Source organism: Bicyclus anynana, chromosome 16, assembly GCF_947172395.1.
Source record: "Bicyclus anynana chromosome 16, ilBicAnyn1.1, whole genome shotgun sequence".
Classification (NCBI taxonomy): Eukaryota; Metazoa; Arthropoda; class Insecta; order Lepidoptera; family Nymphalidae; genus Bicyclus; species Bicyclus anynana.
The window spans coordinates 1,326,039-1,614,396 of record NC_069098.1 but is presented as its reverse complement, the minus strand read 5'-3'; the positions used below and the strand labels follow the sequence as shown (position 1 = coordinate 1,614,396).

General features: G+C 37.5%; 5 protein-coding genes across 5 annotated transcripts; 1 reads left to right on the top strand and 4 right to left on the bottom strand.

Moving 5' to 3' along the window:
- Positions 1-59,203: 59,203 nt before the first annotated feature.
- On the bottom strand, positions 59,204-247,391 carry LOC128198867 (acyl-CoA:lysophosphatidylglycerol acyltransferase 1-like). Its single transcript, XM_052886305.1, has 4 exons — positions 247,327-247,391; positions 246,932-247,227; positions 76,941-77,155; positions 59,204-59,215 (listed from the first exon to the last, which is right to left on the bottom strand). Exons 1-4 carry the CDS (start codon positions 247,389-247,391, stop codon positions 59,204-59,206), a joined length of 588 nt encoding a protein of 195 aa, XP_052742265.1.
- On the bottom strand, positions 247,251-255,083 carry LOC112047539 (plexin A3). The gene is made up of 3 exons (XM_024084676.2): positions 254,762-255,083; positions 253,931-254,033; positions 247,251-253,417 (listed from the first exon to the last, which is right to left on the bottom strand). Exon 3 carries the CDS (start codon positions 253,360-253,362, stop codon positions 247,669-247,671), a length of 5,694 nt encoding a protein of 1,897 aa, XP_023940444.2. The 5' UTR covers positions 253,363-253,417; positions 253,931-254,033; positions 254,762-255,083; the 3' UTR covers positions 247,251-247,668.
- A 2,402-nt stretch (positions 255,084-257,485) lies between these two features.
- Positions 257,486-275,796, top strand: LOC112047557 (fumarate hydratase, mitochondrial). The gene is made up of 10 exons (XM_052886152.1): positions 257,486-257,692; positions 264,063-264,179; positions 266,438-266,519; positions 267,134-267,255; positions 267,703-267,935; positions 269,377-269,582; positions 269,982-270,185; positions 271,292-271,453; positions 271,566-271,696; positions 274,469-275,796. The coding sequence occupies exons 1-10, from the start codon at positions 257,579-257,581 to the stop codon at positions 274,598-274,600; spliced, it is 1,503 nt and encodes a 500-aa protein (XP_052742112.1). The 5' UTR covers positions 257,486-257,578; the 3' UTR covers positions 274,601-275,796.
- LOC112047556 (RUN domain-containing protein 1) lies at positions 275,429-279,390 on the bottom strand. Its single transcript, XM_024084695.2, has one exon. It carries the CDS (start codon positions 279,212-279,214, stop codon positions 277,577-277,579), a length of 1,638 nt encoding a protein of 545 aa, XP_023940463.2. The 5' UTR covers positions 279,215-279,390; the 3' UTR covers positions 275,429-277,576.
- Positions 279,391-280,507: 1,117 nt separating this feature from the next.
- LOC112047537 (aquaporin AQPAe.a-like) lies at positions 280,508-283,396 on the bottom strand. The gene is made up of 2 exons (XM_052886304.1): positions 282,715-283,396; positions 280,508-280,554 (listed from the first exon to the last, which is right to left on the bottom strand). The coding sequence occupies exons 1-2, from the start codon at positions 283,394-283,396 to the stop codon at positions 280,508-280,510; spliced, it is 729 nt and encodes a 242-aa protein (XP_052742264.1).
- Between the last annotated feature and the right edge of the window lie 4,962 nt (positions 283,397-288,358).

Below are 288,358 nucleotides of genomic sequence, written 5' to 3'. Positions count from 1 at the left end.
GCCAATGCTTTTTACTTGTTGTTTTTGATATTTTTGTACTACTAGCATATTTTTGGTAAAAATATTTGTAGTATGAACACATAAATATAAAAGTATTACTTTTTATTTTCGGATTGGATTCTTTCCAGAATAAAATACTATATAGTAAGTAATAGTAAGTATAGTAAGTACTGATCGTTATCAATCGAACTGAACTTATTAACAATCGAGCTAACCTTATTTTAGACACAGCGAAAGTATGCATTAGGTTTGTCAGGACTTATAACTAATTTCTAACTCAAACAAACTTGAAATTAAAACTATCAATCGTTTAATCTAAGAGTAGAATAAGGAATTAAATAATAGAAGCTAAAATATTTTTTACCTGAACAATATTAAAATAATGATAGTAATCACACTACCATTATAAGGGCAAAAGTTTGTCCTGTGTTTGTTGTGTATAAATGTGTATTTTTATTAGTCATTTACGCCACAACTTATGAACCTATAGTTGAAACGCAGAAAAAAACAGCCTGCGTGTAAATCCTGAATGTAATCTATAACCTGGATTAACACGCATGCTATTTTTTATCTCGAAAACTTCCATAATTCCCGTGGGATTTATGAAAAATAGAATTTCACGCGAACGAAGTTGAGGGCGTTAATTACAAATTACAAATATAAATTACCTCACCTAATTAACCAGTTGGGCTCTCAGACTACAGAGTATATGTAAGATAAGTGCTGTTAGTGGCATGTTATTAGTTTCTACCCGCAGACGCGTAACTTTGCAGACGCTAATATTTAATTAGTCTTCTACATACGAGTACACACCGCGTGCCTTCCTTTATTGAAATATGTATAAAATGTTTCGTTTCGTGTGAACAAGATATGGTGCTGCCACACTTGATAAAAGCTTTCACGGGTTGGTCTAGGCTCACACGATTATTGTCCCGACTGGTTTCAATCACACACGGGATATCGAGTCATGATTTTGTTCGTTGTTGGCATAAGCCAAACTATTTTAGAATTTAAACTATGTTATTCATATTAATTGATTATGAAACATTTGTTTGGATCGTGCCGCGTTGCAAACCAGCTGATGATTAAGGGCCCCGTATGGGTGAAACTAGTCGGGCATACTTCGACCTAATATCACGTGAATTTTAGCCGTGTTTCATAATCAATTAATATAAGCCAAACTGATATAATTCGACACGTTTTTTTTCTTTATACGAGTAGATTGAAGTTATAACTAAGTTAATCCATAATAACAATCCCATTTGATATTTGGGATACTTTTACCTCCGTAGCGGTCAGTGACATGCGCGGTAGATTTATAATACGGAAGTCCTGGATTCGAGCCGCGTATGGGCCGATTAAGGGTTTCTTAATTGGTCTATGTCTGGCTGCCGTGGCTAATTACCACCCTACCGGCAAAGACGTAACGCCAAGCGATTTTGGATAAGCAAGGCTTGTAGAAATTAATATTGAATTTTTTATATAAGTAACGTATATACTTTCACATGCATTTTGCTGCTGTTAATTTAAAATTACAAACAGACATTTCTACTTTAAATATTTTTGTAATTAAAATCCTGCAGTGATCCCAATATAGAAATCATCAGGTCAAATTACGTTACGAAGCAAACCACTGAAGTAGATTGAATGACCAAAAATAAAAATTAAAATACGAGTAGGTGTGTTATTTACGACTTTATTACGGTAGACATTTATAATTTTACATAATCCAACAAACTTTACAGCACAATAAAAGGGTGAGAGAGGGCATTATGCGAACAAAACCGCAAAACAATTTAAATTTTATTCGTACAACATTAAAAATCAAAATGGTTTGCAATATATTTTTTAAAAGGCGAGAAACTCATTAGAAAGTCTTGCGAACGGAATCATTCATACCTCCCCAGTCACTTTATGCGACGTCTCTATGAAAGCCTTTGACGTTATTTTTGTATTTTTATTTATAAAAACAACCCCCTAATTAGCCAATGCCTTTTATGAAGATGCGCTGGCTGTCGTTAGTACATAAAGCGGCGGTGCCTCGGGTCTGGCGGTCGCATTTCATATCAAATTGAAAATGGGTTTCCACTGTATTCTATGTTCTTTATTTGAGTCTGTTTATTGTGTATGTGACCACAGCCTTGTTAAAGTTTTAAAAAAAATATGAAATGCTTTCTTCAAACTATAGTCAGTCTATCCCAGGAAGTCCGTTTTGAATGTTATGACAAGTTGACAGATCTAACGCATTCGGATGTATTTAAACTGTATTTGGGACCTTTGTAACTTTAATTTTCAGTTTAGTTTTTTTTTTTATTCTGTACAAGTTATCGTACCAGAATGCTAAATCGCTTAGCGGTACGTCTTTGTCGATACGGTGGTAACTAGCCACGGCCGAAGCCTCCCCCCAACCAGACCTGAACCAATTAAGAAAACCTCAATCTGTCCAGTCGGGGATCGAACCCAGGACCTCCGTTTTTGTAAATCCACTGCGCATACCGGAGGCCGTCAAATGGCCGATTAGTGACAATGTAGGGTAGCTGACACTACGTACTTAGAGATGAAAACAGTTCTCGGTTTTTATTCTACTTTCATGAAAAAAAGGTATCATAGATATTTATGTTCCTAAGTAATGAAGGTTCGTGGTCATTAAGCTAGGTCACCGATGACGTCAGTCCACTTAGCAGATGTTTTCGCCTCGCTCTGCAAGAAATGTGTTACGTCAGACCTTTTAGTTTAAGTAGAAATGAGATTACCGTGTTTAACGTTTTAGCTTTAGATTAGGTTGTTTAAACTCTTTGTTTTAAAATGTTACTAAATTGGCGGATTATTTTCATGTACTTCTCAAATTGATTTTACTGCATGTTTTATTTGAATTAAATCTCGTAAAACAATTGATTTTTAATTCAATTACAAGTATCTAATGTTAAATAACTAAGACTTAGATAGAAGCGGACTAACTAAGAAGAGGTTCTACACGACATCATACCGGAACACTATATTGCTTGGCGTCTTTGTTGGCTAGTAACTAGCCACGACCGATACCTACTACCGGACCAGACTTACACCAATAGTTGACACTTTTTTTCAAATGGTCTTAAATAGTTCATTATCGTTTTACTAGACTGAAAAAAAATCATATTTTTTTGAGACGTGATTACATGAAAATTTTAGTTTTCAAATATGTTTTTGACAATTCGAGCCAAAATGCCTGTCGGCCATGGCAGTCTATATTTTAACTGTTTCATGACGTCACTATAACAAATCCCATACAAATGGAGCGTTTGACAAAAATATTTATAGTTATATTTTTAGTTTATAGTTTGAAGTTTAATACATCAAGTGTGTTAGTGACGTCTCAAAATGGACGACAGCGTTTTTGACATTCGGAAAATTTGAAAAAAATTCGTGATTTATAAGAAATCCCTAACTTTTATTAATTGCTATCGATATATTTCAGACCCTTACTACTACACGACATGAATATTGTTTATATTAAATTTGATATGAGTAAACTAACCTTTTTTTTAAGAATTTTAGTTTTTTTGCATATTGAGTAAGTCTGAGTATCAGCCAAAATCTATTTTTCAAACTTAAAGATAAGAATAATAACACACCCCTAAATAGATTTGTTTTTGTATTTTTTTTTGATGTGGCATTGTAATACACAATATACCCTAAATTTTGGCCCGTCTACCATCAACCTCTATTTTTTAATAAGTTTAAGGCAAAACAGAACACGGTGCTGGAATGGCGACCCCGCACCGGAAAGCGCAGTGTTGGTCGACCCCCCAGTAGGTGGTCAGCAATACCCATAATATAATATAGATTGTATCGATATACGATTGCCTCCAGTCGCCAAACCCTACTTTCGAGGCAACTCTTCGTAGAAATCCTTATAGTTTGCTCTTTAACGATATTTTCCGAAAGTTTTTATCAAGTAGGAGACGGTATTTATCAAGTAGGAGGACTTCCGCTTCTACCTGGCCCTTCACCAAAATTCGCTAAATGCAACATTCATTTTTAGACATGTGACCAAACAAAAGACTTCACTTTCTTGCTTTTAATAGTTAAAAGTATTTCACATACAAACAATTAGTCAAAGCGCTTTGACTGAAGTACTTCGCACATAAACTGTTTCCTATTTAATTTAAAACAACAATAGACAATCACAGTGTTACCATTATCAAGTAAATCGCTTCTCTCTCTCTGCTCGGCTGGTATGAAAGAACCTTCAATCAAAGGACCCTCATCCCTAAGTAAACTAAGGGTTACTACACAAGTGTGGGCTTAGTTTGTTTTTGGTATCGTCGGCGGATTTAAATAGATTATTTTGACCGTTTTCAAAAAGTAGTATAGTGTAACTGGATACGTAGATTTATTTTAATAATCCATACCACGTAAATCTTATTAAAAACATATTTTTTTATAATACATTACAATTAAATAAAATTATTTTAATATTTGCAATGCGCATTATCTAATACCTATATTATTTTTGTTTTCATAATCTATACAAATATTATAAAGAGATAAATTTTGTGAGGGTAATCTCTGGATCTACCGAACCGAAATTTCCTTTATCAATATAAAGTCAAGTTATTTGTATGCGTCATGCTATATTTTATCCCCGAATTCTCAAATGAACGAGAACTACATAGGTGCAACCACGGAGCATTGGCTAGTGTTTAAATAAAATAGATATTCTCAAACTCTAAAAACATTGAGGCTATTTAATAACAATTACTCTTAGTGTTCCTATTTGAATCGTATAGCTAATAAGCACCTCGAAGTTAATGCATAGACGACTCAAGGCAAACCAAGTCGCCTGTATAGAGACAGCCTACGCAAACATTTGTCTAGCGAGCAGCGCCGCAAGGTTGTCACAGCGCTAAATTACACCCATTTGTATGCAGATGTCAGCGTTAACTCGCGCCTTTGACTCGATGCAAATAACGCGTGAAAATTAACTCACATTATTAGACGCATTTGTTAAACTAGTTACTTAATTTCCTACGTATTATTTTTGAGGGCTCTTGAAAGTTATATTTTTTGGTGTTAGTTAAAAATTAGATATTAAAATTCTGCAGCAGTTTGATACTTAGCGTTTAATGTTGATAAACATGTCGGTTTTTTAAAGTGGCGTATTCTATTATGTATAATGTTTAATATGTGTATTGTTGACGTATTATAAATAGATAAATAATAGTTTATAACATTATTTTCATTTACAATTACTATAAATTTTAGTCAATTCAATTAAAGACAAGTTGCATGTAGAGGCAGCAATGCAAACATTTGTCTAGCTAGCAGCGCCGCAAGGTTGTCACAGCGCTAAATTACACCCAATTGTATGAAGATGTCAGCGTTAACTCGCGCCTTTGACTTGAAAAAAAATAACGCGTGAAAATTAACGAACATTATTAGAAGCGTTTGCTTAACTGATTACTTAATTTCCTCCATATTCTTTTTGATGGCCCTCAAAAGTTATAATTTTTGGTGTTGTAAAATAATTAAATTATGATGCAATTTTTTAATTTTCACTTGCTATAAATATAAGCATATTAATAATAATAATAATAATAATAATAAAGCTTTATTGAATTCCATATAAATCTTAAAAACTAACACACAATCTTAAATAACATATCTTATTTTAGATATGTTATTTAAGATTAAGTTGATTTTTTTTTTTTTTTTTGTTTATATTTACACGTTTTTTATTTATTTATTTTTATATGGACCCCCTAAGGGTAAAAGCCTCCTCCAATGTTTTCCACCTTTCCCTATCTTTAGCTGCCTCTTGCCATTTCACTCCCGCTGTCGCTTCTATTTCATCTACCCATCTAGCAGCTGGGCGGCCTCTCGATCTTGTGCCTATTGGACCTGCCCATTTCATCACTCTTTCGGTCCATCTTCTGTCGGTACATCTGGGCAAGTGACCAGCCCATTGCCATTTCCTTTTTAGGCAGTAAGTTAAGGCGTCGGTTACTTTTGTTTTATTACGGACGTATTCGTTTCTCACCCGGTCTCTCAACTTTATGCCTAAACAACTTCTTTCCATTTTTCTCTGCGTAGTCTGGATTTTTCTTTTTGTTTTAGCATCAAACGTCCAGGTTTGGCATCCGTAAGTGAGACAAGGTAGTATTTCCGAATCCATAACTATCTTTTTAGATGTGAGCGGGAGCTGCGATTTAAAGATCTCTTTACGAGCCCAGTACTTATTCCAACTCATCGCCACCCTTCGATCTACTTCTGCCATATTTCTCTCTTTGTTAAAAGAAATCTGTTTGCCTAGGTAGGTACTTCTCTACATATTCGAGGGGGATGTTATTTACCATGATAGGTGCCGTGTTGTGATTAGTCATTACTTTCGTCTTGTCCAGGTTCATCTCCAGTCCAACTTTTATGCTAGCCTGATTTAGGTCCTTTATCATTTTATTTAATTGATTTGGAGTTTCTGAAAATAAAATGATGTCATCGGCAAACCTGAGATGACTCAGAAAGTTATTGTTAATTCGAATACCTTGCTTAGACCATGGCAAATTGTTCATTATGTGTTGCAAAACAGCAATGAACAGCTTTGGAGAGATTGGATCGCCTTGTCTCACACCTCTATTTATATTAATTTTTGGACCTATTCTATCTAATTTGACTCTACTTGTCATGTTTGCGTATATGTTTTTCAAAATATTTATGTATTTTTCGTGTATATTTTGTGTTTTTAGTGCTTCCCATATGCTGCAGTGAGATATAGAGTCGAAAGCTTTTTTAAAATCAATGAAGGCTAGGTATATGGGTTTGCGGTATTCTAAATATTTCTCTATCACCTGGTCGACTACTTGGATGTGATCTATTGTGCAGAAACCACTTCTAAACCCTGCTTGCTCTACAGGTTGGTGAGCGTCAATATCTGGTGATATTCTTTCAAGTATACAGGATGCAAACAGTTTGTAGAGACATGACATAAGGCTTATCGGTCGGTAGTTCCCGATGTCCGCTGGGTCACCTTTTTTAAAAAGCAAAATTATTTCGGATTCCGTCCATGTATGCGGAACAGTTTCTTCATTTAAAATTTTGTTCCATAGGAGTGTGATAGGGGCCAGAAGTAAACCTCTGCCTAGTTTTATAAATTCATTCGTAATACCATCTGGCCCTGCGGTTTTTTCTGGCTTCAATCTCATTATTTGTTTCAAAATTTCAGGCCTCGTGAACTCATCAACTGTAGAGGTATCAATGTTTTGGATTATGTTCTTTGTTTCATTGAATAATTCTGGTTGACTATAAAGTTTTGCATAAAAATCTGTAGCTATATCTATGATTTCTAACCGTGATTTGCATTTGGTAGAGCCAGGTTGGAGTGATGTAATCCAGTCCTTTGTTCTGTTCAATTCTTTATAAGCTTTTTTTGCAGATCGAGATTTTGCGCGAGAAGCATATTAGTAAATTCAATTAAAGACAAGTTAGCTTTAGAGGCAGCAATGCAAACATTTGTCTAGCAAGCAGCACTGCAAGGTTGTCACAGCGCTAGATTACACCCATATATATTTATACTTAATAATTTCTATGCAGATGTCAGCGTTATCTTGCGTCTTTGACTCAATCTTTTACATCTATGACAAACTTGAATTAAAAAAACAAAGTAAGCATAGTGTTGTTAACATACTTAATTCTCTAAATTTTAAAATTACATCACAATATTCAAAACATTTATGTTTTTGCACCAAAATGAACACCGATCAAAACCCAAGTTTTAGTTTAAACCATAGTTTGCGGTTGAGCAGAATAATCTTTCTGGGCATACAAAACACGTCAGCTTCCCCAATATATAGCATTCTTTACTGTAACGTCGTCACAGCGGTAAATTACACCCATCTGTATGCAGATGTCAGCGCTAACCCGCGCCTTTGACTGGATGCAAATAACGCGTGCAAATTAACCCATCGCGGTGAGACAGCCCTTGATTACGTCACGCGTGACGTTCGGAGACGGAAGGCCTATATTAATACGGCACCCCACTTGTGTGACAACGGGGCTGTTATGATTGCTAATTTGTGACTTTGATTTTTGCATAATGCTTCTTTGATTATGGCTTTGAATTTCTTATTTACACATATTACTAGCCGATGACGTTTAAACCGCGTAGTTTTCGCTTCCGTAAGAATCCGGAGATAACATACAGCCTATGTTACTCATAAATAACGTGGGTTTCTAGTGGTAAGAGATTTTTATCTAAATCGAGAGATATCCCAAAAACTTTACAAATTTTTCCTCTTTAGTATAGATGACTAGGTATTATTATATTATCTGAGTAAAACTAATAAATACGTACAGCAGTCTGAATTGAATCTTATACTTAGCAACTAATGTTGCAGACATCTGTTTTTTATTTACCTATTTAGTTGAATGTATTTTAATCGCTTAAATGGTACGAGCAAGTATGCAGGTCACATAATGGTACATTATCAACAACCCAAATTCCGTTCAGTGTTGAACACGAGTCTCCTCTCAGAATGAGAGTGATCAGGCTAATAGTCCACCACGCTGGCCCAATGCAGATTTCACATACGTAGAGAATTAAGAAAAATCTCAGGTATGTAGGTTTAGTCACAACGTTTTTCCTTCACCGTTTTAGACACGTAACAAAAAAGTTGGAAGTGCATGCCCCGGAACGGATTCGAACCTACGTTTTACACTAATCTGAATCGAAGGCAGAGGTCATATCCTCTGGGCTATTACGTAGCTATTACTTAATAGTTACTGCCACGTATTTGCAGCACCAAAGGCGCTATCCCAGAACCCACATTATAACTGGACGAAAACACCGCCACAAGTAAATGGATGTATGTGTTACCTACTAAAAATTAATATTAAATCCGCTAAGAGAATACAAGTCACCCTTTTTCTATATCATAGATACTTTCATCCTCAATATAGTATTAAATGGAAGCCCAGCTTAAAGAACGAGGGTCTGTGATAGTCAGATATACCTGATTTTATAAGCTGAGAGTTTGCCATGCTCTTACCATAGATAAGTACGGTAGCCAATTATGGAGTTTTGGTCATTGTGTCATCAGTCATCGTTAGAACGCAAGAGGTAATGTAATTTTTTTTAACATTTACACAGCATTTCATGAAGAACCATGTGTCCAGTCGCCAGGCCCTTAGTTATTACAGCGTACCCTTACATTTAAATATTTAATGGTGTTCTTTGAAAGGTTGCAGCAAAATTATGATAGCAACTGTCATGACTTAATATATTATGCAAGCGAAAACGTAATATACTTTAACGATTGAAAATCTGGTCACTTGAAACGGCTAGCTTCCAAAGCCAACCCAAACTTCATACCGTACTTACTTATTTATTAACACAGAATAAAGATGATCCATGAGTCTTTACAAGCAGCGTGATAAAGCCGCTAAAACCCATAAAGAAACAAACGTCTTGCTTCAATCATCATTGCAACAATCTTGATAAAATGAAGTATATCTGGCTATTGCAGACCCTTTGTCCATTACCTTGGATAGAAACAAAAACGCGACGAGCCCGTTTGGGTTCGTTCACGTAAATTAAATGAAAAAGAAACATCTGAACACTATAAAGGGACCATTATCACGCTTGATTAGCCTTCGCTCTCCTTTGTCTATTGCCCTGAAATGTGATCAAAACGATTTCGTACACGGAAAAATACTTGTAGATGTGTTTCTATGTTGAAATATGTATTTTTTTACCACTTTCATATTATATACCGAACCCAAACCCGACTGACATTGTTCAGCTCGGAACGTTGATTTTATAAGGAAAGTTCAATTCTGCTTCGTTGGTCTAATAATAGGGTAGTTGACTCGTATTAAATTTGATATACACAATACTAATTTCGCATATTACGCGGAATAAGGGTCCGAAATATATCAATTAATAAAAGTTAAGGATTTCTTATAAAACTTAATTTAAAAAACATGTATTTTTCAAAATTTCCAAACGTCAAAAAAGCTGTCGTTCATTTTGTGACGTCACACGTACAATTGATGTACTAAACGTCAAACTTATTGCTAACTAACTAATGTTTTTGTTAAACGCTTCGTTAGTAAGGGATTTGTTCGTTTGTAAAAAAAATGAAAAAATATATTTTCTTTGTAAGGGATTTGTTCGTTTGTAAATAATATTTAAAAAAAAATGATTTTAGTAGAATGATACTGAACTAATTAAGGCCATTTAAAAATAGTGTCAACTAGCCTATCGTTCGGATCAATGTCTTGGTTTCGACGTTCTACAACCTTCAGTTTCAGAGTTAAATGTACTCCCACGTAGAGGATTTTCTGTCAGATATTATGCTGTTATCTACAGCATTCGTTAGTTTAGTTTAGCGTTAGTTTTCATCGTTATGAATTATTTTCATTTTTATTCCTCAAACAGCAAATGCTAAACTAATATTTACAGGTAATTAAAAACATTGCATTAAAAAAAAAAACATAAAACTTAAAATCGTAACACGTTACTACATTTTCTTTTGCTTTATAAGAAATATTTGCGGCAAGCTTTTAACATTTAAGGGTAAGGACAATTACGCGCGGCGCATCGCCCGCGGCGTTTAAAAATAGTATAACTGTGCGTGTGTTTCCGCCTGCTGTAATGTCTACTCGTTAAATCAAGTAATATATTTTTTTTAATTAGCAAAAAAAACACATTTTTTTAAATCTGCACTACTAACTACCATGTCTGAACATCCTCTTAAAAGCGTACGTGGAACCTTGAACCATGTTTTGTTGAAAATTATTGGAGTACCTACTTATATTTATTTTGCTTTACTTATAGACCCGCTACGGCAGTTGGTAACGCTGTGGTTTTCTATATAAAGGTCTGGGTTCAATCCGCTGCTCCGTATTATTTAAGACAGTCCAATATTTTCTACATTGGTTTAAGTATGGTGATAGGTATCGAGCATGGCTAATTTACCTTACCGGCAAAGACGTATTGCAAACAATTTGGCGTTTTTTTATTATTTACAAGTTACCCCTTGACTGCAATATCACCTGATGGTAAGTGATGATGCTATCTAAGATGGAAGCGGGCTAACTTGTTTGGTGTAGGTTGAAAATCCATACGCATTTCGGTTTCTACACGACGTCGTACCGGAACGCTAAATTGCTTGGCGGTACGTCTTTGCTGGAAGGTTGGTATGTGGTAGGCCTAAATAGAAGCCTGCCACCAGCCAGACCTGGTAAATTAAAAAAACCTCAATCGGCTCACCCGGGGATCGAATCTAGAACATTCGTCTTGTACATCTACCGTGCATACCACTGCGCCGAGTCCAAGTCCGCTTCCATCTTAAACTACATCTTCAAAATATCAGGTAAGATCGCACACTTATCATTATATAAATCATTGTAATAAAATTGGACCAAAATTTAAACTGCAACTGGCACAAAGTACATCCGTAAGCAACACAACAGACAGAACATTTAAACATTACCGAGGGTGAAAATACTTCCATTAAACCCACAGATATCAAAATAAAATAAAATACTCAGCGGTTGCCACAGGATTAGCCCCAAAATATGTAAAGCGCATTCGTATAAAATGTACGAGTGTACGAGAGAGCACCGTGTTCGAAATTCAAATAATTCCCGCTCTGGCGGCCATGTTTCCCGTTGTAGTGACGATATTTCGCAGTCCGCTAAACAATGCAGCTTAACGAACGTCCCACGGGGGGAAATCCCCGCGGACGTGGGGATACTTTCTATTCTACCCACATTTTTTTTTTTAAATTTAAGTACGTATGTTGTAAACGTCTTATAAAACGTTATCGTCTTCTAAGCTTAGTTTATTTAAGGTGTAGCATCTTTCCCGTTGTAGTGACAATATTTCGCAGTCCGCTAAACAATACAGCTTAAAGAACGTCCCACGAAGTGAACTTATTTTTTAAATCGGCCCAGTAGTTTCAGAACCTATTCAATGCAAACAAATAAACACTTAAATCACTCCTCTTCATAATACTAAAGTATAGAAACGTCGATTAAAAATGCAATAGGTAATCTGAGTCGAAATTAGAGACCGAAAGTCTTCCTCTTATCTCTGAACTGAAACTCCAGATGTTCCTATGGTTATACCTACCAGTACGTGTAGCGTTGTCTTACAACTTAATTAAGACTGCGCAAGTTGAACACACGATCACCGTCTGCACGCCTCGGGCGGTCGCTGCAACTTGCAATGACAACTAATTTGCCGAGCAAGGGGTTTGACATCATCTGTACTAACCCTTGATATACATAGGTATACAGGGTGTCCCGTAATTAATGGATAGAACGCAAATGATAGAACGCAAATGATAGAGCCACCAGAGATAGAGAAACACCTTATTATATAAAACTAATTTGAATAGTTTTTCAGAAATCCTTATGGTGAACAAGTTGTATTTTTTTTTCGGATTTTTCAATATTTTCTATCTTGAATTATTTTTTTCAGTGCTGTAGCTGCTGTAACTAAGATGTAAATGGATTTGATGGATTTTTAGAAAACTATTCAAATTAGTTTCAGATAATTAGGTGGTGTCTCTATCATTTGCGTTTTATCCATTATTTGCGGGACATTTTGTATGTACATAATGTATATCCTGCCAAAAACTGTAAAAAGTTTAGGTAAAAGGACACCCATTGCTATAATAAAAAAAAATCTGTATTGGAAAATGGAAAAATATCGATTTATACCAGGGTTTAGAAGGTAAAATAAAAGAGACGTGATAGCCCAGTGGATATGACCTCTGCCTTCGATTCCGGAGAATGTAGGTTCGAATCCGGCACGGGGCATGTACTTCCAACTTTTCAGTTACATAAATTTTAGGAAATTAAATATCACGTGTCTTAAACGGCGAAGGAAACATCGTGAGGAAACCTGCATACCTGAGAATTTTCTTTCTTTACTTGTGCGAAATCTGCCAATCCGCATTGGGTCAGCGTGGTGGACTATTGGCCTAACCCCTCCTATTCTGAGAGGCGATTTGTGCTCAGCAATGAGCCGAATATGGGTTGATAATGATGACAAGGTGCCTATACTACCCGGGTCATAAAAACAAATCAATTGAAACCTCATTCGTCAAATAAGGATCAATAGTTAAGCACTACCATAGAAAACGTAACTATAAATATACATACCTACCTACTTGTGCATAGTATATCTCAATATCAAATAAGGGTTCCGTTTATGTACCTACATACGTTTGGGACCCGAAAAAGCCGTCTTTTAATTTGTACGCGAGTAATTGAGACCGGAGCTGCTTTTGTTTGCCGTCTGCTTTAGCGTGTGTTGTTAGCTTTATGTTAACTCCCAAATCCGCGTTTTCAATGTTTGCCTGGATTTTGGTGTTAAACACTCAGTTGGTACTCTCTCTGAATTACTGCGTTAATAAAGCTCATTATTTGTATTTTAGAACTTACAAACTGGCTATCTTTAGGATAGGACTATATTAAAGGTAGGTATATAAAAGTGTCTTAAGATAACTTTTTCATACCTACCAGTAAAATATTAGTGAAATGAGAAATGGAAACAATGAAATGAAACTTCAACGCAAAAGTTAAATTTTAATTTCATAATTTTCTTTATATATTTCTATAAATATTTTTATTTAATTAATTCATCCTTTAATCAGTCTTTTTCCTAACTTAACTAGATAGTGACTGCGGTATGCATAGCCATAGACTGCTTTAGATTGGCAATAATATAAAGGATGTTCTTGTACCAATAACATTACCATTTAGGTAAACCTTCTTACACCATTAGCTAACATTTTATAAAAAAAAACTATATTATTTTTATTTATATAAAAACAATAGCTGGAACAAAAATAAAAATATATTATTTCAAAAATCCCACATTATACTAATAATAATTATTTAGAACTTTTGATCGATCATCGGACTGGCCTCGCGGGCTTTTTAGCTTAATACATCACCGGAAGTGATAAATGATGGGTGTTTATTATGTTCCGGTGAAAAATATCCAACGGCCTGCCATGAAAAATGTTCCTAAATTTACCTATTATGGACAGGACAGGCCAAAGCCGGCTTCAATCTCATAGTAAATTACAAACTAAACTCTGAAATATAACTACTCGGTTTAATATTGGATAGAAGCAGGCGTTACTTTGCGGAAGTTCATCATGATTATATAATGACTAGCTGACGCCGCGCGGTTTCACCCGCGTGATTCCCGTTCCCGTAAGAATACGGGAATAATATACAGCCTATAGCCTTCCTCGATAAATGGGCAATCTAACAGTGAAAGAATTTTTCAAATCGGACCAATAGTTCCTGAGATTAGCGCGTTCAATCAAACAAACAAACACTCAAACTCTTCAATTAAAATAATATTAGTATAGATTTATTTATTTTGCTATCATCCGCGAAAAGTCGACGAACCCATGCGACAACGTCACCCAGGTCCGACAAAATACTCTCTACGTACGTTTCACCCCGAAACCGGTGCATCCTCTGGAGATGTTGACTCTACATTGTTATTGTTATTGACTCTACAACGCGCAATTGCAAAGTCTTTGACATCTCCTCCTAACACACGTTAATGGCAGGCGTCCACTGATCCGCATCACACGTATCGGACGCATCACATCAAACGGATTCTTAATTTTACGGTAGATAAAATTCGTTGGATGCGTACCGTACGATGTGGATCAGTGGACGCTCTTGATTTTCTATACCAAGAATACTAAAATTCGTTTGTAGTGAAAAATCCGATACGTACGATGCGTATCTGTGGACATCAGCGACAAGCCGTCGGACCCGATCGTTATCATTATCATTCGACAGAGGTCATTTAACGCTAAGCCTACAACTACAACCCCGCATTGAAGCAGCGGCGTGGTGGGTCTAAACTGCATATCGCCTTTCTAATAAGTACGGAGGCTATAAAATAGGCTGATAATGATACCTATCACACCGAAACCCCTTCATGATTTTAAGCATCAGTGGTAGGACTTCAGATAAACTATATCACAAATAATGCAACTTTTAATAAATAAACACTATCATTTGGAGAACGAATGAGTGACACGTGAACTGTAACGAGGGGGATGTCGACACGGGAACATTTGCGCTTAAAACTAAATGGTGGAGCGCGAAAAGGCTGACAAGGGGGTACTTTGAGCGCGCTTTATTTTTAGAACTCACGTAAGCGCTCGCTTGCTGCGAGACGGGTGGAGGTTAAACTGGATAAGAAGACGCGGGAATCGCTTAAGGCGGCGCTGTTTAAAAATCGCTTAAGCGGTGCTGTAATAAAATTGCTTAAAGCAGTGATAAATGCTTCGTTGGTCAAGTGGTTAACCTTCTCTGTTATGAAAATGAGGTTCGAAGTTTAAAAATAATTCAGTGACGTCCTGATTTGATTGAAAATTGGTTGTGTATACATCCTATTTCTTTACTATACATCCTATTTCTCGAACGTTTAGGTGTCGTATAAAGTGATCGTAAAAGAATCGAACATTTTGCCGTGGCGTGGCGTAGTAGCATGGAATGGGTATTGAGTAAGCTCTAAATCCCAGTTCACACGAGGATAATGTCATAAAGCGTGCTATTAATTGTTATATACAAGTAATTGATAGATGTCCGCTCTAATCGATTGTCAACATACGACTGAACGGCCACTTAGTTAAATGACATATAAAGACTAACGTGCAGGTAGTTCTACATTCATTCTCTCTCTCCTCTTGTCACTCTTCGTTCCTTCATTTATGACAATTATTAAACCCATTGTGTTGGTGAACGGTCAATCTTGTCCGTGCGACTAACACTACACCAGCGGCGCAAACATGCGACCAAAGAGATAATCTCGACAAAAGAAATAGACAAATACCAACCATTAGGACCGGAAATACCTCTAATCTCTTTCACTGCGTTGAAACGAAAGAGATGGGACTGGACTACTCCGCCATCATTAATCGATATTTTGTCTATTTAACTTAGTGAGATATAGGCTACTCGCCTGCTGTATAAAACTAAGAAGATTTATGCATATAGGCAGTTTAGGAGAGCACGTGATATAGGCAGTTTAGATGCCTAGAAACTCTAATTACATTTTTATTTGTGATAATAATCTCGTAATTGTAATATTTTTATAAAACAAAATTGTATTTTTATCTCGTCATAAAGTGTGACGTCATTCGCTACAAGGTATCGGTTTGTGATTGGCGTTTGCGGTGACGTGATATTATATCACATCACTACAAACGCCAATCACGCTGTTATCTCTATGAATGACGTCACTTGCTAATGAGTTGTGTTTCGGCGGCAAAACTTTTACGTAGATATTTTTTCATTTATATTAAATTTTTTACTGGTTATTTATTGACGGGACAAAATAAAATAAAGCTTATAATACTTCCATAATTCAGTTCAAACACTGTTTACAAAAGAGGCAAGTAGCCTATTATATCTTTGGACATACGCTAAAAATAATTTCGAAATACCCGCTTCCGCCTGCAAAATGACACGAGTGCAAGCGTGGAAACTCTCGACTGCTGCACGATAGAGGATTTTGTGTAAATTTGATTTTCATTACTCGAAGCATGCGGGATATTTATTTTTAATATCCTGCAGCGAAGTGTTTGTGCTCGACTCCGGAGATTATGATGTTGTGATGAAAAAGAGTAGTTATTAAAGTATAAAATGAATTTAAACTTCCAGTGCATATTTTAAGCTCGACTCTTCTACGAAATTAAGGTTAGGTTGGCGGAGATATTAAATTAAAATCTATATGTACGCAAAATATACTGGCTTGTGGATATTTTTAATATTGAAACTTCGTTAGTGGTTACCATGTCTCTCCTCTCTTCTTTAGGATTTTGCAGCATAAACCAAACCCACCATGCTGTTTCCTTTCTCTACTAATTTACTAAAGAGGTAAAATTTGTGGTATTGTAGGGGGTAATTTTTGGATCTACTGCACCGATTTTGAAAATTCTTTCACCATTAGAAAGCCACATTATTTGTGAGTGTCTCGGGCTACTCTTTATCACTGTAATCTCATTGTCACGCGAACTACGTGGGATAAAACGCGGGGAGTCGGCTATTTTAATAAAAATTCGTAGAAGAACACCTACAACTAAAATCTAGGACGTAGTTAATCGTATAACAGGGTATTGAACTCCACACGGACGAAGTCGCGGGCGTCCGCGAGTGTTACATACATGCGAATTCTGAAAACATATGCCGCTTTGTTGTTTCTAAGCAGTTCTAATATGGGATTACTTATTTAAAGGGTGAATAAACAAAACTCTTAAGGACCGGCGGCAGTATTGTATCTGGTAGGTACAGTAACTATATATTGTAAGAGGAAAGAAAAGAAAATACACTTTATTGTACACCACAAAGAAAATACAATACAATAGATACAAAAATATTACAAAATGCACAATAGGGGAGGTTATCGCTAACAAGCGATCTCTTCCAGGCAAGCTATTTGGCTGGTGCTAACTATTTATCATTAGATAATCCAAAGGCTCGTTTGTTTGTTTTTTATATTCTTTTGGATGAACAAACAATACATTTTCAACGTATTTAGTCAATTAAAAATTCAAGTTCCGTGCCTAGAGATAAAAATATATTGCTTGTAAAAAAATATTTTACACTCTAACTTATCTCTTAACTCTTCCTACTAATTGGACTCACGGGAATCGATCCTGTTATCCCCAAGCGATCTAAACTTCATAGCTACGACCAAGAGCTCACAACTGTAATCAAAAGTTGTAAATTTTCAATTCACAATTGTAATATTCTCGTAATGTAATTGGACGCCTCCCTATCGCAGCCCTTCCTTACCCTACAGTAGTACGTACAGACAGATGCACAAACTAGCGATGAGTATTCAACGCAAGATTGCACTGTGGCCCTTTGGGAGATGGAATTGATGCTTTATGCATGTCCAAAGCCCTTTGCTATGCAGTTATACCGACTTCAGAAATTGATGTTCAAGGATTGCATTTTTGATACGTTTACTGATTCTCCTGACAATTTTTATTAGTTTTAAAACTGGGATTGAACGGAATTTTGAAAGTCCACTACACATCTTACATGTAGAATGAACTTTCCGTTTTCAGGCAAGAAAGAGAAGGGAATATATTGTATTACAAAAAAAAAAAATCCGTTCTGTAAAACCACTACAAAGTATCAGAGGGCATGTATTAATGATACGAGTATATTTTGCATGCACGTTTTTTTAGCGATATACTCAAATCGACTAACTTAAAAGACATAGACAAAACTAAGCCTTGTATTTTTTTTCAGACTTTCATCTTCCCTTTTCCTTTGATTGAGAGATCAATTAAATTGAGAAAGAATAGAATGGTAACGCCAACTAATCCTAATAACTATACCAACCATGCCATGGAATGGTGGCAAGGATGCTGACTGTATCTCTGCGTTGACCAACTATACTAATCTTTTGCACAAAAATAAGCCAGCCCTTCTGTCCCCAGTTGAGGCAACTAATTAAATTTCATACAATTTTAATTTTATCCAACACCCATACAAAACGAAGCGAACGTTAAAGGTTTTACGAAATCGTGCCACAAAAAGGCGTTGAAACTTTCATACCTCTAAATGAAATGTCATACCAATCAAAACCCAATCCACCTTTTCGCGAACAAAAACAAACAAAAGCGTAACCGGTTGAAAATACATTTCTTTAAATCATATCCGCGTATAGAAACTAACCTCTATGTACATAAGCATAGAGGTTACAATGTCCCATTATTGAGTTGTAAAACATTTGTGCAACTGCAACCCTGGGAAAGGGGGGAAGGAGGGGACTGTCGGTCGCCCAGGATACGAGCTCGGCCCGGGCAAGAGCCTGTCGCGTCAGGGTGTAAACACACCATGATTCTATCCATAGAAATTTCAACTCTATGCCTTCAAAATTTAAGTATAATTTGCATTGTACGCTCAATACGATTTGAACACTTGCAATCAATAATTAATGAAATTTGCACTCTTTGTGTTTTGTAATAGGATTGATATTCAAATGGTAGAGACAAGCAATATGAATTAGCGATCGGTGCGCTGCGCTATATAGAAAACAGTCTGCTTTCAAGCTTCTAATTCGGTTATGCTTAAGGCGAATCTTCACGAAACTTGTGGTGGCAACGTGCCCGACTTCACACAGGTGTTCTTAGTTGGGAGTTAGATGGAAAGTTTGTGATACTAATACCACGATAATGGCATATGAAATTAAAATCGTTCTTACAAAGGAAAATGATATTTTTCTTTGGAATTTAACTTTTCCTACTTACTTTTCATTTGTTGAATGAGTAAACGTGTCTACCATTTATCTGATCCAATTGTTAACAATTATTTTTGTATGGTTATTTATAGTACATATCACAAAAGCCTCAATTTTAAACATCAATAGCTCAGGGGTAAAAGGGCCGGAATCATCACCGAAGGTTCGTGGTTCGATATCCGGTCTATGGATTATTGACGTACCAACTCCTAACACAGTATTTTTCATCTAGTTGGAGGAAAATGGGAATACAGGTCTTATTTAAAAGATATAGCAAATATTCTTTATAAAAACGAGCTTATAAAGGATCGACATTTAAACAAAGATATACAATTTTTTTATACATCATTGCCAACCTCATTTAAATCAAACAGAACACTAGATAAAAATATTTATAAACTTAAAATCAAAACTGTGAAGTAAATTAGTAGAATAAAAGTCACAACATAACAGAATACACGATATAGGGTACCTAGGGTAAAAACTAATTTCGTTAATAAGTCTTCGCCTTAACTACATTCGAGTACGAACATTGTAAAATGAATCTTTTTATTTAGATAACAAGGTCGTTATCTGCTTGTACCATAAAGGGTAGACCGGGGTGCGACTACACTCATTCATAACCGCGAGGCCGTCGAACGCTCAGGTGGTTTAGACTTTAGATTTATTGTAAGGTGATGTCCCTCTTCATAATCTGTATTGTTTTATGGACGCTGTTTTAATGAGAGTATCAATTTTTGGGGAGGCTTGGGGCGGATGCGGCTGTGATATTAAATTGAATATATTCATCAACGTAGCTTTATGATCTTATTTATTAGTCTAGCGGATCTTATACAAGTTTGTAAAGCTACAGTAGGTAAGTGAAAGTGAGACCTAACGCATTTTTAAAATTCTTTTTGATGTACCGACGTATTATTTTTAATTAGGTACCCCATTTTGTTTCTTCATCTTTCATTTATTTCAGCTTTTTTGTAACCATTTTTTTTTTTTTACTTTTCATTTAATTAATTATTATTAATGAGGTAAACAATTCAAATATTAATGTTGCATAATCTACTCAATTTCTTTGTATTCAAAACTAAATAAACTTTGTAGTGTAGTCAAACAAATCAGTGATATTTTTTTTTCAAACTATAAAGAGTCATATTGTTTCAAACTTACTAGGTTACAATGAAGTTTTTCCGGAAGGAAACTCTTCACTTTTACAAGGATTACCATTATAACCACTCTGCCAAAACAATGGTATAAATTATTAGGTCCCATAAAATTACAAAAATAGACCAACCTCGGACTTTTACTCGCAACCTTTTAGGTCAACAATGTTTTCAAAACCACCCACCACCTTGAACATGCAATATGAACTTTACGGCTATTGTGATAAAAGACAAATTCGTTCGCACTCCAACAGCCTAGTGTAAGGTCTCGTTAGTACTAAAAACCCACTAAGGACCGAGAACACTTCACAACTGGCCGTATTTTCGCACTTTGAACTCCCCCAAAAAATGTTTATATTTTTCATTTAGTACGAGTTAATCCTGTAAAGCCGTTTCAGCCGGGAAATATTTGCGTAAATGCTAATCCCTTCTTGACAACACTTTTTGTTTTTCTTTTTGTTATATAATCACAATATTATGATGTTCTACGAGTACATGTGAAACTCGATAAGAGGACTGTTTTGAAGTTTGTCTGTAACAATAATTTAGAAAAACAATTATTTTTAATTGAAAATAGCAACGTTAGTATTGAATATTTCATTGTTAACTCCCGACGAAACAAAAAGAGGGGTTTTATAAATTTTACACAGATGTCTGTCTGATCATAGTGGATGGAACGATTTCGATGCGGATTTCTTTTATAGTAACTAAATAATTTTCTTTGGTCCCGCTCACATTGCAATACTACTTTCTTCGGGAGTTTTTCAAAACATTTAATTTTAACTTGTAGACAATGTGATTGATTGAAAGAATCAAAATTTTAACATTCGTATGTGCGCCTAAATTAAGTACCATTATAAGCAATGTAATTCTATCTGTTGACTAATAATATCATATTATTGACCCACCCACTCCCACTACCACATGGACTTATGGTAGTGGGATTTTACTCAAAAATAGTGCTCTATTTTATTGAGCAACATATGTATATATATATATCAATCAATTTAAATGCCCTAGTTGAATCAACTGTTTATTTAGGGTTTTGTAAGGTTAAAATAAAATCCTTTTGTTATGCCAAGAAAATGCTAATGCTACAGTTTTTATTCATTTCCCACGTCCCATAAACTTCTAGTTTATGCTGCCTGTAAGCCGACTAAAACTACTTTTTATGCTCGTGTTTATAGCTTAAGCAGGATCTGATAGTAAAAGAAAAATAACAATTGCACAGAATTTTTAGTGCCAGTAATTCAATGTCATCAACCTTATTCATGTTGGCAAGCAAGGCCTTTGTTTCTCATTGCAGAGAGAGAATTGGAACTCAGAAATGTTCCCAACCGATAGGTGTCACTATATTTTAGTTAGGCTAGGCACTATACGTCCAAATTATACAAAATATGAAAATTCCTCCATGGGAGGCAGTGCAACTTTGTGTCTATGGCGTGAAGGTCACCGTATTACCTACGCTAGATCTGATAATCAAACGACAGAATAAAATATTATAAGCCAGGGGTTACCAAATGGCGGACCGCGGTCCTCATCTGAACCGCCGACACATTGTGTGCGGACCGAAAAAATATATCCCCCGCAGTATACATTTCGATAACGACTTACTGATATAAATCTCCAGGATTTAATGTCAATAGCTTGCCTTAAAATTGACCCCGAGCGAAACTAATTGGTGACCCCTGTTATAAGCTAGTAACCTTTTTGTGAAAGACTACTCTGGGGTAGTACGAACACTATGTTATTTCTGCGACCAACCAAGTAAGCAAGCTGCTATAGGCTTATGAGGGTAACACCTATCTATTTATTGCACAGGTTGACCATAAATGACCACAAGTCATAGCTCTATTACACATACAATAAAGTGTTTAAGGATGTGTTCCTTGTATGCCATTGCAATGGCTTTCATATTAGTCAAAGATCCGTATTAGAAACGACCTTCACCCATCTGTTTAATGAGTGAAAAGTGTTTTACATCAAATTTAATATGTTAAGAAAATATTGCGAGTCTCAAAAGCTCCTAGGCAAACTAACTTTAATGATAGTTATTTTTTTTTATGCGCTCGCGTTTGACCATGATCTAACCTATTGGTAAGTGTAGATACAGTCTATGATGCGACACGCTTGCTTAGAAAGTGCCTATTCACTCTTTTATAATGGTTTATAATATTTTGACCAGGAAATTTTTATGCAACCCACTAACTAGCAACATATTTTTTAAAGGTACTTAATTTGATATAAACCACTTTTCATCTATTAGACAGATGGGTAAAGGTCGTTTCTAATCGGATCTCCTGCTATATTTCTAACACCGGATGGGTCAATTGCTTGTTCTGTCAACTAATACTTCGGGACCTATTAGTAAAAAAAACCTTAGCCTAAAATATTGTTTGTAAACAAAACAATTAACAATTACCCGTTTCCCGTAGGCGGTTGAAAACGCGCAATTATTTCGAGCGGGCGCTTTGATGCTCGATGAGCCAATCAATTTATTGAAAGAGGCTTGATTGACTTCAAAATGGGAGGAGAGATCAAACAAATATTGAAATTAATAAATTCATAAAGTTTAAATGGCTTTTACATACATACTCGTGCTACCACATTGTTCCGTAATGTGTACAATAAAAAGAACTTACAACGAAGCCCCGGGAGGGATTGGAAGAAAACACCGGGGGAGCAAGGTCCCCCGCGACACACCCGGACAAGGAGGCACTGCTTCGAGGCAGAGAAGACCCACACGTCGTCGCGTTTGCCACCGCGTTCCAATAAAAAACTGTTTTGATAATAATCATAATCATTAACTGTCTGTTAATAATTATGATTATTATCAAAAATCTAGGCTAATGATTACCGTCATGAAAATGACGGCTGCTATGACGAGCGCCTTTCGCATTAGCTCTGTAACCGGTTGTATGTGACATGCATTTATTGATGAAAACGTTTCACCTTTCTGGTGCTTTCGATGCTGAAAAGCAAGACACCTGGAAAATGTACACCAAAAGCCCTGCGACGGAAATAGTGGACGATATTAAAAAAAATAGATTGAAAGTATAAATTATTTTATTTGGAAAGACCGTCTACATAAAAAGCCGGTTAGCGATCTTTCCGGACAAAACAACCTGACTGAAGTAATTTAGACAAAACCAAGAAATATAAGTACTTCTTTATGTACCTGACCAACAAACTTAACCCGCATGATGTACAGGTGATCAAATTGGATCAACTATTAGCTATTGGATCAACGAGACAATGAAATAGGTATTCAAGTTTCCAGTCTAATCTTACTCAAAGGACAAACGTTCAATCAATGACCGCTCAAATTCAGACTCAATTAAACTAAGTCTTACGATCATGTTATGTCTACAAGACCGACCTAGCCCTCAATTAAAGGGCATGTTTAGACGTTCAGAGATAGGCCGTAATTACAGGCTCGCCTTTACACTCGTGTCTTGTCCTTACGGTGAAGGTAAACACTTTGAGGCAACTTTAATGACGTCTCAGACAACTTTCAGATAGCTATAGAGCAACATGTTGGAACAAGACCACAGATAAGACAGAAAATAACTCTATTTATAACAGAACGAAAGCCTGCAATAGCCAGAAATACTTCATGTTAAGAAGGTTAGAACTTTGTCAGCCCATGCTTCTACCACAGGTAAGTAAGTACTGCAGCCAATTATCTAATATATAAAATTCTCGTGTCGCGGTGTTCGAACTTGAACTCCTCCGAAACGGCTCGACCGATTTTTGTGATCCTTAGCGTGATTGTCGGCCAGGGTGGAGAATCGGCCAACATCTATTTTTCATCCCCCTAAATGTTAAGGATAGTCAACCCCTAAATTTTTTTTTTTATTTTTTAGGCAAAATTTTTTGTTTTTATTTTTTTATGACACAGCATACAAAAATACATACAACCCTAAATTTTCACCCCTCTACGATCAACCCTTATATTTTATTTGTTAATTAAAAACTATAATTTTTTTTGGTAAATTTTTTTTTTATTTTTTGATGACTTACAATAAAAAATCTCATAATACTTTCAATTTTTCACCCCTCTACGATCAACCCCTATTTTTTATTTGTTAATTATAAACTTTAATTTTTTGGCAAAAACCCTAAAATAGCCCTTTTCTTTTTCCCATACAAATGATTTGTAACTAAAACGTAGTCAATTTGAGCATTATTGTTATTGTATAAAGTTCATATTAATAATAATTAGAAAACGGGGTAGGGGTAGGGTAGTGGTAGGGTAGGGTAGGGGTAGGGTAGGGTAGGGTAGGGGTAGGGTTGGGGTAGGGTAGGGTAGGAGTAGGGTAGAGGTAGGGTAGAGGTAGGGTAGGGGTAGGGTAGGGGTAGGGTAGGGGTAGGGTAGGGGTAGGGTAGGGGTAGGGTAGGGGTAGGGTAGGGGTAGGGTAGGGGTAGGGTAGGGGTAGGGTAGGGGTAGGGTAGGGGTAGGGTAGGGGTAGGGTAGGGGTAGGGTAGGGGTAGGGTAGGGGTAGGGTAGGGGTAGGGTAGGGGTAGGGTAGGGGTAGGGTAGGGGTAGGGTAGGGGTAGGGTAGGGGTAGGGTAGGGGTAGGGTAGGGGTAGGGTAGGGGTAGGGTAGGGGTAGGGTAGGGGTAGGGTAGGGGTAGGGTAGGGGTAGGGTAGGGGTAGGGTAGGGGTAGGGTAGGGGTAGGGTAGGGGTAGGGTAGGGGTAGGGTAGGGGTAGGGTAGGGGTAGGGTAGGGGTAGGGTAGGGGTAGGGTAGGGGTAGGGTAGGGGTAGGGTAGGGGTAGGGTAGGGGTAGGGTAGGGGTAGGGTAGGGGTAGGGTAGGGGTAGGGTAGGGGTAGGGTAGGGGTAGGGTAGGGGTAGGGTAGGGGTAGGGTAGGGGTAGGGTAGGGGTAGGGTAGCGGTAGGGTAGCGGTAGTTGAAAGTTTATATCGAGTTTCACGCGGACGAAGTCGCGGGCATCCGCTAGTCTTAATATATAAATGCGAAAGGTCATTCATCACGAAATGCGCTTGACGTACAAAGATGAAATTTGGCAGGGAGGTAGTTCACAGATAGAAGAACGCATTTTGCGATAGGGCCGGATTAACGAGGTCTAAGGGCGAACCAATATTTCATATGATTATGTGGATATTGTGGTTTCACCCGCGTGGTTCCCGTTTTCTTTAGAAATACGGGGATAGTATATAGCCTATAGCTTTCCTCTATAAATGAACTATCCAACACTGATATAATTTTTCACATCGGCTCAAGTAGTTCCTGAGATTAGCGCATTCAGTCAATCAAACAAACAAACAAACTCTTCAGTTTTATAATATAAGCATAGATTTTGTCTTTCATTTTATTTTTATACGCATTAAAATGAGTTCCATCTCTTGATAGATAGAATAACCGCTTATTTTAGAGTTTATCAAAATTTCTTATGGTTGGATGTATTCTTAAATTCATTATTCACTCCTTATTCTTCGGCAGACGTTAAATTAGCGAACAATTTTCTATAACAGAGACGTACGCGGCAGCAGAGCAAAACGACAGCCTGACCAATTACCGTCATTTATCACAATGTCCGGACTCCCTGTATCGCTGCTACACCGGGGCTCTTGTCGGGGAGCGGATTTATTATCGTTATATAAAATATTGGGAGTTGGTTTGTCAAGTTACTGCTAATCTACCCACCTATCTATACTACTAGTCTACTACGCGCAGTACCCGTTCCTGTTTGATAATGGGGATAAAATATAGCCTACGACACTCACAAATAACCTGGCTTTCTAGTGGTAAAAGAATTTTAAAAATTTGTTTCATTTACCACAAAGTTTACCTCTTTAAGTTATTAGTTTTATTAGTTTTTATAACAGATTGGGACGACTCTTTCCTCGTCAATCCGATTAGTTATTATTATCATAGAATAGTGATAATTACGGTATGTCATTGCCGTGGTCCGCCAATCCGCGTTAAAGCATCGTGGTGGAGCAGAAATCTTAATTCACAAATATAAGAGGCTCGGCCCGGCTCTATGTGTCCTTGAAAATAGACTTATGATGAACCTTCGATAGAAGAATAGGCGTAGGTATATGGGGGGGGGTCTATTAATAATAGACCTGTTGCCGCTCCCCCCCCCCCCCCAGGAAATAATCCTAGTAGCGCCAATGGATAAAAGTCTCTATACCTTGTACGGATTCCAAGACCTTGAAACTTACATTTATCAGTTCTATAAACTACGTAGCCCGCCCTTTCCTATTTTGCTTAAAAGCAATAATCAAGAGAGGTAGGTGTAGCTATGCCTAGTATTATCTGTACGGTAATCTATGGCAGACTTAATTTCTAACATACACGGGTTTCTTTACAAAAAAAAAGGTTTACACAGAAAAGTCCTGCCCTTTTCCTCAAGGCAGAGAAAAAAAATAAAACATCCCGTCATAAATCAGCGGTTTAATTAAAAACCCCAAAAGAGGAAATTAAGGAAATGTAACGGAATCGAGACATTACACCCTCAGTAATTACAATTTTAATATGACTTGTTGCTTACCACAAAAATACAGAGATGCTGTTAATGTTTTACGATGAACAAAATGGCCGCGTACGTAGAAAACTCCGCAAAGTTTGTTCTGTTTGTCTACCACTCGAAATTGAACCTTGCGGCACTCGAATTAGAGTGTATTTACGGTATGAGTATACATTATTCGCTGTAGTTTATGAGATTCGTGGAATATAGCCTTTAATAGTCCGTCTGGGGCTTTTCTCGTAACTTCCACTCATAAAATGAAGCCCGTAGGTTTCTAATTCTTGGGGTCTGTCAAATGTGAGTCGGCAATTTCGTGGATCTTTTCGCACCTACCCGCAATTTGCGGCTGTACGCAGAGCGTCGCCGTTAAAAAATATACTTACAATAAACATTATGGAAATGTGTTTTGTGTTTTGGGAAAAAATTTACTAATTTTTTATGTTTTTAAAAGTGGTGTACTTGTTTCATTATGACGATTATACAAATTAATTAGATAAACAGTTTATAAAAGAAAATCGTGGCCTGACTTTCATCATTAATAATACATATTCACGACTCCTCTCAGAATGATAGGGGTTAGAGTAATAGTTCACCACGCTGGCCCAATGCGGATTAGCAGACTTCACACACGAAGAGAATTAATAAAATTATCAAGTATGGCAGGTTTTTCTTCATAGTTTGATACATATTTTTAATTTCTCAAAATACACTTATGTGAAACGTTGGAAATGCATGTCCCGGATCGGACTTGAACCCTTGGTCATGAGCTGGTTGTAGCAACGCGGTACGATCCAAACTGATTATATACTACTAGCGAACGTCTGCGACTTCGTTCGCGTGGAATTCAGTTTTTCACAAAACCTGCAGGAACCATGGATTTTTCCGGGATGTAAACTGAGTGCGAAAAAGCCTATGTGTTAATTTAGAGTAAAATCTATTTAAATTCCAAATTTCAGCCAAATTGCTCTAGTAGCCACAGCGTAAAGGAACAAACATATTTACACACATAACACATAAACTTTCAGCTTTATAATATTAGTGTGATTTGTAATGACTCTGAACAGAAATTTCAATAGTAGGTAATATCCAAATTTTAATAATATGAGTTTCTGAGTGGCACTCTACATTTCCATTTGAAGGTTCTCATTTAAAATGTAATAAATATTATAAGCACTCTTAACCTAAACTTGTTTCATTACCAGGCCCAAACATATTCAAAATTATAAAAGTTTTAAGTCTCAAGATATTATAACATCGCTTATATTATAATCGTAAGAGAGACAGTTTCAATGTAGAATTTTTTTTTCTTTACAAGTTAGCCCTTGACTACAATATCCCAGATGGTAAGTGATGATGCAATCTAAGATGGAAGCGGGCTAACTTGTTAGGAGGAGGATGAAAATCCACATCCCATTCGGTTTCTACACGACATCGTACCGGAACGCTAAACCGCTTGGAGGTACGTCTTTGCCGGTAGGGTGGTAACTAGCCACGTCCAAAGCATTCCACCAGCCAAATTTTAATAGATCCATGGTTAAGATACCCAACTCATGTTTGATATAAATCCTAGGTCCCAGCTATTTAAGAGCGTTTAATTGAAGGAGAAAGGAAAATGTTTAAATGACAAGGCTATTAAAAAAAAGATTGATACATATTAAAGTAACTTCAAAGAACTGACGGACAACGTATATCTACACCACCTACTTTATATATGTTGTAACATTAAGGTCAGTTTTCAGAACTAAAATATCCTCAAAAATACCCAAGCGTGGTATACCTACAAGTGTAACGAGTGTGACGCATATCCCCCTCTCTCTCCCCCATCTAGTCAACGTTTCAGGCTAATTTTTCAGATCACGAAACCTATCCCTACCCAAGGGGGGAGGACTTTACAACGAGTATTTTTCTTTGAACCGTTCGAAAAGTTTCTGTTTGTTTAGACCACTTCAAATTGCCGGCTTGATTTTTAGATACGCGACAGGAATATATTTCATGAGAAATATATTTTACAAGCATTACATCGCTCTCTTTCAACAATGAGAAATAAGTAAAAAAGAAAAACATTATTGTTTTTTTTTTATAATTTACATGTTAGTTCTTGACTACAATCTCACCTGATGGTAAGTGTTGATGCAATCTAAGATGAAAGCGGGCTAACTTTTTAGGGGGAGGATTAAAATCCCCAACCTTTTCGGCCACATATCACATTGTCTTATTCTATTGTAGTGCCCGATGCCTCAACCAATAGGGTACGTCTAGGCAAAATTCAAAGTAGTAAAAGCACACTGGCATGTCTAGACAAAATGGGGATGATGACTAGGTTTGAATATATTGATTTTTATGATACATTCGGGTAAATAGGATCAATGTTAACTAATTTATACATAAAAAGCAAAGATTGTCTGGATATTTGCAAAATAAATCAAATTATAAAATTTCAAAAACTATTAAAATTTTTTTATCGTAATTAGATGAAAATTCATACAGTTTTAGCTTCCTTACATTAAACGTGACATTTTTTAATATATGAACTATAAAGATAAACGCACAAATAACAAAGATATTAGTAATTTTGTTTGAACGCGCATACAAATCTAACGATCATTACATTGCCTATGACGTCATTTTTTCGAGCCATTTTGTATGGGGCGTTTTTCAGGGACCCGCGGCAGCGCCGCAAATCTGACTCTTTAAATCCCTGTAGCTCCGAAAGTAATGATCGCAGATACCCCGTTCCTTTTACAAAATTGCTTTACTATTAGTATACTCTTAATTTATATACAATTTAAAAAACTGTCATCATCCCTATTCCAAGTAGTAAAAGCATCGGACCACTAGGTACCAGCTCAGCATTTTCGTGCATGAACCAAGCAAATGTTGGAGTCATCTTGAGCTTGTAGCTAACAAGAAGAGGGTAAGTGTTTTAACTACTAACTACATTAACTACTAAGCCTTGTCAATCTCCAGAATAATTTTGAATACTCCGTTTCTGAACAGTGTCAATTTTGATAAATATGTGCAGAAATTATTAAAATTTCATACATCGTCTACATTTTACCATTACACTGCAAGACACCCGGTGGATTTCATCCTTATTTAATTGATATCCTATTATAGATATATAACAATAAAGATTCTAAATATAACAATTTATATTTAGAATCTTTAAAGGTCACTCATCACGATATCTCGCAAGCCGCTTGACGTACAACGTCGAAATTTAGCAGGAAGATATTTTTATAGAGTAGGCGTCCGATTAGAACGGATTTTGTGAAAGAGCAAGATTAAGGAGGTCTAAGGGCGGACGAAGTTGCGGGTTTCGGCTAGTATCCCCTAAATGATAGATCCGCGTGTCATGCAAACAGTAAAGGCGGAATTATATCTGTCTGACGTGTCGTGTCGGGACGCATCAGAACAGAATCAGTATCATATCAGTTTTCTACAAGATATATTTCGGGGAGTGCGCTCAGGAACTGTTTGATCTTGTGCCACCTTCGCCGTTTTACCAAAGAACTGCTAGGCATCGCAGAGATCTGCACCACTACGTTGTCGAAATTCCTCGGAAGCGTACTAAGCGGTTTAGTTCCTCTTTCCATAAACGCACTGCAAAGATGTGGAATGCTCTCCCAGCTTCAGTTTTCCCCATCACCTACAATATGGGTATTTTCAAGTCAAGAGTGAATAGGCATCTTCTAGGCAAGCGCGTTCCACCATAGGCTGCATCATCGCTTTACCATCAGACATGATTGCAGCTAAGCGCTTGCTTATTAAAAAAAAAACATTTTGTATGGCAACTTTTACACTTCATGACAAGTCGTGATGTCTTCTGATGTGTCGCATACAAAATGATACCGATTCTGTTTTGTTGCGTCACGACACGACATGTGAGACAAATATAATTCCACCTTAAGTTTATGATAAGTTTGGAGCCATATTAAGTGTTATATCATAGTTGTACGAAGGGAATAAACCCCCGACACCTGGGCGCACTGCAAGTTGATCCGGGACATCGGCGCGGCGGGTAAGCCTCGCTACGTGTCTTGAATGCCCGCAGAGATATTACGCGCGTATACACAGACAAACATCTAATGTTGCAGCCTACACTGCGGTGAAACATTTTGTGTAGCTGTTTCAGTTAATAATACATTTTACATTTAATGCTAGAAAGCCTCAGACCAATTATAGAAGGACCAGTATTGCACCCATATTCACGAACAAAATTGTCTGTCATTTTCCGAACAAAACGAGCTCGGATTTGGTGTATATCTTATACTGAACTAGAAATTCTTGCCCGATTTTTATACACTTCAACTACACAGAAATGTATTTTAAGCAGCTCTTTAACCGACGAATTCACAACTATGAAACATCGATTCTTTGTAGACAGTTTTTATAATAGCGTTAGATCGTTGATCATATGCTTTGGCAGAAAAGTAACGTGTAGCGAGGCAGGTTCTATACAATAATTGGTCTGAGTTGAAAGCATTGATCGAGAGCCATGTGTTAGCAATTTTATATATTACACTACGTCATGATAAGTCAATGTACAGATGTATCATGACGTAGTATTACGACACTTAGTAAGACCAATATTTAAAATTGCTAACACATGATACCCCAGTGGATATGACCTCTGTCTTCTATTCGGAAGGCGTAGGTTTGAATCCGGTCCAAGGTAACTTTTCAGTTATATGCATTTTGAGAAATTAAATATCACGTGCCTCAAATGCTGAAGGAAAAACGTCGTGAGAAAACCTGCATACCACAAAATTTTCTTATTTATATGTGTATGAAGTCTACCAATCGGCATCGGGCTAGCGTGGTGGATTATTAGCCTAACCCCTCTCAGAGGAGACTAGTGTTCAGCCAAAAATGAGTGATTAAAGATAAGGCACGAGTTATATGTTACCTGATGGTTTGTAGATTTATTAATTTATTAAAGTTAGACATGCTAGAAAATGATGTTTTGTATGTATTTGTATACATGATTTCGTATGTATATGGACTGATAAGTATTTTGTTTGATGACCGGCGGAGATAAGCATGGTGGCAATAAACTGACCCAAGCAGACCATCAAACCCAGAACCTCTTCATTACAAAGCAAGACAGTTCCAATTGCGCCCGAGCGGTCGTCAAAACCCAATGAACCGGCTGACGCTAACCCGTGAGATTACATTATTTGTGTACGGAATTACTGATGTACAGAGCATCTGTTTGGGCGCCGATATCCGTTGTTTGTGCCCCCATTGTAACGGATCGGGATCACGAGATTAGCCGCGGTTTTATTACCGTGTCGGCGCCATTATTGAGGACAAAGGGCTCGCGTACGGCGCCGATATTAAGGTTTTTGTGACGTTTCATGTCTAATTTTGATGTAGAAGGGATTGAATTATTGCCATTGATATAATTTACAGTAATACTAACTGTGATTATTAAATGAATACAACAAAAAACAACTTGATAAGGCACTAATAGAAATACATATAGTTAGGTTACCGAATTTAATTCGAGATTTATTTGATTACTAGCTGACGCCGCGCGGTATCACCCGCGTGGTTTCCGTTCCCGTAGCCTTTCTCGATAAATGGCCTAACACTGAAAGAATTTTCCAAATCGGTAGGTAGTACTGAGATTAGCGCGTTCAAACAAACAAACAATCACGCAAAACGCATAGTATGCAACATACATTCGCGGTTAATGAGACGTTAAAATATACCTATACAGGGTGCTCGGGAGTATTTCCCACAACTTCAAGGTGTTAACGAGTCCACATAAAGGAGCCAAACTGCATAACTAATATTTTTTAACTTAAAAAATAAAAACTTTTTATGTTTTCATACAAAGTAATTAAAATAATTCCGACTATCCATGTATTACACGCCTTTATCTATCCTTGCATTTTAAAATACGTACTTGGCTACGTCATATATATAAGGATGCGTGTAAGGGATACATTTAAAGATCTATTTACAAAAGAAACATATGAATATTTCTAATTAATTTTCTGTAAAGAATATAACCACAGAGTTATGAGCAATACTCCCCAGCACCCTGTATAAATGAATAGATTTCATTATATCTACGTTATACACTTTCGTGCAGGGCCGTTTGTTTGTATCCATTGTCACCGGGAGCACGTAATTAGAGCACGCGGATTTCATTATCGTGTCGACGTGATTATGGACAAAGGACAAAGGGCGAACATTATGCTGATGACATAAAGGCCTTTGTGACATTAGCCTCCATTCACTACTCTTGATGTCAGACCAATTAAATTATTGCTTCTGTGTAAGGCATTGTGTATGCCAGTAGTAAGGGAGCGTGCTCAATAATATTGCCAATATTATTGACAATAAGAAGGTTAAGGTTGCCCTTAAAGAATTATACTGTAATATTGCCGGGGTACGACTTATGTCGTAGGAAACGTTACCCTAATTAAATACATTTATTGTGCAAAACTAAAAATATATATTATAAAGATTGCCGCAAACCTAAAAACTAACCTGAAAGTAAGCAGAATGATATTTTTTAAGGATCAGTACCAAAAGGATAAAACGATTGCTATACTAAGACACCGATGTCCGTCCGTCTGTCACCAGGCTGTAAATAGTTAAAATTTTCACGGATTAGGGAGATTTCGAGGGGTTCCCGTACAATAATTTTCACAGGTTAGGGAAATTTCGAGAGGTTCCCATACAATAATATAACACTTAATTAAGCCTTCTAAAGATCCTTCAAGGTAGGTAGGTAGTATTATTAAATTAATAAAATTTTCTTTAAACGTCTGCCTTACAGAATATTTTCCGCTTTTCTTTCAAAGTTGATTTACGAAAATAACAAATTTGTATACCGTACAATTTTATGATCCAAAAATAAATTGCGAAATAATTGAGCGGGGGTGGGTTTTATACAAACAACGCGGCAATCAGCCTTCGGATTAGAGAGAGCTGATCCCGGAATCTTGTTTCATCACAATTTATTTTGAAAGGATTGTAAATTAAAAAAAAATATTTACACTCACAAAAAGCTCGGAACGACTTTATTTCTTAAGGTTCTTGCGGTGACGGGAAAAAAGTTTCAAAGGCGTATTTTTTTTTAATCTGAATGAATGAATGAACTAAAAATATAATTTAGATATTTAAAAATTATATTAAGTAGTTAATGAGATTTACTTCGTAATAAAATTTTAAATACAACCATGTTTCACTTTGCTGAAGTTCGTAAATGTTTGTGAACTAATTTGTTTTTCTCGTCATCATCTTTCAATGAAAATATTAAACCACCCTATATAAATATACCAAATCAAAAACCAAGCCTCATTTTGTCCTATTTCATTCATTCGTGTCTCTTTTGGGTCATTCACTCCATTGAATTACGAGATAATGATTTTCTTCCGAGGAAAAATTAAATTTCCACCCTTATGGATTATTCGCTTCTATTTATATACTTTGCGTACTTTTGCGACGAATTTAGAGCTCCAATTGTTATGTTTGATGTCACGCCATTCTTTATTTCTTTCTAGGAAAAAAATAAATTATTATAGATTTATTAACAATGAATATTAGTTTATTTAATTATGTTGAAAAGTAATTCTTGCTACTGATCAGAGATTTACTAACTTATGGCCGTGTCTTTCTACACGTAAAGTAAACAACATTAACAAAGTAACACTATATACATTAACAAAACTACAAAATAAATCCAATTATAAAAATCCCCATGATATTAGCAAGTTTTTAAGTGAGTCATTAACCATCAGGTGAGTTACTCGTAGCTATCAAAAACTAACTCCTCATAATATAAAAAATCCAATTTACTTTAAAACTCTTGGGATTACACCCATTGGAAAAGCAATAACCCGTTTTGCCCACAAAACCTCCCGAATTTGTCACCCTACCTTCCTACCGTCACCTCCCTTGAAGGCACGTCCTTTACGTATTTTTCTTTCATTCCCACTTTATTGCCTACCTGTACCCACTTACCTACGCAACGCGTGGGAAGGTAACGCATTCATCTTTGGGGAAAAAGACCCCTTCAAATAGAAACTCGATTGACAGTTCCGTATAAAGACTTAGCACTCAGGGGACCTAGAGTCTATAAGTATATAAAATACTATGGTTACAATAACTTATTATCTATAAATACATAGGTAATATAAAACTTTAATTTGTCCCCGATGGTTATGTAATTAACTAGAATTACGACTTTATATGCCAGAAATAATTTCCATCATAACAGAAAAGTACGTATAAATGGTGTTGCAATATGTGCGAGAGATCCAAACAAAAATATTTATTTGTTTCTTTTCAATGACACGCTTACACTAGCTTATTTATGTAAATATGTATTTAAGAAAATCTTGGAATCTTAAATTGACCCACTTCCCAATTAGGATGAACATTTGCATACGCTCTGAGTTCTGATGACAATCCATGACTAGCTAAGAAACATCATTACAAATACAATATGACGGCCTCCCCAAGATGGCAGACTGGCTGTTTGAAATCCACCCCCATGATATGAATATCAAATGAAAGGGTTTGCTGTCAGGAATACGAAAAAAAAATAGTCACGTGACTTAAATCCAATATGGCGGACGTCCAAGATGGCGGACAGGCTATTGCAAAATGCACCGCCATGATATGGGTATCAAGCGTGATTTTTAAACTATTTTACTATTTATTATTTAACTTGTAGGAAGTGTTCCTCGCATGGCCTGCAAAGTGTTATTATGCCTACAGTCAATGGTTTCCATTTACCATCGGGTGGGCCTAAGCAGTTGGCCCACTCGTTGACTAATCCGTCAATTTATTACTATAAAAAAATAAAAAATTGCTCATTGGTCCCGTTATTGGGATTTTTCTACAAGAATAATCTTAATAGCAACCTGGAGTTCAGAAGTTGGCGGTGTTGGTACAAACCCGTGCTCGGAAAGCAAGTAAAGTCGGTCCTGCGTCTGATCTCTCACCGGTCGTGTCGCTCTGTCGTCTTGACTTTGAGAGGGAGGGAATAAAGAGTGCACCTGCGCTTGCCAACACACTTGTGCACTATACGATCTCCTGCGTATATGGTCTTCATTCTTATTTATGTCAACATGATATTAACCATATACGCAGGAGTATATGGTTAATCTCAGGTAGTATTCAAGAACAAAATTCGTTCGGAAGCATTATATACAAATAAAAAAAATACTGTATACTATACTGTATACTAATACTTAATATATTGTAATAATATACTGTATACTAATAAAAAAAATACTATAATAAATAGTTACTGCGATTTGGGTTCATAAATCTCCATGTTTGATGACTTGGTTTTATATAAATTACTAGCGGACGCCCGCGACTTCGTCCGCGTGAAACTCGATGTAAACTTTTAACTACCTCTGCCCTACCCCTACCCTACGTTGAAATTTTTCCTGAATTTTCTTTGCTATAAACCTCACGGAGCCCGAGACCTTTTCAACGAATGCAAAACCGTGGAAATCGGTTCGTGCGTTCATGAGTGATAGCGTCAGGAAGGAAAATCCGACTTTTATTTTTTTTTTTTATTTATTTTTTTTTTTTTTTTATAAAAAGTATCCTATGTCCTTCTCCTGGCTCTAAACTACCTCCCTGCCAATTTTCAGCTAAATCGGCCGAAAATTCAGCCGTTCTTGAGTTATAAGTGGAGTAACTAACACGACTTTCTTTTATATATATGGATGTGCTAAATATCGAATCAATGGACTTACAGAAGCGATCAGCGTTCTTCACCTCCCGGTATTGAATGGGTCTGCAATTAACTCATAATGCTGCACCCTTGTAGTGCGCTTTTATACGAATATGCATTGAAAGAATTTTAATTGGATTTCCTCTACTTTATGCTCATATTATGTTTTCCTTTTATTTAAAAACAACGCCGAGGGTGAGTTATGGTTTAGAAAATGTTCCAATTAAGGATTATGTAGGAAGCTTGCACATGTATCTTACTTTAAACTTTATCGTACTATTTTCAAAATCAAAAAGATTATAAGCATTATATATCTGACTAAACAAACCGCCTTACACCTGATACCAAGTAGCTAATAACAGACAATGCACGTTACACGTTTTTATACCTATTATTCGCAAGCCAACTGCATTGTTTGTGTCTTAAGACCTCGAGGTCTGAATCCTGGGTTGTAAAGTTGTCCTTTTCTTCCTGTAAGAAACCTACCAATGAAAATTTTAGTAAAAATTTTCAATTACAGCCCTACGCCTAAGAGATCTATCCTGGTCATTATCATTTACTAGCGATCGCCCGCGACAGGTCCGCGTGGATTTCAGTTTTAGCATGAAAAATAGCCTACGTATTAATGCAGAGTAAAATCTATTTCCATTCCAAATTTCAACCAAATCGCTTGAGTAGCAGCAGCGCAAAGGACGAACAAATATACACACACACAAACTTTCGCCTTTATAATATTAGTGTGATATCTGATAGATAGATAGATAGATAGATAGAAAACTAAGCACTCCATTGCGCAGCGTGGTGGGTTTTAACCCCTCTTCTATAAAAAGCAATTATTAAAAAAAAGCTGCTAATGATCATACATTGGGGCACACATTAAGTAAAATAATTGATCATCCAATAAAAATGAATAAATGAAACCGGAAACAAGTATTGGTAAGGGAAATTTGCCCAATTAAAGAAACAAAAGAAAAGTAATAGGAGCACAAATCTGCAAGACGTAATCCTATTATGTTATGAAATCGATACGTTTCATCTCCCATCGGGATTCCACACCCATACATGCAATGACAGTATTAAGCTAAGTTAAGTTGATCATCTACAGTCCATGCAATCACGTAGCATATCTTATATCTAATGTCATATAAAACTTTAGACCATCATTTTTGAATCATTTGAATACATATGCAGGTGCATCTAAATGGTGTATCCAAATGATCCAAATGATCCTTGATAAGAGAGTGCTCGTGAAAATTTAAAAAAAAAATGTTTTCGACGCAATAACCAGCTTATGGAAAGATTTAAACACCTTTTTAGCTCTAGCTATTTACGATCTATCAATCAAAGATAGAGACATTTTTTTAAATTTAAATTTTATTTTTATTTTACACGGCATTGTACGAATAAAATCATGCGAATTTGTTGGATATTCACATTATTTTCAGTCTATTTTTAGAGCACTTTGTACTAATAGAGAAGAGCTAAATGGACTCACTAAAACAGCGTGCGTAGGTCGAACGCTACACCTCACAGATTTTCAGCCTCTTGATCGTGTTCCTACATTAAAAGCGACGAATGGCGGTATATAACCGACGAATGGCGGTATATCCATTCCCAAAGGCTAGATTATGAAATGCCTCAGGCCGGTATCGGGCAGCAGCGACATGGGCGCGAATAATCTAGCACTGCGCTGACCAACCCGCATGCCCAGCGTGGTCAGTATCGGGCAAAACTTTGTATGGACCGAACAAATATCGTGATGTTTGGAAGTCCCTAAAAAATGCCTATGTCCTGCAGTGGACGTCCATCGGGTGATATGATGATGATGATGATGAAAGCTTTTACGAACTTAGGTTTACATTTAAACCCCTTTTAAATCTATACTTAAAGTTGCTCGCAGATATGAAGCCGATGGACGCCCCACTTAGCAAGTACCAAAGCCGATGCATCCCGTCTCCTGCCCGATGGGAAAACACCGTCAAATTAATCCCCCGGCCCTGGGAGCATTAAGCATTCATGGTTTCGCAATTTCGTTATACCTCACAAACGGTCGCGTTTTTGTTACTCTATGCCCGCCTTTGAATACTGGCGGCCATTTTTTCGCCAATTTTCCCTTTGTAAGCAACGGGGTTCACAGATGCGTTCCATTTTTGAACGTCTACGGCATTGTCATGTGTTGGTTTTGCATACGTTTATGGTGGAAATCCGCCGCCACCATATATCACCATCATATGTCACGCTAGGAAGATAAATAAATACCCGCTATTTGAATTAACAAAATTTTACATTATAATTTAAAAACTCAGTTTATTAAGTTATGTAACGCTAATTCTCTACCGATGTTCTTATAATTTGATCTCGGACCAAGGCGCGTTAGGAACCACCCTAACTTTAATTTTAATTTTTAACTAGTTATTGTTATTATTGTTATTATCACCATTAAGTATGTTGTAAAGAAAAAAAAATATATATTATACGATCATTTATATTTTATTTTTATCTTATAATATCATAACTTGTCGTTGCGAAAGTACTTGTACATTTAGCCTAATTAAAATAAATTAAATGACTTTGACTTTGATGAAATAGAAAGTTTTGAATTCGTCTCTATCTCTCTATTTATCTATAGTAAGATAAGTCTAGTTACACTGTCAAGTTTTATAGACAATGAAGAATTACATCAATGAGTAAAGTATACTATGGATCTATTAAACTTAAGATGTTTAAAATAATATGACAACTTGAGAAAAGTTTTATGTAAATTCATTATTCTACATAGACATGTAGTGTCATAACACTTGTCAAAACAAACAAACCCGTGTTTAAGTTGTTTTAAGTTTAAGATTTCCTATAAAAAACTTTCGATGCTATCATTATATCAGCTCTATAGTCTACCATGTTGTTGCACTGTCAAAAAAACAAACACTGCTTTGTGCTAAATCTGAATCCTATCGAAATATTTCTAAATTATAAAGACTTTGCAAGAGGAGGCTCTGACACCCACAAAGTGCCCTTTTTTTGCCCATGTTAAGTTAACAACTCGCATTGGGCTAGCGTGGTGGACTATTGGCCTAACCCCTCTCGTTCTGAGAGGAGACTCGAGATCAGCAGTGAGCCGAATATGGGTTGATAACGTACGTAGGTTAACATGGGCAAAAAAAGATTAAAATAAAAAAGCAAGTTATTGTTCCAAATAATCCACCCATAACTCAATCAAACGCCCGTCGTGTAAAAAAAGGCTGGAATGCAACAAAATATTATTCTAGATTATTTTTGAAAACAACCGGAAAGCCTCCGTAAATACATTTGGGGTCCGTCCGTCAGGCGCCTGTCAGCGTTTGGTATTATTTATCCGCTTACGAAATTGGGGCAAAGTGAAAACGAACAACAAAAATAATACAAGGGAACAAAATAATATTTTACTCTGCGATAATGTTTACAACAATGAATAAGTGCGTATTTGATTTCTACAAATAAACTAAGACAGCCAATAAATGGTCATATCAATTATCGGGTGTAAGACAATATGATAGGACGTTGTGTGAAATGACGGAAAAATAAACAAAACATATTTATTGTTCACTTCCGAACCACTTGTACTTGGCACTATTAACAGAGAATTTATGCCTACATTTTTTTGCCCAAAACGATGGTCTAATTAAATTAATAATAATTATAACTAATTGCTTTAAGCGGCGCAAGAAAGTTGGCATCATGTCAATATATCCGACAAAAACAACCGACTAATATTATAAACGCGAAAGTTTGTATGGATGTTTGTTACTCTTTAACGCCGCAACTACTAAACCGATTTGGCTGAAAATTAAAGTGAAGATAAATAATACTCGTACCCTGGATTAACAAATAAGATACTTTTGATCCCGCTAAAATCCATGGTTCCCGCAGGATTTGTGAAAAACAAAATTCCACGCGGACGAAGTCGCGGGCATCTGCAAGTAATTTATATTACAACTCCACATCTGTACATCTTCATTGGTGAAAATCATGTCAAAATTCTAACATAATGGAATCACAATTATGTCTGACAGCGAAATTACAGGCTTATCTCAGTTCACAAAGCATAGAAGTTTTAATTTAGTCTACGAATATGCCTTTCTGATGGGTTCGGTCACTTTCAAAAAGCCACCAAAGGCATAGTTTTTCATATAAAATATGCTAAGAGTTATTACTTGTTCACTTTTTGTGAAGGTGAAGAATGACAAACCAGCTCGGTTGAACTTAATATCTGAAAGACACCACGTTATCGACTAACCCAACAGTTATGCCAACTGTATGTTAGCGAATAGTACAAATAGAACATAATAATATTTCGTAGTATAACCTATTTTTTAATCCCCGCCTAACTTCAATACACTTGTAAATATACTATTAAAATTAGTTTCACTTCGTAAAAGTTAATTTATATTATTCATTATTTTCTGAGTAAAGTGCTCATATATTTTGAGGCCTGTCATATAAAACGATTGTAAAATTAAAATGTTGATGTTTCCACCTGAATGCGTGACACATAAAATTTAAATGAAATATATTTTTTCGAACACGTTTCATTAAAGTTACCACGAAATTCGGCATTTTTTACACCTGCCTACAAAAGACCGGTTTTAGAATTTCCCACAAAACCAAAATAATGTCTAGTCAACTTTTACTTTTCCTTAATACCACTGCAGCAAAGTTCACACTTCAATAAAATCGTGTTACGTAGTTACAAAATTAAATTTGCCTGTCGTGATGTATTAAAAGAGGGGGAGGCATCAAGATTTAGGATCACAGTTTAATAATTATACAGAAAGGAATGAATGTGTATAGAAAAGCACGTGGACCTTTTGTGCTTGATTTAATAATAATAAATAATTAAATGATTAATTCAGCTGAGTACGAGTATAAATTCAGTTGCAGTTGCGTATAAAATATTTTGATTTTGCTTATTTATTTACTGTATATTTAAATCTACATAAACATAATATGTAAAAAAAAATGAAATAAGCCTGCTAATAAACATTATTTTACCTTCAAACGAAGCGTTTCCCAACGGTATGATTGCTTCATCGCGGTCAAGGTCGATGAATAGGGTCCCTTTTCACGCCCTCTACGAATTTAATTTAATTTCAATCTCTTAAGGTTATCTAGTGTTTTTAATAAATGTGAAATTTGTATGTCAGAAGGCAATAATTTATATAAATGTGTGCTTAGTAATCATTGAAATGAAATATTACAAAAATCTGCTTGATTCTATTAGCAATTGAAAAAAAACTCTTTTTAACCCTCCACGTAAATAAGAAGGGTTCCAGTATTTATTTGTGGTATTGTAGTTTATAAATGAATGTAGCAATAATGATGCAATTCTATAGGTTAAAAGCTGACGTGATGATATTTTGAAAATCCGAAAATATCGTCATTATTTTTTATTATGATACCTAGTATTTCTGATAGGTTTCTGTTTATCATACGTAAGCTCAGGACTATCGGAAGATTTCAAAAATTTTCAATTTTAACTTATTTTACAGTAATACTTGATTGAAACATCAGATTGTACATCTAATTTTAACTAAACCACTTTGGTGACATGATAGCAACATACAATCCTACTAATATTATAAAAGCGAAAGTTTGTGTGTGAAAGTGTGAAAGTGTGTAAGTATATCTGTATTCAAACCGAATTTTCAACTTGAATTTAGTACAGATAATAAAAGTTAAAACTAATTAATTAAACAAAAATAAAAATAAATAACTGGAAAATATTACAAAAATCATCTCATTTTCAGTTAAACTCAAAATAATATACAGCTGTTTGAATTAGGTCAAGTTATTTATTACAATTTTAAAGGCCGTATACAATGCTAAAAGTTACAAAGGCAAAATTAAACGCTACGTTACCTCTACGCCGTAGACTTCTACGCCGTAGCCAGCTACGCACAAAAGGAAACCGTTGGGCGACGGCGATCCAGACCTTTTTAAATCACCGATGAGAGTAATGAGCTCGAAAATCTTAAATTTATATTCATAAAATGAAATCTCAACTGGAGCCTGATATTCCTTGAGAATTTTCGCCTGAGGGCTTGTCCGAAACTGTAAAGGTGGCTTCACACGGAGCGTTATATAATACGCTTACATGCTGAATATTGTAACCATTTTATAAAATATTTTAATTTTAAAAAAGTATTACCCACGTCTTAAAATATGATAAACAGTCCACTTTCTCACCCTTATTTACTTAATTTAATTAATTTTCGTTTAAATGTATATATCATTCATAGTTATTTTTTCGTCTTATACAAGGACCTGACCTTGTTGATAACCATACAAATATGCTAATGAAATTAATGTCATATTCAAACAATTCACTGGTTCAGTAGTTCTAGTCTGGAACATATTTATAAATCGATATTCATTATTCGTCATTATTTTTTTTTTCTTTTACAAAGACAGTGACCTGACCTTATTGATAGCCATTAAAATATGCTAATAAATGATGTCTTAATCAAACACTGGTTCAATAGTTCTATTTTGGAACGATGTATTTATAAATCTCAATTTCGTATCTATCTCTCTGTCTAACACAATACTATAGAAAGAGAGGGATAGATTTCAATTATTCTAAACTAAAAATGTATTCAAATTATCTCGCACCGTGTGAAGGCACCATAACATTTGTGGAATTGCTGTTAACGTTAAATTAAATCGCCTAGTTGTTTTGTTTACAATTTTCCGAGTGCTGGGATAATTTGTTTCTTTGTAAATATAAAAGTTAGTATAGACTTTTTAATTAACTCCTAAAGGACAAAGGCCGCGTTGTAATATTCGTATTTAAGATGTCAGGGTGAATTAATTGGTGATCACATTTTATCAACTAAAATTATATTTTTATTTAACAATCTAACTTTTTGGAATCATTTGTATAATTCTACTCACAGTAAAAATTTATTCTTAATAACTTAATATACACTGTTGCGACTCATGGGTATGGCAGGGTGTTGATAGTTGTTTATTTTAACAGTAATTTTATTAGTTAAAGGAACAAGCCGGCTGATGTCAAGTATAGCGGATGCAATTTATGATGTTACGAATATATTTTTGGTACTTATCACTTGGTCAGGGCACAATCCCGAACGCGCAACTTCTTTTATTGCGTCTCCTTGATTGCGCTCGTGATTCTGAGGTTTTTAGCCTTATAATGTGTGCCTGTTACTTCACCGTCACATGTACCTTAAAGGTACACACACACACACTGGGATTCTACATGGCGGTAGGCAAGTAGGTACTGCAGCAGTACTTTCTTGAATTACGCTAGCCATAACAAACCCAACTACTATAATGATATAAAGTTAATCTGTTATCACAGGCACATATTGCTTAAAAACTAGGTTTCAAGTTTCTGGAGTGTGATTCCGTTACCTAATACTCGTCGTCATCAACCCATATTCGAGTCTCCTCTCAGAATGAAAGGGGTTAGGCCAATAGTCCACCACGCTGGCCCAATGCGGATTGGCAGACTTCACACACGTAGAGAATTAGGATAATTCTCTGGTATGCAGGTTTCCTCACGATGTTTTCCTTCACCGATTGAGACACGTGATATTTAATTTCTTAAAATACACACAACTGAAAAGTTGGAGGCCCCGGACCGGATTCGAACCCACACCCTCCGGAATCGGAGGCAGAGGTCTAATACTCGTCAGATCTAATACTCGTATATGTAATTCGACGAGTATTAGATATAAATATTCACCTATAACAATTTTTTTCAATTTAAATTTTATTTCTTTGGGATGTCAAAAATAAAATATCACTAACAACGACGATGCCGTGGAAATAAGCGATGCAATTGTTATTTGTGAGTGTGTGAATAGGCTATATTTTTATTCCCGTATTCTCACGGATGAAAAGACATAAAATACTTCAAAGTTTTAGTTACTCAACAAGTTAATGTTAAACTTAAATTAGTTGCTAGCTTTCGGCGAAGATCGTTGTACTTTGAAGTTAATATTTCAGTAGATAATAAAAAAGCAGTACCTAACTAAAAGCTCTCAAAATTATAACGAAATTAAAAAAGATAATTTAGTTTCTAAACTGACCAAAGTCTTAGAATTTACATTCAAAATTAAAATACTGTTTCGCAAAGTTCCAAACTGTAATAAATATGAAAATTGAAGCAGACTTAAGATGGATGGTTTAATACTATCTTATAGCTTGGCAAATTAATTCGTAAGACTCCCGATGGTCCGCGCGGGCCGGGAGGGGGGTAGTATGCCCTGCACGCACGACTTCACACCCGCGTAGTTGTCCCCCCCCCTCAAAGTGATCAGAAGGTAGCACAAACGATGTTATTTTTCGCTTTTTAGTTTAGTAGAAACATTTTTGTGATTTTGAAGTCGGTTGTATTTTTTTATTCTTTACAAATAAGCCCTTGACTACAATCTCATCTGATGGTAAGTGATGATACAAATTAAGATAGAAGCGAGCTAACTTATTAGGAGGAGGATGAAAATTCGGTACCAAGTTAGTGTTGTTTTAATTAAATAAAGCCGTATCTGAGAGAAATGTCTGAAAATCTTTATGATTTAAACGGCTTGAATTAATACATCACTAACTTGGTACCGCCTTCAAGCTGATCAAGAAGTTAGCACATAGTACGATGTAATTTTTTGCTTTTTAGTTTAGTAGAGACATTTTTGTCCGCGAAAGACCACGAAATTTTCTAAAAATATTATCACGAGTGTATAAATCGAATTTAAACCCCGGATAAACAGGCAGGTAGCGCGAAGGCATTCTCGTAAATCAACACGGGGACGGCGCAGAGGTGGAATTGTAAACGCGGCCTTTTTCCAATAATACGCCCCTCGCATCAATCAATTAAAGGGGGTTGTTCTGGGCTTTGACGTTGATAAGTGTTGGTGATGCTTGATTAGGAATAACTTATGGTATATGAAATTTGTCCGGTACTGGGGGACCGTCGCGAATTTGTCAGAGCTAAGCTTAATCTTCTTATGAAAATCGAATGAAAATTGTTTAGTTAAATAATTATAATAGTTTAGTTGAGTTTATTAGTTTTTATATATTTTAAAAAAAGTGTGTGTTAGTCAAAAAAAAAATTAAAATCAAAAGATTTTACATTTTATATTTATATATATTTATACTTTTGTTTTGAAAAGTGATGAATTTTTCGGTTTATATCGTTTGTAAACATTGGTATTGGTTCTAGTTCTAAAGAAAATTAAAGCAAATCTGTAATAATAAACAGAAATCAAGGAAACGAAGTATTTTCTTTACTTTACAACCTTTGCTTAATACCTATGGATTAAAATACAAAAACCTGGCCCGAATCAAAAATTGATCATGGAAATCTACATCGAATAGAAGCAGCTCTTCTTTTGCGAAAATTCATTATGAGCAAGACGTTCTGTTGTGTCTGTTCTATGAACAATACGGTGCATCAAATTTCGATTCTTTTATTTTTATTAAATCTATATCTATACTTCTATACTAATATATAAAGCTGAAGAGTTTGTTTGATTGAACGCGCTAATCCCAGGAACTACTAGTCCGTTTTGAAAAATTATTTCAGTTTCAGTTTGAAAAATTATTTCATTTTACGAGGAAGGCTATATATTATCCCCGTACTCCTAGGGGAACGAGAACCACGCAGATGAAACCGCGCGGCGTCAGCTAGTCCGTTATATAGAGCGAAGCCACGAGCGAACGCTAGTCTTCTCATAAATCACCATAAGGACCGAAACAAAAGTAGAATTGTAAACGCCGTCTCTACCAATAATACGCCCCTCGCATCAATCAATTAAATACTCTGTTTCTTTGATTTAAAAGTTCCACGTGTAAGCTCTCTGCCTACAGACGGATTCATTCAACTTTGTAATCGGATGAAAATGAAATGAAAAGAAATCTTGAACTTAAACGAGTTTTGAGGAGACACTTTATTACTAATAATGATTGATTGGTTTCTTATTACTTAAAGCGGCAATATGGAGGATAGGGCTCATATTAAGTTATTTATTTACTTTTGTATTTTAGATATTAATTAGTAGCAATTATATATTTTACTAGGCACAATTTACAGGGCGAGAGGCCGCTCAGCTGCTAGATAGGCAGATGAAATAGAGACGCAAGCAGGAGTCAAATGGTAAGATGTAGTTAAAGATAGGAAAAGGTGGAAAACATTGGAGGAGGCTTTTACCCTCAGGGTGTTCATATAAAACTTTAATTAAAAAGAAACGAAAAATCTTGTAAATATTAAATTTAGACGAACAACTTTACTTTTATAACCTGTACATGTATATGTAATTTAAGATGATGTATTTTTTAGTTTTTAGGTTTATATGAAATTAAATAAAGCTTTATTATTATTATATACTTTATTAATTAGTAGGAAGGACCATATTGTAATGATGATATGTATTCTTAGGCTGATAACATTTTACAGTAACAATCACTATCAGAATAAATTTAACCTATTATTCTTAACATTACATATCTAGTAGTATGGCGATGCCGCACCACCACAAATTGTCATTAGGCTTTCTATTCCCAACTACATTATCAATTCCAATTAAGGCAGTTTCAGACTGTCCGAACTTCTATATAAATGGCTGACCGCTACGCATTATGACACTTAAGTGAGTTAAGTGTGAGGTGTCCGCCCAACCAGAGTATACCACAGTATCTGAGGCTCAAATAATGTACTTACACTTAAAATAAAGAATATTACTCTAACTATCTAAAACTAAAAGAATATTAGACATGAATTTGACATGCCAAAAATTGTTTTAGACAACAAAATAGGAACTGGTACATATTAATAAGTTATTTCGTTAATATAGCAACATAGAACACGAAATAAGATTTTACACTATATGTAGTTACGTGCCTACAAAATCACCCCAAAAATTATCCGAATTTACCTACGCCACTGAGCGCACACAAGCACATTTTTTTGTTTAGTTACATTATATATTTCTGTTTTTGAACTTGAATACTCGATATTGTAGACAATATTTAGGTATTACTTGTTTAAATAACATTAGTTTTTTACTATGCGACTAAATAAAATAAGACCACTAGTCAATTTTGTTCGCCTCAGTTTCGACTCGCTAGTAACATATAATCTTTAAATATGAAGGTATGATACAACTGATATTTTACAGTCATTTCTAACGCGTTTTATTTTACCATTTTTTTCTGTTTCATATTTAGAATTTGTTCTTGAAAAGCTTGGAAATTCACCAGACCATTTGTTTAATTTCTACTTCTTATTTGAAAAAAATTAAATATACATACCCCATAAACCACCCTAAAACCTAACTTAAAAAGCCCCTTTAGTATAACTTTACACTCAACAGATAAATAACATCTTATACAAACACACAAACACACCGCCCGCCACGTAGCGCGTACTCGGTGTAAAATATAAATGAGCCGCTCAGAAATTGGCAAACACTCTCAAAGGCGAGTTTCTAAGCCGAATCCGCAGCGGAGCCGCAATTCTTATGCCCTTCATAAAAGGTGTCGGTAAATCCGCGCGATACAAAGCCCGAAAGCCGAACTTAGCGGAGAGGAAAAAGCTCTCAGGAGGGTCGGTTCACATCACAGGTATTACGTAGGTTACGAGTCACAAAAAGTTAAGGATTATGTCAAAAAACAACTTTATGCACACAAACACAAATACCGTTTAAAAAAAAATTAATAGGTGTATATTACCCGAGCTACAGACATTCAATTTGAACTGTGCGGTTTTAACTGATCGAAATCATTATATAAAACTGTACAGTTATAACTGACGGACTGAACACTTCGATTGTAGAGTTAAAACTGCAGGTCTGTAGGTCGGATTATCCTCCTCTACAAAATATGGGATATATTCAGAAAATAATTTATTTTGATTAAATGACTTTAAATAAGAAAGCACAATAATATAGACATGTGAAAAATCAATATTGTGAAGAATTTGGTATGATAGTACAACTACAAACAGACAGAATTGATATTTCAACAAATCTTATAAACTAAACCTACTTCAAATTAAACTCATTTAAATTTGGTGTCGAATTTTTATTACAAGTAACACGCCACGGACCCCAGTTTATATGAAACCTCCTCCAAAAGATTGTACTGTAGCCAGAGGGGCCCTGATAATGGAATTTCAATCAGGGCACCGGTATTGACAGTGTGAGACGTTTTGTGAGCGCCGACCACCCGTGGGACGATTGAGAGCCCTTTGAGAGGACACTAGTACATGGGACGGTAGGTATAGACGGGGTGTAAATAGGTCGAGTGAGTAAAGACGTTTTCCTTAAGGTAAGAATAGGTTTCATACCTAAGTGTTACGGGAGACTACTGAGTATGAGACTACCTACTAAGTACGGGAAATGATGATTATGTTGTGATTAAATTATTTGTTACTTACTATTTCTTCGATCAGTGCGTGTTGCCAGTGGATCCTATGGATCCGAGACTTGATCTATGGGCCTCATAAGAAGGCTCAGAGTCACACAGCGGGCGATGGAACGAGCTATGTTAGGAGTATCTCTGCGTGATCGAATCAGAAATGAGGAGATCCGCAGAAGAACCAAAGTCACCGACATAGCTCAATGAGTTGCGAAGCTGAAGTGGCAATGCGCGGGTCACATAGTTCGAAGAGCCGATGGACGTTGGGGTCCCAAGGTGCTGGAATGGCGACCCCGCTCTAGTAAGCGCAGTGTTGGTCGACCGCCCACCAGGTGAACTGACGACATCAAGTGAGTCGCAGGGATTCGCTGGATGCAGGTGCCTCGGTATCGTGATGTTACAAGATACAAAAGGCCTATGTCCTGCAGTGGACGTCCATCGGCTGATATGATGATGATACTATTTCTTTAAGCCTTCCAACCCACACTGGAGCAGTGTGGTGGATCTAAGCTCCATGCAATCTCTCATATACCGAAGGAAGCCTGTAGCGCTGTTCTGGAACGATAATTTTTTAACTCCCTAGAGCTAGTTTCACATTAGGTACTATAGAATAAGAAAGATACAGGTGAATTTGAAACTCGCACTTGCGAGTTATACCTACAAATCATCGTTACAGAATAGTACTACTGGTCCTGTTAGGGTAATAATGAAGAATGTTTTTACTAGTTTGCTGGTGCAATGGTACGACTATATGTGGCTTTAATTAAAGAGGTTATTTACGAATTATAGAACTTATCTTTCTTCCGAGCAGTTCTCAGTAGCTGTCCGAGGTGACTGAAGTTGGTATGTTGGTTCTGCTGATGTTGCAACTTACTTCGGAGAGCACGTTAAACCTGTTATTATACGCTAACTAGATGATGATGAGTTATGAATTATGATGTATAAATTAAGTATACTAAAACTGACAAAGGAAAAAAATGTTTTTTTTTATTTGAGCAGATGCGTAAGTTCGTTGAGAATTGTCTTAAAATCTAAATGAGTATAAAATCGAAAGGTCGCTTCGTCGTCGCGAAGTCTCAAAAGCCGTTTGTCGTAGAAAACGAAATTTGGTAAGGATATAGTTAATAGTTAGTAGACGTCCGCATAAAACGAATTTAGCGACAGGGATTACAGGTCTAAGGGCGGACGAAGTCGTGGGCGACCGCTAGTGTCAACATGAATGAGATATTGTTTCGAAGCAAAAGTTCGTAAAGGATCTTCTCAAGTTGACGGCCTCCATGGTGCAGTGGTATTCGCGGTGGATTTACAAGACGGAGGTCCTGGGTTAGATCCCCGGGTGGGCCGATTGAGGTTTTTTTAATTGGTCCAGGTCTGGCTGGTGGGAGGCTTCGGTCGTGGCTAGTTACCACTCTACCGACAAAGACGTACCGCCAAGCGATTTGGCATTTCGGTACTACGTCGTGTAGAAACCGAAAGGAGTGTGGATTTCATCCTACTCTAAACAAGTTAGCCTGCTTCTATCTTAGATTGCAACATCACTTACCATCAGGTGGGATTGTAGTCAAGGGCTAACTTGTAAAGATTTAAAAAAAAAGTCATGTTGACGCTCTTCCTTGGATTTATCGGTTTTTCAAAAGTATCAAGTAAAGTTCATCATCATCATCAACAGCCAATGGACCCCTACAGCTGGACATAGGCATGGACTTCCAAACGCCACGGTATCGAGCCGACAACATCCATCGGCTCCCTGCAACCGACCAACACTACACTTTCCGGTGCGAGGGTTAAGTAAAATTACGATCCAAAAGTCTTCGTATATTCTGAAATCGTATATTATTAAAATCGGCGAGCGAATAACTCTACACGCCAGCACATCGGTGAGGTTAATCCAATAAGGAGCAGACATTGAAAGGCAAACTTCGCTATTACAACATTATGAATACCGGATTCGGTATCAGCAGATATAACGGTGCCTTCACACGTTACACGCCTTTTAAGAGTTTTTCTGAATCCGATTTTTTTGAATTAAAATAGTTTAAAAACGGTAATAATTCTTTGTTATTATATTAGATATTTGATCAAACACCTAGTTTGATCAAATATCACTCGATTAGTATGGAATTCATATATTAGTCAAACCAGTAAAAAGTTTAAAAAAAATGCTAATTAATTATATCCGAACTGAAGTGATGTAGACAACCCATTGGTAATATGTTTAATTTGATTTAAAAATCTTTTTATCCAGTAACCAGGTTGGTAAAGGTCGTCTTATATTCGGATCAACTACAAATTTTAATAACCATTACAAAAGTAACTGTAACTTACTTTGTTTGTGATACTTTTTTATTCTTTAAAACTACTAAACCAGAACCCAATTCTCGTGTTTTATTTAAAGGTTTAGGCATTACTTAGATTTCCCTTTAACTTTATTTTTTGAGGAATAAAATTAAGGTTTTTGGTAATCAATATTAAATTCAATATTTTTTACTTTTATTTTAATTGTGAACCTTTGATTTTGCAGAGCTCATCTAAAAAACTGCCAACCTCATTAGCCTATTTAACAGCCTTCCTCCAAGGAAGTTAAGAAGGAAGTAAGTATGAAGTATTAAAAAGGAGTATATTGAGTTTAGACCCACCACGCTGCTCCAGTGCGGTTTGGTGGGCCACTATTTCCGTTAAATGGGACAAAATAACCATGCGAGCAAATCTGCGTGCGGAAACTAGTAAACATTTAAATATATTTGTGTTACTACCGAACATTATGCAGATTGGCTCACCATTATCACTTATCTCGTTCGTTAGGTACATGTGGAGCACCATTCGTGTACCATTAGTTTATCTCGGGCTACGGACCCATAAGCGCCGTCTGCACTTCCCCTAACACTGCTAATGTCAGTCTGAATATTCCATTAGAGACGCGACAAAGAGGATCAACACGGATAAGTAGACTTTATGTAGAGCGGCTGTTACAAACATTCAAAAAATACTTACCTCAAGTAATAGTAGCCTTTCTGTCCTACACAAATAACGAACACAATCAGATGATATTTTTGAAGTTTACTTCTTAAGAATCAGAAATGAGGAGATCCGCAGAAGAACCAAAGTCACCGACATAGCTCAACGAGTTGCGAAGCTGAAGTGGCAATGGGCGGGGCACATAGTTCGAAGAGCCGATGGACTTTGGGGTCCTAAAGTGCTGGAATGGCGACCCCGCACTAGTAAGCGCAGTGTCGGCCGACCCCCCACCAGGTGGACTGACGACATCAAGCGAGTCGCAGGGATTCGCTGGATGCAGGTGGCTCAGTATCGTGATGTTTGGAAATCCTTACAAAAGGCCTATGTCCTGCAGTGGACGTCCATCGGCTGATATGATGATGATGATGATGATGATGACTCCTTAAGAATCGATTTTTAATATATAGCCCCCGGTATGAAAAAGATATGGGCATTAAAATTCGATGAACGAATGACAGAGTTACGTTTTTAGTGCGCAACCTATTCTGCGCACCTTTGACTTTTCAGGCGTAGGTATTGAGACATACATAGTGTATACTGCGGGACAACGTACACCTATTTAGACAGTCAATCTGAAAGAGTAAACTCCATTCGTGCGTCGGAGCTGACAGACACTTATTTTTAATTCATTACAAGTTAGCCCTTGACTACAATCTCATCTGATGGTATTAGAATTAATAATAAACGAAATCAACGGCTTAATATGCTTTCCGAGGTAACTACTCTGTTATTACTAAGAAACAAAATCATTAGAAAAAAGGAAAGGTCATTTGATAGCCGAAGCCTTTTACGTTAACGCGATAGTAACAGTATGAAAACATTGAAAACTCCCACTAGGATCACAGATGTCTACTTTGTCCCGTCTATCACTAATAAAATGTGCAAAGGTCTTCGTGGATAAATTATTCCACCGAGTGGAAATTAGGTGAACGCCACTCCGAGGTGATTAAATGCGGCGTGGAAAATTGTAACTCTTAAGCCGGATTTGGTTTTTGCGCTTTGAAACGCTACATGCGTTCACATCTGTGACGGGACGACGTCGCGCGAACCGTGGCGACAATGTGATAATAGACGCGTAGTTACGAGTGAGTGTAAAGAGCACTTTAGTTCTTCACAGAAATAATTAATTCTCTCGGCAACTTGCTGATGTAACTTTCGTTTCTATCTGGGTAAGTGTAGTCTGGTTGATATTGTACTATCCTTAGATTCAATCTACTTTTTAGTGTTATAAGCTGCAATCAAGCCTAAGATGATATATGATGATGCAGATAGTGGAACACGTTTGCTTAGAAGACGCCCATATTAAAGGTGGCGGGGAAAACTGAACCTGAAGAATGAAGCTCAATTCACATCTTTTCAGTGCAGATATCGACGAAGTAGCGGTGCAGAGCTCTAAAGATCGAATCGTATTAACGTAATATTTAATTATAAAATTTCAGTTGAATTATTAACTTGCGAATTTCTCACTTTATGTGAAGTAATAATGCAGTTTAATGTCCACTTATATATCCATCCTATAAGCTCACATGCCTGCAGCGCTAATGGCTTGACATCCGATAAAACTGACCATGTTGGTCACAAACTGTATGATGTCATGCACATAGTATTGGATGTAGCTAGCATAAGGTGATATTGCGCATATAAACGAGTAGAAGAAATATGACTTATGACCATTTAACAGCACAAAATGCAATTAGTTGCAAGCTATTTAAAACTCTAGGGGTTTGGAATTCCTTACAGGGTGCCTAGTGGCAGTTTTCAATGTTTTCATAAGTTGACGATCACGTAACCGTAAACAAATCTAGCGCCATCTAGTGGCACTAGTGCACCACTGTTTAAATTCCTTAGAAATTTGCGTTTACGGTTACGCGATAGTCACAGTATGAAACCATTGAAAACTGCCACTAGACACACTAATGGCTTACGTCCAGCAGTGGACTCCATCGGCAAATGACGAAGATAATGATAGCACAAAGATATTTCGACGACTTAGTGTAAACCGTCGCCAGCGTCGTTACAATTTTGTTTATAGAAGTTTTTGGAAGGTCTGATTAGTGGCTTTTGCGGGTCTGTTGATTTTCACGAATGAAAAACGGATATCCGAGTTAGAGCCTCATCTGTACACGTATGTAAATGCGGTGATGTTATTTAAAAGGGTATTTCGGCTCGCGGCGGACGCGCCAATTTGAACGGATCAAAATAATTCCTTTGAACAATTTCCAGTGGAGCTCATGTAGAAATGGATAATAAATGTGTTTCGTTTTAGATAGACGACCACGCCTCGTCGGTCCAGACGGTTGGGCGAATAGCTCCATGATTAAAGGGACGGACTCGACACCAAGATGTTTATGGGTTTGTCTCTGCCCGGTAAAGTTTTATCGTACCCACTCTTTATTATATGTATGTAGAAATTATCGATAACTCGTAGCTAGAAAGAATGCGATGACTACAATGTAGCTATCCTATTAACAAACCAGTTGGTTTGCGCCAGTCTTTACAGGTAATTTAGGAGGTGAAAGGGAATATTGGTCATATGGACATACATTATTTTTTAAAAAACAAAATCTACAAAGATCGCTGTCAAGTGTAAAGCCCTGACATGTACACAAACATAATATAATGACGTATGTTAGTTGACATAATGATATCCTAAATTGAGTATATTATCAAATGTCATTCGATTCCGGTTCCTACTGACATCCCTTCGTAAGTAGATATCATACAGAAGGTAGATGACAGTTCTCGGTGTTTATTTACAACCCATTAAGGATTATAAATAAAGTCCAAATTAGTAAAAAGGCCAGCTGGCCCGGTGTGTGTGTCGCTGTTATCGCGCAGTATAATGTTTTGCAAAATGGCCATCTCAGAAGTTCATTCCAGTTTTGGCCACAGGGTGAGAAAACACTGCAATATTGCCACATAATCCACTATAATAGTTAGCTTTTTTTATTTTTATTCTTTACAAGTTAGTCCTTGACTGACCTGATGGTAAGTGATGATGCAATCTAAGATGGAAGCGGGCTAATTTGTTAAGAATAGGATGAAAATGCACACTCCCTTCGGTTTCTACATGTCATACCGGCAAAGACGTACCGCTTGGCGGTACGTCTTTGCCGGTAGGGTGCAACTAGCCACGGCCGAAGCCTCCCACCTGCCAGACCTGGACCAATTAAGTAAACCTCAATCGGCCCAGCCTGGGATCGAACCCAGGACCTCCATCTTGTAAATTCACAGCGCATTCCACTGCACCACGGAGGCCGTAGAAAACTTTAAACGTGTTAAAAAACAATTAAAAAGTTACTTCAACTTAAAATCTCTCAATAAAACATTCCTTAAATCACTATCACAGATAAACGAATCCGTTATCTAGATCCCACTACATCCGTCTAACAGCGCCCACCATTCTGGCACCATTAAATGAACCAACTACACTGACCCCGGCCGACCCGCTCTGAACTGTGTGCCACGAACTGTGATGACCCTGAGATTGAAACTCCATGGGACAGATACGTACTAGACTATTCCTCGAGCGTCAGTAATGATAGGAATAAATTGACTTCTTGCTCCGTACAAAACTCGATAACTCTCCGCCTTCATTCGCACTAGAGTTTTTTTTAACGGACGTTAAAAAGAGTTCAAATATAGTACGAAGGTCTTTCCAACGCCCAAAATTGAAAATGAAACACTGCTCGAAAAAGCGTTGTGTTTTAAAAACGCTGGCGTGCGAACATATACCTACTGGGAATGCATTTGTTGTATTTGGACGCTTTAAACGTCCGTTAAAAAGCATTCGTGCGAAAGGGGGTTTAAAGTAAGTAAATCATATGATAAACCATTAAATATTGATATATTGCGTTAACCATTAAAAATTGATATATTGCGTTATTTTATTAAAAGTCTTGTTTCAACTATCAACCTGTAGATATGTCGTAATATTTACGGGACATTCTGTATAATGCCTAACGGCAGGCTATTAGACTATGGATCGCGCCGTCTGTCTTTCTGCTTTAGGAAACTTACTTTCTTTCAAAGACATTCAAAACAGCTTTAGAGAATATTATAGGCGGGGTTAACTGGGAGGGCAACAAGCAGTCTTTCCAGTGTAATATGCAACCGCATGTGATTGTACGCACTTAACGTAGACGTCCACTTATCCGAATCGTATTGTACGAATCGGACGCATCGCATCAAACGGATTTTTATTGTTTAATAATAATTTAATGTTACGGAAGAAGAATTCCGTTTGATGTGATCAGTGGACACACTTGTATGACTTTCTATACAATGAACACTAAAATCCGTTCGATACGATGCATCTCAGTGCAGTGCAGATCTGTGGACTCCTACCATTAACCGCCACAAAATTTCAAGTAATAGCACTAAGGATGCATACAAAGTCAAAATATGATAGTATTTGTGTGCAGACTCTTTCAGAAATCCGTCAAACTATTTAAGCTAAGGAATTAGACAAAAATCACACAAACATACACTTAAATCCAGATCGTTAGCATTCTATAAAGGCTTGTTTAATAACTCGACAGTGTAATCCTCTAATTCATAGCTATACCGTTCTATGTTCTATGCTTGAAGTGTTGTATCACGCATACATTCCGGCACTAGGGTAAAAAGGCCGCATTTTGTCCCTTGTCCTGGTAACGCGTGTCAACCCTAACAGAGCAACACGTGGGTACATTCCGTCCTCGCCAAACGACTCTGTAGCGGTCGAACATTAGCTCCAACTAATGAATTGTGAAAATTGATTGGATTTTTACGTTAGCTCTCAATTGAAAGGTGTCTTGACGATTTCGTTGGATTACATTCCTCTTTACCGATTAATTAACATCACAAAATTAACTTTATGAAATATTTAGTAATAAAAATCAGAATCAATATAATTACACATATTTGCAAACATTTCTATTAGGTAGATCTTATTTAATTATGTCTAGTAATTAGGTACAATTAGGTTATCACCTTTATAAGGCACGCAAAATCATTTCGAATATAAAACATTGATCAAATAAAGATTTAGTATTTTATAAAATTTACCTGTGGGGTGGTAAAATTTACCATCGTGTAACCTTAAAAGGTAGTGACTTACCTGAAAAAAAAACAAAATTTACATTAACTTTTAACTTCAAATGTACGAATTATACTATTGAGGGACTAGACGATTAAAATCTGCTACCTCTTAAAGCAACCATAATCTAAATTCCATGGTTTCTTAATTATTTATGCTCAGAAATTTTCTTAAAATTTCTTAAAATGCACATATCTGAAAAGTTGGAGGTGCATCCCCGGACCGAATTCGAACCTACGCCTTCCGAATCGAATGCAGAGGTCATATCCACTGGGCTATAACGTCTCTGGCCATTAGGTCTCTTTAATCCGGTTAAATTAAACGTCTACTAACTATTAACTATATCGCAGCAAAATTTAATTATATGGAAAGTAGTTTTCGATAATTAGTGATGAGATACACTTCGCTTTTATATTTAAAGACTAGCTGACGCCGCGTTGTTTCACCCTGGTAAATGGGCTATTTACCACTGAAAGAATTTTTCAAATCGGACTAGTAGTTCCTGAGATTAGCGCGTTCAATCAAACAAACAAATAAACAAACTCTTCAACTTTATAATATTAGTATAGATTAAAGATAAGTATTACATACATTAGCTATCTTAGTACCTATAAATCAACCTACGCTTACTTAAGGGGCTAGATAGCGATGTGTGTATTGTGTAAATATATTTATTTTCTCAGGATTTTATACGAGCATCGAAATAAACGCATTAATTTTTCACTGCATCCGTAAATCGTAAGCTACTTACCCCAGTTTCTATAAAACTTGTGTCTTACTTTGCAACTAGTTCGAAACTTGCACAAAAGGAAACTTCGTAATAATCTACAAAAATGGCGACCCATTTCCCGTTTTCGTGCAATGCGAAAATTAATTCGTGCCAGTGGGTTCTGATGTAACCTTGCAAGTTTTCTTACCGAATATTATGTAAGACCTTCAACTGCATACTAATTATTACGAGTATTTTAAGTTTTCGTACCAGGTCAGGTTCGAAAGCCTCCGCGACGCAGTGGTATGCGCTGTGGATTTACAAAGTGGAGGTCCTGGGTTCGATCCCCGGTTGGGCCCTTTGAGAGTTTTTTAAATGGTCCAGGTCTGGCTGGTGGGAGACTTCACCTGTGACTAGTTACCACCCTACCGGCAAATACGTATCACCAAGCGATTTAGCGATCCCGTACGGCCGAGCCGGGGATCGAACCCAGGACCTCCATTTTGTAAATTTTAAACAATTTTAAACAGAGTAGAATTTGTTAACTACCTACGAGTAAACTTATAAGTATGGATAAATGGATGGAAGAATGTTTGTTACTTAGTATCGAACAGCTGAACACATTTGGAAGAGATATTGCACTGATATAAATGATGGCCTGGAATAACATAAAATAATCTTTCTATACTTTATTTTTTTTTATTCTTTACAAGTTAGCCCTTGACGACAAACTCATCTGATGGTAAGTGATGATGCAGTCTAAGATGGAAGCGGGCTAATTTGTTAGGAGGAGGAAATCCACACCCCTTTCAGTTTCACATCGCTTCGTACCGGAACGCTAAAACGCTTGGCGGTACGTCTTTGCCGGTAGGGTGGTAACTAGCCACGGCCGAAGCCTCCCACCAGCCAGACCTGGACCAATTAAGAAAATTTCAATCTGCCCAGCCGGGGATCGAACCCACGACCTCCGTCTTGTAAATCCACCGCGCATACCACTGCGTCACGGAGGCCGTCAATACTACATTTCCACAGGCATATATGGAAGTAAAACCGCGGGCCAAAGCTAAATGCACACGATCGAAAGCACAAGTAAGAGCATTATTACAATACAAAGAGCGGGTATTATAATACAAAGGGTTATAGATGCGAAATGCTTTCATTTCCATGCCATCTGGTAACCCCTAGACCCAACCTACCCCAACTCACTCCTTGTACTAAAGTGCTTTCAGAATCGTTCAAGCTCTATACCTTAAACGAATAAGTTTCGAGAGCGATTAAAAATTCACAATGGGGTCAGATTTGAAGTCCCCCATTCCTATTCGAACCCACAAGGGTTTACAGAACCATCTGCGAACACATTTGAAGGGTTTAAATTTCAAATGACACTTAAAGGATCAATTTAGAGACAGATAGAGAGACAACCAATTTATCGGGTACAAGTTAATAAAGTTCAAATTCAAAATTCAGATTCAAAATTTCATTCATTTCAATTAAGCTTAGTTTACAAGCACTTTTCAAAAGTCAAGTTATGTCATGATTTAATGGTGGTAACTGAAGTTTTATTTTTAACTAGCGGACCCGGTCAAGCTTCGTTTTGACATAAGTGCACTTATTCTCTATCCCTACTCTAACCCTACCCTACCCCTACCCTACCCCTACCCTACCCCTACCCTACCCCTACCGCTTGACTCTTAAACGTTTGTATGGGCTTGAAAAGGGCAGTTTTTAGGGTTTTCCCGGAAATTATTTGATTTTTTCTCACCTTTTAAACCTTCCCTATACCTCCACGAACATTTCAAGACCAAGATAAGATAAATCCGTTAAGCCGTTCTTGAGTTTTAGCGAGACTAACGAACAGCAATTCATTTTTATATGTATAGATTATTGTTATGTATTTGTTAGCAACTGTATATATTTCGGAAAAAAAAAGGCTTTATTATTATTTATTATTATTATTATTATAGAGCCCGTGTAAAAGGAGTTTGCGAGTACAAAGAAGAAGTTGTAAGAATAATTGTCATCTAAAAAAAAGTACCGGTCTTCCCTTATAATAAAAAGAAATACACGCGTATAAAATCCTATACATACAACACATACTCGTACATAATAATTTTCACACCCCACAATTTTCTGAACCACACTTTTTATCACTGGAATATTTAAGTCGACAAGAACAAGCAGTACAAAACGTATGATCGTACGTACGACTTATCATTTTCTGAACCAATATTTTAATCACTTTGACATTTTTATGTTTTTAAGTTCACAGGATTAAGCTGTACTATGGTATAAAAAGAATATATAAATACATCACGTTTAGTTTCTTTACATTACAGTACAGTTTCTAAGAAACAAGCCGAGCGTTAACCCTCACTAAATACCTATAAATGTGGGGAGGTAACTGAGCTCCCACTGCACGGAATTCAAGAGCTCGTTTCTAGTTTTTTTTTAAGTTCAAATAGCTTTTAACAGCATGCGACATAAGCGCTACGTACAGTCATACAGTCTTTACTTAGTACTTCAGCACTCCCGTCGATGTGAAAGGGACTAACTAATAGGGTCCTATTGCTATTTACTTACGTTTATAGAAAAACCATTTGTAGGTATCCTTACTTGAACCTAATTATAAATGAGCTTTAAGTTTTTATTTCTTTGTGTGGGTCATAGTTTACGTAACAAGCAGATAGCCCGCCTGCAGGGTAATTTTGTATCTCGGTGTAGGTTTAATAAGATGAACCACATTCAGTGGTCATTATATTAAATGGTCTTTATAGTGGATCATAGTTAACGAAAAAGTAAAATTACTTTAGTCCTTAACGATAAGTTTGTCTTGGTGTACGATTAAAATATGAACCACATTCAGTGGTCATTTTATTTAGTGGTCTTTATAGTGGATCACAGTTTACGTAACAATCAGATAGCCCGCCTGCAGGGTAATTTTGTCTTAGTGTACGATTATAAACATGAACCACATTCAGTGGTCATTTTATTTAGTGGTCTTTATAGTTTACGTAAAGTATAATTAACTTAGCCCTAAACGATAATTTTGTATCTCAATGTAAAAAACAATATTAAAAACATGAGCTACACTACATTCATCGTTATTTTTCGTGTTTGAGATCATCTTATGCTGAACCTACACGGCCCATCGCCATAGCCCACTGTGATGTGGCCTCGTTTGGGCGTAGTGGCATCCAATAATGACGTGTGCAATGATTTTGGTCTAGCGTCGTTTCCGGTTCATCAGCCGCACATCAAATGATAGGAGTAAACTGCTCAGTGTTTGAAGAGAAAAATAACGTAACCTGGATGGATAGATCACATACATTTTTTTCTCGATTTATGATGTCTCAAAATAATATATATTATTTTAAGACAGCGTTCAACGCTTTGTTACAACTACAAATGAATATTGAACGTCACCATCCCATAGATGATAATCATCTAGAAGAACCAGTGATGACCCATCGTGTAGTAGCATTACATACTTCAACGAAATGATAAAACAAAATCTACTGAGAAGAGACGACAAAAACTCAGCAGGTGTTCTTTTAAAAAAAAAAGTTGAAAGCAAAACCTAGTTTACACTAAAAATAAAGTATGTAAGTAAATAGTGCACAAGAAAACCGAGTCCGGTCCGCCTGTTGTATGGAGGAAGGCTTATTTGGCGGCGCGCCAGCCCCGACTGTGGCAACTTGTGAAAATTTCAGCGCCCGGCCTAGCCTTGAGCTCTGCATACACTCGTAAAGACTTCCTAATGAAACTGTGAACAGGTTCCCAAATTACTGCTGCGACTATATATTATGCATCTCTATTTTTTTATATATGTAATTTATTTACAAGAGCAACATTAGCTAATATCAAAATAAGTCAAATAGTAGATTGTTATACAAGGGGCTAAAAGACCCATTATAGACGAGGTATTTTTAGTGCACGAGCCGTAAAGCGAGGGCCGCTAAATAGAAACCGGTAATATGACAGCGTTCTTGAGCAAGAGTAGTGTGTTATTACATACACAGCCAGGGTGTTATTTACATTTGGCAGATTAGATGGTAAAGAAGAATAAATGGTTCTATACAATTTCGGCTTTCTGCAGTGACGAAAAAACTAAAGACATAAAAGATAATTTTTATTACGAAATTCGGGCTTACCGAAATCGTATTACTGAAGCTATTTTTTTTCGGTTGCACTGCGTACCATCTAATGTTAGGGGTTAAACTTGGTGGAGGTACTTACTCAACAGCATGAAACAAGTAAACCCCAAAAATACCCTCTTCGACTCCTCATCTATACTCGTATATTTATTGCAGTAAATATAAAATGGCGATAACAGTAAACTATAACAAAGAGTGTCTTTTGTCAACCATCAAGTTCTAAAATTGGAGATTTTTATAAGGTTTTTATTTTTGTCGAATTGACAAAGTATAATGTATTCGTATGTTACAACTCAAATTAATTAATTGTTTTTTTTTTTATTAAAGTTTCTCGCGCTTAGTTACAATTATGCCTGTTGGAAAGCAATAACGCGATCTAAGGTGGTTAAAGGTTGTTTTGAAGGTGCTTAAATTGTAAGTACAAGGAAACACGAACGCTGAATTACAAATGTGGATGCAATTCGTTTAATACAAGTTGCCTGGATATCCACAACGTAAGATGCCACTGTTGCCACATTGGCGGCCACGTGGCGCAGTGGGTAGTGACCCTGCTTTCTGCATCCACGGCCGTGGGTTCGATTCCCACAACTGGAAAATATTCATGTGATGAACATGGGTTTTTTCCAGTGTCTGTGTGTATTTATACATTATATAAGTATTTATATGTAGTATATAAATGTATATGAATATTATAATATCAACTATCTTAGTACCCATAACACAAGCTACTTTGTATGCTTACTTTGGGGCTAGATAGTGATGTGTATTGTTTAAGTATATTTATTTTCAAAAAAAAAAAATGAAAAAAAAAACTGTTCGCGGAGTTTTGCTGTTATGTGATAGAAGTAATAATAATTTAATATAAGTAGGTACTACTCAGTGTTTTAATATTGATCTTTCTTTTTTTCTTCTTCTACAAAATATTTCTACATAGTGAAATAGCAACCTAACGCCAACTTCCATTCAAAATGTATGTTGAAAAACAACGTGTACACAAAAACGAAGCACCCTGTGTATACCGACGAGTTTACGTCTTTCTCAAGCATTACTGGCTCGCATCCAAGATTACAGCTTCTGTACAAATGTTCTAGTACTTTGCAATGAAAAATATTCGCACCGTACTTTCGACCTCTTTCCCTCCTCGCTGTGCGAAGGTTACTCGTTCTTGTGGGGAGACTTGAACTTGAAACTGTGATGGGTTTTAACCGACTTCAAACAAGGAAGTTAGGACGACCCGAGTCATCATCATCATCATCATCATATCAGCCGATGGACGTCCACTGCAGGACATAGGCCTTTTGTAGGGACTTCCAAACATCACGATACTGAGCCGCCTGCATCCAGCGAATCCCTGCGACTCGCTTGATGTCGTCAGTCCACCTGGTGGGGGGTCGGCCAACACTGCGCTTACTAGTGCGGGGTCGCCATTCCAGCACTTTGGGACCCCAACGTCCATCGGCTCTTCGAACTATGTGCCCCGCCCATTGCCACTTCAGCTTCGCAACTCGTTGAGCTATGTCGGTGACTTTGGTTCTTCTGCGGATCTCCTCATTTCTGATTCGATCACGCAGAGATACTCCTAACATAGCTCGTTCCATCGCCCTCTGTGTGACTCTAAGCCTTCTTACGACCCGAGTACTATGTAATAATATCAGAATTGCAGTTTTTGTTTTGGTATGATACATAATCTATACCATCTTGAGGTCTGTGGGTCCTGACTGAAAATCAGTGCTGCATACTATTTTATAGGAAGTATATAGCAAAATGACGAGCCTTTTTCTAGGATAGCATTCAATTTTCTGCTTCCACTGTTTGAGTGGACAGTTGCGCCACCTGTCTCTTATATTTTTATAATTTAATATTGTGATAAGTGGTACCTATTACTTATTTAAATTTTTTTTTTTTAATTTTTCTTGCTCCGCGCATATATCAAAGACTATTTTTTAGCGAGTTACTCCAACGTAGGAAACAATTTAAAATCTGAACTGAATCTGAAAAGGCTATATTTTGTCCCCGTATTCCCGCTAAAACAAAAACTACGCGAATAAAGCCGCGAAGCGTCAGCTTGTTCAAAATAAATATCATTGATTTTGTATTCTATGTTAAAAGTATTACCAAGTCGCCCCGAGGCAGGTGGAGGGGGGTGACTAATTTGACTGGTACCTGATTTTCGCGTAATTAAAGACGGGGGTTTCGGTAAGGAAGGGCGATACGGACAATTTATTGGATAGGGGTGGCTGTTCACTGACAACGAGACGTAAGGCGAGACGAAAGATTGGTGTATCTTTTAGGGGGTTTTACAGCTAAATGTATACAGACTTACCTGCTTGTTTTGTAAATAGCAGTAGAGTTATTGTGATGGAAGCAATGCCAGCATTATTATTTACGCCGTCTAGCTGTGTTACTGTTTCGTCTGTGAGATTAATATTGTAATTATAGATATTAACACTAAAGAAATTATTTATTATCAGGCATAGAAGTGGCATTATTAAGTAATTACGGTAGACAACTGTCCTCAATCGTCTTCAATCCTTAAAGTATAAAACATATTTTTAAGCTATTGCATAGCTTTTATCGCGAGCTTTGAACGCGGCGACCGAATCAAAAAATTCCGTAACGAATGAATGAATGAATGAATGATATTTTATTCATGAAAATGTAGGTTTGACATGATGGTACAATTTTAGAATTGAGCCTTTATACATTTTACCATAACTGGTGTATGAATTATCTTAAATAATTAAATACATTTGAACGAAGAAAAAAAAATAAAACTAAATTAATACAATGTCACAATTGCAAAATAATGAGTTAGAAAATGTCCATGTCCATAAAATAATCTTGAATGTCATACTAACTTTTTTTTAATAATAAATTATAAATTTTACATTTAAATATTGACCAGGGCTTCTCTTTTAGACTAGAGGAAGTTTATTATATATTTTTATTGCCATACAAAAAGAACTCTTGGCATATAGTGACAATACTATTGCTTTTCAAATCCTGATTTAGGCCTTGCATCTTCTTTACCTAGAGTTAGATAGTGTTTTGTTTTTGTTTTTGTTCTATACACATTACACACATATTTCGTTTTACATGTAGTTTAACTTTAATCTAAATTTAATATTGTTCTTTGTACATTAGAATTCTGTATTAATTATAAATTATTTTATATTATTATACCTAGTTCGAACTACTTTATTGTATTAGTCGGGTGCCAACGATTTTTGGTTTTACCGCCCAAAAATCGTTTGTACTCGGCTGGATTACTGGAGTAGTGCAAACTAGGCCTTATCCTTATCCTTAGTGCATGCTGTGACAACCAATAAGTGGGCTTGCAATAATTGCCGTAACTTATATATTTATTTATATTTTACATGTCATGTCATGAAACAATCGGGCAAACTTATCAAACCAGAGTCCGATTGCAGCTTAACGTAAAGACATTTTTTATTATTTTTCATTTTTTGTTCTTTCTAAATAAAAAAAATACTGCATAAATAAAATAAATAAATAATTACAATTGTTTAAGTTTATAAAAAATGCTAGGCAACAGCTTTACCACGGCAGTCCCCGAGTGCCACACGTATTATATTTTTTAAATATTTTTCATGTAACTACTTTCTTGTTGCATGTAATTTTTTTTTTTTTAATATAAAGGTAACATTCATAATATGAATGTTAGCTTTATATTAAAAAAAATTTAAAGAAATCACGGCAAAAGTATGATTGACTTCACCCATTGTAACTTCTAATGCGCTTCTAAACTCAATGTATTTTTTTATCGTTAGCCATGATTGGTATTCCAATTGGCGAAAATTGTTAATTTTAATTCGGCAGCCGCGGACGCTATCTTCAGAAACTCAATTACCGTGACGTCCCCAAAAAAGCGAAATTCGTCTACGGACGGAATGGAATTTACTAAAAATTATTTTCCCTCCAAAAAAAAACTCGGTCGGCTTATTTTGGACTTTTCCTTAATTTGATTCTGTGTAAACATACCTCCGCCAAGATAATCAACGTTTACGATTTAACATTTTAATTTTTTTGCTCCCTCAAGTTATTTTACGGACGTAAAAGGTTTCTAGGCTAAATTATAATTATTTAAGACCTAATGACTATATCATTAAAGCTATATAGGTGTACTATCGAAGCTCAACAAGATAAAGTTTAATTTAAAAAAAATCCATCCGATTTCAAATGCATATAATTTACTTGTATCGACTCATTTTAAAACCAAACTAATGACCCGATAAATAATAAACCAAAAATAAGTTGCATATTCAATACACGAGACAGAGGTATACCTATTTAACAACCTGTTTCCTTTATGCTCGTAAGTGATACGAACCAAATTATAGCTATTATTCTCTGATACGTTCACAAAATAGGATCAGATTTTATTTCCAGCAATAAGGAGCCTTGTCCTCTATTGCCAACAAAAAGAAATGCGACCCGCTATAGGGGAGAAGCTTAAAGAAACTTTTAAGTGTACTGGACCACTAGGTCCACAAAAATATAATTAATAAATGAAATAAATTAATAACTATAAAAATAAAAATCATTTGCTAAGATAATTATATTATATATCAATGCATTATATTACAAGTAAACGATAATCACCTTACTTTAACCGATTTAAACAAAACCTTAAGCTTCCTCATTGATTACTGTCTGTTGTTAAAACTGCATGTAAATCCATTATGTAATTTTTGTTCTTCTCATTTAGTCAGACAACGGCCGAGAGTTTTATTTTATAATAATATGTATAGGTTAGATAGATCATCATCATTAACAACCCAAATTCAGCTCACTGTTAAGCACGAGTCCTCCTTTTCTCCTAAGTCCATTCAGAATTAAAATTGGTTAGGCCTTAGTCCACCACGTTGGCCCAATGCGAGAATAAAGAAAATTCTAAGATATTCAGGTTTCCTCACGATGTTTTTTCTTCACATGACACTCGTGATGTTTAATTTCTTAGATTAAGATGACAGCTAAATTTAATTTTGTTACATATTTATATTTTGCATAACGTTAACAATGATAAAAGGTATTTTATGGAATGTGAGCGTAAAATCGACTCGCCACCGCGTTGCTCGCCGGTCACCTATAACGGCTGGCTGGACAAAGGCTAATCCAATATTGAAGCTGTAATTGGGCTGAGGTATCGAGCTCTGATAGAGTTTGTTCTCCGAATCCTTATAATGTCGTGTTATTTCTCTATATTGGATATATTCTCCTTCGCAATACGTAAGTATATTAGCTGTGCTTTGTCGAACAGAAAATATATACGACTGATATATACGATTTTTATCAGTTCTTTTAATCAGGCCTTCCTCTTTATATGGAGCTAAGACTTTAGTTAACAATTTGGTAGCGTTAAGCATATCTCCTTACCTTGGATAACACGTTAAACTGTCAAAACTCAAATCAAATCATAAAGGTAGCCTTCCATTGTTGGCGACCGTGACGCGACCTGCGATCGCGCGACCCAGTGCTTAGTATGAATTTATATGGAGCACTAAACAAAGTCCGAGACCGCATCGCGCGACCACTTTTGTTTAGTACTCCATATAAACTCATACTAAGCAGTGGGTCTTGCGACCTTGTCGCGATCGCAGGTCGCGGTCGCCAGATCGGAATGCTACCTTTTATCATTTATTTCAAGTAGGATTTGTTTACAATCACTGTATTTTCTGTGCGAGCCTTTAAAAATTAATGCTTATTTATCTTTTACCTACGATGGCCTCCGTTTTTTTGACGGCCTCCGTGGCGCAGTGGTATGCGCGGTGGATCTACAAAACGGAGGTCCTGGGTTCGATCCCCGGCTGGGCAGATTGAGATTTTCTTAATTTGTCCAGGTCTGGCTGGTGGGAGGCTTGGCCGTGGCTAGCTACCACCCTACCGGCAAAGACGTACCGCCAAACGATTTAGCGTTCCGGTACGATGCCGTGTAGAAACCGAAAGGGGTGTGGATTTTCGTCCTCCTCCTAACAAGTTAGCTCGCTTCCATCTTAGACTTCATCATCACTTACCATCAGGGGAGATTGTAGTCAAGGGCTAACTTGTAAAGAATTAAAAAAAAATATATACGACGGTAAGGAGATATATGAGTTCGAGATGAGATGATGTTAATGGAAACCATTTTTTTATTTATTAAAGCAATTTTTCAAACTATGTTCATTTCAATTTAGCACTACTAAGGTGGCACGATTTATTTGCTCCCAAGTGTAAATTTTACAAAAAATATCTACCTGTTACGACAGCGAAGCCCAGAATTCTAAACCAGTATAATCACACACAACAAGTGAACACCGGAAGATCTATTTACGTTATCACCGTTGCTTACTCATTACCGGAACACAGTACTGTACTGCGAGTGAATGCGCTAAATCGTTCACTTGAAATTCAACTCTATTATTCAAGTTATACGAGTTCAAATCGTTTGTATGGCAATGAAATTATGGAGTTTCAACGCTGGGCCGCCGGTGCATTTCTTACGCGTCGCCAGAGGTAGTAAAACGATTGGACTTTATTAGTTGTGCCCATAAACGGGCCAGGGGCCGTAAACCTGCTTCGTACGGGACATACAATGTTTTTAATACTGTGAATTACATTTAAGTCAGAGGCGACCAGCTATAAAAGTGCCAAAGGTGCGACATCATGATCGGAATAACGACCTTTCTGTGTGGTGTGGTGAGGAATATAAAATAAGTTATATTCCTCACCCACCACGCCAGTCAGCCTAAGCAGTGGCGTGCACTTCATAGATGCTTTGCCTACCCTAAGGATTCAATACAAACCTATGTTGGACCACAAAATACATAGTTGAACAAGGATTTTTCCAAAATTTACTTATAGTGCATACCATAGTTAAAAACCTTATGCTCACCTCTGAGTCTAAGCTAAGCAAACCACACTGGCGGAACGTGTCGGCGGACCTTGTAGTGAGTTATTAAAATAATAATAATGGAGAAGTATTTATAGGGCGATTGTTGAAGACAGCAATAACTTGGACACAGAATACCTATATTTAAACTTAAAATAATTCTATCTCGTAATATAGCTCAAAATTACATATTTAGGTATATTTAGCAAGATCCATTTATCCAAAGATGTCCAAATTATTTCTGCTATACAACGCAATTAAAGTTAGGTAGTTGTTTGAAACTTTTTAGATCGTCTTCATGATGGAACTCGATTGCTAAGTAAGCTTATCTTATTTATTTCGGTAGATTATACATTAAAAACGGGTGAAATATTTTGAGTCATGTGTTTTAACAGAAATCTCTTTTTTTTATTTGCTTATATGTAAAACTAGCGGACACCCGTCCGCGTGGAAATCAATGTAAACTTTCAAGCCCTATTTCACCACTTTAGAGTTTGAATTTGAAACATATTTGAATGCCATTAGGCATATTTCGTATTTTTTTATGATTTATGAACAAATTTTCAAAACTGTAACTCTAAAAATGAAGGACTTTCTATACAAACTTTCAACCCCTTTTTGACCCCCTTCTTATATTATTTTCGCAATAAAAATTATCCTATAACCTTCTCCGTATTATGGTTTTAAACCGTGCCAAGTTTCATTTGAATTCATTCAGTAGTTTCAGCGTGATGCCCGAATAACAAAAAAACACGGACAAACAGACAGACAGACAAAAAAATATTTTTAGCTTTAGATTATATAATGCCCCCCAAAAATGAATGTACAAAATATTATAAGTATACATTCTAGATGGCACTGGGGTCCGTTATGCCACGGTAACGTTTGGTGTTACAAATGGTTTAAGTAAAATCTCAAATTGCGAATAAAAAATACATATTCAGAAAAAAAGTTTTTTTTATGTTTGTTTCTGACTTGAACCTTTTTTTTACCTTCGTAAGTAACACGAAATGTCATTGTCGTTATGTTTAGAAAAAGCGATTTCACAAAAATCGTCCAGATGTTGTCTTATAACTTGGACCACACGAATTCCCGCTCCAGACCCACAGTCTATCGCAATTAATACGAATAACACTAAACTTTGTTGCGCCGCAATAAAGTCGATAATACAATGTAGCTAACGTACCTACTGTATCGTTTCCTGTGCAGTGTATATTTTGTTAATAAATTACCAAATTCTTCTTATCGTTGGGTTACATCCGGCCTGTTGTATCAGATGATTGCCACTTCGCAGTTCACAATGAATAGGTATTAACTGCGTCACTGGTTCGGTGGTTAGCCTATAGCAAGCGATCCTGGGTTCGAGTCCTAGGTCGGGGTATAAAGTACTGAGCTTTTCTTACTTTTAAGAAATTAAAGAAATAGCCTTAGCAGAGCCATGATAGTCCTGTGGATATGACCTCTGCCTCCGATTCCGGAGGGTGTGGGTTCGAATCCGGTCCGGGGCAAACACGTCCAACTTTTTAGTTGTGTGCATTTTGCATTTTAAGAAATTAAATATCACCTGTCTCAAACGGTGAAAGAAAACATCGTAAGGAAACCTGCCAATCCGCATTGGGCCAGCGTGGTGGACATTTGGCCTAACCCTCTCATTCAGAGAGAAGACTCGAGCTCAGCAGTGAGCCGAATATGGGTTGATAATGTACAAGTTATCCCTTGACTACAATCTCACCTGATGGTAATCAATCTAATATGGAAGCGGGATAACTTGTTAGGAGGTCGATGAAAATCCACACCCCTTTCGGTTTCTACACGACATTGTACTGGAACGCTACATCGCTTGGCGGTACCTATTTACCGGAAGGGTGTTAACTAGCCACGGCCGAAGTCTCCCACCATCCAGATCTGGACCAATTTAGAAAACTTCAATCGGCCCAGCCGGGAATCGAACCCTGGATCTCCGTATAAATCCGCCGCGCTTACCACTGCTCCGCGGAGGCCGTCAAAGAGTAACGATGTTAAATATGTTTTTGTACCTATAGGATTTTTTTATCAACTCAAATCATCACTCATCACTACTCACAGACCTTGAATTCGACAGCAACGAATATAGTGTCGTAGGTACCATAAGATGTCATGATTAAGTTTGTATTTAAAAACTCCAATATATCTGTTTCATGCTAGCATCACTTAGCTACCAGTAGTTGCATCTGGTCAATATTCCAAATGGACTTTCGCAGTGAATATAAAGTTAAATAATGTAGAACTACCATCAAGTAAATGCAGGTGCAATAAAACCGAGTGAAGCATTACACTCGCTCTTTGACTATTCTAAATGCCAGCATTTCTAAAAGAGAATTAAAAATTCAGATGAGAGGGATCGAAAGAATAATTATTACATTTGAATTAAGATTAAATTCGTAATTGCATACATTAATACGAATATCAGATTTAAAAGTGACTGTTACGTATTTTCCAAATAGTATTGCAGTGAAAATAAATGTATAAAGTAAGTTGAAGTAAATGTGCAATAAAAGCGAGTGAAACATAGCACGCGCTCTTTGACTATTCAAAAACTCCAGCGTCCCCGAAAGCGAATCAAAAATTCGGATGAGAGGATTTACCGAAAAGCAGATATCCCCAAAAAAAGCGAGTCCTTCGGCATTTCGCATTTCTCACAAAGAGATTCACTGAAAACGGGTTTCCATGAAAAGCAAAGCGCCACAACCGCGCCAAAATGCGAGACGGTTTAAAGGTATCGTTATTTTTTGCCAAGTATTAGACCACGCGGTCATTAGACATTTTACATTATTTTATTTTCTTTACAGGAACATGAAGCCGTAAGAATGAGTGATGTAGGGCAGCGCACTGTAGGCAATGTTTATTAGCTTCTTTAGAGATGTTATTTTGTTATATGTATGTGTATATAATAGACTTCCACTTAACATTAAGTCACTTGCTTGTTTCGTCAACTGTTATATAAGTACTTGAAAAAAGTTGGCTTTCACGGGACGACTGGCAGACGTGAAATTAAGTTTTATTTTTGCTCAACAAGCTAATAAAAGTTTCATAATCATCTAATTATTATTAATTAATTCAATAACTAGCGGACGTCTGTGACTTATTCCACGTAGATAACAATGTCATACTATACGTATAAACCTTTATACGAAATCTAATAATGAAAAAAGCATCCAAATCAATTGCGTTGCGTAAAAAAACTAAGCATACATACAGTGACAGTGGTTTTTATTTTATGTAAATACATTTACCTGTAGATCTTTTACATCATCGTGTCCTCCCTCTCCTCTTAGGCGTGTAAGTTGTCGGGTTTCAAAGGTATTAAGATTTACATTTTGTGAGTTAATTATTAAAGAGAGCTTAACCGTTGCGTTTTCCTCGCGCTAATCTTCCGGTATTACGACCGCCCGGAATGACAAATTCGACCACTCTTTTTATTATTCAACGATATGGAAGCACTTCATCATGATTTCACCTAATGTTATGTGACGAACGAAGAGGTCTGAGATGACAGCGCATTTGTCGTAAGTAGATTAATTACTATGATCTATATTGAGTGAGTAAAATAGCTAGCAGCGATAGCGCCTTTGAACTCTGTCCCAATATCATACAGTATAGGGCTCCTCCAAGGCACGCTACTGCTACGAGTCCAGCCCGCCACGATTATATGAGTGCTTGCATTATTTTACCCTTCATTTGGGCCCCCCCAACTAAGTTTGATACAGGTCACCCGACGCCACTGACTACACCCATTACACATATGTATTAGTACAGTCTGTTGTGTTGGAGTTCATCATATTTATAAAACAAGGGCACAATGATATAAATAGTACAGTAATATAAAAATACACTTGTACCCACAAGTTTATTCTACCCAATGGAGGGTGTGGGTTCGAATCCGGTCCGGCAGTTGTATGCATTTTAAGAAATTAAATATCACGTGTCTCAAATGGTGAAGGAAAACATCGTGAGGAAACCCGCGTACCAGAGAATTTTCTTAATTCTCTGCGTGTGTTAAGTCAGCCAATCCGCATTGGGCCAGCGTAGCGGACTATTGGCCTAATCCCTCACATTCTAAAAGGAGACTCGAGCTTAGCAGTGAGCCGAATATGGGTTGATAATGAGATGAGATTACATCGGAACGCTATTTTGCTTAATATTCGAAAACGAGAGGCAATTAAAACTTAAGCTCATTCAGATTATCATCATGATAAATAAGAAAAGAGTGTGTGCAATGAAATTAATTGAATTATTTATTTACATTTCAACACACCAGTACGGTATATTTTACGGTAGATTTTTAATTACTATCATAATGACGCAGCGCGGACGAATCATCCCGTGGACTTATTACATCATCGCGTCAACGATTCGTTATCATAATGGAATTCGATAGGCCATTAAAACCCCCAGCGATGACCCTTCTCCATTGGACGGCGAGAGCGCGATCTCGACGTTGAAGTATCGTTGAAGTTGAATGTTTATCGGGTTTTTAACCGACTTCGATGATGAGGTTATTGATTTCACATCTAGTTTAAATCTAATAAAATGATAAAAAAGTTATGAGAAACCTGGGTTATATTATACCCTATAACATCACTCTCTCCAGTAAAACTAATCTAACATTCATATCAAAATCCGTCAAATGGCTAAATTGTTGAGTTTGGATCACGCCGAAGAAGACCTCCACTTTTCAGTTGTGTGCATTTTAGGAAATTAAATATCACGTGTCACGAACGGTGAAGGAAAAACATCGTGAGGAAACCTGCATACTAGAGAATTTTCTTAATGCTCCGCGTGAAGTCTATCAATCCGCATTGGGCCAGCGTGATGGACTATTGGCCTAACCCCTCTCATTCTGAGAGGAGACTCGAATTCAGCAGTGAGCCGAATATGGGTTGATAATGATGAAATGATGATGAGTGGTCATCAATGCATATAACATTATTACCCTCAGCCCGCCAAGCTGCACTGGAGCACAATAGTGGGTCGAAGCTCCATACCCTCTCTCCTACAAGGAAGGTGGCCTGGCCTTTAGAGGGCAGTCCTCCTTCCAGTTAAAAATGATAATGAGGATTTATTGTACAACTGTTTTAATTGTTGTGTATAAAATAAAGAAACAACCAACCGTAATTTATTTTAACCATAGTAAAACAAAGTATTACTTGTCAGAGTCACAAGCCAGATAAGAGTCCCACAATCCGTTACACCGCACCCGTCAGCCCGAGGCGCACTTTAAATGTTGAATGGAAACATGCAGATAAAATAATTGAATAATTCATAAAACATGACGCCATTTGACGGAACATGTCGCTTCCAACATGGCGCCCGTTCCAACAATCTGCGCAAACCACGCTCTGATAGCTCCTATTAAGATTTAATATACAGACAAATAGTAAATAATGAACATGGTTCATGTATACCTACTATATAATACTAGTAGACGGCGCACGGTTTCACCCACATGGTTCCCGTCCTCATAGGAATTCGTAGGAATACTGAAATAAATTTTTGAATCGGACCAGTAGTTTCTGAGATTAGCACGTTCAAACAGCTTCATAATATTAGTATAGATTCTAAAGACGTAAAGTTTGTGGTATTGTAGGGGATAATCTCAGGATCTATTAAACTGATTTTGAAAAATATTTACTACTAGAAAGCCACGTTATTTGTGAGTTTGCTGGGCTATTTTTTTCCCCGTATTCTCACAGGAACGGGAACTACACGGGGCGATTGCTAGTAGTTTATAAATACACAGTGTATAAATAAAATGCCAGTGCTCGTCTGTCATTTCAAAATTACTGTGTTTTCTCGATAATATCTGTCCGGGTTAGTAAATAAAGATAGAAGAATTCATTCAGCAGCAAATAGGTTAAATTTAAAATAATTTTTATCCCGAAAAGTCCACGTTTCCCGCAGGATTTGCAAAAAAAAATATATATATCCATATGGAAAAGCAATAATTATACTTCGCAGTAGGTAAGTGCAAAGAAAAAGTCCTGCAATGATATTCCCTGAATAACAAATACTCGAGGCAAGTGGAATGCCGTTTTCCCCTGACGCCGTTGGTAGTGCTGTCACAACAGAAAAGTTCTGGGATCGATTCCCAGAACGGGTTCAGGGTCAGGTCTGGACTAGTGGCTTCTACGTACCTCTTGCCTGTAAGCTCGCTTCCATTGTCACTTAACATCAGGTAAGATAGCAGTCAAATGGCTAACTTGTTATAAAAAAAAATTACACCATTAACCTCACCTTTCAGAGCAGTACCTACACAACATTGCTGCGTGGTGGCAGAATTGAGCATGGAAGAGAAGAAGTACTACCTTAGAAGAGCTTTAGCTCAAAGAATGTATAGTCTCAAAACAATAAGTAGGTACATGTATTGCGTTAAAGTAACAATCTTTTTATCTAGGTTAAAACATCTCCACAATTATTACTATACAAATTGGATCGCCGAGGCGCATTTAAATTAAAAATGAGAGTACAAAACGTTTTTATTTTTACCACTTCTTCCAGTTTGTAGAGCTGAAATGTATTTACGCTTACTGCCACTGTTTTCTGCCATTCAATACCAGAAATATAAAAATGTGCTATCAACCTACATCAATAACTAAAGAATTAAATACTTTACTTTTGTTTTTCTTTTTTTTTTTAGAAAGAATATTGCCATATCTTTTAACTATGAACAATATTTCCTTTAGTCGTAAAAGACTGTTAGGAATAAGTATGACAATAATTCAGTGGACAGGGATCGAATATAAAAAGGTGACATTGACAGGTACCTATCCAAATCTCTGAGCGGCTGGACTTTAGTCACAGATTTCTGATGGTAGACTTTGGAGTTTGGACGTAGTTCGTTAGCACTTTACCGGAAAAGATGTAACGCAAAGCGCTTTAGCGTTTCGATATGATGACAATATCTTCATAAAGTCACTTCCGTCTGTACGGTTTACATAATTAGATAGAGTGATTCGAGATTTTAGTTAATTCGTACATGTAGTTTGACATTGTTTACCGCGACGACGAAGTCACTGCCTTTCGCTAGTTAAATGATAAAATTGTATCTCTTCCGAATAGATCCGGCACTATATTAGACCATGTAATGTATGTCATTATACTTTTATGTATAATCATTCATTTATTAAATACTAGCGAACGCCCGCAACTTCGACCGGCCTCTACAACTCTTTAATCCAGCCTTTACAGTAATATCGCTGTAAAATTGGAATAATTTTTCCCGTTTTCCCAAAATTTCCCTTCACTGCTCTGCTCTTATTGATCGTAGCGTCATGAAAAGTATACTTTAACCTGCCTAGGAGTATGAAGAATAATTGTACCAAGTTTAGGTAAAATCCGTCGAGTAGTTTTTGTTTCTATAACGAACATACAGACATTACTAATCACCCCGTGATAGATTTATCATAAGTATTTTTTTGTATAAGCAAGCGCTTAGCTGCAATCACGCCTGTATATATATATATATATATATATATATATATTTTATTTCTGTTGCCGCGCCGTTCCAATTGGACATCTCTTCTGTCCGTATTATTACAAAATTTTAACTGTACGGTATAATAATATAATCGAAATTATCTAATCTAACTTATCTAATAATAATCTGTATATATTATATAATCGAAATTTCAATCAAAATCATTACAAAAACTATACAGTTAAAACTGACGGACACTACACACGACCGATTTAACTCAAAAGTTCCACTGTTCAGTAAAATCTGCATGTCTGTAGCGTGCGGTAAGATGTTAAGAAATTATATCGCGGATCAGAGCTAACTTCTTTCATTTTATCCTACGTACTCGTGTTTTTGCATTTTCCTAAACCAAAGGTTGTCTGAGAGAAATCGCTACGTATCGTTAAGGCCGCCTTTTGTATCCTTCTTGTGTGCTATATTCTTGCTTGTGTTCTTTCTTATGTTGTGATGTACAAATAAAGTACAAATAAATAAATAACCTCCAATAAAAGAAATAGATAACATGTGACTAACCGCTTGTATGAAGAAGTCTTGATGCAGAACGCTGACGATGCCGAAGTTGGTGAACTTGAAGACCCGGTCCATGATCCACATCAGGTTGGACAGCACGCCGGGCCGCGGGTTCCATGCCGCCATGAGCACGGGCACGTCGGCCGTGCTCTGGTGGTTGGCGAGCACGAGCGTGCGCCGGTTGCTGCACGCCGCTGGCTCGTCGCCGGTCTCCACAACTGGGGACAAGGAGGCATAGTTAAATATAATAGTCTAAGAGCCGGCATTAGAAATATATAGCCTCATCTGTTATTTGTAGCCCCCAGTCACACGAGAGTTTTTTTTTAATGGACGTTAAAAATGCGTTTAAGTACAACAAATGCATTTCCAAATATATGTTCACACGACAACGTTTTTAAAACACGACTCCCGTGCAAATGAGGGCTTAGTGATACGAAATAAGTGTTAGATTATCAGTGACACATTGCATATAGGTTGCCTTGTTAAATTGCGGCTAGACACATTTTTCATAGAAACCCTAGGAAACGTGAGCTAGGCCAAAGGCTAGGTACACTTAAATTAAGCATAAAATAAGCTTTCATTTGACATATTAGACGACTAAATAACTAATGAGGGTATATTAATAACATTACACAACTGTTTATATCTGTCAACCCCACCAAGTTTGCCTGTTTGAAAACCGGTAACCTTTATGTTTTGAATTCTGTGACTAATATTAGTATGAATATTCAACTATTGCTGACAGTCTCAATGCCAGTATAAGAACCGCTGCTCGATGAATTATGTTGTGCAGATAAGTAAATAGCTTTTGATAATTGGTCAGTCAAGGGCATTGCTTCAACTAAACCAGACAGTTCGAAAGTTCGCAAATGCGTGAACTCCGATCCACTTTTAGATAAAGATCACAATTTCCTTAATAACCTTTTTCATTACACCCATGTTAGCATACTCATTTGTTATTCTGGTGATTGGCCGATATTCGCATGATATATCGCTCAGCGTGAGGAATCGCACATGAATTGCCTCTCTCGCGCTTAATGGCTTTTGAATTGGGTTTATTTACTTGCATGAACATTCTGTACTATTTCTTTATTCATATATTTTATATACATTTTGATAACCTCTCTGACGCAATTTGTAATACCTTACTTTGATTTTATTACACCTAATCTGTATGTGTAGGTATTTGTCCTATAAAAAAATAAGAGCCACTTTGTAGCGCCCAATCTACTCTCAGTTTTGCGTATATTTGATGAAAAATAAATCTGAAGACAACTATTTTTTTTTTCTCTTTATTTGGTCTACCAACAGACATACAAATAATACAACTATTAAACATAAATGCAAGAAGCAGAAAGATAAAATCATAATAATAGTTTAGAAAGATATTTTTTATATAATTAAAAGAACTTGGAAGAACACAAAAAAGCCATGTGTTACATTATCGGAGCTTAAAACCAATCAGTTTTGAGGTTTCGATGTATTTGTATGATATCGTTCAGTGTATCGAATCGTATAAGAATTCTATAGCCCATATCTCCTCGTGCTAAATGGGATTCCAATTGGATTTATTGACTTGTGTACGCATTGCTTTGAGATTCCAATATTGAGGGTGCTAAACCAGAATATTGGGTTCAGTCTACTCTAATATCACCATTACTCGGAAGATGCCTCATTAGTGTGTTGCGTTGCAACGTTGCGTCGGATCAACGCATCGTTTACTACTGCGTTGCGACGAAGCACGACACGACACGACGCAATAATGAGGCATTGTATATATTGTAATAGTTGTATCATTTCCAGTCACAGCCAGTAATTTTCAGTAGTAAGGTAGGTAGATACGAGTAGAAGATATAATAAACGACTTTAAAACCCACGACACACACACACATGTATATATTTTAAGCATGCATGTATGTTTGCAAGACCGCGTGTATGTTTGCAAGTCCACGATTATCTCAAAAACGACTGTATAAGTCAAAAAAAAACATTTTGGGGTGGATGTCGGACCCTGTGACTCGAGGAACCCGATGTCGGTCACCATCATTAACATCATATTGTTAAAGAATTCAACATCATCACTTTTTTCTACCATTCATATTAATATGGTGGTGCAGCGTGGTGGAACGGTCTTCAAATAGGATTGGTCCTGTAAGTAGAAAATCCAAAGTAGAAACGACGTTCACCCATCTATTTAATTAATGAAGTATATAAACTTGGATTACTGGATAATATCTACCAGTAAGAACCGGATGACATTTGTTACTTAGAATGTTAAATTCGAATATGTCAAGTCAAAGATAGTGAATTAGCCTGCTGGTCAAACCATCATTAATGATATGATTATTATGTTAATAACGGTTAATAATAGTTTGGCTAGATTTATAAACAGGCAACCAACTTGCAATGTATTTTTAACTTACTAAATTTGATATGCAACACTTCATCCATTAAACAGATGGGTGAAGGTCGTTTCTAATTCGGATCTTAGACTATGCAGTGCACCGAAATAGGCTGATAATTATTACTATTTGGTTATATCTAATTCATCTTCTAATAACATCGCATCTGCAGAAACTTGTAAGAGTATCCATCCGATCCGTACGTTTCTTGTCACGTTCGCCAAACATCGTCGCATATAAACTGTGTCGGTAAATAAATATTTCGCCGGGCGGCGTATTTGCGCGCTGTGCAAACCCCCCTCGGGTCCGCCACTCGGACCGTTTTAGTGTTACGACGCCGTGTGCATTTAAATGGACCTACATAATATATGCTCTACGTATCTATGAGGGCCAACACACATATGCCTTGCTACACTGCAAGTCGCATAGCAATCTTAAGGACTAAGAGTACCTACCTTCCCTGACGTCCCTTCTATATAAGTACTTGTCATCATCAACCCATATTCGGTTCACTGCTGAGCTCGAGTCTCCTCTCAGAATGAGAGGGGTGCGGCCAATAGTCCACCACGCTGGCCCAATGCGGATTGGCAGACTTCACACACGCAGAGAATTAAAATAATAATCTGGTATGCAGGTTTCCTCACGATGTTTTTGCTTCACCGATTGAGACACGTGATATTTAATTTCTTAAAATGCACACAACTGAAAAGTTGGAGGTGCATGCCCCGGACCGGATTCGAACTCACACCCTCCGGAATCGGAGGCAGAGGTCATATCCACTGGGCTATCACGGCTCTTATAAGTACTTAGTTTATACTAATATTATAAAGCTGTAGAGTTTGATTGTTTGGATGAACGTACTTTTCTCAGAAACTTGATTGACCACAACGATGGTATTGACACGAGCTTACCGTCAAAGTAGAAGTTCCATAGTTTGAGCGCTAAAAAGGCACAACCCTCTAACCACTTCAGACCTTGAATAATGCTGAGCTAAAATATGATACGTAATTTAAAAAGCAATACCGAAGTAAAGAAGCTGAGTTTTTGAATACACAAAATGGGGTGAAAAAACCCATCACGATTTCAATGAAACGGGCAAAAGAGAAAAAATCACATCATTACCATCACAAAACAAGCCCATGCATTTCATTCTACTTAAAATAAATAATGGAATAGTATTAAGATTCAAATCACCGCCGATCTGAGTAAGTACCTCCCCCTCATCTGCCTAAATAAATAATTTCCCTCCATCACTAGCAACGAAAAACGAACACCGAGATGATTAACATTTTTATGAAATCGTTACGGAGTGTCGCAGTTTAATGCCCTCCATCTACTAGAGCTGGGCGGAATGGCTGACTATGTGATAAAGAATGAAAGATATGCAAGATGGCGTCTTTGAGCTAGCATCATTATTACCTAACATGTATTTAAACAGGGCAAGCGTCCTTTCATATACAAGAGGAAAGAAAGAAAGCAGCACACCACAATGCCTTAGCATTATTGTAGTATCTGATGCCTAAATAAGGGCAAGGCAAGACCAAAAACTGAAGTAGTAGAAGCATCAAACACCACACTACGAGTATCATGTTCGGCACAACCTTGAAAAGGTACCAGCTTAGTATTGTGCTGCACGAACCAGCAAATGATGGAGCATAAAGCCCTGATTTTCAGCTGGAAATATGAAGTTTAGACTGTTGATGTTATGATAGACTGATCTACTGACTGATTGCCTATTTGTCTAGTTTAACTTATTCTAGGGATTCGTGGCCTGGGTTGCCTTATGAAATATTGAGCTATTCTTTCATCTTGGATTTTTGACGTGACAACGTCTTATAATTCGATGAAGCCGGCTGCACACACAAAAAAAAGGTGGCGTCATGCGTCGTACCTCTCTCTAGAGTTGCCAACTTTTTTTACAAGAAATAAAGTATATTCTGGTCTATGAAGATTATTAAACAGTATTTTAGAAAAACGAATATTTTCTTTTGAAAAAAATGCAACCATTCCATCAGTATTTTTTATGACGTTGACACGTTCAACTATCGTCAGTAAACCGACTTTACAACCGATTTTTTTTAAATACAATTTCTCAGCCCGGAACTGGAAGATGCAACAATATACGATGGCAGAATCCAGTTAGTAAATGTACTAACACTTCAATTTATTATTTGTCTAGTTTGTTTATTTGACACGACTATGTAGAATGTAGATAGTACCTACACTTTCACACAGAAACAGGTTTTAATATCTTTCTCTTTGTAAATCAGAGCCTGCCTCCAGTCGCGTCCCGTAATTACAAAGACGACAGACCTGGGCGCGCGGAGACAAAAGATTATTAAAAATCTTACAAAATTAAAAATTTTTCAGTACTCGTGTCAAGTGATTGAGCAGAAAGTCTTTTGAAATATTTTAATCTTGTAATTTGTCTTCTGCCAGCATACTATTATTTTTATAGATTTCGATTCTACTTGTCACTAATAACATAAGCTGACGATTCAAAAGTGCTTACTTAATTTGATTTAAAACACTTTTCATCCATTAAACAGATGGGTGAAGGTCGTTTCTAACACTGATCTTGAACTATAAATATTTACGGGACTCGGGCATCTACCCCCAACTTTTTAGATAGGTGCAATTTAAGAAATTAAAGATCACGTGTCTCAAACGGTGAAGGAAAAACATCGTGAGGAAACCTGCATACCAGAGAATTTTCTTAATTCTGTACTTGTGTGAAGTCAACAAAAGCGAACTTGGATTGTCATGATAATTTACTAAATATTAAATTGGATATTTTTTACTAAAGATACCAACTTGGAATAGGCCAATAAGCCTTGGAAACGACTTGGGGAAACTTTTTGTCAAATCAAACTTATTCGTCAAATAAATTGATAGTTTGCGTAATTGTTTCAGGGGTTTGTTAAACATTGCATAGATTTAAGTTATTATGATAAATCCCACTTTAATTATTATGATTTATTTTATTCATATTCTGTTTTTACTGTGGGTGTAAAATGTTACAGGTCAATAAAAAGCTCGATGCTAATGAGAGATATCGTAACATAACATTAACTTTAGTTTAAGTAAATTGTCATTACGGCGACTATTATTGTATGACCAAGTGCCTTCTGCATCCAAGGCCGTGGGTTCAATACCCACAAGTGTATAATATAATAAAACCCACAAAATGCCACCTTTATTGTCGTAAACTAGAGTCTTTAGTCTATATTATATAATATTTTTTTAATTTTCCTGTCATCCGCGAAAAGCCGACGAACCCATGCGACAAAGTCACCCAGGTTCGACAAAATACTCTCTACGTACGTTTCACCCCGAAACCGGAGCATCCTCAGGAGACGTTGACTCTACAACGTGCAATTGCAAAGTACGTAGAGAGTATCTTGTCGGACCTGGGTGTCGTTGTCGCATGGGTTCGTCGGCTTTTCGCGGACGATAGCAAAATAAATAACTTATTATATATTCATGATGAACTTCCGCTAAGTAACGCATGCCTCTATCCAATCCTTAGTCTACATTTTCTACTCCATTTTATATATGTACGACAACGACATATATTGTACCTATGGATCCATTGACTCGATGATCACTGTTAATGACTCGGCTCATGGAATTCTTCTCAAATAGATGCTCTCCGCTTAGCGTTGGAAACAACTATTGTGTGTCGTTTTTATGACACGAAAATGCATTAAATTATATGTCGCTTTGTTGACAGCCATCCTCTCATTTGGCTGACACTCTTTCGCACGTCTCAATGTATTATATGTAGTGAATGATATACAGTGAACATATAATATGTCGTTGCTGTATAGCCTATCAAAAGTCAAAGTCATAGTCAAAATTCATTTATTTTAATTAGGCTTAGTTTACAAGCACTTTTGAAAGGTCAATGTTATGTCATAATTTAATTTAATTTAATGGTGGTAATAATAGTCGAAAACTTAAAACTAAAGTTACGAGGGTTCCAAACGCACCTTGGTCCGAGAAGAGCCCACAACAAACTCAGCCAAGGTTTTTTTTTGTTTATTACCATTTTACAAACTTATTTAAAACTAAGCACACAGCCGTATATATATCGTTTCAATGCCCTTTTCATTCCCTTTGGTCTGATCTAATACTGCCGTCCGCAACTCTAATCCTCCTGACACCGGCGCGAGGTTCCGGATTACAAAATTTTAAATAAATAAATTCCACGAAATCCGGTGTGAAACCAGAGACGATGAGACTGTGAATTTTAATAGAAACAAAATTAGCAGCGGAAACCTTATCCAAGTTTTTCTTAAGGACGCTGTAAACATGCGACTTTGGTAAGACAAATTTAAGTTTTAAATAAATATAAAACCTATAATAACCTGTGATATGACCTCTGCCTCCGATTCCGGAGGGTGTGGGTTCGAATCCGGCCCGGGCCATGCACCTCCAACTTTTCAGTTGTAAATTTAAATATAAGTTTAAATATCACGTGTCTCAAACGACAAAGGAAAAACATCGTGAAACCTGCATATCACAGAAATTTTCTTAATTCTCTGCGTGTGTGAAGTCCGCCAATCCGCATTGGGTCAGCGTGGTGGACTAAGGCCTAACCTCGTGGTGGACTAAGGATCGAGCTCAGCAGTAAACCGAATATGGGTTGATAATGATGATGAAATAAAGTTTATATTATTTAAGAATAGATTTTAACAGTAATACTACAGCCCGCCAACCCTCATTAAAGCAGCGTGGTGGGTCTAAGGTCCATATCCCCTCCCCTATAAGCCGAGGCTGAAAATGATGACAACAGCCGCAAATGGAGAGTAAAATTAAATGTTGGAGCGTCTTACATTAAAAGATGTTATATATGTAAGTGCTCATACGTACGTATACGATTTGTCTTTTACTTTTATCAGATAAAATTAATACTAATTACAAAAGAAGGTTTGTATGTAAGTAGGTAGATTTTTTTTGTGTCTGCGAATTTCTTAGTAGGTAATACAGGGAAGCGTGAGACACCTAAGCCAGATTACCAGGAAAACGGTTACTTAGTAACCATCCGTAGACGTATTCTGTTACAGACGCTCATACATGTATGTACAAACGCCAGTACACCATCCCATCTTCTTAAAATACATCTTACTAGCCCCGCGGTTTCACCCGCGTAGTTCTCGTTCCCGTGAGAATACGGAGATAAAATATAGCTTATGACATTCACAAATAACGTGGCTTTCTAGTGGTAGAAGAATTTTTAAAATCGATTTAGTAGATCGAGATATTATACCATCATGCAATATTACACACTTTACTGCTTGTAATATTACTACAGATATCTTTAACTATATTTTGATTTTTTTTTAAATATATTTGTGTTCCGCCGTGTCTGATATCTGCTGACGTCTTTAAATCCAAGAGAAATGCAACCTTTAATTACTTAAGTAAACTCCTTTGAGATACTTAATTACAGTATCGTATCAACTTCTGTAATTTGTTACTAAAAGATGAAATTAATCCTAAAGAGGAAGGAGTCTTGTTTTGTTTGTAATTAAAGTGTTTTGATACTTCTCTGTTTAAAATGCGAAGTAGGTATTTAATTATAATCCTTGGGGTGTTACGCCCGTCTCTTCTTCTTCTGCCTTCGGCTCCTACCAGGCTCTAAGCCCCTGGGGACTCCGCTGAGGTTCCATTATCCTACTATTAATATTCCACGGCTGGGCCTATTATTCATTTATCTCTCATTAGAAACATAACTTAGAGGCTGTCGCAGACCTAACGAAGCACAATGAAGCGAATTTTCATCACCTGTGAAAGAGTTGGTAGCGTCAATAGTTAATTTGACCGCTTTATAGAAACCGGTAAATGCAAAAATGGTCAATTGTATGCATGAAATATAAACTACCTCATCATTATCAACTGATAGACGTCCACGGTTGGGTATAGGGCTCTTGTATGGATATGCAAACATCATGGTTTAAAGACGATCGATGCCGACAGCATCCAGCGACTCCCTGCAACCCAGTTGATGTCGTCAGTCCATCAAGTGAGAGGTCGACCAACATTGCACTTTTCGATGCGGGGTCGCACTTTGGGACCCCAATGGGCTCGGCATCGGCTCTTCAAACTATGTGCCCTGCCCATAGCCACATCAACTTAACGACTATGTCGGTGACATTGACTTTGATGACCTACAGCTGGCCTATTCACTATTTTGTCTTTATTATCTATTAATTTATTTTTTATTAATTATCTATTATTTATTACCTATTAACATAAACAACAAATCAATTGACAAAATGTCATCTACATACTATATGATATACACCAGTAAGCACCGGATGACATTTGTATTTTGTATCGTAGTATGTAGACGACATTTTGTCTATTAATAGGTTCATATTAATAGGTTGATAATAAATACCAAAATCCGTGATAGCCCAGTGGATATGACCTCTGCCTCCGATTTCGGAGGGCGAATTTTTCAGTTGTGACGGTGAAGAAAAACCTTCACACCCAGAGAATTTTCTTAATTATCCGCGTGTGTGAAGTTTGCCAATCCGCATTGGGCCAGCGTAGTGGACTATTGGCCTAACCCCTCTCATTCTGAAAGGAGACTCGAGCTCAGCAGTGAGCCGAATATGGGTTGATAATGATGAATAAAAAGCAAAATAGGAAATACTTGGCCGCTAAAATAAGACACCTATTGCAGCTGAAATAGAGACAGTAGTTTAATTTTGTGGTACACTTTTTAAAATATAAATGATATAAAGAAGAAACAAGTATGTTCTAAAGAGGTCAAGGTCAGGCTCACTATCAAACAAACACATTCATAATAACATTAAGGATAATACAATTCCGATGGCGACCAAAACACGTAAACAACATCAATGGAGACAAACTACAGGCGAGTGACAATAAATTAGATCAATAAGTTCAAGGGCGGAGTCACGCTGTGATAACAGAACTACACCGCGGGGCGAAGCTATCAGATTCTAAGCTCCCATTCGCACGAGAGTTTTTTTAACGGACGTTAAAAAAGCGTTCAAATATAGTATGAAGTTAAATAGAGGTCTATTTCTAACGCTCAAAATTGAAAATGCAACACTGCTCGATAAAAGCCACGTGTCTTAAACCGTTGTGAGCCATTTAAAAAATCTTTTATTCCTCTGTCGCGCGGAGCATGACACTGTGCTCGCCTACTGCCCTTAGTTTACTTTATATTTTTTTACATGTCACGTAACGGATACGATGGGCGACCGGTCGTCCATTTAGGAGTCAAGTGGTTAAAAACGCTGTCGTGTGAACATATATTTGGGAATGTATTTGTTGTATTTGAAAGCTTTTTTAACGACTAATAGTAGGAGCAATTTTGTAGAAGTAACCGGGGTACCTGCGATTATTACTTTCGAAGCTAAAGGGATTGAAAGGGTAAATTTTGGGGCGATGCCGAGTCGCTGAAAAACGCTCCATAATTTTTTTTGACCGCTCATACAAATCTAACGATCATTATGGATCTACGACGACATTAAATCGTACCATTTTGTATGGGACGTTTTTCAGGGATCCGTGGCAGCGCCGCAAATCTGACCCTTTAAATCCCTGTAGCTCCGAAAGTAATGATCGCAGATACCCCGTTACTTTTACAAAATTGCTTTACTATTAGCGTACTCTTAATTTATATACAATTTAAAAAATTGTCATCATCCCACTTGAGAAGTAACAGGTTATAAAAATACACCGTCAAAGGTATCAAACCTGAATGTTATTACAATCAAAGTCACGTTTACATGAACAACAATAAACTAAATCAGTAATACTTCAGAAAGAAGCCATGCTGTGAATCAGGACGTCGCAGCAGGGATTCTTTCAATGTCGATTGACTCTAATTCCCTTTAGTAGCAGATAAAATCAAGTTATCGACGACCTTGGTAACAAACTGGATTTTCAAATAAATATCTTTTCTGCTATTGAAAGAGTTTTGACTTTTGTTTGTGAAGACGATAGTTAAAAAAAAATGCTTTATCATTTACCTAAACTATAATTGTTAAATTGTTTTAAATACCAAAAATTGTGTTTTCAAGTTTATGACAGTTACATCCAAATATCAGACTTCCTGGAATAGATTGATAATACATATACATAACTGTAGGGAGCCTTGTATGCTAAATTTGCAGTTACTAACGTCATTGTAATCGATTATATTGATGACGAAGTTATGGGATAACGAACATTAAAAAAAAAATACATACGCGCCATTTTTTAAGTCGGTTAAAACAGATGCTCTGTTCCATTGAAAAAGACAGTCCATCTTCTGAATGCAATGTCTGAAGTCACTTTACGTTTATTTCTCTTTCAGACATGCAAGGCGAAGATTAACGTGGCCATATATTTTCATTTCGAGGCAACTTTGGTTAAGATAAAGTACCGTCTTGAGGCGACCGGCACGGCAATGAAGTGGATCAATACAGTTCAAGCGCTACTTGCTTTCAACAATTGTGTTACGAATCATTCCTTGAATTCACACCAGTTTTCCTTACAAATATCAAAAAAATATGGATCTGCGGTCTCAATTACAAATTCACTTAGTATTATAGGACTCAAAAGGTGATTACAAAATATAAGAAAACTAATGTCGAACAAAGGTTATGATTCACAACACTTGTCAGGACAACTTAATTAACAAATCAAACTGTAACCAAAATAAGACCCTAGAATGGCAGAGAATGACCTTGAGTGGAGTCACGTACTTGTGAACGATCTGTGTAGGGTTAAAGGCACCTTTGACTGTATACAAACACTCGCCTTTTCTACTCAAGTCACTCTCCCCGCCTATCCCAAGTAACCCATAAAGAATTACACAACAAGAGATGTGGACGGCTCGAACGCCACGAGCACACTGAAGCCAACACGAGATCGAGCGACGTCATATCCGTCACAGACTACTATTTACAACACTAAACGGCGATAACATTAGTATGTTTTTAGACAACCTACTCACACAGTATAAATAAATAAGTAGGTATATAAATTTTTGACATACAGATCTTCTTCTTCTTCTTCTTCTTTTCCTGGGCCTTTTCCGCACTCGGCCACTAAGGTTTGGCCGTCTTCGTACACAGATATTTAATTAAAAAAAATTAATAACAATGACTTAGAACGACAGTTTAATGTACAAAACGAGGTGTAATCCTATCTTGGTGTTTATTATCAACCTATTAAAATAAACAACAAACCAACTGACAAATTGTCATCTACATAATATGTTATAAAATATAAAAGTCATCCGGTGCTTACTAGTGTAGAAGAGAGTTGATTTGTTGTTATAGTAAATAGGCTGTTAATGAGGAGATTTTCGGAAAAAGACCTTTCTCCTCACACCAATTTCAGTTTCAGAGTCCACAAGCATCCTCTAGTATATTATGAAATTACGGATTTATAAGATTTATAAGGGTCAAGGACACATCGACACGACAGCGCCACGGGAGCTGCAAATGGCTAGAGTCACTTAGCTATTCAAGGATTTTCTCATAAAATTCTCCGATACAATGCAGACTTCTATGTTTTAAAAGTAAGTATAAGTTTTATTCAAATACACTTGAAAATGCAAAACAAACTTCGCTAAAATAGGATAAGTACTAAATTGCAAAATGATGTGAACATTTTAAATAAACACTAACATAGGTTATGTGATAATCCTTTTCGAATTAATTGGCATTAACCTTTACTAATAGGTAACTAACTCTTTTTATAGTCGAACGGTCATCTAAGAGGTTCGAGTCTAGGATAACCGTTCCGTACATAGCTTCTTATTCAACCCCCGTTTTGCTTGCTTCTGTGGTCCCCACTTTGCTTGCTTCTGAACTCGCCTAAAACCATCGGTGACGTTCCTGAGGTCTCAAGGACAAATTCCTCTCATTTAAATGAGAGATAACTGTCCCCTGCAGTGCCTTGAAATAAGATTATTATAATGATGATAAGGGTGAGGCCCATAAGAAGACTCAGAGTCACACAGCGGGCGATGGAACGAGCTATGTTAGGAGTATCTCTGCGTGATTGAATCATAAATGAGGAGATCCGCAGAAGGACCAAAGTCACCGACATAGCTCAACGAGTTGCGAAGCTGAAGTGGCAATGGCCGGGGCTCATAGTTCGAAGAGCCGATGGACGTTGGAGTCCCAAATTGGACTGGCAAGCGAGTCGCAGAGATTCGCTGGATGCAGGTGACTCAGTATCGTGATATTTGGAAGTCCCTACAAAAGGCCTATGTCCTGCAGTGGACGTCCATCGGCTGATATGATGATGATGATGATGATGACGATAAGGATGATGATGATAATAGTGATGACGATGATGATGATAATTATGATGAAATGCTCGGTGTCGCATAGTAATAAATTGTCAAAGGACACGCTCGGTAGTCGTATAAAGCGCAGGTCTCGTACGAAGCGGCATTGGTTACCGTTACCGAGTACAGTTGAAGGACAATGCAGTCTGTAGTTTGTAGCGGCATACCAGGGGTGACCATGATAATGTGGAACTGAGGAACATTCCGCAACTGAGGAAATAAACAACTTCAAAATAGAAAGTACCTACATGTGGGCCAAGCGAATACAAAATACTTATTGTATTGTATATACAGGGTGCTCGGGAGTATTTCCCATAACTTCAAGGTGTTGACGAGTCCACTTATAGGAGCCGAACTGCATAAATAATTTTTTTTTGACTAAAAAATAAAACCTTCTAATGTTTTCATACAAAGTATTTCAAATAATTCCGACTATCTATATAACACGCGCCTTTATCTATCCTTGCATTTTAAAATACGTCAAACTTGGCTACGTCATAATTGTAAGGATGCGTATTTGGGACACAATTTAAGATCTATTAACAAAAAAAATATTATTTATCCCGAAAATATTAATTTTAGAACACATGTTCCTTGAAAATTTATAATTAATTTTCGGTAAAGAATATACAAACCCAGAGTTAAGGGAAATACTCCCGAGCACCCTGTAGAATACAATAAGCATGTTTCAATGTCCTGTCTTTTTGTCCGTGATTTAATTTTTTAACCATTGAAATCACACACAACTAAGCAACACAGAAAGGATTTATATAATATGAATAAGTCATATTAAGTCAAATCTTACCTAAAGTTTGCAATGCGCTTTAGTCTCACAAGTCCACAAAAATCTCAGCTATTTACATATTAATTAAAACATAATGATAAATCTAATTGCCTACAATTATATTTCCAACCTTTTAATTCAACAGAAATGTAACATTCAAACAGACTTGGCACTTATTAACCTATTGGTAATATAGTGCACTACGAATTTAATTTGCTTTTAGACCGTACTTAAATTTCCTAGCATCATGGCCACCCGAACATGCAAGTCACGTTAGCATCGCAACATGACCTAGCCCAGTAAACTTACGGATACAATACAGTACAAAACTACAGCACTATCATGTCTCCGTAATTTAATTCGCTACCATCTGTACCGCGGATAATGTGAACGTATAACTGCACACTACACAAAGGATCCCGTGTGTTAGAATATAACAAACATTCAGATCTAGATAGATAGATAGAGATAGTTGTAAGAAAATAATCATTCATCGTACATTTGTTGTACAAGTACCAATAGGGTAGTTTACTCATATAAAATTTAATTTAAACAATATTAATTTCGTGTAGGACGGAATAAGGGTCCGAAATATATCGATATTAATTAATAAAAGTTAAGGATTTCTTATAAAACTTAATTTAAAAACCTTGATTTTTTTTAATTTTTCAAACATCAAAAACGCTGTCGTCCATTTTGTGACGTCACAATGTTACTTGATGTAGGTACTAAACGTCAAACTAATCGTTAAGTAATATTTTTGTCCCCCGATTTTGATACATTAGTTTTTTTTCCGATGACACCCCACTATTCTAGCCCGTTATTAGATCAGCGTCATGAACCAAAGCCCGTTCCTCCTAAAAAGAGACAGACCAGGCCATAGTAGTAGCAGCCCATTAAAATATAATATGATGAACTATTACCTAACGATAATTGATTTTAGGTAACGCTATCAAGCTCGCCTTACCTCACAGTGTTCTGTGGCCGGGTTTAATTTTCAGAAACTGTTATTTCCCAAGCTATTTATGATTCTGACATAAAGTAATTTTGTATCTACAGCGTTCTTTAATTAACTAACGCCGGCGCCGTTCTAACCATCTGTGTAGAGATTTCGCTGCGAAAATGAAAATTGAGAGAAATTTTGAGAGTGTAGTAGCGAAATATAGTGCACTGGGGCTTGGTTTCATTTTGTTTCTTGTGAAATTGTTGAGGAAAATACTTGTTTACTAGTGCATAGTCAAATAATTCAAAAATTAAAATCTTCTTCATAAAAAGTAATCAGAAATCCGAAAAACTACATACATATCCTACGTATCTCCGACGTAACTTTTCAGTTGTGTGCATTTTAAGAAATTAAATATCACGTGTCTCAAACGGTGATGGAAAAATATCGTGAGGAAACCTGCATACCAGAGAATTTTCTTAAATCTCTGCGTGTGTAAAGTATGCTAATGCGCATTGGACCAGCGTGGTGGACTACTGGCATCCTCTCCTCCTCTCTCATTCTCAGAGGAGACTCGAGCTCAGCAGTGAGTTTTTGGGCTCCATTAGCAATTTATAAATACCCAATAAATATTTACATTTTTTATCTTGTCTACCTACTTAACTAATTGCAATGAACTTGCAAGGCTATATTATAACTTTACGTCTATTTAAATATTAAATTAGTTGAAAAAAGCACCATACACAAACACAGCCCCGAAGGCTCCGGGCGTTTTGAGTTAACTTAAAAAATGCAAATGCTCAAAGAAAAATTTCTAGTACAATCGCTTTGAATAAGAAGCAACGTTTTCTTTGGAGTTTACCTTCAAGAAAACTTAATTATGGAAATTGTGTATCTATTTTCCTTTTGCGCGTTTCTTTTCCACCTGTCTCGTGAAAGCAGAAAAAAGGTTGTTTTTCACTATTTTTCTGAATAAGTACGCCGAATAAATATAGAAATTAAATTAAAGAACGGATTTCTTGTACGTAAGTCAAGTAAGTAAGTATTTTGAAACCCTCAGAATACAGTAAGTTGAAACCCTAAGGTCTATACCGTGGTGTTTGTAGGTCCTTAGAAGAGGTTATAGTGGACATCAATCGGCTGATATGAATATTTAACAAAATTATTCAGGCTTTTCGACGTTATATCGTTATACAGATATGACTAAAAAAACAAACATAAAAAAACATTTTTTTCAAACTTACTGAATGTTGTTGGAACTATGAGTATGTCTCTGTAGACAAAACTTAAAATCCATTCAAAAGTTGTTTCCTTCGAGTCAATTAATCTCCCTTTAAGTTGTACCATGTAAACAAAATTGTATATAGAAACATAATAATGATATAATTATTTATTCACCGCAAATAGAAATTAGGGTAGACGGTAGAAAAAAAAATTCGGCATCACGATGGAAAACACTCAGGGAGGGTAGGTCCGATCAAATATTGATTTTCTTTCAATCAGGGGCTGAAATTGTGTGCAAACAGACTGACAAATTCGAAATAGCTGCCACGTGTAAGGGATCAAGTTGGCACGAGCCCTGTAATATCTTAAGCGTCAAGCGCCGGGCCACGAGACTTGAAGGATAACATCGACTCTAATTAAAACATTCATTACCTCGATCCGCTAATAAAAAGGAAACTGTAGGTAATAGGGACGGAATTCCAGTTTTTATTTATTAAAATGTTTACGATACATCCGATATTAATGAGAAAATTATAACGCTACGGATAGCGGCGTAATGGATTGTACCATCATCTTGTGAATAATCTCTCTAAAGACTCTTCTCTCTCATCCTCTGAGAAAATTAACATAGACGAATCTCGAGCAGGTCCCAAGACTTGTGGCAAAGTTATGTTTAAAATATAAATAAAAAATATTAATATTAACATTACTCGTAGAAACTAGAACGCTAGCAATACACATTTTTAACACTGATATGAAATTAATGTTAAATTATCATCATTAATCATCAACAACCCATATTTGGCTCACTGTTGAACACGAGTCTCCTCTCAGTATGAAAGGGGTTATAAATAAAAACTACCCGACTACCCGCGGTTTTACCTGCGTAATTCCCGTTTCCGTAAAAATACGGGCATAAAATATAACCAATGGTCACAAGAAACGTGGATTTCTATTGGTAAAATAATTTTCAAAATTGATCCAGAGATTCAGCACATACATACATAATACTTAATGTATAAAATAAATGCTAATCTAACACTATATAATTATCCAATATGCATAACATTAATAAATTCGTAGTTCGTTATTTTTTTTAAGAATCCGACATAACCTTCGAGCCAGCCTGAAGTTGCATCTATGAGAACTTATTCTCGATAAAAAAAAAACAAAATAATTTTTCTATCAGTTCAGTTAGAGACACATAACACTTTTAGCTATGTCTGTTCTGTGCTCCTAACCGTAAGCTAGGGTTTCATAAAATTACTCGCGACTGTACCTCTCTACCCCACACATAAGTAAATTGAAGTGACATTACGTAGAGGTATAAATAATTCAATGTGTGAGTAGCTCGTGGGGAAGCGAGTCATTACTTATTTTGTCCGAACTTGCACGTAATATAATGGACTGAGGCGCATTTGTGTTATTGGTACTGCTCGCTCGGAGAACTATTGTATTTTTATAAAAGCGTGTTTTATTTTATTAGGACGATGACAACGACCACGAACCATAATAGAACCCGTAGTCAGAATGGTGTTAAATTGTAAATTGTGTTATCGCTGTAAGCAATAGATTGCTGGCATCGATATCTAATGACTAGACACTCTTACGTCACTTTTACGTCGTTAAAGTATTTGTGATATATGAGTTAAGTCGTTAATTAACACTAAAGGTCCAATAAAATATAACATTACTATTACAAGTCTTTGAACATCAGGTGAGCAATCAAGATATAGTTCGTCGTAATCAACCCATATTCGGCTCACTGCTGAGCTCGAGTCTCCTCTCAGAATGAGAGGAGTTAGCCCAATAGTCCACCACGCTGGCCCAATGCGGATTGGCAGACTTCACACAAGCAGAGAATTAAGAAAATTCTCTGGTATGAAAATTTCCTCACGATGTTTTCCTTCACCATTTGAGACACGTGATATCTAATTTCTTTAAATGCACACAACTGAAAAGTTGGAAGTGCATGCCCCGGACCGGATTCGAACCCACATTCTCCGGAATCGGAAGCAGGGGTCATATCCAAGACCTAGTTGATGACCAAAAACTAAAACTCATTGAAACAATTCAAACAAAAGGTATTGCTGAATGCAACTGACAAGATAAGTAAACCACCCCATAACTCGCACTATGTAATATTTGAATTATTTATACGCACTATAGTATTCCGTAATGTAAGTTCAATTTGCTTATCCTTGTCAGATATAGATATTATTTACTTTAAGCAATTCCAGAAACAGGTTATTACTAGCCGACTCCTCACGCCTTTACTCGCGTAATTCACCTTCCCGTGCAAATACGAGGATATAATATAGCTAATTACACTCACACATAACGTAACTTTCTAGTAATAAAAGATTTTCAATATTGATATAGTAGATCCAGAGATTTCTTTATACAATACCACGAACTTTACCTCTATTAAGTTTAGAATTAAACTATCATATTAATTGATGAAACACGGCTAAAACTCACGTGATACAACATCGGCGTATGCCCGACTAGTTTCCAATCCTTACGGGGCCCTTGGTCATGAGCTGGTTCTTGAAACGCGGCACGATCCAAACTATGACTAAGGACCCCGTATGATTTTAAAACTAGTCGGGCATACTCCGACGTTGTATCACGTAAGTTTTAGCCGTGTATCAAAAGTCAAAGTCAAAATTCATTTATAAATTAAATTCAATAATTAATTCATAATAAATTAAATCTATACTGCTATAGTAATATTATAAGGAGTAAAATAATGTTTGTTGAAATGTTAACTTTTAATTATTATAGAGACTACTTGGGCATGTTCTTCTGAGAAGAGCCGCTAAGAAACTTCTGCGCTAATCACATCCTGTTACTTCTCAAGTTGGTTGAATCACAAAGGTATCCCAGTTTCCTTCAAAGGCCCACTAATAAAGGAATCAGATTTACGATTAACAATGTAAGAAAAAGGGCGCATTGAATTTTATAAATTTTAAGCAGCGCCCCGACAATTGTATAGCCAGGAAAGGTCTAAATTTGCATAATTCCTCCTGAACTTCAGATCGATCCTGAATAAACTAAATCAGTTCGCTCTCAATATCTTGCCCACAGACACAAATAAAAAAAATAGACGGTTGATAGACGTTATCCAGTCAAAATCTAGGCTTAGTTTACAAGCAGTTCTGAAACGTCAAGTTTGATTCTATTTTTAGAGACTACCACCAGTTCGGAAAGCGGGCTAGGCAAATATCATCTCATAAATAAACGGCTAAAGTTGTTTGTCGCCGAGTTGAATCTTATTAGTTGCTTGCGTAACTGTACTAGCCAATGGGGTGAAGTGGTCAAGTCGAATAAGTCAAACCGAATCTTGAGAGGGTTAGTTATATATAATCTATGCCCAAATGTAAAGGACAGAAACGGAATATATGTGGTGATAGTAAATATCAACTCTCACATCCTTATTGAATAAAAACGGTAAAAGTTGGTTTTGTCACATACGCACCGGCTTAAGCCACCGAATCACAATTTAACCCTGTGTTTTATTAAGCTTGATCGTTCTGCTGAAAAAAGCCGGAATGTACTCACTTTTTCCAATACATAACAAAGTGACTATAGTATGCGCATTATCATCTGAGTCGTCCGGTCATAAAAGTCAAAAAAGATAGGAATGTGCAGCGCGCCTACCTGCGCACCCTAATTATCGATAAACGGCTACCTGCGCACGTGCTAATGATGAGTCAATAATGATTTGGACGATTCTGATTGGTCGGTTTCTAATGTAATTGCATTGCGTATTTTTTTTGCTATAAATGTGTTTACTGCAATTAAATAAATACATTCATGTGTTACTCGTTGCGCACTATGGATACTAATATATAATAAATTTGGCAGAAGACGAAGATTCTGATGATGAAGACTCAGATGAAGATTAATTTTATTTAGTTAATAATTATATAATATGAAATATGTATTATATTAAATCAAATATTGTTAATTTTTTTAATTTTGTGAACAAGATACGATAATAAACTTTACTTATCGATAATATGTCTTTCATTGTTACACCCTTCACTAGACGGCTCCATAAGACCCATAAGTGCAAGCGAGATAGATATAGAGAAATGATTTATGGCCCTATGACTCAGTTGTTAATGCTATTAGTATACTTCTTTGACTTTCATAAGAAAAATTCTATATACAGATTATTTCGTCTACGACTTTTCTTAAGTCTATGGCCAAGCCCAATATATCTCTGTGGACTCGGGCGTCTGTTTGCCCTGCCTGCCTTGGCCGCCTCCTTTATATTCATGGGAAATTCCAACGGAAAAATATAATGAGTTATTTAAATGGAAAACGACACCTGGTGAGGGTCTTCGATGAGAAAAAGTTATTATCAAGTGCCTTTTTAGTGTTACTTTGTAGAGGTTTCCTTGTTTAAAATTAAATTTCATGAAAACGCATTAAACTTAAAGACAATTTACAGCTTTATAGAGTATCAAAAAGCATAATAAATAGTGCACGAAATTAGCACTGACAAATGTTTGTAAGCAATTATAATCTGGCACGAAAAAACGTATTCGCACATATCTATGAATATGTGCAATGTCTGTATTATTATCAGTGTGAAGTCACGCCTCGCGTTTCTTAAACACCACATTTTCTCGAAGGCAACTAAGTTTACGAATAGTCCATCAGCTGGCCTATCCACTAATTTGATTTTTATTAACAACCTATTCAAATAAACATCAAATCAACAGACAAATGTCATCTGTCTATTGATAATATGCACGAAGGGTTGTCAGTAAGCACCAAATGACTGTTACATAGAATTTCAATTTCGTTTATGTCGTCTAAGTTAGTGAATTAGCCTGCTAGAGTTAGAATTGGCTGAGAGTTCTAGGTTCAAACACCATCAGTTCTGCAATATTAAATTTCCATGTAATACTCTGAAATTTAAACTTGCATAGAACTGCTAAACTTCGGCTTCGCATTAGGGCTGACTTTCCACGAAACATTCTCGAAAAATACGTAGTGCAACAATTGCAACGGACGGGCTATTACTTCGGAACAAGCTACTGGAACTATTATTTCACTGGAGCGGTACATATTTCCTGTTGCATACAACCTTCACCATTTTATTTACGTAAGTTTCCGACGAACAGTGCGAATGCTTGAATATCTAAAAGGTCGTTTGAAATCCCAAGTTTGAATTTGTTATTTTTGAACCATCATAAATGATCTTTAAGAGTATGCGGCTTTGGATCAAAAGGTTTTGGATTCAAGATCTGGGGTCGAGCTGCGATATATTGAGCCCAAAGTTGGAAAGTTGATGGTGACTCGAAGAGAACACTTTAAGTTCATCCCAGTTATTACCATTCATCATCATCATCATTATCAACCCATAGTCGATTCGAGCTCGAGTTCATTATCATGAGTGATTGTCAGTGTCCATTGCTACCACTGCTGCTAACAAGCCTAACAAGCCTAACAAGCATTGAAGCAGCGTGATAGGTTTAGGCTTTAAATCCTCTCTCCTAAACGTAGAGAGCCATTAAAAAATAATATAAGCCAAATGTCCAAATAAAGAAATATCGGAAGACAGAAGAAAAGGTGGGTAAAATACAAACATATCAGGAAGAGATAGATCTACGACTAAAGACGGCAAAAAACGGAAAAGGATTTAGAATTATTTTGCTAGGAATAATTTATAATTATATGTGATTTATAATTAGATGTAGATTTCAAAACTTTGTATAGTGGAAAAATAAAGCTTAAATTCTAAATTTCTAAAATTTTTATTCTAAAATACAAAAATAAAGCTGTTATAACAAGGACTTCCAAAAACAAACGGTCTTAGGGCGATATTTTTAAACAGGTTTTGTAAATTCTAGTACCTACGGCAACACAAAAAGCACTACAAGAGCAAGAGGGAAGCGACAACTGGTCGATTGTATTTTCGCGTACGTCAGTCGAACACCGCTAGTTTACGGAGCGTGAAAATTCGATTCACATCCATTCCGTTGTCGGGAATTTTGGATACAGCAGAGAAATCCGTTCCGACGCGCGCCCGCGGGGCGTGGCGCGAATTTTATGTCGCTTCTACTCTGGTGTCACTAGGAATTGTGGGAAAAGGTAGGTAAATCTTGTTTTGAGCAAACCTGACAGTAAACATGGCGTTGGCGGCACTTGTTCTAAACAATATTTTGTTGGAGTACTTACAAGCACTAGTTTTATATATTGTTCGAATACTTACCTAAGGGATGATGACAATTTTTTATATTGCATATAAATTAAGAGTATGCTAATAGTAAAGCAATTTTGTTAAAGTAACAGGATATCTGCGATCATTACTTTCGGAGCTACAGGGAATTAAAGGGTCAGATTTGCGGCACTGCCACGGATCCCTGAAAGACGCCCTATACAAAATGGTACGCATTAATGACGTCGTAGATCCATAATTGAAAATTACTAATATCTTTGTTATTTGTGCGTTTATGTTTATAGTTCCCGTATTAAAAAACGTCACATTTAATGTAAGGAAGCTAAAACTGTATGAATTTTCATCTAATTAAGATAAATAATAGATTTTGAAATTTTATAATCTTATTTATTTTGCAAATATCCAGAAAATATTTGCTCTTTATGCATAAATATTGACCTTATTTATCGTAATGTATCATAAAAATCAATATATTCAAACCTAGTCATCATACCCATTGTCATGGTCCAAACATTAGTTTTCTGATGCGACATTGGTAAAACTAAAAAATATATATAATTCCTATGAAATCTTAGGTAGCCTACGTTGGTGTTTCACTGATAGACGTGACCATTTAAAAGTACCTGTATAAAAGCTTAGACTTTGATGAATTTACGTTTCTCGTCATTAGGAAAACAGCCAATGTACGTTTTGTTTGTATTAATAAACAAATATAATATACATATTTTTTATATACATATAAACATATTTTTTTTCAATTATTTTTTTAAATATTGTTATTTTCTATTATTATTTTTAAAAATACCTTAAAAGCAAATTAAGGAAGTTTATAAGAAACATTTTAATACAGAACAAACTATAAAACACAATTTATATATCAGCGATAAAAATGATTTTACTTGTTTACAATGTTATCTGAATTAGGCCACTTGAACATAGACACTGTCAATTATAAATGATCGCAATGTAGCTAATAATCTGTCTGCGTGACACGGTCGAAGTGAACGCGGCGCGGAATTCGCGCGGAATTCGTGCGGAACCCGACGCGGAATCCGCGCGACATCCGCGGCACGCCGGTGCTGTGCCGAGCGGCATTATCAGATACCAGTGCGTGCGGTTTTAGAGGCGTTTTGGATTATTCCGTAATTAGCACAATACCTGCGGCCAGATCGCTATGACGCGACACTACCGCGCAAAATACGCACTTGTGACGACACGTTTGCTTGAATAGAAAACGTTATCATCAGCCTGTTTTTAAATTCCCACTTCAAGGAACGGTTTGACGGGAAAAGCTTTACGTCTCCAAGGAATGGATGTAACACCATCATCCCAATTCCGAACTGAGAAATTTTACTGTAAAAATTAATAAAATTTCTGCATTTAAAAATTCATAATAGGTAAATTAGTTGTTATAGTGACCTCATTGACCTCTTATAATAAAAAGACGCACAATCGTATGGAAAATTTCACTCGAAAACTGGCCAGTTTTGCTTTGTCAGTTTTAGAATTATTGGTAAATTATACATAAAGGCCTTAATAAAATCCCAATATTCAATAAAATCCCAAATTCAGAGCAAATTTAACCTTAAGTACTTAGTTTAAGGTTGAATTTGCAAATGCGACTGCTTGAATTGAGTGCCAAGAAGTTGTGTTTGGCACTCACTGGGTGGTGACGTTTTTTGGTCGCTGATTGCATACACATTTTAATAGGAGATCGATGGATCACCTAAAATGATTATTATTTCAATAAGATTAGTTCAATTACATTTTTCAAACAATTTGCAGGAAATTATGTTACATTTCCTACAAATTGTACAAAATAAAAATCTTTTTAATACAGGTTCGTAATGTGTATTAATGCATATAGAACATAGTGTATATTTCTGTGAATTAATCATTGGTATGATTGCAGTAACAAGGTGAACCTATTAGTTTTCAAAGCTCTAAATACACATCTATACTTCAGATATCAGAGAATTCTTTAGTGCTCCACTGTTTGAGTGGACAGTTAAGCCATAATATCTTATAATTTAGATTTAATGTGATATGTGGCATTACTTAAAAATAAATATCTTTCTCTCTTTCTTTTTTCTTTCTTTTCTATACTAATATTATAAACCTGAAGAGCTTGCTTGTTTTCAATGAAGGCTATAGGCTATATAGTATCCTCGTATTCCTACGGGAACGGTAACCACGCGGGTGAAACCGCGCGGCGTCTTTTATAGTCTCCTATAAAAGATCACACTTATCTGTTTTCATCAGCGAGACAACAATATGATGATAACAATGAAACAAAATAATAACAAACAGTTCCGCGAAAGAGCCCCTATAAAACTGTTATGCGTAATTTAAGCCGTGTTTAGTTGGATTGGCCGTATTTATCTTGATGGCACGCTCTAAGGGGGCGTTCACACTTGACGTCAATGACTTTTTTTTTTTTTTTTTAATTTATTTTATTGATAAGATATAACAATTATTTTACATATCGATACTCTCGCCAAACTGTACAGGCAGTTTGTTGGCGAGTTGACGCTCATTATTCTAGTTATTTTTTAAAAGTAATTGCTAAATCTAATTTTAATAAGATAATTAAAACTAAGGTAACCTAGGAATTTAATATTATAAAATGAAACAATACAAAAAAAAATACAAAAGGTGCAAAACAATTTCTATTAAGTAAATCCGTCAGTGATGGGGTCCCCAAGGAAAACTTTCTGTAACTGTAAGGCGGTGTTATGTATACTGACGTTCTATCTGAGGAAGATGCGTATTGCCAGCACCTACTGTTAAACTAAATGCTTGTGCAATAATGTGTTGCCAAGTTGTTCTAAATCTACACTAAAATTATAAAATTATAAAGTTGGTGGTAGTGTAGGAGGTAATCTCTGGATCTACTAGACCGATTTTGAAAATTCTTTTACCTCTATAAAACCACGTTATTTGTGGCGGTATTGTGTGCGCGGCATCTACGCGAGTGGCTATTTGATCCATATTTCTCAGTACTGTGTGGCCTACATGGGAGAACTTTGGTGTTTCCCGATATTAGCGGTGTTTCCTGTGTAAGTTATTATTAGTAATAGAAATTGTTTTGCACCTTTTGTATTTTTTTTTGTATTGTTTCATTTTATAATATTAAATTCCTAGGTTACCTTAGTTTTAATTATCTTATTAAAATTAGATTTGGCAATTACTTTTAAAAAATAACTAGAATAATGAGCGTCAACTCGCCAACAAACTGCCTGTACAGTTTGGCGAGAGTATCGATATGTAAAATAATTGTTCACATTAAGCGATAGTAAGTTCTAAAGTGGGCCATGATAGCCCAGTGGATATGACCTCTGCCTCCGATTCCGGAGGGCGTGTGTTCGAATTCGAATCAACTTTTCAGTTGTGTGCATTTTAAGAAATTTAATGTCTCGAACGGTGAAGGAAAACATCGTGGGGAAACCTGCGCACTAGAGAATTTTCTTAATTATCTGCGTATGTGAAGTCTGCCAATCCGCATTGGACGAATATGGGTTGATAACGAACGAATAGTTCTAAAGTAGCCATACTTACGTTGATAGCAGACTCAAAGAGCGGCCACATAGCTGGCGTATCATTTAAAACATTTTGGCATTGTACGCGTAATTAATTCATACACAACTATCTACTGTTCCACACTACGCTCGGGAATGACGTGAATTAATTTGCCAGTGAACATGCTTCTTTATTAACCGACCATAAAAAGGAGGGTGTTCTCAATTTTATGTTAGTTTTGTATACACACGTATTTTTATACTAACTTTTAATGGTATAAAATGAACTAATACTGCTACTACTACGTTGGTCTAGTGGTTACTAATACAAAACTTCGGCTCACGAGGTTCTAGGTTAGAGTTCTGGACTTATAATATTGATTGAGCTTTTCTTCCTCACAAAAAATTCTCAACCGTGAATTAGTAAAGTGAAAGAATCCTTATATATAGCCAGTGAAAAGGTAACATTGACTATTTACAATATTAGACATTTATGAGACTGCAAATTGTTATTGAGTCGCATGAACGAACACATGAATAAATTCCCCGTCACATACACGGCCAGTGAAAAAACAGCATCGGCAATCTAAAACATTAGACATATGAGACACCTACGCTTAAACCCGTGTCTTTCCATTCATTCACTCTTGTCGTTTGACACGCCAATTTGACCTTTTCACTGTTGTAATAAGATCTGTGACGTGGGCAGGCAGGACAATAGAGGCATTATTTACTATTGTGTTACGTATCCCTTCCTCTACCGCGTTTTAGGTCAGCGCTATGACAAATTGCTTTAATGAAGGGAAAGTGAGCTTGCTATGCATGTAAATCACAGATAAATAGGCATAGATTCATAACACATAGATTGTGTGTTGTCGCAGGATTCGTAAGCCGTTGTATGTGCCCCGAAGTGGGAGCATCGCTACGCTACGATAAATACGCTTATGTCCGTGTCGACGAAGGTAATTAGCTTAGCTCTTACGCTCACATAGTCACACAAGTGGCTTAAGTTTGGAGTGAAAAATTGTTAGATGTTGCGGGTCCATAGGTTATTAGTCTAAGATACTGGCGGAGATTTGGAGTTCAAACTAGCATAGCTTATTTAGATTTCAGCTTATATTATATTATTTTATATACACATTACTTCATCACCGATGATGACGCACTAGACGAAGTATGATAAATGTTTTATTGTGATGTTGCGATTGGTAATTATTTTCAGTCGGTAGACGTCCACTCAGGACTATTAGGAGACAGGACAGGACTATTAGAAGAGCCGAAAGAAGAAAAAAGAGAAATGTAAAATAGAAAGTGCGAAGAAATGCCAAACCTTTAAATACTGACCAGTTTAGACCAGGTCTAAGGTACTGCGACAAAATTTTAATCAGAACTCGAAAATATCCTATCTTATTCTTGTGTGGCGTTATTTCAACACCCCGACTATTGGTCGACAGTATAAATACGTATTTCTCTCTTTTCGAAATATCTGTCGTTGGCGCTACCTAGTAGGCCTAAAGAGCTGTCATTAATATTCGTGCTGAAACGTGGAGTATTCCTCCCCCGAAAAAAAAAAGAAATAACAAAAATCATCGGAAACCTTTGACTCATCCAAAAATTGATAGAATTCAAGAGAATTGATTAAATTCGTTAACAATAGCTCAATTTCTAATTCGGGTTATGTAATCAACATCCCACGCGTCTAAAAATTAGGACACCATCCCACATCTGACGTTGCTATCCCAACCGATCTACCGCAGTGCATTCATCAACGCGTATATAATGTATATGTGCATAAATGTAGGTATATGTGTGTGTGTTTTCAATGGTACTACAACGATGTATAATAGCGTAAAGATAAATTAAGAACTATTAGTTTTTTTTTTATTCTAGTTACCCCTTGACTACAATTTCACCTGATGGTAAGTGATGATGCAATCTAAGATGGAAGCGGACTAACTTGTTAGGAGGAGGATGAAAATCCACACCCCTTTCGGTTTCTACACGACATCGTACTGGAACGCTAAATAGATTGGCGGTACGTCATTGCCGGTAGAGTGCTAACTATCCACGGCGGAAGCCTCCCACCAGCCAGACCTGAACCAATTAAGAAAACCTCAACCAACCCAGCCGGGAATCGAACCCAGGACCTCCGTCTTGTAAATCCACACGCACGCCACGGAGGCCGTCGGAGTTTTTTATTCTATCACTATCTATCGCCATGGGAAAAAGATCTATAATATAAAGATACATTAGTAACAGCCGTTATTTTATCGCTATAATAGCGGGTAAATAAGTGGATGCTGATCATCTGACGAATTTCCACCACCAGCAGTGAATATCTTTGGCGTATGCTATATATATAAATTGAGATTTTATGTAACAAATGTCATCCGATACCTACTGGTGAATATCATACAGTAGGTAGGTGACATTTCTCAATTGTTTTGATGTTTATTTTAATGGGTTGATAATAAGGATCAAAATAGTGAATAGGCCAGCAGAACTGCTTATTCATTACCGGCCTATATGAGATTTCTTCACCTCCCCTTTTATCGTCATCAACTCATATTCGGCTCACTGCTAAGCTCGAGTCTCCTCTCAGAATGAGAGGGATTAGGCCAATAGTCCACTTCCCTCCCCTTTTACTTTGTAATACCCAGAAATGAGTATTACAAGTGTTAGGTAAGAAAAGACCGCAGCAGCTTAATTTTACAATTTTCATTTAACATAACATAACATGCCAATTGTAAAACAGCTGATGTGAATTGTCAAAGTTTTTTTATTCAAAGAAAGTCAAAGAACATTTACCGTATATTTTAAATAGTACCAATATTCCAGTTCACCAACAGTCTGTATTTGGCTCAAATGACCAATAAGTGACCATGAGCCTTCATTGGCATTTGAACGCTTTTTTAACGTCAGTTAAAAAAACTCTCGTGCGAATGAGGGCTTAATATTGAAACATTATGTCAGTCGACATGTCTTTAGTGTGTGAGCACACTGCAGTCAACAATGACGTACACAGGCGCCGTATCCTACTACACACGCGGTGGTGCCTGCATTTGTCGACAATTCGTCGTCTCCATCACCGGCCTTCATTTGTTTAACGTACCACCCACTACACTACATCGACAAAACACGCGTCATCTCAAAATCCCCAATCCATTGCGGACTTACTACCTTGACCCGGACGTAAGGCCTTAGCTTCACAAGCAATGGTATTCAACCTAATAGGAATATCCAGTACCATTCAGTCCATTGTAGGTTAAATTCATAGTACCGTGCTGGCGCTATCTAGGCGTTTTGATATACGACCTCAGTATCTACTTCTGAATATGGAGGTATTTCATGTAGCTCTTATTGCAAGGGGACAAGATTCAATATTGATAAAAGTTTTCGGCAGTGATTTCTTGTTTCATAATAGGTTCCTCACGTATAATAGCAGGATATTTCACTATTATCTTCGCGTAATATTTTACTGCAATTCGGGAGAGTGGCGCCCGTCTTCATGAATATTATACCAAGTATTAAAACACATAACACTTACATGAAAGTCTATGGGAGTTTGTATATTAAAATAAGGGAATTTAATATTAAAATAAGGGAAATTTGAAAATGTTAAGGAATTTATATGCCGTTATGCTATTTAATATTGAATTTATATTTTGGCGAAGTTAATTCATTAACTGCCTCATTGGTCCAGTGGTTAGCTTGTGGCTTCCTATCACGAGGTTCTGGGTTTGAGTCCTGGGTAGGGTCACTGTACATTGAAGTATTAAGCTTGGTTTTTCTTTTAGAAAATTTCCAATAAAAAAAATCAGGATAACGAAACTTTTGAAAAAACAAAATAGTCATAGCCACATAGCTTATACCTACTAGAATTAGACCAACGAGTCAGTTAAAAAATAATAACAGAAAATTTAAAAAATTAAAATATTGAAAATTCAAGTTTGCCTATATGAATTTATCACCGTTTTGGAAGCAAAGTCGGCGATGAAAACAGACGATAATTAATTAAAAAGTTGTTGGATGAAGGAAAAGAAAATCACAGATTTATAGAACGTAAAGTTTGTTGTTCGATCCCCGCTGAGCCGATTGAGGTTTTCTTAATTGGTCCAGGTCTGGCTGGTGGGAGGCTTCGGCCATGGCTATTTACGACCCCACCGGCAAAGACGATACGATACAATGTCGTGTAGAAGCTGAAAAGGGTGTGGATTTTCAGTTAAGCCGCTTCCATCTTAGATTGCATCATCACTTACCATCCGGTGAGGTTGTATTCAAGGGCTAACATGTAAAAGAATTAAACTTGAGCCTAACTTGAGATTCATACAAGAAAACAAAGTTACCGGAGTCCTTGTATAACGACTAGAACAAACCGTACCTCTCGACAGAGCGCCTCACGACCGGCGTCTGCGTCAAATAAAAGCCAATCTAATAAAGGGCCGCTCTCAGTCCCAATCAGAACGTTCATTAACTAATATCCTCCAGCAGGGCCCGATCATTGTGCAAGTACCCGCGGTAATCGGATTAGACTATACGGGCGTAGGGTCACGACCCCGGCGAACACCGACCACGAATTGTGTAAGACGTTTGGAAATTTAACAATCTGAAATCTAAATTATTGAGATTCGTTCAGTGACGAGACCCTGCTCCTACCATAGGTAGCCAATGGGGCTTGGAACGTGGTGACTTTGGAAGGTAGCGGGTTTCAAGGGTCTAAACCCTCAATTGTCCAAATATAAAAGTATTTTTATTTCTACGAGATATCATGGGGAATGTTTCCAGTTGCAAAAGATCAAAGTTAAGATATGCTGCGTTGCTAAGTGATTGGCGACGAGGGCGATTTCATTATCAATCCATATTCAGCTCTCTGCTGACCTCGAGTCTCCTCTCAGAATGAGAGGGGTCAGGCAAATAGTCCACCACGCTGGCCCAATGCGGATTGGCAGACTTCACACACGCAGAAAATTAAGAAAATTCTCAGATAGGCAAGTTTCCTGACGATGTTTTTCCTTCACCATTTGATACACGTGATATTTAATTTCCTAAAATGCACATAACCGAAAAGTTGAGGTGCATGCCCCGGACCGGATTCAAACCTACACCCTCTGGAATCGGGGGTAGAAGTCATATCCATTGGGCTATCACGGTTCATGGGAAATAAAAAAAAATGCGCATTAAACTTGACAGGTTCATTATCACCATCAAGATCATATTCAGTTAGTCGGACATCATAATCAGTCGATGGACTTCCATTGCTGGACATAAGCCTCATGTAAAGATTTCCAAACAAGATCTCGAGCTGCCATCATTTAGCAGCATACATTACTCGGCTCATACAATCGCTGCGACAGGCAGACGTTTAAAATGTATATGATGTTATTTAAAAAATCTAAGTGTTGTGAGACGCCGTCATAACACGCCGCGACGAGACGATCTCAAGTCGTCATAATAAGACCAATTTAAGGACAACGCCGCGCACAGTGCCCACGTGACATCACGTATTTTACCCGCAGCGTGACCGTTGATACAAGCTCCTACTAAAGATATACATTACTAGCTGAAGCTTCGCGGTTTTACCCGCGCGGTTCCCGTTTCCGTAGGAATACGGAGATAAAATCTATCCTATAGCCTTCCTCGATAAATGGGCTATCTAACACTGAAAGAATTTTTCAAATCAGACCAGTAGATTAGCGCGTTCAAACAAACAAACAAACAAACAAACTCTTTAGCTTTATAATATTAGTATAGATACATTATCAACCCATATTCGGCTCACTGAGCCCTGACTGACTAAGCCCGAGTCTCCTCTCAGAATGAGAGGGGTTAGGCCATTAGTCGACAACGCTGGCCCAATGCGGATTGGCAGATTTCACACACGCAGAGAATTCAGAAAATTCTCTGGTATGCAGGTTTCCTCACGATGTTCTTCCTTCACCATTTGAGACACGTGATATTTAATTTCTTAGAATGCACACAACTGAAAAGTTGGATGTGCATTCCCCGGATCGGATTTGAACCCACATCCACTGGAATCAGTGGCAGAGGTCATATCCACTGGACTATCACGGCTACCAAAGATATGCACAATATTAATTTGACTGCGACAAGCTCTTGACTGCGATCTCAACGTATAAACATACTAGCAGACACCCCACGGTTTCACTCGCGTTGTTCCCGATCTAGTGAGAATACGGTGATAAAATATAGCCTATGATACTCACAAATAACTTGGCTTTCTATTAGTAGAATAATTTCCAAAATCGGTTCAGTAGATTTAGAGATTACACCTACAATCTCAAAAGAAGAAGAAGAAGAAGAAGTATAAATATAGGTATCGATAAAACTCTGCGTACAAACTGCCGAACTTGACTTTTTAGTAAAGTGCTTGTACACTTAGCCTAGACTCCGCGACTCGAAAGAGGTCTTGCAGCTAAAACCTGAACTAAAATTGACAGCGCCTTAGACAAATGACAATAAGACCACCATTACCAAATGACAATAGGTGCCGTTAAGACATTAGCTCCGCGTCTACGGGACTTGTTTCGTAGCGCGGAGTATAAGTATTATACACTGTACACATGTGGTGTAAAACTAAACACTGTACATATAGAAAAAAAATTACATAAGACTATTATTGTTATGTTAGTTTCATTAGTGCTGGTTTGTATCCAGGTTTGTTATATCAGTGTCCGGTATACATAAAAAGCAGGTTGTAGGCGTTCCGTGTGTCACTAACAAATGCATCCTGTTTGCCAATTGATTAATTGCGGCCATTTGATAGTATGACGACCTATTTTTATTGGACTGCAGCATTTACTGCGCTGGCACTTTTTCGCTAGCACGTAAACACTGTATGTTGACGTTAGGTCGGTAAATAGGTCACGTGGACTAAAATAGGGCAAGTTTTTGTTTTTTTTTCAATAAAGTATAAACAGAAGTTAAAACAGTTTTTTTTATAATGAAGCTATATTTTCACAAAGTTAAGTAATAAATTAAATTAATCTAAGTTATAAAGATGCCTCATTCTAATAAATTCCTCTTGGTTTACGCGAGTCGCAGGGGTTTGCTGGTTACATGTGGCGCAGGATCATGATGTTTGAAACCCCTACAAAAGGTCTACGTCCTGCAATGTACGTTAATGGAAGACTTGAGAACATTTTTTCAGAAAAATATAGTATTTCTTATATAATTCTTCAACAGTGTATATATAGTACCCAAAATATAGTATAATTCTATATATTATAGAACAGTTGGCAACCCTAGTTAATGGGCTGATAATGATGATGATACTAAGAAGGTAGTTTCTCATATTCAATTTTAAAAGAGAGAACTACAGGGGGATTTTTTGAAAGAAAAGTACAGAAGGCGATAGGTATATGTATGTACAATATTCTCAAATGGATTTATCTATCATACCACATATATAATACATAACACAGCTATTTCATCGGCCCAGTAGTTTCAAAAGCTGAGCTATTTGAATCCCCGTAACTAGCGCTCACCGCAATATATGTACAATGTTATAATCGTATTATAATATCGTAATACAAGTTTCGGGGCATATCTACGCAGTTTATAATTTATGCGCAAATTTTGTTGCGTCAAAATATTCATGATCGCTACCCGAAATATTCCTGCTATCAAAAGTGAGGTTCATTTCAGTCGGCTTATATTAAAGCCAGGTTTAAATTAGCACACCTATTTACTTATGATCATAATAACTACACGATTGTGACGTAGGAATCTATCTTAACTATTATTATTAGCCGTTCTGACGATTGGCCTTATCCCCATTTTTAAAGTCGCTCAGCGAGCTATGGAGAGGGCTATGTTAGGAGTATCTCTGAAGGACAAAATCGGGAACGGGTAAATCTGCAGGAGAACGAAAATAATCGATATAGCCCAAAGGATTAGCAAATTGAAGTAGCAGTGAGCTAGCCATATCTGTCGTAGAACAGATGGCCGCTGGGGCAGACGGGTACTGGAGTGGAGACCACGTACCAGCAAGCGCAGTGTAGGTCGCCCTCCAGCTAGATGTCCTGACGACATGGTGGGAAGTGGCTGGATGAGGAAGGCGGAGAATCGTGTGTGGTGGCGCGCTCTCGGAAAGGCCTATGTCCAGCAGTGGATGGATACAGGCTGTTGATTGATATTCTATGAGACGAATATCTTAGTATTCCATGGATTCGCCGTGCAGGTGCCGGGTGCATCGTATGGCAGAGAGAAAACTCCGAGCAGAGCCCCGGACTTGTGACCGATGGTGGGTTAAGGACGCCCTTGACAGATTAATTATAAGAGATAATGTTATTTTGTATGCTAATCTTCGAAACTAATGATTCGATTTCAAATATTTTCCAGTAGAATGTTACGTTAACGAGAAGTGTAAATAAATGAATAAATAAAACGTATAAATAAATAAAATGCTAATGAATAACTCAAGACCCTTTTAAAAAAGTGTCAACTCGTCTATTGTAGGTTGTAGTACTGCATACCTAAAATCTCTGTGTGTATAATATTATGGTATCAGTCAGCATCCAATGAACACAAAATAGTAGGTATTCTCTTTGTTATTACCATCTCACTTCAACATAAGTTGTGCCTGAATTGCATTATAACTGTTATATATTGTGTATTATAGCTGTATCTGAATTATGAAGTCAGTCAACCGCTAATACATGAATTATGCCCAACTAATTGTTACATAGCAACAATTCATATTCGAATTAATATTGGCGATAATTATCAATATTGTATGTAATTTTCCATTAACCTGAATTGGGCGCGCGTAATCTCATCGCACTCGGTAAAAATATAATCGATTTCAATGCGGAAACGATCCGATTATAATTAATCGATATCACTTATCAGTTATTGGAGATCTCATCACTATTTATCGTCGGTAAGGCGGCACTGCATTGTAATTTAATTTTTTTACACAACTTTAACGAGACCCGTCTACTTTTTAACCGAAAATCCAAAAGGAAGAGATTCTACGTTCGGCTGTATGTCTGTTTTTTTTTATGTAGGGTAAGTCCAGGATAGATGCCCCACTTTTCGAAAATGCTAAATAACTCTGAATTTTATAATCTTAGAGCATTGCGTTCTTTGGGAGATATTAAATATATTTCTTAATGTTCTATATTATCTGAATGGTTTTGATATCGACTGTGTAGATTTTGTGTAAATTGTAATTTTTCGGACCTCTAAAAAATGGGATAGACGCCTACTGTGGCGGATAGAAGACTTATCATGAAAAAACTTCTGAGGATAGGTGCCCTTAGTGGGAATTGCCGACTTAGTTTGAACATTGTCATTGGTTCGTTCTGAAATCATACAACTATATTATTATAATCAGTCTTTATGGTGTTTTATATAACTTTCATTTTCATTTCTTGGCCATCTTCGTCAAAGTTATGCTTTAGCTGTAGCTTTTTAACAAACTAGTATGCTAACTGACGTATTGCTGTTCGGTCCAGCGGAAATCCAGCTTCTCCTAATTTGAATATAAGAGCCACGAGTCGTTTTTTGTTATTACAGGATGTTTTCATAAAACAAATAAAAATAAATGCTGGATATATATAATTTTTTTCAGTAATAATTATGCCAGACAGTAACTACAATGATATGATGAAAAACAATACAAAGTAAAAGTAATTCAAATTTAAAACAACAGTAAGTAGTAACGTTGAAAATAAGAATTGCTGTTAATGGCAAATCTTCGTTTTAATATTTTAGATGGTATTTCTTATATTCTAGAAATCTGATTTACGCCTTTCTCTCCCTTTTTCATCTTTTCAAACGCTGCTAGCATACTGCCTTCGGTCTAGGTTACAGTACGAGGGACAACACCCTATTTCCTTTTATATTTACTAGGCATTTTGCTCTTCTGCAACAACACAACACTTATAATAAACAGTTGGGGATAGTTGCCCTTAGGGGCGGGGCATCTATCCTAATAAAAAACGGGGCAACTATACTTTTTGTAGGGGATAGATGCTCTTATCAATAAAAACAAAAGTTGAGTTTCAATTACTATAAAATCTATTAGTTTACATAGGCTAATCTTCAATGCAAGCAGAAAAATATAAAAAAAAATTACATTATAAGCGAGAGAAAAAATACACTGTTGAAAGTACTTACGAATCTTATTTTGGCGCCTTTTGTCGTCTCACTGCGGAACATTTTTACTCACACAGACGAACCGCATGCACTCCGGTCGAAATTTATCCCGACACTAAGGTTTGCAGGGGAGGACTCGTTACTTAAAGTAAAATTTAACTCCTACAGTGCTCCTAACATAGTAAAATGAAAATCAAGTCATCTATCCCACTGGGGCATCTATCCTGGACTTACCCTATGTCCAGCGATATTTCCGTCATTTATAAACCGATTTTGAAAATTATTTTTTATTTGGCTTGACACCGCCTTCAAACTGATCAGAAGGTTGCACAATAGGTAAGATGTTAATTTAGTTTGATTTTTTTATCAAAAATTGTTGATAGTTATTTTAATTAATTATTGAGAGTGTTGTCCTGAATATTAAAACAGAAAAACGCCTAATTTAAAGCGATTATTAACAGAGTACACCCATACCTATAGCAGGTATGAAACCCAACCAGCATTCTTAGTAATGAGTTTGTTTATGCATCGCGACATAATCCGTAACCGTGAACAAGCTCATGACTAAGAACCCTAAATAGGTTCGAAGCTAGCCTACTGCGACAATAATTACGCGAGTCTAGATGTAGGTAGGTACTGTTTCTTTATTTCAATATTGAGTTTAGTAAGTATTGCTTTTTCAATATTTATTAACTGTAAGACAGAAGTCCTGGGTTTGATTCCCAGCTGGGCCGATTGAGGTTTTCTTAATTGGTCTAGGTCTGGCTGGTGGGAGGATTCGGCCGTGGCTTCCATCCTACCGGCAAAAATGTACCGTCAACATTTAGCGTTCCGGTACGTTGTCGCGTAGAAACCAAAGGTGTGGATTTTCATCCTCTTCCTAACAAGTTAGCGCGCTTCAATCTCAGATTGTATCATCAAAATTTGACTCCGGTCGAACGTCAGGAAGTGAAAAAGATCACAATATTTATATGTTATATTTCTAATAGGATTGGGAATGATGTCGAATATCGATAATAATCGCTGACTACGCATCGATACACACGAGATGTTAACACCACTATTTCGTGAAGGGCCTTCCCTAGCGAGTGCCGTGAATAAATCAAGCCCCGGCACCTCTGATCCCTTAAATAAGTAGGTTCTCGTGTGTGAAATATCGAGTGTCTGCGTCGGACGTATGTGTGCGTGCGGCACAGGACTGGCATAACAATGTGCCAATTTAAATATTTATTACCAAGTACAAGTTTAGCGCGTGTTTCGAAGTACTTCGGTTTTTTGCCGTATTATACCTGGCTAAACTGACGTTTCTTAGCAAGAAGTCATAATTATTTGTTTTTGAACAAGAAACATTGGCAGTCTAAGATCCGACATAAGAAATGTATACACTCATCTGTTATTTAGTAGCGATAACAAATTAATGATAAATAATATCCACAGTGACACATTGCAAACAGGTTGCCTAGTTATAACTAGATCAAAGGCAATTTAAAACAGTTAAATTAAGCATGAAATAATCTTTCATTTGACATACGACATAAACTGATAAAGACATATAAACACTATGGAAGTCCTCATATTAATACCATATTTATATTAATTTTACATCCAATTTATATGAGGACATTTAAATACCATAACTCATCTGTTAATATCTGGCAATACGTTTTCAATTCTGTTGGGTGTATTATTTTTAATAGTGTAACTACGGTTTATTATAACAAATAAAGGGAAGAGAATAAATAAATTAAAAAAAAATAATCATCTAACATTAGATATCCGGCCGCAATTTAACTTTTTTAAGTATTACCTATTTGGAATGAGTCAATGTGAATATTTTCTTATCCCTAATAAACGACAGATGAGGGTATATATTTTGTATGGCGGATCTCGTACTATAGTTACACACGCAACAATATCAAAGCTAATATTGTAAAGAGTTAAGATTTTTAAACGACTTCAAAAAAAGGAAAAGGGTCTCAATTCGACTCGTATGTTTTTTTTAATGTTCGTTACCTAAGCAGGGAGCCGCTGGATGCTGGCGGCTCGAGATCGTTGTGCTTGGAGGTCCATGCAAGAGGCCTATGTCCAGTAGTGGACGTCTATCGGCTGATAAGGTAAGGTAAGGTAAGGAAAGTACCTCATATACACTTCGTCATTTATTAATCAACTAGCGGACACCCGCGACTTCGTCCGCGAGGAATTTAGTTTTCGCAAATCCCTCGGGAACCATGGATTTTTCCGAGATAAAAATTAGCTTATGTGTTAATTCAGACTATAAATCTATCTCTGCTTGAAATTTCAGGTGATTCGGTTCAATAGCCGAGGCGTGAAAGAGTAACAAACATTCATACCATCAAAATCATCAGGTTTTCGCAAATCGCCGGAAACCATGGGTTTTTTTCGGGATATAAAGTAATTTATGTGTTAAACCAGATTAAAATCTATTTTTATTCCAAATTTCAGCCAAATCGCTTCAGAAGTATAGCACGTTAAAGAGTAACAAATATTCAAACAAAACAAACATACATCCATACAAACTTTCACGTTTACAATATTAGTAGGATTATAATTTATTTTTTTGTTTGAAAAAGTACATCCAGATTGGTCCCATTTAATTTTCATCAAAATCGGTTTAGTATTTCTGTGTTAAAATCAAATATTTGTAACCAGTATTTGAATTCGGTTCCATTTTTATGTTAAAAAGAATATTGTATATTTGTTGCAATAAACTCAACTTGCGATACACTATTCAGTCTAGTTGTGTGTTTACATACGGACCTCTGATTCAGAAAATAATTAACATACCGTAATCCCAACAGGGACCAGTAACAATAAAGAGGTTCAATAAACCGATGGCAGACCAATACGGTACGTGAGCGGTATAACTAACATCAGTACCGGGATTACTGACACTTTAAGCGTCTAATTGAGTTTAAATTGTAAGATCAAATAGAAGTTATGACAACAGATTAATAGAAAAAAAACGAAAATATAATATACCGGACTTCAGACAGATGAAATCGGAAGATATTACGAATCTTCTTTGTAACAATATGCTTAAAATCAATACAATATAGTGATTTCAAAATAGCTGTGTTTTCTAGTGCTTATATAGTTATATACAGGATACTAAAACACATTATTTAAAAATATTTTTAAATAAGGTTTTTCATGGGACTTTTACTGGAAGGTAGAGGAAGTTATTGAGCAACATATTTTATTCAAAAAACCCCATGGCTCCCGCGAATTTGTGATAAACTTAATTCACCCGGACGAGACTGATTCTATACTTATATTCTAAATCCGTAAGATCCGTATTAGAAACGACCTTCACCCATCTGTTTAATGGGTGAAAAGTCAAAACACTTTTCATTCATTAAAATTTTACACGGCCAAACTATTATTAACCATTATTAATTATAATTAATGATAGTTTTACAAGGAGTTCTAGAGGCAACCTACTCGCAATATATTTTTAACGTACTGATATAAAACACTGTTCATCCATTAAACAGATGGGTGAAGGTTGTTTCTAATAAGAATCTTCTACTATTATATATTTATGACTCTTAATACTCAAAGTTACTACACCATTAATAAAGGTGCTTGGAGGCCATTGGATCAGCTTCCACCTGGACACAGGAAGTAAAACTGTAAGAAATTATTATATTGCTGTATGATATTTTAAAAAGAGCAACTGTTGAGTTCTAGCTGGCTTATCTCAGCAGAACCTGCCCTCCGAACCGGTGGTAGAGTCTTTACAAATAGTCAACTGACGTGTCAAAAGTGCTTGTAAACTGAGCCTACTTGAAATAAATGAATTTTGGATTTAATACTGTGCTTTAAGGCTAAACAGTTATATTGTCTATAATAGCAAGTATAATCAGTAGATGTAATAGTATATTGTCTATAATATTTAAAAAATATACACGTGTCCTTTAAATTATAAACCACTCAACAGATGGCGCCACCATCATATTATAGCGCGCTCTAAAAGTTCTCGCTGAAAATCTAGAATACTAAGTTCAAACTACCAATTCTACGTCAGTATTGTAAACTGTATTAAAGTTAAGCAAGTAATTTTTGCCACAGATACCCTTAGGTATCTGTACTTAATTAATTGTCAATGTCATTGAATTGAATTAATTGTATTGGAAATGGACTGAGTTAGTTAGCTAGACATATCTATTTATTACCTACCTATCTATAAGAAAGTTTATTAGACTTTATGCATAACTAGCGGACGCCCTCGACTTCGTTCGCGTGAAACCTTACCCCTACCTTACTCTACACCAGCCCTACCATACTCGTACCGTACCCTACCCTATATTTTCTAAAGAATATCATAAGGAATTATTGTCTCCAGTCGTCAAACCCTAGCTTTTGGCAACTCTTCGCTCGATCTAGGTATATTGTTTTTTACTATCTGTAATATTATAACCCTAATGATATAATAACTAAATTATAGCATGGTTTTCCAAAAAAAGATTCTTATTCAAATAACCGGAAGCGGCAACGTAGTTTTAATATGATGGTAAGCTAAAGACTTTCTGAGCCTAACTTTTGGTATAAAATCTTCTTTATCCATCTACAAGTTCGTTATCGTTCGTTATCAACCCATATTCAGCTCACTGCTGAGCTCGAGTCTCCTCTCAGACTGAGAAAAATTAGGCCTTAGTCCACCACGCGTGTGATATTTAATTTCTTAAAATGCACACAACTCAAAAGTTGGAGATGCATGCCCCGGACCGGATTCGAACACACCCTCCGGAATCGGAGCCAGAGGTCATATCCACTGGACTGTCACGGCATCTTCAAGTACAAATTGAAATAGGCAAAACCGTTCCAAGCCTGTCAATAAAACTAAAAAAATTCACTTTGCAATTGCACTTTGTAGAGTCAACATCTCCTGAGGATGCTTCGGTTTCGGGGTGAAACGGTCGTAAAGAGTATTTTGTCGGACCTGGCGTCACCCAGGTCCGACAAAATACTCTTTACGACCGTGGGTTTCTGGGTTGGCTGGGTGAAAAATGGGTTCGTCGGCTTTTCGCAGGTGATAGCAAAATAAATAAATTTTTATCTATTCATGATGAACTTCCGCAAAGTAACGCCTGCTTTTATCCAATATTTAAAAAAACTCATTTAAAACAATTGTGACTAGAATAACTTGACACAATAAGCTGGTCAGTATGAGTGACGCATATATAAGATTATCTAATTGCCTATAAAAGTACTCGTACAAACGTAGGGCGATGAACTATTCATTGATGACCATTTACGGCGCCGGAACTATACAACCGTTCGGTACTTGGTCATAAATCAGAGTAACCATAAAATTACTGAACCTTCAATTAAATTAAATTAAATTTCAATTAGAGACTTTTTTTTAGTTTTTCGTCATTACACATGTACCAATTGAAATTTATTTAATACAAGCCGATGCTCGCGACTTTGTTTTTTTTTTATTCTTGACAAGTTAGCCCTTGACTACAATCTCACCTGATGATGCAAGTGGTGATGATGCTAAAATGGAAGCGGGCTAACTTGTTAGGAAAAGGAAGAAAATCCACACTCCTTTCGGTTTCTCTTTTCGTACCGGAACGCTAAATCGCTCGGCGGTACGTCTTTGCGGGTAGGGTGGTAACTAGCCTCGGCCGAAGCCTCCCACCAGCCAGACCTGGACCAATAAAGAAAATCTCAATCTGCCCAGCTGGGGATCGAATTCAGGACCTCCGCTTTGTAAATCCACCGCGCATACCACTGCGCCACGGAGGCCGTCAAAACGCGTCGTCCGCGTGGAATTCAGTTTTTCACAAATCCCGTGGAAACCATGGACTTTTCCGGGATGAAAAGAGCAACCTATGTGTTAATCCAGAGTAACATCTATTTGCATTATAAATTTTATCAGTAGCCACAGCGTAAAGGAGGAACAAACATATAATATTAGTGTGTGTGTGTAATTTAGAAAATATAAATTCCTACAATCAACCGTGATGAAAATCGATCCCAGGACTGTTGTGAAGCCGGCCATTCCCACCAGCACCAGAGGGTTTGTAAGGGGAAAACGCAGTGTTAGCAGCAAACGTAATTTTCTCTTAACTGTATATAAAATTAGGCCACATCCATACTCGTGCGGTAGCGACATCGCGAGACTATTTCCGCGTGCAGATGGCTTTATGATGAGCTGCCGTTCCATCTCCGTTATAATGTGTTTTAATAACCTACCAGTGTGTGCCAACCTTTAGTTGATTTACTATGAAGTACTAGTTTTTTCTCGTCACTTCTACCGCCTTACCTTACGTCTAGTTGGCAAATTATTTGTAGTAACAATATTTCACTTTATCCCAAGGAGTTCTCCTAGTTTCCATAATATAATAAAAAACGGACAAGTGCTAGTCGGCCTCGCCCACCGAGCGTTCCGTGCGTAGGGTATATCAATAATATAAATATTTTAATTAAAACAGGAATCGAATTGCGCAGTTTTTGCAGAGCTTTTCCCCAAGATCAGATTTACACTTTTTAGACCCTGTTTTTTTAAGATTAGTCACAAATGTTCTATACTTTAATATTTTTGCCGTACTAATGGTCCATAACGATGTTAGACTCCGCGCCACAAAAGAAGTCCCGTGGCTAAAACCTAAACTAAAACTGACAGCATCTTACACAAATGACAATAAGACCGCCATTACTAAATGGCAATGAGCGCCATTAAGACATAAGCGCCGCACCTATGGACTTGTTTCGTGGAGCGAAGTATACTTGCCAACTTGCCAAACATAGTTCTAGGTCAACGGGAAGTAACCTATGAGTTATGAATCCCTTGTAAGTGGCGAAACATGCGTTTATTGCTGAATACTGCTTTTGCCGTTTACACGCATTCCCAAAATAAAGGGTCTTGGCAGACAGACCGACAGACAACAAAGTGATCTTATAAGGATTCCGTTTTGTACCTTTTGAGATACGGAACCCTAATAAAATAAAATTTAAAATAAAATCAAAAAATTCATATAAAACCCTTCCAAAAATAACACAGGCTGAGTAGGGACTAAAACAATATTTGTAGCCCCTAAACAGATTGCAGCACACAAAACCCAGGGATATTATTTTAAGGTGAAATCATGTCGGAACCTGTCGCCTCCGTCGGCAAAGAGTGATACGTCAAAGAAGTGCCATAAATACAATATGCGCTGAACAAAGGATGACATAAAAGTATTGGTGTTAGGGTTGTGCGAATATGGATTTGTGATTTTCGATAACATTTTTATCGAATCAATTAAAAATCTTATCCATTTTTACTTTAGAACGCGCAATAAACACATTAAAACCATACATCTATATTAAGCTAAACGTCATTCGTTAATCAGTATGAAACACAATCGTCTGTTTACGATTAGAGTTATGGATAACCTGGATATTGGATAAATCTGCGATAACCAGGTATTCTCATTTTATAAGGGCTGAATATTTGTTAGCCTATGCTCCTACCATAGTAAGTTTGGTATCTAATTATACAGTTAAATCTTCAAGGGTACAGATTCTCAATAATTTAGGAACAAATTGTATTTTATCGATATTTACTATGCGACACCAGGAGGAATCAGACATGGTTCCTTAAGGTCACCATGGGCATGTTCCAATCACCAGACTTAGTTTAGTTACAACCCTTTGCTAGAAACTCTAAAAATTTAATCTTTAACTGTATTTTTAACATTGCCGCGTAGCTAACTGGCTGGCTAGTATTACAAATCACTGTTCAACATCAAATCACTGTTTATTACCCTAAATGACCATTCTCATTTGTATATAATTTTCTTATCTGGGCAACTAATATGACCGCGCGCAGTTTGAACAGTGCATTAGCTTGCACAGCGTGCAATACGCTCCATAACTCACTTTTAACTATTTTAGAAATTTTTTTAAGTCTCATTTTGCATTCCCTCGCAATAACGTCTGTGTAAACCACTAAAAGCCTGATACTTAAGTACATAAAATTTATCAATGAGTCGGAAAGCCAAAGGTTATTTTCATAAAGCGAGCCAAAGGTTAGGTATTTTATAAACATAAGAACACGTTTGGGCAGCCATAAAATAAACAAAGATTTAATATCAGTCCATTTTCAAGATCCCGTAAGCTTCGTCCAATAACAGTTTATCGATAATACTTCATCGATATCCCTAATAACTTTAACGGCATCCCTAAGTTGTAAAATATCGGAGGCAACGGTACAAAAGGGTCCTATTGTGTGAAGTGAGAGCACACAAAAAATAAAGGTCTCTGAAGGACTTTTCGGAAGAATCGAAGATGCATATCTCGGCTAATTGCTTTTAGTTAATTGTGAGATCGGTCCGAAACCGATTATTGTTATGGTTGAATGGGCCGATTTGTGTTCCCCGCCGAGTTCTTTTTACATTTGTGAAGTGGTATGTCTAGTGTCTACTGGATGTATCCACTACTTTTATTCATTATTTTATACATTACAAAAGTACTTATCATCAACGATCCATCATCATCTTGCCCCCGGATGAGAACCATCATCTTCGTAAGCAGGCTTAATATCTACTATTAGGACTAGCTATGCTCGGAGTGCGTGTTTGAATCAGAAATAAGGAGATCCGTAGAAGAACCAAAATCACTGACATAGCTCAACGAGTCACGAAGCTGAAGTGGGTATATGGATGGGCGGGCGAGGCACGTAATTCGAAGAGCCGATAGACGTTGGGGTCCCAAGGTGCAGGATTGGCTACCCCGCACTAGAAAGCGCAGTGTTGGTCGACCCCCCACCAGATGTATCTACTGGCAACATCAACCCAGTCGCAAGGGTTGCTTGATGCAGGCGGCTCAGGATTGTCATGTTTGGAAGTCCCTACAAATCGTAATCGTACAAATCGTCCCTTTCATCGGCTCGGAAAGCAGGCTAAGCCATCAAACCCGGTCACTATTATTAAACAGTGGTCCTTAAACAATTTAATATTATAACCCTAATCCACATTGAAGCAGCGTGGTGGATCCAAGCTCCGTATCTCACCCCCTGTAAGAGGCTTGACCCTGTAGTGTGCCAAACTTACCGATCAGCTTGAGAACCTCCTCCTTTTCGCAGCCGGTTAAATAGGCTAATAATGAATGATGATAAATAACGAAATGTTTACTGATATTCAATGTAATATCGCTTATTTTGGCGTACGGAGTTTACCTCGTCTTTGCACTTTACTGTAACAAAGTACCCACAGTTACGATATTAATCACCGACACTTTTATTTAAGAGTTCCCTTTAAACCGCATAAAGACTCGCCACCACAAATTATATAATATCGCCACCCGACAATGTTCGTCTTAATAATAACATGACACACAATGAAACAGATATGTGGAGTAAGTTGTAAGCGCCAGCGATTTATTATTTAGGAGTTATTTTTATCAGAGTTACTCAGTGAACAATGAAGACAGATACTTCGTATATATAGCACAGAGTATCATAGGCCTAAGGACGTATTCACATAGGAATCAGGTTGCCTGCGCCGATCAACTCCAGCGCTTACGCCGAACAAATAAGCGGATATGAGCAGTGGCGGTCTGATATCGTACATAGCAGCGCTGATCGGGGCAGGTCGGAACTTTTTGGTCACATTCGGCGCTGGTATGACAAGTATGGAGACTCGGTACAGACTACCTGCGCCGACTATCTGCGCGGACCAGTACCGATAAGCGCTGGTTGGTTTCCTAAAGAAACCTCCTTTCTACGTGAATACGCCCATACGATTTGAATCACGACATAGCCTGTGATGAGAGAAATTCAAATATCGACCAATCTTTAGATTATTAATTAAGTATCTCCTTCTCTTTCGTTGCGTTGGTACGAAAGGGAACGATATTTAAACTCCGCTGCTATTGGACGAAAATATGTATTTTTCAATCTCCGGGCATAGAGAACTTTGCAGTGCATTCACATGAAAAAAAAACAGAAACAAGGAGATCCGAAAACAAAAACAAAATTACCCACTGTATTTTTTTCATGTTTGTAATTTGTTGAGCTATATGCTCAACAAATTACAAACATGAAAAAAATACAGTCACGTAGCTCGAACATCGAATGGATTTTGGAGTTCCAATTTCAAAGCTTTTGGCAACCACACACGGGATAGCGTATTGGTCGACCCTCCAGTAACGTGGACTGATGACATTAATGTGTTACAAGGTTTCAGGAAGCCCTACAAATTGCAAAAGGCCTGTGAAAATCCGTGATGATGACATTGTCAGACAACTGTCAAACAAACCTGAGAATGGACCTATCGTCCATTTTGGACTATGTGTGTGTAGTACCTAGCCCCTACCCTAGTTAAATACCTTGTGCAAGCTACTGACTGGAATCGCTCTTTTCTGTGTATTGGGGTGCTAATAATGGCCAATCGCCAGGGCCTACACGATAATACGGCCACAGAGCGAATTCCGTTATTCCCACGGCGTGCGAAAATCTTGTCTTTTGGTGAGTCGCATTCTCCGAGCCAATTTACTGCAAATTATTGTGATATTGTTGCTATGGCTTTGCGGTCTCGTAATGATATCCTTACAGTCTTCTTTTCTTGTACAGTAAACGAGTTTGTGAAAAAATCCAAACCGAATTCCACGCTTTGAATGTTTCTTTCACGTAAATGCATCTTACGAATAAGCTACTGTTTTTCTGCGAACAATGTGGACATTTAGGAGTACAAGTCTACATTGAATAGGGATTAGTCTATAGAAGCGCGTTACACTGAAAGTTGCAACTTTACTTACTGCAACCAAGCGCTAGCGTATCACACTAAAGCTACTGTTACACATGCTCATTTCAAGCACGAAAGCATGCTACTATTGAGCAGTTGCTACTTATTAGCATGTGTATCGCAACATTGCTAATAATGGGCATGCTTATTTCGAGCTTGCTCAAGAATCAACAGTCGTGCGATTTATGAGCATGCTACTTGCTGCGCGGTCGGAAGGGGGCGTGCTCTTAGCGCGTCTGAACAGGTTTGCTTATCGAGTATGCTAGTCGATCAGCATTGCTATTCTGTATTCTCTTCACCTTCATCTCCCCCTGTCTAACACGATAGACAGAGAGCGATAGATACAAATTAGCATGTGTAATTTGAATGTTTGCTTTGAGCATGCTCATTCAGGAGCATACTTAAAAATAACATGTACAAAATAACATACAAATGCATACAAAATGTTAGTAGGATTTATAATATTTGTAGGATTAAGGTGTAAGACTGTATACCTGTTACTCCATAACACCGCAAATATAAAACCAATTTGTCTGAAATTTAAAATTAATATGGATTTTACTGTGGTTTAACACACAAGTTATTTTTATCTCTAAAAAATCCATGGTTCCACATTGTTCGTGAAAAATAGAATTGCACACTATTTTACGAGAGGACGCCTGAGAGTCGCTGGAGTCCTTTATAGTCCATCTATAAATGTAATTCCATGGTATCTTCTGTGTGTACTACACACTACACAAATACACACTACTACGCTAGTACACTACCTAAATAGACATAAACTAGGTACCTCGCTATCAACTTATCTCTCCCATCTACAATCGATGTGCATTTTATGAGTCATGAAGCGAGCAATGAATGCCACAATATGTTGCCGCCTGTAGAGGCAATAAAAAATATTAATTATTTTCTAATCTTTCCGTATAAACGTGCGGACTTTGCTTTTAACACGTTCGCTGCGGCACTGATTTTTCTGTACTTTCCTCTGGTGCGGTACGAGGTTTTTTGACCTCATACTAGAACATTGTGGTGTGGTACGAGGTCAATCAATCTCGTAACCCATGAAAATGCTAGACATACGAGGCCAATTGACCTCGTACCTGTTAAACTACATGTACTTCGCCATAAAATTTATGGAAAAGCTTACCCAGCATACATTATTTAGAGGTATAAAAAACAGATGTTGGCGGATTCGTTAGATTTACCCGATATACAGACAAAATTTCATAGTATTCGGTCTAACCGTTTTGGAGGACTTTTAATTAAAAAAAAACACGAGAATTTTATATTCGTTCCTTCGTTCGTCATCAACCCATATTCGGCTCGAGACTCCTCTCTGAATGAAGCCACCACGCTGGCCCAATGCGAATTGGCCGACTTCACACACGCAGAGAATTAAGAAAATTCTCTGGTATGCAGGTTTCCTCACGATGTTTTTCCTTCACCGTTTGAGACACATGATATTTTATTTCTTAAAATGAACACAACTGAAAAGTTGGAGGTACCGGACCGGATTCGAACCCACACCCTCCGGAATCGGAGGCAGAGCTCACATCCACTGGGCTATCACGCGTTTTCCCCACGGGGTAAACACGCATTTTTTTTTTTTTTTTAAATTATATATTAGATGATAATATCAAAATACATAGAATATCCTTTATGTTATCCTAAAGTACCTCGTTAGTTGAGTAGTTCGGTTCTAGTAGGTCCTGGGTTCTGGGTTGCATTGTAAAACAATGATCTTTTCTTTCTTTCTAGAATCGCTTAGTAAAAATTCATGTCATTTCCATACATTTTTTGTTAAATTAAGAGTTAGCGTTTGTAGAGAGAGAATTAATGTGTATCTTGGCTACCGGACCTGGTTACGTAACATTGTAGATAGCGCCGCAGTTCCAAACATATTGAAAACGATCACAACTTAGTACTTTGGTAACAATCCAGAAACAATAACTGAAAACAAATGAACGCGACATCCAGTTTAAATTGTCTCCATTAGGAATGCAAATTAGATATACCTACATCGATCTGAACTGACGGAATTGTGACGGAACAATGACTTTGATTTGCAATTGTAAGGGCTCCCACACACGGGCCACCGGCCACATCCACAAAACGCCGCTACCGGCATATTTCCTGTAGTTTTCATACATTCTATATGGCCGCACATGGTTGACGCCGATGACCGCCACACGCTACAGTCGTCGCTACTCGCTTCCTGTGGCCCGCACCGGCCACTAAACGCCGACACAAAACGCCGCAACACGCCACTCGCGCGATTATGATACTGCATGTTTTTTTTTTTTTTATTCTTTACAACTTAACCCTTGACTCAATCTCACCTGATAGTAAGTGATGATGCAGTCTAAGATGGAAGCGGGCTAACTTGTTAGGAAGAGGATGAAAATCCACACACCTTTTTGGTTTCTACACGACATCGTACCGGAACGCTAAATCGCTTGGCGGTACGTCTTTGCCTGTAGGGTGGTAACTAGCCACGGCCGAAGCTTCCCACCAGCCAGACCTGGACAAATTAAGAAAATCTCAATCTGCCCAGCCGGGGATCGAACCCAGGACCTCCGTCTTGTAAATCCACCGCGCATACCACTACGCCACGGAGGCCGTCGGCATGTGTGGGTTCAAAATGTAGCATCACGGTTACACCCTCCCGAATGGCCCTCTAAGCAGAGGTCCGAGTCTCATAGGTGACGCCCTTACAGAGTCGTCCCGTCCTCTATCTTTATTTCAGCCTTCGGGTCTCATCAAGCAATGCTTCTGCGCTCGCCCAAACCCCGCGGTAACGCCGTAGTGGTCCCACATGGAGCCATCGACACTTACTCAATACGAAAAAAAATAAAGTAGTAGCCACCGACCACAAGTATCGACCACCGACCACAAATGGCTGTCACGCGCTTCAGCTACTTTTGTGGCCCCTTCTTGCTTCTAGTAGCGGCGTTTGTGGCTGTCGCGTGTGGCTTGTGTGCGGCGACACTAAATCACAACGTAATATAATCTGTCTGATTGAACGCGTTAATTTCATGTTTTTGTTTTCTTTTTAATTTAATGAGAAGTTAACTCTTGAATGCGATCTCACATGTTGTGCTAACATGCGACCAAGTGAATAGAAATAGACATAAAATCTTTTTTTTTTCAATACATTTAATTTATATATTGATTTTTTTTTTTGTTAAAAAGATTTTATTTTCTGTTTTTAGTATTTAGCATAGTGAACGAAAGCGCCACAGTACGGGCAATTTCGTTATTTTATTTTAACACAAAATTAGTGAACCGATTTTCATGAAAATTAAATTGACCAATCTGGAAGTATAAGTACTATTCCAGACAAAAAAAGGAGTTTTCAAAATTGTTTAAGAAATTGCGAAGTTATGATATAACAAACATAAAAAAATGAGAAAAAAAGATTGATTTTTCCGATTGCACCGCCATTGGTTGGTTGACCTTTGTCTATTTCTCTTCAATAGATTATCTCGTTGATCACACGTTAGCGTCACTGATGACGATGCAGTCTTAATAAGATAGAAGCGGACTTACATAAAAGTTCACTATAACCCCTTACTATGAAAGCATAGAACGCAAATACATTTAAACTTAAATTCCGATTTTTCTGTATCATTATAGAACGTTCATTTAAACCTGCAACCCTTATTCGTCCCCCTAGGGGAGAATATAGAAAATAATTTTGTACTAAAAACTGTAAATATCGTTCAATGTTTATGGAATTGTTTCCAAAACACTGAATATCCAGAACACTCCGATACTTGCTTGAGTTTATACCCCCCACTATCTAGGGAGAGTTTCTACCTATAGCAGTTACTGTAGGGTTGACAACTGTTGAAGAAATTACCAAATTACAAAAATACACACATCATTTTGTTTTGAAAAAGAGTTTTACAACTTGCTATAATTTATTAATTTATTATTTATATAAGTATTATAAGTATTATTGATAATATTACACTGGTTGTTTGAAAACTTTCGATTCTGTAGAAGAAGGGTGCACTCTACATTTTAAAACGATACCACAAAGATCAGGCAAGGTAAAAACCAATCGGCTCGGATTTATTGCACGAGCTTATACCAACTTCGGAATGACCGACCAACTTCTGAAATGTAATTAACTTAAGAAAAAGCCGCTATTTTATTGTTAGCCGGACCTATGATTCGAACAATAAATACACCGTTTTATCCACCATTAAAAGCACCAACAAACGAAGGAATTTTTTTATAAACCTACTCGTCCATTCAATAAAGTTCAAAGCTTTTAAACTTTCAGACCTGCAAATAACAGAGCGCCGAGTGGCAACCCTAGTTTTACTGACCCATAAAAGCGTAGTAAAATTCCTCCTATACTTACGTATGCTCCATTTGGTCTGAAAGTATTATTTACTATCGTTTGCTTTCACGGCACATAGAAAAGTAATAGAGTTCAGCTCTTGCACTGCTATTAAGACCGTTATTTCAAATGTTGGATGGATGTGGGCGTTATTTGCGGAAATTCATAATACACAAGGAAAGTTAAACTGAATTTACTAATATCCGCATAACTCATATCATCATCTTCAATATCACCCAATTGTATAGGTGATAGAGGGCCTTCTTATAAAAGAGGGGATATAGAGGTTAGAACCACAAAGCTGCTCCAATGCGGATTGGCGGGCTTAGAGTGATTATGTTTGACTTTTTAAGATCAATTGTGATAGCGATTATGACCGGAAGCGATAGCGATTAGCACCATCAACATTCACTCTGGGTTAAGATTTATTTCACTGAAAAATTCTTGGAAGGAAGAACAAATTTCATAGTCGATTCACAGGATTAGAAAGCAAGACGTCATCCGAAGCCACATGAGGTATTTATTCACTGGAGAAACTTTGAGATTTTACTCATATAAAGTGTTATAACAGTCGCCTACAACCTACAAGCATAGCTGTTATGTTTTATCTGTAATTTTCCACTCTTACCCTTAAACTCGCAAAACAAGACTATAATTTTTTATACCATGTGTATGATATCTAGTTCTTGAATTATTTATACACTGGCAGTACAAGTAAATGATTTACAGAACACAAACAAACAGTACACAAAGTAGGGTAGGTAAATGAATACAAAATGAACTTGGGAATATACTTAGTCGTTATCCCGTCTTGTGAGATGACCTTTGACTGTCACTCTCATTGTCATTCTGGTATCGCTCTAAAAATACAATTGTATACATTTCAGACAATACAGCTGCAACCAACGCCCGACAATCACACAATGATAGGTTATCGGCTATCTAGTGAGGTCGCGCTCGTCTGCTGCGGCTCCCAAAGTGCAATCCCTTGCCCACGGGTAATACATCGTCTACGTCCAGAAGCTAATGATATTAAATGATGTTTTTATAATTCGCGACTAGCTTTCACTATCTGTAGTTTTAGACAGAGCTAGAGATTTCGCGAGTCACACTGCCGAGTTGTAAAAACATCGTTACAATAGCGCTGCTGATATTATTTTATGGAATCCGCGGCACACAAAACAAACTCTAATCCTATTATTTATGTTCAACTACAGAGTAAGACCTCACTTCTAGGTAACGGGAGCTGGAACTTAAACCCATCACATTGTTCCGATGTTGGCAGACAGATAATGAATGACTCTGTAACGATCACTTACAGATTTTAATCATTATAACAGAGGCTTAAAGTGCTCTCACAGGTAAGACCAGCTTCCCAACACTAGGCTGATGATGAGAATTTCTTGAACATCAAACCCAGGACTGTATCCGAAGAAGATTAAGCAATCCGTTACTATGTCCCAGTTGGTTAAATAAAAATCAGTTAATCTACTTATGTTCCAGTGATGTCCAGATAAGAAGTTGGTTAAATTAAAAATCAGTTGAGTCAGTTATGTCCTAGTTGTTTGAATAAAAAATAGTATTGTTTTTTTTTAATTCACATCTAGCATGTTTTTATGTACAACTGCGAAATAACAGAAACTCGTAGCAAAAAGGTGGCTTTGTTGAACATAATTCAAAAGCGGGAAGATCAGTGTACAAACTTTGGGAAGCTGTGCTCCACAGGATGTGATAACACTGTATTGTCACAGTTAAAACTAAAAACATGCGAGTCATAACCGCAAATACCCAAACAGGAAAAAAAGGAACTATATTTTATTGGTAATTTATTACTATACTATACAATACAAATTACAAAAAATATTTAACAATTAAATAAATATCCATTTATTAATTTACTAATAGTTAAGTTATATTGATTTAATTTTCCTGTAACAACATTGTTTATGAATTAATAGAAGAATGCCTTAGTTTACGGAAATACTTTATGAATATTGCGTAGGTAATTTATTTGTTTTTCAATTCTCTGCATAGCAAACGTTTTCAAGTTTCAACGTCACACAGACCGACAAAACCTTCTACGTACATCATCTGCAGATGTGGATCTTACAACAATGAAACTTACATTATCATTGTCACCAATCACACACCGTCATAAGCACCACCGTCTTGAGCCGAGAGCACCCTGTGAACCGAGCTATCCGCTTGGTATGTCATCGGACCACCTATATGGGGGTCGAACAAGACTGCGCTTTCCAGTGTTTTGACGTTGACACATCACTTACCAAACACTAGACTATTAACATAGACTTGGGCAGATTTGGGACAAATATACCTCAGTTCAATTGTCTGGACTTAACGAATACCGCTTCAATTTGTCAGTAATTTTGATTAGAATAAAAAAAATATTTATCTAATGAAGAGGAGGAAGAGGATAATTAAGAATTATCAAATGAAATCATTTTTTTTTTCAGTAGGCTTCTTTCTATACAAATATTTTTGAAAAGTCATGTTTTTCACTGCACCTACAGTTCAGGAAGCTGATTTTACATGTCCTGTTTTGTGAGCAGAAAAAACAGCCACGAGAAAAATAGAGTATAGGGAAGCATATGAATCTTTGTCATTAACAAAGTTATTTGTCTGTCTGCCATTCTGTTACGATACCACTTCAATTTGCATCATGTACCTAATCAGAATAAAGAACACAATATGTATGAAGGCCCGCATTTCCCTAATCAAGTCGGCCGAGCGCGCCGGCTGTTTGAAATTTGCATGTATTTATATAATGTATTTCCATTAATTAACATGAATAATCAATTCATTACAACGCAAGGAGTGTAGTGGTTACCAGGAACCACACACACATTTGTGAGGCAAAATCATAATTTCCAAAATGTAATATTAACGTCAATAAATAATAATTATTAAGTTTTTCAAAATCGTGAATAAAAAAACAAGTTTATAAATTAAAACCCTTACAAAAAACATGAAACAAGATTATTTTCTAATCTAAAATTTTCATGTAGAAACTAACTATTGATATTTGGTCATTTGGAGGAAAAAAAATATGTGCTAGGAGTTCAAAAATATACTTGAGAGCAAACAAATCAAAGCACCCTTTTACTATTTCGTTGATATTATATTTTTAGTATTTCTAAACTTCTTCCTATTCTTTTATTATTATTATTATTTACAAGTTAGCCCTTGACTACAATCTCACCTGATGGTAAGCGATGATGCAATCTAAGATGGAAGCGGGTGAAGTTTTTGATTTGATATTTTTTTTTATTCAATAATCCTTTCAAATCTGTGTTGCTTTTAAATTTTTTTTTACATCTCAGGCGGCTCGATTTCATTGCCTCCAAGTGTACTCTTTCTGGCGGAAATAGAACCTAAAACATATTTCACTGAGACTGAAACAGTCCGGCCCCTTAACAGTGGAAATATTAAGCAGCTGTGCTTCACAACTATAATATTAAATTATAAAGCTGAAGAGTTTGTTTGTTTGTTTGAACGCGCTACTCTCAGGAACTGCTGGTCCGATTTGCAAAATTTTTTCAGTGTTAGATAGCCCATTTATCGAGGAAGACTATAGGCTACATATTATCCCCGTATTCCTACGGGAACGGGAACCACGCGGGTGATACCGCGCGGCGTCAGCTAGTATTAAATCCGATTAAAGAACATATATACAGCATTGCCAATATCTACTGTGGCATTGCTTCAACATTTTGCGGACAGTGCACGATCAAATTCCAGTTAGTAATGTGGTAATCCGACGGTAAGCTTAGATTTGGCAGGGAATCGAGGCGTTTCGCAGACGACAGGGCCGCGTGGTCATGTTTGGGGACACTTGACAAATCGACTCCACTTAACCAATGCATTGCAGTAACACTGGCATTTATTTATCACTTAGACCTCTTTAATCCGGCCCTCCCGCAAAATCCACTCTTAGCGGATGTCTACTAACTTTAACCTACCTCCCTGCCAAATTTCATCTTTAAACGTCAAGCGGTTTTCAATATTTCGTGATGAGTGTCCTTTCGCTTTTATATTATTTAAATGACAAAGATACTTGGAGGTCATTAGATCAGCTTTCACAAACACACTGGAATTAATCATACACGATGTGATTTGGATGACGTCTCTGCTGCAGTTCGTAGTGTTTTGGTTTTCAACACACGAGTAGTTACACGCTTACTATACATATACAATACACCAAATCACTCTCAACTTGCGTTTTAGGTGATGTAATACAAACGCTGGCAAGGCATTCCAGATCTTGCTACTATATATCGGAAATAAGACTCCAAAACGATCAGTACGTCTCTAATAGATGTCAACTCCATATCAGCTGTCCTATTCACTATTTTGGTCTTTATTATCAACCTATTAAAATAAATATCAAATCAATGAAGAAATGTCATCTACCTACTGTCAGATATCCACCAGTTGTCCTTGGATGACATTTTGTTACATAGAATCTCAATTTGGTACTAACTAGCATACGTCAATAAAGAAGTCAAGAAGTAAGCCAGCTGTACTTCATATGGGATATCAACAGTGCAGATACCCACCATACTTGGTGATCTTATAACACAAAGGAGTGATAGAGGACTAAATAATATATAATCTCACTCATTCTTCCACTATATTATGATATATTATGAAGCCGACGTCAAAACACTCCGCAACCAGGTGCAAATACAGTTATCAATAAAACATACCATACCAAAGCTAACAATCACCTTAATAGGTACCGACAAAGCGTATCTGATATAAACAGTATAACTTCTATTACTTAAAACATAATGGACTAACAGCCTGCAATAGCCAGACTTACCCCATTTTATGAACGTTGTAAGTTTGTCAGCCTATGCTCCTATCTTAAGTAAGTACGAAAGCCAATAATGGAGTTTAGACTATGGTGGATTTGGAAGGTAACTTTTAACCATTTAAATTCAAAATTCATTTATTTCAAGTAGGCTTAATTAGTATATGAGCAATCACGTCCAAAATTATCAGTCATTTACTCGTAGCTTCGCAAATCACTTTTAATAATCAACAAAAAGTGATCTGAATTCAGCTACTCCACTGAGCGCACACATGCACAATTTTGCGTTTACTTACTTTATACACTAGCTGACGCCGCGCGGTTTCACCTGCGTGGATTCCGTTCCCGTAAGGATACGGGGATAATATATAGCCTATAGCCTTCCTCGATATATCATTCTATCTATCATTGACAGAATTTTTCAAATCGGACCAGTAGTTCCTAAGATTAGCGCGTTCACTCAAACAAACAAACAAACAAACTCTTCAGCTTTATAATATTAGTATATTAGTTTTTAGACTTTCTGAATAACACACAACTCGACATTGTAGACAATATTCAGGTATTATTTGTTTAAATAACTTTCGTTGTTTACTATGCGACTAAATGAAATTAAGACAATAAACCACATTTGTTCGCCTTAGTTTCGACGCGCTAGTGACATATCTAATAGTATAAAAAAAAAATCATAAAAAAATTAAAAATAACAAAAAATAAGCTTGAAGCCACGACAGTCCAAAAACTCCATAAGTACCCACCGTACTTTTCTATGGTAGGAACTTGTGACATACTTTCAGCCTCATAAAATGTGGTAGATGCAGCTATCGCAGGCCCTCCATAAAGTAAATAGAGCTTTTACGGAACAACGTGTGCTCCACTTCATACATCAAACTCAATTCTAAAATGGCAATCCATTTACTAACGTGGTAATCCACTAGTGAGTAAAGATTTAGCAAACAGTCGCAGGGAATTACAGAGACAGATGGGGCAGCGCGGTCTTGCTCGGGGACAGATGACTAATCGACTCCGTTCCACTGCCGCTGGTGCTAGTGTTGTGAGTAAACGAAATTTAACAACTCAAAACATACCTAGTGTCTGTTATACTAAAGTGAGTTTGTTTATTTTACTTTCACACCATTACTCCTGGACGAATCATTATGATAACTTAGAATAAGTTTCATTATATCATTACATAGTTCAAAGAGCCGACTTTGGGTACTTAAAAGCGTAGTGTCGACCACTTTTACCAGGTGGACTGACGAATTGCAGGGATTATCTAGATGCGGGCGGCTTAGGATCTTGATGTTTGAAGTCTACCAATCCGGATTGGTAGACTTCCCATACGTAGAGAATGAAGAAAATTCTAAGGTATGTAGATTGTAGATTTCCTCACGATGTATTTCCTTTACCGTTTCAAACTTTAGTGCCACAATAGTTTAACGGAAAACGGTCGAACTCATCACCGAGGGGTGGTGGTTCGATCCCCGCTCGGTCTATCGTCGTACCCAACCCTAATACAGTCTTTCCCGACTCGTATTTAAGAGCTATGGCAAATATACTTTAAAAAAAAACATGTGAAATTTCCTTTCTTAAAATGCACATAATTGAAAAATTAGAGGTCCATGTCCCGGACTTAACCTACTAAAGGTCATATCCACTCGGCTATCACAGCAACTCAACAACAAGTAACAATAATTCAGAAGATCTGTACTGTTCTAAGTTCTCTAATATATTTAAAAATATGCACCTCCTTTTCTGAAAGGCGGTTAAAATAGCAATTTCGCTGTACCCATCTTATCCATCAACGTATAGTAACTATTGTGGTTTTATATTATAAAGAATTCGCTCCGAAGTAGGCAAAGTAAATAGTTGAATAGGATACTACAATAGTGGGAAAATAGAATAGAATTCCACGTCGACGTCTAACGTAGCCCATTTTCTCGGAAATATTTATAGATAGTGTGTACCCTCTTGTAATTCTACCCCGGTTTGGTATCTGGAGAAAAAACAGGACTGGAGCACTGAAAAATTTATTGAATATGGGGTTTTCCTTAGACGCGGTTCGTTGGGATACAGCAATTAGGAAATTAATGTCTTTTCTTATTTAACCACAACTTTACACGTAACGATAAAACGTTTTGTCTGGGAGGCTTCGGCCGTGGCTAGTTACCACCCTACCGACAGAAACGTACCACCGTGTCGTGTAGAAACCGAAAGGGTTGTGGATTAACAAGTTAGTCCGCTTCCATCTTAGATTGCTTTATCACTTACCATCAGGTGAGATTGTAGTCAAAGGCTAACTTGTAAAGAATAAAAAAAAATCAGCTTGATGTAGTCGGTCCACCTAGTGAGGGGGGTCGACCAACACTGCGCTTTCCGGTGCAGGGTCGCCATTCAAGCACCAGTGAATTTGGTTCGTCTGCGGATCTCCTCATTTCCGATTCGATCAGAATTATTGTACACATTTTCTTATTCAACCACAACTTTACACGTTAAGATAAAAAATATTTTCAAAGAAACCAAAAATCTCTTATCCCTTCTAATGCTATACGAAGTACCTAAGTATACACAAGTTACGACTCAGCCGAAAACTTTCTGAATTTCAAGCGAAATACGACGACCTGAGGTTTAAGTATGTAAATCATCGGGGTGAACGGCCCCCCATATGATATGGGATAAGGAAAACCGCAAATAAAGTAGGATACAATGAAAATGTCTGAGACATACTCCGCCGTGGCGTTATGTAGACGGACTTTGATTCATTGTTTAGAGGAAGCTAAGTGACGCAGATGTTTGGAGAAGTGTAGTAGTCATTATCAAGCCATTTTAACTCTATAACAATATGTTATAAATGGAGGCTAGTAGATCAGCTTCCAGCTTTAGACAGGAAGTAAAATAAAATTGTAATTAATAATTGAAAACTTTATATAAAGGGTATGATGACTAGGTTTGAATGTACTGATTTTTATGATACATTCGGGCAAATAGGATCAATGTTAACTAATTTACACATAAAAAGCAAATATAGTCTGGATATTTGCAAAATTTTTTGAGCCCGGTCATATGACCTCTGCCTCCGAGTCCGGAGGATGTGGGTTCAAATCCGGTCTAAAGGCATGCACCTCCAACTTTTCAGTTGTGAGCATTTTAAGAAATTAATATTACGTGTCTCAAACGGTGAAGGAAAACGGTGTGGAAACCTGTATACGTTGTGTAAACGTGCAAAAAAATCCGCGAAAACTTCTTCTCAAGTTCTGTCATCCAAATACTTTTTACTAATTAAAATAATGGACTTTATAGTATTTAAATCCAAGGCGGACGAAGTCACGGGTGGTAGTTATACTAGGGTAGTAAAAAAACAGTGCAGCAATACGTCTTGAAGGGCGCTGGTGCTATTTTCGTGATATTGTAGAAATATTCGGAGTAATGTATCAGGATAAAATAGGGCCGACAGCGGAGAGTTATGGCGGCCGGTGCAGATGGCCCCGCGCTCAATTATAATGTACTACAGTGTACCTCGATGGCCCAGTGGTTGGCGACGAGTGGTGTGCACAGGGGTTTTAACTAGAGTAGACATTACTATGAATACAAAAATCTTTTTAAGAAAAAATCGGTTGTCTGTAAAGTCATTTTACTGACGATTGTTGAACGTGACAACGTCATAAGAAAATACTGATGGATTGATGAATGGTTGCATTTTTCAAAAGAATATGTTCGTTTTTCTAAAATATTGTTTAATAATAATCTCTGTAGACCAGAATATACTTTATTTCTTGCAAAAAAATTTGAAAACCCTAAAGCGGGAAAACGACGCATGACGTCATCTTTTTTCGAGTGTGCAGCCGGCTTCATCGAATTATAAGACGTTATCACGTCAAAAAACTCAACCAGCTTCAAAATCACAAAAATGAACTAAAAAGCGAAAAATAACATCGTCTGTGCTACCTTCTGATCACTTTGAAGGCGGTACTAAGCCAGTAAGGTTTTAATTAAAGCCGTTTCTGGAAGAACCACGGGAAAGAAACGTCTGAAAAACCTAAACCTTTATGATTTAAACGGCTTGAGTTAATAATGCATCATTGTCTTGTCACCGCCTTCAATGTCAACAACTGAAAATTGTTAGAACATATAATTAGAACAATTAAGGAAAATATCCCACGAAAGATAAATAGATTAATTACCTAATAAATTGTATTTTTTTCAATGTTCCGTACAAAAGCCTTATAAAAAATAACCAAAAAACAATGTTTACGCCATATTCTAATTTGCCACCCCGCCTGCATCCGGCGCCATATGTCTAGCGCGGGTAGGGACACCATGCTTGCTTTAATTAATGGAACTAATTAGAGGATTCGTTAATTAATTTTATACTGCTTTTTCTCTTTTATATTAGGTGTATCTATTTATATAAATGGTACCTACTCGTACTTCTTTAATAAATAAGAAAATAAATAAAGTACTCGTAATTAATAGATAAGTTAAGTTACTCTCTATCATTTCTTTTACATGTAATTTCCGCCTGTTATACCTACTTACAATTCTATAGACATAAATATATTCTATCTAATGTAAAATGGAAAGTGAAATAAACGGCAAAGGGGTGGTAATGCGTGGATAAATTGTTTTTTTTAATTACAATAATTCAATATTGTACAAAATTTAGAAAACAAGAACAATTTAAATAAAAACAGCAAAGAAAACCTTATCTAACTAAGATTGCAAAGGCGGTCTTATCGGCAAAGCGATATCTCCCCGACTACCTTTAGTTGGTGCGTTGGTGATAATGATAAATATAATTTGTTATAAAAAAATGAGGACCATCCTGGATTACTCAAGTATATGGCGCCCCAAACCGCAGTGTCCCGGACCAAGTGTCGAAAGACATTTAACCGTCGGGGGGTAACTGACAGCCCCTAACATGGAATTATCGTATTCCACACAATGAATACACAGCGACTAAGGGGATGACTTAAAATTACGTGTTACTCTTTTAGTTTGCAAGCGAAAAGAAAAAAAACTGTTCCACACATTGCAATCGCAAGTAACCATGAAACGATTTGCATCCAAATTTCTAAGCCATCGTTGTTTGGATGTTTGTTACTCTTTAATGCCGCTATTACTATCGCTTCAGTAATAGCGGCATTAAAGAGTAACAAACATCCAAACATACATACATACATCCATACAAACTTTCGCCTTTATAATTTTAGTAGGATTCTCACTTCGAAATTTGATCGTAAGCTCTTATTAATTATACCATTTGCATTGTTTTTTAAATTGCTATTCAACTTTCCCCATCAACTAAGCGAAACCCTTGTGTAGCATTGAGTATCGAACCCAGGACCTTGCAGACTTCAAACCGGCTCCTTAACTGGGCAGATATTCCCACTTTAATTGACAAGAAATTCGTATTTCTTAGTGTTTTAATAGTATTACTTTTTGTAAAATATTCAAGTTCGTAAAATTATTTATTTCCAGCCTATATTTTAGCTCATTCGAATATGCAAATCATAGTTTGCACCCGGTATAGTGACGTAGGCACTCTAGCATCCCAGGCACAGCAAATGACCTAGTTGTGATGGAATGCAAGACGGCTACTATCGACCTTTTCCAGTGCAAAGGTCAACAGACTGCAGTCAGTACATTCGTATTTAGTTTGCCCTACAGCCTGCGGAGGAATGTTTCTACTAATCCATGTGAATCAGTTTTATAGGTACCTACCATGAGATAAGTATCATAAATATCCTTCAAAAGTGTCCTAGATAGATAGATCCTACTAATATTATAAATGCGAAATGAGGATTTTTTAACTCTTTGGAGACGATATGCAGAAATAACTAACCTATACCCGTGTCTAGTAAGACGTGGGTTTAAATCTCCTTTTCGTTTGTACAAATTAATATTTTGTCTTACATATACTATACTGTTATATATTATATATACTGACGGGCTACTGATAAAATGCATATTTCTTTAAACTTTTGACGAAGGGACTCGCGTGATTTTAGTTGATATATTGCTCGAATTGCTCATTTTTGAAGTACAAATATAGAATGTATATCAGCAGTCTTACCCCACAACAAAATATCGTAAGACATTACGGAGGCAGGGATCTTACCAGAACTACGATCTTCAGTAATGAATTAACGACTAGAGAGAGAGATAGTCCTGTTAAACATTATCGGTTGGCTGAAAAGTGAACATTATCACACAGTCGCATACATTGTATCAATTTCCGCGCACGTGAAATAAAAGTAATTTTCTCAAACAAACATATCGAAAAGTACAACAGATTATATTACAGTCACTCGATTATAAAAGCGAACGGAACGGTCCCCGTACCTCCGTAAGCGACACTTATTTCGGCCGTAAATTGCTTCTTATTTACGTCGCAATTTCGCATTTACCTCCGCCTTTACGGATATTACGTACGAAAGTGAATTATTGTCGCCCATTGTTGCCTCTATACGTGTCTTGTGTATAAATCTATATGTATAAAGAGGCTGATTGTTCCTGAGGGGATCCGTGTGCACAGGACTATGAATATATGAAAAATGTGTACAAGAAAAAGCTTGGAAAGCAATATGAAACCTTTGAATAAGTTTATGTTGCAATAAGATGTTTGGATTTTATTTTATACTAACGAACGCCCGCAGCATCGTCCGCGTGGAATTCAGTTTTTCACAAATCCCTCGGAAAAAGTGGCCTATGTGTTAATCCAGAGTAAAATCTATTTCCATTCCAAATTTCAGCCAAATTGCTTTAGTAGCCGCAGCGTAAAAGAGGAACAAACATACTTACACACTTTCATACTTTCACACTTACACACAAACCTTCTCCTTTATAATATTAGTGTGACTAGCCGATCGCCGCAGTTTCACCCGCGTAACTCCTGTTTCCGTGAGAATACGGAATAAATTAATATAGCCTGTGACGTTTACAAATAACGAGGCTTTCTAGTGGTGAAAGAATTTTCAAAATCGAATCAGTAGATCCATACCTAGATTACCCTCTACAATATCACAAAATATATCTCCTTATAATATAAGTATGGATAAAATTATGCTAACAGTAAAGCAATTTTATAGAAGTAACAGAGTATTTGCAGTCATTACTGTCGAAGATACAGCGATATATTTGCAGTGCTGTCGCGTATTATAAACACAACTACATAAACTACGAGTATCAGACCGTTCTCCCCAGTGGCGTGCACTTCATAGATGCAAAAATGCACTGCCTCCCCTAAGGACTCAATCCATGTTGGACCACAGAATACATAGTTGGACAAGGAAATTTTCAATTCTCACTCATAGTGCATACCCTGGTCAAAACTCCTGTGTGTTACACTGGTACTCCCACAGAGATTCATAAGAAACGCGACTGTAACGCAACCCACAGTTCGCTTACTACCTAGTCAAATAAAAAAAGTAAATAAGTCAACCTCGGTCACTAGAAACCTCGTATAGTAAGTATGCATGCCCTACGAAATTTTTCTCTATTATAATAATATTTTAATAGACGACTCTCTACTAAACAAAATAAAAAGAGTTGTTTAGTGTATAATTTGACCAATAGTTAGTAGTATGCCAGTGAATCACAATATTTAAAATGTTAGCCTTTGTTTTAATTGTTTCTTGGTCATTTGATTTCATGACTCAAATGATTTTATCAAGTATTTCATATTATGGTAGCTTGGTGACCGACTTAAATTTACATAGAATTTAATTAAATGTGGGAATAGTGAATAGTGAGCCGTGATAACCCAGTGGATATGACCTCTGCCTCCGATTCCGGAGGGTGTGGGTTCGAATCCGATCCGGGGCATGCACCTCCAACTTTTCAATTGTGTGCATTTTAAGAAATTAAATATCACGTGTCTCAATCGGTGAAGGAAAACATCTTGAAGAAACCTGCATACCGGAGAATTATCTTAATTCTCTGCGTGTGTGAAGTCTGCCAACCCGCATTGGGCCAGCGTGGTGGACTATTGGCCTAACCTCTCATTCTGAGAGAAGACTTGAGCTCAGCAGTGAACCGAATATGGGTTGGAACCCATATTCGGTTCACTGCTGAGCTCAACGTTTGTTTCATAGTTTGTTTCATAGTTTGATTCACGTTCGTAATAAAGCATAATAAGTTGTGAGCACTACACATAGGTGTTAATACACCATGAAACATGTAACCATGAAACACTAAAATGTAAAAACTAAATAACTTTGATATTTTTCATACAATATCTCAAATTAAAAAATACAAATACAATTGGGTTATATATTATCTGTAACGGTGAAGAGAGTGAAACAGAGGACTATACTTGTTTCAAGTCGTTCAGGAATTTGTGCGTGTGCGCCATTCATCCCGTGCCCACCAGTTTACGCAAACGCTACTAGGGATGCCCGTTAAAAACCGGATCTTGAGGTTCTTTATTGATCTTGCAACCAGTCGTTGCAGTTATTCTTTTAACGCTAACTGTAATAAGTAAGAAATTTTATTCTCAAATGTGTTACAAACTTGTTTTTAGGTATATTAGTAACTTTATTAGTCACATTCAAAAAGTTAAAGTTAGTTATTTATTCGCAGACAATTAATGACTAACACTATTAATTAAACGCATTTCATATTAAGTATTTATATATAATACTTAATATGAAATGCGCATATAATATATTTGTAATGTACCCAAAATCCCGTAGGTATACTTTGTTTGTATAAAATATCCTTGTACATATGTTTTCTGTGCGAATACTAAGAATTAATTAACTACTCTAATCAAAATTGTGCCTTGACATGTTTTAAACCCAAATATATTTACTACTTTTCATAAAACAAGGAAAAATGTAGTGAAGGAAATCTATTCTCGTTAAACAACAATAAATAAGTGATATCGCTTTAAATCACGTGTTATTGGAATTTAGTAGAGAAAAATACCACGAAAAAACAAAATAACATCTAAACAACGCTGATATTGATATTTTTTAACACCAAAATAGTTATAATTATGCTTTCATAGAACTCATTTAATTAGTAGAACTTTTCATGCACTTAATTGGAACTTTTTAATTAGGTCGGTCGATGAGGAAATAGATTAAGCGCATGCTCTAGATAACAGCTATGAATTTTTAATAACTTCTTTGTCTGAAGAGGTAAAGATATACCTTTCATTTCTTGTCAGAATTGATGTTCTAAAATGTATTATATTATAGCAATTTGTATTATGCTTTAGAATTTACTTACTATTCGAAGATCGTATTAATAAAATACGAATATTTGTGTTTGTTTCATATCACAATAAGATTATATTCCATAAAAAGTAATCATTGAACCATGACACAGATAAATCCAATATTTCAAAGGATTGTCTAAAATGTATGCCCTAAGGTCGTTGTCGTCATAACAACAATGTTTATGGATAGCTTGATGTAACGGAATTATAGATACAATAAATCGGAACCGAGCATCTGATTTACGACAAATTTACTTACGCGCATCACTATGCCATTATTCTACGAATCCGAGGAAATAATATAACCCCGTCTCCTTTCCTCTTACGTAGGCGATTGTACTTTCTACGCTCACGCGCATCTCGGCTTCGTGACCTTTGGTAATACCGATTTTGTGTTCTATTGTTGGTATAAATAGAGTACAAACTTCAAGGTCTCTCTTTGATGTTTTGAGATTTAGCTTTATTTATGTTACTCGTGACTGTACCAGTATAGGTTCGTAGTGTTGAAAGGAGATACGCGATGGTATATCGAATTTTCGGGGATAAGAATTTGTGCTTTATATTAATGTAAATTAAGGTGTATTTTTGTATACATTTAATGTGGGTAGAGTCGCCGTCGGCTGCCATTGCATAGGACGATGTATTGTGCAACGCCATGGGAGATACATTGTTGGTTAATCTTTTAACAATATTAATAAACTGTACATTTCATTCGTTGTAGAGATAATTTACAGTACGTTCTACATTTCAGTGAAATGAATTCGTGGAAGAACGAACGTTCGTAGAAACATACGCCGGGGCTTTTATTGAAACGTTCTGATTTTTTAAAAGATTATTTATCATAAAGCTACTGCAAAGTGAAACATAAATGCATTTTAAAGTATTAGTTTAGTAGTACCTAATTATTACTATTTGTAAAAGTAACACACTCCCGTTTTACCCTGGAACGTTACGTTGCTTGTAACGCGCTTGTAACGTTCCGAGTACCTACTGAAAGGAAGATTGAGACAGGGTGGATATCTCCTCTAAAAATATCCAACCTCTGGTTATCAGAAAGAGACATCTGGTTTTACCCACAAAGAAGTGTACCTGCGTCTTCCAATCCATCATCAGAAAAAGTCTAGTGATGTAGACCAAGGACAGGCTTATGCAACAACAAGCTAGTATTCTACCAAGTACGCACTCAAGGTGGTTAGATAAGCTACCCGAGCCTCAGTATGAAGCTTCACCCTAAATGTCCCTATGAATGAGACTATTGGATAGGTCTAGTAGCATTCCTTTATTCACTATAATTGGACGCCTGCAACTGCACGTAAAATTATGTTTTCACAAATCCCATAAAAACTATATATTTCCCCGTATGAAAATAACAAGTAACCTACCTTCTGATCCAAGGTCATTATTTTACTGTACCAAAATTTCATCTTAAATTAATTTAATTAAATGGCGGTTTAGCCGTGAGAAAACAGACAGACTTATCTACTTTGGCATTTATAATACTACTAGCGGACGCCCGCGACTTCGTCCTCCTTTAGACCTCCTTCAGCCGGACTTGTCGCAAAATCCGTTCTTAGCGGACGTCTACTATCTATAATTTACCTCCCTGTCAAATTTCATCTATGCACGTCAAACGGCTTTCGAGATTTCGTGATGAATGACCTTTCGCATTTATATATTAAGATTAGATTATATTCATAGGTAAGTATTTACTTCCATAATTACCTTATCAGCCGATAGACGTCCACTGCTGGACATAGGCCTTTTGCATGGACCTCCAAGCACAACGGTCTCGAGCCGCCAGCATCTAGCTTTTACTTACTTTGTTACAAAATAAAATACAAAGAATAAGTTAATTACATTTACTACTCTGCTATTGATATACCCAGCAACAAGCCGAGCGCTCCATTCAAAGATCTACAAAGCTATTAATAGCCGCACGTCCTAAGACCATATTGGTGCGTGAGAAAGGTTGTGATTACTGTATTTTGCCGGGCGGGGGCGAGGAGGGGCGAGGGGGCGGCTAATCGCCTTTATTTGAACTGCGCCCTCCCGTCATAGTTAATTCAGTTGTAAGGGCGTTTCAGACAAAGAGCGTTTTGAAGACCAAATTACCTGTCAAATGTAACTAACATATAATTACGAGGGTAAAAGCATTATTTACGAAGACGTTATTAAGTTTAACACGCATATAGATTCCACACTTAAATTTTTATCTGGTGTTAAAAGTATTTGTATTCCGGTGTATACTCGTAGTATAGAGTACGCAGTATAGTTATAGAGCTGTCCCAAATATAACAGGTTTTATGACTGTTTATATTAAACTAGTAATTAACTTGCTTATTTGCAGATCCTGTGATCGCCCGATTGAGAAGAAAAAAAAATCATTGAGTTTTCCATCAACAAAATAAACTATATCTGGTCAGTCTGACTGAAGAGGTATGCTGATTTTTAATTTGCTGTAGGTTCTTTAACGGCACCAATTAGGGCTTCAGTAACGGCACCTTAAGCCTAGAAGTACAGAGGTGACAAAACTAAAACGAACTTTAAAGGAGTTTCGTAGCCTCTGTTGCATGTTATTAGATCTAAGGGTGAGAACAAACGAGCGTAATATTGTGAATTGTCAGTCGCGTTATTTCGGTTATTTAAACACAACTTATTTTGCGACGCTGTGTAGCAGGAAGTGGACTGTTGTATGAAACCGAATGCAGCCGAAATTGTGCGACTGACAACTCACAAAATTACGCTCGTTTGGCCTTACCCTAAGTGTGTGATACAAAACTTCCTGTCACACTTAGATCTCAGCATATAATATACTGAGATTAACTTCAAGGGTTGTTTTTATCATAAAATCAGTCATAATGGCCTTCTAATAAAAACGCCACCAGTGTGAAGGTCCCTTTGCGCAGTGCACGCGGTTGACGCAAGGGATTTACCGATCAGACGGGTATTGATTTAAAAGTACCTGCCGAGGGACAAGCGGCCGCAGTGAAAGTTATAAAAGAAAGTATAAAATATGTCATTATTTCTGAGAAAACTCGTGCTTATAACCACTGGACAACAACGGTTACTTGTAGTATAGTTTTAGTGAAAATGGGCAATTTAATGACAACAATATTTTTGTGATTGAGTATTTTCTAGAAAATTGGCTTATTTCCTTTGGGAGATTCAAAAATTACGACAAAACAGCAGTAGGTCTATTTTTAAAATGCTGTAAAAATTTAAAGTAATTTTTCCAGCTCTCTGGGAATGTAAGCTTGGATTATTTGGCCTATCACACTAGGCTTTTTTTTCAGACTTCTGCCGACAGTCGGCAGGGCATATCCGACTTGCACGGAAAAAATAACCTTCCCTGGACTCCGTGGTCAGCACGAAACCGCTATGTATTTCTTCGTGTATCACACTAGGCTATACTAGGTTTATGTCAACTGTATGCCTAAGGAAAGAGAAATAAAAAGAGTACATCTGGATAAATGGACAACAGAGGTTCAAATTCATAATAAAGAAAACCTTAATCTTAACTGGCAGGAAATAATTTAGTCAGGTATATTGATTAATTTAAGTCGTTGTAACTTTCCGGGAAATTATTGAAGACATCATTTTTATTATTATACCTAAAATTACTTACATATATCAAAGAAGGGCGATAAACTTTTAGACTTACCTGAAAAAAAATAAAAACAGAATATTAGTAGAGAATTACAAAAAAAACACAGCCCAATGCGGTATACCCCGAAAGAGAAAATTCTATTCTATTTATTATATTAAATTATATTAATATTAAAATTCTATTTATTATATTAAAATGGAACAACACTTTCAGTACTAGTAATTGCAACGACGCATCGCTTACCCTGAGGATAGAGTCAGTATCGCAGAGGGAATTGTATCTATTTTATACAATTTATACGTGTAGTGCTTACCCTAGTTGAACACCCTGTGCACGCCACTGCTAGTAATGTGTGTTATCAGCGAATAGCTACAAACGCGATCGTGTTGATAGTGCATCTAATGTCTGGTTCCCATTCGCTAGTATTTCATTCGCTCGCCTTCTCAGAAGCGGTGACTCACAGCCGTTCAACGCTGCATACTTATGGAAATTAAGCATCGTCGCTAAGTTATTTCATACAACATTCGTGTAATAAGTTCTACAAGTTATTTTCATACAGCAATATAAAGTAAAAGCACTAGTAAATTATGAGTTATATGAGAACTGAGGCGTTTATGAAAATATTTAAATACTAGCGGTATCACTCACGTATAGTCCTCGTTCCCATTGGAATACGGGGATAAAAATATATATAGTCTGTGTTGCTCGGTATAAGTGTAGCTTTTCGTTTGTGAATTAATTTTTATAATTACACAACCACTCACTCACTCACAATGACGTAGCCAATTCTTCAAAAAAACTTCAACAATTCGCATTTATGCTGAATTTTGGGCTAAAGCTACTCCAGAGGACTCTATGTGCCAATAATGGCAAAAGAAGTATTGATTTTGGTGGGAGGCTTCGGCCGTGGCTAAAAAGACGTACCGCCATACGAATCGTGTATAAACCGTAAGGGGTGTGGATTTTCATCCTCCTCATATCAAGTTAAATGAAATTAAATTAAATTAAATTATATTTGCCTAATACACGTATACAAAGGTGTTTTACAAGTATAATTAAGTCACAGTGTATTAAAATTAGCTTGGTTCCCGCTTCCAACTTAGATTGCATCATCACTTACCATCAGGTAAGATTGTAGTCAAGGGCTAACTTGCAAAAAATAAAAAAAAAACGACATAATGTAATTCATGGTGTTTCTTATGATGATAATAAACCACAACGCTTATCTGTACATAGCATAGAACAATTATTGTAATGCCACAACATCTTTAACCTACATTTTAGTGACTAAACGATCATTCAATCATTCACTGACTAATAACATGGTTGTCATCATCATCATCATCATCAACTTACTATAAAAGACCCACTGTTGGGCTAAGTCACTTTAAGGACTCATTTCGAAACTGTATTGGAGGAATCAGCCATTTCATACAATTTGCTAATTAATGCCTACTGCTAAACCTTGTTAATTACCTTGTGCACGCCACTACATCCACCATGGTGCTTTGTTGCACTATGTTGGTCTAATATAGAGGTGGCACTATGACAGAAGCCATCCGTTTAGAAAAAAAAACAGCAAAATTTCTTAACACAGTTAATTGGAGTTTACCTAGTATTCATCATTAACAACCCATGTTCGGCTTTCAGGATGAGAGGGGCAAATCTAAGTCCAGCCCAAAGGATATACTTCACGCACGTAGAGAATTCAGAAAATTCTCAGGTATGCAGGTTCCCTTAAGATGTTTTTGCTTCACCGTTCTATCTCATTTCTTAAAAGGAGTATAGGTCATACATTCTTTATTTGAACTTGAGAGTATTATGTTGAAGGCTATCGGTAGTAATAAGCAATAACTAGCACGCACTTCTAAGTAATTCCTCAACACGGCAAGTGTTTACCAAGTGACTAAGTAATTTCGCGGGATTTATAAGTTACGCATAGTAATAAAATACCGCGTATTATTTACAGTTTACCAACATATTAGTGTGAGCATTTTTGATATTATTCAAAGTATAATATTCTTATGTGTATAAATAACCCGCTGGTTCAGTGGTTAGCTTATGTGGTTTTAAATCAGGAAGTCCTTGGTTTAAGTACTGGGTCCAGCTATGCAATATTGAGCTTGCATTCATTCATTATCAACCCATATTCGACTCACTGCTTTAACAAATCAAAAAATTTATAATAATGTATGATTTTTATTGTCCATGTGGAATGTTGAGTGGATTATTATTGTTCCGATAGTCGTTTCAGTCAATGGTCTTATAACGAAAAGCTTAAACCAACACTTTAAGAAGCTTTTGCTATACTGCTGGATCAAGGGTCGGATACACAAGACAGTTATTTTTGAGACTCCTTTAGTGATTTTCTGCCGTCAGTTTTATGTCATCTGTCTTTGGCTGATATCTTTTGCTGCTTTTTCCGTCTACCAGTCAGAGACAGTTGAACTCTTGCCTTGCCTATCTCGGATGATGTGACATTTGAGTCAATGAAACATTATTGGTGGGCGTCCACTGATCGGCATAGTACGTGTATTTGAATTGCATCAGTGGACGCATTTGTATGACTTTGTATACAAAGAATACTAAAATGCGTTTGATGTGATACGTCCGATGTGGATAGTGGACGTCTGTCGTAATCGTCATCAACCCATGTTCGGCTCACTGCTGAGCTCGAGTCTCCTCATAGAATGAGAGGGGTTAGGCCAATAGTCCACCACGCTGGCCCAATGCGGACTGGCAGACTTCACACACGCAGAGAATTAAGATAATTCTCTGATATGCAGGTTTCCTCACGATGTTTTCCTTCACCGATTGAGACACGTGATATTTAATAACTTAAAATGCACATAACTGAAAAGTTGGAGGTGCATGCCCCGTACCGGATTCGAACCCACACCCTGGAAGTCATATCCACTGGGCTATCACGGCTCTGTCGTAATAAACCGTTAATATTTTCCTTAAGAGAAGTCTGTATTGTTTAGAAATAACCAATACAATCTCATTAGGTCGTGGTACCACGGCGCTGGGTGCTGTAGCCGCGGTGCAATTATCAGCGCCTCGGGCGACGCGCTTATTGGATTAGACACAACAAACGGGCTGCACATACCGATCAATTGCACAGCTGTGCGGATAGCGTTAGGTACTATTTACCCGACTAACAGTGGAATTCATAGATGCTGTAGGGGCACCCCCAGGGGATCATTCAGCCGCTTAGTGTCGAATTTAAACTCTATTTGTTTGAGATTTTGACACTCAGCGGGTGAATGACCCCCTGGGAGTGCCCCTACAACGTCTATGAATTCCACTGTTAGACAACAGGAGAAATAATTTTGAAACTCTTTTTTTTTATTCTGTACAAGTTAACCCTTGACTACAATCTCGATGGACGCGGGCTAACTTGTTAGGAGTAGGATGACAATCCACACCCCTTTCGGTTTCTACAGGACATCGTACCGGAACGCTAGCCACGACCGAGGCCTCCCACCAGCCAGACCTGGACCAATTAAGAAAACCTCAATCAGCCCAGCCGGAGATCGAACTTAGGACCTCCGTCTTGTAAGTACCACTGCGCCACGGAGGCGTCAAAATTCTTTGAGCTGTCGAAATTCCGCTTTCACCTAAACGCGATTACAACCAAATTACTATCAAAAGACCTAAACCGCCTTCTGACATAGAATAATAATATGAAACATATAGTATTGTTTAAACATTAAATGAAATAAATATATGTAAGTAGGTACCCAAAGGGTATAAAAAAAAACAGTAGAACACATCGTGGATACGTTATAAAACGAGTAATTTAACATTTTTTACAGATATGAAGGGTTGATAAAATGGTAACTACTAACTCATTTACAAACCCTAGTTAGCAATTACAAAAATTACCGATTGGTATGTAAAGTTAGTATATTTAACAGTTTAATTGGTCCAGGTGGCTGGTGGGAGGCTTCGGTCGTGGCTAGTTACCACCCTACCGACAAAGACGTACCGCCAAGCGATTTAGCGTTCCGGTACCGGATGTCGTGTAGAAACCGAAAAGGGTGTAGATTTTCATCCTACTACTAACAAGTTAGCCCGCTTCCATCTTAGATTGCATCATAACTTATCATCAGGTGAGATTCTAGTCAAGGGCTAACTTGTAAAGAATAAAAAAAACCTACAGTTAAATACAAAGATTGACATTTGGTAGATAATTAGAAACCTACATTAGTGCCTTATTTATAAATAGTCTAATCAGCACTTAATTTCTAGCATGTCATCGAAGATCCCACACAACAATGCAACGATGTTTGTATCTCATATGTATTGTATGTGTGTGTGACATCAAACCAGCTTAGTCTAGCTCAGCCTTGTTTGGGCTTCATAGTTCGATGGATCTGGATTGACATGTTCCTTGAACCGGCTTCACTCTATATACGGTTAATGAAACCCAAGGCCATACATCCATGTTGAAGTACGAGATCTATTTTAATGATACGAGTATATCGACGAACTGCACAAATACAAATTCATATTCTTCAAGTAATTCAATCCTACTAAAATTATAAACGCGAAAGTTTGTATGGATGTTTGAATGTTTGTTACTCTTTAACGCCGCTACTACTGAAGCGATTTGGCTGAAATTTGGAATGGAAATAGATTTTACTCTAGATTAACACATACTTTTTATCTCGAAAAAATCCATGGTTTTCCGAGATTTGCGAAAACTGATGATTTTGATGATATGAATGTTTGTTACTCTTTCACGCCTCGACTATTGAATTAGCTGAAATTTGGTATTGAGATATATTATAGCCTGGATTAACACATAGGCTACTTTTTATCCCGGAAAATTCATGGTTCCCGAAGAATTTGTGAAAAGCTTAAGTCGCGGGCTTCCGCTAGGTAATTATAAAGTCAAGATATATTAAAGTCATTTAGTTTAGATTACAAGTATCTTGCAAGCTCATTTGATCAAATCTACATAACAATTTGTTTGTTATACTAGTGGTAGAATCCAGTTCTCGTCTTAAAACTGAAAACTGCCAAAGAAGGAGTTTAGGCTAGGTTTGGTTTATTTAATCGTAATCTCCATTTTTTTTAATGTGAGCAAAAAATTTAACCTACATTGTTTACTACGATATGAATAAAATTGTTTCTACAAGAAAAAACATAAAACGTAACAGCATTAGGTACTAATGTGACTTCGATAGCCAGCCGAGAAAAAACCATTTGTAGATTATTGCACATGATTATTTATTATTTCTTGTTTGTTCATTAATTGGCTTTGATGTCACCTATTCTAAGAATTGATCAGTAGCGCAAAATTATAAACAACTACAAGACGAACACGATTACAACAATGAAACATCGATATCATAGAGACAGTTTTTATAGTCGCATTAGATCGTTGATCATATGCTTTGAAAGAAAAGTAACGTCTAGCGAGATAGGAATTCTGTTTTCACTAATGCCGCGGGAACCATGGATTTTTCCTGGATGAAAATTCTAATGTGTTAATCCAGAGTAAAATCTATTTTCATTCGAAATTTCAGCCAAGTCGCCGCAAAATTTAAGTAAAGTTTCATACAAACTTTCATCCCCTATTTTACCCCCTTGCGGGTAGAATTGATTATAATCCTTTCTTTGCGGATGCCTACATCATAACATCTACCTGCATGCCAAATTTCAGCCTGATCCGTCCAGTGATTTGGACTGTGCGTTGATAGATCACTATGTCAGTCAGTCACCTTTGAATTATAATTTAGATTAGTCTGAGAGTCGAAGGGATATAGGAAGATACCAGACTTAACTGACAGGCAGATACTTACAGTATACCTAAATATTAAATCAAGCCACGTTTTATTACACATTTGAGATGCTCCTAATTATTACTAAGTGCATTCAGTCGTTATTAACGTGAAGGCGAATAGCTAGACATCTGTATCAGTCTTGTGATTACATTCGAGACGTAGGTATTAATATAAGGTGATGTCCGCTCGACTGCGTCATGCATCTTGATCAGATCTGCCGCCCGTCTGCTGTTACGGTCGACGGGGCGGACGATTCAATTGTTGCTTATCAGAAACTGCATATATACAGATGAACACTTCACTAGCGATATTATCTAACGACCAAGATACATGGAAGAGAAGACACACCGAACAACGCCATTTTCGAGTGTGTAGAATTTGAAAAATTAAGAAATGCAGTACGCGGAGCTGATGACCCCTTGTCTAAAGATAACTTGGTTACATATATGCTGGCAAGTAAGGAAAGGTGGAGAAAGAGCGCAGAAATCATCTATTGCATTAAAGGCAGACGGGTGCAGGATGAATGTGAGCGGCAACGAACGATTGATACTTAAAGACAATCCCTTTTTGAAGTAATGTTTGCATCGGCACCGAGAAGGCGAAGGTTTTAGTATGTAAAGCGTATCACATACTCAGAGGTGAATTTGGACATCGTCATCTAGGTTACCTGGATGAGGATCCATGAGGATTCATGGAAACAATCAGCTATGCTTTCTTAAATACACAAGACATTATTAGCAAAGGGAGAGCACATCTTATAACGGTTAACAGTCAGCTTGTTATTCCTACCATACCTAATACACTGAGCACCTGTATTATCCAGACACACCTTCTTTTTCGAAGTCTGAAAGTTTGCCCACGTTCTTCCCATAGGTAAGTACGGTAGCCAAAGGACCGTTGTTGCTTGGAAGGTTGTAGTTTCAAGGAACCAGATTCTCAGTTACCCAAGCCGTTAATGATAATGAACGGGACCGAAAGCCGAGACACGGAGATGTAACACCACCTTCCCAACTCTAAGAATTTATACTAAATATTTTCAGAGGAAACAAAAGCTGAGTATTTCTTAGACCGATTCAGGACTCAAACCTCTTCATCCTTAGCCGAATAAGATAACTGGACCAACGAGACAAAAACGTAAACATACAGACATTGAACTTTTTCTAGGACTTCTTTATGACTATTTCCCTTTCAAAAAAGGAACTATTCAATTTTCCAGATGAGATTTCTCCAGAAATGTCGCAGTAATGTAACAGCATTGAATGTACCGGTATTTTATTATCTCGTACACGCCCAACTTTCGGAATACTTCGCAAAGATCGCGCGCCGCCGGACGGTACACGAGCTCATGTCAATAGAGCTGGGAGGAGGGGGATGCTTAAACGAATTTATTCAGTCAACTTTGTACAGGAACTTTTATGGAACTGAATTAAATATTTGGTATGTTCAGCTTTTTACTGCCCGTATAAAACTTTCGCCTGTTAAGTTCAGATTAGCCCAGTGGACGAGCAAGAAACATATACATATCATAATCTATCATTTTGCCTCCCTCCTTATAGCAGAGTTACTCACCACACTGCTCTAGTGCGCGATGTCGGGCTTAGGTTGAAAACGTTAAACTTTTAAGCAATTAGATATGATAATGACCGTATGATGGCACGTAGGAATAACACCATCCAATTCAAAGTCAAATTCATTTATTAATCGACTTCAAAAAAAGAAGGACTTTCTCAATTCGACGCGTAAGTTTTTTCTTTGATGTTTGTTAACCCATAATTTCGTAATTTATTAACCATTTTTGAAAATTCTTTTTTTGTTTTAGAGAGTAAGTAATACTTCGAGATTGGTTCCATTTTAGTTTCATGAAAATCGATTTAGTAATTGAGTTAATAATTTCAAATAACTGAAATACGTCTTTGAAGTCGGTTCCATTTTTATGTTAAAAAGGTTATTTCAAATATATCAATGACGATCGTTCGGTTCCAATCTTTATATTTATTTCGACTTTGAGAGACAACTTCGGTAATATGTGGAAATTCGCATACACCTTTATTTTGGGGTTCCAAGCTTGTTACCCGACTGCATCAGAAAAAGGGTAATGTTTTTAGAGCGTATGTATGTGTGTATGTTTGTATGTTTGTATGTGTGTATGTATGTTCATTTCTTTGGCACGCCCTACAGCCCAAACGGCTGGACGGATTTTGACATATGAAGTGTCATTAAGTTCGTTATAATTGTGGTAGTGACATAGGCTATATAAAATTTCAAAAAGGCGCCCGTAATTTTAAAGTTTTGTTAAGTTTCGAACGAGAAATTGAATCCCTTAAATAATTATTAAAAATATAAAACTAAAATGTATACTATGTTTTCATATTTATAAATACCTAAAACTACTCAACCATTTATTATGGCAATAAAAAACATATCTATCTATCTATATTTTAATAGTTGCATAGTAATGTAAAGCTCGTTTTAAAATAGTAACGTTATAATTCGTCAAGTAACAAATAAATGTGATAGAGAACAGTTTTTTGTTAACCTTGGCTGTGTCAATGGGGTGGGGTGCACCAAGCCCCACGTGTGCGACCCCACGCGACGCTCGTGATTTATGCCCCCGGGGGTCCAACCGTCACTGTACTGCGGTGGACTGGACAAGGTAACACTTTTATAATCGATGGTAGAGTTTAATACTCTGCTACTACCAGTGGCGTGCAATTCATGTATGCGAACATGCGCTAGCTACCCTCGACGTATAAATATTAAATAAGAAATTTTACAATTGCATATTTTTTATGTTTAATGCCTACCTTAGTTAAAAGCATTGTGTTCGCCATTAACTACTATAAGATTACTTTTAGTTTATTTTCAGGGTCGTCAGCATCGTTAAACGGCCCTCTACAGAACCCTCCTGATAGGAAGGGATTTGGAGCTTAGACTCACCACGCTTCGGATACGGGCTTAAATATCTGACACTAGATGACACCACGCGGTTTCACCTTCGTGGTTCCCGTTCCCGTAGGAATACGGGGATAATATATAGCCTATAGCCTTCCTCGATAAATGAGCTATCTAACACTGAAATAATTTATCAAATAAGACCAGTAGTTCCTGATATTAGCGCGTTCAATCAAACAAACAAATATACTCTTTAGCTTTATAATATTAGTATAGATTAGCAAATGCCACGCGTTTTTACCCTCGTAGTTCCCGTACCCGTGGTAATGCGGATATAAACCTAACCAAAATAGCAGGGATAATGTAGGATTCTAATAGTGAAAGATTTTTTTAAATGGGTCCAGTTTCTGAGCCTATCCAACGCAAACAATTAAATCTTTGCTCTTTGTAATATTAGTAAAGATTTGCAAAAAATAAATTCTTAATAAAAGAGAAACTTCGTAAAAATCTTAAAATATAAAACTATAGATAATCTTTAATCTGCACTATTCTCCAGGATCCGAGGAGCACTTTTACAATTGATTTTCGCTTAAAGCTCAGTTAAGCGAAAATTAACTTGATAGCAATATTAACGAAAATTCTTGATTGTGCTGTATGACTTGAGCGTTTCATCAAGATGAAGCTCACGGAAAATTAACTTGATAGTAATCAATCGTAAAAATACTCCCCGATCTTAAACTATGTTTTAAATCAATGTTAAAACGAACTAATCTTCAATGTGCACTATTCCCAGTAGTTCTAGCTAAAATGGCCGCCGAAACAACAGCTGTTGAAGAACTTAGCGTTAGCAGTTCTCACCAGTTTCGCCTGATATTTCGAAACACGTACGTAGTTTTTTAGACGAGGGTCGCTTGCTCCGTGTTTGGGTAGTTTATAAAGCATCTACAGATGTTCCAACAAGTTGGGTGCCAAAATATATTATCTAATTCTATTTATGAATCTCTAAGGCTTTCGCACGAGATTTAAAAAAACGATACGTTAAGAAGAGGAAGAAGAAGAAAAAATACACTTTATTGTACACTAAAAACAAAAATAATTAATAACTAATAATAAGACTTAGAAACTAATGTACAAATGGCGTTCTTATTGCTAGAGATCGATCTCTTCCAGACAACCACTGTGGAAGAGAAAAACGTAAACACAGATTCGGGTATACGTACACAAAAAATAAGACAAAGTTAAGTAATATAAATACTTAACTAAACATAAGCCCTCACTCGCACGAGAGTTTTTTTAACGTACGCTAAAAAGCGTTCAATTATATCATGAAGTCAAATGAAGGTCTATTTCCATCACCCATAATTATTAAAAATGTAGCACTGCTCGAAAATAAGCGGCGTGTTTTAAAAACGCTGTCGTGGGAACAAATACTTGGGAATACGTTTGCTGTATTTGCAATTTGAACGTTTTTTTAACGTCCGTTAAAAAACCTCTTGTGTGAATGAAGCCTTAGCATTATAGCTACCGAACCAGCAACTGTTTTATACGCTAGTGTTTTAGAGAAACAACTATCAGTGGAATATCTAAAACAGTAAGTATGTTCCGAAACATCAGGCAAATCTAGATTAGGTGTAGTTTTTTAGACGAGGGTTTGCTTAGTTCATTTTGGTTAGTTGAATCTATACTAATATTATAAAGAGGTAAAGTTTGTAAGTTTGTAAGTTTGTCACATTTTTTAAATGGGGTAATCTTCGGAACTACTGGTCCGATTTTAAAAATTCTTTCACCAGTAGAATGCTACATTATCGGGGAGTGCTATAGGCTATATTTTATATTGGTATCATTTATATTAGCCGAGTTATCACAATTTTTGTCATACAGGTCGGACTGAAAATCCTCTCAAACAGACTTATTCGCATGCGCTGCCTTAACTATTGTGTAAAATTGAAATTATTGTATGGAGACTTTATGTATCTTTAAAAGTTCTACAAAAAAGTCCGCGACACCATATATCTATCTTCTATATATTAGCAGATATAGTACCTTTTGTGTTTTAAAAATTATTCATTTTATATACTTAGGTTTACGTCATTATTTAAACAACTAAACTTTAATCCTTATTAAAATAAATTATTTAATAATCACAAGGATATTATGGAGATAAGATTTGCCCTTTACAGTATGTTAATTACTTAAATAGTTTCGGAGATAATACAAAATTTCTAAAAGACGCAGAAATTCCGCTATATGACGCCCGGCGCTTTTTTTTATTTATTTGGTATAGTAGTTCCCGTTCCCGTGCGAATATGGGGATAACAATGTAAAATAAACATAGCCTATGACACTCGCAAATAACGTAGCTTTCTATTGGTAAAACAATTTTCCAAATCGATCCAGTAGATCCAGAGATTACCTCCTACAACCACACGAACTTTACCTCTTTATATTATTAGCATCGAAGTCTCTATTTCTCTTGGTCATACCACCACTCTCGAAGGACTGGACCGATTTTGCTAAGGGTAGGAGTAAGATAGAGAAGTTACAGGGTAGGGTAGGGTACGGGTAGGGAAGCGTAGGGGTAGTGTAGGGGGGTAGGGTAGGTTTAGGGCCGGGTTTAGGGTAATGGTAGGGTAGGGGTAGAGGTAGGGTAGTGGTAGGGTAGAGGTACGGGTAGGATAGGGAAGTGGTAGGGTAGGGGTAGGATAGGCGTGAGATAGGGGTACGGGTGGGATAGGGGTAGGAAAGGGATAGGGTACGGGGAGGGTAAGGGTAGGATGGGGGTAGGGTGTAGGTAAGGTAGGGGTAGGGTGGGGGTAGGGGTAGGGTAGAGGTAGATGTAGGGGTTGGGTAGGGTAGGGTTGGGGTAGTGGTAGGGTAGGGGTAGTAGTAAAGTTGACATCGAAATTTACGCGGACGAAGTCGCGGGCGTCCGCTAGTACTGTATAAAGTTCATCTTTAATTACATACTAGAATATGGAAAACATTATACCTTACTCTTAATTGTAAATATCGTCTATAATTTCACACCCATACATGAATTCTCAAATGATAATTAAGTCTTGCGTGTATGCGTCAGAACAAATACACACCAAATTTCACCAACACGCAGAATGTACGCACGTGTAGACGCAAACAAAAGCAAATCTTTAATACGATCCTAATATAACCCACCACCCTAGATTCCCAGGACAAATCCGCCCACTCCAAATTTAAAAAAAAATGCAAATCCCAAAGTAACGCTACCTACTCGCTCAGAAAACATCCTATTAAGTAATTTTTTCTGCCAAAATCTAATGTCGAGGGTTGCATCCCATATGTGCCTGTGGGAGCACGTAATTCCGCAAACCATTTATGAAAATAACCTCTAAATGTTTAATGTTAAAGATCAAAATTGTATGATCCGTCTTGATTTATAAGGATTTATCGTGCCCTGGCCAGCTGGGTCCAAATGCACCATGCGATCTCGAATTCCCAACTCAACCCTCCGAATGCAATATTGCGTTGTAATAATAAATTTTCAAAGACAAGGTATTCTTTGGGGCGATAAGTAAGGGTTGGGTATTATCGGGACATTTCAGCCGGATCTAATGTGTTTCTAATTGCAACGTTTCCTTTTGGTTCGGTGAGCCGATCTCGAGCATGCTCGTCACGCTCCCAATCATTGCGATTTGCTGTATTGGGGTTCTGTATTTTTACTGCGATGTCACTCATTTTACCAAATGTACCATATTTATTACAAAAGTTTTAAAGACCATTTAATAATTAATTTGTATGAATGTTTTTCGCCCAATAACAAAATTGTAGATACGATGGCTATTAAATGTCACAGACAGAATACGGAACGAATACAGAAATACAGAGTAAGCCTACTACTGATTCTTTGCTTCAAAGTAATTATAGTAAAGTATTATAAAAATCAAAAACAAAGCTAGTCAAACTGTTTTAAACAAAGAAAGAAGAATAGAAGTAAATTATTTTTTTAATCTTTAAGAAGAAAACCAAAGTATTTAATTTAAATTGAATGTAAAAGAAAACCTAAATAATTTGAAATTTAAAAATGTAATAATAAGACCAAGCATTCAGAAGATCTAGCTAACTAGCATAACTACGAGCAGCAAAGTGTTTGCCAAGAGAAATGATCCCAAGCGATGGAACTCGAATATTTAAGAACATTGTGGCCAAATTGTAGCCTTATCACCGAAGAAGTGGATGTCCTCATACTAAATTGAGGTTTCATTATTATGAACTACTCTCCTTTATACGAATTTTAATTCCATACGGCCGAACTCTCAGGTATCTTCTCGTCTATATAAATCTAAGGTCGCAGTAACGAAGCCATGCAAAAAGGCTCAGCCAACGAGTTATGGGTATCGTAGCCACAACTCGTGACTCCATGTCAAAGTTCAAGCCGCTCCAAGCGGGAATTGTTTAACTAAGCATTCACAGAAACGTTCGCATCCGAGCGCTTAAAATTCTTACGTTCGCCGCAAAGACTCGATTCAGCGTCCATTCAGCATTTACTGGCCACTATAACCAGAGCTTCACCTTCCCCTTTGAATGGGAATATCCTAGTTCACTTAGGGGTGATGCGTAGTGATGCTGGAGGTCTTTGTATGGTGGTACGTTGACAATGGAGGTGTAAAAGGGGTTTTAAGTAAACACTCTTTTGTTAAGCGGACTCATGGCGTGAAGACGCGTTGTGTAAATAGATTATGGCATTGTCGTCTGCTGTTGACAGCGCAGTGTCTTAGATGATTGTCAGTACATGCTTTTGCTCGCACTGACACAGATTTATATGAAACTGAATGTAAAATAAGACCAAGAACAGTGTCATAGAGGCATCTTCAGACAATATATCAATGAAAGTCTTTTGTTTATTCCTCTGCTTTATATATCTAACACTGCGAATTCTTTACCTTGGAATTTGATTTTGAGTTTGGTAGAATTTCCAAAATTATACCCTATTCTGTCAAAAATATTTATACTGTCCGTCTGATTTGTGGACTGGTTATTTCACACGCATTTAGAACATTTAAAAACTTCATTACGTTACTATAAGTAGATACCATTTTTATGATGTTACCCTACGACATTTTATACTAAAATCTTAGTAGACACTCGTACCTACCGTTTTTTGATGAAAGACTCTTTGACTTTAAGGATTCCACAATGGACAAGGTTAAAATCGCATATTTTGCTACCCCGCAAATTCGCTTGAAATAATCCTTGACCCTTAAGTACCAAAAACAGATTTCATTCAAAGATCCTCCTTTAATTTCCCCTCCTCAAAGTTTAAATTTCCAAAAATCTTTCTTACTAATATCTGTAATATAACAAAAGGAAACTGCTTAAATGATGGTAATCTATGAAACGGTTAGACCGATTTTGACGGGGATTTTCCTGGCACATACCTGATAATATAAGAATTAAGTTAGGCTACAATTTATTTCGATATTCCTACAGAAATAGGATTTATGCAGGTGAAACCGGGACACATCTAGTATAATATAAGTACTGGTATTATATTTACATATATTCCAAGCAAAGAGAAAGAAAATGGAAACAATCCAAGTAAAGCATAAGTACAGCTGGAGTATTATCAAGGAACATGTCCCGCTCAGCCCAGATTCGGATCGGGCGCCATTAATGCCGCATTCACACACAAAAGGTGACTGTCATACACTCTACGACATCACAAAACAATCCGCATACGGTATTAGTGCACGGCCTCATTGTCACATACCGAATACTTTAGGATCTACGACATCATCAGCCGATTTTAAATAATCCTCTGCGAATCTTGAGTCCAGGCTTTTCAGCTCTCGTTTTGGGCTTGGTAGACTCAATGGTGAATGGGGGCGAGGGGTTATACCGGGTGTCGTTTGATTTAGCAACGAGTTCTATCTCTGGAAATGTGCTGTGATACCAGACTCCAAGGTAACCGAGAATTTCTCGGAAAAAAGAAAATACTCTATAGAACTCAGAGCTTTATGGTATTCTGTTTGTTGTTCAACTTTTTTTTCGTTGTGATTTGTTTCATCATTAAGTATATAAATAAAATTAAAGTTTCTATCTTTGATTTAAGTGCTTATTGTGTGTCAAGTCAAGTGTTATAGTTATACGATACTAAAACACAAACAAGCTTTTTTTAATTTTTGTCTGTCGGTCTGTTTGTCCGGGCTACTATTCTTTGTTATGACTAAACAGATTTTAATGGGACTCTCGCAAAAAGACTGAAGTTTTAGAGCAATATATAGGCTATTTTTATCCTGAAAAAATCCATAGTCCTCGCGGGAGTTGCACAAAACTGAATTGGATGCGCGTCCGTCGTCTCTTTTAAAAATGAAGAACCGATGAAACGTCGATCGCGTTACAATGGGAACGCGTCGTCTCACAATGGCGCACCCTCCACCCCAAGTCGCTAATGCCACGTCGTGCTTATACTCGTACGTGAGCAAATTAAAACTTTCCTGAGGGGGACGAGGGGGGAACGGGGGGGGGGGGACATACTCAAAATATGGCTCGCGAATTTCCACGGAGCACGGAGTTCGGCAGTTTGGAAACGTGTTTCTTTTTCCCTTTTCAGATATAAGTACTCGTTAGATGTGTGCGAGTGATTGTGTATCGTATAGTCTTTAAAGCATCTAAAATTAAAATAATGTTTTTTTTCTATTTTTCTCATTATCATCATCATCATATTAGCCGATGGACGTCCACTGCTAGACATAGTTTATTGTATGGGGCTTCCAAATAAATAAGTCCTGAGCCAGCAACCAGCGTCTCCCTGCGATACGTTTAATATCGTCAGTCAACCTGGATCCTGGGGTAGCTCGACCAACACTGCCCTTTCCGGAGCAGGATTAACATATTTGCCGTTTGTCGCCAGTAATCTCATCTGGTGGCAATTAACGCATTTTAAAATCATTGTAGGACGTGTGTGATAAAGTGATAAACACCATATATTAGGTCGGAGTATGCCCGACTAGTTTCGAACCCATACGGGGCTCTTAGTCATGAGCTGGTTCTTGCATCGCGGCACGATCCAAACTGAATTTAATATGAATAACACTCACGATAGTTTAAATTCTAAAATAAAACACCATATAATGACACAACTTCAAGCGCAAACCGTTTCGGTCGTGTAAAGTAGATTTGATAGTACTTTACACAAAGATTGCTATAATTTTTGAAATATCTGGAAGCTGTTTAAAAACCTCTAACAGATTAAATAAGTTAACGTTGAAAAATATAATTCAGAGACAAGCTTTGCAAATACTCTCACATTGATAATTCTATCACAGAATAACCTCGATGTTTAAAACAGGATAACCTCATCGAACATAGACTAACGAGTAGGTTTATACGTTTTGGCATTATAATCTATACTAATATTATAAAGCTGAAGAGTTTGTTTGTTTGTTTGTTTGATTGAACGCGATAATCTCGGGAACTACTGGTCCAATTTGAAAAATTCTTTCAGTGTTACATAGCCCATTTATCAAGAAAGGCTATAGGCTATATATTATCCCCGTATTCCTACGGGAACGGGAACCACGCGGGTAAAACTGCGCAGCGTCTTCTAGTGTTACATGTGAGAACATTTGCAAAGCTCGTCTTAAAAGACTTAAAGTATATTAAGTTTATTCAATTAATTCCAAAGATGTAACATATTAGTACATGATTTTCAAACATAGCAGTAGTATAGTGATTGGAACCATCCCATTAAGTTTGCAGTATTACTACTGTAACTTGTGACGGGCGGCCCTGCTCTTCCATATATAGTAGACTAATACATTTGATATAAATAATCTCTAATATTTATTTATAAACAGTTAATTTATTTATATTACAGAGGTTTTTAAACAGTTTCCTGATACTTTAACAATCTATAGCAATCTTTGCGTAAAGTACTATCAAATCTGCTTTACACAACCAAAACAATTTGTTGAGATTAGGAGTTCCTACGGTCACCCACCAAATCATAAAACATTGTACTACCATATCGCACTTTCACTGACATGTGAAAAAATTCAAAATGTGTATTGGTTCTAATTTAAGTTTAAAGATTTCACATATACATACCACTTAACACAGCAACTTAAATAAAAGCTTGAAAAAATTCAAATTTACAACTAATCATAAACATAGTAATGGAAACATTGAATTAATTAATGTACAATACTGAAGTAGTTAAGCTAGTAACTATAAAGGTTATCAAACTCAGTAAAACAAATGAAGTTCATAAAACAGTAGTTACTAACAAACAAACTCTTGCGTTTGCGGGCCTATTATTAATTCAATGCCTTTGATCAATTCCAAGTACAAAGGGAGCAATTAACAAGCGTATCAAAGGCGAATAGGTACCTGCTGGTAACTCTTCGCTTCTTGGTAACATCGCCTAGATACCAATACCTCATGATAATGACCAAGTAACAAGTCAACGACACTAGTGAATGCATATCGAAACAATAATTCTACTGCTACATTTCCTATTTATTCTCCTTATTGCTTATAAATAAGGTTTGTTTTCCTCTGGTTTCAAGTTCCCCGGTTGAGTTTACAAAGTTGTATGCATATCCATTCAATGATCAAGTTGCACGAATACTATACCTTATTGTTGACATGAGACATCTTCTGTCTCTTGCGCACGCTAATGTTTTATTGTGTCATCTCTGTCAGGTGTTATAGCTGTATGGGTCGTTTGGATCAATCCTGTATTTCAAATATGGCGGCCTACGAAAGACGGATTAAGTTTTTCTTACGCTAAAACGGGTTGACAGCGTTTACTTAGTAAGGACTTGATCTCTAATTTATCTTTCTTCGTAATTCTCTTTAAGTTGCAAGTGGAATTCGTTTTTCTTTGTCCAGCTTTACCAATATTTTTTTAATTATTACAGACACAGTAATTTTTAAAACTTTCTGAATAGTCAAGGTTTGTTAATTTGTTATTGAATTTTAATTATTTATTCCAACGAAACGTTTTACTTAAGCATAATCGTACGCATTTAGAAGATTTTTCTTTTTTTATTTTGATAATCAAACAATAATCTATTAATTTAATTTACCGCCAAACTAGGGAACCAGTCGAATAAATGGATCTCTATTCTTCAATACGTATCAAATTACTGCTAACAGTTTGCAGTCGGTACAAAAAAAAAGTAAATCCATACAAAGAACATAAGCTGTTTAGTGAACGGCATTTATTTCGATGATAGTTGTCACTGACATAAGCTCGTTACAAGCTATCGGGGTCAGATATTTGGGTCAATTACCCAAATGATTTATAACCCATATCGGTTACATCGCAGCTAATTATGGGGGCTTGGAAATACCTATTATGTGATAGTAATTTAAGCTATAGTGTGGGTACAATGCTTAAGGTTATAGCTCATTAAAGCCACCCGGTACCTCATCAGAACTTGCAAGCAGGGTCAAAGTGACGCTACGGAATTGATGTAGTAAGCATCATCACATGTTACACCCTACGGTTACATTCGCGTAAATCCCGTTCCCGTGGGAATATGTGAACAGTGTTCAAGTCAAATCGTATTTTTTTTTAAATATTAGTGAGGACAAAACCAACGCTACTTAGCAGCAGGACTAAACATGACTCTATATATACTTCCTCAGACACAAATGGAAGAGGAAGTTTGTGTATATCACAAATAGGAAAGGAATGTTTTGCCTTTTAGTGTCCAATAGCTTAATGAAAAAAAAACATAACTCTAAGTACTGTACTTAAAAAATCTGTTATTAGGTACATGTATTCACATACTTTTTTTTTTTTTTTTTTTTTTTTTTTTTTCGTAGGGGGGAAAATCCTCATGGACACCCATGTTGGGTAGTGCCGGACTCTTACCGGCTAAAAACCCCTCCTACCTTCTAGACGTTTGGTGTTCCTGCCATAAAGCCTACCACCAACGTCGCGAGTCTTACTTCCCATTCTCTCTTTCATCCTTCTCCTTGATCTTCATTATAGTGTCCAGATAATTCCTAACTATATTCCATTTCTCACTGCATTCCAGCATTATATTTATTACATTATCTGCTGTCATCTCTTGTCCTAGGTCCTTCGTTACTTCCTCTCTTTCAGCTCGGAACCGAGGGCAGGAAAAAATTGTATGTTCTGCATCATCATTGGGGTCAATGCAGTACATGCAATTGGAGCTCTCAGTTTTTTTTGATGCGTGTTGTATACTGCTTAAAGACCCCATGACCTGTAAAGCACTGAGTCATTCCGAATGTAATGCTCCCATGTTTTCTGTTTACCCAGCTCTTAATATTCTTGATCAGCCTGTGAGTCCAACGACCGTTCGCAGATTGATCCCACTCCTTTTGCCACGCCTCTAACGTCTTTTCTCTGGCCATACTTCTTTTCTCTGGCATTTCCATCTTGTATGTTTTTGACCTTTCCCGAGCCAGAAGATGGATCGGAATAAGATTTGCCAATACAAGAGCAGCATCAGTAGAGATGGTTCTGTAAGCGCAGCATGATCTTAATGCCATGGTTCTCTGAGAGCTCAGTACCATTTTCCTGTACATGTCTTTATCCATGGCCGTCACCCATATAGGCGCCGCATACATTACCACAGATTGCATTGCCAAAGCTAATGTTCTCCTTTTTTGTGAACTTGGTCCTCGAGTGTTAGGCAGTAATGAAGACAATGCTCGGGTAGTTTTATGGGCCTTTTCACAGGCCATATTTAAGTGCTTGCTGAAGTTCAGTCGTGAGTCCAGAGTAACACCCAGATACGTTACAGTGGGAGTGGGTACCACCGGTGTACTACCGCACGTGAAATGGATATCCGCACGTATTCTCCTATTAAAGATAATGGCCACAGTTTTTTCCGGAGCAATTTCTAGCCGATTATGCGTCATCCATAGCATCACACTATACAGGGTCTCGTTACCTTTTCTTACCAGATCTATACTATCTTTAGCAGTCACTGACACTGCTAGATCATCTGCATAGCAGACTAATTTAACCCCCTCTGGAACATCTATTGACATAACATCGTCGTATAGAATGTTCCACAGGGTTGGGCCGAGAACGGAACCTTGAGGGACACCACCTCCGATAGCAAGTTTGGTTTCCTTGTTAATTTGAATAGCTCTCTGCTCTAGATAGTCTATAATGCTATTTACTAAGTACTTGTTAACCTTTTTTATTTTTAGTTTAGCTATTATTTTTACCCAGGATGCCGTATTAAATGCATTTCTCACGTCTATTAAGATCAAGCCGTTCCATTGTATTCACATACTTACTTATATTTTTTCTTTAGCATACACGTATCGATTTACTTTTAATTTCCTTTCACAAGCAATAAATGTCAAATTGACCATAGCCGGCTTAGGATTCTGCATAAATTCTATTTAGTCGCACAATTTCAGGCAAATTATATTTTTAATCGTTCCACTTAGTATGATTTATTCGTGCTTCAAATACGTAACCTTAGACATATTATGTTACGTGCATAAGCCGCTTATAATAATCGTATAGAGGCGGGGCCACGGCCATATTACATTAGCAGTTGAAACAGCTTCAATTTAAATGGATAATTGCAAGAACATTATGCCTAAATGTGAATTAAATACGAGTATTGGCGTCCACAAAATTTTTAATTATGGTAGGCAATATCAAATCATCAAATTCGTATTGGGTTTTTAGAGCGTGTGATTGTGTAAGTAGTCGGCATTTTTGCTTTTAAAAACTGATTATAATAACCATTTCGTACCTGCCTGCATCGAAAATATTTATCTCAACTGATCTAAACTAATATTATAAAGAGGTAAGATTTGATTTATTGTTTGCTTGTTACGATTTAAAACTAACTACTCGACCCATTTGGAAAATTATTTCACCACTAGAAAGCTTTATCTTCATCAAGTAACACAGGCTATATTTTATCCCCATTTTCTCTATGGGGATAAAATGGTAACAAGATATAAGCAGGTAAAAACGTGGGCTAATTATTTACTTGCTTAATTTAATTTGCTTTCTAGAAGGGACCCTAAATTCTTGTACCTTTGCTCAAAGGCTGCGTGGTTTGCAGTGACGTTGACCATACGCTTATCTATCGCTCATCTGACAAAGCCGTGGCCCCAAGGCGGTAACGAGTATAACAAGTACCGTATAAATTGACCGTTTAACGTCCTCTACTCTCGCTCGCGTTGATTCAGTTTTGATGACTTACTTGGCGGGACGATTCGAGATTATTAATCGTTTTAAATATCATAACCTTTGAAAATAAAAATAAATTAATCGTTTAAAATTAGTTCAAAAATATTTAAACCGTTCTAAACGGCGTCGTATCGAAAAGGTGCGTCTAGGAAATGTATGTACCTATGTTATTTATTTACCACAGTAGCGTCATCGAAGGCGTTTGGACAAGCACAGAAGTTTTGCCAGATGGAAGCCAGAAGGATTGCTGATAAAATTTAGAACATTGTAAAACGACTCTCTAAGGGCATCTCGTACAGGTCGTGGCTATTGTTAACACTAAACTTGGCAAGAATGTTCCGACCACGGATTTAGCGTTCCGGCACGATGACGTGTAAAAGCTAATTGAAGGCTTGGTTTCATAAATTGTAATTCACCCTTCCTCAGTATACTCTGAAAAATATACAGAAAATCAGCTCGACAGACAGACATTATTATTACCATTAAGGTTCCGGACCCAACTACCACAACCCTGTAAAACATTTTTATACCAAGGGTTCATAACAATTACCATTCAGTTTGAGTGTTAACAGTGACAGATGTAACGAGCTGCCTGGCGCTAATTGTGGCAATATAATCGCTTGTATCTCATGTTGACATATAAAACCACTCAATCTTGAGTTACGCCGCAGGTACTACACATTCCATGTTTCTAATTCGCACAGTAAAAACGTGGAATGCCCTTCCGGAGTCTGTATCCTGCCACTTACAATTTGAAAGCATTCAAATTTAATGGGACTTTCACTGGAAGATAAAGAAGATATATTGAGCAACATAACATATGTACATATAGGCTACTTTTTAACCCAGAAAAATTCATAGTACCCGCGGGATTTGTGAAAACGGAATTCAACGCGGAATAAGTCGCTCTAGTCTTCCATAAAACAAAACCAATGCCATGCCATGTTTTTCAAATACCTACCTAATAGACAAGTTAGCCCTTCACTAACTGTGTTAAGTGATGATCAGTCTTACACAGTAGGTACTTGGTTTTTAGTAGAAATACGATTTATCTTTGACTCCGACTGGTTTCTACAGCGTCCTGCCGGGCCCTTAAATTGTATGGTGGCACATTTTTAAGAAAATATGTTACCCTTATTCACAACATTCACAACAGACTAGAAAACGCTCCGCGGTTCCACCCACTTAGTTCTCGTTCCCATGAGAATACGGGGATAAAATGTAGCCTATACATGGCTTTCTATTGGTAAAAGAATTATCCGAATCGGTTCAGTAGATCAAGAGATTACCCCGTACAACCTCACAATCTTTACCACCTTATAATATTGGTATAAATTTAGTATCTTAACAATTTTATAATGTTACAAATAGGTTGATATTACAATTAACACATCACACTAATCACACTATCACACTAATCACACTTCATATTAATATTATAAATGCGGAAGTATGTGTGTAAGTGTGTAAGTATATTTGTTCCTCCTTTACGCTGCGGCTACTGAAGCGATTTGGTTGAAATTTGGAATGGAAATAGATTTTACTCTGAAATAACACATAGGTTACTTTTCATCCCGAAAAAATCCATGGTTCGCGCGGGATTTGTAAAAAACTCCACGCGGACAAAGCTATTATCGTAGATACTGGAAAAAAAATATAACCAATCGAAATAAAAAATGTTCATATCAATTAAACCCACCATCCTGAAGCTCCTGTAATAATGTCCGTATCGCGGCGCTCAATCTAAACTGGATCCTTAAAAAGGCAACTTATCTTACTTTTCCATACGAGCGCACTTTTATCTCCTTTTTATTCGCGGAATTTGACGTGCATATATCATGAGGAGGCTTTCACTTGAGCCCATGGCGTTCCGACTTATAAAGGCCTGCCGCTGTCATATACGATAGGTACATCAATTAACGTTCCTTTGAGGGCTAGGGGTGTTTTTTGGGGTATTTCTTAAGAAAACTTTCTTTTGAGAAGTTTTTCTATTATCTAAACTTTTTTTATGGCTCACTGTGGTCAACCATCTCTTCTTTAAACAGGAAACGGGAAAAATAATTTATGCTACATATTATGGCCTGTTCTACTACTTTATATTGACTTTTCCATTGCTCTTTTTATTTAATTTACCTACCACTATATGCAATTTACGCATTTCATCGTAGCTCCTATTATTATCAGCTTTAATATATCTACCAGCACTTCAAAATGCCGTGAGCCGTGATAGCCCAGTGGATATGACCTCCGCCTCCGATTCCGGAGGGTGTAGTTCGATCCGGGGCATGCACCTCCAACTTTTGAGTTGTGTGCATTTTAAGAAATTAAATATCACGTGTCTCAAACGGTGAAGGAAAACATCGTGAGGAAACCTACATACCAAAGAATTTTCTTAATTCTCTGCGTGTGTGAAGTCTGCCAATCCGTATTGGGCCAGCGTGGTGGACTAAGGCCTAACCCCTCTCATTCTGAGAGGAGACTCGAGCTCAGCAGTGAGCCAAATATGGGTTGATAACAAACTTCAAAATGAAATGATGATTTAAATAACAAACCGAATTCTTTGAAGATGTTAAGAACATACCATATTCGTCCAAAAGTGAATAACCTACCATAGCAACGACCGCAACGACCAAATTACTTTCCACGTTTGTGTCAGAGGAATCAGAGGAGCAATCTAGTCCGAAAATATGCAAAATGGTTACCCATTTTTCAAGGCGTACAAGCCAAAAAAGGTACGGTGCCCTATCTTTTTAGATCTTAGAGGCTTTCTTTAGAAATGGGTGATTTAAATAGATCTCCCGTAGATGGGATCCCTGCGATAAAAGCTGCAACGTGACCAGCAAGCCAACGAGGTAGTACAGGAGCCGGAGAGAAGCTTTGGACCGATGCTTGAACCTCGCAATTTCAATCTCTTTATTTGCTGAATGTATAATTATTACAATGAAGAGCGATCATTTTTGAAAATATAAATAAGTTAAAATTAATTTAATATTACTTACATGTCAATATAATTGAGATTTTTTTTTCTATTTGAATTGAAACGTTACTTAAAGTTAAAATTATTAGACGTTTCTACGTAAATAACTAATGCGCGATATTATATTGAAGTTTGTTTATCATAAGTTTTTTTTTTATCTTTTAAAACGTAAAATTAAGTAAGTAAGAACGAACACAGGAATATGCAATAACATAAAATCTTATTTTCGTGAATTAAAATATATTTAAGTATATCTCAATAGCTCACCAACCCGTATTGGATCAGCGTGGTGGGTCTAAAGCTCCATACCCCTCTCCTATAAGGAGGAAAGCCTGGTCCTTTAGAGGGCCGTTAAAATAGGCTGATAATGATGATATTGACATGTAAAATCTCGATATGTAACATGTAAAATTTTAGGTTTTATCAAGCACTTCTAAAATTTTGCCAGCAACTCTTGGACTACAACGGTAATGGTACTTCTAAACTCGGAACGATCACTTTATAAACGGGTAAAAGGTAACTTTTTCCAGTGATTAGCTAGATTGCTTTTTAGTTTGCGATCTGGGAACAGGGAAGGCAATGTAATGTGTTCTTAAGGAAACTTAACTATTTTAATGACTCTTTTTAAGTAATCCAATTAAATAATGTATAATAAACAAATTATTATATACTCACTGTATATAATAATTTGTTTATTATAATAAAGAATTTATTTCTCATGTTAATTAGTAATTACACAACTTAAATACCTCTTTCATCCAGTGGTTAGCCTATGCGACTATCATAACGTCCTGGGGTCGACCTCTGGGTATGACTTTTGCAAGTTGATAATGAACATAAAGCAAATAATTAATATTCAACACTATTCTGTTTACTTTTTTAAAAATAAAAATATTAATTGAGCATATACAAAGTGACAGAATGAGCGAGAGTACGGAGTATTATCGCCTCAAAACCAATACATTACCGACAACTGTACATCGGCGCAATGACGAAGTATTTATTGCTCAACACTCGATTTTCCAACAAATATTTATTGCAGCAGGTGCAAAAAACGGCACACGCAGGTGAAGTTCATGTGTGACCCTAAAATAAAGAATTCAACACATTCCGAATTTCAATGGTTGAATATTTACCCGACTGTCGAAATACCCTGTAGTAGATTTTAAACAATCACGTATACCCGGCTATAAAAAGTGAAATAGGAATTCTAGACCCCGCACTAGAAAGCGTAGAGTTGGTCGACCCAGGTCGACTTCGCTTCGACAGCGAATCTTCGCTTGCTGTCGTCAGGCACTCACGAAATCAAGCGAAGATTCACTGGATGCAGGCAGCCCAAGATCATCTTTGGAAGTCCCTTCAAGAGGCATTTGTTAATCGACTGATATGATGATGAGTGAGACTATTCAAGTGTGTCGGCTACATCTTTCTTAATCATCAGGCGTGGTTTCTGGTAAGCGCTAAACACTTTGCAATTGCACGTAGTTGAGTCAACATCTGAGGATGCTCCGGTTTCGGGATGAAACGTACGTAGAAAGTATTTTATCGGACCTGGGTGACGTTGTCGTATGGGTTCGTCGTCTTTTCATGCATGATAGCAAAATAAATAAATAATTATCTGTTTATGCTGAACTTCTGCAAAGTAACACCTGCTTCTATCCAATATCTATAAGGTCTATTGTTTGAAACGCTCTAACCTATGTGACAAATTTTAACTTTAGGGATTAGACTTATTAATCGATTAATTCGTGTGAATAGTTAACAGGTTATATTTCTTGGATTTCTCGTTTTTTTTCATCAGAAGCAGGAGTCTTCTCTCAGAATGAGAGGGGTTAGGCTATATGCATACTTCGCACGCTTGGAAAATTGAGAATATGCAGGTTTCCTCACGATGCTTTTCCGTTCACCGTTTGACACGTGATATTTGATTTCTTAGTACCTACCTTTTTCTTTTTCTAATTACGTTTCTAACATCCGTAGATTTTGACATTGTATTTACCAATTTTATTTTTTAATTAATTCACTTTTTTATTATATGAGTGACTCGGTTCGGCAAAATATTACAATACGTTACGAACGTAACGTACGGGCATTATTATGGCAGTAAGGAAAACGTACCCTATACACTACCCTACCCTACCCTATATAATAACTTTGAAATATTAAAAAAACAGCAATTTTGAACTTTAAAGGCAGACGCCCCTTTTAACTGCCTACTAAACTTGCCAAAAAATGCCGGGCTTGAATTCGTTGAATTGCAGATTTAAATCAAGACGAAATATGTGTTAGAATGCTAAACGAGGGATGTGTCTGGGAATTTTATTCTTTTTAATTAAAGGCACATGAGGCTTAAATGGGCACAGGCAATGATTATTTTATACTATAGACGCCGCGCAGATTCACCCGCGTGGTTCCCGTTCCCATAGGAATACGGGGATAAAATATAGCCTTCCTCGATAAATGAGCTATCTAACACTGAAAGAATTTTTCAAATCTGGCAAGAAGTTCCTGAGATTAGCGCGTTCAAACAAACAAACTCTTCAGCATATATTAGTATTGATATGTCACGTGAGTACAAAATCACCGCAAAAAGTAATCCGAATTTAGCGACTCCACTGAGTGCACACAAACACAATTTTGTTTACCTACATTATATATATTGTTAGTATAGTATATAGTTTTTACACACACAACTTGAAATTCAGACAATTATGAACATTTGTTCGCCTCAATTTTGATGCGCTAGTGGCCTATCTCTAGTATAAAATATCATTGAGCACAGAACAACGCTTTGTCACCAGTTACCTTAATTTATATTCCTCATGACACAAGCTATGGTTATTTTAGGGCTAGATGGCGAGGTTCGTTTAAAATAAGCATTTTTTAAGTTTTCCAATTAAATTAGTATTAGAACTAATAACTACCGCTTAGCTTATTTCTTTGAACATTGTTTTTTTTGAAATTGGTTAAATTAACAAAAAAAGCGTAAAAAATGTGTTTATACGAGTAGTTTGTAGAACCTTATTCGCTGTTATTTTAACAATCAGCGAAATATTGCAACCTTCGCCATTGGTCGTTAGTCTGATGAAATATTCAATAACCGGGTCAATAATTTTATTACTCCCCGCCGTTGCAAGATATCCGGGGAATTTGGAATGAGTACATTTATTCCCGGCTCCCTTGTCCCGGATATTTATGGTATGGATCAAGAATTGGGGTGTTTAATGTTTTATTTGTTTTGGGACCGTGCAACTCGTGAGGGTACGATCTTTGGTAGCGAACATGTGTTATGAAAAAAACGTTGTCTCGGGGAACGAAAGTAAAAAAAATTGCACTGAAAAAGCCTTAGAACATTAATGTTTATAACAAGCCCGTTTTTACTGTGCCTTTTGTTACATTTATCCTGCCTTCAGAACCAGTGGTAGAGTCACTAATCTACAAACGGATGGACCTGACGTTCCATAGACTAAGCCTTAACAACAACCCCTTGTTTTTTTTCAGATAGCATGGGTACGGACATCGTCATCATTATCATCATCATCAATCCATATTTGACTCACTGCTGAGCTCGAGTCTCCTCTCAGAATGAGAGGGGTTAGGCCAATCCACTACGCTGGCCCAATGCGGATTGGCAGACTTCACACACGCAGAGAATTAAGAAAATTGTCTGGTATGCAGGTTTTCTCACGATGTTTTTCCTTCACACACACATGTTTGAGACACGCGATATTTAATTTCTTAAAATGCACACAACTGAAAAGTTGAAGGTACCCCCGGACCGGATTCGAACTCACACTCTCTGGAACCGAAGGTAGAGTTTATATCCATCACATATAGGCTATCACGGCTCGACTGGGTACGGTAAGCCACTAGAAATAAATGAATTTTGAAGTGTTTCTTTTTAATTTAGAATTTCACCTACGTACTTAATATGAAGAGTTTAGTATGACATATCTTCAGTTTATTGAATTATTATTACTATTTCTTAACGATAATAATTATTATTAATACCTATATATTTCAACCACAAAACAAAGAATAAAAATTAAAGAAATCACACTTCTGAGTCCCACATAACACAACATCAAACTCCAATCGTCCTTGAATTAGTAATGAATGAAATGAATTCGTCCTGGCTCGCTTCCAACCGACAATAATTATTCAAATTTCGAACACGCCATCCATTCTCGTTACGAAACAAAAAAACCACGACATAACCTGCGTCGACGCACGGCGCCACACGCACACAGTGAAACGTTCATCCTGATTGGTTGAATAAAAACCACAAATTAAAAGTCAGGTACAAGGTACAATACACCATAGAACGAAAGACAACCGGAAAATATTATTAACGAACGAATCAATGAAGCATTAAACTCCAATAAACAATAATCTATACTAATATTATAAAGCTGAAATCTCAGGGACTACTGGTCCGATTTGAAAAATTCTTTCAGTGTTAGATAGCCCATTTATCGAGGAAGGTTATAGGCTATATATTATCTCCATATTCCCACGGGTACGGGAACCACGCGGGCGAAACCGCGCGGCGTCAGCTAGTAATAGTAATAAAGCTGATATTATATCAGAAATCATTAACCTGTCCGGCATACAGTGTGACGTCACAGCTAAACGTCCTTGCGCGTGACTCAGCTGCCGGCACACTTCCAAAACATTTTCATTCAACAGTGTGTCGACTGCCGTGTGATCGGACGTCTCGTGAATTAGAAGTATGAGTGTTTCGATTGTCATTTGACTTATTTTTAGCTGAACGTGGGCAGCATAGTCACGTTTTTGTATACACTAGCTTCCGGCCGCGGTTTCACCTGCGTGAATGAGGCGCGATCTACCACGCTATACGCGCCACTCATTGAGATTTTAACCGGCTTCTGAATAAATTAGGAGGTTGTCAATTTTAGTAAAAATTTGTACTGACCTCCGGTACCAGTACTTTAGTACGGCACTAGGTTTTTTGACATTTATTTTTAATCATCTGTAACAATGCCGTACATTAATAATTAGTCGTAATTCAGCAATTGTACCTGAAAAATTCCATTCACTTGCGTACTCACCTGTACCGCTCAGAAGTGACGGCATAGTAACAGCGTTCTAAGCGTTATTCACGTTGGTTCATTTCACAGGTAATTTTTTTTCAAGGGCTTGTAGTCTATTACATTGGTTCATTAAAGATCAGAGACAAAAGTTATCAGTAATTCTCATAATTGAAACTATTATTTTTCATATGTCAATCCACCCCATCCAAGAGTACATATCTGAATGCAAACATATTTTGTTGTTTTTAAATCTAAACACAAAAGGGCTCTCACAACCCTTTCAGACGTTTTTATCAACACAGTTTGTCTAGGACAGGGTTTCTCAATCTTTCGACTCCACGAACCCTTGATAAAATTTCCAAGTGACAGCGAACCCTTTACTAAATGAACCAAAGAAAAAAATTAATTAGACTGTTAAAGAAAATAAGGTTTTTATTTGAATAAAAGGTAGCACATAAAGTACCAAAAGAAATGGCTTTGTAATATTAATATGTGTGTGCTTGTTTCTTGTCACAAATGTTTTCATTGTTAGGAGTAATTTTGGACAATTTTAACCTTAAACACTTGGTATCAGTTATCAAGCCACCACTACGTAAATCTTGTCGCGAACCCTCTACGCGACAAGATGTACGCGAACCCTAGGGGTTCGCGTACCCCACTTTAAGAAACCTTGGTCTAGGACACTGAATCGGTGCCGTTCAACCGTAAAAATAATCTCTTGTAGAGGCCCTTTACAAAGGAATCAATGATATTTGTTTAATGCCCCGCCCGCGCCTCCGCGAACGGTTGGAACAATATAAAAACATCGCATCGCTCCTGTTTACGACAGCTTTTGTTTATAATATTCTTTTTCATTCATATCGGAAGCATTCGCGCGGTAATAACAAATAACAACCTTTTGTCTAATGTTTTTTGCGATATAAAAGTGTTATTACAAAATATACAGCAGTCAGAGATTTGCAGTGTTTCAGGCCCAGTTAAGCGCATAGGTAGCGCCATCTTTCGATTACATATATAGTAGATACAGCGCGTCAGCGAATCGACCTGAAGACCTCTCTGTACTACCAACCCTAAACCCCCGATTGTAGATCAAGACGCCCGAAAAACGTCCTTTCCGATCCTGACGACTGTCACCTTCCCAGGAAACACAAACGAAACACAAGCTACACAGCGTCTTCGCCAGCGAAGACGTGGTCCGCGATATCTGACATCACCTGGACGTCAGTTTTTGACACACGATCTCAGGGGCGCACGGACTGATATATTCAGGCCAAAACACACTTCCAGAACGACCCCCTGAGGTCCGCCCACATCTTCTGCTTCTGCCTTCGGGCCCCATCAGGCGATGCTTCTGCGCTCCAAAACTCCAGGTGACGCCGCTGAGGAAAAACTACCAACTGCGTTAGAGAGGTCATCAAATCTGGTCAAGGATGAGATAGTTAACTATTACAACGGTAGATTAGTTAGGTTTTAGCAAAAACTATAAAACAACGCGTGACCACCGTCCGTCCGTAGTTGGTCATGAATAAATCAATATGGCGGAGTGTCGTGCTCGCCGGGGTTTTCCCGGAGCAATAAACTCATGAAACTACACACGGGAACACGCGCGTGCCGATTAGCATTTTTAATAGTTTTAAACACTATTTGTTTGTAGAACACTATCTACGTCTAGTTATTTAAATAAATAAATATATAAGGTTAATAAACACAACACTTTCTAGCCCCAAATTAAGGATATAGCCAGTGCTTTAAAAGTACCCACTACGATTATTTCATCATAAACATTTATACGTATACTGCATTTGTTCGTCGTTATCAACCCATATTCTGCTCACTGCTGAGCTCGAGTCTCCTTTCAGAATGAGAGGAGTAGGCCAATAGTCCACCACGCTGGCCCAAGGCGAATTGGCAGACTTCACACACGCAGAGAATTAAGAAAATTCGCTGGTATGCAGGTTTCCTCACGATGTTTTCTTTCACTGTTTGAGACACGTGATATTTAATTAAAATGCACACAACTTAAAAGTTGGAGGTGCATGCCCCGGACCGGATTCGGGCCACACCCTCCGGAATCGGAGGCGGAGGTCATATCCACTGGGCTATCACGGCTCTTACTTATGTACTGCATATATACAAATACTTATTTATACATGTAATGTATCTACTAGTATACGCTGCGCGGTTTCACCCGCGTGGTTTTAGCTTTAGGTAGGTACTATTCAATTAGTCGTAGGTATAGATTGTGAGTACAAATACAAATAGTCCAACGAGTTGGGGTCGAATTAGTAGTCCAACGGGTTGGGATCGAACCAATGATTTCTCAGTGTTCTATCCGGCCCCTTTTGACACAAGAGCAATAATATAATTAAGCTTCACTAATTATATTATTTATTGAAGCTATCCCTTTAACCCTGAACTAAAAAAACCATTGTAATAGTAGGCATTAGACTTAATTGCGCACATCAATGGCTGGCTCGTCTTAATTTGTACCCTGACTCGAGCAAGTTGATCGGTTGAGCGATAAAATGCTAACCGATTAGTGTGGGCTGATGGCACCCAGATTGATATCGTTTTTTTACTAACGGGTTTTGCGCTTAAATAAACTTTGAAAATGGCGTGACAGAGGTCGGCAAACTTCTTCGATAGACTATTCGATAGATAGTAGGTAGGATAGTACAGTTTTTACAAACTTTCTGTTATAAGTAAGTATGAATTGATACGAGTTCCTAAATTCTATTTTAAAAAAATATTTAAGTTTTTGAAGACAAATTTGCCTTGCTGCTCCAGTCGTTGACATAAAGTATTGGGTGAAAATCCATACTTTGAAGAACTTTAATGTACCTCTTTCTTCTGGGAAAATCTACAAGTTTTCCCGTGCCTTTCGGAGAGCACATTAAGCCGTCGATCCCGGACATTATCAGTTAACATCTAATGCCTACGATCAGGCATTATCACCGAACAACCCTTATTGGAAGAGCGTAGAGGGTCTAAGGGAGCTAAGAAGCGTAGAGGGTAGAGGGAGCGCAGGTCTTTAAATACGAGCTATCGTCGACATTGAGACTGCCCATAACTGATGCACCTCATTGCCAGCCTCTGCCCCGCGCGCATTCACACCCGCCCAGTACTTTCTCCCCCGTCACCCGCATCAGTCGTGGGTTGGAAAATCCCACGACTGATGCACGCACGATTTCACACCCGCTCAGTCTTTCCGCCCGTCGCCTGCATATCATGGGAGTGTTATCAACGAACTTGCCAGACTATATATGGTTAGTCTGTACGCCGTTGAAGACGAACACGAGCAGAGAAGGAAAGTGTCAATTGAATGTCAAGGAATTCCTTAACCCTACGCCCATTGCTCACAAGTCCAGGGCTCTGCTCGGATTTTTTTGTTTTCCCACACGATTAAACCGGCACGGTGAATCCATGAGATGCTATGCCATTTGTCTCTTCAGAAGTAATAAATGTTGCAGTATTCACAGAATGATAAAAAAGCCAAAGCTATCCGTGGCAGTACATATTAAAATAGTTTAATGAAACTTAAAACTTAAAACTATTCACGTTCCATCACCACTCGACACTAAACGGGCGTTGAGCTTGCATTTAATGGTTCAATTTGACCTCGTAAAAACAGTATAGACGTACCTACGGCCATTAATAGATAAATGAAAATATTTTATAGCGTTCTTTATTCGATTCGCTTTGCTTTCCGCCCATCTCGGATGCTGTGACGGTATAAAAATACTTCGAGTGAAAATTATTGTACATTTATTTAAATCGAGTGAACTTGACGACTTACCGAGCGTAGCGATGCGTGATCAGATGCAAGGTCCCAGGTTCGCCTAGCAGAGTCCTCATTCGCACGAGAGTTTATTTAACGGAAGTTAAAAAAGCGTTCAAATACAACTAATGCATTCTGGAGCTTCTTATCGAGCAGTATTGCATTTTCAATTTTGGTCGTGACAATTAATTAAATTGAAAACGTTATAAAAGCTCCAACGCTGGGTTTTCAACGTAACGTTTTTCTAACTCTCGTGCGAATGAGGCCTTGGGTTAAACAAAGTCAGTTATGCCTGTTTGAGGATTGTTCGATTTACATTGCAAAATCAAAGCCAAAATAAATTCTTTGAAATATTACAAGTAGGCCTACTTGCGAAACGTCAATATTTAATAAATATTTGTACATGGCATGGAGCAAACTATTTTACACAAAGATTTTATAATGGAGATTACTCCATTATAAAATCTTTGCGCGTCAAAACTGAGGCGAACAAAAGCGACTAATTGTCTTAATTTCAATGTGTTGCATACTCAGACCAATTATTGTATAGGACCTGCCTCGCTAAACGTTACTTTTCTGTCAAAGTATATGATCAACGATCTAATGCGATCATAAAAACTGTCTCTATAGACTCGATGTTAAATAGTTGTAATTGTGTTCGTTGATTAAAGAGCTCCTTAAAAATGTTTTTGTAAAGTTGAATGGTGTAAAAAACTTCTAGTTTAGTATAAGATATATACCAAATCGAAGCTCGTTTTCCTCAGAAAATGACAGACAATTTTGCTCGTGACTATGAGTGTGATACAGGTCCTTCTACATTTGGTCTGAGGTTGCATAGTAAACAAAGTTATTAAAACAAATAATACTTAAATATTATACCTATGCAATGTCGAGTTGTGTGATCAGGAAGTGTAAAAACGGTACATGGAATTAAACGCAAAATTGTGCATGTATGCGCTCAGTAGAGTAGCTAAATTCGAATCATTATTTGTGGTAATTATGTAGGCACGTAAGTTGCCCATAGTATAAAATGTAGTTGATTTTGCAGTTAGTTAGTGTAACTCGTAAATATAAATTAAAGAGTCAATTTCTTATTATTTCTCGTTTAAAATATTATATTAGATTATTAATGCAATAGCCAGTTGCAATGGGCATTACCGTTGGTACAAAAGTGGCCCGATGTCACGATAAAGCCCGGAGAGGGTTTAATTATACCCCAGACAATGACCCACCGGCCGGACAATGAGGGGATTATGCTCTTTGACGATATTGTGGCGCTAGTGCTTTATGTGAACTTTATTCAAATGGGGCCTTTACGGGCTCTTTTGTCAGCACACCTATGTAACCTATTTGTTGTTGTGACTGTTTGAGACGTCACGCGAACGGAGCTATGAATATGGGCCCAGGAAATCATATAATTGGTTTGATCACCTACTGATAAGTGTCGGAAAGTCTAGCCGAAAGTTCTGTCACTCTCTCACTCTATACCACATGACAAAGACAAAACTTGTGACTATGCTATCAGAAGGTGGTATCTTTAGTCTTTTTAAACACTATCAGCCAAAGTGGACCAAATGTATTTAAAGTGTACTTAAGTTTGAAGAAAATTGAGGATTAAGTCTTAATCCATGTATATGTATAATGAAGTTGCATATTATTTATACTATCGTTAGAATCACTGGGTTTATACTGTCATGCGCTTCATGTCACTTGAAAAATTTTAAAATGCACACACACTAGACACAAAATAGCTATGCAACCGTTTCATTATGCACTATCCATCGATCTCCTATTAAAAAGTGAACGCACAATTAGCGTCCTAAAAACGTCCCCACTCAATGAGTGCCAAACACAATTTCTTGGCACTCAATTCAAGTAGTCGCATTTGCAATTTAAACCTTAACCTCAATTCTTAAGGTTGAATTTGCTCTGAATTTGGGATTTTATTGAATATTGGACTATATTTAAATGCCTTCAGGTATAATTTTCTTTACCAATAACTCTAAAACTGTCAGAGCTAAATTGGCCAGTTTTTAAGTAAAATTTTCTACATGATTGTGCGTCCTTTTATTATGTTAGGTCAATGATACTATCCTATAATTTTCATAACTGTAATAGGTCAAATGGTACTTAGGTACATAGGTATACCTATACAAATGCCTAAAAAAACATAACCATCCTTCAGCAAGTCTGTTAAAATAATAAAAAAATACCAAAACACAGAATATCGATAAGTCCCGTGAGAACCGAAACACGCCGCGATCAAAACAAACGCAAGTAAGCAGGTCGTTGACCTATAATTCAGTTAAAATAACCAATATATTCTTTCTTTACCGATCGATTACCGGCCTGTTATTAAATTCCTAATACGGAATCATTAATTAGAGGCGCAGTAAGCTGTCACCCGATCGCTGCCATCGATGTGGCCCCTCGTGTTTCAGACCAGGGCTGCTGCGAAGCTTTGATTTATAAAAAAAAAATGGTTATCTGTAAAGACGGTTAACTGACGATAGTTGAACGCGACAACGTCATAAGAAAATACTGATGGAATAATAGTTGCATTTTCAAAAAAAAATGTTCGTTTTTCTAAAATACTGTGTAATAATCTTCATAGACCAGAATATACTTTATTTCTTGTAAAAAAAGTTGGCAACCCTAAAGCGAGGGAACGACGCATGACGTCATCTTTTTTTCGACTTGCCGGCTCCATCGAATAATAAGACGTTGTCACGTCAAAAAATGGAACCAATTTCAAAGTATACCTTGTCAATTGTTATTTAAACATTGTTGTTTATGGTCCTGCTTTATGCATCAACTTCTGCAATGTTACTCCTTCATCAAAACCATTTGCAAAATAACTGTGGCATTTAGAGCGCAATCGCTCGATATTTTTCAAGAAAGTTACCAAGTCACAAGTCTTACACTATAGCTTAACCCCAAGTCATATTCTATACATACTCACACTATTAAAAACCAAAATCATGATTATCGACTGAATATTAAAACATTATAAGGTAACAAAATTGTGAAATCAAGTTTTTACCGACAATTAATAAAAAAAGGATCTGTACTCAGAACCTCATAAACATAAATAAGCAATAATCATATAATATAAGTACTTGAGAAAACTCGAGTACCTACATTATTTTGAAACTAAGTCTAACATATGTATGCAAATAAGAAAATATAATTATAAAACAAACAAGCCCAATAACATATAGTATATAGGTATAGTCGCCTATACAGCATACCCTATGTACGTCTCAATACACTCACAGCTAAATTAGAAAGTTGCGCACTAAAGGTGCGCACCAAAAACGTGACACTTTTTCGTTAGTTCAGTTGGTTTTACCCCTCGGATTTTTCTCATACCGGGCGCTTTATATATAAAAAATCGATTCTTAAGGAGTAAACTCCAATAATATGGAAATATAATGACTACCATCTATAAAGATACGTACCCACTTAAATTATATAACGTTGAATTATAATAACACACCTATATAACGGTCCAATTAACTGTTGTATATTTTTTTTTACGGAAAATCGTAACTTATTGAAATTCGGAAGTGATTCACTCGAGTGTTCTTGGCCTTCATAGAGCGTAACTAAAATTAACTTAACTATAATTAAATGAAACTAGTTATGGCTACACTTAATTTTATATAACTTTTGTAAAAAAAATCACTGTAAAGAATGTAACCTCATTTATATGCCAAGATTTTTAAATAGCAGTATAATCCGAAGCAGAAGAGATTTTTTTATTGAAAAAACATTAAAAGAAACATTTCATAGTAACTTTTTTCTATTATTATTTATCAAAATGAATCTCGAATATTATTTCTATACTAATATTATAAAAAGGAAAAACTTGATTGTTCGTTTGTTTGCTGAAACTACTGAACCGATTTGAAAAATTCTTCCACTGTAGAAGAGCTTCACTATCTCCGAGTGCTATATTTTATCCTCATATTTTTACGGGAACGGGAACTACGCCGGTGAAACGGCGTCTGCTAGAACCTGATAATTTTCCTTAATTTATTATATAAATAAATAAAAACATTGCACATTTTTACATTAGTGGAAACATCTTTATTTTCATTAAGTATTTATTTATAAAAGCAAGCTATCTTACAGTACACATCTACCTACAAGAATAAAATTGTATCACTTCTCTAGAATATAAAAAAAAAAAAAAAATAGTAAAGCGACAACCCTATCCCTAGGTCAGCGTCAGACATGTTATATTTCGTCGAGAGAAGCGATTGTTACTGTAGATACAATCTGCCAAGCGACTGTGAGCTATATGTCTTATGCCATAACGGTCGACAGAAAATACCTGTAATGATAGATTTGACCACGCCATGATGCATTTAGGACGATTTCATGGGTTCGAAAATCGATACTTTTTTCGATGCGAGACAAAAGATGAAAGGCATAAAACGAACCACTGTGAACTGTGGAGAATTCTACCTTTCGGTAATGGTATTTTCTAAACGTGTACCTATTCTTGTATACTCATAATCTCGTTTTCAACGATGAACCAGCGATGAAGATATTATTTTCTTTTAAAAAAGAATTCTTATATAGGCCTTTATAACTGAACACTTTACTATTTTATTATTTTTCCGAAATTTTGTAACCAGTTACTAATAGCTAACTCAGTCTAGTGATTAGCTCAGCGGGACGCAATGAGTGTGTAGAGTTTTATCGCAAAATTTTTCTTTTCTATATCAAAATTGTAGAATTTTGTTTAGAACTATAGAGCTCTGAAGTGCAGAAAGCACAGAAGAATTTTATGACAATGTAACGTAATAGGTTTCAACAACAAAATTACCGCATGAGAACAGTGTTTTATAGAATATCTACCGGTGACAATAAAATGATAAAGAAGTAATAAAAAGAAAACGAAAATACGTACTTTCACTTAAGTAATAGTTTTCTCTGTTTGACGTCATTTTGTGAGAAAAGTTTGATAAATCAAAATCAACATAAAGTAAGGAAGGTTACCTTCCGGTGCGGGGCTAAAACCTAGACGTAAGTAATAATGTTAAAATGTATTTAATTAATACAATATACAAAATAATTAGCTTCTCATTAACCTAAATAACTCGGATACCGCAAAGTTTACATATCCATTTACATATTACATACCAAGTGGTCATCATAAATCAATACTAGAAAACGGTATTTTCATAAACAAACTAGTCATTGCACCTGGCGTCATCCACATAGTTTATATTTTTATTATTTGAAAGAAAGCAAGAAAATGCATTTATTTCAACATTAATAACAAATTACAATATCTTCAATACAACCAATACAAAAATTGTGTGACATAACCTAGAAAACGGCCCCAGCTCAGCATGACCATTTAAAATTAGTCATGTAGCGCTGATTTTTAGCTGGAACCACGAACACGGCCACACAACTTTATAATCTAAACTAAGAACTACACTGATATTAATAACTAAATTAATCAATAAAATAGAAGATAGAATTCAGTCTTTATTGAAGATACATTAAGAAAAATGGCCCAGGGTACGCAGGGTACCCATTCCAACACCGAAAGGACCCGAATGAGACATAGACTCTTCGAGATGTAATTATACCCCGACCATTGCCACTTCAGCATAGCGACTCATTGCAACAAAATTACTGCCTGGATCTTTTGCAAAATTATTCGATACTGATTCCATCGACCGCTGAGTGACTATGCACCTTCGGATGAGGTCCATAATTATGTCAACATACTGACACAACATGTTCCCTGCACTCAAAGGTGTTTCGTTACAATAGTATTACATAACAAGTACCTACATGAAAGAGAAAGTCATAACTAACAAGTAACAATAAAAATTAGAACACCCGCTCGATATATCGTATGTCATTGTTGACGCTACGACAGAACCACCTTTCATTGGAGATCATAGATTACGCAGGTGTCAGGCCTCTGTTGATCTCACTTGTCATAAGTAAGATGTCTTTGCTGTGTATTTGTTTTATTTATTTATTGTTTAATGCACATTATTAGAACAAGAAAACATTACAATACTACACGTGACCGCCAAACTACAGCTGGAAGAAGGCATCTAATGATGATGATGGTGATGATACACAACAGGGTTATTCGATACGCAAACGCTTGCTTGAAAGCAGTTTGGCAAGACCCACAACATGGACTAAGTAGAGTTCAATGTGCTGAAGCGTTACCTTTAATGTTCTATGTTCTGTACGTTCAATAATGTTTGGACTAACAAAAGTATAAAAATATGATAAGTTTTTAATATTCTTAACTAGTAGGAATATGAATTTTTTAAACAAACACGGTTTCACCCGCTAGGTTCCCGTTTCCGTAGGAATACGAGGATATATATTATAGCCTAAAGCCTTTCTTGTTAAACCTAACACTGAAAGAATCTTTCAAATCGAACCAGTAGTTCCTGAGATGATGCACGGATGCTAAGCCCTTATTCGCACGAGAGTTTTTTAACGGACGTTAAAAAAGCGTTAAAATACAACAAGTGCATTCCCAAGTATATGTTCACACGACGGCGTTTTTAAAACGCGACGTTTTCTTTAACAGTGTTGCGTTTACAATTTTGGGCGTTGGAAATAAACCTTCATTTAACTTCATATTTTAACGTCCGTTAAAAGAGCTCTCGTGCGAATGTGGGCTGACAGCACTCGAAATATCGCAACACAAGGACGTCAGTAACAATGTACTCAACACTCGTTCTCGATAACACATCTGAGATAGTCGTACTCGTATTTTTCTCGTCTAAAGCCAGCGTCTCAGAAGTGGGTCAGCGAGCTGCACACGATCGAGATAAGCGCCACACACGGAGGCTGATTTGACATTTACGTCAATCGAACGCGTTTATGTGTTACTTGACACACAGGTAAGTTACGAGTAACTGTTCGATATTGTTCTGATGAGCTTAACTAAGTATCATCATTAACAACCTATTTCAGCTCACTGTTGAGCACGAGACTCCTCTCAGAATGATTGATGAATGATGAGATTGCATCCGACTGTTTTGAAAATTAGAGATAAATGAGTATATTGAAGCGTATAGGACTCATGTCTTTACATGTTATATTAACTCCAGACTTAAGCGAACGTTTGAACAAAATCTAGGACATTTTGAATAAAGGCCAGGACAAGAGTAATCTAAACCGATAGCCTCGTTTGAAAGTATTGATGACAAGAATGAAAGAAATGCAAGAATTGTAACAAGTCGAAGTATGTGGTCTCTATGCCATTCGCATAGGGTCAAAGACAGTCCCCATAGGAATGAATCATGATTACTAGTATGAATGTTTTACTTTGACAAAGTTGGTACTTTGCCTAAGTACATTCATACAAGTAATCAGCTTCAGCACTTTATGAATGTTCTGTGGTTATTCATAAAGTGCTGAAGCTAGCTTAGATAGAAGTTAGGAGTATTTGTCAGGAAAGTTTTTAGCAATTTCCATTTTAGACCCTAAACATAGAAGAGAAATAAACGATATAATCTCGTGATTCGTGAAGAGATATAGACAAAATTTAACCAATGACGGCACAATCGGAAATACCGCTATCTCTTTCATTGCGTCGGCACACAAAATATCAACAAGACAAGACAACTCCTCCGCCATTCGAAGAAAATTTGTCTATATTTCTGTTCACTATGCTCATGTTAGCAACTCTGAAGTTGGGAAGTGTTGAGATGTTGAAGTTGACATGCTTGCCTATTGACTATTTTGGTCTTTATTTACAACTTATTAAAATTAACATCAAATCAATTGAGATAGGTCATCTACCTACTGAATGATATCCACCAGTAGGCACCGAATAAAATTTGTTACATAGAATATCAATTTCGAATATGTCAACTAGAATCCGTCAAAGATAGTGAATTAGCCTGCTGAGCTGCCAAAATTACCACTAATCACTAAAATAACAGTGTCATTTCTCTAGATAGGTACACATTGACAGAATTATTCCATGCATTCCTTTGCCAGCTTATGTCGGTAATCCCTTTAGAAGAAGCCCTTGCATTTTCACATCAGTCGTACCTGCGCCCCACTTAGCTGTCCTACATATCTTTATACACTCAACTGGAGTTAACAGTAAAGACGCATTTTCATTAGGGGACATTTGTCGCGCGACTCTGTCGCGAAATTCACATGTCCCGCGCGATTATGGGTCGCGCAACATGTCGCTAGTCGATACTCGAACGAGTCATAATTATGTCGCGGGACATTGGCCCACAACTTGCAGGGACAACTACGTGAATGTCGAGCGATAAGTATCTACGATAAGTATGTCGCCTAGTAAAATGCGCCTTAAGAGTTATAAGACTTATATTATTAATTATTATCTGTAGCACTCATGTATAGCTTTTGTTGCTATAGCGACAGAAATAGGAACTAAAGAACTGTATCTACTTACCTAGGATTTCTCAAACAGAATTAGTAACATCAAAATTCTCTATTGTCGTATGTTTCATTCTTTATTTCAATGAGTTACAAGTCAGGAGTTAACTAAGAATTGGACGATAAATACTTGATTGTATATTTTTAAACTAATATTATAACATATTTTTTGTTTGTTACAAATAAGCTCCGAAACTACTAGACCGATTTTAAAAATTCTTACACCAATGGAAAGCTTCATTATCATTGTTTATGTATTTACACGGAAATGGGAGTTCCTCTGGTGAAAATGCGGGGTTCTGCTAGTAATTAATACTTATAAACCTTTTTTGACAATCGTATACTCATCCAGGAACTCTTATAGTTTAATGATCCCGTCCATTCTCAGATCAATTACCTTCTATTGGACTTGTATTGCACTCAAATTCACCAACAAATTGCTTGTCATTTTTTGAGAGGACGAGGTAAACACACAAACACATATCGAAAATATTTAACACCAATAAATATATCCTGTGTCCTTACACTAATTCGTTATACACACACAAGTAATTTCAACACAATTAAACATCGATTCTATACACACAGTTTTTATATGAACACGTATGATCATGATCAAATAGTTTTAACAGAGGGGTAACCTCTAGCGAGGCAGGTCCTTTAAAAGGTAATTAGTCTGAGCGTCTAGTGGTCCGAGACCGGTCCAAGGTTTTGTTTTTAATTATATTCATATCACTTCATATGGACTTGGATGACTTTTTCCAATATTCCACTTTAGTGTATTATTTCCTGCCTCGACAACAATGTAGCATTAATGTTATCTACAATGACCTACGAGGACGATGATGTAAGCGTTAAATAGTTAGACTGGAATTACTCATCGGTAGGGTGACCAGAAGTAAAATTTTAAATTTCCCTTTATCTAATGTCTATTAATTGACATTGTTTTTTTTGTAAAGGTACATATTAATTGAAGAAAGAAAAAAGGAACAAGCAGTTGGCCCATCCAATGTTGGAACACACGTCCTTGAATACAGACAGGAAGGAAGGAAGGTCACTTTATATTGCACACTTAAATCTATGCTAATTTTATAAAGAGGTAAAGTTTGTGGTATTGTAGGGGGTAATCTCAGGACCTACTGAACCGATTTTAAAAATTCACTTTCTTTGTAAGTGTCATAGGCTACATTTCATCCCCGTATTCTCACGGGAACGAAAACTACGCGGATAAAACCGCGGGGCGTTGGCTAATTATTTTATAAATTAAATGATAGTGACGTTACAAGGATGTGTAATAAGAAGTTGTGTGTTTATAATTTACGATTACTACTGAAATGATGCAGTTCCATTAAATTTAAATAACACACACGATCATTATAAACATTATGTTAAGTCATAATCAAAATGTGTGCAATGCAAATTTATTCAATAAAATAAATTTATTAGTTTCATTATAACATAATACAATAAAACATAAATAAGTATTAAAATAAAGTAATCACTACAATTAAATTAAACGTCAAAATATGTAATAGTGTAGTCTGGTCATTAAATTTTTAGTGAAGTGTCCTTGAAGTTTATGTTTTCTTAGTACCCTACACATATAAGTTCGATGATGATTAAAAGATAAGATGATAATTAAAATCTAGTGCTAATTATAACGTATCTTAGCTTAGATGTCATAAGGTGCAAAATTAATGCCTTTTAAATTTAAACTTCTCCAATAGGTATAGTCGGATGCAATATTTATGACGTCTCTGAAATGAGCTGCGGTAATCGTTACGCGCAGGTCTTACATAATGCTAGCAACTCACCAACCAATAAGTCTACGTGTCTGCAGCGCTAACGGCAGAAAATCCCATAAAACTGATCGTATGTTGGTCGCAATCTGCATGATGTCTTGCACGAAAGGCCCGATTCCGATCTGGGCATTGATGCCACATTGGGCCCAGTGCGGCAAAAATGAAGTGCGAAAAAATTTACTTATTCCCTAGCAGACTTATTTTATTTCTTTCAACTAGTTCAATATTTTTTCATAACAAAGTAGGCTTAAAAAACTATACTATTCTAACAATATAAGTACTAATATGTAAAGATAACTACTTATTTTCTGTTATTGTATTTGCCCGCATTTATTGTCTGTCCTTCAGAGACAATAAGAGGGACGGTTTTATTTCGAGGTTAAAATTTTGTTAATTTTGTAATAAATTGCTCACCTAACCATAACAGTGAAATAATAAGCTTTGAATGTTGTTTTTTTGGTTTCAGGTGAGTTGTTTGATATATGTCTGGTTAATTTTGTTATAAGTACCAAACTACATAACCTTGTGTGTTTTAAACAATAAAATTTTGGTTCTAGAAACAACACATTCTTGTTTATTTTCACAAGTAATTATATCTTACATAATAATAAAAAAATGTATCTTTGGTGTATGTTAAGGACGGCAAAATTTATCTTTGCCCAAAGCAAGCAAAATAGCTGGATCGGTCCCTGCTTGCACGTCATATATAATTATCATTAATATAGTCATGCACATAGAAACTAAAACATGTATACAGATTTTCTGCCATTAGCGCTGCAGGCACGTGGACTTAATGGATGGTGAGTGGCTAGCATAAAATCAAGCCGCGTGAGGCGCCGGCGGATGCGATGATTACCCGCCTTCGTTGCTGCTGACACGTAAAATCTTGTATTACATGAACGGTGCGGCGCCGCAACGTTGTCATGTCGCAGCGGCGACGTAGCAGCGTTGGACAGTATGTATATCCTTGTGACGCAACTGATCGGTGCCGCTTCGATGTCGCAACGCATTCACCCCTCCCCGCATCGTCTTAGTCATGCCACAGATATTTCTATGTAAGACGACGCAGCGAAACCGCTCCGGCACCGCACCGCCGCCGCAATGCATCGTGTGCCCCCCCTCTAACATACGATATGCGGAAACGTCATAAAGATTGCTTCCAACTATACAAAATATACGTATAAGTCATCCTACTAAAGAATAGATATAATAGATAATAGTTCTCATTTAGTCTGAAGGTGTTTTGGACTTTTTGCAATAAAATAATAGTGTAAGAGATATCGGCCAACTACTTATAAAACTTACGCGAATTTATACCATTTTTTTTGCAACTTTATTGAATCCATGAATATTTACTCTACTGTTTGGAGTACTAACACCTACTTACATATTATCTACGTGAGTAAGTATAAATATCAGAAAATGAGTAAGACACAATCTACAGGCACGCAGACTTCAAGAAAACTCTTTCAAACGAATTTTCACTCCTTTTGTCGTTTTTATTTTTTAACCGACTTCAAAAAGGAGGTTCTCAATTCGGTCGGTATTTTTAAGTGATATAATTGATCTAATAGTAGCACACATTAAATGATACTATTTAATTAATTAACTAATTTGAAGCGTTCTGTATCCACATGCCTCTTACAAATGCCTATTACAAATACAGTATTAATTTACCTATTACAACTAGTACTCGTAACTTCTCGTTTTTTTTTCAGACATTAATCTTCATGAATAATGTTTTATTAAATTTAAAAATTAATTTATCTTATTATTTATTGGATACAATAGCTCTCACACTATGCCCGTGAGTATTTTTTTGCTGGTCGGACGTATTTTTTGTATGACACACAAAAATGAATAGCATAGTTAGAATGCAAACTGTGGGAAACATATTGAAATTTAACTACTGCCGAGTTTTGTCTTTATGAATATTCTCATTATCTATTAGATAAATAATGAGTAACTGGGGTATTTACTCAAAGATACTATGCACTAAGACGTTCCTGAAATGGCCGAACCTTCGTCATTTTATAAAAGCTGAAAGCTTGTAAGTCCATGCTCCTTCTACTTTTTACTACTTTCTAAGTAAAGATTCAGATTGATTTCCTAAAAAAAACTTACAGGCACACTAGGATAAACACCTAGGTGTCGGCATGATGTCATGCACATAGCGAACAACACATGACAAGCCATTAGGTAGATAGAAGTTTGATACAAATAATGAGTGTAATACAAACAGTGAGCCAAATATGGGTTGATAATACCCAGATTCAGCTCACTGCTGAGCTCGATCCTCCTCTCAGAATGAAAGGGGTTAGGCCAATAGTCCACCACGCTGGCCTAATGCGGATTGGCAGACTTCACACACGCAGAGAATTAAAAAAATTCTCAGGTATGCAGGTTTCCTTTACCGTTTCAGACACGTGATATTTAATTTCTTAAAATGCACACAACTGGAAAGTTGGAGGTGCATGCCCCGGACCGGATTCGATCCCACACCCTCTGGAATCGGAGGCAGAGGTCGTATCACGGTACAGTATTAGCTCTTTTATATGCACACTTATAAATAAACATAATCAAAATAATGTTTATATTCAAAAGCATTGCGCCACACGGATTTACAAAAGCCGACATGATGCGTGGCTACAGCGGGAATTAGAGCGAAACGATGTATTGCGAACGCATATCGAGTATTTTATATTATTTTATGTATTATATGGAGTAATAAAACTAATATAAAAAACATACAGTCGAACGTAGAACTTTTTAGAAGTCGTTTAAAAAACTGATTGACCTGACTTGATTGATTGATTTACCAAAAATTGATTGACTGCGGGCGACTTAAAAGTAGGTAGGTATATCCGTTTGTAATGACCCTCTATCGATTCGGTTCTTCTGCTGGAGAGTGGGCAAGATTAAGTATTTTGCCCACTCTCCTGCAGAATAAAAAAAAATTATCAAATGAATCAAAATTCATTTATTTCAAGTAGGTAGGCTCAGTTTACAAGCACTTTTGATACGCCAGTTGACCATTTGTAAATATTCTACCACCGGTTCGGAAGGCAGGTTCTGCTGAGAAGAAACCAACCGGCAAGAAACCCAACAGTTGCTCTTTAAAAAAAATTATACAATATTATAATTTGCAATTGATAACAACATTAAAATTTCTTATAGTTTTACTTCCTGTGTGAAGGTGGAAGCTGATCCAATAGCCTCCAAGCATCTTTATCATTGAGGAACTCATCAATGGTGTAGTAACCTCGGATAAGTAAATGTTTTTTGACACATTGCTTAAAGCTATGCATTGGCAGGTTCATCACAGTCTTGGGGATCTTATTAAAGAAGAGTACACCCAAACCTACAAAAGATTTTTTTTATTTTTTATCGAACTTATGTCCACACTATTATAAATATTATAACTAAGTATGCGTCAAATGCGATAGAAAGACGTCAAAAAAGCGAATTATTGCAAACAGTTTTCATTACAATTTGTTTTATTGTAACTCTCTGAAATTTGGACTCGTCTGCAGAGAATCTGTCACAGACAAAAGAACATTAATAATACCTCACCTCCTCGACACAGTTGATATTTATTTAAAAAGGAAAAATATCGTCAAGATGTCCCATTTTCCACGACCCAAATTGAAAACATCGAGCATCAATTTCAGCACAACGTTGTTTCTTCGAAAATTACTACTTCAAAATGAAACCTCGTTAAATTATGCAACAATGAATTGTTTTATAAAAAAAAACCCACTAATATTATAAATGCGAAAGTTTGTATGGATGTTTGTTACTCTTTAACGCCGCAACTACTGAACCGAGTTGGCTGGCTAATGTAACTATACCTACAGTCTATATAAATTGAAATAATGTTACAACGAGGTAAGATTTGACTTTTTGTATGATTCTTACGAATGGACTTTGAAACTAGTCTAAACAAGGATTTTAAAAATCTTTCGCCGATGAATAGTTACATTATCAGCTAGTAACATGTTATATATTCCTACGGAAACGGAAAGGGAAATAGGGGTCTCATCATCATCATCATCATATCAGCCGATGGACGTCCACTGCAGGACATAGGCCTTTTGTAGGGACTTCCAAACATCACGATACTGAGCCAACTGCATCCAGCGAATCCCTGCGACTCGCTTGATGTCGTCAGTCCACCTGGTGGGGGGTCGGCCAACACTGCGCTTACTAGTGCGGGGTCGCCATTCCAGCACTTTGGGACCCCAACGTCCATCGGCTCTTCGCACTATGTGCCCCGCCCATTGCCACTTCAGCTTCGCAACTCGTTGAGCTATGTCGGTGACTTTGGTTCTTCTGCGGATCTCCTCATTTCTGATTCGATCACGCAGAGATACTCCTAACATAGCTCGTTCCATCGCCCGCTGTGTGACTCTGAGCCTTCTTATGAGGCCCATAGTTAGCGACCAAGTCTCGGAACCATAGGTCATCACTGGCAACACGCACTGTTCGAAGACTTTTGTCTTCAGGCACTGAGGAATTTCGGACGAAAAGATGTCGCGAAGTTTCCCGAATGCAGCCCAGCCGAGTTGGATTCGACGGTTCACCTCTTTCTCGAAATTGGACCTACCTAACTGGATCATATGTCCTAGGTATATGTATTCGTCTACAATTTCGAGTGCAGCGTTCTCAACTATAACTGGGTGGAGCGATACATGAGCATTACACATTATTTTTGTTTTGCCCATGTTCATTTCAGGCCCACCTGTTGAGAAACGCTGCTGAGGTCATTGAGCATGGTACTAAGGTCATCCAGAGTCTGTGCCATGATGACTACATCATCCGCGAACCGCAGTTGAGTGATGTACTCGCCATTGATGTTGATGCCAAGTCCGCCCCAGTCCAGAAGCTTAAAGACGTCTTCCAATGCGGCGGTAAATAGCTTCGGAGAGATCACATCTCCCTGACGCACTCCTCGCTGCAACTGGATTGGCCTCGTAGTCTGATCCTGAATACGGACTGACATAGTGGCGTTTTCGTACAAGCACTTCAACGCTTGGATATACCTGTAATCAATTCGGCATCTCTGCAATGACCTTAGCACAGCCCAGGTTTCCACCGAATCGAAGGCTTTCTCATAGTCCACAAACGCTAAGCAAAGTGGCTGGTTATACTCGTGAGTCTTCTGTATAACCTGCCGCAGCGTATGGATGTGGTCTATGGTACTAAAACCTTTTCGGAAACCGGCTTGTTCGGGAGGCTGGAAGTCGTCAAACCTATTAGCGAGACGATTCGTAATGACTCTCGAGAACAATTTGTAAACATGGCTTAGCAGCGAGATGGGTCTGTAATTCTTCAGCAAGGTGTTGTCACCTTTTTTGAAGAACAGAACCACCACGCTCCTATGCCACGCCTCAGGCGTCGTGCCCTCGTGAATGACGGAATTGAACAATCGCTGAAGGACTTTAAGTATCGGTTTTCCACCCGCTTTCAGGAGTTCTGCTGTGATTCCGTCCTCACCTGGCGCCTTATTGTTCTTTAGTTGTTTGAGAGCCACACTAATCTCGTATAGGCTGACGTCCGGGATATCTTCGGTATAGTGTCGGGTCAACTTGGCTCTGGGGTCTTTAGCCAAGTTGTCAACAGGCTGCTGAGTAGTCATGTATAGCTGTCCATAGAACTTCTCGACCTCACTTAATAACTCGGGCTTGGAAGAAATCAGATTACCGTGCTCGGTCTTCAAACGCGTCAGCTGCCTCTGTCCAATAGACAGATCTCTGGCGAAAACTTTTGAGCCGCGATTGTTTTCAATTGCATTTTTAATACGCTCGGTATTGAAGTTTCGCAAGTCACTGGTTTGCGACTTAGAGATCTGTCTACTGATTTGTCGGTATTTTGACGCATCTGCTGAAGACTGCAATCTCATTTCTTGCCTCTCTTCCATGAGTTTAAGTGTATGGTCTGAGAACTTTTTGGTTCTTTTCGTACGGTGGGTCTTATAGAACTTAGACCCAACGGAATGGACAGTTTCCACGAACCTGTTGTTCAGATCGTCCACAGTTTCGCAATTTGCTAGGCAATCAAAGCGGTTCTGCAGTTCTAGTTGAAAGGACTCGGGGTTTTGGATATGGGCACGAGTAGGTCGGAGCGTAGACTTCACCAGTCGATACCGTTCCAGCTGAACGTTGATATTCAACGTGCCTCTAACCATTCGGTGATCGCTACCGGTTTTCACCCTATGGATCACAGAAACATCGTTGAATATTTGCCGTTTGGTAGACAAGATGAAGTCAATCTCATTTTTCGTGGAACCATCGGGGCTCATCCAGGTCCATTTCCTGTGTGGTGGCTTCTTGAAGAAGGAGTTCATCATAAAGAGGCCCTCCTTCTCCATGAAGTCAGCCAACATTTGGCCCCTATCGTTCCGTTGCCCATACCCAAATCGTCCCACTTTCAACTCTGAACCGCTACGTTCGCCCAGCTTTGCGTTAAAATCCCCCATCACAACATTGTAATAAGAGTTTGAGGCATGTATGGCTTTAGAAATATCCTCATACAATACCTCTACCTCCTCGTCGGGATGTGTCGAGGTCGGTGCGTAAACCTGTATAACCTTCAACGAATACCGTTTGGTAATTCGGAGGACCAGGAACGCTACCCTGCTCGACACACTCTCGACTTTTACAACATTGTTCACGAGGGACTTGTGAACGATAAATCCGACACCACCTTGGGACTGTTGGTCGCCCTCCCGGTAGTAGAGCATGTTGCCGGATTCAAGGATTATCGAGCCCTCCCCCTCTCTTCGGACTTCAGACAATCCTATGACATCCCAGTGCAACTTGCTCATAACTTCTTCCAGCTCGATGACCTTTTCGTCGGACCTCAAAGTGCGTGCGTTGTATGTTGCCAGGTCTAGTCGTCGGGGTTGGCAGCGGAATCTCTGCCGGAGATTCTTAACACCCCTTGCCCCGCCGTTACCGTAACCGCTGCCAGAGCCAGGAATAGCGGGGCTGCCGGGGACTAGGGGCTGTGTTATATTTGTTCGGTCCATACAAAGTATTGCCCGATACTGACCACGCTGGGCATGCGGGTTGGTCAGCGCAGTGCTAGATTATTCGCGCGGATGTCGCTGCTGCCCGACACCGGCCTGAGGCATTTCTTAATCTAGCCTGTGGGAATGGATATACCGCCATTCGTCGGTCGCCAGAGCCTCGTCGGTCCATCTGCAGGGTGCACCACGAGCAGGTGAGGTTGACAATTGGGGAGACAGATTGGTACTAGCCTCCCCCTTACACCCCTGCTGCAATAGGGGTCTGCTAGTACTTTATAACATATCCTATAGAACATCTTATAAAGTGCTAGCAGATAATGAGGATAACAATATAATATATATAACAATAACAATAGAATAACCTCAGTGGAAGATGACAGATAAGTATAAAAATTCTCAAGTTAGTCAAATAATTGGTGAAGTCTTTACAAAAATAACTATTGCATTCAGAAGCACATTCTTTCTAAGTCGGTTAAGAACAATTAAAAAATTCCATATTCAACAACAAAAGTTCCAATTAGTTTTAGGTTTTGGAAACAGTTTTGTAATTAAAGCGAAATAGGTGCATTGTATTCAAATTGAAAATACTTAGAATTTTGTATTTAAAACTAATTACTATTCGAATGGCGTTCGTAAGGTAGATACCTAAGACTAGAACAATTGGACTGTAAATTAATTTAACTAGCGCGAGACAGAAACCTAGATTTCATAAATTGGGTCAACAATTTCATTGGGTAAAGGGTAGAATTAGTTTAAATATTAATTAAAAGGAGCTATTAATAAAGAGAATTAGGCGAAGATGAGTTCCTTTTCTTAAGTCATCCTGACGTGGACTCCAACAACAATCACGGAGGCGGTCAGGGTTGCAGCACTTAAAGTGGAATTCATAGACATTGTAGGGGCACCCCCATTCACCCGTTGATTGTCAAACTCTCAAACCAATTGAGGTCAAATTCGACACTCAGCGGCTGAATGATCCCCTGGGGGTGCCTCCACAACGTCTATGAATTGCACTGTTAGTCCGCAAACATCACACGAACGTCACTCTTATATCTCTCGTCTCGATACTGTAGGAGGAAGTGCTAGTCTCTCAGGGGACGCCCTAAGAGATCCTCCCGCTTTCATCATCGAACCTTCGGGCTCCATCTGACAGAGCTTCAGCACCCGCCCAAGCCACCCAGTGACGCTGCTGCGTTCCCATTGAAGAGCATACAGCAAAATGCACAAAAAGGACCATAATGTCAAATATATAGATCCTTAATGAAGCAAAATGCACATAATGTCAAATTATAGATCCTTAATGAAGCAAAATGCACGTAATGTCAAATAATATATAGATCCTTAATCCAGAAAGCAAAGGAACTATATTATTTTACTAGCATACTAAGCACAGCGCGAGACACACTACCGGATGACATCGCCCCAGAGCTGTATAGCGAGGAATCGCAGTCCAGGGCAGTGAACAAGCTCGACTCAAGACCAAGACTCGGGAGGAGATGACCTCACTGATGTAGGTACTAAGCACAGACGACTAAAAACTGCTGGTAGCGCTCCTAAAAGCAGATTTTATCTACATACATATAACTGATCAGATTGTACCTACAGATAAATACGTGTATCTCCCAACAATGCAATAAAAATAAATTTCTCACGCAGGCCATCACTGGACGGCCGATATTTTAAGTTATGACACCACTCATTATGGATATTGGCGTTCTGACGTTTCAACAACAGCCGTTATTGGTAAATTTAATTGGTCATGACACCAGAACGTATTATAAAAACGCTTGCGGCAAATTCCGGTAATTATTTTCAATTTAATTTACACAAAAGTTTTTTTTTTCTTTTTCGCGAAGTTAACAAAACTCCTTTTGGTAGCTAACTAACTGTTAATAATTCCGTTCAGGAGTAAAAGGGGTTCTAAGCTTTTGAATTTTTTATAAAGGTTTTTTTTAAGGCCAATAACTTCTGTGAACTAAACTTTCAACAAAATGAGTTTGACGTAAGATTATTCTAGGACTAGGGAGAATTTGGATGCCTGATAACTTTAGTTTTAATTCAATGCATGGACTTGGCTTTTAACTTAGAGCCTCAATAGCTCAACGGCAAGAGCGGTCGGACTCATCACCGAGGGGTGATGGTTCGATCCCCGCGCCGTTGGTCTATTGTCGTACCCACTCCTTATACACTTGGGAGGGGAATGGGAATATTGATAATATTTTAAATATGGCAAGTATTCTTTTAAAAAAAAATCTGCAACTTTTTGAAACTGTTCGCGTGGCTTAATGGCTCCTCTACACTATCGGCCAGAATGAACGAACCCACTAAACACGATAAACGATCACTAACATGTTGAGGGGATATTCGCACACGATACTCGCATGATAGACGATCGAGCATAATCGCAGCTGTATCGGATTTTCAGGAGAACATCAAACGACTTTTGGCAAATATGGAGGATACACGATTGTGTAAACATCTGAACATTGATAGTGGCAACCATGCCAAATTAAAAATTAGTTTATTTCAAGTAGGCTTAGTTTACAGTAGGGTTGCCAACCGTACTATTATATATAGTATTGTACTAAATTCCGAGTCTGAGTACTTATACACTGTTGAAGAAATATATATACTACGTAAAAAACTATACGTATTTTCAACACGGATATCTAACAAACAAAATTTCATTTCATATGCATTTCGGTTTTCAAAAATGTTTAAATTAGATGTGAAAAAGCACATGACACTCTTATTTCAGACAAATAATTCTTGAAAAATGCAACAAGAGTAAATATTGTTTTTTAAAAATAAATGTTGATTTTTTGCTTATTTCATAAAATTACATATTTTATTTAAGAGTACTATATTTTTTTATAGCTCAATGCTATATTTTTCTGAAAAAATGTTGGCAACCCTATTTTACAGGCACTTTTTCACGAGTCGGAAAAAAACTCTTTTAAAATCATCAATCTTTACAATGCTTATTAATAACTAGCAGACGCCGCGCGGTTTCACCCACGTGGTTCCTGTTCCCGTAGGAATATGGGGATAAAATATAGCCTATAGCCTTGCTCGATAAATGGGCTATCTAACACTGAAAGAATTTTTCAAATCGGACTACTAGTTCCTGAGATTAGCGCGTTCAATCAAACAAACAAACTCTTCAGCTTTATAATATTATTATAGATAATTAATCATTAAGCAAAATAAAGAATTATATTTCTTGTGTCAATGAAAGCCAATTCAGTAGCTTCCAGCGTCTTTGTCAGTAATAAATTCATTAATAATTATATAATAAGCTTGGTGTAATAAATACCAAACTCTGTAGTTATCCATCATGGCCAACAGTGTAGAGGAGCCATTACACTTACATTCCATCCGTTAACTTTATCTTTAACAAATCTAGTAACCTTGTGGATGTAACCTTAGTTTTAATTCGATGCATTAATTAACTTGTATTGCACATCATTAACTGCCTATTCGCTAGTTAATAATAAGTATTGCTTTTCAGTTGATTGCATGGATATCAGAAGTGGAAGTCCATCAGGATAACTTAGATTTTTTTATATTTATAGTATTACAGTTCGTGCGATGTAGCATGGTGCAGGTGACAGTTCGTTTTACTTTTATTAAGAACGTCATACGCAACGAACGCAACTGTCACCCGCACCATGCTACAGCACACATAGTATAGAATAGTGCCAGTGTTTTATTTTTTAAATATGATCAGGAAACCATTCTCTAGGTACCAACCAAAGATTTTATACTATAAGATATTATGTTATGTCAACCATTGGCGACCAAGTAGGCTAACCACGACAACGACCAACACACGACCAGTTTAAATGGACGTCATCCCGTTAGCGCTGCAGGAATGTGAGATTGAGATTATCGAATGGTGAATGGCTAGGTAGCAATACGTGCCTAAAAATCACCGCAAAAGTGATCCAAAATTAGCTACTCCACTGAGCGCACAGATGCACTATTTTATGTTTACTTACATATATTACTTACTTACATTAATAGTTATTTATGTATAGTTTTTACACTTCCTGAACACACGACTCGATATTGAAAGTATAGAATATTTAAAAGGTATTAGGTATTTGTTTGTTAGCTTACTATGTGACTAAATGAAAGAAAGAAGACTACAATAGGGATGATGACAGTTTTTTAAATTGTATATAAATTAAGAGTATGCTAATAGTAAAGCAATTTTGTAAAAGGAACTGGGTATCTGCGATCATTACTTTCGGAGCTACAGGGATTTAAAGGGTCAGATTTGCGGCGCTGCCGCGGATCCTTGAAAAACGCCCCATACAAAATGGCACGAACTAATGACGTCGTAGGTAATGTAATGATGGTTAGATGTGCGTTCAAACAAAATTACTAATATCATTGTGCGTTTATGTTTATAGTTCAAATATTAAAAAATGTCACATTTAATGTAAGAAAGCTAAAACTGTATGAATTTTCATCTAATAATGATAAAAGATTTTTAATAGATTTTGAAATTTTATAATCTCATTTATTTTGCAAATATCCAGACAATCTTTGCTTTTTATGTATAAATTAGTTAACATTGACCCTATTTACCCGAATGTATCATAAAAATCAATATATTCAAACCTAGTCATCATCCCCATTCTCTGCGTGTGTGAAGTCTGCCAATCCGCATTGGGCCAGCGTGGTGGACTATTGGCCTTAGCCCTCTCATTCTGAGAGGAGACTCGAGCTCAGCAGTGAGACGAATATGTGTTGATGATGATGATGATTATTTGTTTAAATATATTTCGTTGCTTACTATGTGACTAAATGAAAGAAAGAAGACGAAGTCTCCGACAATTGCTTGTTACAATTTTACATTATTTAACATTTATTTATAATAAGTACATAAGGAGTTAAACAATTAGGTAAGAGACCAGACGGCATGTCTTTGATGCCATGGAAGATGGGTAGGCCTTTGGTGTGGGACGCGACTTGCGTAGACACCCTTGCGCCTTCACATCTTCCTGGTACGATGGGATGTGCAGGCGCTGCAGCTGCATCAGCAGAGACCCTCAAGCGGCGCAAATATAGCAATCTCGTCGGAGATTACATATTTGAGCCGTTTGCGGTCGAAACACTAGGACCGTGGGGTCCGAGTACACGCTTTCTTTACAAAGAAATTGCAAAGCGTTTAATCGACACCTCCCGTGACCAGAAGGCTGGCCTACATTTAGGCCAAAGAATTAGTATTGCCATACAACGTGGCAATACTGCCAGCCTTCTGGGCACTTTACCTATGATCGTCGATTCGGACGAATTCTACGACGCCTGAGCCTTTAGATATAGTTTAAAATTAGGTAAGTTAGATAACCTAACCATCAGGCCGGCTCGCAGCGATAGAGCGAGCGCACCGGACAAGCGGCCCTGGGAATTGTTTCGGACTGACATTGTTATCATTTGCTGTTATCAGTAAGTAGGTACGTAGGTTTATGTCACCATGTATTTGCAGTAGGCATAGTGGAGCTCTGCGGGGTAAAGCCAGTGGCGTGCACAAGCTATTTAATTAGGGTTCGAGAATGAGACACCTGATGACTCTTTAGAGGTTTTATTTCTCTCACGCACTTCCAAACGTAGGCGTTTTTTATCCAAAAATCAATCTAAAAACATGTTTTTTAATACAAATACAAGAACCAAGACTAAGTATACCTAACCCTTATGAAGCCGTACCCTAAGAGCCGTGATAGCACAGTGATTCCGGAGGGTGTGGGTTCGAATCCGGTCCAGGGCATGCCCCTCTAACTTTTCAGTTGTGTGCATTTTAAGAAATTAAATATCACGTGTCTCAGACGGTGAAGGACCATACCTGAGAATTCTCTGCGTGTGTGAAGTCTGCCAATCCGCATTGGGCCAGCGTAGTGGACTATTGACCTAACCCTTCTCATTCTTAGAGGAGACTCGAGCTCAGTAGTGAGCCGCATATACGTTGACTAACTGACGCTGCGCGGTTTCACCCGCTTGGTTCCCGTTCCCGTAGGAATACGGTCCAATCAATCAATCTAACAAACAAACAAACTCTTCAGCTTTATAATATTAGTATAGAATAATGATGCTGATGATACCTAACACAAGGTGAAATGGCAATAGTCAGTCAAACGTACCTTTCCTATACTAATAGCATTAACAACTGAGTCTTAGGGCCATAAATCATTTCTCTATATCTATCTCGCTTGCACTTATGGGTCTTATGGAGCCGTCTAGTGAAGGGTGTAACAATGAAAGACATATTATCGATAAGTAAAGTTTATTATCGTATCTTGTTCACAAAATTAAAAAAATTAACAATATTTGATTTAATATAATATAATAATTAACTAAATATAAACATATTATATAATTATTAACTAAATAAAATTAATCTTCATCTGAGTCTTCATCATCAGAATCTTCGTCTTCTGCCAAATTTATTATATATTAGTATCCATAGTGCGCAACGAGTAACACATGAATGTATTTATTTAATTGCAGTAAACACATTTATAGCAAAAAAAATACGCAATGCAATTACATTAGAAACCGACCAATCAGAATCGTCCAAATCATTATTGACTCATCATTAGCACGTGCGCAGGTAGCCGTTTATCGATAATTAGGGTGCGCAGGTAGGCGCGCTGCACATTCCTATCTTTTTTGACTTTTATGACCGGACGACTCAGATGATAATGCGCATACTATAGTGTGTGTGTGAGAATAAGTTGATCACAAAAGCCTTGTGTTAACGCACCATTCGTTTTGTTCTACAACGGATCGTGACATGTCGAGTCGTTTCGGAACATGTTCGGGCTTGCCGCGAGAATGAATGGACTGGTGTGACCAATGATAATAAATACTGTTAGATCTGTTACTACAAAGTTCGAAGAACGAGCGAGAAAGCGCAGTGTTGGTCGACCTCTCACCAGGTGGACTGACAACATCAAGCGAGTCGCAGGGATTCGCTGGATGGGCCTACAAAAGGCCTATGTCCTGCAGTGGACGTCCATCAGCTGATATGATGATGATGAGATGTGTTACTAGTGCATGAAAAAAGAGGCGCTCAAAAGAGGAAAATGCACAACTCAATGTTAGTTGTGGTCAACAACAAACGTTATTTAAACAAATAATACCTAAATATCATCTACAATGTCGAGTTGTGTGTTCAGAAAGTGTAAACACTATAAATACAAAAATATATAATGGAATTAAAGACAAAATTGTCCATGTGTGCGCTCAGTGTTGTAGCCTATATTCTGATAACTTTTTGCGGTGATTTTGTAGGGACGTAACCGATCTATAGTAAAAAATTATCATTGGGTGGGACGGCATTCTGTAAAGCACTTGAGGACAGGTAGTAGGGTTGCGGTTTGGGGTAATTTATACTGCAGTTGTTCGGCACTTCATTGTTTTAACGTGGTTTTGGATTCTCTATTCTTATTTGTTTATCTAATTTAATTTTGAACCTTCTTACTTCAAAGATTCAATGCCTACGGGAGAATCTTTAAGTCAAGATAAGGGCACAGCACTCGCCTATATGTAAAGTCGGACTCGTCAAAGGAGAATGCCTATCGACTACTACAACGTCGGCCCCAGAAACCCATATAGGTACTGCCGTATATGGAGATGATAATATGATGTATAAATCAGGATCTGGGTAAAAATTTGGCTTGATAAAAGTATGTTTCTTGGGTAGTTTTATTAACTCTTCTTGGTCAAAAAGTTCGCCGGTATACCGAAGCGGTTTTTATTAGGTATTTTTTTTCTGTTACCAGCAAACTTAACAGACAACAAAACGAACAAACAAACCAATCGTAAGTCTTCAAAAATGTCGTAAAACTCAGGTTGTATATACAACGATCTTTGTGTCCCCGGTTGGGGATAAATGAAAGATGAATTAAAAATGTCGTAAAATTTTACAGCAAACTTTTTTGATAACACCTAATGATTTCATTATAAAAATATAATTATCAAGATTTTTTTAATATACAAGTGGTTAGGGTAGGTCAGGCCCGGGGATGGGAATTCCCTTTTCATAGTTAGGCCCTACCTCAACAGGATATACCTACCCTAAGACTTTTGATTCACTTGAGAGTGTGAAATATGCGTTTTTGGTTTTTATTAAGTCTAGTATCGAGTCGTTAATATTTAAAAGTGAAAATCAAAGTAACACAAAATGAAAAACAATAAACAATTTTGAAAAGTCTGGAAAGGAAAAAAATGGAATGTGCTGTCTAATATTTAATGAAAATTCCATTTCAATGGCAGAAGCGGGCGAGTTTTACAGTTTTTTCCCTCGCTGTGGTGAATTTAAATCTTAAGTGGGGCATAAATTACTGGAGGACTTGATAACGTGACCGCCTTTAGATTTAGCCATTTATTTAGAGTAACGAAACGTCTGCTTGTCTTGATAACGAGATATCTTACTGATATCGAGTGGGTGTTGATAGTAGGTGTAGATTTTTAACTGTGCGTTGTTTATTACAGTTATATTTAACTAGCGGATGCCCGCGACTTCATCTGCCCTAAGGTCTCCTTAATCCGGTTACAGTCGAACTGTACAATTAAAAATACAAATTTGAACTTTTTCTATTGATTATGATTGAAATTTTGATTAAAGTGTGTAGTTAAAACTGCGCACTTAAAACTGAAGGTCTGTAGCCCGGATAACAAACATAATATGATCTAGGTAAAACTAATATTATAAAGAGATAAACTTTGTGGTGATGTCGGGGATAATTTCTGGATCTACTAAACCGATTTTGAAAATTCTTTTACTACTAGAAAGCTACATTATTTGTGCGTGTCATAGACTATATTTTATCCCCGTGTTCCCACGATAACGGAAATTACGGGGGTGAAACCGCGGGGCGCCTGCTAGTTATTTATATACATGTTCCTGCATTTTAGAGATCCTTCGGTTATACAGACAAACGCGCCTGTCAAACCTTTGACTATACATCTCACTACTACACCAAGTCAAACCGTTACTCCCAGAGTACAAAAAGACTAACTCGTAGGTACCTATGTGAATTTATTTTAAACATTTTACATAAAACATACTCGTAGTGTCAACAGACGCCTCCAAAAAAACGGTCGAGGGATATAAATGAGATTTTTTCCCATTCATACCACATCCCCGGTCTCCCGTGTCGAGACGAAGAATGCAGTTCGGAGAGCGGCGGGGGACGTGTGGGAACAAGTTTGCGCGCGCGCGGGGTGTAGGTTCACCATCAATACGGAATAAAGTCAGACAAAATAATTCAAACATTTTATAAATATTGTGCCATATACCACAATGCCTAAGTAAGCACTATTATAGTCCCAGATGCTAAAATAATTAAAAATAAAGTTCATAAACTACTACGTGTAAAGGGGTCTAAAAAGAACGAAACAAGAAAATATTTCAGATATTTAGATCTGAAATATTTTCTTGTTTCGTGAGACATGAATAGGAACAAAAATGGTCACGGTAGAGCCGTGAATCTTTTGACACCTCATTTATTAAAACCGGTTCAGTAGTTTAGGCGCTACGGTTGAACAAACGTACATACATACCTGGACAACAACAAATGGAAGACGATTATCCATTCCGAGAACGCGATTACAACTGAATTGCTCTACTAGGAGACTACAGTGGGGGCAGGATGCCTCACTCTGTCAAGCGTACCGGCTACGCGCCATTTGGACGCGTGGAGACTTATTTATATAAAAAAGTAAATAATTAAATCCCAATTACATGAAAACCTAATTTTAATATTATCACAATAATTAACGTACATTTTGCTAACCGATAAAATACCTCACTCGCCGACAAAATGTATAACGCGACAGGCATAAAGAAGTTTCTAACACATTTGATATCATGGTCACCCTACAATTAGGAGTGAGTTGATGCGTTTAAGATCACTCAATGCAGACATCCATGGGGGTACATTCAATGGGTATTTGTTTTGAGGTATCGTCGCTTAAACAGACCCGCCTAGCGGACCTCAAAATAAAAGGTAGGATGTAGGTACGCTGAGATGACAGAAAGATTAAAGGACGAATATGAGATTAACTTTAGCTTAACTGCCTTAACAAAATGGAAAAAATAAATGTGAACGATTAAAGAAATATTCAATGTTAATAGAGTATAGACAATAATATAACAGTAGAGTCGCTATATACAGAACAGAATCAGTTTGCCAGAAAAAAGTGCATTTAACCAAAAAGCGTATTTAATTTTCATACATAAAACGGTAAACATTTTACAATCAAGATTAAAACCGTATCATAAAGAGCTATTAACAAAAGTATACCTACAAATTGAACAGTTAAAACTGAACAAATTGAACAATTAAAAGTTAAAAGCTGAATGGTTCAAAACTGTGTCAATGGAACGAATAAAAGGGTACAAATCGAATGAACAAAACTGTGCAAGTTGGACAATAAAAACTGTACAAATTGAAACTATAAAAAGTGCAAATTGAATGACTAAACCTGCACGAGCACAAATATTAAACTGTCCAACTCTGAAAGCTAATTCTGTGCTGTGCTTTTCTTTCTAATTCTTTTCTTTATAATCTGCTGACTTTCTATCTTTATCCTCTAACATAAAAAATCAGGACTGGTTTATCAGTAAGCTTCGTATTTCTTATCATCCTGTTGGCAAAGAATTTGTTTTTATTTTTAAACAACTTCAAAAAGTTGCTTTCAAACTGATCAGATACTAATTTTACACATACGATGCTAATTTTAGCTTTTTAATTTAGGTATATTTTTGTTTTTGGAAGTCGGTTGAGTTGTTTATGTTACCTGTTTTCGTGGTGGCACTTGAAACGGGGTTCTAGCTGAAAATCAGCGCTATACTCGTATGCTCTTTGCATACCTGGAGCATATAGCAATGTGCTGAGCTGGGACATTTTTTTAGGTTATGCCACATATCGCAGGGTATTTATGATTTATTAATTGTGGTGTGTGGCATAATGTATGCAATAAAGATATTTCCTTTCTTTTTCTAATTGTTCTATTAAAATTTTCATTTTAGACTTGCTCATCGGTTAGGTACTCCATGACGGCTTAGGCTATTGAAGTGATTCTTTATTTGTTGGAAAGAGACTTACTGTAAGGGCAAATACTACTTACCATAAAGAATGATGAGGATCCGACTCTAGGATCTTCAGAAAGATCTTCTATATTGGCTTTGTACCAGTAAAATAAGCCCTTAAGCAATTAGGAAAGAATTATTAGACCACTCAGAACCAGCTCCTCACCTCAAAGCTCATCAACGGGTAAATAACTTTATAGGTTGCTATTTGAATAGACTGATAATGAGTATCAGATCATCCGGAGTTACTCAAGGGTATTATTAGCCGGTAGCGGTAGCCGGTAGCCCGCGGCTGTCATACGGTTGAATTACGACAATTACGGACGGTTACTAAGCTACCTAACAATTATAATCATCGTTACCAACGAAATGGCTAGGGAATTAATATACTTACTCGTAGGTAAGTACTTTTTTATACGACGATTAAGTTTTACTATAGATTTAGATAACTATATAAATCGGAACGTTGTACATTATATCGTGATCAAATCTTGGAATTGGAAAGTGGAATTCATGATATGGTTAAATATTTCAAATAGCGCAGACCGCAGAACACACAGAAAACGCTAAAATTAAGGTTTTTCTTAATTTCATGGCACAGACTTTAGAAATTATCAACCATAATTTTGAATAATGGCTAAAAATTTTGAATGTCATAGTCAGATCTTAGAACAGATCACTTCATGATATCGCACATTTCAAATGGTGGTGTAGACAAATCTTAGAAAATGATTACATCATTATGGGGCCGAAAATTTCCAAATTAGGCAAATTTTCAAATTGATAACTACGATGGGGCTGACTATTTCGTCAAATGGTTGTATTTCTTTAAATACTCAAATTAGTAGCGAAAATATTTAATGGCGTTTTATTATCAACACCGACAGTTAAAACTGTGAAATTGGATCAAATTGTAACGTTATCTTCCTGATTAGATAATTTTGAATACTGTAGACATATAATATTATATCTGTACAAATACCAGCTATCTTATCGTAAATGCTTTGAAACGAATCATGTATGAGATATGTCTTTACATTATTTTCAAAATGTAAAATATTTCAGAGGAAGAGTAAATGAGAATCTTCTAAGGAAGCGGTCTCCATCGTTCTCATATTACTTTACCTATAGTATTATTGTATTCAAGCACAAGTCTGTCTACTGGTCGCATAGAAATCAGAGATAGAGTTACGCTGTAGAAAGTTTTGTATGCTTCCGAAACCTAAAGCTTATTTAGACAAGGAATTTGTAAATTATAGCTTCTTTAAATAGCCAATAATCCAATTGGCATAGTGTCTATGGCTTTTATCGCATTTGCAATCGAAAAGACTTGTAGCCTTTATAGCAGCATTTTTTTTTTTAATAAATAAATATACTTAAACAATACACATCACTATCTAGCCCCAAAGTAAGCATACAGAGTAGCTTGTGTTATGGGTACTAAGATAGTTGATATTATAATATTCATATACATTTATATACTGCTCATCACACAAATATTTTCCAGTTGTGGGTATCGAACCCACGACCGTGGATGCAGAAAGCAGGGTCACTACCCACTGCGCCACGCGGCCGTTGTGGTGTTAAAGGGGTTAATCTCTGGATCTGCTGAACCGATTTTGAAAATTCTATTACCACTAGAAAGCTACGTTTTTCGCGAGAGGCTATATTTTATTCTCGTATTCCCACGGGATCGGGAACTACGCGGATGAAACGGCTACGGCTAGTTTTAAATACGATCAATAAGTACTCGCAGTTGTTAATCTTTGGCCGTACAAATCGCGATAACCCGATTATTCACGTCGAGCGGACTTTGCGCTTTGGAAGAAGAAACTTGCACATCGCCCTGACTTTGCTTATATTGTCGCGAACATTATAGCGATATTTAAACGAATGTTTTATCAATAGCTACATATAAACAAAATTAAAGTCTATGGCTGTGATTTCAAAATAACTATGTTTTCTCAAGTGCTTATAGTTATTAACACAATGAAGCTTTTCGTCTGTCTGTGTATTTGTCTGTTTATTCAGGCTAATCTCTGGAATTTGTGACGTCACGCAGAAGACATCGCGGGCATCCGCAAGTTATAAAGAATACAGCTGAAACCAGTGGCAAAGTAATAAAAAACTAACGTCGACCCACACCAATAAGCATCATTATAAATAATAATTAACATTTTATATAATAAAAGTCAGATAAGATAAGTGGTGTCATATAAAAACACCGGACCTGGTAACCGAAGACGCCATATCACGTAATTATATATTTTGAGCAATATTTAATTGGTGTCTTAACGTGTGATAAAAAGTTGACACTGTCAAGGTCTGTGCGATAAGCGGATTTAAGAGTTCGTACGTATTTTAAGTTATATAATGTAAAATTGTAGATACGGCATACTCTGGCCACAGACGATCAAATATAACGAAAAAACCGGTCAAGTGCGAGTTGTACTCGCTTACCGAGGGTTCCGTACGTAGGATTGTTATTAAATACTTCGGGAATCGAATTGCGCAGTTTTCAAAAATTTAAAAAAAAAATTATAATTTTCAGATTTTTCTTGTATACTTCTGATCTGTACTAATGTTACTTGCCGAATGTCATGTCATGTCATGTTCTATGTCAACGGGAAGTACTCTTTGTTCTTGTATTGTACCCTAGTTTTGATTCCCTTGAGAGTGTGAAAATATGCGTTTTTTGCTGGTCGTATCTTACGTAAACTTAGAAGTTTTTTCATAACTTCAAGGGACCGTAGTCCTGAGTATACCACCAAAGAATGCTTGAAATATTATAAGCCCTTAAGCATTTTGCCTGCTTTTTTTCGTAACATTTGAAGCTTTCTATCACAATCAGCTGAAAGCACCGTCGAGCTTTTACCTACTTACTAGTGTACTGGACACAGAAAAAGATGTTAAAGATTAATATGATAAAGATTCTGTCCTTCATAATAACCATTCGCGCCAACGGCAAAATAGTAGCCGAGTATGAGGCGTCACTTGCTCACCGCAGGAATTTCTACTAGAATTTATAATATAAATACGCAGACAGACACCGGACAGACATCCTGTTGCGCGAGTTATCTATAAGTAAACGGTACTACCTACGTATCTGTTTGTAATAGTTTTATTTTGTAACACATTTTATGTAAACAACTAAACAATTTAGTAGCACTAAGTATTGACGTCCTTTCTGACGCAGTTGGTAATTCTGTGGCTATCAACAAAGGTCCAGGGTTCGATTCTCAGCGCGGATTCACTATGACTTTGAAACACGGCTAAAACTCAGGTGATACAACGTCGGAATATGCCCGACTAGTTTCGAACCCATACGGGGCCCATAGTCATGAACTGGTTCTTTCAACGCGACACGATCCAAACTCAGTTTGTAGGTATCACGTGAGTTTTAGCCGTGCTTCATAATAAATTAATACCTATTGCCAAGATAAACTTTGACTGCGATCTCGTATGATGCAATCTAAGATAGAAGCGGGCTTACTTGGAACTTGAAAGATCATGTTAGATTCCCATACCTTTGATGGTTTCTTTAACAACAATTTAGCGTTCCAGTACGATAGTAGACCGCCGGTCATTTGCCGGTACGTCTTTGCGGATTAGCCACGGCCGATGGCTACCTATAGCTTGGCAAATTCGTTCGTAACAATCCCGATGGCCCACGGGGGCCGGGAGGCGGGTAGCGATCACAGATAAACCCACAACCCTACTTCCAGCATCTGCCCCGCGCGCCCGACTACACAACCGCGCAGTCCTTCCCTCCCCGTCGCCCGCATATCATGGGAGAATCATCAACGAACTTGCCAAGCTATGGCAACCCAAATCCAGGGCCTCTCTGTTAAGAACCACAGCACAACTGCGCCAAAGTTCGTCATATCTCTATGGTAACTAATACCTCTGCAACATCTCAGTCTAGCGCGTCGCGTCGAACGTTTACGAAAAGAAAACACAATTTGTATAAAATATCACACATCTGAAAGTTAAGCACACAACACACACGTTAACTAACAGTAGGCAAATATTGTGTGAGCTGTTATCGCCGAGCCCACAGCGCCGGTTGTGTTGTGTGTAGATGCGACAAACGCGGAACTTCGGTACCGTTCCTCTGCATACAGTGACAGACAAACATAGTTACCCACGTATTGACAAATCGGACGATTCTCTAATGACTCTCATGTGAACATTTCTTTACATATTATGTTAGAAATATTGGAACTTCAAACTATACTTTAATATAAGTGCTTAAGTTATTTTATGCTTAAAGCAGGTAGGGAAAACAACACGAGCAGTGGGAGTGTTGATCAATCGTCAAGGAATTCCTTAATCCTACATCCAGTAGTCACAAGTCCTGGACTTTGCTTGGTGTTTTTCTCTCTACCACGCGATGGACCCGGCACCTGCATGGTGAATCCATGGAATGCTAAGATATTCGTCTCATACAGAACCGCCAGAAATCGTCATGTAACGCAAACCTATTTGTAGTACTATTGATTATTGCATCTATGAACTCGGTTTAATTTTTGTGTTGTATAAGTGACCGTATAAACGCCACAGTATATGGGACCACACCCAAGTAAATGTCACCAATCTGTAAGGATACTACTGCACTCTTTCAAACAAAAAAATATATTAATAAATTGATTAATAAATGAGGAAGATAAGAAGTAATAAACGTTATAAATAGAAAACGTACGCGTGGAACTGAGAACCTCCTCCTTTTTTTCTAGTGTGCGGGGAACAACACACAAATTAATAATGATTCAAGTCATCATGACGTATACCTACCGTATAAGACGTTGATTCTCAGATTTATGACGACACATGACTCTGATTACAAACAGAATGACGCAACCGTATAAGTCGTTGATTCTGAGAAGATTAGTGACGTCACAAATATCCACTGTCCACACAAGATAGCCATAGGTTATTAGAGTCATTCACAAACTCCCTTCCCCAAACCTGCATTATATCTGTCACTAACGTCGACCTAATTGTTTACACCGTACGAAACGGGGTGCGAGTGGTTCTCTTCTTGTCTGCACCACATTATTCTGTGTGTTTGTGTTCACAAAAATAAACCCTTGTTGAAGATATCACATAGTTTATATTAGCGGCAGATAGGACTAATGAAATAAACTTGTACCTGCTTTTGTCTATCTATCTACTAGCCTAGCTAACACGGCAAACGTTGTTCTACCACATACATTTCTGTCATGAAAAAATACTAAATACGCGATGAAAAGGAGTTGGGTGTAGGACATTACTTTACGACCTATTCTCATACCTACTAATTACTAAATAATGTGTACAAAAAAATGCGAGCTGTTTTGGAGGAGTGAGTCCACAAACACCGTGACACGAGATTTTAATTTATTAGATGAAAGGTTTAACTAGCCTCCACAATACATATGTGAACCATCTAGAGCAAGTTATAAGATAAGCAGGATAAAACTAAAATATGAATATGAAATAAAAATCAAAAAAATAATTTATCTCATTATTAGAATTTTTAGCTTAACTTAAGTAACTAGTTTTTATTACTAAAATTAAGTTAAAATATTTAATGATAAGATAAAATAAATATTATACAATCGAAGAATAATCAAATTCCAATAGATAACCACTGAAACCTAACAATAGTTAGCAATTCGTATTAGCCGCTCTACTGTTTTGGTAAATCTCATTGACATTGTTTGAACGTCTAAAAATATCGTTCAATGTCGCGTTGTGGCTCTATGGCCGTGCTGTTTCGTACGGGCTTTTAAGGTCACAGTTTTTGTTTGCTTTAGAAAGCCTGTCTGTTGTTGCGAGATGTCTCTCTCTTGTTAGTATCTGATACTATATTGAATCTTACTATGCAAATATAACCAGAAATTCTTCATTTACTTCTAAACTATCGGCTTTACCATCAGTTAATAAAATGAACTGCGGGTGGGTAGGTACGTTATTTATTATTGGCACGCGTTTTTCTTTTTACCAGTTATTACAAGTTAATTGTAGGGAAAATATTTTTCGCGTATGTTCGAAGACGAAACTAATTCAAAATGGTTTTTATCCATTACCTTAACGATAATTTCAAAGATTTTTACTTTTTAACGTTCAGACAGTTTTATTAACACTAATATGTATATGTGCTTACTTATGTGCGAAATAAAAGGCTTCAGACATACAACGTCTAAATTGCTCTTAAAGCCTAATAACAATGTCTCCGATAACCCATTAACCCATAGACGTATGGATGTAGACTCCATACGGAATCATAGAGGTTACATCAACAACCATCATCACTGTTATCAGTTGATAGATGTCCTCAGATAGACTATAGGTATCTTGTGACTTTGCATATATTCAGTGTGGATAAAAATGGATGTAGAACTAGACCTAACACGTTCACTGTGTATTAGAATTGTTGCGCACGACAACTCTCAGGAAGACAAAAAGACAAATGTCAACCAATAGCAGCACAATATCACTCTCTCTGTCGTCCCATCGCAACGAAAAAGACAGCGATATTTTCGTGGCATCACAATTGGTCGAGATTTGTTTATGTCTCTTCTTGAGATGCGTCGTGGCGCTCAACCTATGCCTACATGATCGTATATGGATGAAGAGTTAATTGTAATCCTGAAAAATCTCTACCTCTATGTACCTGAAAGATTACAAAGCGACCCGACCCCGTAGCAACGAATCAAATCCATAGCCGCGATCGGGCGCATTCTAATCGGTTCATTAAACATAGCTAAGCTAACATCCTGCCTATAAAACATCTTCGAGGGCCGGCGCTGTGGGAAGCGAAACCGGTCCTGTCGGAATTCGGCTCCTCGGTTCACTCACTTGTGTTTTTGACACGACTTGTGTTTCAGACACGCCGTCATACTTGTTATTGCGATTGTACGAGGACATACATCATTATCAGTTTTGACTGATCACTACTAAGCCAGACCTCCCAAGAGGGGATATGGAGCTCTGACCCACCACCAACCACACTACCCCAACGCGGGTAAGGGTGATAATGTTTTTTCAAGGAAGACGACGACTTAACGTGCTCTCCGAGGCACTGCAGTAAATATAACACCACAAACAACCCAATTTAAACTAAAAAAATCGTCACAGGCAGAAAACCACAATATCTCATAGTCTGAACCAGGATTTGAACCCAAGACCTCGTAATCAGAAATCTGGTTAACCATTAGAACTACGAGGCAGTAACTGGACTGTTTTCACCATTATCAGCCGATGGACGTCCGCTGATAGGCCTTTTGTGTAGAGTGTAGACCTTCAAATCCTACAGTCTCGAGCCGCCAGCATCCAGTGGCTCAAAACAATCTAGTATATGTCGTCGGTACACCTAGTGGGGGTCGACTAACACTGCGTTTTCCAATGCGGGGACGCCAATCCAGGAAGACCCCAACGTTTATCGGCTCTTTTTACTATGTGTCCTGTCCATTACCACTTCAACTTCGCGAAACGCTGAGCTATGTCGGTGACGGTTCTTTTGCAGATCTCCTCGTTTCTGATTTGATTACGCAGAGAAACATAGCTCGCTCCATCGCCCGCTGAGTAAGTCTGAGTCAGAGTTATTTATTAGTGAAAGCACCAGTGTATGTACAACATTTGGATCCTTTTTCAAGGTTGTGCCCAATATGACATAGTGGTGTTCTGACGATAGTGTTAAGGTGCCACAATTTTTGAAATGAATGTTTTTTCTTTCTTTCTTTCTAAATCACATGAAAATCCGTATCCGTAAACTGTTTTCTTTTGATTTATGCGAACAGACTGACGCAACGAAATAAATTGTCTTCTTACATATAAGACAGTAAAAACTCTGTTTATCGCCGATAAATAGCTTTCTTGCTATTTGATTGGTTGCGTAGCTGTTAAGCGACGTTTGAATAAGTCCGCTAGTATAATATGTACTTATAACATACCAAGTATATCCTTCTATTTCAAAATCGGTTCAAAATCAAAACCATGATGGTTTCCTCAAACTGTGACACGATGCGCGGCGTCGCCACGGGCGATCTTCTGCGCTCTAAAAATAAAGTTTATTTCCATTCCAGTCATTTGACACGTGGCCGCGGTTATGACTGTTTTTATTGCTCCAGTCACTGAGTTCACGTGACTAATTGCATTTGTTGACTGTTGGAGAATGTGACTAATGAGTTTTTATGACGAAGAAGGTATCTTAATAATAGATAAGGTGAAATGAAAAGGGTCTTACAGCCCGAATAAGTAATTAACTAATTATTCTTCTTTAGGGTACATTAGTCAACAAGGAACCCGTGACTATTGCTATGAATGAAATAATTACGATTACTTTCCACGGTAATGGACAAAACCATTTGAGTCAGTGTATAGGAAAAAGTGTTAAGTACTGTAGATTCAAGTGCTGCCAAAAAGATCATAATATGAACAAAGTGACCCAAACGAATAAAAAATTCTTAGATAACGCATATTTAATTGAGTCACTTTGTTTATATTCTGATCTTTTAGTAACAATATAAGTTTTGGTTTAAATTTAGCTAAATAAGTAGATTAGAACGTAATAAGTTTGGTTGCTTTATATGGTACTCTATAATAAAGAAAAAGAAACATACTCTCCTGAAGTAAGTATGTCGTTAAAGGATACTTTTTTACTAAAACTGTAACCAGTTAATTTGGCCCTGCTGGAGGCTTAAGTGTCCCCCAGTCTAACGAGTGTGGCCTTTGTTCGGCCGTACAAAATTAGTGGGCTATTACTTTTAAGCGGACAGGAGGCGACTGCAAAAGGAATAACAGAACAGAAGCGCCAAATCCCGCCTAATTGTTGTCGCCAGTGCACGGAACTGCAAACAATGGTGACAATTACCAGCCGCTTTGTGATTGACGTATTCATCGTTTGCCCCAGGGCTGCCACTTCACGACTGTGATATAGCTTAACCAGAAAAATAAAGTTTATACTAATATTATAAAGAGGTAAAGTTTGTGAGCTTGTAGGGGTAACCTTAGTATCTACTGACCCTATTTTATAGGGTCATTTTATATTTAAATAGGCCATGACAAAATCCAGTAAAAATATTGAAAAACCAGGGTAAAATTTTCGTGGTAAATTACAAATAGGACATTTAGCAGCTTGCAGGGAGCCGCTAGATGGAAATCCATGTAAGGCCTACGAGTAATTATGCCCAGCAGTGGACGTCCAACGGCTGTTAATGATGATAATGATGAACCTGTGTTATTAAGTAACTCTTAAACGATCAATCGATCAAAATTAATAAGAAGGTATTTTGGCAGCCCTATCATATGCGTATATATAGGTGTACAATAACTCGTGTACTGTACGTAGGTATAAATTACTGTCTCCTCAAATAAAAGGCATTCATAGAGCACACACAATCCTCCGCTAGCGTACCCTATGCTTGGAAATGTACATTTGTGTCCTAGTTTCCATGTAAAATCATAACAAAACACGAGGCAGGTACGCACTGCACTAACTAGTGAAACAATTGGTCAATTCGGGCATAAATTACATGAATGAGATCATAGACTACTATGAAGTCACGTAATTATATATTGACACAACACAGTTTATGATAAAAGCTAGTAGCAAAAAATTGTTAGGTAACTTAACAATGATTTTTGTAAAGAATAGAAGCATCCTTTATGAGCTCGTTGTACAAATACTACTACTGTTTTTATTTCTAACCAAGATCCTTAAAATATTTGTGGAAATACCAATTAGAACAAAATTGTAAAAGCACAACAAAAGCAACAATTGTAATCTAATGCGTAGGTACATTGTCAATCCCCATTGACCTAAAATCCCTTTTTCAACATGACAAATTATATCGATTTTATAAAAAAGGGCCTTAGAAAACGAATGCAGTGACGCATCACTGCTAAAATTAGCAACATGTCGAGTCATGACTCTCTTACACTGGCCTCCCAACACCGAAAGAAAGTAACTCCACATATCGAAAACTGTCTCTTATGACTAACGTTAAAAAGGCGTTAGATTCTTATACTTCGGTTGGGAATGTAGATTGTTTATAATACATTTGTTTAGAAGAACCATTTCTTTGTTTGAGAGCACATCGCTAAGTCATTTTTGTTTAGTGTCAGTTAGTGTTTGTTTTGTGTCTTTCGTGCGACAGATGTGATGTCAAGATCATGTTTGATGTTTGTCAACGGTCAAACCCGTGGAGACAGTTTATTGAACTCGGCATTTGTCACTTGTACCTATTGGAAAGCTTTCAAGCAAAATCCATCTGCGGCATTTCCTCTTTATGACTTTTCTGTATTCCGAGGTACCTGAATCTCATTCAAATTTTTACACTCCGAGTACGTCTTCGCCAGCAAAGTTGAGTTCTCCGATTTTGACGTAGAGTTCAACCACAGTTAGGACTCACATAGCCTACAAATTGTATCAGTCCTAATGTCCGTCTAAGCAAAGGTCCGAATATCATAGACAATCCCTAAGCGCGCGACTTGCTGCTTTTCCAGTTAAATGTGAAATAATTTTGTGCGTTTTAACGCTTAGTGAAGCATTCTAACTCCCTGTTCTGGCTCTGGGGATCGACTTTGACAGAGTTTCTGCTTTCTCTGTCTCTGTAGAACTGTAGAATCTGTATTCTGAATCTGTAGAACTTAAAGGACTCAAATATAATAGATAATAATCTAGCAAGGCAACGTTGTAGGTAGTTTGCTAACTACCAATAAAACACCTACTGACTCATATCTATTTGTATAAATAAACAAATAGCAGTGCACAATGTGATCAAAGCAATCGGCGCCCAGTCTACGCCGGAACGTAAACAATCCAACGTCCTTGCAAAATTACTGCGACTGAGATAAAGGTGAGCTCACATAATAGCGCACCGCACGTGAATCACCGGAAAACTAATGTCAAGAAACGAGAAATACAAGAGTATCTTTTCTATGTAGGTTATAGGAGTATACGTCTGTATACATGTATGTACCTATTTATATATGATTCAGAACGTACATAAATATATATAGGTAAATAATTATGTCATAATGGTACATAAAAGGTTACATAGATAAGAAAAGGGCAAATAAATATCCTACTAGGTGTTTTACTTATGTATAGCTTGTATGGTATTAGCATGTGTTTAGATTAACTTAATCAGACATTACAAAAACGCTCCCGATGTTAATTATTGGGATTTTACGCTATATTTCTATTAGGTATTAACGTGATTGCGAATTTGAATTCGGCTCTTCTCACCAGAACCTGCCTTCTGAACCGAAGCGATAGTAGACTCTTTGCCAATAGTCAACCTTGACGTTTCATAATATTTTTAACATAAAAATGGAACCGACTTCAAGGACGTAATTCAGTTATTTTGATTGTAACATAAAATTGCAAAACCGATTTTCATGAAAATGAGCAATCTGGAAGTATACTCTTCCCAACAAAAAAAAAAGAATTTTCAAAATTGGTTAGTAAATGACGAAGTTATAAGGAAACAAACATTATTGAACGAAAAACATTCGAATTGAGAACCTCCTCTTTTTTTTGAAGCCGGTTAAAAAGTGCTTGTAAACTAAGCCTACTTGAAATAAATTAATTTTGATTTTTTAAGTCGTTTTTAAGGTAGTTTTTAACTTTTAATCTTGGCTTCACTCGACTTTATTATCCGCAAATGGTCAGTAAGTAACGATTGTTTAATTTGCGCACGAATCTGATAATATGCAATCCGCTCTAGTGGAATCAACGCATTTGAACGTTGTGGCAATCTGCATGAATTCATTAAAATTCGAAATCATTTGTTGATTTTAATGGTTCGTGTTATTATGGCGGGAATAACGGAAAAGAGACTCCAAATGGATCGCGCTTTTAACGAAAAATGATTTTGTACAGTTAAAGTTTTTAAGGGATAAAGAAAATTGCATTTTTGTATTTTTTTTTATTTTTTAATTTTTATTCAACTAAAACGTTGAACTGAGATGTATGTCTTAATGTTCAATGAAAAGTTAGCGCTTTACTGCTAATCTCATCTGATGTTAAGTGACGATGCGAAGAGACAACGATGGTACCACAACCGATGCCTACCTTCATTTTATCATCATCATTATTATCAATCCATATTCGTCTCACTGCTGAGCACCAGTCTCCACTCAGAATGAGAGGGGTTAAGCCAAAAGTCCACCACGCTGACCCAATGCGGATTGGCAGACTTCACACAAATTCTTAGGTATGGTAACCTTACTATTCGATATTTTTCCATCAGCGTTTGAGACACGCGATATATTTAATTTCTTAAAATGCACAGAACTGAATAGGTGCATGCCCCGGATCGTATTCGAACTTTCGCACTCCGGAATCGGAGGCAGAGGTCATATCCATTGGACTATCACGGCTATAAAATGGGACCTAATGCCCAAGCTGGGAACGAACCCAGGACTTTCTTATGATAACCACAACATTATCAACTGTGCTCGTGTGGCCATCCAATATCACATGATATTAAATGTCAAGTCTAGAATGATAGCACCCTAACCTAGACTATACATATACACCCTAAGTCAGCCATTGACGGTCAATTATTCTCACGTTTTTGCAGCGCAAATGGCAGCGAAGAGGATTCATAAGTCGACCCGTCATGCACGCAGTGACCAATACACTATCAGTTATAATCGTGGGTGCTGCAGAAACTTGAGAATAATTGATCGTCAATGGCGTGCACTAAATTACATTAAGAGCCATAGATTTTAGGTCACCGTAAAGTGATTAGATTACCTACTCCATAGGCTTTAATAGCTGTTAGTGAACGAGGCTTTAATAAGAGAATATGCTTTGTATGGCTGTATCTTTTTATTGAGTTTAACTAGAAATGTATACCGCAATATGAGGTCGTTGACCTTAGTAATCAATTCAGCTCGACAAATTGGGCTATATACAGTGGCGAGCACAAGGTTTAGCATAGATTAGGCATTATACATACAAGTTTTACAGAATGGAAAATTAATCCAATACAGCAGAGCTATTCTGTACCGATATTTTTATAACTCTACATGCTCGAATTCATCTCTATCTATCACTGTCTAATCCCATATTAAAGATAGAGAGAGATACAAGCGATTCAATCTTATACTGTCGAATTACAAAAACATCGTTACAGAATAGCCCTACAGGTTCATAATGAGTCCTCAGAGTAGACAATGCAATTGACGATATGCTTGACCGTGTGTGGCTGGCGATACGTATAGTCGTATGCAAACTTTTTTTTTTAGTAGGAGGGAGGTGCGGGTGATGCCCTGCCGCCGCGCCCCTACGTTACAGCTGACACCTAAAATCTTATATTGCACCGCTTAACGCTTACGATGCTCCGAAACGTCATAATGCTAGCCACCCACTATCCAGTAACCGCAAGACATCCAATAGACCTAATCGTGTGTAAATCGCATGATGGTGATTGAATGGTGCGTGGCTAGCATAAAGATTGCATCCGACTGTACCTGAAAGTAGAGATTTCGCTTCGCAAATAAATCATTCGGTTCCGATGAATCACTTCATTATTTTTTAATGTCATACAAAAAAAATACATACAATTTAAATATCAAATACCCCGCCACAAATAAAACATCGGTAGACGGGCCGCGGCGATTGTCGCATGAATATTGAAACGCATTTAATAGAGTGGAAACGGAATTGATTAAAACCCTTTCGTGTGTTTTTTCGTAAAATATCCAATCGAAATAACCAGCCCGCCACTTGTAATGCCCACGTGTGAAGTGGAATAAAATTGTCTGTAACGTGTCTTCGTCTGTAATTTTGGATGATTCATGTGATTTTCTTACAATCAATCTTAGAAACCTTAGTCAATCAATGTTAAAAACTTCAGTCAATCAATGTTAAAAATTTCAGTCAATCAATGTTAAAAACTTCAGTCAATCAATGTTAAAAACTTCAGTCAATTAATGTTAAAAACTTCAGTCAATCAATGTTAATAACTTCAGTCAATCAATGTTAATAACTTTAGTCAATGTTAAAAACTTCAGTCAATCAATGTTAAAAGCTTCAGTCAATCAATGTTAAAAATCAGTACATCAGTACACAATCGGGATAAGAGTTTGTTTTACAAATAATTTCGTAGGGTTTCTCGGACCAAGACGCGTTTGGAACCCTCGTAACTTTAATTTTAAGTTATCGAATAATTATTATCACCATTATCTTAAGTTTAATATTGTTACCTGACGTTTCAAAAGAGCTTGTAAACTAAGCCTATTTGAAATAAATGAATATAGATTTGATTTGATTGATTTGGTCCTATGATCGTTTTGGACGTTCGATCATTATGATTGTTTACCTTATAAAATGTTTAATGTAATTTATTGTTTTTGAATTTTTAATAAATTAGAAAAAAACGTTTTTATTCTGTGTTCGCCGCTAACGTACTTTATGTAGGTACTCGCAACTGTATGATATTTTTTCATCGAAATTAATCCGCAGTATCAGGTTAATAGGACTTTTAACGACAATCTTTACAAAACTGAACAGTTTTTTAGATTTTTACTGTATACAACAATTAATACACCTACACAAAAACGCAAACAAAAAAGTTTAGATCCTAGTGAAATCGATGTAAAACCCATCACCAAATTGGAATCATCATTTTTAGAAGAAAATCTTGCTATACAAATAGCGGAAAAAAGTTTCGTTGTATGGAACCTCATTATTCGATTTATTACAGTCAATTTATAGTTATTTCTTGTTATGACATTTCAAAGTGTCTATGGTACGGTTAGCGCGCTCTCTGTGACAGCCATTTTGTTCCGATAAAGCGATCAAAGTCAGTCGATTGGCTTACCGTTTAATTTAAAATGACTCAGACATCCTTCCGTTGTAGTTATGTATTTTGTTTCATAAATTGCCCTATTGATTGGTCTGTATCGGTTTAATTAATATTTATCCGGTCAGTTCCTTCTCCATATGACACATAGTGGTAATATATAGTTAAATGTACTCTCTTTCTTTCGTGTAACATTTGACTAAATGTTTTACATAAAAAACAAACGTGTAAAATGGTATACCTTCCAAAGCAAATCAGGTCCCGTAGCCACGTTACAGGTCAATTCTCTTTCTACAATCGCTAACGCTTCTAAAAGTAAGAAAATGTATAAAAATGACATAATCCGATTAATAGGTTGATCACGTGATATAAATCGATAACTAGCGGACGCCGGCGACATCGTCCGCGTGGAATTTAGTTTTTCACAAATCCCTCGGGAACCATGGATTTTCCGGGATAAAAAGTAGCCTATGTGTTAATCCAGGCTATATATCAATACCAAATTTCACCCAATTCGGTTCAGTAGTGGCGGTGTTAAAGAGTAACAAAACACCCAAACGTCGATACAAACTTTCGCGTTTATAATATTAGTAGGATGAATGTCATCTCCATACAATTTTAGGTTTTTGAAGCTTTAGCATTTGAAGAAATAGAATTACTGTGCAACTTGGCTAGACCCTCTGGTACTCGTTGGGTTCCCGACGACAATCGGAGGATGTCCCCGCGCAGGAATTTATAGCGCTCGTGATTTAAATGTATAATCATCGCGTATGGAGGCGGACACTGGCTGAATACCATTTGTTTCAGTATAATTAGGGCAACCACACGATACGTAAATATTAAGTAGACGGAGGTACCTGGGTTCGATCCCCTGCTGGGCCAATTGAGGTTTTCTTAATAGATCCAGGGCTGGCTGGTGGAGGCTTCGGCCCTGGCTGATTACCACCTTACAGGCAAAGGCGTACCGCCAAACTATTTAGCGTTCCGGTACGATGTCGTGTAGAAACCGAAAGGGATCTGGATTTTCATCATCTTCATAACAATTTAGACCGTTTCAATCTTAGACTGATTGTAGTCAATGGTCAACTTGTAAACAGTTAAAAAAAGTTGTCAATAAATATCATACTTAACTCTCTACCATCTGCTTCAAGCAAATCCTTGAGTACTTCGGACATATTACCAGAAAAGACGAAAATACATTCGAAAAACTAACAGTTACTGGCAGAGTAGCCATTAGGAAGGAAACCTACGAGACTAAGTTATCCTGTAAATAATAAAGACAAGTCCACAAAGACACAAAACCTAAGACACCCTACAATAAGCACCGGTCTGTCGGTGTAAATTTATCTCCATAGAGGTATCCGTGATAGGAATATGTTCGGGGTTTTTTGTCGTCACTCGGAATTAGATACTTGTCTGATATGGGCAACTTCGGTATTGATACACGATTGATAGACGTTATGAATAAATTAATCCCGGGTATCGACCGGACTCAGTGTACATTACATCATGGACTTATCTTTATCTATACTTATAATAAAACTGGTCGAATTATATACATTCATTCGCAATTTGAGATTTTACTTATACCATTTGTAAAACCAAACGTTACCGTGGCATAACGGACGCCAGCGCCATCTAGAATCTATAGTTATAATACGAATTCTGTTTTGTACATTTTGTACATTGAAGATATTTTGAAAATTTTTGTTGGGGGCATTCAATAATCGATACTGTAGCTTGAAATTTTATTTCGATTTTTTGTCTGTCTGTATTTTGTTATTCGGGCATCAAGCTGGAACTACTGAATGAATTCCAATGAAACTTGGCACGGTTTAAGATCATAATACGGAGAAGGTTATAGGATACTTTTTATTGCGAAAATAAAATAAGAAGGGGTGAAATAGGGGTTGAAAGTTTGTATGGAAAGTCCTTCAATTTAAGAGTTACAGTTTTAAAAAATTATTCATAAATCATAAAAAAAATACGAAATATAATGGAATTCAAATATTTTTAAAATGACTCTAAAGTGGTGAAATGGGGCTTGAAACTTTACATTAATATCCATGCGGACGAAGCGAGGATGGGAAATTTGTGCCAAACACAAATCATTATTAGCCGATTGACGTCCACTGCTACGGACGTGAGGACCTCCAAACCCCACTCCTTTACCAGCTTGATGTCATCGGTTCACCTAGTGGGGGCCGACGCTGTCCGGTACGGGGTCGCAATTCTAGCGCCTTGACCCCATGGACTCTTCAAATTACGTGCCCGACCTTTACACTTCCGCTGCGCGACTCGTTAAGATGTCGGCAGGGGCGTAGCTACCGTCGTATCAATGATATGGGGCCCCGGGCTAAATTGGCCCCATAAGTGTGAAAGCAAAAAACAGTAAAATTTAACCCACAATCTTATTTAACTTGTTGCTCACCGGAGAAAAAAAAACATATAAAATCGAAAGATGTCCCGGATTTGCCACTCGTCTACAGGGCCCAACGAACTTTAATACAGGGTCCCTATAAGGCAAGCTACGCCACTGGATGTCGGTGACTTATTACTGTAAATTGCGTCTTATTTAGTGTTAAAATCGATTTATAACACCTACCATGCCTAATAGCGATTTAAATATTTTGTTTTCTTTCGGACATAAAGAAATAGATTCGAATCGTTCAAAAATGGAAATACAAAAAATCTTTCTATTTTCGAATGGTTGTATTAAGATCTAAATCTGGGATCTGAGCCATGTTGTTATAAGCAGCTCTGAGTATATTTGTGCCAGTACAAAAAGATAAGTGAAATACGCACGACCTTGTGGATATCTTTAGTTCGATCGAATTGATTAAAACCCTTTCGTGTGTTTTTTCGTAAAATATCCAATCGAAATAACCAGCCCGCCACTTGTAATGCCCACGTGTGAAGTGGAATAAAATTGTCTGTAACGTGTCTTCGTCTGTAATTTTGGATGATTCATGTGATTTTCTTACAATCAATCTTAGAAACCTTAGTCAATCAATGTTAAAAACTTCAGTCAATCAATGTTAAAAATTTCAGTCAATCAATGTTAAAAACTTCAGTCAATCAATGTTAAAAACTTCAGTCAATTAATGTTAAAAACTTCAGTCAATCAATGTTAATAACTTCAGTCAATCAATGTTAATAACTTTAGTCAATGTTAAAAACTTCAGTCAATCAATGTTAAAAGCTTCAGTCAATCAATGTTAAAAATCAGTACATCAGTACACAATCGGGATAAGAGTTTGTTTTACAAATAATTTCGTAGGGTTTCTCGGACCAAGACGCGTTTGGAACCCTCGTAACTTTAATTTTAAGTTATCGAATAATTATTATCACCATTATCTTAAGTTTAATATTGTTACCTGACGTTTCAAAAGAGCTTGTAAACTAAGCCTATTTGAAATAAATGAATATAGATTTGATTTGATTGATTTGGTCCTATGATCGTTTTGGACGTTCGATCATTATGATTGTTTACCTTATAAAATGTTTAATGTAATTTATTGTTTTTGAATTTTTAATAAATTAGAAAAAAACGTTTTTATTCTGTGTTCGCCGCTAACGTACTTTATGTAGGTACTCGCAACTGTATGATATTTTTTCATCGAAATTAATCCGCAGTATCAGGTTAATAGGACTTTTAACGACAATCTTTACAAAACTGAACAGTTTTTTAGATTTTTACTGTATACAACAATTAATACACCTACACAAAAACGCAAACAAAAAAGTTTAGATCCTAGTGAAATCGATGTAAAACCCATCACCAAATTGGAATCATCATTTTTAGAAGAAAATCTTGCTATACAAATAGCGGAAAAAAGTTTCGTTGTATGGAACCTCATTATTCGATTTATTACAGTCAATTTATAGTTATTTCTTGTTATGACATTTCAAAGTGTCTATGGTACGGTTAGCGCGCTCTCTGTGACAGCCATTTTGTTCCGATAAAGCGATCAAAGTCAGTCGATTGGCTTACCGTTTAATTTAAAAGGACTCAGACATCCTTCCGTTGTAGTTATGTATTTTGTTTCATAAATTGCCCTATTGATTGGTCTGTATCGGTTTAATTAATATTTATCCGGTCAGTTCCTTCTCCATATGACACATAGTGGTAATATATAGTTAAATGTACTCTCTTTCTTTCGTGTAACATTTGACTAAATGTTTTACATAAAAAACAAACGTGTAAAATGGTATACCTTCCAAAGCAAATCAGGTCCCGTAGCCACGTTACAGGTCAATTCTCTTTCTACAATCGCTAACGCTTCTAAAAGTAAGAAAATGTATAAAAATGACATAATCCGATTAATAGGTTGATCACGTGATATAAATCGATAACTAGCGGACGCCGGCGACATCGTCCGCGTGGAATTTAGTTTTTCACAAATCCCTCGGGAACCATGGATTTTCCGGGATAAAAAGTAGCCTATGTGTTAATCCAGGCTATATATCAATACCAAATTTCACCCAATTCGGTTCAGTAGTGGCGGTGTTAAAGAGTAACAAAACACCCAAACGTCGATACAAACTTTCGCGTTTATAATATTAGTAGGATGAATGTCATCTCCATACAATTTTAGGTTTTTGAAGCTTTAGCATTTGAAGAAATAGAATTACTGTGCAACTTGGCTAGACCCTCTGGTACTCGTTGGGTTCCCGACGACAATCGGAGGATGTCCCCGCGCAGGAATTTATAGCGCTCGTGATTTAAATGTATAATCATCGCGTATGGAGGCGGACACTGGCTGAATACCATTTGTTTCAGTATAATTAGGGCAACCACACGATACGTAAATATTAAGTAGACGGAGGTACCTGGGTTCGATCCCCTGCTGGGCCAATTGAGGTTTTCTTAATAGATCCAGGGCTGGCTGGTGGAGGCTTCGGCCCTGGCTGATTACCACCTTACAGGCAAAGGCGTACCGCCAAACTATTTAGCGTTCCGGTACGATGTCGTGTAGAAACCGAAAGGGATCTGGATTTTCATCATCTTCATAACAATTTAGACCGTTTCAATCTTAGACTGATTGTAGTCAATGGTCAACTTGTAAACAGTTAAAAAAAGTTGTCAATAAATATCATACTTAACTCTCTACCATCTGCTTCAAGCAAATCCTTGAGTACTTCGGACATATTACCAGAAAAGACGAAAATACATTCGAAAAACTAACAGTTACTGGCAGAGTAGCCATTAGGAAGGAAACCTACGAGACTAAGTTATCCTGTAAATAATAAAGACAAGTCCACAAAGACACAAAACCTAAGACACCCTACAATAAGCACCGGTCTGTCGGTGTAAATTTATCTCCATAGAGGTATCCGTGATAGGAATATGTTCGGGGTTTTTTGTCGTCACTCGGAATTAGATACTTGTCTGATATGGGCAACTTCGGTATTGATACACGATTGATAGACGTTATGAATAAATTAATCCCGGGTATCGACCGGACTCAGTGTACATTACATCATGGACTTATCTTTATCTATACTTATAATAAAACTGGTCGAATTATATACATTCATTCGCAATTTGAGATTTTACTTATACCATTTGTAAAACCAAACGTTACCGTGGCATAACGGACGCCAGCGCCATCTAGAATCTATAGTTATAATACGAATTCTGTTTTGTACATTTTGTACATTGAAGATATTTTGAAAATTTTTGTTGGGGGCATTCAATAATCGATACTGTAGCTTGAAATTTTATTTCGATTTTTTGTCTGTCTGTATTTTGTTATTCGGGCATCAAGCTGGAACTACTGAATGAATTCCAATGAAACTTGGCACGGTTTAAGATCATAATACGGAGAAGGTTATAGGATACTTTTTATTGCGAAAATAAAATAAGAAGGGGTGAAATAGGGGTTGAAAGTTTGTATGGAAAGTCCTTCAATTTAAGAGTTACAGTTTTAAAAAATTATTCATAAATCATAAAAAAAATACGAAATATAATGGAATTCAAATATTTTTAAAATGACTCTAAAGTGGTGAAATGGGGCTTGAAACTTTACATTAATATCCATGCGGACGAAGCGAGGATGGGAAATTTGTGCCAAACACAAATCATTATTAGCCGATTGACGTCCACTGCTACGGACGTGAGGACCTCCAAACCCCACTCCTTTACCAGCTTGATGTCATCGGTTCACCTAGTGGGGGCCGACGCTGTCCGGTACGGGGTCGCAATTCTAGCGCCTTGACCCCATGGACTCTTCAAATTACGTGCCCGACCTTTACACTTCCGCTGCGCGACTCGTTAAGATGTCGGCAGGGGCGTAGCTACCGTCGTATCAATGATATGGGGCCCCGGGCTAAATTGGCCCCATAAGTGTGAAAGCAAAAAACAGTAAAATTTAACCCACAATCTTATTTAACTTGTTGCTCACCGGAGAAAAAAAAACATATAAAATCGAAAGATGTCCCGGATTTGCCACTCGTCTACAGGGCCCAACGAACTTTAATACAGGGTCCCTATAAGGCAAGCTACGCCACTGGATGTCGGTGACTTATTACTGTAAATTGCGTCTTATTTAGTGTTAAAATCGATTTATAACACCTACCATGCCTAATAGCGATTTAAATATTTTGTTTTCTTTCGGACATAAAGAAATAGATTCGAATCGTTCAAAAATGGAAATACAAAAAATCTTTCTATTTTCGAATGGTTGTATTAAGATCTAAATCTGGGATCTGAGCCATGTTGTTATAAGCAGCTCTGAGTATATTTGTGCCAGTACAAAAAGATAAGTGAAATACGCACGACCTTGTGGATATCTTTAGTTCGATCGAATTGATTAAAACCCTTTCGTGTGTTTTTTCGTAAAATATCCAATCGAAATAACCAGCCCGCCACTTGTAATGCCCACGTGTGAAGTGGAATAAAATTGTCTGTAACGTGTCTTCGTCTGTAATTTTGGATGATTCATGTGATTTTCTTACAATCAATCTTAGAAACCTTAGTCAATCAATGTTAAAAACTTCAGTCAATCAATGTTAAAAATTTCAGTCAATCAATGTTAAAAACTTCAGTCAATCAATGTTAAAAACTTCAGTCAATTAATGTTAAAAACTTCAGTCAATCAATGTTAATAACTTCAGTCAATCAATGTTAATAACTTTAGTCAATGTTAAAAACTTCAGTCAATCAATGTTAAAAGCTTCAGTCAATCAATGTTAAAAATCAGTACATCAGTACACAATCGGGATAAGAGTTTGTTTTACAAATAATTTCGTAGGGTTTCTCGGACCAAGACGCGTTTGGAACCCTCGTAACTTTAATTTTAAGTTATCGAATAATTATTATCACCATTATCTTAAGTTTAATATTGTTACCTGACGTTTCAAAAGAGCTTGTAAACTAAGCCTATTTGAAATAAATGAATATAGATTTGATTTGATTGATTTGGTCCTATGATCGTTTTGGACGTTCGATCATTATGATTGTTTACCTTATAAAATGTTTAATGTAATTTATTGTTTTTGAATTTTTAATAAATTAGAAAAAAACGTTTTTATTCTGTGTTCGCCGCTAACGTACTTTATGTAGGTACTCGCAACTGTATGATATTTTTTCATCGAAATTAATCCGCAGTATCAGGTTAATAGGACTTTTAACGACAATCTTTACAAAACTGAACAGTTTTTTAGATTTTTACTGTATACAACAATTAATACACCTACACAAAAACGCAAACAAAAAAGTTTAGATCCTAGTGAAATCGATGTAAAACCCATCACCAAATTGGAATCATCATTTTTAGAAGAAAATCTTGCTATACAAATAGCGGAAAAAAGTTTCGTTGTATGGAACCTCATTATTCGATTTATTACAGTCAATTTATAGTTATTTCTTGTTATGACATTTCAAAGTGTCTATGGTACGGTTAGCGCGCTCTCTGTGACAGCCATTTTGTTCCGATAAAGCGATCAAAGTCAGTCGATTGGCTTACCGTTTAATTTAAAAGGACTCAGACATCCTTCCGTTGTAGTTATGTATTTTGTTTCATAAATTGCCCTATTGATTGGTCTGTATCGGTTTAATTAATATTTATCCGGTCAGTTCCTTCTCCATATGACACATAGTGGTAATATATAGTTAAATGTACTCTCTTTCTTTCGTGTAACATTTGACTAAATGTTTTACATAAAAAACAAACGTGTAAAATGGTATACCTTCCAAAGCAAATCAGGTCCCGTAGCCACGTTACAGGTCAATTCTCTTTCTACAATCGCTAACGCTTCTAAAAGTAAGAAAATGTATAAAAATGACATAATCCGATTAATAGGTTGATCACGTGATATAAATCGATAACTAGCGGACACCGGCGACATCGTCCGCGTGGAATTTAGTTTTTCACAAATCCCTCGGGAACCATGGATTTTCCGGGATAAAAAGTAGCCTATGTGTTAATCCAGGCTATATATCAATACCAAATTTCACCCAATTCGGTTCAGTAGTGGCGGTGTTAAAGAGTAACAAAACACCCAAACGTCGATACAAACTTTCGCGTTTATAATATTAGTAGGATGAATGTCATCTCCATACAATTTTAGGTTTTTGAAGCTTTAGCATTTGAAGAAATAGAATTACTGTGCAACTTGGCTAGACCCTCTGGTACTCGTTGGGTTCCCGACGACAATCGGAGGATGTCCCCGCGCAGGAATTTATAGCGCTCGTGATTTAAATGTATAATCATCGCGTATGGAGGCGGACACTGGCTGAATACCATTTGTTTCAGTATAATTAGGGCAACCACACGATACGTAAATATTAAGTAGACGGAGGTACCTGGGTTCGATCCCCTGCTGGGCCAATTGAGGTTTTCTTAATAGATCCAGGGCTGGCTGGTGGAGGCTTCGGCCCTGGCTGATTACCACCTTACAGGCAAAGGCGTACCGCCAAACTATTTAGCGTTCCGGTACGATGTCGTGTAGAAACCGAAAGGGATCTGGATTTTCATCATCTTCATAACAATTTAGACCGTTTCAATCTTAGACTGATTGTAGTCAATGGTCAACTTGTAAACAGTTAAAAAAAGTTGTCAATAAATATCATACTTAACTCTCTACCATCTGCTTCAAGCAAATCCTTGAGTACTTCGGACATATTACCAGAAAAGACGAAAATACATTCGAAAAACTAACAGTTACTGGCAGAGTAGCCATTAGGAAGGAAACCTACGAGACTAAGTTATCCTGTAAATAATAAAGACAAGTCCACAAAGACACAAAACCTAAGACACCCTACAATAAGCACCGGTCTGTCGGTGTAAATTTATCTCCATAGAGGTATCCGTGATAGGAATATGTTCGGGGTTTTTTGTCGTCACTCGGAATTAGATACTTGTCTGATATGGGCAACTTCGGTATTGATACACGATTGATAGACGTTATGAATAAATTAATCCCGGGTATCGACCGGACTCAGTGTACATTACATCATGGACTTATCTTTATCTATACTTATAATAAAACTGGTCGAATTATATACATTCATTCGCAATTTGAGATTTTACTTATACCATTTGTAAAACCAAACGTTACCGTGGCATAACGGACGCCAGCGCCATCTAGAATCTATAGTTATAATACGAATTCTGTTTTGTACATTTTGTACATTGAAGATATTTTGAAAATTTTTGTTGGGGGCATTCAATAATCGATACTGTAGCTTGAAATTTTATTTCGATTTTTTGTCTGTCTGTATTTTGTTATTCGGGCATCAAGCTGGAACTACTGAATGAATTCCAATGAAACTTGGCACGGTTTAAGATCATAATACGGAGAAGGTTATAGGATACTTTTTATTGCGAAAATAAAATAAGAAGGGGTGAAATAGGGGTTGAAAGTTTGTATGGAAAGTCCTTCAATTTAAGAGTTACAGTTTTAAAAAATTATTCATAAATCATAAAAAAAATACGAAATATAATGGAATTCAAATATTTTTAAAATGACTCTAAAGTGGTGAAATGGGGCTTGAAACTTTACATTAATATCCATGCGGACGAAGCGAGGATGGGAAATTTGTGCCAAACACAAATCATTATTAGCCGATTGACGTCCACTGCTACGGACGTGAGGACCTCCAAACCCCACTCCTTTACCAGCTTGATGTCATCGGTTCACCTAGTGGGGGCCGACGCTGTCCGGTACGGGGTCGCAATTCTAGCGCCTTGACCCCATGGACTCTTCAAATTACGTGCCCGACCTTTACACTTCCGCTGCGCGACTCGTTAAGATGTCGGCAGGGGCGTAGCTACCGTCGTATCAATGATATGGGGCTCCCGGGCTAAATGGGCTCCATAAGTGTGAAAGCAAAAATCAGTAAAATTTAACCCACAATCTTATTTAACTTGTTGCTCACCGGAGAAAAAAAAACATATAAAATCTAAAGATGTCCCGGATTTGCCACTCGTCTATAGGGCCCCCCAACTAACTTAGATACAGGGCAACTTCTAAGGCAAGCTACGCCACTGGATGTCGGTGACTTATTACTGTAAATTGCGTCTTATTTAGTGTTAAAATCGATTTATAACATGATTAATAGCGATTTAATTTGAATATTTTGTTTACTTTCGAACTACGAAATATCGTATTTCGATTCGTATCGTAAAATAGATTCGAATCGTTCAAAAATGGAAATACAAAAAAATCTTTCTATTTTCGAATGGTTGTATTAAGATCTAAATCTGGGTTCTGAGCCATGTTGTTATAAGCAGCTCTGAGTATATTTGTGCCAGTACAAAAAGATAAGTGAAATACGCACGACCTTGTGGATATCTTTAGTTCGATCGCAAAAAAGATGAGATTGTAACTAAATAAATTCTTGCAACCGCATCACAAAGTTTCTGTGCGCTGTGACCGTTTAGAAAGTTCCAACTATCAAATGCGTTTGTTTCAAGTAGGCAAGTAGGTACAAGAACTTTAAAAAAATCAAGTTTATCTGCTTAAGAGATTCAAATAAAGACAGAACCTACTGAAAAGGTTAGAGAAGAAACTTAGCAGTTTAAAAAAAAAACTTTACATAATCTGTAATTATAGGACTTCTGTGAAGATGCATCCAACTTCATTGTATACCAGTTGTATTGTAATAAATGTTTTCGACACTTGTTTAACATTTGGGTCTAGTCATCTCACTTTTAAAAGGCAAGGGTTTTTGGAGATCGACAACACGACGAACACAAATATAACATTGTTATTACTATTTGACTAATGGAGTTTTACGAGATTTAAATATACTTAGGCCTAATTAAAAAAATATTTATTTTATTCGGACCGGATTTCAAAGAAGTAACCTTCTAGTAACCGGAAGTAAAAATCAGAGTGATAAACGCTGCCAAAGTCGCTAAAACTATTACTCAGATAGGTATGACAACATCAATGTACATACAAGCTGAATATCAAACATGAAGAACCATTATTTTTGAAGTAGGTTAAAATATGAAATGCCCACGTCACTACGATACGTCAAACGTAAAACTTACGCTGTCACTGACGCCTAAAGTAATAGGATATTTCTAAGCAAACTTTTTCTAGACTTCTCTCCGATACGTAGAAATGATTCACGCCAACACACATACACATAATACACACACCGCTGTTCACATGAATGCATTGAACACGTAAGCAACTGTTTCACACAAGTGTGTTGCATCGCGCGACTTCTGCGTATGACTCAGCTCCAGACAAGGCGAGATACTCGTAGCCCAACGGTTTACAAATGGGATGAATAGAAAAGGCAATAGGTTCAACGATTACTTAACGAATTTTGATGCGGTTTTTTTACCAATTTTATAAACAACGGTTCTATGTTCGAGCGGTTGTTCACATCAGCTATCTATACATTATAATTAATATGTACAGAGGTCAATTCTATACATGAAATATATTTCCAAAAACAAAAACAAAAACTACTCTACGGATTTTAAAATTAGGTACAATTATTCATCATACTCCTGGGCAGGTTATAGTATACTTTTCTTCATGCTGCGATCAATAGGAGCAGAGCAGTGAAGGGAAATGTTCGGAAAACGGGAGAAGTTACTCAATTTTTACAGCGATACTACTGAAAGGGGTAGATTAAGAGGTCTACGGGTGGACGAAGTCGCGGGCGTCCGCTAGTTAACTACCTTCATAAACTAATATTAAAGAAAGGTAAGATTAGATTTTTTTGTCATATCTTTTAAATATGACCAATATTCCTATTCCCCTCAAACTATCAGGAAATCTAGTCGGGAAATACTGTATTATGAGTGGGTACCACAATAGTCCATCGCGGGTTATCAAAAAGAAACACGGTCACCACCCACTGCCGCGCGACCGTCAATTTGGATAGGGATATCAAAGGTGTAGAAGTAATATTGTAAAATGACGAAGATCTGGCTATGGCATTTTTGACGGCCTATATGGCGCAGTGGTATGCGCGGTGGATTTACAAGACGGGGGTCTTGTGTTCGATCCCCGGCTGGGCCGATTGAGGTCTTCTTAATTGGTCCAGGTCTGGCTGGTGGGAGGATTCGGCCGTGGCTAGTTACCACCCTATCGGCAAAGGCGTAACGCCAAGCGATTTAGCGTCCCGGTACGATGTCGCGTAGAAACCGAAAGGGGTGTGGATTTTCGTCCTCCTCCTAACAAGTAAGCCCGGTTTAATCTTAGGTTGCATCATAACTTACCATCAGGTGAGATTGTAGTCAATGGCTGACTTGTAAAAAAAAACTCTTTGACCATAAGCTAGCAACGGGACAGGCTGATACTGATCATTTATTAAGTGAAGGTTAAAAAATGATCTAGAAATTAAAACGTGGCTTACTTTCTTATTAATGGACAACGTGTTTTAAGAAAGTAACCCACCACCCCACCACGCCGGTGAATGGCGATACAGATACACTGTACAACTGGCTAGTTAACTGCTGATCACGGATCACTTGACCCCTACTGAGGCATGATAGCCAATGCCAGTGGAGAATTAAATACATCAATCAATACAAAAAATACCAACACAAGTATAAAATTGCTTGGTACAGGAAACAGCAGTTATACCACAAACAGAGACAAGCTTAAATAATACTGTGAGATGGTGATAATAAAAGCAATCATTGTTTCATATAAAAATCGCCATTCAAAACGCGTAGGAGGGTGAAAAAGACCCTACCCTTTACATAAAAGAAATCAACAACAAACACAGAGTCACGAGATTTTTATTAGATTCATAATAACTGCAGAGAATTAAATTATATTTATAATCTTTTTGAATAGAAATTATTTTTATAATCAAATCTCGCATCCGCCACACGAGCTGATAATACAACATCCGGTATGAGTAACATATACCCTCATCTGTTATTTATTTGGGATAAGAAATAAATGATTAATATCTTCACTGAACCCAAAAAAAAAGAATGGTAAGTACCTAATAATTGTAATATAACTTTTGGGTACTAGGCTGAGCGCCATACATGATACAAAAGCTGGCCATGTCCTTTATTTAATCGTCTTTCCTTATTTGTTAGTTAAAAACGTCCTCATTTTTTTGAAGTCGGTTAAAAAAACGTACCTACACTAAAATAATATACCCAATAGAATATAAAACGCAAAAGTTGCCTTGTGCCTGTCACTGCAACAGTGGGGTTGCCACCATGTTATTTATATACCCTCACCTGTTAACTGCCTTTGATCTATGGTGTATGGTTTTCGAGATTTTGTATGAAAAATGTATCTGGCCGCAATTTAACTCTGCAACCTATTTGTAATGGGTCACTGTGAATATTATCTATCACTAGCTGACGCCGCGCGGCTTCACCCGATAGTTCCATTCTCGTATGAATACGGGGATAATATATAGCCTATAGCCTTTCTCGATAAATGGGCTGTCCAAAACTGAAAGAATTTTTCAAATCGGACCAATAATTTCTGAGATTAGCGCGTTCAAACAAACACTTTATTATATTAGTATAGATTTATTTCTAATCACTGATAAGATCCGGTGAGGGTATATATTTCTGATGCCGGATCTTAGATCATAATTGATGTAAATTTTTTTCTACTACTTCACTTACTTATAATAAGTCAATATCGATCTGAATCAGAATGTCAATGACCAAAATGTAGCTCAAAATACACTTGGCAATAGTTTCAAAATTCAAAATCAGCTCAAAATGGCAGTGACATGCAAATTCGCCACTCGAAATGCAACGTGACATGACGAGTGGGTGGGGAGTGAGGTAGGGTTGTCAACTTGAACTTTGTGTAGAATCATGTCGCACTTGTTTGGATTAAAATAACCAATGTATCAGAAATTCTGAAATTGGTACCTGTGTGTAATGTATAGATATACCGTTAGTTTATAATCTATCTCGCAGGATTGTGAACTCTATGCGTATAATACTAAGAACCGGAAATTGAGTGGCTCAGAAACCAATGTTTAGGTTAGGTATTTTTTTCGTGAACAAACAAATAAAAAAGTAAAAAACATCCTTACTCTATCTACCGAATATACATAACGAATAACACGTTAAATAGTAAGCAGTAAGTATGTTGCGGTTCACAATCTCTCGACAGTTCACAATCTCGCGATAGATTATAATCAATTTTTTCGGAGACAAATGTTTTGTATCTGTCACCGTAAAATTGTAAATGCCATTGGATGCAACATCGATAAACATTTAGTCGACAACGATAGTTTTCTTTCATACAAAACGTTCTTTCTGGATGAATGTTTTTTAGTAAAAAGTTTATAAGAACTTAAGGCACGAAAACATAACAAACTCACTCTTGTATCTAATATTATAAAGCTGAAGAGTTTGTTTGTTTGCTTGTTTGCTTAAACACGCTAATCTCAGGAACTATTCTCCGATATTTGAAAAATCCTTTCAGTGTTAGATAGTACATTTATCGAGGAAGGCTATATTTTATCCCCGTATTCCTACGGGAACGGGAACCGCGCGGGTGAAACCACGCGGCGTCAGCTAGTCCACAATAAACAGATCCAGAGCTACCGGCGCTATGACAACCCTAGCAGCGGGCGGCATTCCTAGCTGGGAGGGAGCGGTCATCGACCGTCCTCCGCCGGCCGCACCAACTACGCAGCCGCATAAGGTCAATACAGCCAAAGATTACAGTGTATTATTGGAAATAGATAGGCTACTCGAACTTTTTTCGGAACGCCTGTGATAGCGCCATCTAGTAACTAGATACGGTATTTTTAGTATAGTAAAAAGTAAAAAAATAATAATGCATATTTTTTGTAAAGGAGAGACATTTTTGATTTTGTAATAGTTGAAGAAACCAAATGAGAAAAACAAAAAAAAAAAGACAAAAAGATTTCCTTTGTTACCCCCGGGCTCGAACTCAGGATTATTATATTGTACCTTTGTTACGCACCACTAGGCCAAATGACTGTGTGGAAAATCGTAGAAATTAATGTACACTTACTGTTTTTCTTTAATAATCCTTTTGCTTTAGAAATACAAACACATACATTATTACGCGTCAAAATTAAAAGGATAAATAATTCTTTTTTTTCGGTTTTTTTTCCGTACTTACACGGGTTTAATCTCTAAAAACATTCTAGTACGTACACATCATATGTAATTGTATTTACTATCCTGGAATCTTAAATCTAGGATGTAGATGGCGCTGCTTCATAAAAGATTTCACGTTCTTCTAAGTTACCATGGCATGATCGGCATGATCAGTTTTATCGGCATTCCGTCCAGCTGGCATATTCTGTAACTTTAAGATATAAACTATTACTATAATACACGAAAATTACCAATTACTTAGCTATTGTTAGTGATTGTTATGTCACGTGATTTCGTATTCATTAACAAAAATTACTAACCAGTGTATTTAACACTGTGACATACGTTAGCTTTACGTAATACGAAAAATGCGGTTGTTGCTGATTTAATGTTTATTATGTTAGGTGGCTAAATTTATTGAATAGGCGAAACTTACAGAAATTTCAAAATATTTAGTCTAGGTATTGTCTTTTTTTTTACTTTTTAAAACAAATATTTGCCATATCTTTTAAATATGACCAATTTTCCATTCCCCTCCAAGTAATAGGGTCCTCAGACTAGATATATATAGACTCCTAATACAGTCTGTATTAGGAGTGGGTACGACAATAGACCTACGGGGCGGGGATCGAACCACCATCCCTCGGTGATGACTAAGACCACTCTTACCGTTGGGCTATTGAGGCTTTCTTAATTTATTCTTTTAGTTCACTGAATGATGGAGGTCCCACAGAGGAAGATTGCTTAGGGCTTTAAGTTATTTTAAATCAGCATTGCTTGTGCGTGAGGAACTAATCTAATGTTTATCGTTAGTTTCAAGCGATTAGTCTGGTCTAATTTATAGTCTGGGAAAGGAAATGCGATGCTCATTAAACGCTTACGAAAGCGAATCCACGCACGTACGCAGTGTAACTACCTACTGCGCTCGTAACCGGAAAAATTTCGCGCACGTAATTCGTTTATTCGGTAAAAATTGCCTCATTCGTGTGTTTGCTCGGCACACTTGCACAAGTGGGTTTGCAGGTGACTTGAACGTGTGGAGCGACTAATTAACACTACACGTGTTGTTAATCTATTCCGGGAAGTCTGTTTGGATGTATGCAATGGCTTTTTAAGTAAGGTAGTCATAATACGCACATTGTACAAAAATGGAAAATTCTTCAATTCCGTTCGTAATGAGTACCGGCTCCTACTCAGGGTAGGCAGTGCGTTTTTCGATCTATGAAATGCACGCCATTGAATTGATGTATGTAAGATGACGAAGCGCGTTTGAGTATAAACTGAAAATTCGTTTCATAATGCGGGCTACAGACCTTCAGTTTTACCTGAACAATCCTATCTGTTCAGTTAAAACATCCGTGTGTAGGCAAATCTAAAAACTGCACAGTACACATTTGTGTAAATAAAATTAAATTGAAGGTTTGTTTCGTAAGAGGCGCTACCGACCTCCAGTTTTGACTGTGCAGTTTTAACTGTACAGTTTTAAAAGTGATAGATATAACGGACGAACAGTTCGACTGTTCTAACGAGTGTTCGACTGGACATGTAATGAAGAGTCTTTCAGTTTTACAAACCAACGAGTTGTCTTTCAACTGTCTACTGTCACCAACGAATTTTATACTATAGACACGTTATGTGCCTACAAGATCACCGCAAAAAATGATCCGAATATTTAGCTACTCCACTGAGCGCACAAATGCAATTTTGCGTTTACCTACATTTATTTATGGTATATAGTTTTTACACTTCCTGAACACACAACTTGACGTTATAGAAGATATATAGGTATTATTTGTTTAAATAACTTTTTGTTTACTATGACCGACTCAATGAGATTAAGGCAGTTAGACACTTTTGTTTGCCTCAGTTTTGACTTGCTAGTAACATATCTCTGTTATAAAATCTTTGATTGTCACACGCTTGCCTGTGCAACTTATCACTACATCCAAGGTCAAAGAGTCTTACAAACGTAGACAGTCTTCTAAGGCAGTGATTTTTTTTAGTGTCTTCGAATACATAAAGTAATATCAAAATAAAGGATTTGTTCAATATTTTATCACATTTCTACTCATTATTCAAGTTCACCCAAGCTCTCTGCCGTTCGTTTTAAAGTAAGGAGTTGTATAGTAGATACGTTCGACTTTAGATAGACTTGATAGATTGCTGGCGCATAAATCTTACGCCGAGTGAGGAGGAATAAGGTAGGAAAATCTTAGTATTCATCGCGTTGGCGTGCACTTCACGATTAGGGTAAGCACAATACAAACATTTATATTACTACTTATCATTTTGTAATAGAAAATATCTGTAAGTTTTGTCGCGCCTCACCTCTGTAGTGTCGCTTTAGTATGGTTTCACCTTGTACAACAACACAACAATGTAGACCGGTCCTATCGTGGCGGGATGCGTAGTATATCGAACCTTAAACCTGCTACTTCCCAAAGCTATAAGGTTCCAAACACCATAGTTTCCTACCATCGTAAACTTTGATAGGAGCATGGGTCATGGGCTTGGCCATTACAGGTTTTTAATCCATAAGAAATAGTAGGTACAAATTTTCGTGCGTCATCGCTGCATCGTCGCCCTAGTGTGGTTTCACCTTTAGACAATGATCGGTCCGGTCATATCGGCGCGGCTCGTATTGACCATACGCGGCGGTGTAGTTGGTCAACCCTTAAACCTGCTACCTCCCAAAGCCATCACGTTTCAAACGCCATGTATAATGAGGAACATTTGCCCTTCAAAGGTTATTTTTCCATTAGGTCCAAATAATACTTAAATGTGTTGTCGTCATTGTCGCGCGTCACCGCGGTACCGTCGCACTAGTGTGGTTTCACGTTTAGATAATGGAGACCGGACCGGTCGTATCGGCACAGCTCTGTAGTTGGTCAACCCTTAAACCTGCTACCTCCCAAAGCCATGACGTTTCAAACGCCATGTATAACGAGGAAGATTTGCCTGCCCATCAAAGGATATTAGTCCAGGTGCTGATAGACTTAAGCATACACTTGTAATGAGCATTCGTGCGAATGTTACATCACAGAAATAAACGAGAACATTTTACTGAGCATTTTATCGAGTATTCTGGCGAGCAGATTTGCTTGAATGAAAACGTCGAATAGAGCGTTTGCTGGAATTATCTAGATGTTCGTAGCAATATTTGGCTCTATGCTTCGACAAATACAAAAACGGCGAATGCTCGATTGTCTGTTACAAGTGAATACTCAAGTCATATCAGTAACTTTAGGTAGAAATAATATTACGCGCGACAATACCGACAACACATTTAATGTGTTGTTGGCATTGTCGCGCGTCACCGCTGCATCGTCGCCCTAGTGTGGTTTCACCTTTAGACAATGGAGACCGGTCCGGTCGTGTCGGCGCGTCTCGTATTGACCTTACGCGGATGTGTAGTTGGTCAACCCTTAAACTTGCTACCTCCCAAAGCCATCACGTTCCAAACGTTAGTCCATTAGGTAGAAATAATACTTAAATGTGTTGTCGGCATTGTCGCGCGTCACCGCTGCATCGTCGCCCTAGTGTGGTTTCACCTTTAGACAATGGAGACCGGTCCGGTCGTGTCGGCGCGGCGAGCTGTATTCATGCCATGGTAACTTAGAAGAACGTGAAATCTTTTATGAAGCAGCGCCATCTACATCCTAGATTTAAGATTCCAGGATAGTAAATACAATTACATATGATGTGTACGTACTAGAATGTTTTTAGAGATTAAACCCGTGTAAGTACGGAAAAAAAACCGAAAAAAAAGAATTATTTATCCTTTTAATTTTGACGCGTAATAATGTATGTGTTTGTATTTCTAAAGCAAAAGGATTATTAAAGAAAAACAGTAAGTGTACATTAATTTCTACGATTTTCCACACAGTCATTTGGCCTAGTGGTGCGTAACAAAGGTACAATATAATAATCCTGAGTTCGAGCCCGGGGGTAACAAAGGAAATCTTTTTGTCTTTTTTTTTTTGTTTTTCTCATTTGGTTTCTTCAACTATTACAAAATCAAAAATGTCTCTCCTTTACAAAAAATATGCATTATTATTTTTTTACTTTTTACTATACTAAAAATACCGTATCTAGTTACTAGATGGCGCTATCACAGGCGTTCCGAAAAAAGTTCGAGTAGCCTATCTATTTCCAATAATACACTGTAATCTTTGATGCCGATCGCGACCAACACACGCTCAGTTTTATCGGACGTTAAACATTTAGCGCTGCAAGCAAGCTGCAAATATGAGATTACATGATCGTCAGTGGCTGACATAATAACTGATAGTGGTCGTATGAGTTTAACATTATCATCCCGTCCGCCAACCCGCATTGCAGCATCGTGGTGGATTAAAACTCTACATCCCCTTCTTACGAGTAAAGAAGGAGGATTCTGAAGTAAGCCGTATAATTCATTCGTTTTGAATAAGAACAAGAAAACATCTTAAAAAAAAACCTTCCTGATAAAAATAAAACTTTTTTGCAACCGACCACTTATATTTTAATCTTCCATTGTATAAAGGTACCAAGTAAAAATAAACCACAGTCTCGATTAACATTCAACAATCTTAACTGGGAAATAATAATAATAATCAACGGAAACCACGATAATTGCAATAACAATGGATATCACGACACGACGAACATGTCCCGACATGTTTTATGCGCAAGTATCTATATGTGACAGGCACAGGCAGGTAGGTGACTTTCTAACAATAGATAATACGCAGCTACTAGTCATAACGACATTCATTACTATCAGAAGCTACTTACGGTAGAATCTTTACAAATAGCCAGCTGACGTTTCAAAAGTGCTTGTAAACTGAGCCTACTTGAAATAAATAAATTTTGAATTTACTTGCTAAGGAATTGTGATGCGGAGAGTTAAAAAATATGATAGAATACCTGTCTATTCTACATCATATTTTTGAACTCTCCGCTTTAAGATTTTTGTACAATTGATATTTAATCACAATTCCTTAGGAAGTAAATTCAAAATTAGTTTATTTCAAGTAAGCTCAGTTTACAAGCAAAGCGACAAATAAGTAAAACTGAAGTGTATGTTCGTAATTTTAAATTAATTGTTTTCACTTAATGCATATAATTATATAAAAATAGAATAAGTTTAGATTGTTATTTCGGTATGTTCTCCTACCCTATTTAAAAAAAAAACATTTTTTAATTTTTTGTTTGTCTGGCTTGAAAGGCCAAAATATGTTCCACTAAAATATAAATTAAACAAAACATGTACTCACTTTTATTTCAACACCAGTTCAGGAGCAAATGCAGTATTCAGCGATCTATTCCTGATGAGTCTACTAATCAATACCTAGATTACTCAATCTATTCCATATAATATTCAAAAGATTTTAATAATGGAAATTTCGATCTAAAAAAATGTACAGTTAGAACTAAAGGTGTGTAGTGTGTAGCCCGCATTACAGATTATCCCTTCAGTTTTACACAAACTGTCAATCGCTTACTGTGTACACCTCGACGCTAGATCCAAAAGCAAACACTTTAAAAAGTAGATATTCTACTTATTATCCACTTATTATCGTTTAGTAAGTTGTTTAAAAGATATTAAAAAAAATTAGTCGTTTTATTCGAGTAAATAAGTATGGATAAATAATACAACATTTAAAACATATTTGTGGCTATTTTTCAAACACACTAATTTATTATCTGTATGACAACAAAAGGGTCTAGGATTCGCGCTTATAGATGATTGTCTAGGTTTCTTTTAGATATCGCTTTTTGGGACGCGTTATGCGTCTTATGCGACGATGTATATCAGTTGACTCTACTGTAAGCCACGGAAAGCGACTTCGTTCCAAAAACATGACTTCTTTGCTAGATAAAATGAATCACAATTATCAGAATTCCTAAACATGGTAACCGTATCACATGTGTCATTCAAAATCCTTTTGATATTACGCGCTTGGAAAAAAATATTCTGGAAGTTGATAAGAGGGACTGATAAGACTCTGTTGGTTTTATTATATCAATTATATTATTTGTTTAGCTCTAATAGACTTATTCGAGATGCGTATGGTTTCATACAGCATTATGAATTTTATAGGCAAGTTTACCAAAATCTTTTGAAATACATAATTATTCATGTTTTAATTTGGTTCAGAGAATTAGTATAGGCACATATTTTAATTTGAATAAGAAATCTTTCATTGCGTTGGGACGAAAGAGATGGTACCCAATCCACAGTCATTGGTGCACGTTTTGTCTATTTCTCTACACTCGCATGCTAGATCTACTGGACAAGCTTTGTGTCAAATAGTTCTTAGTGCAGCTGGTATTCGAATACTAAACAATACGTACTACTACTAGCGGACGCTTACGACTTCGTCCGCCCATAGACCTCTTTAATACAACCCGTACAGTAGTAAAAATGGAGTAACTTCTCCCGTTTTCCAAACATTTCCCTTCACAGCTCTGGTCCGATTGATCGTAGCGTGATGAAAAGTATACTATAACCTGCCCAGGAGTATTAAGAATAATTGTACCAAGTTTCGTTAAAATCCATCGAGTAGTTTTTGTTTCTATAACGAACATACAGACAGACAGACAAAAGTTTCACTAATTAAGTACATTTTTGGCATCAGTATCGATCACTAACCACCCCCCTGATAGTTATTTCGCAAATATATTTTATGTACAGAATTGACCTCTTTACAGATTTATTATAAGTAAATAGATGACGAATTGTCAATTTTTCTAATACAACAAAGTACGCGATGACGCCATAGTTACCGTGTTGTCCGGCAATGTACTATAGCGTGCGACTCGATAATAAATATTCAACTAAAACCAGTTACTTACCTTGGGTGAATAATGCTTAGCGTTCCTTGTATTGTACGTTGTCTTCTCGCTATTCGTGAATAACTTTTCAGTTATTACTAATACCGAGTTGACTCAACTTAGATTTTCAAGTGTTAACGTTGAAAAACTACATGCATTTAAATCTCCTTCTTCTAAGAAAAGTATCTTGCTAAATAAAACATCGTAAAAAATATACTGAACTAATTTTGATGTTATTTTAGATTATATTTAGCGTTCTTAGCGTAAATACCAGTTACTCAAGCAGACAGGGTTTAATATTTTCGTTATAAAGTAAGTATAGAACTCTAAGTGGGTCTAGAAGTAATAGAATAGTACAAATGTGCCCTTGTCACCTTAAAACTCGCCGCTAAACCAATTTTGATGATTTTTGGTATTGTGATAAATGGGACCTTGGAGCAGAACATGCGAAAATAAAAATTAAAGGGTGATGAAAAGGGGTTGTAAGTTTGGATAAGTTAGTAACTTCATAATATCTAAATCATCTTAACAACAAACTCTTCACAATACTTACTATACAACACAATTGTCCAACAATTAATCCGCGCCTTAATTCGATTACTGTAATGTACATTGTAATCTGTCGCCGTACATAGATATTTGCCAAATCTATGCAAATAGTTATGAATCCATTATGGGATCTATATCTCAATTAATATTCAACTGACATTACTAGGCACTACACGATCATGACCACGACCAGGTTAACTGAAGAAACCATATGAATCCCTAGCTCTGTGACGGCTCAGCGAATGAGGGGTGAGACCAATAGTCCACCACGCTGGCCCAATACGGATTGGCAGATTTCACACACGCAGAGAATTAAGAAAATTCTCTGGTATGCAGGTTTTCTCACGATGTTTTTCCTTCACCGTTTGAGACACGTGATATTTAATTTCTTAAAAAGCACACAACTGAAAAGTTGGAGGTGCATGCCCCGGACCGGATTCGAACCCACACCATCATATCCACAGGGCTACTACAGTATTTTTCCATTGGGCTATAACGGTATTTTTGTATAAAATATCACAATTTTATATACGAGTAGATATTTATATTTATTGAGTGTAATTAATGACGTAACATCCTCGCAGGCGCAATTCTCAACAGAAAGGTCCCGAATTCGATTCCCAGCACAGGTCAGTTTAGGATTTAATATTTTCTAAACGGTCAAAATACGTTAGCGTTGCGGTACGATGCCGGGTAGAAACCGTCAGAGGTATGGGTAGAATAAACTTGTACCGCATCAAAGTGAGCTCGCTTCCATGGTTGGCGTCCACTGATCCGCATCGTACATATCAAACAGATTTTTAATTTTACCGTAGATAAAATCCGTTTGATCCAGATCAGTGGACGTAATTGTGTAACTTGTAACTTTCTATGCAAATAATACTAAATTCCGTTTGATGCGATGATTGATAAATAAATTTCGATTTTTGCTTATTCCAGAAAATACTATATTTTATTTATATTTTGTTATAGCTAAATCTGAAAAATACTATATTTTTCTGAAAAAATGTTGGCAACCCTAGCCTTAAGCCACCAACGGCTCTCTGACGTCAAATTGGAAAAATTAAAATAACCATAACATTGTGTTATTTGATATCTTTCAAGGAAAACAGTAAAACACATTTATGATACTAAGTAAATTTCCGCAGTCAAGATTTCAAGTCAGATTTTCAATTGAATTAAAAAAAAAACGTCAAAGCAAACTTCCTTGTATTTTTTGCATCTGTTATTTATAATTATGTTTATTAATTAATTATGCAATTAAATAAATATTACACACGCTCAATACGAGGAAGATATTACGAGTGTTATGGCAACAAAAACTTTGACCGTGAGAATTGTCCTAATTACCGTTTCGATTGTTTGTTCAAATATTACGGTATCATAACTGATATGACTACCGTGTCTCGACCACACGATAGTGGGGCTAATTTAGTTTTTTACCCGACTGCAAGAAGGGTTAAGTTTTTCGCGTATCTTGTATGTATGTATGTTCTTTATTACCTCATAGCTTCATCCTAATAACCCAAGTGTTCATATATAGGTGAATTTCAACATAAAACAACTCTACGACTGTGAGACGCTATAGACTTGTGGTGGAAAAAAATGTTTTATAATTGCTTTCTACACTTCTAGACTGAGTTTGTTTTTTTTAAGTTATTATACTTCAAGCAATCGGGTTTTATTATTTTTTTAGGTATTTTATTTATTGACTCTTCGTTCCTGATTCGCACTGCAAAGTTATGGAATCCAGCTTCCATTTACCCTAACACCTTCAACGTGGGTATGTTGAAGCCATGAGTGAATGGGCACCTTCTAGGCAAGCGCATCCCACTATAAGCTGCATCATAGCTTTACCTATACAAATACAATGTGAAAAAAAATACTACAGTTCGGTTCACGTAGCATGGTACGGGTGACAGTTCATTTCACTATTGAAAGTTTGTCGCGATTCACGATAATGAACGCCATAAGACAACTATCACCGTACCCGTGCTATCTAAAAAATACTATAAAGAAGATTTTCATAAATATCAGGAGAACTATTCTGTAACTATGTTTTTATGACTAGAACGAATTGGAGAATTCGCTTCTATCTGTATTTGTCTAACACCACACTATAGATAGAGAAACTAATAATTGAAGCTATCAAGTTTATGTAGGCTCTTGATAACTTAGGCTGACACAGAGTCAAACTTCATATTATTAATTAATAGGACTTAAAAGCATAATTATGTTATTTTCAACTCGAAGTATAACTTGACTATTATAACAAGTATGAGTTGGATGTAATTCTCAAGTCCTAGGTTCCTTTCCTGCAGCCGGCATGTTTAGAAATAAAGAAGAGTTCTTTTTTTTATTTCTAAACAAGCAATCTAGCAATCTATGCAAAAAACACTTTATACTTTCTACACAACTTCAGTCCAAATGTTCTAAATTTTAGTTCATTAGACTTTGGAAGTAATACTAGATACTTCGTAATTTATCAGTTATGCAATATTACTTTACTTAATATAGATTTTAGAGCGTGATTTGCCTATTTAGGTTTCAAACGCATTAAGGTATATGCTCCCATTTTATAAAGTAAATTTAAATAGAAACTCGCTATATTGCCTTACACTAGCCTTTGATAAAGATAAGAAGTCAGTCTAAGAAATCATCCTAACAATTACCTTGTTCGCACAGCACGTGCTAACTTAATTAGAGAAGCAAAACGATTCGTATGTGCAGGAAATTAATCTCATCTGCAAAAACAGGTATTGTGTGGAAATCCTACGCTCCACACGATTCCGTTTTTAGAATATCGAGACAATGGTAGTTCGCACACAATTTAACGTCATCATTGTTCGTGTGTGTTATAATACGAGTGAGTTGAGTGCGTAATGTTCGTTTCCTGGTCAGTGGAGCAGTCGGACGCCGCGCCGGCGCTCGGTGTAAGTAGCGAAAGGTACTCACTCTCGTATCCGGCCGTCCACGACCACAGCGACACCATCGCCAAGAGCCAGTGGTACATGAGCCCTTCGATCTTCCAATAGAGGGGTGCGTACAGGGGACGGGTGAGACGCAGCGCCATCATCCACACCACGTAAGCGGGGATGCAGTAAAGGTTGTTCACGACCGCGAATGCCGTGCGCAGCGCGACCCTCACGTACCGGCTGAAAAAGCAGCGCCGCGTCGGTTCATCGTCGAGCTCGCTCGCGCACCTCCCTCTGCGACAGCTGCCCGAGGCTTTCGTCGGGCGGACAATGGCGCTGCGCGTCAATCAAACAAGGCGTACATTCGACGATATTTAATAATGGAATCGTTCACCGGATCACTGACGGTTATTTCGTTAAGTAGATTGCGAGTACAAATTTAAAATCCGCCCGGCGGCGAGCGCCCGCGCCCTCGCCGGCGGGCTCACATGCGAATTCATTTGCGACACACATTACACCGATCGACGTAACATCAACTCGTACGCGAGCACACATACAGACATACACAATTTAGTTTACGATGCATACTGTGGCACGACCGCGGCCGGTCGGATTCGTCGTGTAAAATCAATACAAAGTTCATATATAAAATTAAAAAACGACATCGGACCGCTGAAATTATACAAAAATTACAATATTAAAGACTGTACACTATCTAATATATACAACAGTTGCCGGCATGGATATGTGCGGACTATATGTACAGAGCGCACGCGCTCACACGTTGTAGTCGTGCGCCATGAGCCCGTGCACCTGCTCCAGGCGGAACGCGAGCCGCTGCTTCTGCGAGAACTCGTCCTCCTCCAGCGTCACCATGAGCTGCTCGTTGTACTTCACGGCGTAGGCGTACAGCTCGTGCAGCGCGCAGTTGGTGTTGAACTCCTTCGTGTGCAGGCGCGACTCCTCCGCCAGCATGGCGTTCATGTCCTGGTCCGAGATGGCCGGCATGAGCTTGATGTCGGCGTAGTAGCGCTCCACCCACTCCTTGTACACGGGGATGTCCTTCGCGTACAGCAGCTTGGACGACGGCGAGTCCTTGCCCAGGATGTGGTCGGACGTCGAGCACGAGTCCATGAACGTCTGCGCGATGACCGACAGGCACGAGTCGACCGTGTTCGACTTGTGCACGTCGAACACGAAGTTGGGGTTCTTGATGAGGTTCACCCAGAAGCGGAGCGGGAGCGAGTTGCTCTTCCAGGTGTGCACCACCTCGGGGTCGGAGATGGCGTGCTGCAGCGCCTGGTCGTCGAGGAAGTCGAACATGTACTTTATGGCGAGCGGCAGCGCGGAGCCACGGTGGGCGGTGCTGAAGATGGTCTCGAACAGATCGTCGACGAACTTCTGCAGCGTGCCCTTGGTGGCGAGCAGACGCGTGAGGTATATCTCCGACACCATCTTGTTGCCGCGCTCGCCCTCCTTGTGAGCGTCGCCGTCGTGGTGTCTCACCAAGTGCCAGTACTTAAAGCCTCCGCCATGCTCGTACTTGAGTGGACTAGCCGGAGGACTGGCGGAGCCGTATTTGCCTCTGTTTAGCGTTTCGTAAGTGTGCGACTTGTCGTTCTTTTCCATATTGGACAGGTTGTACACCGAGCTCTGTTTGGCGACCAGACTTAGGCAGGCGCTGTCGGGCACGCGGTAGTGGTTGAGGGTGTTGAGCTTGCGCCATTCGCCTTCGCACTTGGTGGTGGAGTCCTCGTCGTACAGAATGAGCCGGCCGGAGGCGCCCGTGCGCCACTCCAGATCCAACTCATCACGACTCGGCCGCTGTGAATATGGCGTGGCGCGGTAGAGAGCGTCCAAACATTTTTCTTTTACTTGGCTAATCGTATCACAGTCGAGAACTTTTACTTGCACGTTTTCCGTCGTCGCCTCTAGCCCGCTGACAAAGATGGTCTGTTGCGATATGGAAACGCTCACGGTCACCGGCTTGAAGTCGATCGACTGTCTAATTAGTTTCTCCTCGCTCAGAGAGTACCGCGCCTCGGAGGTGATGACGTCCACGGGCCCTTTGTCCACTTGACCTTTCATAGATCTGAACAGCAGATAGAGCGGCTCGCCGGCGCACTCGCGCAGGAATTTGTACAACAGAAACGTGAACCACGCGCTCAGCATTTTCTCGGCCACGCTCTCCGTACGCCGCAGCAGCAGCTTGGGGTGGCTCTTGCTCTCCATGCATTTCTCTATGAGTTCCGCCAGGAGCGTCTTCAGAACGTCCGTACAATATTCCATCTTACTTTGTAAAGTTACCATAATTAGAGAAGCTACATTAACACGATCGCGCATGGAAAAATATCTATTGCTTTCTAAAGTACGAATAAATAATAGAAGGAATGTTTTATTCATAATAAGCTGCCCGAACATTCTCAAGCCCTTTTCTTTTCTAATAAGCTCTGGACGCTCCCACTGCAGGACTGCGTGGTCGTCTATGTTGGGGAAGAGGATTTTCATGGCATAGGTGCGGTAATCGAGGAAGGGGATGCCGCCCGTCACGTCTCCCGTCAGGTCGGTCATTTCAGTCTGCAGCTCGGCGAATGCCTCTTTGCATTCCGCGGCTACCCTTAACTCTAAAATATCCATCTGCTCTTGCATATTCTTTAGTACTCTAATATTTTCCGTTGATTTTCTCCTATACATAACTAGAAACACGACAAATACTAAAATGAGTATTACTATACTTGCTATAACACCGAACAATACTGGCTTCCCTATCGCCGCTTGCAGGCCGGCCTGCGACGAGTACGACAATTTACCTATCTTATACGTGAGCGCGCGCCCGACCTTGACGACCACGTCCGGCGTGTCCACCCCGTCCGGCAGCTCGTCCCGCGACGGCGGACGACACGTCAGCTGGTGGCGCGCGAGAGACGTGACGTTGCACAGACTCTCGCCGATGTGAACTTCGACGTCGCCCTCGGTGCAGGCTCGGTCCAAGTTCTGACCGTTGATGGTCAAGTATTCAGACTTGTAATACTTCACGTCCTCGTCGAACTTCTCGTATATCGGGTCGGGATAGAGAAGGAACGCGTCCCCGGTCTTGCTAGTGAGATTTTGAACGCTCTGGACGTCGTCCATGTTGAAACCGTATTCCAACTCTAAAGGCCTGTCGGGATCCAGACTCAATCCGGCGCTTTCGATCCCGGGAGATTCGCATATGAGATGGGTTTGAAAATCGACTCTGTGACAAGGGGCTATATAGGGTCTGTTATCGTGATACACATATATCTGCGGAAACTGAATGGAATGGAAATTACGCCCCATTACTTTGATGTTTATCCCTCCGGACGGAATGCCTTTAGGCTGTTTACGCTGCGACGGCAACGGCGGGCCGGATTCTACGGACACGACGACGGGATCCTCGATATATTCGAACTTTTCACGTTCTAAAGTGCGCATCCCATTATCGAAACGCATCCGGAGCGTGCCCATTTTGAGCTGATACGAATGACTAGTTCTACAAACCGCTTCCTCGTGAGAGACTGATAAAATAGCGCACGGCAAATCGTCGATAAACGCCTGTATATTACTTCCCGCGTTCAGATACTCGCCCGTGATACGTAGTTTAGTGCCGCCCGACTGCGGTCCGTATTTGGGCTGAATAGAGTTGATTTTCGGATTCACAAAAGCGTAGTGGTGTTTCGATTCCCCGCGATAGTCGGCCACTCGCACTACGACCGGCCCGTCCCGAGGCACCTCTTCGCCCGGACCGTCGACCGTGCACACTATACGCCTCGTCTTGACGTACAACTCGATGATAGGCTGACATTTGATACCCGCGATTGTGACTCCGTTGTAAATATCCGATATATTCCTACCTAGATTTATACCCTCAATAGTGATATTAGTTCCGCCGTCCCACGGGCCTAGCTGAGGTTTAAAAGAATGGATTTCAGGATTGGGACAAGTCTGAGTACGATTCAACCAAACGCTCGGAACGCCGCATTGCTCCTGAACCTCGCATCGATCCGATCCCTGACACCATCCGCAACCAAACTTTTCGGGAAGCGCTAAACAAATACCGCAATTGTCCGCCATATCGTTACACCGATAAATAAGTATATGCGTATTATCCGGATTATCTAACGGCTTCGAGCCTCCCCATATGACAGCGAACGAGGCGGTGATGTTGGGAGCGCGAGACGTGTACGTGAACTCGACCGCTTCGCAATAAATAGTGTCCGCGAGAAGTTGAGCGTTGACGTGCGTCACGCGGCCCTCTATGTTGAACTGGCACACGAATCGCGTCTGCACAATGAACTGACCGATAATGTGAACTTTGACTTTTATAGCTTTTTTGACACCGGATGGAACTAGAATTTCGTTCGTGCCGTCGGACGTAGAGTTTATCGTCGGACAGAAACCGGGGCCGGAGCGATAACTCGGTCCTATTCTGCTCACGCCCGTGACTAGGATGTCGTTCCTACAGTTCTCGGCCGTGTCGTGCGTGCAGCGGTGGCCGTCCACGCACCAGTCGCACGGAAAAGAAGAGCTGACGCACTGCGTGCAAGAGCTGTACGTGTTGCAATCGAAAAATGTAAAATTAGTTGCCACAAAATCAGGTCCCTGAGTGGTGCGTACCGAGAGCTTAGCAGTGAAATGATGCTGACCGGCCGGGATAGGTGGGAGCGTGTCGGTCCGCGGGGTGGTACAGTTCACACTGTTGGGCTTCCTAGTTGCGTTAGTTATAAGAGTACGATCTAAAGCTGTAAATGCGCATAAAAACTGTCCATTGAGAGTAGGCAAGTTTTCAATGAGTAAATCTAATGTTCTTGCTGTAGTTCGTTGTAACTGGTTTGGCGTCACTTGGGTTATGGTCGTACACCGACCGCTGCGGTAGGAGATCCAGTAGAGGGGATCTTTAGCTGCCTCCTGACAGTCGGACCGTAAGCTGCACTTGTTCTCGAGCGAACACCACCCGCAATAAGGGTCTTTGGCTCCGAGACACGTCTGGCACGACTTGTACACGCTGCACTCTTGAACTTTCACTTTGGACACTTTGCGTTCCGTCATCACATATAAATGCATCAATTGAGTATCAAAGAATAAGTCTTTATTCACTGGCGACGATTCGTCCACGACGATATCTCCGTACTGGAAGGCCGAAGTGGCGCTTTCTACGACAATCTTTTTCAGATGGCCCTCCGAGGTGCCGGCGAACACGACGGTGTAGTCCCCGGTGGCGGTGGCCGCCACGGCGGTCAGCCTCTTCCGGAACACGGCCACCGGCACCGCCTCCACCGGCTGCTCTCCGCCCAGCGGCGTGTTCACATCTAACCCACAGAAATCTTCGCTTATCGACTGCAACTTGGTTCCGATACAAGCGTGCGACGGCGAAATAAAGTCTAAGCCTCTCGACCCGTTCCCACTGAAGCACGTTTTAATATTCTGCATAAATTTACGGCGAATCGCTTTGAGCGAGTAAACGCAGAGGGCTGACAGATTCGATGGCGTGTTGGTGTTGATAGATTCACTCTGACTGAACGCGGCGAACAGGACTTCTTGCTGAGCAGTTATTCCGAGTTCGCCCGCTAGCACGGAGCCGGCCTTGCCGACGAACGCCGCCTGCACGAGGTTGTAGCCGAAGTTGCCGCCGCCCTCGCCCGTGCAGGACATGGGGATCTCCGTGTACGAGTAGTAGTTCTCGTCGTCGTGGCACACGCGCACCAGCTTGCTGTAGTACGTGTCGGAGCCCACGCCGCGCAGCTGCGTCGTCAGGAAGTAGCTGAAGCCCTCGGAGCTGAAGCCGTACACGTAGTTGATGGGGTACCGCTCCCGCGACAGCGAGTTGACGAACATGCGCGTGCCCGTGGTGACCGCCGTGCGCGCGATCATGAACAGCCGGTCGTCCTCCAGCGAGCGGCTGCTCACCGTGGGCACCTCGGAGCGGTAGGGCGAGTTGCCCGTGAAGGTGACGCCCACGTACATGACCTGCGTCATCGGCGGGTTGGGCGGGCCGGGCGCGATGAAGGCGACGGTGGACGCGCTGGCGTTGTTGGCCACGACGGGCTCGCGCACCTCGCGCACGTCGTGCGAGATGTTGTTGAGGTTGCGCACGGAGCACAGCCCCTGCAGCACCGAGCCGCACGTGATGAGGCGGCTCGTGGCGTAGTCGATCACCAGCGCCTTGTTGACGTTGTCCGTCGGCTTCTTCACGAAGTTGGGCGGGCAGTCGAAGGTGCACTGCGCGGAGTCGTTAACGGGGCCCGTCTCGATCGCCTGCGCCACCTCCAGGTCGGGCGACAGCTGGTAGATGTGGTTGACGGCGCCGACGTACACGCGGCCCGTGTTGCGGTCCACGACGAGGTGGTCGAAGAGCGAGCCGGTCGCGGCGACCGGGTCGGAGAAGGTGCGCACCACGTCCGGCGAGGCGCGCGCGGCGCACGCGGCCGCCAGGGCCAGCAGCACGCGCCACATGGCGCGGGCGCATGTGGCCTACCGCTGTCGGCCGCGGAGGCACCCTCCCGTCCATCTGCAACGCGAGACACCGCTCAGCCGTCGCTCCCATGGCACGCTCGCCGGGGCGAGGTGCGATCGGAGCGAACGCGGGCGGCCGGGGCGTCCGGTGACCGTCTTCCTGCCGACTCAGTACCAACCTATTTTACGATAGACCGACCGGCCGCGCCGGGACGCTCGCGACTCGTCGTCCCGAGCCCGGTCGAAGAGACACTGATTCGACGCTTCGAAACAATCTGGCAGCACGTAAATAAACACGACGGAGCGCGACAACCTGTGCAACGGATGTTTTTATATCGCCGCGTACAAAAATAGGTCAGTACTAGGAGAGAACGGGCACCGGCGGCCCCGACGCGATCGAGGTATGGTCACGCCGACGAAAGCCTCAGCATCATAAAGGGGAGTAACAAAAAATCGTAATTGGCATGCTGAACGTACGAGGGAGTGAACGTGGTAGCGAACGATAAATAAAAGGAAACAAATCATATTCGAAACAACTGAATACATCGACGACATCGAGTATACTTACAGGATAGTCATGTCGGGTAGGGATGGACGGGCTTCCAATTATCTACTTCTACTCGATCAAACGCTAGCGAGCGAGCGCGCTTGCATAGTGCGGGGCTGCACACCTGGAACAACAAACATTATGTTTAGGCCCCTGCGGGCTCCTTCGGTCCGCGATGGCTGCCTTGCGACTCTTCAAACTTCCCTAAACTGTTATAAGTTAAGTAAACGCGATCTATCTCTACTGATTTGTCCGTCGCGAATTTGCATTTACCGCTTAGTGAGTCTTTCAAACTAATCGACTTTGGCATGGTTCGGCAATGTGAAAAACGGAAATCAAGAATAATTTAAAGGGAGTATCAGTTAACTAACAATTCTTGAAACAATTGTTTAATAAAAGATATCTTTACTATTTAAAACTTTTCGAACTTACAGCATCCTAACTAGAACGCACAATAATGAATAATGCTCACTGCTCGTCATAAAAAGGTAAAGCGCTCGATAGTCAGATAGTGTGATTCGATAACCCGGAGTCAACGCTGCACGGCACGACCGGTCGCGCTCTTGTTGATTACATTCCTTCCCTGCCTCTAACGTAACACCCACTCGCCTAAATCTACCACCTACGCAGCGAGACTGACACTAAAACACTATTACACACCCGAAGTTCGACCACAAGGCCTCATAAACTATTGTACAACAATGAATTATCACAAAAACTACGGCAGCGACTGGAGAACGGAGAAAATATTGTCAGCCATTACCGCGCACGCCAGTCAATATTACGGAAGCCATTTCAATAAACGCCGCTTATTCTCTAATGTATTACATCCTATTACAATATATCACTCACCGTGATTAGTGATAATCTCACAAATGTAACAATCCTTTGGTATCCAGAGCCAGGTGGCAGATCTACTTTACACTATTGCACCACTTCACAATATTCTTTGTATAAATCACTGTTGGTTGTAACGAAAACACTAACACCACTTTCAACGAATTAATTCACATTATTCTTACAAAATAACTTGTTTTTTATATACTGTTCTCGGTTTTGTATGCAATGAAGCCCGTTTTGCACAAGAAGTCCACGACAAGAGCATCAGTCTTCGTACATCGCCATGGAATGATTTTGGTTTCGCTTTTCGAACGAGTCTAGGCGTGACTGGCACGAGCGAAGCCGATAACGCCCGATTCGAGAAATTAGTACTTCTAGTTTCCGCCGAAAGCAGCACTGACATAAGATGCGTTCAAGTTAAATATTTTTAACCACAGACCAACATATTATTCAATTCATGTAAAAATTAAAATAAAAAGAGAAAAAAAAGAAAGAAAAATAATTTGTACATTTTATTTCATAACGTTCATTAGTAATACTGGAAATAACTCGTCGAGTAAATTATGCATGAAAAGACCCGTTTACCCGTTTAGATACTCGTCTCTATTTGTCTCTTACTCGTCTCGTCAGTGTTACCAACTTAGTGGAATTTCCACTATACCCAAAAACTTTAGGTATTTTACATAACCACAATACAACACAAAATAATTCTATTGTGCCGGTAGGCCGTTGATGACGAAAAGAAATAAAAAAACAAACTACGGCAATTTAAATAATTAGATTTATTAATTTGGGTTTATCCCTTAAATAGCTCGTCGGAGGCACACAAATTTGTAGGGTCGTGTTCCTTGATATATCTACTAATCTTTGATGTTACCGTGCGAGGTACTCCCCTGTGGTGGCCGAGATGTGACGTGGCAGCAGGAACGGGAGCAAGGCGGATACTGGAGCCGGCCCTGGACGGTGATGACGAAGATGGTGATGCGCAGATGCGTGAAGTTAATTTGAGTAGCTTTGTGACTTAGCCGTACTCGGCCTGACTTGGTCGTCCTAAGCCGTACTAGGCTGTCCTAAGCCGTACGTTGCTCCCTAAATCGGGAATACTGCACTCGCGTATTTAATTAACTAGTTGTAATAATTATATTTCTCCGCGACTGACTAAGGCGACTGTCACGAAGTAATTGGAGTTGGACGTGTGCAGTCTCTAATGACGAGGCTACCACACTGAAGTCAATTCGCGATCTAGCTGCAGACCGGCGGCAGCGGGGAGTGCCCGGGCGACGGGCGCGGAGCGCGCAGCGCATCGTACTTATTTTATTATATGTCGCTAATAGCTTGCTATCAATGAATTATTTATATTAAAAGGTTATATTTATGTACCATTTCGGTACACTATTCTTGTGATAGATTCGCTGATGATTAGACAATGATACAAATACATTTTGGAACTAAAAATTCCATTAATTATTTACTAATAAATTTTGACCTTGAATCTAAGTGAAACATTATCTGTTCGATAAATAACAGGATATGGGAATATAAAATAATAAAAAAATGGTTAACAAAAGGAAATTGTATTTCATGACAATATTTGTAAATAATGATCTAATAAAAGATGGAGCACCCCTTATTCATTTGTTTTTGACGGCCCCAGACGATGACGACGTAGGTCCTGGATTCGATCCCCAGCTGGACTGATTGAGGTTTTCTTAATTGGTCTAGGTCTGGCTGGTGGGGGGCTTCGGGTTTCAGCCGTGGCTAATTACCACCCTACCAGCAAAGACGTACCGCCAAGCGATTCAGCGTTTTGGTATGATGTCGTGTAGAAACTGAAAGAGATGTTGATTTTCATCCTCCTCCTAACAAGTTAGCCCGCTTCCATCTCATCATCATTGCATCATCTACTAATCAAGGGCTAACTTGTAATGAATTAAAAAAAAAGGTCTCGTGTGTGTACAAAGGCTGACATAATAGAAGATAAAATTAAACTATTTTTATTTAATCGAATATAAGAGGTCAATTTTAAAATTAAACGTATGTATTTATTTTATATCGAACGTACTCAAATTTTTTGAAACACGAACGTTTACATACTCGTGGTTGATACCTATACGCCTGTACTTGGCCAATATCTACATATACTCTGATGACAACAAAATTGAGCTGTTAGCATTTTTATTTCTACAGAAATTGGAATTCCAAGAATACAAATAAATACTGTAACGCTTAAGAATGATACAAAACTGATTATTTAGTGACATACATGTTACATTAAGTCTATATTTTGATTGGTATTCTTTCAAGAGTTTCTTTCGTAATAATAAAATTTTATATGTACCTTTATTAGTTTTTTCTTGCAATTCTTCACAGTTTTAATCATATTATGTAAATGTTTTATTGGTGGTTGTTAACGCGTATGCTATTTTTGTATGCACACGATGTTCGAAAAGGTATTATAACGTCTTAAGCAACTTGCATTTTGCTATATAATATTGTATTAGTAATATTTAGAAGTAATCCTGGCTTAAGCTTGAAAGGTATTAATGAGATTAAAAAAAATTATCAAGAATGTTTATCACTTTCACATTAGTGAAAATTAATTATGGAAAAATTTAAAAAGTCTCTTTTTAATGATTATTTTGATCGTTTCTAAAATATACCACAAACTACAATCAAAGACCATAAACTACAAATGAACCGAAGCTCTATGAAAATCTTTAAGTCTGTCAGTGTCAATGTCAAACCTGGGATGTCAAACTGTAAATGTCAGATTGTATTGAATTAATTTAATTTATTTTATTTATTTACAATATTAACGATAATTTAATCATGGCCACAACCATGTTTAAAATTTCCTCTGCGTTAATCAGTTCTTCCAAAAACTACCGCTTCGTTGTTGGGCTCATCAACAAGAGCAGTTTTTCTACCACAAATGTCACAAAGGTAAGTTGCATAACCGAATTTATTTTTTAGGGAAACAAACCTTTCAAATGACACACAAACCTTTCACAGTGAGCACCTGATAATAGTAGTTACCAAAAATATTTAATTGCTTAACCGTATTATTCAGTATAGGTATGAGGTTACTGTATAATTTTTATTATACAGTGCATCTTTGAAATGCCGGCTAATCGTATCTACATATTATCGCTTGATAAATAGATTCTTAATTAAAAAAAAAACTAAATCTAAACAAAAACTTCCAAATTATTAAAATAAAATATCTTACTAAGTCGTAAATATAATAATGAGGTAATCCATCCTCCATAATCATGAGGTGTGCAATCCCAGAGATAATTTTCTTGTTGCAACCTCTTTGGGGAAACCAATGGTTTTGGCTGTACAACTATTATTACTTATCTAGAAACAGTTACAGTTTAAAATAAATTTATTTCAAGTAGGCTCAGTTTACAAGCACTTTTGAAACATTAAGTTTGACTAATTTGTAAATACTCTGGTTCTTATATAATTACCACCGGTTCAGAAGATTCAGTTTCACAGGTGCACAGGTTCTGCTGAGAAGAGCCGACAAGAAATTCAAGAGTTGCTCTTTTAAAAAAGATATCATAGTAAAATATTAATAACATTCAAATTTCTTTTAGTTTTACTTCCTATGTGATGGTAGAAGCTGATCCAATGGCCTCCAAGCATCTTTATCATCAAAGAACTTATCAATTATGTAGAAACCTAGACTAAGTAAATAAGTATAATATTATGAAACTTATACATAATATTCTGAAAGATAGCATTTTCAATATGGCAAAATGACTCTATAGCTCAGCAAAATGCATTATAAAGGTGCATTCAGTGCTACAGGAATGCAGAACTCACCTATGTATCTACTACTAACCAGTCATTCTGCAATTCTTAATTCATTGCATGGTCTTCTGTGTTCTTCCTCATATTCATTGTTCTATTTACCTGACATAAATTGTTTATTGGTTTTATTCCTTGAATCAATTTGTCTGACACATCAAAGTGTCGCAATTAATTTTACCAAGACACATGAACCGAGGTACGTGCAGGGAGGGGCAGCTCCCCTAAAAGAGATCACTAGTAAAATTTTGCAAATGAAAGTAGAGACTGAAATCATGCAGAAAATTAAAAAATAAATCAGAGGGCATACCCAAGTTTGAAACGCCACATGGAACATACCCTGCGCCAAGTCAAAATGTAGTTAAGGTCTACGATGACCATCCATTTAAATGATTTTTCCTTTTTTTATTTTGAAAAATTATCTGTGAAAAAAAAATATTTATTTTGAATTCGGAATTCTGGCTACGCCCATGCCGAGACATGTGTTTTGTATGTCTATACTTCTATATAAATATTACAAATAGGTAAAGTTTCTGGTATTGTCCCTACTATACCATTGGGTATGGTCTCTGGATCTTGTAAACTAATTTTAAAAATTCCATTACCAATAGATATGTGTGAGATGTTTTATCCCCATATTACTACTGGATTAAAGAAGATAGCAATCATGTTGTGGTGACATTGCAGCACTGTTTAAGCAGGTACTGTAATAAATCTGTACAAATAATAAAAAGAGGTACAGTTTGTGGTGTTTTATGGATCCACTTAACCAATTTTGAAAATTTTACCATTGCCAAGTCACGTTATTTGTGAGTGTTTTCTTTGGTTTTTTCAATGGTTTCTTCAATTTCAAAACAAATGTGAACAATGTTGCAACATTGTTCACATGCAATAATATAAAGAAATTGTAAATTTAAATATTATTATTAACTTGTCATAACAAGTCAGTTAGATAACATGACTTTTACAGTTATAGTACTTTGTACACATACAGCTCTGGATACAAAAAATTTTAAAGCAGCATAATATTTTTTGCTATAGTATAAAAATAATGTTTTTTGCGCGTATCTTGTATGTATGTAATATTCTTCAATACCTCGTATCTTCCAAATCGCTGAACGGATTTATGTAATTAAGAAGTGTTCTTAGGTAGGTCAAATTATAAAAAAAACCAACAAGACAACTGAGAAAAAAAATAAAATTAAAGACACGAGTTGAAAAAAAAAGTTTTTTTCGAATATTGCAATATGGGTATCAAATTCAAGGGCTTTTTGTGAGGATTTTAAGATGGTATATCATGACCATGTTAAAAAAACTACAATTGAAAAAACGTTATTTATAAAATGTCTATACAAAATACGCGAGGCGGATGACTATGGGCGCGAGCAGGTTTGTGTTGGCCAGTTATGAAAGACCTAAAATAGACTAAATTAAATATATTGTTTATAAAAATCGGACAAGTACGAGTCGGATTCGCCCACCGAGGGTTCCGTAGAATTTTTTGAATATTTACTTAACCTCGGTTGTACGTAGGTATACATTATCGTACTTTGTAACATGTAACAAACGTAACAAATAAATCCAAAATTCACCATCTTTCTTAAACAAAAATTGTGAAATAAATTAAACAAATAAAAGACCCGACTGCATAAAATTTAAAAAAACCAAAAAGAAAAAATACAAGCTCAGTCCAGAAGTGTAGAAAGCAATAAGAAAACTGTCGGGACCCATTATATAATGTAGACGAAAATTTTTTAATTGATGTTTACACTTCTGGACTGAGCTTGTTTTTTTATTTTATGCAGTCGGGTTTTTTATTTGTTTAATCAATTAATTAATTTATTTATGTAAAAAACTTAAATTATTAGGTACTAAAACAATCCTTGAATAATATGCATTTAATAATTCCCAAACCTTTTTGTATGAAGTTGTATGTATATAGGGTCAGTAGTTTCTAATTCAACAATCTTTTTTATTGTGGGCATGTGTGTATTTCAAAACCTCCTATTGATTAGTTAATAATTATTTATTCCTTGTACAGAAAAACAACAAAACAAAGCAGTGAAATTGATAACATCTGTTATCACGCATATTAACCACAAAAGTAACCAATTCACATACGCATTATCAATGCGACCGCGTCCGTAATACGTACCTTTATAAAATAGCTAAAACTAAAGCTACGTTCAGATGACAAAAAACTAACGCGCGTTTTCAAGTCGCGCGCCGAGGCGGTCTAGGTAACCATATACCTACTATTTAACATCCTATTGCTTATATGCAATTTTTTTAACTCGTAAGAATAGTGGCAGACTATTTCCTTTGAGAAAATCGCAATGATTGGCTGTTTTTAACGTGCGAAAATTGACGTCGAACTACTTATAAATCAGAAAACATATTTGATCTACTTTTACTCCCTCACTAGTTCGGAAATAAACTGCCTCGTATATTTTCCTACGCCCTTTGTTCATGTAACAATCTACTAATCGTTTATTTTTGTTATAATTTTATCTTTTTAAAGGTTATAACAACTCTTTGGTCCTATTTTTCTGGCTGCATTACGTAAAGTTTTAGCGTAGCGTAAGCAAGCTGCAAAAGAAGTTTGTATTTAATCACACTAGTATTATAAAGGCAAAAGTTTGTGTGTGTATGTTCGTTCCTCCTTTACGCTGTGGCTACTGAAGCGATTTGACTGAAATTTGGAATGGAAATAGATTTTACTCTGGATTTGTGAAAAACTGAAATCCACGCGGAAGAAGTCCGCTACATAAATATCACAAGATTGTTTTGCTATTCCGTGCTATTTTTTCTAGAGTTTCCAAGGCATGATAACGCCCCCGCATTACCGCTTGCCAAGTATCCAACGCGTTAACGCACGATTACTGCCTTTTAGTCTGAACGTCGCCTTACTTGATATACCTAACCATACCCAGCGAGTCTCTCTGAGACTCTCACTGTTTAGTGGGGCTTCCAGACGTTAGACACGTTGCTCAAAACGTGGCCAAACCAGTTTATTGATATATTTTACGAAGTATTTTGTATAAAAGATTTTAAAACAAGTTTGTATGAATAAAACTGGCTGTCACAGTCACCCACGTTGACTGTCTCGTTTAATTTGTCAGTTAGTTGTCAAAATTCTTATGATACGACAATAAATTGTAATAAAAATTGTTGTGCAGTTAAATTTTTGTTCTTGTTTGTGTTTTTATTTGTTTATTTTTGTGTCTTCCGAAATGGCGTGTACCATTTGTATGAATAGCGGTGATAAGCCGGTGAAAATGGTAAGTATAGAGTTGTATTGGTGAACACAGAACATTTTAGACGTTTTTATTTGACGTATTGTTTGCAAGGTTTCTAATTGGAATCGTAAACATTGTTCCAACAAGTGTTGTATTTTTAATGTTTGTAAGGCTGCGATGTTTTCTTCTGAATTGAAAATTACTCATCAGATTTTGTTATTTAATTTTTATAAAGAAAATTATTGTTTTTTATTAGCAATAATCGAATACAGCCATGATAGCCCAGTGGATATGACCCCTGCTTCCGATTCCGGAGGGTGTGGGTTCGAATCCGGTCCGGGGCAGGCACCTCCAACTTTTCAGTTGTGTGCATTTTAAGAAATTAGATATCACGTATCTCAAACGGTGAGAGAAAACATTGTGAGGAAACCTGCATACCGGAGAATTTTCTTAATTCTCTGCGTGTGTGAAGTATGCCAATCCGGATTGGGCCAGCGTGGTGGACCATTGGCCTAAGCCCTCTCATTCTGAGAGGAGACTCGAGCTCAGCAGTGAGCCGAATATGGGTTGATAGCGACGAATCCAATACAGTGTAGGTATATACGGAATGCCTTTCGTTTGATTATGACTTCGGTATTTTTTCAAGTTCAAGTAAAAAATGTATCTACTTACTTAAAAAAAAAAGGTTAATGTCTTTAAGAAAATAGCTTTTATTTTCGAAAAATGAAAGGTTTTGGCGTTGTTACGACAAAGCATTTCGCAATTTCGAACCCATTACTTTACTGCTGTTAACAATAAGCGGGTGTAATCATTAGCCTGCCCGTATGACCTGTATATTTATTCGCTGTACAATAGATAATAAGTGTATTTATAGTCACTGTTATTTTTATGTAGATAGTGAATTTTAAATTTAACATTATTACCTTTAAAAAATGGGTCTGGCAGCAAAGTAGATCTAGGTACCTACCTAGGCCTTCTTCGTAGAGGAAGAGTTTTTCACAACAGTTTGTGGTCTATTACGATTATATATACGATTTAAAGTAATATGAAGAGTAAGTAAACTGAATAATATTTCTACAATATTAATTAAATAATTTTATTAGAATGACGACGTTTACATCAGAAATTACTTGCGTGTCTTATCCGAGTTTCATCTAAGTATATTCTCTTCAAAATAAGCTTTGTATGAGAAGTTTGTCGTTAATTATTATTACTATTTACATCACGTAGTCACAACTTGTGCTTCGGAGACTAAAAATATAAATAAGTTACTTCTTAACAAGTTCTTAATCAAAGACATTAAATATTAAACAAGAAATTATTATTCTGTAGTCGGTAGTCACACCACATGACGAAATAATTAAACATGATGATACCTACTGAGTGTAAACATACACTGGAGAATAATCGAGATAACAATCCAATCTCTACAGTATTGCGAACATACAGATGCCGTGAGATTTATTACATAAGACGTACTCGTTAATGGGTGCAATGTGCTCATTAATATCATTTTTTTATTTAAATTTTAATTGCTTAACAATTTCAAGTATGAAAAATCGGCCAAGTGCGTGACTGGCAACGCGCATTGTTTAATATGTTAGGCGTTTTACACAAACAACCATTTTTACCCAACTACGGCGAAGCCAAAGGAAGGGTATTGAGTTTGGCAGTGCCAATATTTCAGTCTCAATATTTTCTAAAAAATTTAATAATTTTTTGCGTTTGTACTCAACCCGAAAAGAGTAAAACGGGGCCGGGACCGGGTTGAAATTTTCACAGTTGATATTATAATATACCTATCTCTTGCCGCTGTAGTAAAAAAAAACTAAAAAACAGAATAAAATATACTGTTAGGAATATGTAGATGGAGAAAATGTGTTCGACTTTATAACATGGTTTCTATGGGTTCTATATTAGAGCGGCCGGTGTCCAGGGCTGCTTTGGATCTTGCCAGGTTTGGCTGGTCCTTAACCCTACAACCATCGGTCACAAGTCCGGGACTTCACTCAAAGTCTCGCTCTGCCACTCGAGAAATTATTGGTAGCATTCTTGTTGGAAATTGATACATCCGATTCAATAATTGTATTCTGCCCTTTAAATCCTTCTGATATCAAACCGTCTCCGACAATATATTTAAGGGACTTATACAACAAACGTGATATCATTGCCGTTTTTATACATAATGATAAATAACCCTTCGTGCGCGAATCCAACTCGCAGTTGGCCTGTTTTTAATTTTTTTTTTATTTTTCCAGAGGAAAGAGCGAGACACATTCGGCGAGCTGGACGTGCCGGACGACAAGCTGTATGGCGCGCAGACCGTGCGCTCCGTCATGAACTTCCCCATCGGCGGCATCGAGGAGCGGATGCCGGTACGTAGCACTTTGGCTTACTTCTTTGAAGTGACGCAGTGGTATCATCATCATCATCATATCAGCCGATGGACGTCCACTGCAGGATATAGGCCTTTTGTAGGGACTTCCAAACATCACGATACTGTGCCACCTGCATCCAGCGAATCCCTGCGACTCGCTTGATGTCGTCAGTCCACCTGGTGGGGGGTCGGCCAACACTGCGCTTACTAGTGCGGGGTCGCCATTCCAGCACTTTGGGACCCCAACGTCCATCGGCTCTTCCAATTATGTGCCAAATCGTTGAGCTAGTGATGACCTATGGTTCCGAGACTTGGTCGCTAACTATGGGCCTCATAAGAAGGCTCAGAGTCACACAGCGGGCGATTAAACGAGCTATGTTAGGAGTATCTCTGCGTGATGGATTCAGAATCCGCAGAAAAACCAAAGTCACTGACAGTGGTATGCGCGGTGGATTTACAAGACCTAATCGCTTGGCGGTACGTCTTTGTCGGTAGTTACCAAACTAACCAAGGCCTCCGACCAGCTAGACCTGGACTAGAAAACCTCAATCACGCCAGCCGGGGATCGAAACCTCAGTACCTCGTGATTTGAAACCACATAAACCAACCGCTGAACCAAAAAGGCATATTAGACGCATAAAACTCCCAAAGTCTTTACTATAATTTCACTGAAAAACATATTCTCCAAACTAAAATAAACAAAAGTTAAAGTTTTTCGACAGAAATAAACTGCATACTCGTAAAAGTAGGTACCATATTATTATGAGTTTCTGACGTGTAATAATAATTTACATAATTATATACACAATCATTCTATTATTATGTACACAATCATTGTTCTCCGTGCATTGCCATTAAAATAGCCTCGAGGAGGAGTTAATTAGGCGATTTGTTTTGAGTACGGTATAATTACCTCGAAATGTAAAACAGAACCCCCATGCATTCGGTTTTTCCTACTCTTTATCTTTATTTATAGGTTTGTTACTGCGATACACGATTTTATATCTACTTATGTCTTTCTAATATTTATATATTTACTAACGGATTCCCGCAACTAAATCCACGTGAAAGTCTTTTAAATAATTTATTTTTAATTTAGATCCGATTTTAAAGGAATGATGCAATCTAAGATGGAAGCGGGCTAACTTGTTAGGAGGATGAAAATCCGCATCTCATTGGATTTCTACACGACATGGTACCGGAACGCTAAATCGCTTGCAGTACGTCTTTGCCGGTAGGGTGGTAACTAGCCATGGCCGAAGCCTCCCACCATCCAAACCTGGGTCAATTATGAAAACCTCAATCGACCCAGCCAGAGATTGAACCCAGGGTCAATTCATTTTACATCTAAAATTTTAATTAATTTGTTCGTTAATGAATAATTATAATAAGCTTAGAACAATTAGATATAGGTAGTTAATATCTTTCAATATCATTATATTAAAAAATAACGACATTAATTTTCTATCTAAATTTTTAGTTTATTTGTTGCTAAGCTCGCATCAAGTTTGGCTTTAGTTACATTACATCTTCATTTGAAGTTATTTTTGGGACGTTTCAATGTATTTACAGATTTGCTTAGCCTATAAAGTATCATACGATTAAATGCAGGGTTAAAATAATGTACTTGCAAACCTTGACACACAGTCCGTAGGTAAAAGTCCTGATCAGAATGATAAATTGCAATCATGTGACTGCTACACCGTTTATTGATTCCATACTGCTTACAAGTACATCGCTTACAAGATAAACGAGACAGTATACGCTTACGTTAGACAAAAAATTACTTAACCTCTTCAAAAATGATCAGTTAAAATTTAAAGTTTAGAAAATTTTAGACACTCATGAATTTAGCTAGAATTACGAAGCAGAAGTTGTTTCCATCATAATGGAAAAACGCTATACCATCTCGATCTGATTTTATAATAAATATTGTCATACCTACCAATTAAATTAATCTTGTAGTAGCTTTCCAGTTAAAAATTAATTCATAGAATGCTTTAATAGCCGGGGATTGGACTATTAAGAGATGGCTATTTAAGGATATTTAAGCCCTCACCTAGATGAACCAAACGATTTACCATTATACGAGAAATTAAAAAATATGGATACCATTAGTCCTGGACATATTTTATAGAAATTTTATACGATTTGTAAAGACTTACCTTATTATAAGAATTCCCAACATAAACTTTAAAGGAACAACTGAAAACTTATTGCGTTGTCTTGTATAGCTTTTCTTCTGTTCATTTCCAGTATCCAGTTGTAATAGCCATGGGTATACTGAAGAAAGCTGCCGCGAAAGTCAACATAGAGTTTGGGCTGGACAAAAAACTTGGTAAATATTTATTAACTTGGTAAATAATATATTAAATAAAAAGTCAAAATTTTCAAGAGCATTTTGTTCATTTTGAATAGTCATGATTCATTTATTATTGTTTATTTTTAGAAAGTCTTTAGAAATAATTAAGGCTGGCAGTATTGCCATAAAATACCAATGAACATCGATTCGGATGAAGTCTACGAAGCCTGTCTGTAGATATAATTTTATATTTCCTTTTATTTTTATAATAAATTTTTAAGGTTTTAGTTAGTGTAAATAATTGGAAATAAGAATATGATTAAATTATGTGCCATTTTTTTAGAATATAAAAAGTGGTAATGGTTAAAAAAAGTCGCAAATTTAAAATTAAGTTAGGTCCAATTATCACTAACTTAATTTATTATGATTAGTGGTTTCAACATTCTCTTAATTAAGTATTTTTTGTTGTAAAGTACCTATGGACACAGAGTTAGCGTGAATTCGGTTTTCACAATTCCTTTGGTGGACAAAAAATGTGGGGAGCACGTCTTTTTAACAATAAGTCATTTGTTGCTAAAACCATAAACGCACTCTCCACATTTTTTATTATATAAATGTATTTTTATTTAGTAACATTATTTTTTTTCCAGCGGACGCAATAATGCAGGCCTGCGATGACGTGATCTCTGGCAAGCTGTACAAAGAAGGCCACTTCCCGCTGGTCATCTGGCAGACCGGCTCCGGCACACAGACCAACATGAACACTAACGAGGTACACTTTTTATACTAATAACTAGCTGACCCGACAAACGTGGTTTAGGCTTGCAAATTATCATAAACAGAAATGTCAGGGCAGGGTTATGAAAAAAAGGTGACCTAATGTATATGCACATCAAAATTGGAAGCTGTTTCGGAGTATGGCAAATAACTGTAATAAGTAAACTTATACTCTTAAAAAGTGTAGTTTGTCAAGTGGTTTATTTATTAACATTTACTTAGAAGAGTTAGTATACATGCCAGCGTCTTCATTAAAAATATCACTATGTCATGTATCTGAAAGCAGAACCGAGCAATCGAAGCAAACAAAAGCTATTTTCAGCAGACAAATGACATAGCATATAGTTGAAATTAAAAATATCAATGTCAGGTATCGTAGAAGCAATGCCATGATTTTTTAAATTGATATTTTTAATTTCATCTTTTACACTGTTCCTTCTAGGTAATAGCAAACCGCGCCATCCAAATCCTGGGCGGCAAGCTTGGCAGCAAAGACCCCGTGCACCCGAACGACCACGTGAACAAGTCCCAGAGCTCCAATGACACGTACCCCACCGCCATGCACATCGCCGTGGGCATGGAGCTGCGCGACCGGCTCATGCCCGGCCTGGTGGCGCTGCGGGACACCCTGGACGCCAAGGCCAAGGAGTTTGACAAGATCATCAAGATCGGCAGGTATTTGAATACGTAACTCATCCTTATCACTATTCGATAGGATCATCATTATCAGCTGATAGACGTCCTCTACTGGGCATCTTGCATTGAGCTCCAAGCACAACGGTCTCGAGCCGCTGGCAACCCGCTTTATATCCTTGGTTCACCTAGTGGGAGGTTGACCAACATTGCGCTTTCCGGTGCGTGGTCGCTATTCTATACCTTGGGACCCCTACGTCCATCGGTTCCTCGGACTATGTGGCCTGTCCAGTGCCACTTTAGCTTTGCGACTCGATTTATCTAATCATGATCATGATCCTATAGAAAGACAAATATAGTTCCAATTGCGAGAATTGAACATTTTCGCGATGGTTTTAACAGTTTTTTGATCCAAAATTCCTCAGTGCCTGAAAACAAAAGATTTGCATGCTGGCAGTTACCTATAGGTCCGATACTCGACATAAAATCATCAGATTTGGAAGGTACTTCAAAACTCAACTCAACCTCGTTTCCATCATCGCCGTGACAAAGTTATGATAGTCTACTTTCCAGAAATAGGTGAACCGCCTAATTTAACTTAGCTAGGCAGCGTTTGGAAAACGTCTTTACATCCATATTTTCTCAGTGCTTAATAATGAAAGTCTTTGCACTATGCACAGAGACGATTTACTGACATGTCAGTGATGACCTGTGAATTTAAGCCATTGTTACTAACAATGTACTTTAAAATGTCTCAGAATAAATTTGCAGGCGATAAAGCGAGCTCTGGTTGGAGTATCTGCGTGATCCATTTGAAACTCCTCATTCTTCGCTCGAGACATCTTTCGCCCAAAATTCCTCAATGCATATAGACGAAAGTCTTTAAAGAGTGCACGTCAGAATCGTTGTGTATGTTGCTATTGATTTACATCTTGAATCCCAGGATTGGTGGCTATCTATGGGCAACAAAGAAAGACTTAGTCACATAGCTGACCATCAAACAAGTTATACCCTCGAAAATTGAAATCTCCGAAGACATACCAAAGTTGTACATAACAAAATATGCTCTGAGTATCTTTGCGTAACCTCAACAATGTGGAGTTCCACAGAAGAACATGTTGACATAACACTACAAGTAACAAAGCTAAAGTGTCACTCACTTAAATTATATAATGATTTATTTATTTTGCTATCATCCGCGAAAAGTCGACAAACCCATGCGACAACGTCACCCAGGTCCGGCAAAATACTCTCTACGTACGTTTCACCCCGAAACCGGAGCATCCTCAGGAGATGTTGACTCTACAACGTGCAATTGCAAAGACTTTGCACGGACCTGGGTGACGTTGTCGCATGGGTTCGTCGACTTTTCGCGGATGATAGCAAAATAAATAAATCATTATATAATCATGATGAACTTCCGCAAAGTAACGCCTGCTTCTATCCAATACTCACTTAAATGGCCACACTCATTTGTTCATAGAACACACTTGATGGACGCCGTGCCTCTGACGCTGGGGCAAGAGTTCAGCGGGTACGCGACGCAGCTGACGTACGGCATCGAGCGCGTGTGCACCACCCTGCCGCGCCTGCACTACCTGGCGCTCGGCGGCACCGCCGTCGGCACCGGCCTCAACACGCGCAAGGGCTTCGCCGAGAAGTGCGCCAAGGAGATCGCCACTCTCACCGGTGAGTGTGTACTCGTCACTGCCGGCATATCGAGCGCGTGTGCACCACCCTGCCGCGCCTGCACTACCTGGCGCTCGGCGGCACCGGCCTCAACACGCGCAAGGGCTTCGCCGAGAAGTGCGCCAAGGAGATCGCCACTCTCACCGGTGAGTGTGCACTCGTCACTGCCAGCACATCGAGTGCGTGCACTACCCTATAAATATACATTTTTCTTATACATGCTATATAATATATTTCTTCAGGGAAAGTCTGCGAAGACCAGACGGGTAACCACTCCCCAAATGGAAACTATTCGACCCTCTTCCATTTGTATACTTAATAATATCCAATATGGTGAGGTATGTCAACTCTGCTTCACTGACTATCCTAACATAGATAATATTTAATACCAATTTCCAGGCATACCATTCGAGACGGCGCCCAACAAGTTCGAAGCGCTGGCGTGCCACGACGCCATGGTGGAGGTGTCCGGGGCGCTCAACACCATCGCCGTGTCGCTGATGAAGATCGCCAACGACATCCGGCTGCTGGCGTCGGGGCCGCGCTGCGGGCTCGCCGAGCTCATGCTGCCGGAGAACGAGCCCGGCTCCTCCATCATGCCTGGTGAGTGAATAGCATGGTGACTCTAGAACAGGGTTTTTCAATGTGGTGTACGCGAACCCTTAAGGGTTCGCCATTTTACAGCATGGGGTTTGCGACAAGATTCACTTAATGGTGCCTTGTTAACTGATACCGATTCAGAATTATGGTTAAAATTGTCCAAAATTACTCTGAACATTGAATCTATTTGCGACAAGAAACAAGCACACCCATCACATTAATATTACAAAGACATTTCTTTTGGTACTTTATGTGTTACCTAGAATATAGGATCTTGATAGTTCACTGGTCTAAACAATTCTTCTTGTCATGACCCAAGACGTGAAGCATTGGTTTAAATGTCAGCTATTCATTTCTTTTGATTGGAAATATCGCTCTCTTTTGTTGCTATGCGACGAAAGATGGACAATATTTTGAATCCGCCGGTATTGGTCGACATTTGTCTTTGTCTCTTCTGAATATACTCGTATGTCGTGATGCGAAACAAAGGCATACAGGTGAATATGTGCGGATGGGGAACCATATACAATATACATACAATACTAACGGACGCCCGAGACTTCGTCCGCGTGAAACTCAATGTAAACTTTCAACTACCTCTACCCTACCCCTACCCTACGTTGAAATTTTTCCTGAATTTTCTTTGTTATAAACCTCACGGAGCCCGAGACCTTTCCAACGAATGCAAAACCGTGGAAATCGGTTCGTGCGTTCTGGAGTTATAGCGTCAGGAAAGAAAACCCGACTTATTTTTATTTAGTTGATGACTAGCGGACCCGGTCAAGCTTCGTTTTGACATAAGTGCGCTTATTCTCTATCCCTACTCTACCTTTCTATACCTCTACCCCTACCCTTCCCCTACCCCTACCCTACCCCTAACGCTTGACTCTTAAACGTTTGTATGGGAAATAGAAAAGTGCAGTTTTTAAGGTTTTCCCGGAAATTATTTGATTTTTTCTCACCTTTTAAACATTCCCTATACCTCCACGAACATTTCAAGACCAAGATAAGATAAATCCGTTAAGCCGTTCTCGAGTTTTAGCGAGACTAACGAACAGCAATTCATTTTTATATATATAGATTAAAATTCTAAAATTATCCGTCTTTAGGTAAAGTGAACCCAACCCAGTGCGAGTCGCTCACAATGATCGCGGCGCAAGTGATGGGCAACCACGTGGCGTGCACCATCGGCGGCAGCAACGGCCACTTCGAGCTCAACGTGTTCAAGCCCATGATCGTGGCCAACGTGCTGCGCTCCATCAGGCTCATCGGTAGGTGATGGGCGACCACGTGCCCATCGATGGGTGACCATTTCGATTTGTTCGACACATTCAATTGAAAGCCGTATTTTAATTCTATATTCATTTGTTTTATTATCTTCAGGCGACGGGTGCCAGTCGTTCAACAAGAACTGCGCGGTGGGCATCCAGGCGAACGTGGCGCAGATCAACAAGATCATGCGCGAGTCGCTCATGCTGGTCACCGCGCTCAACCCGCACATCGGATACGACAAGGTCTGTGTCATGTCAATCGTCATCATACATCCAGGCGAACGTGGCGCAGATCAACAAGATCATGCGCGAGTCGCTCATGCTGGTCACCGCGCTCAACCCGCACATCGGATACGACAAGGTCTGTGTCATGTCAATCGTCATCATACATCCAGGCGAACGTGGCGCAGATCAACAAGATCATGCGCGAGTCGCTCATGCTGGTCACCGCGCTCAACCCGCACATCGGATACGACAAGGTCTGTGTCATGTCAATCGTCATCATACATCCAGGCGAACGTGGCGCAGATCAACAAGATCATGCGCGAGTCGCTCATGCTGGTCACCGCGCTCAACCCGCACATCGGATACGACAAGGTCTGTGTCATGTCAATCGTCATCATACATCCAGGCGAACGTGGCGCAGATCAACAAGATCATGCGCGAGTCGCTCATGCTGGTCACCGCGCTCAACCCGCACATCGGATACAACAAGGTCTGTGTCATGTCAATCGTCATCATACATCCAGGCGAACGTGGCGCAGATCAACAAGATCATGCGCGAGTCGCTCATGCTGGTCACCGCGCTCAACCCGCACATCGGATACGACAAGGTCTGTGTCATGTCAATCGTCATCATACATCCAGGCGAACGTGGCGCAGATCAACAAGATCATGCGCGAGTCGCTCATGCTGGTCACCGCGCTCAACCCGCACATCGGATACGACAAGGTCTGTGTCATGTCAATCGTCATCATACATCCAGGCGAACGTGGCGCAGATCAACAAGATCATGCGCGAGTCGCTCATGCTGGTCACCGCGCTCAACCCGCACATCGGATACGACAAGGTCTGTGTCATGTCAATCGTCATCATACATCCAGGCGAACGTGGCGCAGATCAACAAGATCATGCGCGAGTCGCTCATGCTGGTCACCGCGCTCAACCCGCACATCGGATACGACAAGGTCTGTGTCATGTCAATCGTCATCATACATCCAGGCGAACGTGGCGCAGATCAACAAGATCATGCGCGAGTCGCTCATGCTGGTCACCGCGCTCAACCCGCACATCGGATACGACAAGGTCTGTGTCATGTCAATCGTCATCATACATCCAGGCGAACGTGGCGCAGATCAACAAGATCATGCGCGAGTCGCTCATGCTGGTCACCGCGCTCAACCCGCACATCGGATACGACAAGGTCTGTGTCATGTCAATCGTCTTCATACATCCAGGCGAACGTGGCGCAGATCAACAAGATCATGCGCGAGTCGCTCATGCTGGTCACCGCGCTCAACCCGCACATCGGATACGACAAGGTCTGTGTCATGTCAATCGTCATCATACATCCAGGCGAACGTGGCGCAGATCAACAAGATCATGCGCGAGTCGCTCATGCTGGTCACCGCGCTCAACCCGCACATCGGATACGACAAGGTCTGTGTCATGTCAATCGTCATCATACATCCAGGCGAACGTGGCGCAGATCAACAAGATCATGCGCGAGTCGCTCATGCTGGTCACTGCGCTCAACCCGCACATCGGATACGACAAGGTCTGTGTCATGTCAATCGTCATCATACATCCAGGCGAACGTGGCGCAGATCAACAAGATCATGCGCGAGTCGCTCATGCTGGTCACCGCGCTCAACCCGCACATCGGATACGACAAGGTCTGTGTCATGTCAATCGTCATCATACATCCAGGCGAACGTGGCGCAGATCAACAAGATCATGCGCGAGTCGCTCATGCTGGTCACCGCGCTCAACCCGCACATCGGATACGACAAGGTCTGTGTCATGTCAATCGTCATCATACATCCAGGCGAACGTGGCGCAGATCAACAAGATCATGCGCGAGTCGCTCATGCTGGTCACCGCGCTCAACCCGCACATCGGATACGACAAGGTCTGTGTCATGTCAATCGTCATCATACATCCAGGCGAACGTGGCGCAGATCAACAAGATCATGCGCGAGTCGCTCATGCTGGTCACCGCGCTCAACCCGCACATCGGATACGACAAGGTCTGTGTCATGTCAATCGTCATCATACATCCAGGCGAACGTGGCGCAGATCAACAAGATCATGCGCGAGTCGCTCATGCTGGTCACCGCGCTCAACCCGCACATCGGATACGACAAGGTCAGTGGTCATCATCACCAGCCAATGGATGTCAACTTTTGAAATTTCAACAGTGCGTCAGCAGAAGTACCAAGAAGACCCAGTAACAAAATCAGCAGTTGCTCATTAAAAACATACTAATAATGTTACAAATAATAAAAGAAATAATAAAAGAAAATATTTTATTTAACTAGTTTTGATTATACAAATCTACGAATTTATTTTAATTCTTTCGAAATAATATTCATTATCTCCCAAGAAATGCAACATCAAAAGGGTAATGATGGCGGATAGATGACGTTTTCAATGCAGTAATCGATTTGACGTTCGCTGTCAATTTTCATGTCATAGTTGCTCTATTTGCGCCTTCATTTTATTTATTTCTTTTTATTTAGTTACATTTATTCAATTTAATAAATTTTAATAAAATCCTTGTATTTTTTAAATTTGAATGATACGGGGTACAAGAGTGGACCATCTCCTTTACTTCATTTTCAGTCTCATGGTGCAAAAAACGAAGGGTTGTCAGTAGGCACTGGATGACATTTGTTACACAGATTCTGAATTTTAGATATGTCATCTAACTAATATCATACGTCAAAGTTAGTAAATTAGCCTAAAGAAGCGAACATCAGTATCCCTAAAACGTATAAATATTTCCGTTTCCAGGCGGCGCAAATCGCGAAGACAGCACACAAAGAAGGCGGCACACTCAAAGACACGGCCATCATGCTAGGCATCCTCACCGCGGAGCAGTTCGACCAGTGGGTGAAGCCTGAAGAGATGCTGGGGCCCAAGTAGACTGGTCACGAAGACCCTTTGTAATACAATAGCAACACTTCGGCCATTTTGTGTAGACATTCTTTATTATATATTGACAAACACGTGTACTCAGTTTAGCGGTTGATTTATCATTTGTACTCCCCAAGTTCATTATAACCCTGTATCTGTCCACTGCTGGACATAAGTCTCACCGAGAGAGCTCCACCATACACGATCCTCCATCTTCCTCATCCAGCCACTTCCCACTACCTTCTTAATGTCTTCGGACCATCTGGCTGGAGAGCATCCTACACTGCACTTGCTGGTATGTGGTCTCCACTCCCAAATTATTGCCCCATGTCTGCCCCAGTAGCTCAATTCTGCGACAAATATGGCCTGACTACTGCCACTTCAGTTTGCTAATCCAGTATTCTTTGGGCTATGTTGATTAATATCGTTCGACGGATTGCCTCGTTCCAGATTTTGTCCTTTAGGTCAAACATAGACCTCTCCATAGCTTGCTGATTGACTTTCAAATTTATGATTAAGTCTAAACGTCAGTGCCTATGTTTCCGCTCCATATCCACACTTATTAAAGACTTGTCTTCAGACTTTGGGCTATTGACAACTTGAATCCTAATTTACACCACAAACAATTTCTTCACATAATTTGGTCATAGTTAAAATTTTGGATTATATTTAATGAGTGTCTGGCTATATCCCAAAAAACCGCAAGGTGTATGCTGAGTGTTCCGAGATTCCAGAGATTTGATGATTTACAACTTGGCACGAGATCTATGTAACTATTGTATTCTGTGTATTACTTAAATAGACAATATTTATTAAATTGTAAGTATATTGTATTTGTTTTGTTCTTGTAAATTATTTTGAAAATTTTTATTGTCACCAATATCCCAGTTCTATGGGATTTTTACATTTTTACAGTATTTTTTTTTTTGTTATCTTGCATTTAGTGAAAACCAAAGCAGATAAAACAGAGTTTTTATCCACGTAAATATATAATTGGTCAATACTACATCCTAACAATACAAACTAACCCTAATTATTTTAGACCTGGACCTTGCTAGTTTAGTGTTGTACTGTAATAGTGAAACTTATGCCTAGTTCAAACTACTTTTTTTTTAGTTGAGTACTACTAAAATACTAGGCATTAATTGCATAGACTTTTTGAATACTTTCCATACATTCTATGGATACTAATCCGTGGACTAGGATCGAAATATGATGAACAGTTCTTTTAGCATGTATAGGGATTGTTTAAGGTCATACAAATGTTAGGCTTTTACAAAGTTTTTGGCCAATGAAACTTTGTAAAAATGAAAAACTCCTGTACATTTTGGTTTAACTACGATATATTTAATTTCTCTTATCAATAAAATACATTTTGGTACATCTTTGGTATTAAGGCAAACAAAATAGTGACAAGGAATGCAAGATATTTTGTCAGTGATATTATTTGTACATGTTATGTATCATTTTGGAATGTTTATTTAGTTACATTTACATATAATGTATTGTATTTCAATTATGAAATAAATAAGTTATAATGTTATTTGGATGTTTCATTTCTACTTTGTAGACTACTACTTTGTATTTTAGTACAAAATAATAAAGTATAGCATTTTATAACATGTTTTAAACAAACTCAAAATAAGGCTACCTACAATGATTTTACAATTTTAATCTTAAGTACATAAAGCAAGACAATGTCTAATTAATAGGGTGAAAAGAAAATAAATAAATATTTATATTTCTGAACAATACATTTTGAAATAATCAACTTGATGTTAATCATGAAACACTCTTTACAGAAAAAACCTAACAATCTATTGACTAATCAAACATTAATTACATATACTGCTTATACTAAATATACTAAATTTTGTAAAATAACATACAGGTTAAATCTTTGGTAAATATCAAATCTGAATCGATTAAACAGTCTACTTTGGGAATTTATCTTTCTTTATATTACAAACAGTTGGGGTTAGGTTTTAGTCATAGTTTTCTTAAGCCTCATTATAATTTTTTAACCCCCCTATGCAAAATGAGGGGTGTTGTGATTTTGACGTGTCTGTCTTTGGCACTATAGCTCTCAAACTGATGAAGCAATTTATAAATTTAGTTCTTTCTTCTTTTGTTTTATAGGTGAGTTATGTGCAAGTGTTCTCAGAGACGTTTGATGAAAGTGGATCATTTATAATTAAAAATTTACTCAAAACTGACAAAAACCAAACCCTTCATGAATTGCGTTATATATTAATGAAAATTATCTACAACTTAATCTATTTGCTGGTTTTCAAGTCTATTCTGTACAGACAGACACAGTGGAGGACTTTGTTATAAATATAGATATGGAAGTGCACTCGTATTTGAAACATAACGATTAGTTCCAGCAGAATAAGTTACTTTGGTGACAAGATGTAAGTACTAAAAGATATGAGAGAGTCAACCACAGCATGATTTTTTTCACTCTGTGAACTAACTTAGGAGGGTCGGACTCATCACCAAGGGGTGGTGGTTAGATACCTGCCCCGTTGGTCTATTGTCGTACCCACTCATATGGCAATTTCTTTTTTTTTTTGTTAAATAATCTGTATGAAATATGAGAATGAGTGATAGCAGTGTCAAAAAGTGAGTGAGCTCTTGCACTCAAAGAATTTAGGCAAAAGCTATAATTTACATTTCAAGATCTAATTTAAACAAGCAGGGTTATACAATTGCTTATAAAAAGTAATGATATATTTTAAAGATACATTTTAAATGTTCACAATACCTAGTAAATCAGTGATTGGCTCCTGTTTATTAATTTTAATTGTACTTATTTGGGTCATTAACATCTAACAACAATATACAAAGTGTGACAAATTAGTCGGTGTTTTCAGATATTTTGACTAGATCAGCTACCTTACACATAACATCTTAAGGCTATCATAAATGCATAGCTACAGTGGAAGGCATTTCATTGATTATGTATAAAAGTGTACTCTTAAACTACATAAATACATCTTTGATATTTTGAAATTGTTTCACAGCTAGATCAACAGGTAAATCAAAATCATATGGAGTCAAGCGATCTAAGCTCTGTAGGGTATCCTGGAAACCAGTGTTAACAACATAACTTGTCGATGAATAATATGAATCAATTAATGACCTACATTTTAACATAATATTCAACCATAAAACAAGCTTATGTGCATTTAGTGCTGCACAAACAAAGGCTTTGAAGTGTGCGTCGTAACTCCTCTTATATGGTGTGTGGGATGCCACAATACTCCCAATAGCACTCAGCAAACTCTGCTTATTTGTTATTGCTGTCCCCCCAACAATATCCAAGTTGAAACTTTGGCTTAACTTCCTTGCTGGGGTTGAATTAAACTTGTCTCCATCGTTAAGTTCATAATAACGTAAAATCAATTCCCATATATGTAAGGAACGAGACATAGAAGATTTTCTGACAGGAAAACAGCCAATAATGGGTACCAGGGAAGTAGATTCAGGGCTCACCAATCCATGTTGAAGTAAGTCCCTCAAATTGACTGCAAGGTGTCGTCGCACAGCTGTTGTGAGCGGAGCATCGTTTATAACAATCCCACCTTCTTCCGATTCACTGTCGTAACTATCTGGGGCTGCATGGGATCTCTCTCTGGATACCAAATGTAGTACAGATTCAACTGACATTTCTAATTTAGCTCTCAAGTTTCCCCAGTGTGTAACAATAGTGGATGATTGCCTCTCAAACTTTTTACTCTGATTCGGAGAACAACCAAATTGAGATACAGTGAATATTTGAATTAAAGTTGATGCTTTTCTCATTAAATTTATAGTCTCTGCTTTGAGTTCGTCATTAACTTTGTTTCGATTAAAATTTTTCTCAAATGTCTCTGACTTTCCTGCCTTTTTGGGCTCTTTTGGTTTAGGTTTTACATTACTATTAATATCCTCATTTTTCATGAGTTTAATGAACTTCTGCATGTCATTGATATGGGCTTGAAGTTTACTTATGATTTCCTCTTTGGAGAGCTGTCTGTCTGCATACTGTCGTACAGCACAGTCTATCTGATGGCGCAGCTCCTCTGTAGTCAATGGTTGGTGGCATCCTTCCTCTAAACTACGATCTATTTCTTTTCTCAAATGGTAAATAAGCGATCTATGCTTCCCATCGTCTTCAGATGACGTCCCCGAGGCAAAATGTTCAAGCTCTTTCAACTGGGTTTTTAATCTCTCTATGAAATGGGCCTGCCTAGCTCTCTGACTGCGGATCTTACGTTCTAACTCTGTGCATTCGGAACACGATGATTCTCCCGCGCTGCCCTGAGGGTCACCTCTAGATTCCACTCCCCGAGAAGTGAACTCCTCCAAAGCCTGTAACATAGCATCCTTTTCCTCCGGTGGTGCCTTCAAAATCTGGCGCAAACGAAATTCAACTTGCGCTAAATGTGATGTCAAAGAAAACACAGATGAAGATAGTAGCTCCTGTTCTTCCTCCAATGCGTGTATTCTGTCACCTGAGACTTGTTCTGGAGGTACTTCGTCACAAAGGGTCTCCTTCGGGGCCCCCAGAGGCTCGCATCTCGGCTCCTGCCATATCGGAATCTCACCATCTTCATAATCACACAATGTAGAGTCCATTACCAAGAAAATATCGCAACAAGAAACACTATTTTCTGCCTAACAACCTTTTTACCGTCTTTTTCTTAGGATCGAGTCATGTTTATTGATTTATTTCATAACAAAATCAACTGAAAGCAGCTATAAATAAGGAAAATACTGAAAAACTGAAACTTGAATGAAACTTATGAAAGACGTCACTGTTGACGTCATGGCAAAACGGTCGGATACACGCTAAGTTTATCATTCGTTATTGGTTTCGTTGGGACTGAAAATGAAAATGGGATCTTTTTTTATAAAGTAAGAAAGCTCAGTAATACAAAAAACACCAAATTATAAAAAAATAATGTAAATATGTTTTTTATAATTTTATTTATTATCATAAAATCAAGCAGTAAGCTTGCGGATAAAAAACCATGCAAAAATGAAGGCGTGACATCTATTGACAGTGTTTCGCAGCACACCCACACTACTAAAGTCGCAAACCGCATCTAAACTTCACTACCATTTTCCATGTCAGAAATGTTTTTGTTTATTTACAAAAGATGACGCTATATTTTATTTTCAAACAGAAAACTAAAAGAAAATATTTTTTAAAAGTTCACAGAAAGGAAATGTTTGTCTTCTTGTTCATATTAATAATATGAACAGGCTAGGCTAGGGTTTCAATTGGTTTTACAAACGAAATTAAATTTAGGGCAAAATGCTTTGCTCTATCGGTAACCATTTACCGATAGAGCAAAGCAAACCTACCTAGTACCTACCTACCAATACTTATACTTATCGATTGAAAATCCATTTGTTGTTAAATAATATAAAATGTCATTGCTGTAAACAGATTTTACTTTAGTTATACCTACTTGCACTACTAGGAGACTAGGAACAACAGACAGACTACAAACAATTGGTTTAGTATTTCATATTCCTCTTAAAACGCTCTGTCTAATATTTTGGAATTGGAAGTACCTAATTGTTATCAAAACAGGTACTTACGTAAGTAGGTTTCTCTATGAAAAAAAAATTACAATAAGTTAGTTTAATAACTAAAGGAGATATTTACAAGTTGAAAGTCATCATCATCATCATTATCATTATGACGCCATATTCGGCTCACTGCTCGCTCGAGCTCGAGTCTCGTCTCAGAATGAGAAGGGTTAGGCCAATTAGTCCACCACCACGCACCATCCAATGCAAATTGACAGATTTAACATCAAGTTGCAAGTACTAGATGGAAACCTGTATAATGCACGCCATTGACGATCAATTATTCTCACGTTTCTGCAGCACCCACGATTTTAACTGATCGTGTATTGGTTACTGCGTGCAGACGGCTCTATGAAACGTCTTCGCTGCCATTTGCGCTGCAGACACGTGAGAATAATTGACCGTCAATGGCTGACTTTACTGGGTGCCCGCTCGTCCGCCAAGACAGACAAATGATTAGTTAACAAATAACATATCTAATTACGTACAACAATGTGTGTGCGCCCGTAAAAAATCTTATTTTATGTAAGTACGTAGTAATATGTAGGTACTAGTATGTTATAGGCACTTACAGTAGTGATTTTATCTCCCTGTTTAGACGAGACAGACTATATAAATAATGAGAGTGGTTTACTTACTTAAGCCAAGGACGGCTTAATAAACTGTGCAGGGTAAATAACAAGAAAGCGTAATTTGATTTTAGGGTAGATATATATTTATAGTCATCATAATTATATAGATAGGATACTTAAATACCTATCTATAATTGAAAAGTTTTGCAACGGTTTGATGGACTAGGGTTGCTATCTTCTAAAGCCACGAAAAATCGGCTAAACCGGCCGGTAAGAGCTGCTTAACTTTCAGACTTCCCAAAATGTCCCACAATGTTGTTCCCAAACCTATGTCTCATTTCCTATTTCTACAACAGTACCTATATAGGTAAATAGTATGTAGACCCGACGTAATATTTATAGTCCACTCCTTACAATATTTTTATAGTATCTACAGTTTGGCAATCCTAGTTGGTCGGTCCTTTTCTCAGTAGGAAGGTAACCAGTCAGTAGTCACGACCGAAGCATATTTCTTATACCGATGCAAGGTGGGGTTAGAGTCCATTCTGGTTAAAAAAGCGTAAGCCAAAAATGTCGTCAAAATCTTTACTAGGTAGGTACTCACTTTTGTATAATACGTCTTGTTATAATTCATGAAGAAGATTCATATTATATATAATCTACCTGATCGTATATACTTTGCTTTATTTTTAACCGACTTCCAAAAGGAGGAGGTTCTACGTTCGGCTGTATGTTTTTTTTTTTTTTTTTTTTTTTATGTATGTCCAGCGATAATTCCGTCAATTATGGACCGATTTTGAAAATTCTTTTTTTGTTTTGAAGGGTTTACTTCCAGGGTGGTCCCATTTTTTTCATGTCAGGATCTGATGATGGCATCCTGGAGAAATTGAGGGGAACTTTCGAAAGTTGTAGAGACGGCTAGTGCGTTTGTTAGTGTTTCCATAAGGTATTTTAAACCTTTACAACAACAACTTTATGAAGGTTTGGAGTTGGTCTGATGATGGAGCCGAAACACAGACGATGGAACTCGTCCAGGATTTACAGCAGTCACCTTTTGTTTGGGCTTGATTAATTTGTATTGATGAGTACTTTGCACCTATATGTGTTGTGACTGTATTAAGGGTCTGGTGATGAAGACGAGGGACAGTGAAGAGAACTCCTCGACGGTTCACAGTAGCTACCTTGTGTTTGGACTTGATAAATTTGTATTGACGAGAACTTTCCACCTAGATGGATTGTGACTGTATTAAGGGTCTGGTGATGAAGACGAGGGACAGTGAAGAGAACTCCTCGACGGTTCACAGTAACTACCTTCTGTTTGGACTTGATAAATTTGTATTGATGAGAACTTTCCACCTAGATGGATTGTGACTGTATTAAGGGTCTGGTGCTGAAGACGAAGCACAGTGAAGAGAACTCCTCGACGGCTCACAGTAGCTACCTTGTGTTTGGACTTGATAATTTTGTATTATTAAGAACTTTCCACTTAGATAGGTTGTGACTGTCCACACGCAGTAGGTATGCTAACACTAAAAATAAAAAAATAAAACTTTTAATAAAAAAAATTCAACCGACTTCCAACTCTAAAAATAACTTTAACTAAAAAGCAAAAAATAACATCCTATGTGCTACCATCTGATCAGTTTGAAGGCGGTGCCAAGCCAGTGTCGTGTTTTAATTAAAGCTGTTTCTGAAAGAACCACATAAATTTTGTAGTTTAAACGTGTTTAATTAAAACATCACTGGCTTGGCACCGCCTTCAAACTGATCAGAAGGTAGCACATAGGATGTTATTTTTTGCTTTTTAGTTAAAGTTATTTTTAGAGTTGGAAGTCGGTTGAATTTTTTTTATTAAAATTTTCATTACTAAATAATAACATCGGTATGGCTAGATAAACATTTAATTGACTAGATACATAAATAAATAGCTAATTAAATTCTAATTCTCATCATTTATATAAAAACGTTTTCCTAAAATGAATCTGTAAGTCAAACCAGCAGTCACACCTCCAAGTATAGGTCCAAGCCAATAGACCCAATGTTTGGTCCAAATATTCATAACCACAGCTGGTCCAAAAGATCGTACCGGGTTAAGAGATCCTGTGTAAAACAATGCGGAAACTTGGCAAGCAGTTACACTCAAACCAATCGCCAATGGCGCTGATCCGAGTCCTACATTTGATCGTTTTGAATCCAGCACACTTAGGACAACTGCAACTAATATAAATGTCATAATGAACTCCAATCCGAAAACTTGGTCGGCTCTCAAATCTATATGAGGTACAGTCGCGCCAAGGTTGTGTCTTGAATTATCGTCTGTTACAGCATAAGCCACTATTGATCCGAGCAAGCTGCCAAGCGTTTGGGCAATGATGTAGAAAAGAGCTTTCACCAATTTAATATGTCCACATGTTAAAACACCCACTGTCACCGCAGGATTGATATGCCCACCGGATATTGGTCCAATTATTTGGATAACAGCTGCAATGAGCAGACCGTTGGACAATGCTACAGCTGTGAAGTCTGGTTCAACATTACCGGCCAGCAAGCACAGTGACATGTACAGAAATGTTCCCAAGAATTCTGCGAACAGTTGCTTCAGTAATGTTTTGTAGTCTTTAATTTCTTCGTGACCGAGAATTGACATGTTTAATTTTTGTTTCAATTACACAAAGGAAAGTCTAAAGGTTTTTCAGATTCAAAATATCTAGGTGGTCATGAAGTGAAATAACAAAGAGTTGTTTAATTAATGTAATTACTTGGTTAGCTAAGGTTTTAAAGGAGTTCGTACATGAGTCTCGAATATTTTAAGCATTAAGGTGAGGTAAAATTTTTGAAATCTGATGAGTTATTTGACAAAAAAATCATTTAGTCGTAAACAGGCAAGAAACAAAATCATTGGTCGCGCTTTTCTTTGCGAGATTTTTTTAGTAGCATTCCGGAATGTGAGTATGTTCTGATGCTGCTACTACTTGAGTTTTAATCTTGACATGACCAAGACCTCCAAATGTAAAACACTTGGAGGTCTTTGTGGTCTTTGTGCAATTTGTGGCACAATTTTAAAATATACGATATTTCTTTCTATACTATAGATGTGTAATACTATATTTACCGACTAAACCGCTACAATATTGTTTGGTGAGAGTTAGGGTCTGGCAGCGATGTCGCCGACACGTGGTAATTGAGGCGTTTGTTTATCGGTTAGCATGATAATGGTGTGGTTTTGTGGCACATAATAACACTGTTAGCTTACTACCTACATAGATACCAACAACAACATTGGGCTGGAATATAGCAATAGTTCAAGCTTCTGGTCCAAATAAAATCAAACTCATTTCTTTCAAGTACCTGATTAGAACCTATGCTTAGGTATATCTATACTAATATTATAAGTTTCTTTGTTTGTTTGTTTCATTGGACGCGCATCTAATCCCAGGAACTACTGGTCTGATCTGAAAAATATTTTTAGTGATAGATAGCCCATTTATCGAGGAAGGTTATATTATATTTTCAAAAAAATTAGGGATCCTTCCTGAAACTCCAAAAATGTTACCCAAGGTGTACAAAAATTACCTAAAATATTGATTACATGGCGTGCGCTGCAAAAACTATTGATGTTAGAATAAAATAATGTACTATAACTTTATAGAACACATCATTTTCTACAAAAATGTCGCGACAGCAACTATCTTCTATATTTTAGCACATATACCTGTTATATAATAATTTATTAAAGTACCTTTTGTACTTTAATATAAAAAGCATAAAGCATAGCCGATTGTTTTCATGATTTACCTATATACAACAGTGGAAATTTTGATAAGGTATATAGGTATAGTGGACATCAATCGGCTTAATTTTTGGAGATTTTTCTAAGGTACGCATAATATAACAAATAGAAAATCCCTTCTTTATTATAAGTTCGTAATGGATCCTCAAGGTATTTTTTTCTGAGGTTCGGAAACCTAAAAATACATAGACGAAGATAAAACAAGCTGTAGACCAAAAGTTCCTCAACTCAAACCGAAGTGACGAAGGTGCGGAGTCGAGGAGGACCCGTCACTCAGGGGCGAGGGAAGATTGATGGAGGTCCAACGTGACTGGGCCTCCGCAACTCACAAACATGATTACGTCGGCCACATGCGCCGCGGTAACGAATTATGAACGATCTCCTATATTAGGAGATGTTAATAATATATTTTCAAGCAACTTTTGCTAATTAATTTTAACTGGCAATGTTTGTTTCTGTAGTTCAAATCTTATAATAAGCTAACTGTCCAACCATGCGAGGAATGGAATATAGCCTATAGCCTTCTCCGATAAATGGGCTATCTAACACAGAAAGAATTTTTCAAATCGGACCAGTAGTTCCTGAGATTAGCGCGATCAAACAAACAAACCCTTCAGCTTTATAATACTAGTAGGTATAGATTCTTAAAACAGCTGTTATCCCCAATTTAAAATTGTATATACTTTGTATGGCAATATGTATGTAGGGTTATCTGTGACGTCATTCTAAAACCAATATGGCGCATACGTTATTTGAGCAGTTAGCTTTGGTACACATGGTGTGTACCGAACGCTTGGTATCTATAAATGTAAAAGGTTGTTGCAATTTCTGAAAGCTTTCAAATAATAAATTAGTTATGTACATTCAATATAATAAGGCTAAATAATACTTCTTGACTACACAGATTAAAATAAACCTGACGTTCAAATTTTGGATAACCTACGTAATAAGAGTAAATGGTATTTTTGGTACTTACCATAAAAAAACGTTTGCAGATTATTGTATCGACTAATTTAAAATAGTTCACAGTAGTTAATTTAAAAACACCTCGAAATAGCCTTTTTACGGCCTCCGTGGCGCGGTGGATTTACTTGACGGAAGTCCTGGGTTCGATCCCCGGCTGGGCCGATTGAGGTTTTCTTAATTGGTCCAGGTCTGGCTAGTGGGAGGCTTCGGCCGTAGCTAGTTACCATCCTACCGACAAAGACGTACCGCCAAGCGATTTAGCGTTCCGGTACGATATCGCGTAGAAACCGAAAGGGTTGTGGATTTTCATCCTGATCCTAACAAGTTAGCCCGCTGCCATCTTAGATTGCATCATCACTTACCATCAGGTGAGATTGTAGTCAGGGGCTAACTTGTAGAGAATAAAAAAAGTCTAGTTACGTACTTGGATATCGCAGATTTAACTCATATTTTAGAACTGTAATTTATAATCTCTATGGATAGAGCACACAAGATGGCGTCTGAATGACGGGCACATTATGTTGATAGGGAGCTCTGTTTATGCAAATACTGGGGTTGCCACATCATAAACTACTTTTGTGCTTATCTTACATTTTCGGCAGTGGATAATGATTGACGGGTTTGCCGAGCCACTATTCACTCCATTACGTCTATACAATAGTATGAAAAGAAGTCTTTAAGTCGAGAATTTTCGAAGTTTACTCCTTATGAAACTATTATAATAAATGTAGCAAGTATGAAAGTTAACTGCATCGTTGATCCATAGGTGGTTTCATTGAATTGGTTCAAATGGCACGGCTATGAAATATTAAGCTTTTCGTTCTAAATTAGCTAGCTAAAGCCGTGATAGCAAATATCAAATATTAAATCCTTTATTTGCTGATACAGTTTACAAGGTCTTAAGAAATAAATATTTATAATCTGTTCTGTATCTGTATCACGGCCGATCGGCATGTAAAATATTATATTAGTTACCTACATTTAAATCATTCCAGAAATTACTTTTAACACAATATTTAAGAGTTAAATAATGAATAACCCTGTGGATATGACCTCTGCCTCCGATTCCGGAGGGTGTGGGTTCGAATCCGGTCCGGAGCATGCCTACCTTAAATTTTTTAGTTGTGTGCATTTTAAGAAATTCAATGTCACGTGTGTCAAACGGGGAAGGAAAAACATCGCGAGGAAACCTGAGAATTTTCTTAATTCTCTACGTGTGTGAAGTCTGCCATCCGCATTAAGTCAGCGTGCGGTGGACTTTATTAGCCTAACGCCTTTCATCCTGGAAGGAGATTCGTGCTCAGCAGTGAGCATGAATCTCAGTGGAACAGCGTGGTAGGTCTTAGCTTCCTAACACCTTTCCACCAGGGGAGCCTAGTCCTGTACTAGGTCTTTCAAATAAACCGATTACATAATCATATAATCATACCTACATTATTAATCAGTTGAGATTGGATGTAAGACTCAAAAAACAAATTAGATACGGAAATCTCAGGTGTCCGCTGGCCTTCAATAAATCATACAGACCCAAATACCCAAGCTACCGCCTGCGCCCTGTTTTGAACTTTTTAAATATTTACCTACCGACATGAAGAAAGCTGCAAGGAATCTCCATTCGGAATACGAATGCCGGAGTACCAACAGTCTAATAACGCTGTTTTAGGCGAAGCGCTAAATCGCTTTTCTGTCCTCCAGAAAGCCGACACGCGTGGAATATTAAATAATATTCAACGACAAGTGAAAGCGCTACCATGGATGGTTTTTGGGTCAACATATTTAATATTTCAAGTGGATTTTTTGTTCGAAGTAACCTTTTGTGGTATATTTTCGTCTGTTTTTATTGTAGAGGGATTTTTATGAGCTTTTGGTTTGAATCTATGTTGAAGGGAAATGTTTTATAAAGATCACGTGGGCAGAACTACTAAAAGCGATAATAAATAAAAAAAAGGGCACGCGCAAAGTAGATTAAATGAACACTTTAATTGCAAAAATACCGATACACATACATAACGATACACACTATCACTATCACACAGTAAAGCGAGGATAATTAAAAAAAAATCTTCAAAAATCACTTTACATGTAGGGAAGGACTCCAAAAATATTTTTTCCTTTATACCATTTTTTAAACATGGTTAAAATTTATACCCATGCCAAAGTGGATTTTTAGTGGTAAATTAATTTTCAAAATCGGTTCAGTAGATCCAGCGATTAACGCTACAACACCACAAACTTTACCCTAGCTGACACTGCTTGATTTAACTCGCTTGGTTCCCGTTCCCGTGAGAATACGGGGATAATATATAACCCATAGGCTTTCTCGATAAATGGACTATCTAACACTGAAAAAATTTCTTAAATCCGACCAGATTAGCACGTTCAAACAAACAAACTCTTCAGCTTTATATTATTAGTAAAGATTATAATGTATGTGGCACGATACCAATCTATGGACTATCGCTAAATAGGCAGAAATGGGAATTTTATTATTAATTTCCTGACATTTATTCGCGAGTGTTTTGCTATCGAGTTCATTTCGAGAAGCGGACTCAAAGTAAATAAGGCGTGACGTTACAAAATTGATACACGTAGGCGCAAATTTAATAAAACAGCCTGAACTTTTCCACCAGGCGGATTTTATTAAGTCGTTTCCACTCCCGTTAGCATTCATGTGCAGTAAGAGGCTGTAACTAAGTAAATAACTGATACCTAGTTACGACATACACTTGTTGTAGCTGGGGAACCGACGAGAGAATTTTGGGATTTACTACATCGCGTCTGATTTAAATTGTTTTGGTAGCTCCAAGTATGTCCAAGTATGAACATTAAAAATTTAGATATGCCTTGACTAAC

Excerpts from the sequence above, each read along its gene's own strand:
- LOC128198867 (XM_052886305.1), bottom strand. The coding sequence starts at position 247,391 with ATGAATTCGCATGTGAGCCCGCCGGCGAGGGCGCGGGCGCTCGCCGCC. Across the intron at positions 247,228-247,326 it reads GCCGGGCGGATTTTAAATTT|CGCCATTGTCCGCCCGACGA; the intron begins GTACTCGCAATC and ends ATTGACGCGCAG. Across the intron at positions 77,156-246,931 it reads GTGGACGGCCGGATACGAGA|TTGTGGAGACCGGCGACGAG; the intron begins GTGAGTACCTTT and ends CCTTGTCCCCAG.
- LOC112047539 (XM_024084676.2), bottom strand. The coding sequence starts at position 253,362 with ATGTGGCGCGTGCTGCTGGCCCTGGCGGCCGCGTGCGCCGCGCGCGCC.
- LOC112047557 (XM_052886152.1), top strand. The coding sequence starts at position 257,579 with ATGGCCACAACCATGTTTAAAATTTCCTCTGCGTTAATCAGTTCTTCC. Across the intron at positions 257,693-264,062 it reads CTACCACAAATGTCACAAAG|AGGAAAGAGCGAGACACATT; the intron begins GTAAGTTGCATA and ends TTATTTTTCCAG. Across the intron at positions 267,936-269,376 it reads AAGATCATCAAGATCGGCAG|AACACACTTGATGGACGCCG; the intron begins GTATTTGAATAC and ends ATTTGTTCATAG.
- LOC112047556 (XM_024084695.2), bottom strand. The coding sequence starts at position 279,214 with ATGGACTCTACATTGTGTGATTATGAAGATGGTGAGATTCCGATATGG.
- LOC112047537 (XM_052886304.1), bottom strand. The coding sequence starts at position 283,396 with ATGTCAATTCTCGGTCACGAAGAAATTAAAGACTACAAAACATTACTG. Across the intron at positions 280,555-282,714 it reads CAGATTCATTTTAGGAAAAC|CGCAAATGGCAGCGAAGACG; the intron begins GTTTTTATATAA and ends ACGTGTCTGCAG.